This window comes from Oncorhynchus keta, chromosome 21 (genome assembly GCF_023373465.1).
Source record: "Oncorhynchus keta strain PuntledgeMale-10-30-2019 chromosome 21, Oket_V2, whole genome shotgun sequence".
Lineage (NCBI taxonomy): Eukaryota > Metazoa > Chordata > Actinopteri > Salmoniformes > Salmonidae > Oncorhynchus > Oncorhynchus keta.
In genome coordinates, this window is record NC_068441.1 from 24,742,339 (window position 1) to 25,030,696 (window position 288,358).

Sequence of the window (288,358 nt, forward strand, 5' to 3'; positions counted from 1 at the left end):
TAAATGAATAGGTCAACATCGCCCCCTGCTGAAATTCTGTAACATCATTATTGAGGCTGCTTTATTGACAGTAGCCTACAGAAATTACAAGCGTATTTTTGCTGGATACAATACATCATAGAACGGCAACGTTATTACATAATGGATTCAGGTACTAGGGTTGATCGAAAGTCCTACTCTCGCCATTTCCGAGTAATAAGGAAATTTAAGAAAGCAAGGCAAAAAGGGAGCCTCCCACCAGCTGCCGAAACCCGGGATCGAACCAGGGACATTTAGATCTTCAGTCTAACGCTCTCCCAACTGAGCTATTTCGGCGCTTAGAGTTTGTAGTCCATTGTATATATTTGACTATACAATATGTTTAACGAAGAATGTGAGATAGCCATTGGGTGTTGCTCAAACTCCAACAAAAACATGGTTGTTCAGGGAAAAGAAGGACACTAGTATATAATACAACTGCTATTGGCTTGGCAACGGTGAATCTAGAACATTTATGCCGTGCGCTAACAAGACGCTACCAAGATTTGCCATTTCCAGCCAACTAGAGACGGCACCGGAAGCAAGCAACGACCACCAAGAAGTGTCCAATGACAGCAGAGCTGTGGAATTGGCCAATGGAGATAGAGCAAAGGCGGGACCTAGAAGAGGAGTATCTTTTAGGTAATTCGTCACTCATCTCTCTCACCCATGAAAAATAATTAATCAGGAAAGTTTTAAAACGAAAGTATTTTTTAGCACACTGTTGTAGGTATCTTGCAGGTCGTTGCACTCATGTTTGTAGTGTAAAGAAGAGAGAAACAAATCAACACGGTAAAATCCTGCAGAATGATCTACATTTACATTTTAGTCAGACACTTATCCAGAACACCTTACAGTTAGTGCATTCATCTTAAGATAGCTAGGTGGGATATCACAGTCATAGTAAGTACATTTTTTCCTCAATAAAGTTGCTATCCGCAAAGTCAGAGCTAGTAAGGGAGTAAAAATATTTTATAATGGAAGAAATAATCTGCAGATGCTCACAGCTCCACACATCCATGTGTGTGTGATGTCTATCAAGATGAAGTGCAGGCCCAACCAGAGCCATGTATTTAGAGAGTTGGGCCAACACGGTTTCTGCATTATGATGCAGTTAAATGACACTTCAAAATTCTATGGCTGCACTGTTCGCTCCCCATTAACATTACATGGGGAATATAAAAACAATGATGATGCATTTACATGACACTTACAGTTCCCGCTCAGCCCAGTCAAAACTGTTCGCTGCTCTGGCTCCCCAATGGTGGAACACACTCCCTCACGACGCCAGGACAGCGGAGTCAATCACCACCTTCCGGAGACACCTGAAACCCCACCTCTTTAAGGAATACCTAGGATAGGATAAAGTAATCCTTCTCACCCCCCTTAAAAGATTTAGATGCACTATTGTAAAGTGGCTGTTCCACTGGATGTCATAAGGTGAATGCACCAATTTGTAAGTCGCTCTGGATAAGAGCGTCTGCTAAATGACTTAAATGTAATGTAAATGTAAGGGATAATCAACGAGGTGCTATGCATTCTATGGAAAATAATGAACAACATGGAGGGTTCCATGACACGCTAGAGGAGTGGAACTGACCTTCCATGGAGTTGCATTATTTTCCAGAGAACACGCAGAGCCCTACGTTGATGATCCTTTTATACCATGGCTATAATTGAACACATTTGCCACTAGAAATGTGTTCATTTTTTGGTAGAAATGTGTTCAACATCCACTGAAGTAGCTAGAAAGTTTACTAGATAGTAGTTGCCTTGGTAATCAAACAAACAGACTTGCTAGTTTAGCTAACCAAATCTTCAGTCCTAGTTTTCAATACTGTTTTCAATTTGACTTTTGCGTTCAAAAGTAGCTCAAACAAAACATGCAAAAATTCTACCATGCAAATATTCCATGCATTATAGGGTAATAATGCACACTCTAGAATGTATTATTTGTATTATAAAATGAATTATAAACTGGGTGATTCGAGCCCTGAATGCTGGCTGGCTGACAGCCATGGTATATCAGACTGTATACCATGGGTATGACAAAACATGTATTTTTACTGCTCTAATTAAGTTGGTAACCAGTTTATAATACCAATAAGACACTTCAGGGGTTTGTGATGTATGGTCACATACACGTGTTTAGCAGATGTTATTGCGGGTGTAGCGAAATGCTTGTGCTTCTACCTCTGACAGTGCAGTAATATCTAACAAGTAATATCTAGCAATTTCACAACGTATACCCAATACACACAAATCTAAGTAGGAATGGAATTAAGAATATATACATACTGTATATGGACGAGCGATGTCAGAGCGGCATGGACTAAGATACAGTAGAATAATATAGAATCAAGTATGTACATATGAGATGAGTAACGCAAGATGTGTAAACATGATTAAAGTGACTAAGATACAGTAGAATAGTATAGAATACAGTATATACATACAGTTGAAGTTGGAAGTTTACATACACCTTAGCCAAATACATTTAAACTAAGTTTTTCACAATTCCTGACATTTAGTCCTAGTAAAAATTCCCTGTCTTAGGTCTGTTAGGATCACCACTTTATTTTAAGAAAGTGAAATGTCAGAATAATAGTAGAGAGAATGATTTATTTCAGCTTTTATTTCTTTCATCACATTCCCAGTGGGTCAGAAGTTTACCTACACTCAATTAATATTTGGTAACATTGCCTTTAAATTGTTTAACTTTGGTCAAATGTTTCGGGTAGCCTTCCACAAGCTTCCCACAATAAGTTGGGTGAATTTTGGCTCATTCCTCCTGACAGAGCTGGTGTAACTGAGTCAGGTTTGTAGGCCCCCTTGCTCGCACACACTTTTTCAGTTCTGCCCACACATTTTCTATTGGTTTGAGGTCAGGGCTTTTTGATGGTCACTCCAATACCTTGACTTTGTTGGCCTTTTTGTAACAACTTTGGGGGTATGCTTGGTGTCATTGTCCATTTGGAAGACCCATTTGCGACCAAGCTTTAACTTTCTGACTGATGTCTTGAGATGTCGCTTCAATATATCCACATACTTTTCTTTCATCATGATATCATCTATTTTGTGAAGTACACCAGTCCCTTCTGCAGCAAAGCAGCCCTGCAACATGATGCTGCCACCCCTCGTGCTTCACGGTTGGGATGGTGTTCTTCGGCTTGCAAACCTCCCCCTTTTCCCTCCAAACTTAACAATGGTCATTATGGCCAAACAGTTCTATTTTTGTTTCATCAGACCAGAGGACATTTCTCCAAAAAGTACGATCTTTGTCCCCATGTGCAGTTGCAAACCGTTGTCTTGCTTTTTTATGTGTCACGCCCTGGTTAGGTCAGGGTGTGATTTGGGGTGGGCATTCCATGTTGTCTATTTCTTTGTTTTGGCTGAGTTTGGGTCCCAATCAGAGGCAGCTGTCTATCGTTGTCTCTGATTGGGAATCATACTTAGGCAGCCTTTTTCCCACCTGTGTTTTGTTGGGTAGTTATTATCTATTTTGATCTTTGTTTACTGACAGAACTGTTCGCTTTTGTTTTGTTACTTTGTTTGAGTGTTTTTTGATAATAAAATAATCATGAACACTTTTCATGCTGCGCTTTGGTCCACTCCTGACGACAGGCGTTACATTACGGCAGTTTTTGAGCAGTGGCTTCTTTCTTGCTGAGTGGCCTTTCAGGTTATGTCGATATAGGACTCGTTTTACTGTGGATATTGGTACTTCTGTACCTTTTTCCTCCAGCATCTTCACAAGGTCCTTTGCTGTTGTTCTGGGATTGATTTTCACTTTTCGCACCAAAGTATGTTCATCTCTAGGAGACAGAACGCGTCTCCTTCCTGAGCGGTATGACGGCTGCGTGGTCCCATGGTGTTAATACTTGCGTACTACTGTTTGTACAGATGAACGTGGTACCTTCAGGTGTTTGGAAATTTCTCCCAAGGATGAACCAGACTGATTTCTTTTGATTTCCCCCATGATGTCAAGCAAAGAGACACTGAGTTTGAAGGTAGGCCTTGAAATACATCCACAGGTACACCTCCAATTGACTCAAATGATGTCAGTTAGCCTATCAGAAGCTTCTAAAGCCATGACATCATTTTCTGGAATTTTGTAAACTTCTGACCCACTGGATTTGTGATGCAGTGAATTTTAAGTGCAATAATCTGTCTGTAAACAATTGTTGGAAAAATTACTTGTCATGCACAAAGTAGATGTCCTAACCAACTTGCCAAAACTATAGTTTGTTAACAAGAATTTTGTGGAGTGGTTGAACAAGATTTAATGACTCCAACCTAAGTGTATGTTAACTTCCGACTTCAACTGTATTAGATGAGTAATGCAAGATATATAAACATTATCAAAGTGACTAATGTTCGATTGCCTAAGGTGGTCAGTGATTTCTAGTCTATGTCTATAGAAAGCAGCCTCTAATCTGCTAGTGATGGCTTTTTAACAGTCTAATGGCCTTGAGATAGAAGCTGTTTTTCAGTCTCTTGGTCCCAGCTTCGATGCACCTGTACTGACCTCACCTTCTGGATGATAGAGGGTTTAAAACAATGAGTGGTTACAGGCGCACAATGTGGTTACAGGCGCACATTGCTAGCTTCTTCTGTACCACTGCGATACCCATGTTCCAGTTCAGCGTCGCTGAGCCAGAGGTCTCAAAATGGACCCCAAGAATCCTCAGGGCCCCCTCACAGAGAGATAACCCCCCGGGCACATCCGTCCTACCACGCCATCTTCCAAAAAACTTAACGGAAGACTTTGCATGGTTCAGAACCGCCCCCGACGCTCGGATGAAATCCCCAATGATGGCAAGGGACCTTGTCAGGCACGAGTCCTTGCATAGCAGCAAGGAAGTGTCGTCGGCGTACTGTGTCATCTTAACACGCAGCCCACCGCTTCCAGGGATGAACAAGCCTTCCACCCCTGTGTCTGCCCTAATATCAGCCCCCAGAGGCTCCATGTACAGAACGAAGAGAAGAGCCGAAAGTGGGCATCCCTGCCTGACCCCAGACGAGAGGTCAAAAACGTCACCTAAGTGACTATTTACACTAACTCGGCACCTCGCTCCGACATATAATGTACGTATCCATCCTATGAACTTCTCCCCAAATCCTAATCTACCTAACACCCTGAATAGAAAAGATCTATTCACGCGATCAAAGGCTTTCGCCTGATCTAGCGCTGCTACCATTAAAGGCAGCCCTCTATCTTCAACCCAAGCGATGGAGTCCCTGATCAACTGAAGGTTCCATCTAATAGAGCGGCCCTCTACCCCGCATGTCTGATCCTCGTGGACGACGTAGGGAGGATCTTGAGGTAAAACTCAGCCGGCAGCCCATCCATCCCAGGCACCTTCCCTTTTCCCATCCTCCTTAGAGCGCTCTCAACCTCTTCTAGTGAGATCTGGGCCTCCATCATGTCTCTAATGTTCTCCGGCAACCGCCGGGACAAGTGTTCTAAAAACACATTTCCCTGCTCTACATCTATTTCCCTTTCCTTGAATAAACGTCTGAAATTATCAGTTGTCACCCTGACCATTTCCTCTGGTTTTACTATACTACCATCTTCTTCTCTAATGCCATGCATTACCTTCCTACTCTGCCTGGCCCTAACCAACTTAAAGAACATAGCGGAACACGTGTCATTATGTTCTAGAAAGCCATTATGCGCACGCTCTAGGAAAGCTCCAGCCTTCCGCTCCTGCAGCTCCCTGAGCTGCGCCTTTAGGGCTGCAGATCTCTCCCAGTCAAACGACCCGCCGAGGTTGCCTGCCTCGTACTCGAGTTCGATTAACCTTTGGATACGATCCACCTCCCTCCTCTCCTCCCTTTTTTCCTCTTGCAATACCCTATTATAAAAGCCCTAATCCTCACCTTAACTAATTCCCACCACTCTAACACCCCCTCGCACATGGACCGAAGGCCTTCAAGCCTCCAAAAGAAACCAAAAAAGCGTCAACAAAAGCCTGCTCCCCCAGCACATCCTGATCTAACTTCCAGTACCCCCTACCGAAGAGGCAGACTGGCGACCCCACCTGCAGGAGCACCCCGTCGTGATCTGAAAAGAAAACAGGCAACAGCCGCCCAGACAACTTAGCCAAAGACCTGGATACAAAAATATAGTCGAAAAACCTGGATACAAAAATATAGTCGAGCCTCCGGCCATTTTAGGACCGGCCATTTTCGGAGTAGTGTGCAGGCCACCATCAACCAGACCATGGCAAGCCATTAGCCCGGTGATGGCGCCTGCACTGCTATCCCCCCTACTCCTAAATCTATATTAAAATCCACCCCTATCACTAATTTCCTATTTGTGACGCACAGGGGCGCCAGACAGTCCACCATCTCCCTCCTGTCTGCCGCCACCTGTGGCCCATACACCACCACTAATCTAAATTTACAATCCCTTATCGTGACATCCACCCCCATAACCCTCCCCTGCATAACCACAAAAGAACCCTCCACTTTTACCTCTCTGTGCCCACACAAAATCCCTACCCCCGATGAGTGCACCCCCCCCCAATACCCCAAACCAACTCCCCCTTGTCCCACTCCCTCTTAAACCTACTAACATCTCCTCCATCCCTCAGGTGAACCTCCTGTAAAAAACAAAAATCAAACCCCACACCCTCCAAATAACTAAAAACCGCCCTCCTCTTAACAAAATCCCTTAAACCCCTTACATTTAAACTAACAAAAGTAAAATTAGACCCCATGAAAGAATAAAATAAAAACATTTTTTTTTAAAACAGGAGACTCACCCGATGCTCCCCTTCTCCATATCTACCGGTGAGAACACCATCCGTACTCCCGACGTCCCCCCCTCTTCCTCCATCTCACCAACCCAGGATGCAGGAATAGTGTTTGGCACCGGGGTGCCCTGCACCCTGGGTCTACCCCAACACTCCTCCCCCTCCCCAGCGCTGCAGCTGGTTTGGAAATAAATAGGGGAGGCTGAGTCCCCAAACAAAAAACTCCCCACCTCCTCCTGTACCCAGTCCTGGGCCTTGTTAGGTTGGTCCCCACCCAACAGAAGTTGAGGGCCTGGGGAAATCAGCAGCAACCCAGAGGTTTCTCCCACCCTCATCGCTCTCTTGGCCATCCCCTCCCTCTCACTGTTGGCCAATCGCACCCTCCTCTTCACTCTCTTTTTTGGTGATGGCGGCAGTGGAGAGATACCACCCCCCCCCGCCAGCTCCTCCACCATACCCCTCATCTCTTCCACCAGGGCACTTTCCCCCCACTCCACTTGCTCTTCCACCGTCTCCTTCTCCACCACCCCTCCCTCGCTTTCTTCTCTCTCATGCTCCTCCACTCGCTTGCCTTCTTCCGCCGCTTTTCCGTCCTACCTTCCCGGTTCTCCTACTCCCGTGCCTTCCGTTTCCTTCTCTCTTCCATCCGTCGCTTCTTGCTCCTCCTCCTTCCTTGCGGCCTTCCCCTCTGGGCCTGTACTCTGGTCATGAGGTGTGCTTCCTTCCCCTCCTCTTCTTCCCCCATCCCCCGCTTCTGCTCCCCCCCCAGCCGCAAATGCGTATGACCTCTGACGATCCGGGCACCCCCGCCACAGGTGTGCTGACGAGCCACACCCGTGGCACGCCTTAGGCTCATCACAATCCTTCACCTCGTGCTCCCCAGATCCACAAAATCTGCACTTACTTGTGCTGCACGAGGCGAGGATGTAGCCGTAGGCCATACAGCGCCTGCAAAATGGGGGCTGACGTGCATAAGACAACGTCCCCCTGTCAGCCCCCAGGGAGAACATAGCAGGAGGATGGAGGTAGCCACGATGTCCCTTTGGGTCCTCCCTGAGGAGGGCCTGGAAGCCTCTCCTCCCATTCCAAAACCCAAGGGAGTCTTTGAGGTGCCTTGCTGAGGAGATGTTATCCATGTATCTTCCCGGAAAGGCCCTCACCTCCTCTTCCTTAACGTATGGGTTGTAAATGTTGACAGTTACAACCCTAAATTTGTTCCTCGCCAGGCTTGTTATTTCATAGTGGCACATCGGCCTCTCACCTCCCACTGCTCTTGCCCTTCTCAGGATATCATCGTGTTTCTCCTCTGTATATAGTGCCACGTCGTATGCTCCCTCCAACGAGTTGCCTTGGAAGCAAAATACGTCCTTCACCGTCAGCTTTAGAATCCCCATCAAGATGGTCCTTCCAAAAGTTTCCCGTCCTAAAGGCTCCAACTCCTTTTCCTTCCAAGCAAACCGAATCGTTTTGGCCAGCCCAATCCCAGGGACTGACCGTGTTGGTGGATTTTGCGCCATCTCCTCAAGGAGAATGGCGCACCCGGCTCACGTTCTCTTCCAAAACAAGGAAAAAAGAAAATCCAAAGTGACCGAGAAACTGAAGCTAAATATATATGACCTTGAGCTGTTTACATGAATATTGCATAATCAGTTTAATATCAAATAATTAGAATGCATGTGAACATACTCAATGTTGTACAGAGGTATGTATTTAAAGAGTTGGGCCAATGCAGTTTCTGCATCATGCTGTATTTACTTAACACTTCAACATTCTATGACAGCCATGCTACTGTAGCTCCCCATTAACATTACATGGGGATTATTTAAACAATACGGTAAAACTGAATGTCTATGAGCATTGTGATGCATTTACATAACACTGCAACATTTTATGGTAGCCATGTTAGGTCCCTATTAACATTAAATGGGGATTATTTCAACAATGCTATGTAAAAAAAATAATTAAATGTTACGTAACTGAAAGTCTATACGTTCAAAAAGTTGTCCCAAATCTCTATGGCTTTGATGTTGTTCAGTGCTGTGTCATAATCAGTGTAATTACCAGATACATTCTATTCCATAAAAGGAAAATCCTGTAACCTGGTGATGTCATAAGTGGTCTATAAAACAATTTGAAGCTATGGCAATTTGAACTATGCAGTTATGTATTTATTGTTTCTTTAAAGGTAAGACAGTTGTACCCGTATTTTCCCAAAATCAACCCGATACTTCATTCGTTAAAATTAGCACTCAATGGAGGGGAAATCTATGAATTGATAGTACAGATTTTTGTTTATATAATTATGGTTAGAATCGATGCACTGTCCATCATGATTTCTTAGAAGTAGTTTATGCACTGTTAAAATGGTATTTATACACATCGTTGAAGGCAGCTCTGTCAGGAGCCTACTGTATATGAGCCATGCTGAAGATCTGAGACTGGGGGCTGGAGGTTGGGCGAGGAAAGAATCACCACATCTGTCATTGTGATGGTTTTTTGCTTTAAAATATATTTTCCTGTCTAATGCAGCCCTCGCATAAATTATATTCACTCCACTCTCTTTACCTGCACTCTATCACGCCTGCCTCCCTACCACTGGCCCTTTTAGCTGGATTAGAGCAAGGGGACAATGTTGGGCCTGCCCCCCTCAGCCAGCCATGGCACCTCTGACGCCTCTCACATCAGCATAGATGGGGCATGGGCTGTGGCAGAGGTGGGAGCTGTGGCCAGAGGGGCTGAAGAGTCAGTGGTTGTCGAGGCCCAACGGACACACACTGCTCTGGAGCAGCTGCAGCAGAAGATCTTGAAGATCACTGAGCAGATTCGCATAGAACAGGAGGCACGAGATGACAACGTGGCTGAGTACTTCAAGCTGGCCCACAATGCCAATAGGCATCAGGCTTTCCGTATCAGACAGGTGTTTGAAAAGAAGAACCAGAAGTCTGCACAGACCATCACCCACCTGCACAAGAAGCTAGAGCATTATCACAAGAAGTTGAAGGAGCTACAGCAGGTGTGTGTGTGTGTGTGTGTGTGTGTGTGTGTGTGTGTGTGTGTGTGTGTGTGTGTGTGTGTGTGTGTGTGTGTGTGTGTGTGTGTGTGTGTGTGTGTGTGTGTGTGTGTGTGTGTGTGTGTGTGTGTGTGTGTGTGTGTGTGTGTGTGTGTGAGATGGGTCCTCCATGTCTCAGTGGTCTTCTTTTGAGTTGACACTGTTTCCCCCTTTCACATTACCTCCTTCTCCTTATAGCATGGTCTAGGCCATCAGCATAACAGTGTGCTGGTGGACATGCAGCAGGGGCTGAAGGATGTAGGGGCCAACATACGAGCAGGGATCAGTGGCTTTGGTGGAGGTGTGGTGGAGGGGGTCAAAGGAGGGGTGTCAGAACTCACCCATACTGCTGTGGTATATAAGCCAACAGAGTTTGCCAGCTTGATCTGCAACAAATTTGACAACACAGACACCATAGAGGACGCTGTAGAGGGGCATTCAGACGACGCACCCCTGAGTGGCAGCTTCACCTTGGCCTCCAGCCCCAAGTACGGCAGTGATGACGAGTGCTCCAGTGACGGTAGTGATGACGAGTGCTCCGGGGCTGGGGGACAAGAGGGGATGTTAGGGCTGGGGCCAGCCAGGCTGGATGGGCACCACCGTCACAGTTCCTGGGACTCCCAGCTGGTAGACCTGCAGGAGATCAAAGCCAGCCAGGCCCACATGGAGGACGCCATCGAGGACATGAAGAGTCAACTGCAGAGTGACTACTCCTACATGAACCAGTGCCTGCAGGAGGAGAGATACAGGTATGAGCGACTGGAAGAGCAGCTGAATGACCTGACAGAGCTGCACCAGAAGGAGATGTCCAACCTGAAACATGAGCTGGCCAGCATGGAGGAGAAAGTGGCCTACCAGTCTGATGAGATAACCCGAGACTCTCAGGTAAAAAGGCAGACACGGTGTATAAGCAGCTGTGTAGTGGAGGGTAAACACATGTAAATGCATTTTATTCACCTTTTTTATTTGGAATATTTACCCACCTTTTACATAAAAATGCAATGAAAGTTTAGGGAGCATTACTTTACTCACTGCGAACTACCAACCAATTTATTTTTACCACTACAGCACTGTGTATAAGATGTACTGAAACACACTGACGTACCACACACCCCCGCAGCTCCCGCAAGGAAATATTTTGGAGATTGGGTCCCTCCTGTCCAAATGCAAATGAACATGTCATCCATTTTTAGAATGACAGGAAATTAGATATAAAACTGCTAAATGTTCTCTCAGCCTCGTGGCAAAATATGTAGAATAGCAGGAAATTAGCTTTTAAAATTCTAAATTCTCAGCCTTATTGCAAAATATGTAGAATAGCGTGAGATTAGCTATAAAACTGCTCATCTTTCTCACAGCCTCATGGCAAAATGGGCTCCTAAAGTATGAGTGCAGAAACAGAGCCTATACTGTAGTACCCCTGATGCTGTTGGAACTTTATGTTTGCTGTGTTTGTATTTGTACATAATGTACACATGTTATATGTGTGTGTTTGTACAGGAAGCAGTGGAGTCGTGCCTGACCCGCATCACTAAGTTGGAGCTCCAGCAGCAGCAGCAGCAGGTGGTGCAGTTGGAGGGCGTGGAGAACGCCAACGCCCGCACCCTGCTGGGCAAATTCATCAACATCATCCTGGCACTCATGGCCGTAGTGCTGGTGTTCATCTCCACCCCAGCCAACTTCATCACTCCGCTCATAAAGACCCAAGATCGGGGGGCCGCCACCATCCTACTGGCCCTTTTTCTGTTCATCCTTTGGAAGCACTGGGACTTCCTAGTGCTCTGGCTACTGCCAGGCTGAACCCTCCACAGGCCAACACCTACACACATTGTTTAAACTTGACCTACCACCTATAAGATATAAATAAATCTTGATACACATGTGGCTGAGAAGATAAGCTTTAAAAGAATACATATTTTTCAACACAAATTGTACCTGCAATTAATCCAAATATTTCTAAACAATATACAGAATATAAAATGTTTTTTTTCATCTCATTAAATTGGGAAAACTACCTCCCCAGTAACAAATGTAGGCCAAGGAAAGCCTACACTGCTGCCTGCAACATTGAATCATTCCAGAATGCCTGACTCATTATTCTGATTTTGAAGGCAGCTAATCATTTTTTTGTAATCAATTTAATTCAGCACTTAATCAGATCCACGAGGAGCCTAATGAATAATTCAGTGTCGTCCTCTGAGAACCTCCTGGGGTCAAAGATGAACGCTTTTCTGACAGGCAGCTAGCTAGCTGCGTCACACAACCAGCACACTGCTGCACACCTCAGCAAGAATAGAATCTGAACTTAATAGTTGCCTGCCCTACAGTAGCTTGCTTGAATTTGGAGACTGAGCAATTAGACTATAGGCTGCCGCAGTGCAATATACTGTATATGATATCTCGAGGTGGTTGTGGTTTCAACACTATGGTCTAGTGTGGAACACAGTTGTGTAAATCTGTTCTTTGATTGTGGGTGTAAGTTGAGTGTAAATAAAAAATCAATAGGTGTCATGCCCTGGTCTTAGTATTCTGTGTTTTCTTTATTATTTTGGTCAGGCCAGGGTGTGACATGGGTTTATTTATGTGGTGTGTTTTGTCTTGGGGTTTTCGTAGGTATTGGGATTGTGGCTTAGTGGGGTGTTCTAGCATAGTCTATGGCTGTCTGGAGTGGTTCTCAATCAGAGGCAGGTGTTTATCGTTGTCTCTGATTGGGAACCATATTTAGGCAGCCATATTCGTGGGTGATTGTTCCTGTCTCTGTGTTAGTTTGCACCAGCATAGGCTGTTTTGGTTTTCATGTTACGTTTTTGTATTGTTCGTTATTAAACATGTATCAAAATTACCACGCTGCATTTTGGTCCGACTCTCCTTCACCGCAAGAAAACCGTAACAATAGGCCTGCAAAGCAAGTCTAGGTGGAATTGGCCTGTCTGACCTACTTTTCTAGGGTACATGCTCTCCACAGGCAAATTCTGATGAAAATGGCCTTTTCTGACAGTCTACCTTTCTAGTTTTTCCCACAGCCTGTGATTGGTGCGTGCGTAGGAGCATTGCCATGGCTAGGCTATATGCTGTTACAGGCGAGAGCTGCGGTAGTTGTGGGGGTGGTGGTTTAGCTCACAGATGCATCACTATTCATCTACATTCTCATCCAGTGTTGACTCTAACCATAAGTGTTTATTCTATCTCTAAATTCATTAAAGGCCCAGTGCACTCAACATGATTTTTCTGTGTTTTATATACACCGATGTTGAGTTGCACTCTACAAGGTGTGGAAAGCGTTCCACAGGAATGCTGGCCTATGTTGACTCCAAATGCTTCCCACAGTTGTGTCAAATTGCCTGGACGTCCTTTGAGTGGCGGAACATTCTTAATACACACAGGAAACTGTTGAGCGTGAAAACCCCAGCAGCGGTGCACTTCTTAACACAAACCGCCTGGCACCTACTACCATACCCCGTTCAAAGGCACTTACATTTTTTGTCTGGCTCATTCACACTCTGAATGGCACACATATGCAATCCATGTCTCAATTGTCTCAAGGCTTAAAAATCCTTTAACCTGTCTCCCCCTCTTCATCTACACTGATTGAAATGGAATTAACAAGTGACATCAATAAGGGATCATTGCTTCCGCCTGGATTCACCTGGTCAGTCTATGTCATGGAAAGAGTGTTCTTAATGTTTTGTATATTTAGTGTGTTTCGACAGTATGAGTTTGGAATAATACTGTGAAATTGTGAACATTATGATAATGCCCTTTTGGTATAAGAGCGGTCTGAAAATAAATTTCAATCTGTTTAGGTTGGATGGAGTTTTGGCCTGCCTGCTGACATAATCAAGTAGTAAATTAGTTAATAGACCAATAAGAAAGATAGTTCCAGACCTCTGCCAATAACAGCTAGTTTTTCACTTTTCCACTCCCCACTCAGACCACTCCCAGACAATCCTAGCAAAAATCTTGCTTGAGAAATTGCTCTTTGCTAAGAAGCGATTTTTGTATATTTTTGACCATTTTAATTGAAAACATTCACAGTAAGGTACTGATAGAGGAATTCTAAATTCCTGTATGTTTTATAGCCAAAACCAATTCGCACTCATTTCTAATTCATTAATGAGTTGTAAGTTCATTAATTATGCATGAAGTAGATTGAGACCAGTCTTAAAAGCCAAAGGTAACAGCGTTTATTACAAGAGAGTACTAAACACATACACATATTTCAACAGGTTATAAACTGTAAATGACATCATCAGTTTCCCACCCTCTCTTCGATTCTGACAAGAGCCCATTGTTTTTAGGTCTGGACTCTCCTTCTACTCCCCCCATAAAACTACATTCCAAACTGTCTAAAAGATATACTTTTCTCCACTAATGGAATACCACCCAAACATTTCTTATCTGTCTGAAAAGCTATAGCATCTCTCACCTCCCCTTTAACTTCCCAAGAGGCACAGACAATTAATTTGTTCTGCTTACATTTTCAGTAACAGCTTAACCAAGAACTCTTACTTTTCATACCATAACATAATAGTATTAGAATAAATGGTTCTAATCAATAATGTATACATAATTAATCATTTCAACCATAATTCCCTCTATCAGGTACTTAATTGTTACCCAGAAATTATTTGATATTGAGATGAAAATGTCTGCATTAGACCTTTAAAGCAGAGACTTGCTTTTCTATTGGAGGGGGCTATGCAGTGCTTTCTCTCTGTTACTCACTGTGTCCTGTTCCTCTCTCTCCCTCTATCCTCCTCTCTTCCTGCCTTTCCCACTAAACCCACTTTCCCCTCCTATTTTCTCTTTCTTTGCATCTGTGCTCCCCACTCCTCCCCCCCTCTCTCTCTCTCATACTCTCTCCTGCTTCTATTCTTGCCAGTCTTTCTCTCTTTTTCTTTCTCTCTCTCACTCTAACACACACTCTCTGCTGTTTTTCTCCATCTCTTTCTACCTCTCCCATTTCTCTCTCCCCCAAGGTGACTTTCATTCCTATACAGGCACTGCAGAGGTTTTCCCTTTGTTCTGGAAGGCATAAGAGATGAGAGAGATGAGGAACAAAGACTAGGGGGGGGGATGAGATGAAGGACAGAGTTAGGTGTAGAGAAGGGAACTAATAGGATTAACAGAGGGGTAAATATCTGTATTGTTATTTGTCGCGTAACCATATCAGTATGGTGCACACACATGCACACCCACACACATACAAAACAACAACATACTGGACGTTAACAATCTGGCTTAATAAGGTAAGGAGAGTGTTAAAGAGGTGAGGTGAGTTAGAGTGTATAGTAGTGGAAGGTGTCAGTAAGAGGACAAGTTTACCTGAACACACCAGCATTCATTTGCAGGAAGGGAAGGGATAATGTATTTTTATTAAAGAAGAGCAGAGTGGCTGCAGTCAGCAGTAAATACTGTAAGAATCTGGGACAGAGATGCTAAATTTAGGGATCAGAGAAAGAAGAGGGAGTGGTGTAGCCGGGGGTGAAGAATGGAGTAGGGCTTTTGTAGGATAACCTTTATGCCATCTATATGGATGTATGATCTCTGTGGTAACTTGTTTCTGCACAGGGTGAACTTTAAATTACTCTATGGAAAGGAATTGTATTGTCCTCTCAGGAATTCTGTCTTATTTACATTGGTCTCATCCCCCACACCAACCATTAGATGCTGTGACACCCTGTGGAGATTGGGCCTGGGTGGTTTTTAAGGGAATTTTAATCAATAATGACTAACTATGTATACATTTCAATCAGGACTGACTAATCAGAATACTATTATGTTACTGTATATGTATGAATGTTCTTTTTAATCCTAGTACTGAATATAATGTGTGTAAATATAATCAAGAATTAGAACAATGACTGTCTGTTCCTTGGTAGAAATGAATGAACTATATCACCAGTCTGGCTAGAAGGCTTATCTACACAAGCATGACCTTGGCTCGGTCATATATTATCTTAAATAGGGAGAGACATGTGAGAACCATACAGCCATTGTACTACAGCGGAGATGGCATGAGCTGGTCCAGAAACTAATGACGTCATTTTAAGTTTATAACCTGTGGTAAAATGTGTAAGGAGCAGTACTCTCGTGAATAAAGGCTGCTGTTTGACTTTAAGACTGGGCTCTGTCCATTTTTATACTAATAAGGGTCATACATATCCTTACGAATTGACAGAGTGTTTGATTTTAATTGCGTATTAAAACAGAGGAATTTAATTCCTGCAACAGTGGTCAGGTTACTGTAAACTTGGTATCGTTTGATTGGTTAATGGTGGTTGGTTTTGGTTTGAAAAAGTTACATTTTCAAGTGTTATAAATATAATGAAATTACCCCCTTTGTTCAGTCTCTTAACCTGTAGCCTGTCCAAGGTTGTATAATCAATTCTAATTTCCTAGGCTTCTAGGCATTCTCTTTGTTCCAGATTTGTCTTGAAAGTAAACTTTAGGATCTATATGCCTAGAATTATGCTTAGTTAATGTCAGTATTGCTTTGTAACTTACGTTTTATGTCTTGTATGTATATCCTTTCATTTTACAACATTATTAAATAATACTTGCTTTGATATTCACTTCCTTGATATTAGTCAGCCATACCCATAATACATGATTGAACATGGTTTTACTAAGTCAAACTCTCCACAAGGAGGGGATAAACCAACGTGTCGACCATTTTACAAGGTTGATTTTTGAAGCTAGACAGCAGGACTCCCTCATCACGAGACTGTGAACCTGACTCACGTCTGCTACGTTAGCCTGCACAAAACATTGGTGAAAAACCTAGCAAAACTTGGGGCCTTAATGTGACACATCATTTATACTTTCACAGCACAATCTGATTTTACTAAATGTTATGCTGTTTGTTCTCAAATGAAACAAAATACATTGCTCTTGTTAAAGCTTTTAGAATGGATTTGTTTGTTTGTGCATGTAGAGTGGCGTTACATTGGTAATCAATTACGTTTTTCTTTGTGTGTCTAACTCATTGCAATATTAATAGAAATTGCATGTCAAAAAGTTCATGATTACTATTTTTTTGCCCCATGTCGTCAAATTGGAAGAACCACTTTTCACAGAGTGCTGTCATAAATTTTAATCAACTAGATGAAAATTGTAACTGAGATTGGTCTTAAAGGAAATAACATCAACAGTCAATTAAATATTTTCAAACTGACTGCCTTTAGGTCCTATAAGAGCTCTTCACACTAACCATCAAACAACACCAATCCTGAACGCTCAGAGCCCCAGTCGACACTAACTGGGATTCATTTAAGATACTCTTTGAAGAGGTAGGATTTCAGACATTTTCAGAAGATGGGCAGGGACTCTGCTGTCCTAGCTTCAGGGGAAGCTGGTTCCACAATTGGGGTGCCAGGACACAGAAGAGCTTTGACTGGGCTGAGCGGGTTGACACCCCGTAGGGGTGAGATGGCCAAGAGACCAGAAGTGGTCTCGGGTTGAAATGTAGGGTTTGAGTATAGCTTGAAGGTCGGGAGGGGCAGTTCCTCTTGCTGTTCCGTAGATAACCACCAGTGGGTGCGAGCCTCGACTGGAAGCCAGTGGTGTGCGTATGAGTGTGGTGACATGGGAGGACTTGGGAAGGTTGAACACCAGGTGGGCTGTGGCATTCTGGATAGGTTGCAGGGGTTTGATGGTAGTCTAGACAGGAGATTACAATAGCTGTGCAGAGTTGATTGACAGGAAGACAGGTGCATGATTGGACTGGATGTGCTCTCTCTCACACACACACTCAAGCTCCTCCCTCTATCTCTCTGTAAGCTACTCACTATGTCAATGCGAAAGCATGCGTGCATGTTGGCATGTGCACGTGGCAGCTCAGGAGCAGTGATGAGTGAGAGTGTGTGCTACAGGGACAACCTAATAACTCTTTATCAACCCTTTTTTCTAATAGTGTGCTGTTAAAAATATCAACTGTTCTATCGGATAGGAGACAGTTGTTGAGAGTGTGTGAACATAGTCCAATGTGTATATTTGTAAGGAATATATTCAGGGAATTTAAGTTAGAAAAATGTACTCTTAAACACTTACATGGTCCTTTCAAACAAATGATTGGCACAAAAGTATACAGTAAATAGTCAATTTCTTTAATACAGACTTTGTTCTTTTCTAATAAGAAATACAATACAATAACACAATATAAATTATATACAATACTATCATATATCTATATACATGACCATGTACAGTACACATATACAGAAACACAATACATTTAGATGTTTGATCTCTTCCACGTGTCTTCTCGCCCTCTCACTTACCACGGCTGATATTATGGTCAACAGATGACTTCTGCAACCCAAAACACTCCAACCACTCAAACCCCTAAGAGCTAGATATTAGAGTATTTACATCCCTGATCATGTACATATATATAAATACACAGGAATCCATTCCTTCCGTCTGGCTCCAAAGTGAAGAAAGAGGGAACAACGGGAGAGAAAAATGACCTATATTATAGTACCCAACAAACAAGCCTGAAAAAACTCCTTCACACTTGAGAGCCATACATAGTCTACCCAAACTGTTGATCATATGTAGCCTACCCGCATGGCAAGAACTAAGCTAATACCTATCAGAATAAGTGAATGAGGGCTGGTGCAAGGGTGTAACTGATGTTCAACATGCTTCAGAGGGAGATTGATATAAATCCCTGAGGAGGAGGGAGACACAGAGAGAAAACAACCCTCAAGAGCTGCTCCAGGACCTGTTTATCTTTGGGGCCTGGGGTGGTTCACAGCGGTGTTCCACTCTGTTGACTTGTCCCATTGATAAACAGTTGTGAGGGTTACCAAATATTGCCCTTTGATTCCTAAAAGTCCTCTATAAAATGGATGTTTCACTAGTAAATGAACACCATGTTCTAATCACATGGTTACAGTTCTACATGGTTTGGAGGTTATCTTCGCAGGTATCATGTCAGGTGCTCCACCCATATCGCCATGGCAACAGGGTATTGCAGTCAATCAACAGATGAAGTCCTTCCCTCTTCTGTAGTCTAACCCATGAGAACAAGCATGAGAACAATCCCACAATGCTTTGTTCACATCCTCAGGGAGGTCGAAGATGATCTATTATATTGATAAGATAGTCGAGTAACTGCTCTCACGTGCCAAGATGCCACGTGCGTCCACTTATATCAGTGAATTCTTAACAACCTAACCACTACGAAACTTTAATACGATCAAATAAGCCTCATGTAGCAAATTAGCAATAACATTTTTTGTTGACCAAATTTGACACTCATTGCCCTCAATACAAAAATTCCTCACTTCGTAGTCTTATTTTCGTGAACAGATTTTTCTCGCTTTGCCTTTTCCTCTCTGGGGAGGCTCAGCCACTGTTGAAGCTTTATTGCACATGATCACATGATCACACACACACACACACACACACCATTCTTGTAAACACAATACACATACAGTAAAATATTCAGAACCATGGGAATCAATTAGGAACTGAATTAAGGCATGACTAATCAAATGATAAAATGTCACTAGATATTGACTCTCACTGAGTTCTGTGTGCAGGCAGATATTGTGTGCTTACTTGCTCCATGAACGACTACAGGTTGATCAATGTGCCTGCATGTATGGATTGTGTGGATTGTTGCTGTTTACCTGTACTGGAATGTATCTAAAGTAACTAAGGTTGTGGCGGAGCAGGTGATGTCACATATTGCTTGGTAGCTTGGTGTTGCCATGGAGACGGAGCAGGCATCTTGCCTGGGGGACTAATGAGGAGCTGTGTATATCACAGAGCAGTTCTGACATTAATTAGAGCTCTGGGCTCACCTGCCATCATCACACCTGGATGGAGGGAGGAGCAAATGATGTCTCCTGACCTTTGTCAACTATCACATGTACGCATACACACACACACAGACACACACACACACAAACAGACACACACACAAACACAGACAAACACACACACATACACATTGACACACAACCTATCATTCTCTCACAGCCACTGTCAGACAGTTACTGGTGGCATCACTGCCCTCCAGTCGAGGCTTGCGTCCCTTCCTCTGTCCTCCCCCCTCCACCCAGGAGTTGTGAATAACAGTTCCCCCGCTGGGTGCTGGGTCCACCTGCAGCAGGGACACCACCCTCTTCTTGACACGGGTCTTCAGCGCTTTACGCAGCTTCTGTCTGGTGAAGGCATAGAGCAGCGGGTGGAAGATGGTGGTGCCATATGCCATGGCCAGGAAGCAGAGCCTCACACGTACCAGGCTGTCACTGGGGCCCATGCACAGGATCAACACGTTGACCATGGACAGAGGAGCCCAGCAGCCCAGGAAGGTGGAGATTATGATAAGGGACATCTTGAAGACTCTCCGCTGGCGTTCCCGCCGGTCTCGGTGACGCCTCACGGCCCGCCTCAAGGCGATGATGGCTGACACAGAGGCCTGGACACCTGGGCGGTCTGCTGCCACCGGAGGGGGGGAGGTGGCGTCAGCGGAGGTTGGGGCCTGGGGGGCAGGGGTCGCTGGTGTGGTGGCAATGGGGGTGGTGGCGGCGGTGTTGGTGACCCCCGTGGCCCCACTGTCAGAGATGACCAGGGGCATAGAGGAGAAGGGTGGGGGGGAGGTGGGAGTGGGGGTGGGAGATGGAATGAGGGGCGGGTGGGTGAGGTGCTGGTTCTGGCTGGAGGAACCTCCCCCCTCTGTGGCCAGACTCAGCCCCTTCCTCCTTCGTCTCCGCCTGCGGATCCTACAGCCTGAGTCCTTATTGGAGGCCCGTGGGCCCCTCTTGATGTGGGTGCCGATGCGGATGTTGAGGGCCTGCAGGATGCGGTAGTATGTGAACAGCATAACAATGACTGCGATGAAGAAGCAGGGCACTTGCAGCAGAAGGTGGTAGTACATGGCCAGCCCCGTGTGGTAGCCCTGCCCCCCTACACACAGCAGTGTCCGGTTCTGCCACACTGGCGGCAGGTGGTGAGTATAGTAGGGAGTAGAGGGGGAGGAGGGTGTGAGGGTCAGCCCAGTAGGGTTTAGCCGAGTGGGGGTCAGCCCAGTAGGGGTCTCAGGGTCAGATTCTGAGCCAGAGGTTAGATCCCCCATGTCCATCTCCCCCCCTCCTCTTCCTCCCTCGCTGTCTTCCACCTCCACCCCTGAGAAGAAGAAATCCCCCTCCAGGAAGGGCAGGAAGAAGACGGCCAATGACATGGCCCAGACAGCGGCCAGGAGGAGTGCAGCTCGCCGCGGGGTCAACAGCCGTGTGGCTGGCCGGACGGAGATGTCGTAGCGGTCTAGGCTGATGACCAGCACATTAATGGCCGTGGCCACACTGGTGAAGGTGACGCAGGCCTCATGGAAGCAGCACAGTGTAGCCAGGCTGCCCCCGCCACTACCGTCTGCTGGGAGCAGGATGACCGCCACAGTCAGCGGCAGACACAGCAAACACACCAGGATGTCCAGCACGTGCAGGCTGACCGTGACCATGTTGCTGACCGAGTCGACCAGGTTGGACTGGGCGCAGTAGAGCACCAGCACGGTCAGGTTGCTGCTGAATCCCAGCACCAACTCCAGCATCAGCACACTGGTGAGGGACACCTGAAAGCCCAGGGGTAAGGGGGGGCTCCAACCCTCCTCAGCCCCCGGCGAGTCTCCACCCTCCAGAAGCCCCGTCCCCTGCCCATCGCTAGTCTCCAGAAGGTTGCTGTAGCCCTTGGTCTCCATGGACACCGCGGCACTCGCTCACGCATAGCAATGGCCACGCCAGCCCATTTCCCGCCCTCTCCCTTTCTCTTGGCTGTGACGGGACCCCGGTGAGGGTGATTGAGTGGTGTGCAGTTCACGGAAATTCTGTGGCGAGAGAGAGAGAGGGAATAGCTCAGTTTAGCTTGTATCACCACATTCAAATATAGCAAATATAACAAATGTGTGACAAACATGTTATTTTTCATGAAATAGGGTGCAGCTATGAGAAGAAACAACAGTAACAGTGTGATCAGTTTTCTTGGCAGCTGACTGTATAGACGAGGCTAGAGGTATGATGTATGTTGAGAGCTGAGACAACAACATGTGTCATGAAGGCAGTGGAAATAGTTCTGGGGGTGGGAGTACTTTCCTCTCTCCGAGGGTGGCACGGAGTTAATAGGTGTGTGTGTGTGTGTGCGTGTGTGTGTGAGTGTGTGCTGTGCAATGAGAGGTGAACAGATGGAGGTAACACAAACAGCCCACAGCTTTTAAACAAGCCATCAGGGAGATATTGGCCTAAAGAACTCCATACCTTCTGTATTGTTCTGCCTGGCTGTATCCCTGCACCAGTAAGGAGGCATATCTCACTGCTCACACTCTGAATGAGTGGGTGGGCGGTTCATCCTTACACAACGTACATCCTCCATTAACTAGGTCAGATAACATACATACATTATGAAAAAGCCTGCTTTTAGCAAAGAAATACTAAAATATAATACAAATATATGTCCAGAAACAAGACAAGCACTTTTCCAATGATATCGGTGATGATTAATCTACATCTGAGTACAGTCTTTCTCTGCCCACAGATGATTGTGATGCACACCCATGAGAAGGTGAATCACAATTTAAAACTGTGGATAGCTAACGAGAGGAGTGGTTTGCCATGACAATGAGCAGGATTCAGTGTTCCTCGTTGCGTGGGATAGCTCGCGGGGTTTGTCGACTTATCCCAGGCCCAACCGAGTGTGGCAGTCAATAGTTTTCAGAGAGACACGTAATGAAGACGAATGATCCACAGACAGTGGCACATAAACAAGGCTAACAGGGATGGAGGACCCAACAGCAGCACTCGCCCATCTCTTCCCTCCATCTCCTTTCGCTCTTCTGTCTTTTTCTTCGGGAGCCTTGCCCTGCCTCCCTCCATCTTATGTTGTCCTAGTTGGCACATATTGACTTTCAAGTTAGATTCACTCACAGACATACGGTTCTGCATTATGCTCAGAACCTTATGCAATCCAGTTGAATTGGTTAAACTAACTCCTTAGCTTGAAATATCCCCACCCACACACACCATCCAATTGCTAGCTTTTAAGTGGCTGCTGTAGCTTGCTAAAGGTGTTTCAAAAAGGCTGTCACATGTTTACGAGACAAAGGACCAGAGATCTAGGGCTCTATTTTCGTCTGGCGCTAAGGAGTCGCAAGAATCAAAGCAGGTTAGTTTGCAATTTCGGCATGTAAAAACGGACACACTAGGATTTCCCACCCCTTACGCCAGGTTCTGCAATTTATCTGTCTAACATCAGCTCGCTTGAGCTGAGGTGGGAGGGGTTGAAATACACTATATATACAAACGTTTGTGGACACCCCTTCAAACTAGTGGATTCGGCTATTTCAGCCACACCCGTTGCTGACAGCCATGCAATACCAATAGACAAATATTGGCAGTAGAATGGCCTTACTGAAGAGCTCAGTGACTTTCAACGCGGCACCATCATAGGGTGCCGTCTTTCCAACAAGTCAGTTCGTAAAATGTCTGCCCTACTAGAGCTGCCCCGGTCAACTGTAAGTGCTGTTATTGTGAAGTGGAAACATCTAGGAGCAACAACGGATCAACCGCGAAATGGAAGGCCACACAATCTCGTCTGTCCTCGATTGCAACACTCACTACCGACCTCCAAACTGCCTCTGGAAGCAACATCAGCACAACAACTGTTCGTCGGGAGATTCATGAAATAGGTTTACATGGCCGAGCAACTAAGCTAGCCTAAGAACACCATGCTCAATGCCAAGTGTCGGCTGGAATGGTGTAAAGCTCACCACCATTGGAAACGCGTTCTCTGGAGTGATGAATCACGCTTCACCAGCTGATGAATCGGGGTTTGGTGGATGCCAGCAGAACGCTACCTGCCCCAATGCAGAGTGACAATTGTAAAGTTTGGTGGAGGAGGAATAATTTGTTAACAATTTGTTATTTTGTTTCTGTAGGCTATTTAACAAACTAGGCTATAACGGACTAGTGCTGCATTCGTAACCAAACCTGTGCCCTCCTCTCCTCTCCTCTCCTCTCCTCTCCTCTCCTCTCTGCTCTCCACTCTCCTCTCCGCTCTCTTCTGCTATCCTCTACTTGCCTCTCCTCTGCTCTCTTCTCCAATCATGTCTCCAGTTTAAAGCCGCAGCCAGACAAAGTACAAAAAGTCATTATGTTGAACCTTGTTCCTCGTAATCCAGTAATGGGATCCGTGGTGTTTGAGGTGTGGCTGGAACATCAATGTAAGGCATCATCGATCTGCCAATTTAACGGGCCTGAGACAAGAGAGAACACACACACTCACTCCCCAGAACACCTGGAATGAAGTCGCTCTGTTGTGATACATCCTGTCACTGTGTAAGTTGTTGTAACCTTTAAAAGTTGCCTGCAACTTGGGCTTAGTATTTATGTAGACACATTCTCTTTGAAAAGTTGTGACCATGGAACAAGGGAAGGGAGATGTAATGAAAAAGAAGATAAGTTTTGTATGGATGGTAAGATGATGAAAATGTATGATGTTTGAAAAGGACTTTGACATTCATAATAGACACATACTGTATCCTGAGTCCTAAATGGCACCCTATTCCCAATATGGGCTCTGGTCAAAAGTAGTGCACTACACTCTTAGAAAAAAGGTTTCCAAAAGGGTTCTTCGCTTGTCCCCTTTTTGGTTCCAAGTTGAACTCTTTTTGGTTTCAAGTAGAACCCTTTTGGGTTCCATCTCCCTGGAACCTAAAAATATTTTTCAAAATATTTTTTTGTTCTAGATAGCAAAAGAATGCCTAAGAGTGTATGTAGGCAATATGGTGCCATTTGGGATGCACACAAAGGCTGTAACAGTATAGTATGCTAACAATGATGACACATATTGCTGTAACGTTTTTAAAGGTTGGCCTATAGTACAGTGCTGAATGGATGGCCAGTGTTTCCCAACTCCAGTTCTTGATTATCCCCAACAGCACACATTTCTGTTGGAGCCCTGACAAACTCACCTGATTCAACTCATTGAGAGCTTGATGATTAGTTGACCATTTGAATCAGGTGTGCTTGTTGGGGCACTCGAGGACTAGAGTTGGGAAACACTGGGTTAGACCACTATGTGAGCGGATGAGATATTGATTTGGTCGCAGAGGGACAATAAAAACTATTGTTTTCACACCCTATCACAGAGACAAAGATATCTCAACGGTGGTTAAACAGAACAACATTTACCATGAAGTCCTTCAAACTTCAATATCAATACTCTGTCTCACCTCGAAGAATAACAGAAAACTACATTGGTCAATTATCTCAGAAACTATTTTCTTCAGAGATAGTTAAGGTGATATGGAAAAATACATTTTGTTGATAAACAAAAACCAATGACAAAAATAGATGTCATTTGTGATACTAAAGAAATAGCCTAAAATATATTTTAATCCTTATCCTTTCAAGTGACATTTAAATTACTTTTAACAATCCTCACATTAAGCTAATCAATACACAAATCTGTCTGACGCATAACGTTACGGACAAAGGTCAAGGACGGAATGTTCCATGATCCAAGGGGAGGTATAAAGGGTCAAGGGTCATGTGTGAAATATCATAAAGGTTGTAGATATATAAAACGGCCTCCATTGGAAACTTAGATACGATATAGATGCATTGAAGGCAATCAACAAATCATGTTAAATTAGGCTGGGGATGGACATAAGCATGTTGATCAATAATTGAAAGACTGATCACACAGAAATGGATTATACATACAAGAAGCACACTTTTTACTATGCCATTTATTGAACAGGCTTCTTGCGAAAGCTCTATAGTGAGAGACACACTAAGTATTAGAGTTTTTTCCAATGTTCTTCAATCCTGGTCCTTGGGAACCACAGTGTGTGCAGGCTTTTGTTCCAGCCATGTACTAACACACCTGATTCAACTATTCAAGGGCTTGATGATTAGTAAATTTGTTGAATCATGTGTTAGCAGTAGTAGTAGTACCGGGCTAGAACAAAATGTCCCCAGGACCAGGAATGAACAATGCTGTTTTTGACTATTTAATGTAAACAATGAAGGCAGAAAGACACTGAATGTTTCGGAATAGAATGAGTGTGTCATGCTGACATGTATTAACTGCAGTTACTACACTACAACAAAGCTAATAGCCTGAGGGGAGCATACACGAGTGAACTGACAGCAAGGTCAAACATTCTAATTGAAACAATTGAGTGCATCGACAGGCTAATGTTCAGACAAAGTGATGAGTCAATGATTGTTGATCAGAATCACCTTTATTCACCGAGTACATTTACGCATAATCAGAATTTTACTTGGTGATATGGTGCTGCTTGTGACAGACAACATTTAGAGACAGAATACAGATAAAGTTTAAACAAAGTTTACATACATTATTTACAGCTAGGTAGAGTTAGCATAAAGTTATAAGGGAATGAGCAGATATACAAATATACAGTGGGTTTACGGTTTATATACAGTGGATTTCCACATTTACAGTATCAGTATGAATATATCTAAATGCAGAGAGACAAACAGAGTGTAAATGCTGTATAGTGCAGTTATTTTGTGTGTAGTTCAGAGATGGCTTGATACGGTGTGGAGCATAGAGTGCATAATTCTTTAGTCTCTATGGGCCAGATGGCAGGTTGATGAGGACCACAGCATAATTCCTTAGTCTCTATGGGCCAGATGGATGGTTGATGAGGACCACAGCATAATTATTTAGTCTCTATGGGCAAGATGGCTGGTTGATGAGGGTCACAGCATAATTCTTTAGTCTCTATGGGCCAGATGGCTGGTTGATGAGGGCCACAGCATAGTCCTTTAGTCTCTATGGGCCAGATGGCTGGTTGATGAGGACCACAGCATAGTCCTTTAGTCTCTATGGGCCAGATGGCAGGTTGATGAGGACCACAGCATAATTATTTAGTCTCTATGGGCCAGATGGCTGGTTGATGAGGGCCACAGCATAATTCTTTAGTCTCTATGGGCCAGATGGATGGTTGATGAAGGCCACAGCATAGTCCTTTATTCTCTATGGGCCAGATGGATGGTTGATGAGGGCAACAGCATAATTCTTTAGCCTCTATGGGCCAGATGGCAGGTTAATGAGGACCACAGCATCGTCCTTAAGTCTCTATGGGCCAGATGGCTGGTTGATGAAGGCCACAGCATAGTCCTTTAGTCTCTATGGGCCAGATGGATGGTTGATGAGGGCAACAGCATAATTCTTTAGCCTCTATGGGCCAGATGGCAGGTTAATGAGGACCACAGCATCGTCCTTAAGTCTCTATGGGCCAGATGGCTGGTTGATGAGGACCACAGCATAGTCCTTTAGTCTCTATGGGCCAGAAGGCTGGTTGATGAGGGCCACAGCCCGGGGGAAGAAACTATTCAGGTGGTGGGAGGTTTTGGTCATAAGTGACCTGAACCGCCTGGCAGAAGGGAATTTTTGAAGGTGGTGGTGACCGGGGTGGGAGGGATCGACGATGACCTTTCCTGCAGGCGCAGACCCAAACCAGGTGGTGATGGACTCAACAATTGATGCATAAAACTGAACCAGGATTGACTCTGAGATTGTTTTTGTTCAGCTGCAGGAATTAGTACATACACTGCTGTACTTTCTTGGTGACCACTGTGATATTGCCCTCCCACTTGAGGTTGTGGGCGATGATGGTCCCAAGGAATTTGAAAGAGTTTTCTGAAGTCAACCAACATCTCCTTGTTTTTTTCTGTGTTGAATTCCAGGTTTATTGTGACTGCACCAGGCCACCTGCCGATCGACCTCTCTATGGTACATGGACTTGCTGTCGATGATGAGACCAACCAGTCTGACTCAAGAGACTCGAGTCTGACTCAAGTCACAAATTTGATGACTTGAGACTTGGTTTGGTAGATAATAAAATAACTTGAGACTTGACTTGGACTTGGATCCTCAAGACTCAACTTTGACTTGAGACTGATGACCTGAAATTATCTGGCCAGGTTTTGTAGTGTTTTGTCGCTCATTTTGAGACAAAGTCTCCAAGGATTACTCTCCACGCAGTCAGTAGCCGCAGCATCGACCTTGCAACAACAAAAACTGCAACAGATTAGCTAGTGAAATGCACACTCAACCCTTTAATTGGATCAGCAAACTGTCAATCAACACTGGTCAGCAGTTTGCTGATTTACTGTACAGTTATAGGATCAGGTGCAGCGCAAATGTCAAATTGTAGGGAGAGAGAATTGACATAATAAATAAATACGCAGCTCCAAAAATTGTTTGGCAAATCAAGAATATTAAGTGTTTACTTTGCAAGCTTACGAGCAATTGGGCATCAATCAACAATTGCTAGCATAGGCCTACTAGCATGTCATCATTCCTTCCCAGTACTGTTTATTGCAACACTTGTTTAATGTGTGATAAGATACATTTTAATTTAGCCTACTATTTCTTACCCTCTGAGTGGTGCAAGACTCATGGAGGTAGAAGTTCTGTTTATTAAATTCAATGTATGGTATCCTTTGTTCATATTTTCAGGGCTATGTCAGAGTTCTGTGTGTTTGTGTCCTATGTCTCAGTCACTCTGTTTGTACAGTGGTTTGTGAAAGTATTCTTTTATTTTTATTTTATTTTTTATTTCACCTTTATTTAACCAGGTAGGCTAGTTGAGAACAAGTTCTCATTTGCAACTGCGACCTGGCCAAGATAAAGCATAGCAGTGTGAACAGACAACACAGAGTTACACATGGAGTAAACAATTAGCAAGTCAATAACACAGTAGAAAAAAATGGGCAGTCTATATACAATGTGTGCAAAAGGCATGAGGAGGTAGGCGAATAATACAATTTTGCAGATTAACACTGGAGTGATAAATGATCAGATGGGCATGTACAGGTAGAGATATTGGTGTGCAAAAGAGCAGAAAAGTAAATAAATAAAAACAGTATAAAAACAGTATGGGAATGAGGTAGGTGAAAAAGGGTGAGCTATTTACCTATAGACTATGTACAGCTGCAGCGATCGGTTAGCTGCTCGGATAGCTGATGTTTGAAGTTGGTGAGGGAGATAAAAGTCTCCAACTTCAGCGATTTTTGCAATTCGTTCCAGTCACAGGCAGCAGAGTACTGGAACGAAGGCGGCCAAATGAGGTGTTGGCTTTAGGGATGATCAGTGAGATACACCTGCTGGAGCGCGTGCTACGGATGGGTGTTGCCATCGTGACCAGTGAACTGAGATAAGGCGGAGCTTTACCTAGCATGGACTTGTAAATGACCTGGAGCCAGTGGGTCTGGCGACGAATATGTAGTGAGGGCCAGCCGACTAGAGCATACAAGTCGCAGTGGTGGGTGGTATAAGGTGCTTTAGTGACAAAACGGATGGCACTGTGATAGACTGCATCCAGTTTGCTGAGTAGAGTGTTGGAAGCCATTTTGTAGATGACATCGCCGAAGTCGAGGATCGGTAGGATAGTCAGTTTTACTAGGGTAAGCTTGGCAGCGTGAGTGAAGGAGGCTTTGTTGCGGAATTGAAAGCCGACTCTGGATTTGATTTTTGATTGGAGATGTTTGATGTGAGTCTGGAAGGAGAGTTTGCAGTCTAGCCAGACACCTAGGTACTTATAGATGTCCACATATTCAAGGTTGGAACCATCCAGGGTGGTGATGCTAGTCGGGCATGCGGGTGCAGGCAGCGATCGGTTGAAAAGCATGCATTTGGTTTTACTCGCGTTTAAGAGCAGTTGGAGGCCACGGAAGGAGTGCTGTATGGCATTGAAGCTCGTTTGGAGGTTTGATAGCACAGTGTCCAATGACGGGCCGAAAGTATATAGAATGGTGTCGTCTGCGTAGAGGTGGATCAGGGAATCGCCCGCAGCAAGAGCAACATCATTGATATATACAGAGAAAAGAGTCGGCCCGAGAATTGAACCCTGTGGCACCCCCATAGAGACTGCCAGAGGACCGGACAGCATGCCCTCTGATTTGACACACTGAACTCTGTCTGCAAAGTAATTGGTGAACCAGGCAAGGCAGTCATCCGAAAAACCGAGGCTGTTGAGTCTGCCGATAAGAATTTGGTGATTGACAGAGTCGAAAGCCTTGGCGAGGTTGATGAAGACGGCTGCACAGTACTGTCTTTTATCGATGGCGGTTATGATATCATTTAGTACCTTGAGTGTGGCTGAGGTGCACCCGTGACCGGCTCGGAAACCAGATTGCACAGCGGAGAAGGTACGGTGGGATTCGAGATGGTCAGTGACCTGTTTGTTGACTTGGCTTTCGAAGACCTTAGATAGGCAGGGCAGGATGGATATAGGTCTATAGCAGTTTGGGTCCAGGGTGTCTCCTCCTTTGAAGAGGGGGATGACTGCGGCAGCTTTCAATCCTTGGGGATCTCAGACGATATGAAAGAGAGGTTGAACAGGCTGGTAATAGGGGTTGCGACAATGGCGGCAGATAGTTTCAGAAATAGCGGGTCCAGATTGTCAAGCCCAGCTGATTTGTACGGGTCCAGGTTTTGCAGCTCTTTCAGAACATCTGCTATCTGGATTTGGGTAAAGGAGAACCTGGAGAGGCTTGGGTGAGGAACTACGGGGCGGAGCTGTTGGCCGAGGTTGGAGTAGCCAGGCGGAAGGCATGGCCAGCCGTTGAGAAGTGCTTATTGAAGTTTTCGATAATCATGGATTTATCGGTGGAGACCGTGTTTCCTAGCCTCAGTGCAGTGGGCAGCTGGGAGGAGGTGCTCTTGTTCTCCATGGACTTCACAGTGTCCCAGAACTTTTGGAGTTGGAGCTACAGGATGCAAACTTTTGCCTGAAGAAGCTGGCCTTAGCTTTCCTGACTGACTGCGTGTATTGGTTCCTGACTTCCCTGAACAGTTGCATATCACGGGGCTATTCGATGCTATTGCAGTCCGCCACAGGATGTTTTTGTGCTGGTCGAGGGCAGTCAGGTCTGGAGTGAACCAAGGGCTGTATCTGTTCTTGGTTCTGCATTTTTGAACGGAGCATGCTTATCCAAAATGGTGAGGAAGTTACTTTTAAAGAATGACCAGGCATCCTCAACTGACGGGATGAGGTCAATGTCCTTCCAGGATACACGGGCCAGGTCGATTAGAAAGGCCTGCTCACAGAAGTGTTTTAGGGAGCGTTTGACAGTGATGAGGGTGGTCGTTTGACTGCGGCTCCGTGGCGGATACAGGCGATGAGGCAGTGATCGCTGAGATCCTGGTTGAAGACAGCGGAGGTATATTTGGTGGGCCAGTAGGACAGGATGACGTCTATGAGGGTGCCCTTGTTTACAGAGTTAGGGTTGTACCTGGTGGGTTCCTTGATGATTTGCGTGAGATTGAGGGCATCTAGCTTAGATTGTAGGACTGCCGGGGTGTTAAGCATATCCCAGTTTAGGTCACCTAACAGGACAAACTCTGAAGCTAGATGGGGGGCGATCAATTCACAAATGGTGTCCAGGGCACAGCTGGGAGCTGACGGGGGTCGGTAGCAGGCGGCAACAGTGAGAGACTTGTTTCTGGAGAGAGTAATTTTCAAAATTAGTAGTTCAAACTGTTTGGGTATGGACCTGGAAAGTATGACATTACTTTGCAGGCTATCTCTGCAGTAGACTGCGACTCCGCCCCCTTTGGCAGTTCTATCTTGACGGAAGATGTTATAGTTGGGTATAGAAATCTATGAATTTTTGGTGGCCTTCCTGAACCAGGATTCAGACACGGCAAGGACATCAGGGTTAGCAGAGTGTGCTAAAGCAGTGAGTAAAACAAACTTAGGGAGGAGGCTTCTGATGTTGACATGCATAAAACCAAGACTTTTTCGATCACAGAAGTCAACAAATGAGGGTACCTGGGGACATGCAGGGCCTGGGTTTACCTCCACATCACCCGCGGAACAGAGAAGGAGTAGTATGAGGGTGCGGCTAAAGGCTATCAAAACTGGTCGCCTAGAGCGTTGGGGGCAGAGGATAAGAGGAGCAGGTTTCTGGGCATGGTAGAATATATTCAGGGCATAATGCGCAGACAGGGGTATGGTGGGGTGCGGGTACAGCGGAGGTAAGCCCAGGCACTGGGTGATGATGAGAGAGGTTGTATCTCTGGACATGCTGGTTGTAATGGGTGAGGTCACCGCATGTGTGGGGGGTGGGACAAAGGAGGTAACAGGGGTATGCAGAGTGGATCTAGGGACTCCATTGTGAACTAAAACAATGATAACTAACCTGAACAACAGTATACAAGGCATATTGACATTTGGGAGAGACATACAGCGAGGCATACAGTAATCACAGGTGTTGAATTGGGAAAGCTAGCTAAAAACAGTAGGCGAGGCTAATCAGCTAGCACAACAAACAGCAGGTAAAATGGCGTTGACTAGGCAACTGGGCGGACAGATAAAACAAACAAGCAGAATGGAGTACCGTGATTAATGGACAGTCCAGCGTGCGTCAGCTATGTAGCCAAGAGATCAGTGTCCAGGGGGCAGCGGTGGATGGGCAGGGAAGCTGGGCTGGCGAGTGTTATCCAGGATTTAAAAAAAAAATAACAATGACTAAATAGCTTGTAGCTAGTTAGCTGGTTAGCGTCTGGAGGTTCTTGAGTGTGTCATAAAAATAAAATAAAAATTAAAGGTGATAGCGATTCCGTATCACAGTGGGTGAGGCAGGTTTCCGGAAGGTATAAACAAAATAAAAATCAAAGAGAGATAGAAAGTAAATGGGTTCAGAGTGTTTGGAATGCAGTGAGCCAGATGGTTAGCAGGCCTGTGCTAACAAGCTAACAGTTCGTAGGCCCGGGCTAGACAAGCTAGCCGTTAGCAGGCCGAATTAGCAAGCAGGGAGATAGCGAGGGCTAGAGAGCTAACCTTTGGGGGACGTCGCGATGGGGTGAGTCTGTTTATTCCTCTTCTTGCGGTGACATCGACAGACCGGTCGTGGGCCCGGGTAATTGTAGCCCAGGAGTATGCTACAGGAGCTCTAGTGCGCTGGGTGAGCTGGAGACACAGCGTTTCAGAAAGCTCGCGGGCCTTGGCCAGCAGATGGATCTTTGGCGATGTCGCAACGAAAAGCCTGTTGAAACCACCTCGGACGATTATGTCGGCGGACCAGTCGTGATGGATCGGCGGGGCTCCGTGTCGGCAGTAAAGGGTCCAGGCCAATTGGCAAAAGAGGTATTGTTGGGCCTCTTCGGCTAGTCGGGAGATGGGCTTAGCTCAAGGCTAACTGTAGCTTGTTTTGGGACAGAGACGTTAGCCAGGAGTAGCCACTCGGATTGCAGCTAGCTAGTTGCGATGATCCGGTGTAAAGGTTCAGAGCTTGCGGTAGGAATCCGGAGATGTGGTAGAGAAAGAGCAGTCTGATATGCTCTAGGTTGATGTCGCGCTGGTGTCCTAGTTAGCTTTGAAGACCGCTAGCAATGGCTAACTGAGTAGTAGCTAGTTAGCTGGCTAGCTTCTGATGGTGGTTCCGGTTCTAAAGTAAAGTATAGAAAAAGCAGATCCGTACCACATTGGGTGATGCGGGTTGCAGGAGAGTATATTCAGCTCTAGTTTGAAAGTGAGATTAAAATATGTACGAAATATATACAGAAAAAAAACTAAGAAAACTATATTTACACTAGACAGGACGGGACAAGACAAAACACACGTCCGATTGCTACGCCATCTTGGAATTCACCCCCTTGGCATTTTTCCTATTTTGTTGCCTTACAACCTGGAATTAAAATAGATTTTGGTGCTGCAATATGTAACTTTTTGGGCAACCTGACCAAATTCACATAGAAATGTGAGTTATAGATCTGTCAATCTTCATCGAAAGCACGTCTAAGAAGTGGAAGATCTGTTCTATGTGAACTATTTCTATGCTTGCCGTTCTTAAGTTTTGTAATTGGGCTCCTGAGTGGCGCAGCGGTCTAAGGCACTGCTTCTCAGTGCTTGAGGCGTCACTACAGACACCCTGGTTTGATTATAGGCTGTGATTGGGAGTCCCATAGGGTGGCGCACAATTGGCCCAGTGTTGTCCAGGTTTGGCCATTGTAGGCCGTCATTGTAAATAAGAATTTGTTCATAACGAACTTGCCTAGTTAAAAAAATATTAATATTTTAAAGTTGGTTTTGTACACCAGCTTCAAACAGTTGAAAATACAATATTTTTGGTCATTGAAAATATAGCGGTTTAGATGAAGCGGTTTTTCACAGCGGGTTAGATAAACTGAAATTGGGCAAACTATTAGCATTTTAGCAACAGGAAATGGCAGAGCGATTTCTGCATATTGCACCTTTAAGTGTGGCTGGCAGCGTTCCTGCTGTTCTGTTTCCTAAAGAGTCTGTTGATCTCATGCTGTGTGATGACCAGGGGTGGGGGAAGGGGAGGGCAGCCTGGGACAGGATGGCGGGGACCTGGGATGGCAGAGGGGTAGAGTAGAGTGGAGCCTGAAGAGGTATGGGGAAGGGAGGGGTGGGATTGAGTAGATGGGTGAGAGGCGGAAGTGGCAAGGAGGGGGAGGTGGGAGTGGGGGGGGTTTGTCCTGGTGATTGAGGAGACATTGTGAGTCAAATCTGCAGTAAAACTGGTTTAGTTTATTCAGCAGTGAGGGGTCATCTGCCGTCAGAGCTTTTGGTTTGTAGGTGGTAACCTGTTTTAGTCCTTTCCAGAGAAAAAAAGCAGTCATTGCTGGAGAACTATTGCTGTAGCCTGACTTTGTACTGCTGTTTGGCTGCCTTAATTCCTGAGAGAAGCTTTTTCTTGGCCTCTCTGTAGAGGTCCCCGGTCTTTCTCCTGTGGTCTTCCTCTCTGGCAGAGCAGAGAGCCCTGCGGGCTTCCACTTTGGCACTGGAGAGCCCTGAGCTCACCAGTGAACCATGGCTTGTCGCTGCTGTTTGATACAAAAGTGTTTGATGGGATGCAGTTCTCCCCACATACACTGATGTCAGATGTGACCCTGTCTCTGTAGTCAAGTATGTTGGCATTGTTGTTCTTGAATATGTTCCAATCTGTGAACACGACAAGAATGAGAGATTGGTGTTAACCCTCTACTGATATGGACAACATGATGGACATCAAAGCAGTGACCCGCTCCTGCAGGTTCATGCTCTACAACACCCGGAGAGTAAGCTCCTACCTCACAAAAGAAGCGGCACAGGTCTTAATCCATGCAATTGTCATCTCTTTTCTGTACTACTGCAACTCTCTGTTGACTTGTGCCATCAAACACCAGCAACTTATCCAGAATTCTGCAGCTCACCTGGTGTTCAACCTTCCCAAGTTCGACCAAGTACCCCCGCTCATACGCACACTCCACTGGCTTCCAGTTGAAGCTCGAATCCACTACAAGATCATGGTACTTGCCTACGGAGCAGCAAGAGGAACTGCCCCTCCCTACCTATGCTCAAACCCTACACCCCAACCGAGCACTCAAAGCACTCCCTCCCGTCCAAAAAAACACTTTCGTAAACGAACACTCGTACTTGACTCTTTTCCCGCTTACTAGCTCTGACTTTGCTGATAGCTACTTAATTGAGGAAAAATGTACTTACTATGACTGTGATATGTGGTTGTTCCACCTTAAGATTAATGCACTAACTGTAAGAGTGTCTGCTAAATGACAAAAAAATGTAAAAATGTAAGGAGAGGTAAACTCAAGTTATTCCTTTTGACAAGAGGCGAGAGGGTGAAGAGAGTAGCAAGAGGCAGAGCCAGAGAGAGAGAGAGATAGATGGTGTTGCGAAATGGCAGGGAGAAAATGGAAGTAAAAGAGGTTGACAGAGAACACTGGATTAACCTTTTCACTAGTTGCAAAGAAAAAGCCATATCTCAGACCGGCCAATAAAAATAAAAGATTAAGATGGGCAAAAGAACACAGACACTGGACAGAAGAACTAGAAGGCCAGCATCCCAGAGTCGCCTCTTCACTGTTGACGTTGAGACTGGTGTTTTGCGGGTACGATTTAATGAAGCTGCCAGTTGAGGACTAATGAAGCATCTGTTTCTCAAACTAGACACTAATGTAGTTTTCCTCTTGCTCAGTTGCGCAACGGGGCCTCGCACTCCTCTTTCTATTCTGGTTAGGGCCAGTTTGCGCTGTTCCGTCAAGGGAGTTGTACACAGCTTTGTACGAGATCTTCAGTTTCTTGGCAATTTCTCACATGGAATAGCCTAAATTTCTCAGAACAAGAATAGACTGACGAGTTTGAGAAGAAAGTTCTTTGTTTCTGGCCATTTTGAGCCTGTAATCGAATCCACAAATGTTGATGCTCCAGATACTTAACTAGTCTAAAGGCCAGTTTTATTGCCTCTTTAATCAGAACACCAGTTTTCAGCTGTGCTAACATAATTGCAACAGGGTTTTCTAATGATCAATTAGCCTTTTAAATGATCAACTTGGATTATTGGAATTGGAACACAGGACTGATGATTGCTGATAATGGGCCTCTCTGTACACCTATGTAGATATTCCATTAAAATCAGCTGTTTCCAGCTACCATTGTCATTTACAACATTAACAACATCTACACTGTATTTCTGATCAATTTGATGTTATTTTAATGAACAAAAAAAAATTGTATTTTCTTTCAAAAACAAGGACATTTCTAAGTGACCCCAAACCTTTGAGTGTATGTAGCCTGAGAAACAAGGTTCATGAAATTGACATCTTACTAACATCAGAAAACATTCATATTCTGACCATCTCTGAAACACACATAAATAATTCATTTGATGATGCAGTAGCAGCTATACATGGTTATAGCATATACAGAAAAGATAGGAATGCAAATGGAGGAGGTGTATATGCTATACATGTCCAGAGTAATATTCCTGTTAGGCTGAGAGACGATCTCATGTCAGATGATGTGGAAGTAATATAGCTACAGGTTCATCTGCCTTACCTAAAGCCTATTCTCATAGGAAGTTAGTATAGAGTGCTAAAAGTGTCACACCCTGATCTGTTTCACATGTATTTGTGATTGTCTCCACCCCCGTCCAGGTGTCACCAATCTTGCCCATTATTCCCAGTGTATTTATTCCTGTGTTCTCTGTTTGTCTGTTGCCAGTTCGTCTTGTCTTGTCAAGCGTACCAGTGTTTTTCCGAGCTCCTGGTTTTTCCTAGTCTCCGTTTTTCTAGTCCTCCCCTTTCTGACCTCTTGCCTGCCCTAACACTAAGCACGCCTGCCTGACCACTCAGCTTGCCCTTATCTCGAGCCTGCCTGCCGCCTTGTACCGTTTGAACTCTGGTTTATGAACTTTTGCCTGTCCTCGACCTGCCTCTTGCCTGCCCCTTGTTGTTAAATATATTTCAGAGACTCGAACCATCTGCATCCTGTGTCTGCATCTGGGTCTCACCCTGTGCCGTTATAAAAGTCATAATTTGGACTATACAGTATGTGTTAAATGCTCAATAATGTATGTGATATCACCAGAGAGATGTATTATATTTGTTGTGTTTTGTTTCCTTTTTGGACCACAGGAAGAGTAGCCGCTGCCTTGGCAGCAGCTGATTGGGGATCCTAATAAAATACTAATACACTCGCCTGTGTGTGTTATTTGGCCAGCCAAGTATGCAGTAAACAGTGAACAGTATAGCTGGAAGCAAGGTGACACACCACAGACACAAAGCCTAGCAGGCATGTGATTGACAGGCCAGACAGAGATGGAGGGGATGGGGGAAGAGATGAAGACAACCAGCCTCATGTTCTATTTAACAACAACCCAAATAGAGGAGAAACGGGGGGAAAATGCTCGTCCCTGAGGTCATTAAAGTTTGATGGCAGATCCAGCACATCTCCCCAACCAGGAGCAAAATCTCCTAACAAAAAACAAGCAATCAATCAACTGATTTGGCCAAAGTCAAAGGAACCAACCCAGGCCTCTCATTACCCATTCAGAAGCTTCATTTGGACTCAGGGGGTGACATGAGAGCCTTGTGTGTTCCTCTGTGCTCTCTTCATTAGTTTGACTCTGTTCAGATTGATTTGTGACTGGAACAAACTTTGCACCAGTCACACATCATTGTTCTCAGAAAGACAGCAAGTTCTACCACCTCACCTAGCAGGCAACCAATAGACCTTGCTTATGGCTATCGAGCTCATTCAATTTGATCTAACTACTAGCCTCAACCAGCAGATAGAAACATTGTTTTAGAACTTATAATATAATTAAGTTCACACTGTCTTGTTGACAGATTTAATAAAATAAACACAAAACACAGTATTTATTGGTCCTAAGTAGAGGCGTGTCACTCTAACCAGAGCGAGAACTCTGCTCCATCTACTACAGTTATGGGGCTCTGTTGCTATGGTATAGGTGAGAGTTGACTGACAGCTAGTCAAGCTCCTATAGTTCCACTGTCACAGGAGGCAAATCTATAAACAGATCCGGCTGTCAATGTGACAGGTTCTCATTAAGACACACACACACACAGCAATGGCCTTGGGAGACAAAATGGTGTGACATCTGCAAAAGGACAGAGACCACCACTAAATTGAGAGTGAAAATATAGTGATAAAGTGTATTGATAGATGGGTACTGACAGACAGAGGGAGCAAGGGGGAGGGACAGAGAAAGAGAGAGGGGGGTTAGAGAAAGAGAGAGAGTGATAGCGAGAGAGAGAGAAAGAGAATAAGAGGGCTAGAGAGAGAGAGATGGGAAGAGAGTGAAGAGACTGCTGACTCATGGCTGTCTTAGGTGTTTCTAATGTCCGCAGTGAGACAATCGATCAAAGGCTTAATTTTCCCACTCAATTCATCCCGCAGTGCTAACCGCTAGCAGCCACCAGCTGGGCCAGCAGCCTCCCTGGAAGCCAACCAACACCTAGCAGAAAAAGCAGCCTGTCCAAGCCCAACACAGAGCATGCTACTGCCAGCTCAATGCAAAGAAGCCAAATGAGAAAAGAAATGTAGCTGCCTAGTTCACTCTATTTTCTCTGGACAGTCATCAATAGTAAATAGAAATATTCATACTACGGCTAGCGCTACTGGGATATGTTATTTAAATCTGACAGTAAAATAATAGAATACGCTCCACCTGTCATTTTCACTTCTGCTCAGTTTGCTTAATGCAGACCCCCACCACCCAACCATACACTGATATACACACTCACATGTACACACACTGCCTACTGCGTCCCGCCTCAGAGATGGCTACGTCACACACGAGCACACACACGCCATATTGTGCCACCAATACAAACAGCCTATCCCACCATCCACTGCTTCAAACCCCCACACAGGAACGTATCCTCTATCCCACATCACCACCAACAAACCACACAAACCTACTCCCCTTTGAAGATTGATAACCATCTGTGGTAACTTACATCTTGTGTGTTTAAAAGACTGCTGGATCCCATCCACCTGTTTGAGAGTGAGACAGAAAGAGAGAAAAAGAAAGGGGGGATGTAGGGAAGGAGTGATGAATGGGAGGGAGGTAGAGAGTTGCAGATGGATGTTGAGTCGTGTAATCGCTTGAGGGGAATGTTTGAGCCCTATTCACTCCCTCTATCCAGCTCTCATTTGACCACTCCCAAACCCTCCTCCTCTTCTCTCCTCTTTCCCATCCATCATGCCTCTCTTGCTCGTTTTCTCTCTCCATATTTTCAGTATCTCCTCAATGTATTGAGATCTTTAAAGCTCTTTCTGTATCAGCTATAATATCAATTAAAAACAGATTTCCAATGGAAATCTTTGTAATCACAATTCTACTCATTTCTATCACCAACATTTTGTATTTCCTTATAAACACTAATACTTGCTCTTTAAAAGAGCCTTTGATTCCCACTATCTCTCTCTGCCTTACTCACACAAAAGGACACAGATGGCCTAACACCTACACAAAACAGCCCACAACTCACCCACCCAGCAACACATTCACATGCCTGAGGTGAACCCAAATCCTGTCCAAAATGGCCCTGGTACAGTAAGGCAGAGGAACCCCTAAGGATAGCTATAGATGAAGAGGACCTTGATCTCTAGGTAAGCCTTGGGTCCTGGGGAAGTGTCATCATTATCATGTGTCGGCTTATCAGATTGTTGTCAATAGAAGTTGCTTTAGCATCCGTTATAAAACCTTCTCACATCACATAACTATCCCCAGCCCGAGAGACCAAGTCTGTCATTTAGCCATTACAAGTACCAGCCCATCAATAAGGCCAATCAAGACCGCAATGCAATCAAGCCTCTTTAAAAAAGAGAATGAATCCAAATCAGGCGCCACTGAGTCACTGTATAATCAAGCTATGACGGAGAGGGTTTAAGCATAGCAGGCCGCATGGAGAGAAATTATGATGCTGGTAGGTTGTGTATTCTAGCACAATGTGATATGTAGTGCTGTTGAACAATAACTTAGTGGATTATAATTACATTCATTAGGATACATTTTTTTCTCCCATAATTACTCCCACATTACTTGAGGGGTTTTAAGTGCTAAGCGGTGCTAAGCAACGGTGGTGTCACAAACCTTTCTGTCATGAGGCGTGAATGAGTTCCGTCTGGGGCACAAATGGCCATTTTAGGTGAAAAGAACATGACAATCTCATAAATTGTGAGGACCAGCTTCACAAAAATTGCACTGTTTTCCAAGAAAAGCATTCAAATCCTGTGTATTTTTCTGACCTGGCCTGGGTTTCAAATACTTAAAAAAATGTATTCAAATACTTTGAGCTTTGCTTGAGTCTACCTGGCGTGCCAGATGGGGCAGGTTTGCAATTTTAGTAGGCTACTTTTCTGTTGGTTTATTAAACCAGACAGGCTCAAACAAGTATTTCAATCAAATTCACAAGTATTTGAAACTCAGGTGTGGTATTTTCCCCATTGTCATTCCATGCCCCCCACATACATGAAAACTAAAGTTTTCGCAGACAGTATGCCACTTTTAGGAAGTGTTTATGTATGAATTCGTCCCAGATAAGCATGCTGCTGGTGTTGGGACGGAGGTGTAGTTTTGTTTTTGTTTCACCATACGCCAGAGTCCCATTGTAATATTACAGTTCAACATCTGCCTGAACAAGCCAAGGGAGAGAGAGAGGGGGGAGAGGGAGAAGGAGAGAAAAACAGGAACAGAGAGATGGGTAGATCAAGAGAGGTTACATTTTTAGAGCAAAGGGAAAGAAAGAGAAAAGGACAGAGGATAGACACAGTAGCAGAAAGGCAAGACAGACAGACAGACATGACAGATATGAGAGGCCAAAGTAGGGTTAAAGTGATGAAGTTAAATCTCTCCAGAAGGCAATTAGAGCTCAATGAATCCCATCTATCTCTTGCAGACAGGGCGTCATTTGGGCAGGAGGGGAGGGCCACTACTGTCATCTCCCTCACTCCCTCCGCTAGGCTATCACACTGCAGTGACAGACCTCAACAACAGAAGGAAAGGGAAACCAGCACCATACCGTCCTGCATGTGGCCTTGTCATACTACACATGTACACACGCATACAGGCACACACACACTCTCACACCCATGAACGGATGCACACGGGCACACATAACACGGACACACCCACGTGCACACGTTCACACACACGTGGACACACACAGCAAGCGCACACACGAATGCACTCACACAGACACATGAATGGATAAAAAAAGCACACACATTTGTGTTTTATCTCCCCACTTTCACAGCGATCTCCCCCTCCTTGATGGCATATCTCTCCTTAGTGCCTCCCTCAACCTCACTGGCGATTTATCTTTCCATCTATCCATTTTGTCTGCTTTTCATGTGTCCCTCCCTCCCACCCCCTCTCCTTACTTTTATCCTATCTAGCTTTGGATCACACACATCTCTCTCACTTTCTCAATGTATTTATTGTGCGGTGGAGAAATCTTTTCTCGTCACTCATTATCTTGGATCAGTGAATTAATTGCAATGTGCTTCTAATTTCACATAGCCACCTCACTGCTTTACACAGGGGAAAAGTCTGCACAGATGAACTGTGTAAAACTGAACCCTCTTCATATTCATTTGTATTCATCCAACCCTGTTCAAACCTTCTGAGTCAGAGAGAGAAAATATTAGAGATGGTTTTGGATGACTTTAAATATCCGGCCATGAAGAATAAGCCGAGGCTGCGGATCCGTACGTAACCGTCCTGCCCCCCTGGATCTTTTTTTCCCCAGAGCTGAAGGTCCGATTCAAGTTCTGCACGTGTTATTTTACATATCTGCTGCTCTACCTCCCCTTCACGTTTCTCTCTTTATTCACCTTCTTCTGAACCCTCAACCAATTTGATCGACATGATGATGTAGCCTATGTCTCGGCCTTGTATTACTAAGGGTAATTTAGGACGAAGGCTGCCACTTTCTCCGTCTGTTGTAACTAAGGATATTGCAGCAGCATAAGCAGGGTGCAGACTACACATTGCATTGGGGAAAAACAATCTGCTTTTTAAACACACACATACATTTGCGATGATGTAATCTTTATAGTTATGCTGCCGTATTGTATCCTGAAAAAGAACACTTCTACTTTGACTGCTTTTCTGCTCCCTACTATGCCAATGTTGCAATGATGATGAAAAAATGTAATTAAATCATTATTTAGACTGCATGTCTGTGTCTTGCTTGTGTTTGATATGCTGCCTAAATAGCTGCATGTACTCTCTTCTGAAAAAAGAACATGACATTGCTAATTAGACTGCCTGTTTGTGTCATGCTTATGTTTGCAATAGCCTAGCCTACTGTTCCAACAGACAAAGAAGTTTGTTAAACAACATATGGATCATGTGCAACATGTCGAAGTTGGTAGACTACAACATGACAAGACGTCCGATCATTAAAGCGGCAGCAGAGTGAGCAGCAGCTATGCAAAAATATATATATACGTACTGTAGAGACCCCTCGGACCTTTAGTTGGCAGGAAGAAAGGTCCAGGAAAAGTTGGATCTGCAACCACTCTGTTAAGAATAATAGTCTCCAGCAGTCTTAGAAAATAGCTGGAACCAGTGAGTCTGTGTACTGTAGGCCCTCAGGTTCACAACACAAAAGCCCATCAGATATATCAACACAGATGAAAACATACTGTATGAACACATTCAAAACCACAAATGACTTAACTGAAGACAACTGCCTTAAACAACAACCTTTCTTAGCCTTTCTTATTTCTGATGTCCCTAGACTTCCAGGCAAATTGTGACTCTCATGATGTTATGAAATCTTAGGATAGTGAGTGTATTAACCTCTACATCGGAACATTCAGTGCATTACAGAACAACTGTAGGAGAGAGCAAATATTTTACTCATTGTACAGGAATCAAATATGACAGCTTCGCTCAATTACTGCAGCAGCTAGCTGTAGAGTGACACATTTGTAAAAATATATTCCCCCACCACATCCACCATCAAATCCTCCATGAATACACACACGTGCACCACATCATGCACAGAAAGACAAACACCAAACAAACACTCTAGTGTGCAAAATTGTAAATTGTATGCACACACACGTTCTTTCTCTCGCTCGCACTCTCTCTCTCACACACACACACACACACACACACACACACACACACACACACACACACACACACACACACACACACACACACACACACACACACACACACACACACACACACACACACACACACACACACACACACACACACACACACACAGGGCCAGCTCCAGGCATAAGAGTCATAAGTGTTTTTTAAATGTATTTTTATAAAGTCAGCGGGGGTCTCAACTTACTTTTGAGAGTTAGAATAGTAGAAGAATCAAGGTGCAAGTTCGAAATTTGGGTGTGCATCAGTAGTTCTCTTGTTTTGTCAGTCAGTAACTGACAGTCACTCAATTAGCCATGTCAGCTAACAATTTTTACATTGGTAAGTTAGTCTAGATAGTTATCTAAACTTTTAGTAATCATGGCTGAATACCAACCAGGCACACTGGGCGTGTGCCCAGGGGCCCTGACCTCCAGGGGGCCCCCATTGATTTTGCTAGTCACTCCCACTCAGATATTATTCCATGACATAAGTCATGACAAAATGTGTAGAATAGCGGGAAATTAGCTTTAAAACATTATCGCTGCCCCATGAAAAAATGTGTAGAACTGCAGAAAACCTGCAACATATTCTCTATGCCTGCCCCATGGCTAAATGTGTAGAATTGCAGAAAATTAACATTAAAACTCACGTTTTTCTCTCTGGCGTCAAGAGGGGGGAGCCACAAAAGAAATGTGAGTGGAATGGGAATTGTTTTTTTGAGACAATCCCTTTGGGTTTCACAACAGGGACTCCCCAAGCAACAATACGAATGAGGAGAAAAGCAGCTCCTATAACACACAACTGATTGCATACAAATACACAGGCAATGTAAAATACTGTGTGACTACACAGCCTCTTTGATAACAGTAGGCCTAAGTTTGGACACACCTACTCCTTCAAGAGGTTTTCTTTATTTTGACTATTTTCTACATTGCAGCTTAATAGTGACGACATCAAAACTATGAAATAACACATATGGAATCATGTAGTAACCAAAAAAGTATTAAACAAATCCAAATATATTTTAGATTTTAAAAGTATGCACCGTTTGCTTTGAGGACAGCTTTGCACACTCCCAGCATTCTCTCAATCAGCTTCGCCTGGAATGCTTTTCCAACAGTTGAAATAGTTCCCACATATGCTGAGAACTTGTTGACTGCTTGTCCTTCACTCTGCTGGCAAACTTATCCCAAACAATCTCAATTGGATTGAGGTTGGGTGATTGTGGAAGCCCAGTCATCTGATGCAACAGTCCATCACCCTCCTTGGTCAAATAGCCCTTACACATCCTGGAGGATTGTTGTGTAATTTTTCTGTTGAAAAACAAATGATAGTCCCACTAAGCGCAAACCAAATGGGATGGCTAGCCATGCTGGTTAATTGTGCCTTGAATTCTAAATAAATCACAGACAGTGTCACCAGCAAAGCACCCCCACACCATCACACCTCCTCCTCCTCCATGCTTCACAGTGGGAACCACACATGCTGAGATCATCCGTTCACCTACTCTGCGTCTCACAAAGACATGGCATTTGGAACCAAAAATCTCAGATTTGGACTCACCAGATCAAAGTACATATTTCCACGGTCCAGTCCATTGCTCATGTTTTTTGGCCCAAGCAAGTCTCTTCTTCTTATTGGTGTATTTAATAGCGGTTTCTTTGCAGCAATTAGACCTTGAAGGACTGATTCACGCAGTCCCCTCTGAACAGTTGATGTTGAGATATGTCTGTTACTTGAACTCTGTGAAGCATTTATTTGGGCTGCATTCTGAGGTGCAGTTAATGAACTTATCCTCTGCAACAGAGGTAACTCTGGGTCTTTCTTTCCTGTGGAGGTCCTCATGAGAGCCAGTTTCATCATAGCGCTTGTTGGCTTTTGCGACTGCACTTGAAGAAACGTTCAAAGTTCTTGACATTTTCCAGATTGACTGACCTTCATGTCTTAAAGTAATGATGGACTGTCATTTCTCTTTGCTTATTTGAGCTGTTCTTGCCATAATATGGACTTGGTCTTTTACCAAATAGGGCTATCTTCAGTATAACACCCTTAACTTGTCACAACACAACTGATTGGCTCAAACGCATTAAGAAGGAAAGAAATTCCACAAATTAACTTTGAACAAGGCACACCTGTTAACTTCTTGGCGCACCCATCCCGTTAGCGGGATAATTTTCGTCAACATCCTCTGAATTGCAGAGCGCCAAATTCAAATTAAACTACAAAAAATATTTAATTTTCATGAAATCAGAAGTGCAATATAACAAAACACAGCTTAGCTTGTTGTTAATCCACCTGGTGTGTCAGATTTCAAAAAAGCTTTACAGCAAAAGCTATCTAAGCGTTTATGTTAGGACATCGCTCTCAGCAGACAAAACATCACAAACAGCTAGCAGCAAAGTAGATTGGTCACGAAAGTCAGAAAGGCAATAAAATGAATCGCTTACCTTTGATGATCTTCGGATGTTTGCACTCACAAGACTCCCAGTTACACAATAAATGTTCCTTTTGATCCATAAAGATTATTTTCATATCCTAAATACCTCCATTTGGTTGGCGCATTTTGTTCAGAAATCCACAGGCTCGAGCGGTCTGCAGACGAAAATTCCAAATAGTATCCGTAAAGTTCGTAGAAACATGTCAAACGTTTTTTATAATCAATCCTCAGGTTGTTTTTACCATAAATAATCAATAATATTTCAACCGGACCGTAGCTTTTTCATTAGGAGAGAGAGAGAAATTGTCTTCTCCAAGCTGTTGCACATGCAAAACACTGCTGGCACCCAGCAATCCACTGACGTGATGTGACCGTTCTCGCTCATTTTTCAGAATAAAAGCCTGAAACTATGTCTACAGAAAGTTCACACCATATGGAAGCCAAAGAGAAAGGAATCTAGTTGATATTTAAATGGAGGGAAGGCATGCAATGGAACAGGGAGATTTGTTTCTCTTAGGCATTTCCTTGTTGGATTTCCCTCAGGTTATCGCCTGCAATATCAGTTCTGTTATACTCACAGACAATATTTGGACAGTTTTGGAAAGTTTAGTGGGTTTTCTATCCTAATCTGACAATTTTATGCATATTCTAGATTCTGGGCCTGAGAAATAGGCAGTTTCATCTGGGTACGTTTTTCATCCAAACATCAAAATACCGGCCCCTACACTCAACAGGTTAATTGAAATGCATTCCAGGTGACTATCTCATGAAGCTGGTTGAGAGAATGCCAAGAGTGTGCAAAGCTGTCATCATGCAAAGGGTGGCTACTTTGAAGACTTTGAAATATAAAATATATATAATATATATTTTGATTTGTTTAACACTTTCTGTTTTCCACATGATTCCATGTGTTATGTGTTTTGTATTCACTATTATTCAAGAATTTAGAAAAAGAAAACTACCCCCCCCCCCAAAAAAAAAAACTAACCTTGGAATGTGTAGGTGTGTCTAAACTTTTGATTAGGGCTGTATAGTAGGCAGCCTATAGGGCAGGGATATAATATGGACGTGTGATTGTCTGATAGTACTCTATACATTTAGGTGATAAATGGATGCAGACTGCATGAAAACAAAGCTGTTTTACAACAGTAGTGCAACTGACTACATAAAGGACTCTTTAGACTGAGTGCTACTAGTCCATCTAGTCTATGCTGTAACATGGCTCTTCTCTCATCTTCCTTAATTTTGCCTTTCTGGGACAAACTTAAACAAAATGCATTCATGGAATGAATTCCGATTTTTTTTAAATACCCCTGCTATGTGACAGTCAGTGGTGTTTGCAATGACAATATGCCTATATAGTAGTCTAACATTTAGCCTACTTGCCACAATGAAGCATACAAAAAAACTAGACCATGTACTATTACAGCATACACAGTAACACCTATGCACTTGGCGACTTATGTGTATTTGTCGTTCCAAAGCATCCATAAAAACAACCATTCGACAGAGACACTCCTCGGCAGGACAGGCTTTGGTAAGCATCCCATTACTGCCCTGGCTACGTTAGGTTACTGAGCTGGTAATGACGCTCTATGGACTTCTCTTCCCGACCCTCTGGGCTGATCGCACACTTCTACCGACCCTGCATCCTTGCCATGTGGCCTGAACTGCAACATGTGTGTTAATGTTGCATAATTCAACATTTTTCAATTCAACAATTTCTTCCAACTTCTCTTGTATCAATGTCTAAAACAAACAAATGATCCTTCAATAGATAAATGAACTCTCAAGATGCAGTATATATATATATATATATATATATATATATATGTAGAGGATAACATGGCGGAAGGCTAACGGCAGCCTATAACCTATATAGAATTATAAACATAATGTAAATGGTTTAGTACTTTTTTTTACTTACCTCCTTACGCCGGTTTAGGAGGGGAATTCCCGCTACATTATACTGCAGGTGTCCGCGCGCTGCGCTATCTCTCGCGTGCACAGAGCACCAAAGCTCCAGGACAGCCCGCTTTCAGCGCGCGACGTGACCGGAATAATTTCGCGCCTTTAGCGCGGGATTGGTACGAAATCCTCCACGGGACAAGAAAGAATGGTTAGTACCGACCTTTTTCTGTTCATAAATCAATTAATTTCTCAACCTTTTAGCGTTTTCCCTCTCTAGACGAAATCAGCTCATTGTCTCTACACAGAATGAAGCATCCCACAAATGAATCAATCAAACGAAACGCATAGATTACACATGCACTGCAGCTGGTTGCCGCTCATAGAAGCGCAGCCAATCCAACCCTTCTCCAATATGGTCACTATCTGCAGGCATAAAGGAAGGCATGTAGGAAGGGGAGGCGGGTGGAGAAGGGGGGATTGAGCGCTATAGTTGGAGGGGGAATGGAATATGAGGAAGGGGGTATGATGGGTATTGTTACAAGGACAACCTGAGATTCCTCAAGGGTGAATGCTCCCTAATAGTGATTCCTGAAACATTTCTGCTCCCTCTCACACACAGTACAACACTATATTACACCACCTCCACCTTCTCTATCTCTCAGGGTGGGTATGTGAGGACAAGATGAAAGAATGGCAGGTCCGCTTGAGAAAAAATGGCCACTGTTTTCCTCTCTATTCAACAGATATTGTATTCAGACAATGTTCCGTTTCATTTGGTTATTTTCCTCTATTTCCCCCTGTATTTTCTAGAGGTGAGAGCTCCCCACAAGCAATCACACTGCCTTGAATATGAACGGGTGTCAGTGACGAGTGCAAAACTGAATTACTTTACACATTGTCTGATGTCAGACCCTGGCACAAAAATGTCAGTCATTGTCTATCCATATCAGACGTTTCAATCTCAATCTGTGAGAGGGTGAGAAGTTAAACCAAATAAATGATAAGATGACTCTGTCAACATGTCAGAGGGATGAATAGGATGAAGAATAAAATAGGTGGCATATAAAAGGGAGAAAGCTGGAGGTTTTTATGTGAACCTGTCAAAAATATGAATTTATGTCCAGTAAATTGTCACACTGACTTCATGATGAGTTGCCATATAAGTGAAGCTCAATGTTTATAATTCAAACACTTCTTTCTTCCCTGTAAAACAAGGTAGTGTTTAGTGGATAATATCCAGTGGCGACCCATCATTCAGGGCAGATGGGGCAGAGCCACATTTTTTACTTTTTTGGGGGGGAGGGGCTTGCCTGTTTTGCATGTTAGTTTGGCATTAATATGTGTCACATATCAGTTTTGCAAACAATGTCAAAAAATATATAGATATATCATTGAGTTAAAAAAGTTGCATACAAACATGGTCTCGTCTTTGTTTTCTTGGGTAAGGCAGCTCCAAAATGCATCTGTTTCAGCCTAGCTCAGTACTTTCCGTGGTGGTGGGGCAAGCCAGTAGAAAATACGGAGCATTGAGCGGTGTTCTGTCATTCATGGGGATACTACTTCACCACCAAGTCTAAGGATAGAGCTCTAAAATTCCTGCCTCTTGTGTGCTGCTATAGAGTTACATTAGTAGTGCCCATCCAAGAAGGCTCAAGGTGATTGGCCACAGATAAAATGACATCTAATCACTTTATATCTACAGTAGCTTTGATTGGACAACATCATACTTTCATACTTTTTAGCTAGCAGTCATCATCATGAATCAAGCTGACAATCTACTGGCAAATCCTTTTTAATCCTTGTCATATGAAGAAAATTAATGAAGAGAAATTATAGATCAAACGTATCGGTGCACATCGGCCACAGCAAGTTACACAGCAAGTTGGAAATCGCAAATTCAACAATGAGTGGTTTGGAAGGAATCAGTGGCTAACGGCAAACATTACAAAGCAATCATCAGCCTGTTATTCAGTGGAGTGGCTGTGTGGTCCCAAGTCTAAGATTAAGGGTCCTAGTTTAAAATGATAAACATTCAACATTGTCCATGTTGTCAATGAAGCATGATTTGTGCCGCGCTCAAAACAATTGTTAATTCAGAACTGCAAAATATGACTTTAGTGAGTTCAAGACAACTGGCAACTCTGGAGAAACGAGCTACGACTGAGAAAATACGTTTTAAACTTTCATCCAACTCGTAATTGTAAATTTGGACCTCGGGCATCTTTCTAAAGCTACGACCTGAAGATCACTGACGTCATCGTGATTCAACCCTTTTTTTCCAGAGTTCCCAGTTGTCTTGAAAGCACCATAGATTCAGAGAATGCCAGGCTTTGATGACAAAGTCTGATGACAAAATTTGCCTATGAAAGGACCGCCGTGCCACCTTCCTGTTCAAGTGAGCACAGCACAACAAGGTGAGACTAAAAATGTATTGTATGCTGCTGCATAAATGATGTAATATGCCAGTGAGATATGTATACTGCAGCTAAGAAAGTAATAGTAAGTGTATGTTGTGTAGTAAGCTGTTAGTAGCCCATGTGCCTCACCCTAATAATTTGGTCTATTTTCACCTCTTCATTTTGCCTACTGTTCTGACTTGGTGGTGCACATGTAGCCTATAACCTGTTTTAAGAAATGTAATCATTGAATATTGTAAGAGATTTCATTGTCTGCTTAAATGTGTCACGCATCCTCCTGCTCTCTCTCTCTCTCTCTCTGGAGCCGGGCTGCTCATCATTACACACACCTGTCACCATCATTGGGCGCAGCTGCACAATATTGGACTCACCTGGACTCCATTATTTTGTTGATTACCCCCCTATATCTGTCTGCTCCCTGTGTCAGCATTGATGTGGTTATTTTTCCCGACGCTGTTCCTGTTCTATTTCATGTCCGTTGTTTATTAAATGTTCATTCCATGTACTTGCTTCTCGTCTCCAACGTCGATCCTCACAGAAGGCTGACACCACGAAAGGAAGAATCAGAGAGTTTTTTTTGTTTTGGTTGGTGACGTTGGGTCCGGGTGCCGTCGCCGATGGAAACGGGGGTGCCTCAGGTAGCTCATCGGTCTTCCATGCTTTAGCTGGCTCAAGAGGTCTTTTTGCCTCGGGTGGCTCGGCAGGCGCCCACCCCACGTCATGTTTCAGCCGGCCCGTCAGGCTCCCATGACTGAGTGGGATCGTCAGGCTCTCACACCTCAGCGGGATCGTCAGGCTCTCACGCCTCAGCTGGATCGTCAGGCTCCCACGTCTCAGCCGGCTCGTCAGGTGTCTACGCCTCAGCCAGCTTGTCCAGTGCCCATGCCTCAGCAGTCCCTCTCCCCCTCTCTGGCACTCAAAGGTGCCAGGCTGCCCTTCATTACGCACACCTATCACCATCATTACGTGTTACCTGTCACTATCATTTCCCCCTTTATTTTTCCCTACGGTTCTGACTTGAACACTGTAAAAATGGCCCATGTTTGTACATCTCAATTGTCAGTAGAAACCACATTTGTTTAAGCAAGTCAGCAATATCAGCTATGTTTTTTTAAAAGGCAGTAAATGAGGCTGAATGATTTGTTTCGCTGCCAGACAAGGCTCCGCTGATAGCCATTTGTAGTATAGTGCAAATAATGTGTTGTTTAGTGTTGTGTAGTGTCTTTGCTGGCATGCATCCCACATTTACATGTTTTGCCCCACCAAGATTTACATGCTAAAACTGATAATATCACAGGGAAAAATTAAATATCATGCCATGTCTACCAGAGATAGTCTGTGTCCTATGGTGTACTTTTATATTCTCTCTCTCTCTCTCTCTCTCTCTCTCTCTCTCTCTCTCTCTCTCTCTCTCTCTCTCTCTCTCTCTCTCTCATGGACACACACACACACACGTTTTTACGTTTTAGTATTCAAAGACATTCTCTACCTGTCTAACGATCAAACCCATGCCATTGCCAAACGTGCACTAAACTTCACACAGCAAGGGAAAATACAGCAGTGTATTCAGGGAACAGCGGGAAATACAGACCAAGGGAAATGAGGGCAGATAAACAGAGGCCGGAGGGTGCTGCTAGGGGAATTATGCAGTGAGTTCGGAGGCTCATGTTAGATTAGAACACAGTGATTTGACTGACATCTTTCTCTCTCTCTCTCTTTCTGCCTCTTTCTAAAACACACAATCTGGCCTTGTTACCCATCAGTATTGCTGATGATCTCAGTTGTATTAAAATGCAGAATGAGCCAGCGATCATGAGGGCCAGCCCAACGCCCATATATCAGACGCTACACTTGTGTCCTTGAAACAGGGTGCAAAGACACACATGTATACATGCATACACACACGCGCGTGCGCGCACACACACACACTTGTATAATTGTATCAACCACTTACCTGACCAGGTAAAACTCTGAGCCCTTGCTCTGGGCTAGGGGCATCTTTTAGAGCACAGAGTTTTTCCTGGTCAGATTACACTGTCAGGAAAACTCTTGACCCTGTATATAGTGTCACATCATAAAGACCTACTAGTGTCCTGTCTGACAGCAGGCCTGACTGCGCCCACATACTAGGTTCAGTATGTGGGCGGTGTGCCTTGCATACCCCCTTAAAATATATTTAGTTGAAAAACGAGATAAAAGCATCAATATTACTGTTTGTCCCTTTTGAGACACCATAGCAACAACATAGACATGATATACACTTCCTCAAAATAGTCGCAATTAATTGAAGATAAACCAAGATATTTTGTAATACATTTTGACATTTTTGCAGATGAGGTCTTAGTTGCAAAAGTTGAAAAAAATCTAACTTAGATGTTTGCAAAAAATGTGGCATCTAACAACAATTTGCATGAAAACTATATAATGTTCCAAAATGCATACTTGTGTTCTATCTAGAGCATATTATAGCGAGTATGTACCAGAAGTTCTATAAGCATACTTGGGAGATCTGGAAAACAAAGCGCACATGGGTGCATACTTTTTCATTCTCTTCACCGGGGAGGGTATCCCATAACAAATTGCAACACAGAGAAAATTCCCACTTCAGAGAAAATGTTCCAGAGGATTAAGGAATAACTTTGTAAAATGTAAGTATTATGTTTATTTATTCACCAAATTATGTGAAAATGTTCAACTAATTTCTTTCATATGAATTCAAATGTTGAGTCATTGCTCTTTACCCGGACAGTTCCTTAATCCTGAATTGGTAAACTTGCTCGCCAGTTAATGATGATTGTAGCAAATCTTTTTTTTCTATTTGTTTTCAGGGGCAGATGGCAACTGATGCCTTCATTTCACTCTATGGCATTGGCTTGGCAGGACAAAATAGTCAGAGGTAAGTCATTTTAACAACATCTGATTAAAAATGTAGAAAAGGCTGTGTTCTGTTTAATCTAGGTGTGCTAGCAAATCAAGTTACTTGTGTATTCTTACATGATCAGTCAATAAATGCATGCATTGTCTATTTACCTAACGTTAGCTAACATCTGTCACTTCCCCTCCCCTCGTGTTTCACCATTACATATAAAGAAAACATTTTGAATAATGAAATGATCAATTAAATGTAAATCGGTGAACTTGATCAAGCCTATGAATATGCAAAGCTGTTTACAAAACCATTGCACATGAACAAAAACATATTTTTTTGCAGTGAAGTAAATGTCTCCTCCCATGGCGTTCTCTATCATGCAGAATTGTCAGCTCATTGTAACATATGAAGCTCATTCTAAAATACAGACGTGGGCATTTTCTGCCCCAGGGAACTGCACTCTGCATGTTTTTATTCCTGCTCAGCAAAGACCACAATTAGTTGAATGAGGCGTTAGTGAAAGACTGGAAAAAAACCTGCAAACTCCTGTGTAGAAACAACCCATGGCTGTCGTGACAAAATTTGCCCTCATGTACTGAACAAGATATTGAATGTTAATCTCCTCGATGTTGCTCACTTGGGGATGCTAAAAGGTGTATTCTACAGAGCCATTTACTTTATGTTCGTATTCTTATCTTTTATTATTTCTTATTTTTGTTGCATTGTCGAGAAGGAACCTGCAAGTAAGCATTTGTTTGGACCATGTGTATCTGGTACATACAACCAATAAAACTTGAAACTTGACTTGTTTTGTACAAGGGGCTGTGTTCTAAGGATTCATCCATAGATACAGGAAAGCAAATAAAAGGGTTAATACTTATAAAAAATTACAAGTGTTGATGTCTCGGCACTGTTCTGGTTTTGAGGCTTGGGCATCTGGGGCCTGCAGTTCATCTGTCTAATCCCCTGTAAGGAGAGAAAGGCATTAATAATATTACAATGGTGTATTCATTTAATGTAATATATATTCCCGTTTGAAATGCATGCATATCATTAAATTGGACATGTTCTCCTCCATGTTCTCCTATAATGTGCCAGTGTTTGTTTTGTATCCAGTGCATTTAGCTTACGTTAGTCTAGGCCTTCTAATCTAATTGTATTGCATCATATCACTTATCAATTAGCTATCAATGCGTAACGTGAATATAAAACCAAACTATCTTGAACATCAGTGTCATTTAATAATATGCACGGATGTAATACACTATATATACAAAAGTATGTGGACACCACCCCTTCAAATTAGTGGATTCGGCTATTTCAGCCACACCCGTTGCTGACTGGTGTGTAAAATCGAGCACACAGCAATCTCCAATGAAGAGCTCACACAAGCTCACAGAATGGGACTGCCGAGTGCTGAAGCACATAGCTTTTTTGATGCTGGCTACGTGATGATGCAGGCTGCGTGATGATGCAGTTTCCTGTTCATGTTAGAGGTCATGTCAAAGTATTTAGGTGCTCTGCGGTCTCCCATACTAGACGGTTTTCTCTCTCAGGAGTTCTTGGAAGATCGCCCTTGAAGAACGGGAGAACGCAAGTGCGCATTTTGGAACACAGCTTTCTCAAATCAAATCAAATTGTCACGTGCGCAGAATACAACAGGTAGACCTTACAGTGAAATGCTTACTTACATGCTCGAACCAATAGTGCAAAACTGGTATTAGGTGAACAATAGGTAGGTAAAGAAATAAAACAACAGTAAAAAGACTGGCGATATACAGTAGCAAGGTTCTCTAATTGAATGATAACACTTCATTGAAGAATCCCGTCCATAGTTCCCAGTCCTACTAGGCGTAGTACTGTTGACCAATCACAGATGAAGGGGCGTAGACTTTGGCTACTGAACTTCGACTTGCCTCAAGATAAAAATGTATTTGCACGAACAGCCAGAAAAAAACCTGCCGAACACCAAGACGAACGAAAGCGTAAACAAATGTCATCATAATATGTGTGGCAACCTTTTCAACTGGGAAGCATGCAAAAGGCTTTAGGAGATGTGGGCCTCCACCTGCCCAAGCAGCGGAGCATCAAAGAGCCCCAGCACCCCCACTTGTGACCCTGGCACAGTATCAACGCAGGAACCCTCACATGGCTCGAGCTCTGGCAACACCTCAGTCAAGAGGACAAGCCTCGCCAGCACCACAGTCACGAGTGGGCGCACACACACACACACACACACACACACACACACACACACACACACACACACACACACACACACACACACACACACACACACACACACACACACACACACACACACACACACACACACACACACACACACACACACACACACACAGAAACACATCGGCCTATATAAACAGGGATGTACAGACAAGCATGTACATATCCACGCACACACTTACTCACTCAAACACACAAACATACGCAAGCATGCACAAAAACACACTTGTGTAACACCCCCATGCACGTTCTAGACAGGCTCTTGATCTATGAAACAGCTGTGACCAAAGACCTCAGAAGCTGAGCATCTGTTAGGGACGTGCTGGAATGCACACACACAAACTTGACTTGACAAATAAAAGGAGCTAAATTAGTTATCCCACAAAGACAATAGCAAATCATTATTGTCATGATACTTTTAAAACAATCTACTCAAATAAATTACATTCAGGAGGAGTAGTAGTGTTTTTGAAGACAACTGATCTTTCTTTACCTTATTGAATTTTTCACAAAGAACTTAAAGATGAATCCCAGGCACCTGGTCAATAATGGATTTGAGAATTAAATTAGGATGTGCTTTAAGCTGATTTACATTCAGACACAGCTTGCATCGCCTTTGAAGGCCGAGACGCAGTGACAGGAACCTCACGGCTGACCTTATTAGAGCCTCTGAGTGAAGACCAGCTGGAGTGGATAACGAAACTGAGACTGTGCAGTTTAAAATGTCACAACGCTGCTACAGGTGTCAGATCTTAACTTGATGATTATTTTTTCACAATTCATTTTCCTGCTGTATTAGGAAACTGAAATGAGCCTCGAGATTCTTAGAAAATGAGCAGTTCTCTTTCTCTCCATGCGGGTGCAGTCGAGTCATTGAGATCAGGCCTGCTATCAAAATAATATTCTCTCTTGCTCGCTCATAACGCTAGGCCAAGGTCCTATTACTGCAACATTCAAATGTACAAAAATGTATCTGAAATATAGGCATACACATCAACAACCATCATTTTATATACACTGATCAAAAATATAAATGTAAAGTGTTGGTCACATATTTCATGAGCGTGTATGGCGAGTGATTTGCTGATGTCAGCGTTGTGAACAGAGTGCCCCATGGTGGGGTTGGGTTATGGTATGGGAAGGCATAAGCTACAGACATCGAACACAATTGCATTTTTATCGATGGCAATTTGAATGCACAGACATACCGTGACGAGATATTGAGGCACATTGTCGTGCCATTCATCCACCGCTATCACCTCATGTTTCAGCATGACAATTCACAGCCCCATGTCACAAGGATCTGTACACAATTCCTGGAAGATGAATGTCCCAGTTCTTCCATGGCCTGAATACTCAGCAGACATGTCACCCATTGAGCATGTATGGGATGCTCTGGATCGAATTGTACGACAGCATCAGTGGTGGTCAGTGCTGTTTAAGATGAGGGAGGACAATTTATTTTTTATGAGCATGGCCTTACTTCTATTACAGCATATTGGATGACACTCATTCGTATTCCATTAACCCAGGACAATGTAACAGCATTAGGTTTAGGCTACTACATGTTGCTAAAGTTTGGTACTCAGTAATGTGTTGTATTGGATTTGCCCAAAACATTACAGTTTTTATTCAGGGAAAAAAGTTAATTGCTTGCCACATTTAATTGCAGTATTATTTTAGTGTCTTGTTGCATTCAGGATGCATGTTTTGGAATAATTGTATTCTGTACAGGCTTCCTTCTTTTCACTCTGTCAATTAAGTTAGTATTTTGGAGTAACTACAATGTTGTTGATCCATCCTTAGTTCTGTCCTATCACAGGCATTAAAATGCAATGCTCAACTGAGGGACCTTACAAATAACTGTATGTGTGGCGTACAGAAATGAGCTAGTCATTTAAAAATAATGTTAAACACTATTATTGCACACAGAGGGAGTCCATGCAATGTATTATGTGACTTGTTAAGCACATTTTTACTCCTGAACGTATTTAGGCTTGGCATAACAAAGGGGTTGAATACTTATTGACTCAAGACATTTCAACTTTAATGTTGTATTAATTTGTAAACAATTTCGAAAATCATAATTACATTTGACATTATGGGGTATTGTGTGAAAGCCAGTGACAAAACATCTCAGTTTAACCTGGTGTCCTAGTTTCAGGCTGTAACACAACAAAATATGGAACAAGTCAAGGCGTGGGAATACTGTCATTTTCTCTTGTCACTCTCCCTTCCCCTATTGTGTTTCACCATTGGGTTCGGTGTTATTAGTTCAAATTAGTGGCTAAATTATTCTACTCTTACTGTAAACAACTGGACCAATACAAAAAATATGCAAAACAGTTAACAAAATGATTGCACATTAATAAAGGCAGCTAGCTTATTCTAAAATACAGATGTGATTTCTGTACTAGGGGATTGTACTGTGTGCAAGCCTTCAATGTAGACCACAATTTGTTGAATGAGGTGTTAGTGAATGGCTGGAACAAAAACCTTAAAACAGGTCTATAAAAAAAACTATGGCTGTCATGACTAAATTTGCCCTCATGTACTGAACAAGCTTATGAATGTTGGAGGTTAATCTCCTTGATGTTCCTCACTTCGGAGTGACTTTTTTTGTACAATGGGCTGTGTTTTAAGGACCCATGCACAGACACAAGAAAATCAATAAATGTTAACATTTATTCAAAACGACAACTGTTGATGTCTCCACATGTTTCTGGTTTTGAGGCTTGGGCATCTGGTGACCCCTGCAAGGAGAGAGAAAGGCATCAATAATATTACAATGCTGTATTAAGGCTCCCGAGTGGCGCAGTGGTCTAAGGCCCTGGTTTGAATCCAGGCTGCATCACATCTGGCTGTGATTGGGAGTCCTATAGGGCGGCACACAATTGGCCCAGTTAAAAAAGAACATGAGTGAAAAAAACACAGGAATCGCCCCATCAACATTTGTGACCCTGAAGAGAGATAGAGATTAAGATAAAAGAGAGAGACATTTGAGTGAACAGAAGAGGAGAATGAAACGTGTGTCATTGAGCCTATGAGCCCTTTGAGCCATTGTGGCTCTGACCTTGAGTTACTGTCTGGGGTTAGTCAACAAAAGGACCACGACAGACAGCGAGGATTATGCAACAGGTAGATTGGTGGAGTGGATAAGACGGACAATAAAAGAGAGGGAGAGTTAGAGAGCAAGAGAGAGAGAGAGAGGGATGTGTGATGGAAGGGAAGGAGTGAAGCAGCTGTTTGATCAGAGCTAATTAGGACATTGAATCATTGATGAGACCTACATTTACCTTACGAACATTAAAAGGATAGAAAATTAGGGACAGAGAGGAAGCTCTTTAAATACCACCCCTGAAGTGTGTTTATAACATACCTTTTCATCATCTTATTACCAAACCCAGCTAGCACATTTGGTTCCTTAGAAGTTGTGGGAACTAATGTTTTTGGTTTCACATTGGTTGTGGGAATGAAGCTTCCTAAATTTCCTGACCAATAAAACAGAAATGCAAATTTCACCTGTTCTGGGAATTTTAGGTTGCAGTGAGGTTCTGAGAACATTTTACTCTGGTTCATTTAAACTTTTCCTGGTAGGTTTTATTAATGCTCTGAGGAAGTAAATTCTAGATTATTTATAGTTTTTTTTTATAACTTTGGGTAAACTTTTTTTTAAAACTCCAAGCACAGATAGGACAAATGACAATTCATTTCCTTAGCCATTAATCATGCATACTCATGTCTTTTTTCTTATGACACGGCATCAGTGCAATTCAAACCTATTATTTTGTGTTCTCTATCCATGGAATTAGTCCATTGTGCCACCATGACTGAGGTAGAATGCCATGTTTTTTACACATACAAAGCTGTTCATTTTAGTTTATTGAAACAGACCTAATTTCAAAGGAAACAAGCATTCATTAAGATGAGGTGTGACCAATTAGCGAGCACGGCCAACACACATGAACAGGTAGAGGATAGAGAGAGAGTTTCGTTGATACTGAGAACAGAATGTGTTGGTCCCATGTTTTCTGAGCTGAAATAAAAGATCCCAGAAATGTTACATACACACAAATAGCTTAATTCTCTCAATTATTGTGCACAAATTTGTTTACATCCTTGTTAGTGAGAATTTCTCCTTTACCAAGATAATCTATCCACCTGACATGTGGCATATCAAGAAGCAAAACTTGAGAAACAGGAAACGCTGGAACAACCTGACAAGACAAGACGAACTGACGAAAACAGAAAACGCAGGTATAAATATAGAGGAGATAATGGTGACAAATTGGAGACACCTGGTGGGGGTTGGAGACACGCACAAGACAGGTGAATCATATCAGGGTGTGACAGTCCCCCCTTCCCCCCCTAGGGGCACCACCTGGCGTCCTACACGGCACATACCCGGCAGCAGAACTTAGCGCTGAGGGCTGGGTCCAGGATGGGTCTAGCAGGGACCCAGCACCTCTCTTGCGGGCCATAACCCTCCCAGTCAACCAGGTACTAGAATCCTCTGCCCTGAGGTTGAACATTCAGGATTCAGGAGATGTCTCACTGTGTACGCCAGATGGCCGTCGATAAGATGGAAGAGAGGAGTGGACCTTGAAACAGAAGACAAAGGCCTATGAGACAGAGGTTTAATCCTAGACACATGAAAAGTGGGATGTATACGGAGGGTGCGGGGAAACAGAAGACGAACAGCAGAGGGGCTAAAGATTTTAGAGATGGGGAAAGATGGCTGATAAAATGGGGGGGAAGCTTATGGGACTCCACCCAGAGGGGCAGATCCCGAGTGGAAAGCCATACACTCTGTCCAAGACGTAGCGTGGACCAGGGGTCCGGTGGCGGTTCACCGGTCACCGATATCTGGAGGTGGTCTTGAGAAGGGCGGACCGGGCTCTCTTCCAGTCACGACAACAGCAGCGGACGAACATCTGGGCAGAGGGTATGCTGACTTCTTCCTCTTGCTCAGGGAAGAGCGGGAGCTGATATGCCAAGGAACACTCAAAGGGCGAGAGACCAATGGCCGAGCAGGGAAGGGTGTTGCAGGCGTATTCCACCCACACGAGTTGCTGGCTCCAGGTGGTGGGATTGGCAGAGACGAGGAAACGAAGAGCCATCTCCAGGTCCTGATTGGCTCGCTCCGACTGTCCATTAGACTGGGGATGAAACCCAGAGGACAGGCTGGCCGACGGCCCAATTAGGGTGCAGAACGCCTTCCAGAACCGGGATGAAAACTGAGGACCGCAATCGGAGACCATGTCGACTGGAAGTCCATGGATCAGGAAGACGTGCTGCATCATGAGCTGGGCTGTCTCCTTGGCTGAGGGCAACTTGGGAAGGGGGATAAAATGGGTGGCTTTGGAAAACATATCCACCACCGTTAGACATCTGGTGGGGGGTGGAGACAAGCATCAGACAGGTGAAACAGATCCGGGTGTGACAGGGGGAGTGGGACAACATTCCACATGCTACATTCAATAGCCTGATCAACTCTATGCAAATGAGATGAATCACGCTTCATGAGGCAAATGGTGGTCACACCAGATACGGACTGGTTTTCTGATCCCCTCCCCTACTTTTTTTTTAAGGTGTCTGTGACCAACAGATGCATATTTGTATTCCCAGTCATGTGAAATCCATAGATTAGGGCCTAATTAATGTATATATGTATATGAATCTCAGTAAAATCTTTTAAATTGTTACATGTTGCGTTTATATTTTTGTTCATTATACACACCTACTCATTAATTAGTTTTTCTTAATTTTTTTATTTTCTATATTGTAGAATAATAGTGAAGACATCAAAGCTATCAAATAACACACATGGAATCATGTAGTAACCAAAAAAGTGTTAAACAAATCTAAATATTTTTTATATTTGAGATTCTTCAAAGTAGCCACCCTTTGTCTTGACGACAGCTTTGCACACTCTGAACAATTTGAGAACATGAATTTAAATAGAACCACGAAACACTTTGATGAAGTACTGAATTTCTGACAGAAGAACAATGTTTCTTAATGTTCTCAGTACTATTGAGAACATTCCCAATGTCAAACCATTTGTAGAACGTTCCTATGGCGCAATTTTATTTAGATTTTTATTTACGGATAGTCATGGTCACACTCCAGCACTCAGATTTAATTGAAAAACAAAGCGTTTGTCTTTAGTGAGTCTGCCAGATCAGAGGCAGTAGGAATGACCAGGGATGTTTTCTTAATAAGTGTGTGAATTGGACCATTTTCTGTACTGCTAAGCATTCAAAATATAACGTGTACTTTTGGGTGTGGGAAAATGTATGGAGTAAAAAGTACATCATTTTATTAAAGAATGTAGTTAAGTAAATTTAAAAGTTGCCAAAAATATAAATAGTAAAGTACAGATACCCCCAAAAAACGACTTAAGTATTTTTACTTTAGTACTTTACACCACTGATGGGGAGTCACACTCTGAAGACTTCGGTTGAAGGATCTACAATCAAGCCTGACAGGCAAATGAAATTCTAGCCTCACTGGAATCCCAATTTCCACAGGTGATAAGTGTGAGGCTCGGATTCATTCCATCAATTATTCCGCTCTTCAACTTGGTGTGAACAGGAACGATTCATACTACTAAAACAAATCATTGGAACACGAGAACACGTCTTACCGTGCCGCATGCGGTCAGAGGCTAGCTAGCATAGTTTAGGCTAAAGAGCCTCCTGGCTAAGGTTGGCTAGCATGCATATCTTCCGGTGAATGAAGCTTACTAGCATTCCCCCGGCACTATGGCAACCCCATTCCTATTTTAAATTCCTGGAGATTGGATGGAGTAATGAGAGTGGGCCTTGCACTCTCCTCAAATGAGGAAGTAGTCCTGAGCAGCTGCGCCACTCCGCAAAAAAATTGCTATGATGCCAGTGCTCCTACATTTTGTTACGGCAAACGGGGACCTATGTCAGCCATTGCTGGAGCCCTCTGTGACCATAAGGGGGCCGGGCTTTATGCAGGCTATACAATCTCACGGAAGCACAACGTGTGTTGAAAGCTTGTCCAAATTTAATCCCCTCTGGTACCTTGCGTTACATGGTGTTAACAGGGTTCAATGGGTATATTAATCTCCCCAGGGCAGGGAGTAATAAATTGGGTGATTCACTCTCTGTCCGCAAATTTCTGCCTGTAGCTCACTAGTCCCTATGAGGTGTCATGTGATACAGGTTATGGGCCCTGTAGGTGATTGGTGGTTGGTAGCGGAGTCGAGGGAACAAGCAAGGTTGGACACGACCATGCTATTATCTCACACAGTCTCTCTGGTTCATATGTATGCCGAAATGAACTGTCTTACTCCAGCTCAGCACTTTTCATTCCTGGGAATTAGATTTGATTACCAATCGCCCCTGTCTGTTACCACAGAAGGCGCCAGTTTTTCAGAGCTGTCTGTCCCAGCTGGGTTACAAGGCGCTTTGTCGCCAGTAACTATAGCTGGTTGGTAGGTTAACCTCCATGATAAAGTGTTTTATGTGTGCGGTGCAGATATATGTTTTATTGGCACATACACCAGATTGGTGCAGTAAAATGTGTTGTTTTACAGGGTCAGCCATGGGAGAAAATTAGGGTTAAGTGCCTTGTTCAAGGACACCTGTCGCCAGATGGCACTGCCAATCGTGGTACGTCACGGATTGCAGGAGACTTTTATGCAAAACTTGGGACATAAAATATTTTTTCAACCTCAAATGCCACAGTGTTCACAGGTGCCAAAAGTGTTGTCTCCCGCATGTTAGTTAGATGAAAAGCTTCCCTTCTCCAGTGGTGGAAAAAGGACCCAATTGTCATACTTGAGTAAAAGTAAAGATACCTTAATAGAAAATGGCTCAAGTAAAAATATAAGTAGGTATAAAAAGTAAACTGTTTAAACTGTTGACTGTAGGAGATATTTGTGCTGCAGCGAGATTTGGCCATCACCACACACTTTTGTGAGGTTTTATCACTTGGATGTCACTGCTCCCAGTGTAGCCCACAGGGTGCTTATGGCTGGGACAGGGGAAATCACTAGGCAGCATGCTGTGTGCACAATACCTAGACTGACACATCTGGCAGGGTCAGGTCTGGGTGGTTTGCCATGGGCCATTTTCATTTAGTATCCATTGGAGTCGGCTTGGGGCGTGATTATATTTCCCCATATTATGTTGTACCAAAGTTGACTGACTGAAATGTAACGTAACATTATGACTATAACTAATATTCCCCGAAGGAGGGAAAAGAGGTCCAACATGAGGTACAGCCTGTTACTGGGCTGGGTGAAGAGCGTAATTAAATTGAAGGAATTAATCTGAGCCTCACGCTTATCACCTGTGGAAGGTGGGGCTTCCAACGCAGCGCGGATTTCATTGGTCTTGTCAGGTGTGATTGAAGATCCTTCAACCAAAGTTGCGAGAGTGCAACTCCCCAAAGTACCTTGTATCTTGTATCGCTCCTTCAGGGAACAGTAGTTACATACATACATTTGAAATTAGTCTCATCTGTGAAGACAGTGATGCTTAGAAACCAACTCTGGGTCTAAGGCAACCCAGACCAAATGATGGAAGCATCAACTGAAATATATAAACACTGGCCAAACCATTTCACAGAGGTGTGATAATCTATTCCATTATTGTTGGCCTAACTACAGAATCGGTTCAAATGTATGTGTCAGTGTATATAAGCGTCTATACAATGGTGCCTAAATGTACACATTGTGTACATGTGCCTGTGTGTGTGTGTATAAGGGAGGCTTCCTGTCCAGTCTAGAAATCTTTCAATCCACAGCATCCAGTGACAGATAGAGGATGAGAAGCGCATTGACCTGTCACTGCAACCCCGAACACCCTTTCTCCTCATCCCCCTTTTCCTCCACCTCCACTCTCTCCAGTCTGTTCTCCCAGGATGCCAGTGACCCATGTACCTATCCGTCAGCTCACCCCCTCTCCCCCTCACCACCTTTTGTCAACCCCTCCTACCCTCTCCTCTCCCTCATTCCCTGCCATCTGTTCTCTCAATAACCTCAGCATCCCATCTTTAATAAATCTTCACCATATTCCACCTGTATGGCTGATGGCGTCACAACGGTTCACAATGGCATAAGCCTCCACTCTAGAGAGCATCCTTCACCTTCACAAGATGACCAGTGAAGACTGGCTCCAATTGGGACCCCAGCTAAAGCTGCCTGAGACAAGAGCAGAGGAGAGCTGCGTCCAATGAAAGAGAAGCAAGTCTGGAGTCCAGTCATCTAAGATGACACATCATTATAGAGTGCAGCTCCACTCGTGATGCCGAACGCCAATAACAATACACACAGATCTGTCTGCATTGAATGACCCCAGTCAATGGCAGATCTAATACCTGACCTGCTAATATATCCATCTCTTCCTCTGGAGAGCTGACAGCTGTGTGTGTGTGTGTGTACTCAAGGTAAACCTTGTTAAGTGTTTTCAACAGAAAACTTTGAACGCACTGAATCAATAATTAATTACCTAAAGGAGTCATTTGACTGGCCCAGATGTAGTTAACAATTGCACAGGAAAACAGAGGAGCTAATCCCAGTAATGATCCCATGGTTCTGGAGTCTAGACAGAGTGGTTCATGGAGATCATTGTGGAATTGACTGTTGGTTGACTGGTTCAACTGGGTGGTCCACGCTGACCATTTTGTGCCAAAAAACTCTAACTCTAGCTAGACTATCAGTTATCACTGAGAAATTAAGAATCATTTAAGCCACATTTGTCAAACCAGAGAGGAAATGGAAGAGATAGGCCCAACTCAGCTAAAAATCTGTCTCCATCCAGCAGGTGGTGTTTTTTTTGTCGTTTCCCTACCAAGCAAGGATTCTTTGTATGGAGGTCAATGAGATTGTCGAATTATGTAAAAACATGTTTTATTTGCTACGTGAGATTTATTTGATCTAATAAATGTTTTGTAATGCTGAAGTTGTTAGAAGTTTACTGATATAAGTAGGACATGTGACATCCCGGCAATTTTGAGAAAAAAAAACACTTTAAATCGGAGTTCTCTCGAGATGGCTGTATATATTCATGGAATGAGGCTAGTAGCATAGCATCTCTCTCCATTAAATACAGGCGGTTGACATCAACAACCCTCATTGAATATTCAAAAAAGGATTAGAATAATGAGATGTATCCACCAATCCAAAGAAAGAATAGTCTTCAGTTAGACAACCCGCTGTGCAGCTTTGTGGACAAGGACTCCCATTGTTAGTGCGGAGAGAGACATGTAATCGTGTCAGTATACCCATAATCATTGGTCAAACTCATTCCACAGAGGGCCGAGTGTCTGCGGGTTGTTAGCGCCTCTGTCACGACTTCTACCGAAGTCGAAGCCTCTCATTGTTCGGGCGGTGCTCGGCGGTCGACGTCACCGGTCTTCTCGCCATCATTGATCCATTTTTCATTTTCCATTGGTTTTGTCTCGTCTTCCTACACACCTTGTTTCAATCCCATTCATTACCTGTTGTGTATTTAACCCTCTGTTTCCCCTCATTGCAAAAATCGCTGAAGTTGGAGACTTTTATCTCCCTCACCAACTTCAAACATCAGCTATCCGAGCAGCTAACCGATCGCTGCTGCTGTACATAGTCTATAGGTAAATAGCTCACCCTTTTTCACCTACCTCATTCCCATACTGTTTTTATACTGTTTTTATTTATTTACTTCTCTGCTCTTTTGCACACCAATATCTCTACCTGTACATGACCATCTGATCATTTATCACTCCAGTGTTAATCTGCAAAATTGTATTATTCGCCTACCTCCTCATGCCTTTTGCACACATTGTATATAGACTGCCCATTTTTTTTCTACTGTGTTATTGACTTGCTAATTGTTTACTCCATGTGTAACTCTGTGTTGTCTGTTCACACTGCTATGCTTTATCTTGGCCAGGTCGCAGTTGCAAATGAGAACTTGTTCTCAACTAGCCTACCTGGTTAAATAAAGGTGAAATAAAAATAAAAAATAAAAATGTCTTTGTCAGAGATTGTTTATTGTTTTGTTTTGTTTGTATTGGTGTGCGATCAGGTCCTCGTACCCATTTTGTTGTGTTATTATTCATAGTTTTGGAGTTATGTTTTATTTACAATCATTAAACAACTCCATTTCATTAAGTTTGATTCTCCTGTGCCTGACTTCCCTGCCACCTATACACACGACTCTGACAGCCTCCCTTGTACTTGATTGATTAATTAAGGTAACTGATTAGTAAGGAACGCCCCTCACCTGATTGTCTAGGTCTTACTTGAAAGGAAAAAACTAAAACCAGTAGATAATAGGCCATCCATGGAATGAGTTTGACACAACTGGTTTAGGTGATTAAAATGAGCATCACCTGATTCAACTACTCAAGGGCTTGATGATTTGATGAATCAAGTGTGTTAGTGTAGGCATGGAAGAAGAATGGAAGAAAAACAATGTGTCAGCTGAGGAGGCCCCAGGACTGGAATAGAACCCCCCCCTGGATTAAATCCCCAAAAGATCAAGAGGGTCAATTAACTTGATAGAAAAGGCAGGGTGACATTGTCCAGGGGTGGGGGTGGAGGTAAAAGCAGGGCAGGGGGAACTCATCTGGTCTCAAGTGGCCAGATAGTTCGTTCTCTCTCTCTCAATGATGGCTCATTTCCACCACTTTCCACTTCCTGCTCAGCTGCACAATTATCCTAATTTCAGCCGAGAGATAAAGATAGGAGAGAGGGAGGAGGAAGAGATGCTCTTACAGATTCTCTCATGTTGCTAAAGCCAAAGTATACTTGAGAACAGTCCAGTACTGCACTGGCCAGGAGAGAAGGTAAGTTGAGCCACCTCTCAAAGTCAATGGCAGTTCTCTGTCCTGATAGAGTTGAGGGAGCCAGACGTAGAGAGAGAGAGAGAGAGAGAGGGAGAGAGTGTGTGTGTATGTGCATTGTTGTATGTGCACACGTGTGTGTGTGAGGAGTGGGGGAGAGCAATGCAACAAAAACAACCTAATAAAGACTGGGGGCATCAATAGTTTTAGCATAAATTGGAATGGGGAATGAAATGGTGAATGACAGCTGGCGGGAATGAGGAATGGCGTATGTTAATGGGGGTTTATGAGCCTGAGACGGCCCCAGAGACGTTTAATAACGCTCAGCTAGTCTGGCACAGCCATTCAGGTGGCCCATAATCTGCACTGTCATAATGAAGAAAATATGCTAATGTGAAACCCATCAAACGAAACAACTTGTTTGTGCGTGTTCATGTGTGTGAGAGAGAGAGAGAGAGAGAGAGAGGGAAAAGGGGATAGAAAAGGAGAAAGGTTATTGCTTTTCATACTGTGACTACACACACTGTCACTTCAGAACTTCTCAACTATGTCATGAATATTGCAAGTATGATGTTCTCAATTTTGCACTTCTCTTCAATTTGTGCTTCTTAAATACCTTCATAAGCATTTAATCATATCCCTGAATATACAGTACCAGTCAGTTTTTACACACCTACTCATTCAAGGGTTTTTCTTTATTTGTACTATTTTCTACATGGTAGAATAATAGGTAAGACATCAAAACTATGAAATAACACATGGAATCATGTAGTAACCAAAACAAATGTTATATTTTAGATTCTTCAAAGTAACCACCCTTTGCACAATCTCTCAACCAGCTTCACCTGGAATGCTTTCCAACTGTCTTGAAGGAGTTCTCACATATGCTGAGCACTTGTTGGTTGCTTGTCCTTCACTCTGCGGTCCAACTCATCCCAAACCATCTCAATATGGTTGAGGTCGGGTGATTGTGGAGGCCAGGTCATCTGATGCAGCACCCAATCACTCTCCTATGTCAAATGGCCCTTACATAGCCTGGAAGTGTGTTTTGGGTCATTGTCCTGTTGAAAAACAGATGATAGTCCCACTAAGCGCAAACCAGATGGGATAGCGTATCACTGCAGATGCTGTGGTAGCCATGCTGGTTAAGTGTGCCTTGAATTCTATCTAAATCACAGACAGTATCAGCAGCAAAGCATCTCCTCCTCCTTGCTTCACGGTGGGAACCACACATGCGGAGATCATCCATTCATTCACCAAATCTGCGTATCATAAAGACACGTTGGTTGGAACCAAAAATCTCAAATTTGGACTCATCAGATCGAATGACAGATTTCCACTAGTCTAATGTCCATTGCTCGTGTTTCTTGACCCAAGCAAGTATCTTCTAATTGGTGTCCTTTAGTAGTAGTTTCTTTGCAGCAATTAGACTATGAAGGTCTGATTCACACAGTCTCCTCTGAACAGCTGATGTTTAGATGTGTCTGTTACTTGAACTCTGTGAAGCATTTATTTGGGCTGCAATTTCTGAGGCTGGTAACTCTAATGAACTTATCCTCTGCAGCAGAGGTGACTCTGGGTCTTCCTTTCCTGTGGCGGTCCTCAGGGCCAGTTTCATCATAGTGCTTGATGGTTTTTGCAATTGCACTTTAAGAAACTTTTAAAATACTTAATGTTCCAGATTGACTGACCTTCATGTTTTAAAGTAATGGACTGTCATTTCTCTTTGCCTATTTGAGCTGTTCTTGCCATAATATGGACTTGGTCTTTTACCAAATAGGGCTATCTTCTGTATACCACCCCTACCTTGTCACAACACAACTGATTGTCTCAAACAAATTAACTTTAAATTAACTTGTTTACTGAAATGCTTTCCAGGTGACTACCTCATGAAGCTGGTTGAGAGAATGCCAAGAGTGTGCAAAGCTGTCATCAAGGCAAAGGGTGGCTACTTTGAAGAATGTCAAATATATTTTGATTTGTTTAACACTTTTTTTTGGTTACTACATGATTCCATGTGTGTTAACTCATACTGTTGATGTCTTCACTATTATTCTACAACGTAGAAAATAGTAAAAATAAAGAAACCCTGGAATGAGTAGGTGTGTCCAAACTTTTGACTGGTACTGTATATCTGCCATGCATTATAGTCCTTCCGCTAATAGTTATTGAGAGGGGTAGATAGGGAATGTATAAAGAGGCAGATAATATGTATAATATAAATTTGTAATTCTAATTTGTTTCCAGTAAAACTGCTTACTGGCAAAAGAGAGAGCAGCCAAAAGTCCTGCAGGGAGCCACCAAGGTCCGGATCAATAGGCCAAATAAATGCTTACAGCGGCACTATTCTGATTTAAAGTCTTACAGAACAGGGAACTTTGAATGCCCTCACTAACACGCTCCTTGGATGATAGATAAGACCTGAGGTCAAAGCCTGAATGAAGCTGATGGGTAAAGGGTACACACACACACACACACAGCGCATGGTTCGTCATCACCACACAGATGTACTGTATGTGCTTAAGATAAGATATACTATTGTTACCTAAGGGTTGCACAATAGTGTCAAAGTTACAAGGTAAACGGCAATGGAAGCAAAACATACATGGCAGTAGATCTTTATTTCTGTGACAACAGCCCTCGGAGTACTTGGATAGGGAATATGTCAGGAGACAGTGTGATAGGGAAAGAGGGAGGGAGTGAGGGGAGGAGAGAATGAGAGAGGGAGAAAGGGTGACTTCTTGGCATGCGCCATCCATCCTCTTAGCTTATTCCTACTACTCTAGCACTGCCAACCACAGACCCTGCAGACAAGGTCACTCGACTTCAGAACATGCCTCTGCATCCTTCTAACTGAAAGGTGTTAGATGGATGATAACTACTTTATTGAGGTAAAATGTACTTGCTATGACTGTGATGTTTTTTTTTTCACCTTGGATATCTTAAGGTGAATGCACAAACTGTGAGTCGCTCTGGATAAGAACTTCTGTTAAATCACAAACCTAAAATAAAAAAGGACTGTGATTCAAGATTCACTGGGGTATTGAAGTGACCTTGAAGGGATCACTCACCACAATCACCCATGAAAAGCTCCAGGTATATCATCTTATATGTGTATGCCATAAACAAGGATCAGCAGGTTAGAGTGGTAAACAGGTTAGAGTGGCACTCAATTTAAATAATGTAATTACAATGCAAACATTGTACATGTGAACAAACAAGCCTTGGCCCATGAAGGGCAAACCACATGCAACATAATTACATATTATGCAACATAATTACTAACTAATTACCCCCCTCAGAGGTACCACAGCCCCCCTCTCCTCTGAGGTACCACAGCCCCCAGCCCCCCACTCCTCTGTCAGTAGGTACAGTACCAAAGAGGAAAGCAGGAAAGAAGTCTCCCAGGCAGAGGCTCATGGGAAGGATAACCCCCCCTCCTCTCGTGTCCCTCTCTAGAGCTACGGTTTTGATCGGTGACATGTTGCTTTATGTACCACTGACTGGTAAAAGCTGTATGACTCAATGACAGATGTTCTTGATCAGATATAAGGAGGGGAAAATATATTACTCTACCATACACACACACACTCACACAGATCCTGACTGACAGTAATAGACAGAGGGACTGAGTAGATTGAGAGCCAGGCTGGGTGCAGAGAAGTGTGACGAATGCTAAAACACATCCAGGTCTTAAGCCTCCTATTCTGGGGCTCAACCAACCCCCCTCACCCACACAAGCACAACTTTCATGAACATGATCACACCCGTAATAACCATGTAATGGTGTGTATGCCCAAGGTGTGTATTCCCAGGGGATATATAGATATATATATATACGTACATACACATACCTACAAATATATATATATATATATATATATATATATATATATATATATAATACTAGTCAAAGGTTTGGACACACTCATTCAAGGGTATTTCTTTATTTTTTTAAACTATTTTCTACATTGTAGAATAATAGTGAAGAAGTCAACACTGAAATTACACACATGGAATCATGTAGTAACCAAAAAAGTGTTAAACAAACCGAAATATTTTAGATTGTTCATATTGCCATCGATAAAATGCAAGTACTTATCCTCTGCAGCAGAGGTAATTCTGGGTCTTCTTTTCCTGAGGCGGTCCTCATGAGAACCAGTTTCATCATAGAGCTTGATGGTTTTTGCGACTACACTTTGTGGCAATTTACCAGATTGACTGACCTTAATGTTTTAATGTAATGATGCACTGTCATTTATTTTTGCCTATTTGAGCTATTCTTGTCATAATATGGACTTAGCCTTATTTTGTAAAATACCATCTTCTGTATACCACCCCTAACTTGTCAAAACACACATGATTGTCTCAAATGCATTTAGGAAAGAAATTCCACAAATTAACTTCTAACAAGGCACACCCGTTAATTGAAATGCATTCCAGATGACTACCTCATGAAGCTGGTTGAGAGAATGCCAAGAGTGTGCAAAGCTGTCATCAAGGCAAAGGGTGGCTACTTTGAAGAATCTCAAATGTAACTTGCATTTTTATTTGTTTAGCACTTTTTTGGTTACTACATAATTCCATGTGTTTTCTTCATAGTTTTGATGTCTTCACTATTATTCTACAATGTTGAAAATAGTAAAAATAAATAAAAACCCTGGAATGAGTAGGTGTCCAAACATTTGACTGGTACTACAGTACATACATACATAACAAAAATATTTTTAAAAAACTTTTTTTTTTTTACTGATATACAGTTCATAAAAGGAAATCCATCAATTAAAATAAATAAATTTGGCCCAAATCTATGAATTTCACAAAGTAGGGATGTGGATCAGAAAACCAGTCAGGAGCTGATGTGACCACCATTTTCCTCATGCTGCTATGACACACCTCCTTCGCATAGAGTTGATCAGGGTGTTAATAGTGGCATGTGGAATGTTGTCCCACTCCTATTCAATAGCTGTGTGAAGTTGCTGGATATGAACGGGAACTGAAACACGCTGTTGTACATGTCGATCCAGAGCTTCTCAAACATGCTCAATTGTTGACATGTCTGGTGAGTATGCTGGCCATGGAAGAACTGTGACATTTTCAGTTTCCAGGAATTTGTACAGATACTTGTGACATGGAGCCGTTCATTAACATGCTGAAACATGAGGTGATGGCGGGGGATGAATGGCACGACAATTGGCCACAGGATCTTGTCATGGTATCTCTGTGCATTCATATTGCCATCGATAAAATGCAATTGTGTTCGTTGTCTGTAGCTTATGCCTGCCCATACACCATAACCCCACCGCTACCATGGGACACTCTGTTCACAACGTTGACATCAGCAAACCGCTCTCCCACACAAAGCAATACACGTGGCCTTCAGTTGTGAGGCTGGTTGGACATACTGCTAAATTGTCAAAAACGATGTTAGAGGCAGCTTATGGTAGAGAAATTAAAATTAAATTATCTGGCAACAGCTCTGGTGGACATTCCCTGCAGTCAGCATGTCAATTGCATGCTCTCTCAAAACTTGAGACATCTGTGGCATTGTGTTGGGTGACAAAAGTGCACATTTTAGAGTGGACTTTTATTGTCTCCAGCACAAGATGCACCTTTGTAATGATCATGCTGTTTAATCAGCTTCTTGATATGCCACACCTGTCAGGTGGATGGATTTTCTTGACAATGGAGAAATGCTCACTAACAGGGATGTTAAGCTTTTTGTGCCTATAGAGCATTTCTGGGATCATTTATTTCAGCTCATGAAACCAGCAGTTGACATGTTGCATTTATATTTTTGTTCAGTATATATATATGAAAGGGGGGGGGACCAGGGGAGGATGAGTCATACCCAACAGGCAGAGCATCCTCTCATTAATAAAACATTGTACAGCTGAATTTAAACATTCACCAATATGAACACACACGCAGGAGTCGTGAAGCAAGGGAGTGTAAACTGATCAAAGTATCACCCTCAACCATGTGACTTGACCAGTAAACACCCATGGCCCTACTACAGTGGCTTGCGAAAGTATTCACATCCTTGGCATTTTTCCTATTTTTTTTTGCCTTACAACCTGGAATTAAAATAGATTTTTTTGTGGGGGTTATATAATATGATTTACACAACATGCCTACCACTTTGAAGTTGCAAAATATTTTATTGTGAAACAAACAAGACAAAAAAAACGGAACTTAAGCGTGCATAACTATCCCCCCCCCCCAAGTCAATACTTTGTAGGGCCACCTTTTTCAGCAACTACAGCCGCAAGTCTCTTGGGGTATGTCTCTATAAGCTTGGCACATCTAGCCACTGGGATTTCTTCAAGGAAAAACTGCTCCAGCTCCTTCAAGTTGGATGGTGTTCTCAGGGTGATGAGAGGTGTTGTGTTTGTGCCAGACATTGCGTTTTCCTTGATGACCAAACATTTCAATCATCTGACCAGAGTACCTTCTTGCATATGTTTGGGGAGTCTCCCACATGTCGTTTGGGGAACACCAAACATGTTTGCTTATTTTTGCTTATTTTTGTCTGGCCACTCTTCTGTAAAGCCCAACTCTGTTAAAGTGGTCCTGTGGACAGATACTCCAATCTCCGCTATGGAGCTTTGCAGCTCCTTCAGGGTTATCTTTGGTCTCTTTGTTGCCTCTCTGATTAATGCCCTCTTTGCCTGGTCCATGAGTTTTGGTGGGCGGCCCTCTCTTGTCAGGTTTGTTGTGGTGCCCTATTCTTTCTTAATAATAGATTTAATGGTGCTCCATGGGATGTTCAAAGTTTCTGATATTTTTTCATAGCCCAACCCTGATCTGTACTTCTCCACAACTGTGTCCCTGACCTGTTTGGAGAGATCCTTGGTCTTCATAGTGCTGCTTGCTTAGTGGTGCTGCTTGCTTAGTGGTGTTGCAGACTCTGGCCTTGCAGAACAGGTGTATATACACACAGATCATGTGACACTTAGATTAAACACAGGTGGACTTTATTTTACTTATTATGTGACTTCTGAAGGTAATTGGTTGCACCAGATCTTATTTATGGGCTTCACCACTTTTCCGTTTCTATTTTTTTATAATTTTTTGAAAGAAGTTACTTTTTTCATTTCACTTCACCAATTTGGACTATTTTGTGTATGTCCATTACATGAAATCCAGATAAACATCCATTTAAATTACAGGTTGTAATGCAACAAAATACGAAAAACGCCAAGGTGGTTGAATACTTTTGCACGGCACTGTATACACCTCTAAAATTGTTTTATATATATATAAAAAAAAACTTTGTAGAAATGCTATTATTCATTCTCTGGTTTATTCACATATTTCATAAAACAATGAGTAATGTTTCCGAGCCATCATGAATGAGTGTGCTTTTTGCAATTTGAACATCAAACATGGCGAAAATACAAACAATTTTTTCTTTGAAAACAACAAATGAAATGTGCAATATAAAAATATATTTTAAAATAGCACCTTTTCTCTGTCAGGTTAAAACATGCAGAGTTTAACATGAATCATTAGGACACACAAAACATTATTTCCCAGGTAATACAAATATACATTTATATGTACATTACATTGGCAAAATATGATAACATGTATTGTGAGTGCCTCTTTATACATACAGAACAGCTATTTAGTGGACAGATTTGGAACTCATTACCTGTACATCCACCAAAGACAGATTCTGCATTCTGTGGTATGGTTGCATCAATGTTTGGACAACATTGTCTTCCTGTAATACGGTGCTGCTGTAATCGCTAGACGTAATTCTGAGGGGGATTTAAAAGTTTGGCTGCAGAGTTAACGTAATATAAATGTACTTGAAATAAATAATAAAATCATCAACCATGAGAAAAGATCCATCAATGGTGTATGTACTGTATACTCAAAACCTTGCCAATGTTTATAGCTTTAAATATGAATTAAACAACCATTTGTTGCCATTCTTTAGGGTGGAGAGGAGGTAGTCATGACATGCCCTTCATCATCGCCCCTTTTTCAAAGGAACAGCATCTGCAACAAAACAAGAATCCGTTTTGGGGATACATTTTCTTGTGTGTACATGTGTGTATGTGCAGCATGAATGTGTGTATGTGCAGCATGAATGTGTGTGTATTCAGCATGATATACACTACCGTTCCAAAGTTTGGGGTCACTTAGAAATGCCATTTTTTAAAGGAACACATTTTTTGTCCATTAAAACATCAAATTGGTCAGAAATACAGTGTAGACATTGTTAATGTTGTAAATTACTATTGTAGCTGGAAATGGCTGATTTTAATGGAATATCTACATAGGCGTACAGAGGCCTATTATCAGCAACTACCACTCCTGTGTTCCAATGGCATGTTGTGTTAGCTAATCCAAATGTATCATTTTAAAAGGCTAATTGATCATTAGAAAACCCTTTTGCAATTATGTTAGCACAGCTGAAAACTGTTGCTCTGATTAAAGCAATAAAACTGACCATCTTTATGACTGGTTGAGTATCTGGAACATCAGCATTTGTGGGCTTGATTACAGGCTCAAAATATCCAGAAACAAATAACTTTCTTCTGAAACTGGTCAGTCTATTCTTGTTCTGAGAAATGAAGGCTATTCCATGCGAGAAATTGCCAAGAAACTGAAGATCTCGTACAACGCTGTGTACAACTCCCTTCACAGAGCAGCACAATCTGGCTCTAACCAGAATAGAAAGTGGAGTGGGAGGCCCCGGTGCACAACTGAGCAAGAAGACAAGTACATTAGACTGTCTAGTTTGAGAAACAGACGCGTCACAAGTCCTCAACTGGCAGCTTCATTAAATTGTACCCGCAAACCACCAGTCTCAGCAGCAAACAGACCCAGTTTGTGCTGTGAAACACAGGAGTGATGGTTGCTGATAATGGGCCTCTGTACGCCTAGATATTAGATATTCCATAAAAGATCTGCCGTTTCCAGCTACAATAGTAATTTACAACATTAACAATGTCTACACTGTATTTCTGATCAATTTGATGGTATTTTTACTGGACAAAAAATATGCTTTTATTTCAAAAACAAGGACATTTCTAAGTGACCCCAAACCTTTGAACGGTAGTGTATGTCAATGTTTCAAGCCTCCTATTGTGGGTCTCAGCCAACACCCACACAGAGACACACAGAGAACTTTAATAAACATGATTAAACCTGTAATAACCATGTAATGAGACACAAGGTGTCTCTCCAGGGGAAATCAAGATTAGACTACTGCAATACTATGCTCTCGGGCTACCCGGATAAAGCACTAAGTACATTTCAGCTAGTGTTAAATACAGCCGCTAGAATCTTGACTAGATCCAAAAAATGTGATCATATTACACCAGTGCTACCGGCTTCCTGTTAAGGCTAAGGTGGATGTCAAGGTTTTACTGCCAACCTACAAAACCTATCTCACTCATTTGATTCTGCCGTACATACCTACACGTATGCTACGGTCACTAGACACAGGACTCCTTATTGTTCCTAGAATTTCTAAGCAAACAGCTGGAGGCTTCCTCCTATAGAGCTTAATTTTTATGGAATGATCTGGCGATCCATCTGAAACACAGACTCGGTCTCAACCTTTAAGTCCTTACTGAAGACTCATCTCTTCAGTAGGTCCTATGATTGAGTGTATTCTGGCCCAGGGGTGTGAAGGTGAACGGCAAGGCACTGGAGTGACAAACCACCCTTGCAGTCTTTGTCTGGCCAGCTATCCTCTCTCCACTGGGATTCTCTGACGCTGACCTTATTACGGGGGCTGAGTCACCGGCTTGCTCGCACTCTCCCATGCCGTCCCTAAGAGGGGTGTATCACATCTTGACAGGCTTGTTTCGCTATACTTGACTTGAGTGGGTTGAGTCACTGGCATGATCTTCCTGTCCGGTTTTGTGCCCCCTCGGAGCTTGGTTCTTCTCTAAGTTTATTAATTGGTTCTTGCCTTTCTTTTCCTAGCCACCATGCTTCTACATCTGCATTGCTTGCTCTTTGGGGTTTTAGGCTGGGTTTTATAAATATATTTGATTGATTGATATGCATGTGTGCACAGTAAGCTACTATGTGTGCTTGCTTGTGTGTGTGTGTGTACCTGTGTCCTCCGGGAGGCAGCGCTCCTCACAGGTCTCCTGATGGAGGAAGCGGTTGGCGTTGCCCTCACAGCCGCTGTAGATGAAGGGTCTACAGGCCTGCACCTGGCTGTTAAAGTACCAGCGCAGAGTAAACCTCCCACAGCTGCCCTCCTCCAGGGGCAACACACAAAGGTCCACTGGAGCTTGAATACATCACACATACACACAGTGAGGAAAATCACAGTGAGAGAGACAGAGAGCTCCAACAGTAAGCTAGATGAATGTGATGTTAGTATTAATGTTAATGAACAGTAACTTAAAATTCTGTGATGAACATTAAATAAGTGACCATACAATTAACACAGTCTTTAAGGGATAGAAAATCTAAATTATGTCTGGGATAAAAGCTGAAGATGGCTTGTAAGGTCAAATCCATTCAGGTTTTATTAAAAAAAAATGTTTCAGTATAATTCTTCGTATATCATCTATAGTAACTTTTGTCAATTTGCCACACAAAAACAATTCAGTGCCCAAATTCAGATATGCTTGGGTGTTTTGATTAGTTATCAACAGCAATCCAAGAAAATAAAACCATCATGCTAGAGAGGCCAGAGGCATGCAGAGATGGAGGCGGAGTTAACCGTTAACACCCCAGCAGTGGAGGAGAAAGTGGGCGGGGTTTACCTTCCCCTTTGACCTCTCTCCTGGACCTTTTTGCTTTCAGAGGGTCAACAGTGACTGTCTCACCTGTCGACATGCAATTATTCAACAAACATCAACATCTATCAACAGACAGCCTGTAATAAGCAAACTAACACGAAACAGACACACTGAATCGACAACACAATAAAACGCACAAATACAGTCCTAACTTGATAAACATGCACATAATTTAACGTTTCACGTAAATCCCATATTGTTGGAAATTAGAGATTTGCAAGACTGCTATATATACACCCATATATCTTAAGTTAAGAACAGACCACTGTAAAACAACACATACAAAAACACTATGAACACAATAAAGACACACAGGAAGCTGTTGATGTTGATGGCAGTGTGTGAAGGGGATCCAGGGTTGGTTTGTGTGCTAGATTGGGTTCAGTGTGTGAGGATGGATTAAGGGTTAAATGGATACGTCAGGATTTTGGTAATGAAAACCTTTATCTACTTCCTCAGAGTCAGATGAACTCGTGGATGCCATTTTTAAGTTTCTAACTAGTGTTAGCGCAATTGCTAACTAGCGTAAGCACAATGACTGGAAGTCTATGGGAGCCGTTCCTGTAGACTTCCATTCAGTGGGCTAATGCTGATTTGCGTTGGCTCTAACCTCCTACATACTGGATGCAGAGACATAAAAATGGTATCCACTAGTTTATCTGACTCTGGGGAAGTGTATTGCTATCCCTTTAAGGGTGTGCGTTTGTGTGTGAGAAGTACCGTCGTTATGATTCGCAGCAGGGGTTAGGTGGATGCTCTGCTCCATAGCCATGGAATCATCATAACTCTCTATAGAGTAGATATCTTCGTAGTTAGGGTCATTGGTGTTCACCACCACACGCAGCTCACGCCCTGCAACACAGCACAGGGCAGGGGGCGCCACAGCGGTCACAACCCTAACCCCGACCACCCCACGGCCAGAGGGGAGACACCCCCCAACTCCTACAGCACAACACTGGACTGTCACCAAGGGCTCAGTCCACCTGTGAATGGGCCTTTATTCAGCTGGAATACCCCACTTACAAACCCTCTAACTTTAAAAAGCAGACAAAACATAGTCAGAGAGAGTAAAACTGATGGACAGACAGAGATATCCTTTATAATGTTCAGAGAATACTGATGAGAAAACAGGGCCCATTGTTTAGAACCAGACACAGCATCACTCTGGGCTGTTTGTTAAGACATACTGATGGACAGACAGACAGGTAGTGATGAAGGACAGTTGGACAGACACACTCACCATCCTTACCATCCTTGCCCTGCCGGGCCAGCTGACGCGCCCTGGGGCCGGACATGGTTTCTGTCACAACAACACCTGAGAGCAGGCCAGGATGGGGGACAGGGGGGAAGGAAGAGGGGCCAGGAACATAAAAACAACAACAGGACATCCACACTGGTCAGTAACACACATAGACATAGCCACCAGACACCACCGAAACCCAACATATACACCCATGAGAACATACAGTAGAACCAGTGGTTGAAGTGGACTGAAATAGATACCAGTACTCATTTTGGGTACCGGTAGTATTTATATTTAGTTGCCAGTACTCATCATATTTTAGAGCCAATATTCTAAGCAGGTCAGCACTGGCCCTCTTTAAGCACTGAGTAGAACAGATAACCACCTACATGGACCACCACATAACAGAACCAAAACTACATAGTACAGACACACGTCAGAACCAAAAACATAGTGACTACATAAACGAATAATAAAGCTAAAAAGTTAATGCCAAAGCTAGCTACTGCCCTCATCCCATCGGGTCCACGTGTCAGACTGATACCCACTCACCTCCACAAGCTGAAAGACAAAGAGAAAAGGGAGGAGAGGAAAAGAGAATGTTACTTTCTCTTTCATTACAGGGAAAGTCAATAGCAGTGAGAAGTTCTACATGGACAGAGGGTCTGAATCAGACTCTGTGGAGCATTACGTTCAATACAGATGTGTTAGCACCATTACTTGTTTCACTTGACGATGAGGAAGTGAAGTTTAACTGAGGACACCAGCATGTTGGATTGGGACATTGGGGTTTTGGCAGGTGACTAAGACTTACCACAGTGTTGGCTCATTTCTGTGCGGACGTATGTCCGAATCTCATCCTCCTTCACAGAGAGCCAGAGGGGAAGAGGAGGAGTGTAAGAGACAGGCAGAGAGACGTGACAGCATTATAATATGTGTGTGTGTGTGGTTGCATGTGTGTGTATGTGTAGGCAGGTTGGTGGTAGAGTCAGCAGATTTGGGCCCTGAGGCCCAGGTGAAGCACTGACCGTCAAGCCTGGTTCTCCTCTGTCTCCCTTGGCTCCATCTGGACCCAACTCCCCCTGCAGCAGAGACACAGGTATTAGAACACACAGCTGACAAATAAACAGTTCTCATAGTAGTTGAACAAACTAATAGCTCTATGATCCCAAGGTCAGATGTACTAAGTACATATTCACCACGAAGAATCAGAAATATAAACTGGAAAGGAACAACACCTGTGTTTTCAGTAATTAAATGTATTATGTCTGTTCAAAACCCTTTTATTTGACCCTTTTCTACATTTTCTGTTTAAGTCTCCAAACTTTCCATACAGTGCATACGGTTTAGAAAAAGGTCCCCAGCTTCACTGCTGTGTCTGTGCTGTGGCCAGTATGAGGGAGTTATTGGGGGACAGTTGCAGTTAGATACTTTATGAGCAGACATACTGCACAGTAGAGAGGAGACACTCACCTCCTTGCCCCTGTCTCCTGGTTTACCTGGGATACCGCGTGGACCTATCATGGCAGGACCAAGAGGCCCCCGCTCCCCCTGACAATGACAACAACCAAGTTGAACCATGTTTAATTTACCCCACAACTAGATGGCATAAACAACCAAAGCAAGTGAATACCTTCTGTCCTTGGAGGCCTTCGGGGCCCTTAGCTCCAGTTGGTCCCTGAGACCCTGTCAGTCCAGAGGACCCGTCTACTCCTCTGGGGCCTGGGGGGCCGGGGATACCTGAGGGGCCCTGTAGAGAGGAAGAGGTAGATGCCACAGACAGATACCATTTACAAAAAACTTCTTCCTCTCCTTCCCTGCCTATTAAAGTTGTGTCAGGCACTGGCATCATTGAGAAAAATTTGATAAGTGATGATTTTAATCAGCATTTTATATCGGCAGGTTTTTTATTTTAAATAAATGGTAGATGAATTGATCCTGATCTGTCATTCGACAGTTCTTCCCTCTCCCAGCCTCCAGTTGGCTCGATGGAAGATCAGTCGACTTCTAGTGAATATCTTTTTCATTTCAACAACTTTCTACTTGTGATGTGCTAGACACCTTGATTAAGATGAATGTAAAAATCAACTGGGGCTGATTTACATGATCCTTTCTTGCTGCAGCTTTCTGCTACCAATATGTTTTATCAGACGATTATCTTGGGTGCTATCCCCAGGGTTTGGAAGGTGGCCTATGTGCTCCCTCTCCACAAAGGTGGTGACCCCTCCAACCTAAATAATTATCGCAATCTCGAAATTGTCTTGCCTAGATTAAAAATAAATAGAACCAATAATGAACAGTCATCTTAGATCCTTCCTAGCTACAAGTGTTCACTGGTCTGGTTTCAGGCCAGGTTATAGCACCATCTCTGCTGCAACCTTGGTGTTAAATGATGTTGTAAAGTGTATGGATCGGAGGAAGCACTGTGCTGCTCTCTTTATTGAATTATTGACAGCTTTCGATAGTGTGGACCACTCTTTATTGATTCAAAGATTGTCTGAAATCGATATGGATCAGGAGTCATGTAATTGGTTCAGGACACAATAATTGGTTCGGGACACTCCAGCGCAGCCGGAGTCTCCCGCCTGTCCGGCGCTGCCAGAGCTTCTGACCCTCAGTCCAGAGGCGCCAGAGCCCCTCTGTCCAGCGCTGCCGGAGCCTTCCTCATCTCCAGCGCTGCCGGAGTCTCCAGTCTGCCCAGCGCCGCCTGAGCTGGCTGTCTGCCCAGCGCCGCCTGAGCTGGCCGTCTGCCAAGCTGCCCCTCAGTCCCGAGCTGGCCCTCAGTCCAGTGGGGCCATTTAGCAGGGTCGCCGTGTTTAGGAGGCCACGGAGGCGGACAATGAGGCGGAGAAAGACTGTCCGCGGTGGCGCCAGAGCCGCCACCGCGGACAGACGCCCACCCAGACCCTCCCCTATAGGTTAAGGTTTTGCGGCCGGAGTCCGCACCTTTGGGGGGGGGGGGTTACTGTCACGTTCTGACCTTTATTTCTGTTTTGTCATTATTTAGTATGGTCAGGGCGTGAGTTGGGGTGGGAAGTCTGTTTGTTTTTCTATGATTTTGGGATTTCTATGTTTCGGCCTAGTATGGTTCTCAATCAGAGGCAGGTGTCATTAGTTGTCTCTGATTGAGAATCATACTTAGGTAGCTTGGGTTTCACTGTTTGTTTGTGGGTGATTATCCATGTTAGTTGCTTGTGTCAGCTCAGTTCTTATGATAGCTTCACGGACGTTATTTGTTTATTGTTTTTGGTACAGTTTACTTCGTGTTTTTTGTCACCTATTAAATGATGCATTCACACCACACTGCGCTTTGGTCCGCTTCTTACGACGATCGTGACACTAGCACCAGGGTCAGTACACTCTCAAATGTTTTTTTCTTCTTCCATCGTTGTAAGCCTCCCACACACACTATACGATACATTTATTAAACATAAGAATGAGTGTGAGTTTGTGTCACAACCCGGCTTGTGGGAAGTGACAAAGAGCTCTTATAGGACCAGGGCACAAATAATAATCAATAATTTTGCACTTTATTTAGTCATCTTACATATAAATCCTTATTTGTTAATCAAAAATTGTGAATAATTCACCACAGGTTAATGAGAAGGGTGTGCTTGAAAGGATGCACATTACTCTGCAATGTTGGGTTGTATTGGAGAGAGTCTGTCTTACATCATTTCACACACAGTCTGTGCCTGTATTTAGTTTTCATGCTAGTGAGGGCCGAGAATCCATTCTCACATAGGTACGTGGTTGCAAAAGAGCATCAGTGTCTTAACAGCGCGATTGTCAAAGGCAAACTCTGAGCGCAGCCCTATCCAGAAATCTAGCAGTGGCTTCTGATTAAATAAAATTTTCACAGAACCGCTTGTTGCAATTTCAATGAGGCTCTCTTGTTCAGATATTGGTAAGTGGATTGGAGGCAGGGCATGAACGGGATAACGAATCCAGTTGTTTGTGTCATCCAATTTGCTAAAGTACCTGCGTAATTGCACACCCAGCTCACTCAGGTGCTTCGCTATATCACATTTAATTTTGTCTGTAAGCTTGAGTTCATTTGCACACAAAAAATCATACAACGATGGAAAGACATGTGTGTGGTCCTTGTTAATGCAGACAGAAAAGAGCTCCAAATTCTTAATCATAGCCTCAATTTTGTCCCACACATTGAATATAGTTGCGGAGAGTCCCTGTAATCCTAGATTCAGATCATTCATGCGAGAAAAAACATCACTCAGATAAGCCAGTCGTGTGAGAAACTCGTCATCATGCAACCGGTCAGACAAGTGAATATTATGGTCAGTAAAGAAAACTTTAAGCTCGTCTCTCAATAATTTTTTTTTGTCAATAATTTGGCCCTTGATAACCAGCTCACTTCTGTATGTTGTAAAAGCATTACATGGTCGCTGCCCATATCATTGCATAATGCAGAAAATACACGTTCAGGGGCCTTGCTTTAACGAAGTTAACCATTTTCACTGCAGTGTCCAAAAAGGATTTCAAGCTGTCAGGTATTCCCTTGGCAGCAAGAGCCTCTCGGTGGATGCTGCAGTGTACCCACATGGCGTTGGGAGCAACTGCTTGCACGCGCGTTACCATTCCGCTATGTCTCCCTGTCATGGCTTTTGCGCCATCAGTACAGATACGAACACATCTTGACCACAAGTCCATTTGATGTGACAAAGCTGTCCAGTACTTAACAAATATCCTCTCATGTTGTCCAGGTTTCCAGTGATTTATAGAAGAGGATGTCTTCCTTAATTGACACCCATAAACGTAACGGACATATACTAGGAGCTGTGCCAGGATCGCCATGTCTGTTGACTCATCCAGCTGAAACGCATATAATTCACTGGCTTGTATGCGAAGCAGTAATTGTTTCAATCTCCTGCCATGTCAATGATGCGTAGTGCAACAATATTGTTTGATTAAGGCATTGTTGGTATAGTTGTTCTGGGCTTTTCTCCCAGCATTGTCCCTGCCATATAAGCGGCAGCAGGAAGAATTAAGTCCTCCACAATAGTATGGGGCTAGCCTGTCCTAGCCACTCGGTAGCTCACCATATAAGACTCTTCTAGTCCCTTCTTATGAATAGTATCTGTTGCTTTTATACATGTCTTACTACTCAAAAGTCATCTTTATTCTCACTCAAAAATCTCCCATGGCTTATTTTTCAAATTGTCATGTTTCGTTTCTAAATGTCTGCTCAAGAGTGAAGGTTAATGTGATTAGATGTTAATTATTTGACTAGGCTACCTTTATTTGACATTTTGTTATTATTACGCTGAACACTAGATGGTTTAATTTTATTTTGGGCAGTGAAACGAGGCTACATAGGCGAGAGAAAAACCTCACCCAAATGTATAGCCCAGTTGGAAAATATAAATGTACTTTTTGAAAATGTGAATCACATTTTTATTTGGTGTACCCCCGACAGCATTGCCGTACCCCAGTTTGGGAATACCTGTAATATCTAATTGGGTAATTGTATGGACCTGGGAGAGGCAAAGTGCTAATGTACAATACACTTGGAAAGTATTCAGACCCCTTGACTGTTTCCACATTTGATTACATTAAAACCAAATTGAATCTGTCTAACAAGGCGCTCAAACAAAATGGGTTAAATTGTTTTGAATACTTTTAGAATGCACTGTATGTGTTTGATCTCCTGTTAGATTCAGTTTGGTTTCTCAATGGGAGGCTCCAACTATGGGTAACTAACTGCATACTTGGAAATGGGCAGTGCAAAATAAGTTAGTGAATCAACAGTGATGAGTGCAACATCAGTGGATAGCTCAACAGTGATGGGTGTAACATCAGCTGGTGGATCAACAGCAATGGGTGTAACATCAGTGGGTAGTTCAACAGTGATGAGTGCAACATCAGTGGATAGCTCAACAGTGATGGGTGTAACATCAGCGCGTGGATCAACAGCAATGGGTGTAACATCAGTGGGTAGTTCAACAGCGATGGGTGTAACATCAGCTGGTGGATCAACAGCAATGGGTGTAACATCAGCTGGTGGATCAACAGCAATGGGCTTAACATCAGCTGGTGGATCAACAGCAATGGTTGTAACATCAGCTGGTGGATCAACAGCAATGGGCTTAACATCAGCTGGTGGATCAACAGCAATGGTTGTAACATCAGCTGGTGGATCAACAGCAATGGGCTTAACATCAGCTGGTGGATCAACAGCAATGGTTGTAACATCAGCTGGTGGATCAACAGCAATGGGCTTAACATCAGCTGGTGGATCAACAGCAATGGTTGTAACATCAGCTGGTGGATCAACAGCAATGGTTGTAACATCAGCTGGTGGATCAACAGCAATGGGTGTAACATCAGCTGGTGGATCAACAGCAATGGGCTTAACATCAGCTGGTGGATCAACAGCAATGGGCTTAACATCAGCTGGTGGATCAACAGCAATGGGTGTAACATCAGCTGGTGGATCAACAGCAATGGTTGTAACATCAGCTGGTGGATCAACAGCAATGGGCTTAACATCAGCTGGTGGATCAACAGCAATGGGTGTAACATCAGCTGGTGGATCAACAGCAATGGGCTTAACATCAGCTGGTGGATCAACAGCAATGGGTGTAACATCAGCTGGTAGATCAACAGCGATGGGGGTAACATCAGCTGGTAGATCAACAGCAATGGGTGTAACATCAGCTGGTAGATCAACAGCAATGGGTGTAACATCAGCGGGTAGATCAACAGCGATGGGGGTAACATCAGCTGGTAGATCAACAGCGATGGGGGTAACATCAGCTGGTAGATCAACAGCGATGGGGGTAACATCAGCTGGTAGATCAACAGCGATGGGGGTAACATCAGCTGGTAGATCAACAGCAATGGGTGTAACATCAGCTGGTAGATCAACAGCGATGGGGGTAACATCAGCTGGTAGATCAACAGCAATGGGTGTAACATCAGCTGGTAGATCAACAGCAATGGGTGTAACATCAGCGGGTAGATCAACAGCGATGGGGGTAACATCAGCTGGTAGATCAACAGCGATGGGGGTAACATCAGCTGGTAGATCAACAGCGATGGGGGTAACATCAGCTGGTAGATCAACAGCGATGGGGGTAACATCAGCTGGTAGATCAACAGCAATGGGTGTAACATCAGCTGGTAGATCAACAGCAATGGGTGTAACATCAGCGGGTAGATCAACAGCGATGGGGGTAACATCAGCTGGTAGATCAACAGCAATGGTTGTAACATCAGCTGGTGGATCAACAGCAATGGGTGTAACATCCGCTGGTGGATCAACAGCGATGGGGGTAACATCAGCTGGTAGATCAACAGCGATGGGGGTAACATCAGCGGGTAGATCAACAGCGATGGGGGTAACATCAGCTGGTAGAACAACAGCAATGGGTGTAACATCAGCTGGTAGATCAACAGCGATGGGGGTAACATCAGCTGGTAGATCAACAGCGATGGGGGTAACATCAGCGGGTAGATCAACAGCGATGGGGGTAACATCAGCTGGTAGAACAACAGCAATGGGTGTAACATCAGCTGGTAGATCAACAGCGATGGGGGTAACATCAGCTGGTAGATCAACAGCGATGGGGGTAACATCAGCTGGTAGAACAACAGCGATGGGGGTAACATCAGCTGGTAGATCAACAGCAATGGGTGTAACATCCGCTGGTGGATCAACAGCGATGGGGGTAACATCAGCTGGTAGATCAACAGCAATGGGTGTAACATCCGCTGGTGGATCAACAGCGATGGGGGTAACATCAGCTGGTAGAACAACAGCAATGGGTGTAACATCAGCTGGTAGATCAACAGCGATGGGGGTAACATCAGCTGGTAGATCAACAGCAATGGGTGTAACATCAGCTGGTAGATCAACAGCAATGGGGGTAACATCAGCGGGTAGATCAACAGCGATGGGGGTAACATCAGCGGGTAGATCAACAGCAATGGGTGTAACATCAGCTGGTAGATCAACAGCAATGGGGGTAACATCAGCGGGTAGATCAACAGCGATGGGGGTAACATCAGCGGGTAGATCAACAGCAATGGGTGTAACATCAGCTGGTAGATCAACAGCGATGGGGGTAACATCAGCAGGTAGATCAACAGCGATGGGGGTAACATCAGCTGGTAGATCAACAGCAATGGGTGTAACATCAGCTGGTAGAACAACAGCAATGGGTGTAACATCAGCGGCTACTTTTGGTAAATGTATGTGAATATTGATGTGTATAGTGTGTATCGATGTGTATACAGGGCTCATCTGAGCACAGCGGAGGCTGCTAAGGGGACAGCTCATAAAAGCTGAAAAGGAGCTAATGGAATGCCATCAAACACATGGAACCCATGCGTTTGATGTATTTGATACCATTCCACTGATTCCACTCCAGCCATTACCACGAGCCTGTCCTCCCCAATTAAGGTGCCACCAATCTCCTGTGTCTCAGCATGACTCCCTGTCAAAATGAAGGTTAAATAAAACAAAATCAGTTTTCATCAGACCTTATATACAGTACAGCTACAGTCAGTGGTCAGCTAGCGGTTTTGCTGTGGTCACATTCATAGTATTAGTGGTGCACTTTATGAGTGGATTCAGTTGTGGTTAAAGACTCACTCTTTCACCCTTCTCTCCCTGAGTTCCTTTGGGCCCCAAGACTCCATCCAAGCCTCGGTCACCCTACAAAACACACAGGCATGTAGTTACACACCGACACACAGTACCCCTGATACATTTTGAAAGATATATATCACACATAATGAAGTGCGCACACGCGCACACACACAAACCATACATAGACTAATACCTTGGGTCCGATCAATCCCTCCTTGCCTGCGGTTCCAGTGGCCCCTGGAGAACCCAATTCTCCCTGAAAAACAGATATAACAACACCTGGTAACATGTCCACACTTGGCTGATACAGTTTTAATACTAAATTCCAGATATTAGTCTCAATGGTGCACTGTTCAGAGCCCTCTAAACTTGTCCTTCATGGGATGTTTCTTACCTGCTCACCTTTCCTTCCAGGCAACCCTGACCGCCCATGGATCCCTGAATCTCCCTGATTACAGAAAGATAAAGAAAGAGTAAAAACATTCAACACCATCAAAAAGTCCAATAGTATTCTGTTCTGTATGTAGTCCACGTCCACTATAGCCAGGTCATTAGAAAGACACACCATGGTGCATCCACACCATTTTCCCCCTACTGTTAATCTCATACAATTTCCTTATTAACACGTAAAGGGAAAGAGGTCATAGTTACAGTGGCTATGAAACACTTTCATCACAAAACTCACCATGCAACTCCCATAAAGACCCCTCAGGGATAAATAAAGTGAATTAAATTGAACTTCCTGTCATACATTTCTTCCACTCATCCTCTCTCTCTCCCTCTCTCTCCCTCCCTCCCATTGTACCTTTTCTCCTTTTGGTCCGTCCGATCCACACGCCCCCTTTGATCCTCGGTCGCCCTGGAAATGATCAGTTAGTTAGTCAGTTAGAGAGACAGATGAGGGGCCCTGTCAGTCACAGTGGGACAAACTACTCCAAACTGCCAATTCAGAGAGCTTATACTGTACAGACATTGACAGTCCTTTCAAACCAAGCCTAACGAAAACAACCCCTCATTTACAAGTTGACTCATCAACAACTGTCACTTACTTCAACGGTTGCCAATACCAACCAGCTAGTCAAAACCGGTGTGTGTTGTGTGAAGGTCAGAATTTTTTTTTAGGGGGTAGATCAGCTTTAATATTGAGTATAGATTGTAGCTTCCATCAAGGTAATTGTATGCATAATTTCCAATCCCCCAGACATTTTTGAGGTTAATTTTTATTTTATTTTTTAAATGAAATATACACACACACACTTTCCAAAGTTTGGGGTCATTTAGAAATGTCCTTGTTTTTGAAAGAAAATAAAAAAAATGTTGTCCATTAAAATAACATCAGATTAACAATGTCTACACTGTATTTCTGATCAATGTTGTAAATGACTATTGTAATGGAAACGGCTGATTTGTTTTATGGAATATCTACATAGGCATACAGAGGCCCATTATCAGCAACCATCACTCCTGTGTTCCTATGGCACGTTGTGTTAGCTAATCCAAGTTTATCGTTTTAAAAGGCTAATTGATCATTAGAAAACCCCTTTGCAATTATATTAGCACAGCTGAAAACTGTTGTTCTGATAAAAGAAGAAATAAAACTGGCTTTCTTTAGACTAGTTGTGTATCTGGAGCATCAACATTTGTGGGTTCGATTACAGGCTCAAAATGGCCAGAAACAAATAACTTTCTTCTGAAACTCGTCAGTCTATTCTTGTTCTGAGAAATGAAGGCTATTCCATGCGAGAAATTTCCAAGAAACTGAAGATCTCGTACAACGCGGTGTACTACTCCCTTCCCAGAGCAGCGCAAACTGGCTCTAACCAGAATAGAAAGAGAAGCGGGAGGCCTAGAAGGCCAGCTTCCTGGAGTCGCCTCATGGGGTCACTTAGAAATGTCTTTGTTTTTGAAAGAAAAGCACAAAGAAAGACAAATCACACTGTTTCTCAAACTGGGGCCTCCCACTCCTCTTTCTATTCTGGGTAGAGCTGTGAGATGTTACCACTCTTCCACCAAGGCACCTACAAGTTCCCAGACATTTCTGGGGCGAATGGCCCTAGCTCTCACCCTCCGATCCAACAGGTCCCAGATGTGCTCAATGTTATTGAGATCCGGACTCTTCGCTGGCCATGGCAGAACACTGACATTGCTGTCTTGCAGGAAATCACGCACAGAACGAGCAGTATGTCTGCATTCTCATGCTGGAGGGTCATGTCAGGATGAGCCTGCAGGAAGGGTACCACATGAGGGAGGAGGATGTCTTCCCTGTAACGCACAGCGTTGAGATTGCCTGCAATGACAACAAGCTCAGTCCGATGATGCTGTGACACACCGCCCCAGACCATGACGGACCCTCCACCTCCGAATCCCGCTCCAGAGTACAAGCCTCAGTGTGATGCTCATTCCTTCGACGATAAACGCAAATCCAACCATCACCCCTGGTGAGACAAAACCGCGACTCGTCAGTGAAGAGCACTTTTTGCCAGTCCCGTCTGGTCCAGCGACGGTGGGTTTGTGCCCATAGCCAACGTTGTTGCCGGTGATGTCTGGTGAGGACCTGCCTTACAACAGGCCTACAAGCCTTCAGTCCAGCCTCTCTCAGCCTATTGCAGACAGTCTGAGCACTGATGGAGGGATTGGTGCGTTCCTGGTGTAACTCGGACAGTTGCTGTTGCCATCCTATACCTGTCCCGCAGGTGTGATGTTCAGATGTACCGATCCTGTGCAGGTGTTGTTACACGTGGTCTGCCACTGCGAGGATGATCAGCTGTCCGTCTCGTCTCCCTGTAGCGCTGTCTTAGGTGTCTCACAGTATGGACATTGCAATTTATTGCCCTGGCCACATCTGCAGTCCTCATGCCTCCTTGCAGCATGCCTAAGGCATGTTCGCGCAGATGAGCAGGGACCATGGGCATCTTTCTTTTGGTGTTTTTCAGAGTCAGTAGAAAGGCCTCTTTAGTGTCCTAGGTTTTCATAACTGTGACCTAACGTCTGTTTTTTTTTATTTCACCTTTATTTAACCAGGTAAGCTAGTTGAGAACAAGTTCTCATTTGCAACTGCGACCTGGCCAAGATAAAGCATAGCAGTGTGAACAGACAACACAGAGTTACACATGGAGTAAACAATTAACAAGTCAACAACACAGTAGAAAAAAGGGGAGTCTATATACAATGTGTGCAAAAGGCATGAGGAGGTAGGCAAATAATTACAATTTTGCAGATTAACACTGAAAGCTGTTAGTGTCTTAACGACAGTTCCACAGGTGCATGTTCATTAATTGTTTATGGTTCATTGAACAAGCATGGGAAACAGTGTTTAATGAAGATACAATGAAGATCTGTGAAGTAATTTGCATTTTTACAAATTATTATTGGAGGTAATCCATTCACCTACTCTGTGTCTCACAAAGACACGGCGGTTGGACAGATTTCCACCGGTCTAATGTCCATTGCTGGTGTTTCTTGGCCCAAGCAAGTCTCTTCTTATTGGTGTCCTTTAGTAGTAGTTTCTTTGCAGCAATTTGACCATGAAGGTCTGATTCACGCAGTCTCCTCTGAACAGTTGATGTTGAGATGTGTGTTACTTGAACTCTGTGAAGCATTTATTTGGGCTGCAATTTCTGAGGCTGGTAACTCTAATGAACTTATCCTCTGCAGCAGAAGTAACTCTGGGTCTTCCTTTCATGTGGCGGTCCTCATGAGAGCCTATTTCATCATTGCGCTTGATGGTTTATATGACTACACTTGAAGAAACTTTCAAATGTTCCGGATTGACTGACCTTCATGTTTTAAAGTAATGATGGACTGTCATTTCTCTTTGCTTATTTGAGCTGTTCTTGACAGAATATGGACTTGGTCTTTTACCAAATAGGCCTGTCTTCTGTATACCTTCCCTACCTTGCCACAACACAACTGATTGGCTCAAATGTATTTTGAAAGAAAGAAACTTTTAACAATGCACATCTGTTACTTGAAACGCATTCCAGGTGACTACATCATGAAGCTGGTTGAGAAAATGCCAAGAGTGTGCAAAGCTATCATCAAGGCAAAGGGTGGCTACTGGTGGCTACTGGGGCGGCAGTGGTTAGAGCGTTGGACTAGTAACCGGAAGGTTGTGAGTTCAAACCCCCGAGCTGACAAGGTACAAGGTACAAATCTGTCGTTCTGCCCCTGAACAGGCAGTTAACCCACTGTTCCCAGGCCGTCATTGAAAATAAGAATATGTTCTTAACTGACTTGCCTGGTTAAATAAAGGTAAAATAAATAAAAACTTTGAAGAATCACAAATATGAAATATATTTTGATTTGTTGAACACTGTTTTAGTTACTACATGATTCAATATGTGTTATTGCATAGTGTTGATGTATTCACTATTATTCTACAATGTAGAAACTAGTAAAAAGTAAAGAAAAACCCTTGAATGAGTAGGTGTGTCCAAACTTTTGACTGGTACTGTACATACGTATACAAATACACACATCATACATATCTTTTAAAAATATTTGTTCCTTTATTATTTCCCGCAAATTCTACCACCCCTCCCCTAATTGGAGTAAACAAATTAACAACAACACTTAGGCTTCCACATACATTTTACAGACACAATCTATTTTACAATAGTTATATTTGGTTTGTTTTTAGTCCTGGCCTTCCTATAACCTCTCCCATCTATTTCTGATGTCCATCCAGTTTAATTTCTATTCGCCATACACTTTTAACTGTGCTATTTCACAAAATGTTTGAAACTATATACATTTTGGAGACACTATATTTTACATTTGTTATCTTCTTGTTATTGGTCCCACCCTTCAGCTCCATTCAACCCCTGCCATCGATCTTTTTATTTTCCATATATTTTACAATTGTGTTGTGATCGGTACATCAAAAATCTCTACCCAACTACTTTGCAATCTATGGCACAACTTTTTGGTCCTTAAATGAAACTGGTATATATTTATCACAATTTTCTTAAAAACAATGTTGGTATTTAATGCATTACATTTACATTACATTTACATTTAAGTAATTTAGCAGACGCTCTTATCCAGAGCGACTTACAAATTGGTGCATTCACCTTATAACATCCAGTGGAACAGTCACTTTACAATAGTGCATCTAAATCTTAAAGGGGGAGGGGGTGAGAAGGATTACTTATCCTATCCTAGGTATTCCTTAAAGAGGTGGGGTTTCAGGTGTCTTCGGAAGGTGGTGATTGACTCCGCTGTCCTGGCGTCGTGAGGGAGTTTGTTCCACCATTGGGGGGCCAGAGCAGCGAACAGCTTTGACTGGGCTGAGCGGGAACTGTACTTCCTCAGTGGTAGGGAGGCGAGCAGGCCAGAGGTGGATGAATGCAGTGCCCTTGTTTGGGTGTAGGGCCTGATCAGAGCCTGGAGGTACTGAGGTGCCGTTCCCCTCACAGCTCCGTAGGCAAGCACCATGGCCTTGTAGCGGATGCGAGCTTCAACTGGAAGCCAGTGGAGAGAGCGGAGGAGCGGGGTGACGTGGGAGAACTTGGGAAGGTTGAACACCAGACGGGCTGCGGCGAGGTCAGCATGAGCTTGAACAAAAAAATGACTCCTACAGTCACAGTGACCAGCAGAACTGATTTGGACCATGTTTAGCCATGAACAGACTACGGTTCCAGTCTTAGACTTACAGTGCATTCGGAATGTATTCAGACTCCTTGACTTTTTCCACATTTTGTTACATTTCAGTCTTATTCTAAAATGGATTAAATACATGTTTATCCTCATCAATATACATAATACCCCATAACAACAAAGCGAAAACAGGTTTTTAGAATGTCTGCAAATTTATGAAAAATAAAAACTGAAAAACCTTATGTAAATAATTATTCAGACCATTTGCTATGAGAATCGAAATTGAGCTCAGGTGCATCCTGTTTCCATTGATCATCCTTGAGATGTTTCTATAACTTGATTGGAGTCTACCTAAATTCAATTGATTGGATATGATTTGGAAAGTCACACACCTGTCTATATAAGGTTCCACAGTTTACAGTGCATATCAAAGCAAAGACCAAGCCATGAGGCCGAAGGAATTGTATGTAGAGCTCAGAGACAGGGTTGTGTTGAGGCACAGATCTGGGGAAGAGTACCAAAAAATGTATGCAACATTGAAGGTCCCCAAGAACACAGTGGCCTCCATCATTCTTAAAAGTATGAAGTTTGTAACCACCAAGACTCTTCCTAGAGCTGGCCGCCCTGTCACGCTCGTCGTTAGAATCATCGGACCAAGGTGCCGCGTGATAAGGTTTCCACATATTTATTTAGTGAAATGCACAAAAACAATAAAGAAAGAAGGAAACGTGAAGTCAATGAAGTGCTAACAGGCAACTAAACATAAACATAGAAATACTAGATCAGCCCCTATTCACGCCCTGACCTACTATACCATAGAGAAACAATGGCTCTCTATGGTCAGGGCGTGACAGTACCCCCCCCCCATTGGTGTGGACTCCGGACGCAAAACCTGAAACCAAATGGGGAGGGTAGGGGGTGTCAGTGGCGGCTCCGGTGCGGGGCGAAGTGCCCACTAACCCCCGCCAGGGACAAAGAACCCGCTCATCCCGAAGATCCAGCCATGGACCCTGGCTGAACACAGTGCCTGGACCTCGGTGCAGAGGAAGGCTCCTGCCATGGAGTGAGACTGGACACCAGCCCTGGCTTGGACATTGGTGCAGAGGAAGGCTCCTGTCATGGAGCGGGACTGGACACCAGCCCTGGCTTGGACATTGGTGCAGAGGAAGGCTCCTGTCATGGAGCGGGACTGGACGCCAGCCCTGGCTTGGACATTGGTGCAGAGGAAGGCTCCTGCCATGGAGTGAGACTGGACACCAGCCCTGGCTTGGACATTGGTGCAGAGGAAGGCTCCTGTCATGGAGCGGGACTGGACACCAGCCCTGGCTTGGACATTGGTGCAGAGGAAGGCTCCTGCCATGGAGTGAGACTGGACACCAGCCCTGGCTTGGACATTGGTGCAGAGGAAGGCTCCTGTCATGGAGCGGGACTGGACACCAGCCCTGGCTTGGACATTGGTGCAGAGGAAGGCTCCTGTCATGGAGTAAGACTGGACACCAGCCCTGGCTTGGACATTGGTGCAGAGGAAGGCTCCTGTCATGGAGTAAGACTGGACACCAGCCCTGGCTTGGACATTGGTGCAGAGGAAGGCTCCTGTCATGGAGCGGGACTGGACACCAGCCCTGGCTTGGACATTGGTGCAGAGGAAGGCTCCTGTCATGGAGTAAGACTGGACACCAGCCCTGGCTTGGACATTGGTGCAGAGGAAGGCTCCTGTCATGGAGCGGGACTGGACACCAGCCCTGGCTTGGACATTGGTGCAGAGGAAGGCTCCTGTCATGGAGCGGGACTGGACACCAGCCCTGGCTTGGACATTGGTGCAGAGGAAGGCTCCTGTCATGGAGTAAGACTGGACACCAGCCCTGGCTTGGACATTGGTGCAGAGGAAGGCTCCTGTCATGGAGCGGGACTGGACACCAGCCCTGGCTTGGACATTGGTGCAGAGGAAGGCTCCTGTCATGGAGCGGGACTGGACACCAGCCCTGGCTTGGACATTGGTGCAGAGGAAGGCTCCTGTCATGGAGCGGGACTGGACACCAGCCCTGGCTTGGACATTGGTGCAGAGGAAGGCTCCTGTCATGGAGTAAGACTGGACACCAGCCCTGGCTTGGACATTGGTGCAGAGGAAGGCTCCTGTCATGGAGTAAGACTGGACACCAGCCCTGGCTTGGACATTGGTGCAGAGGAAGGCTCCTGTCATGGAGCGGGACTGGACACCAGCCCTGGCTTGGACATTGGTGCAGAGGAAGGCTCCTGTCATGGAGCGGGACTGGACACCAGCCCTGGCTTGGACATTGGTGCAGAGGAAGGCTCCTGTCATGGAGCGGGACTGGACGCCGTGTTTGGAAGCTCCGGACCATTGAGCCTCGCTGAAGGTTCCAGACCATGGACCATCTCAGGATGTTCTGGACTGGGGAGGCGCACTGGAGGCCTGATGTGTGGGGCCGGTACAGGTGGCACGTACTTCAGGGCGAGTGCTGAGAGGAGGCACAGGACGTACTGAACTGGGGACATGCACTTCAGGACGAGTGCTGGGAGGAGGCACAGGACGTACCTGACTGGGGACACGCACTTCAGGGCGAGTGTGAGGAGGAGACACAGGACGTACCGGACTGGGGAGGCACACTGAAAGCCAGAAGCGTAGAGCCGGTACAGGTTGCACCAGCCTGCTAACCGGATCCTCTGGTCGGATGTTGAGCAGAACACACTTGCACAACATCTCTCTCATCTCTTTCTCTCCCAACTTCTCCATTGCCTCCTTAACAGTCTCTGGCTCTTCCCGCCAGCTCCATCTTGTGATGTGATTGTTCAGTATTTAACTTTTTTATAAATGTGCAAAATTTCCCCAAATTTTAGAATAAGGTTGTAACATAACATCATGTGGAAAAAGTCAAGGGGTCAGAATACTTTCACGAATGCACTGTAAAGGATGAGTAACTGGGTGATTTGTTGAGCATAATTGCTAGTGACAGATAAGGGGAAGTTGAAGGGGTTCTGATAGTATTGTGAGACTGAATGAGCTGGCTGATATTGTGCCGTCTGGATTAGTAATTTCTAAACCCAGATTATCATGCTGTGATTGTACTGCCGTTAGAGTGGCAAGGTCATGTGAAGGAAACACTGAACACATCGCAAAGTGTCCCTCAGACACACTTTGTCGTTACTTTAGAAGAGGACAGCGATTCACACAGTATACAGTGAGAAGGTTAGGGGGTACTGATAGCCTATTAGTCTGGCAGAATGCCACAAACACACAAATTATACTTCTAACCGTCATTAAAGGTATTTATAGACCATATGAGAATGAACGCATACTCTATCCTGGGCTATATCCAGCTGAATTTATACTAATCCTCCATTACGTAATGTCAATTTGGAGCTATGGCTGGTGGCATGATCTGGGAGGCTGGCACTGGAGCTTAGAGGACGTATCAAGTTTGGCACCAAACTTCTTCAAGTGGGGATGAACTCAAAGACTGTTCAAATACAATGACAGACACAAGCACCAGACACGTACACAAACAGATGCATCACGCTGCACACACACACACACACACACACACATACAAACCTTAATTCCACGCATTCCTGTTATTCCCATGTCTCCCTTCTCTCCTCTAAAGCCTGGCATTCCATCTTTTCCTGGTGTACCCTGGGAGAAAAACACAATTGACCAGTCTTTTATCGATCAATAGGAGAGTGAATGGGGAGTTAGTCATAGGACCTGGAGTTTTTCCTGACCATGTGACCTGACCAGGAAGAACTTTAGATCCTAGTGATAGGCTATAATTAGGGCCCAGAGTTTTTCACATGTCAGTTCATGTGGTCAAGAAAAAGTATATATTGTTTTCACAACTGAGGGTGACATGGGAGACTCACAGATTCTCCAGGTACACCAGGCAGGCCCGCCTCTCCCTACAGACACAAAGACAAACCCATTAGAACACTGCATCTGTACAACAGTCCCCTACAGCATCCAGTCTGAGCAATACAGTGTTCCTTTTCACAGAACATATTGTTGGGTGATGATCCATTATCACATGACGGGTGGGAGAATTGTGCAATGCAACCATTATACACACAAGGACATTCTGATAGTGATTTTGATATTGACTGACTATCGATGATATTGGTTCTGACATATATGACACAGTGATGATGAAAGCTTTGATAAAGATCAGGTGATGTCGTCACCTTCTGTCCTCCTGGACCTCTGGCCCCCTGGAACCCTGTAGAGCCCCTGTCTCCTGGCTCACCTCTCAGACCCTGTGGAGACACACAGTTATACTCCTGTTATTAATAGCCTGCTCCCAGAGCTGTTTGTGTTTTTGCCAACTCCAAGAATTGTTCATTGTCAAGCCCAACCTCACCTGCTCCCCAGCTGGGCCGTCACTGCCTTTCAAGCCTTTTTCCCCCTGCCCCCCTTTTGGCCCTCTGTCACCCTGATAAAGAAGAGAACAACAGTTGTAAATTACCACTACCCACACACACACAGATTAGCAGTGTCATAGTCAATACTTGGTGCTCTGAAGTATTTTTGTGATCAATTGTTTTATTAGATCAATAAATCGGTGCTGTGAGGTTGAGGGTTGAGAGGGTCACACACCGTCTCTCCTTTGTTACCCTTCTCTCCCGTAGGCCCTCCCACCAGGAGAGTATCGCCCTGCAAGGGAACAACATCAAGGTCAGATAACTAGGTTTAAAAAAATTGTTTTAGAACTTTTATATTTTCACATTTTTATTTTCGTTGTCTCCCCTTTGCTCTTTTTCTGCACTTCTCTGTATTATTATACCACGTACACACACAATATTACTACTCATTCATTACAATTCATACCTTTTCTCCTTTGTCACCTTGAGGCCCCAATTCACCCTGAAATATATTGAGAGTAGGACTCACTAGGTAGGCATGTTAATTTGATTGACTATTTTACATGAGCAGAATGCTCAGGGGACAGAGAATGTTGGAAAATAAAGCTGTTGGGAATAATAGTCACAATATTCACCTTCTCTCCACTGCCTCCTTTGCCACCCGGAAAGCCCTGGTGAACACACACACACACACACACACACACACACACACACACACACACACACACACACACACACACACACACACACACACACACACACACACACACACACACACACACACACACACACACACACACACACACACACACATTTAATCAAACAGAATACACAAAGGAAGAAAAACAATTATTGTCACCATTATGGTGTAAATCATCCAAAACTATAACCAATAGCTCTCTATACCCACCACAACTAGCACTCTCCTCTTGTATGAGAAATGAGTGTACTGTAATAGGTGAGTTCCTGTCTGTGTGTATGTCTCACCTGAGTTTAAAGTGCAATGCCATGGGCACTCTACAGTACCAGGCCCCCTTCTGGAAGTTACCAGGCAACTAATGTGAGTCTGTCAGTATGGCCTTGATGAGAGCTAAGGTGAACAGGTTTAGTGGCCCTTGCCTTGGAGAACAGCCCTACTCTCAGTAGCACTAATACACAGGTAGCGACAGAGGACCAGGGGCCTGCTGGCAGCTTTTAAAGGAGCAATGGTAGTACAGAGGCCTATCATTAGATCAAAGTGGAGGGTAGAACACACTTTAGGGAGCAATCTACTGCACTACTGTGCTCAGAGAAACAGGATATGTATACTCTATGCATGGTGGGATAATGAGCTTGACAGTAATGGATAAAGGTATAGTCGTGATGGAAACGATTTAAAGGTTTATGCATCATGCTGATGAAGATGATGAAGTCTTTTGCTTTCAGAACTTTTCCTTTCGTTTGGGCCCTTTCTATTTACTGAAGTACACTGCTCAAGCCACACAAACGTTTGAGCTCTATCTATGTTCACTTCAGCCTTCCCCCTTCTGTCATTTTCTCTCTCACTCTATTAAGTTGCATCAATATTGAGGGTTGGGGCAATCAATGACATCTAGTAATAAACAGACAGAAACAAACACCATAGAACTCTGAGGCAATTATCAAGCACAAGACAGAGGCGGTAGAGTCAAAATGGCTAGATAGTGATGTTGAGAGTAGATAAGATGAACAGGTGTAGAGATCACAGGAGGCTGCTGAGGGGAGGACGGCTCATAATAATGTATGGAACGGAGTTAATGGAATGGTATCAAATACATGAAAACCATGCGTTTTAATTTATTTGAAACCAGTCCAGCAATTCTGCTCCAACCATTACCACGAGCCGTTCTCCCAAATTAAGGTGCCACCAGCCTCCTGTGGTAGAGATACTTGAGAGACAGACAGTGATGAAAGAAGAGAAGACAGACGTACCACTAGTCCTCTCTCCCCATCCAAACCAGCTCGACCCTCCTCCCCCTGCAAACATCAGGCACACAAATCTGTAAATCCCCCAACACATACAACTCTACAATACAACACTGTCAAATATAGATACAATTCAAACTCAAATGGTGATGTGGTTTTACCCGGGGCCCTGGGTCTCCTCTCTCGCCTCTCAATCCAGGTACTCCTGCTCCAATCGCTCCCTAAAGAGGAAGATTAATGAGCAATCTCATCCTATTTGATAAGATATTATACAGTATGGAAGACATGTTTATCTCTTTGTTAACTCACCTTGTCCCCTTTGCCTCCAGCAGTTCCCGGTGTACCCTGGTAAGGAAAAACAGGTATCTGTTAGTGTTCATGTTCAGTATAACACAAACACACAAAGTCTTGCTCTCTCCTTGGTCCTCTGTAGCTCAGTTGGAAGAGCATGGCTCTTGCAACACCAGGATAGTGGGTTCGATTCCCTGGGCCACCTATACATAATAAGTATATGCATGCATGACTATAAGTCACTTTGGATAACAGCATCTGCTAAATCAAATGTCAAACATGGGGGCTCACATTTGTCCTGCTTCAAACATGTACTGTACAAGTGTGTAACCTGTACTGGTGTGAAAAGGAAATGTGTTTTTGACCCTGGAGCAATTAGGGTTAAGTGCCTTGCTAAGGGGCAGATCGACAGATTTCACCTAGCGGGCTCAGAGATTCAAACTAGCAACCTTGCGGTTACTGGCACAATGCTCTAACCGCTAGGCTACCTATAAGAAACTATCAGACCGTATACCACGGGTATGACAGAACATTTATTTCTACTGCTCTAATTACATTGGTAACCAGTTTAAAATAGCAATAAGGAACCTCTGGGGTTTGTGGTATATGGCCAATATACCACAGCTAAGGGCTGTATCCAGGAACTCTGCGTTGTATCATGCTTAAGAACAGCCCTTAACCGTGATATATTGGCCATATACCACACCCCATCGGGCTTTATTGCTTAAATATATTATATATTTATTTGTCTTTCTCGCTCACACACACTCAATTAAGTCATCATGATGCAATGTAAAGGATACTTACAACTAGGCCGGTGGGTCCAGGGGGCCCAGGACCTCCAGGGGTCCCTGCCTGACCAGGAAAGCCTTGGAGACCCTGGAGATGAGACAACATAATCATACAACACAGAGTAGGGCTAACAAGACAAGACCACACCAGTCACCCAACTACCGTGGCGATATATAGGCCCTCTCACCCTGGGTCCTAGAGGTCCTGGGGGTCCTGGGGTTCCGTTCTCTCCTCTCAGGCCAGCCAGACCAGGGGTCCCTGCTATGCCACGGGCTCCTGGAGGACCTGCTGGGCCCGGGAGTCCTGTGTCTCCCTAAAACACAAACACACAGGGGTTCACATTCACTGTAGAAGAGCAGAAACGGATAAGTTTGCATATGTCCTCGACTAACCGGTGCCCCCGCACATCGACTCTGTACCGGTACCCCCTGTATATAGCCTCACGACTGTTATTTTACTGCTGCTCTTTAATTATTTGTTACTCATCTATTTTTTTACTTAACACTTATTTTTTCTCTTAAAACTGCATTGTTGGTAAAGGGCTTATAAGTAAGCGTTTCACTGTAAGGTGTTGTATTCAGCTCATGTGATAAATAACATTTGATTTGATGAACATAGCTACATATGTGATTTGTGTTTATGAGAACATTCAGTATGATAGTAACCTTTAACCCTTGAGGTCCCAGCTGACCAGGAGGCCCTGCCAGTCCGATGCCTCTCTCTCCCTGCAACACAAATCCTGTTAGTACTGTCACATGGTTAGCAGCCAGGGAAACACAGACACGAGGAATCAGCTGGTGATTTGCATTACCTTGTCTCCTTTAGGCCCTGCATGTCCTCTGCCCCCCTAAAAGAGACAAAGTGGATGGAGGAGTAAGTAAGACTGACATTTGTTAGACATTAAATATTTTATATTACAAAATGTCAAAAGGTGACTCACATCTTCTCCAGGCTCGCCATTTTCACCAGCAGGGCCCTATTTCAACAAGACACAGAAACAGACAGACACACACACAATAATTTCCCTTATCACTGTCATAATGTAGTGTCTGTGAATGTCGACTAATGTTGTATTATGTGACATTACTCACCCTGTCCCCTTTGATGCCTCCAGGACCCTTGTCCCCCCTCTCACCCTAAAGGACAAACATTTTAGAAAAATACAACTTTAGAAACATGTGGTAACCCAGAAATCCCTGAACAGTCTTATTCATGTTTGGTAATCTGTATAGTAAATGCCTGAATAATAGCTGATGTAAATAACTGGTTCAACCAAGCAGACCTACCCGTAGCCCTGGCAGCCCTCTCTCTCCCATTGTCCCAGATAAGGTCACACCAGCAGGTCCCTGAACCAATCACAACCAACAGACAGCCCATTACATTAAACTCTGTTCCATCCTATTCCATTGCACCTAGTTCCTCACGAATCACAGCCTACTTAGAGGGAGACAGGAAAGATGAGAGACAGTGTGCCGGATTTGAACCCACGCCAACATGGCATATGTGATTGTGCTCAGCGGCCCTAACCACTAAACCACCCCATACCATTCTGCTCTAGTCAAAGCCGTCTACAATATCGTCTGTTTGTTGGCCTATGATTCAGTATGGTGATTCACTGGTTCTGAGTTGTGTCTATTGTGCCTTCATACACTGGTTCAACAGGGCGAGGTTGTAGTCAACACTAACTGGACGTTACCATGACCGAATAGTAACCATGACAACCACTCACCTGTGCTCCTTTCACACCAGGGGGTCCTGCTACAGCCTGTAAAGGGGATGGATGGAGGGAGAAGTTGACGTGAAACTCAAACATCTGGATTAGGTTGTTTGAAAATTCACTGAAGATGGACAGCAATAGTAAAAAATTGAGAACTCCCACCCACTATGCTCTCAAAATATCATTTTTTATTATGCTACTGTTTTGGCCTTTTGACCTTCATTAGAGCATCCCATGAACGGGAGTGTCATTTGGTTAGTACAGTACATCTCGTCCTTTCAAAAGCTCATATTTCTCCTGAACCGGCGAATGATGTGAATGCGTGTGTGTGGGTTTGTATTACTATCCTCATGGGTACCGGAAACCCCCAAAAGTCCCTGCAAGGATTGTAAAACAAAGAACATTCCCCTTGTGAGGACATTTCCCAGGTCCCCATAAGGATAAAGGCTATTTTAGGCTTAGGGGTTATGTTTGGGTTTATGGGTCAGGTTTAGGAGTTGGGGTTAGATTTAGGGTTAGGTAAACAGGATATTGAATGGAAATAAATGTTTGGTTTCAACAAGGATACTAAACATATGCTGTGTGTGTGTGTGCATGCATGTGTAGCACATGGGGATGTGTGAAACTTACTCTCTCAGCCTGAAATGTCGCCACTTTCGCAGCAGAATTGCTAGCTTTTCGCATGGCACTGACTGATAAGACACTTGAGGGGGAAGTCACTTGTGCTAGCAAGGTAAAGGTCCTGGATTTTAGCCTTGGTAAGAGCAGCGTGACATCCTTTACAAGTGCACATACAGAATATGCTTGAGCATTGGTGTGTCATTGTATGCGTATGTTTACACATGTGTCTCCGCCCTCCTATTCATGCCAATGATTACCTCTTCTTTGATTTGGAGAGACATTGTAAAAAGAGGATATGAGTCATGGCCATTTACAGTAAAGAAAAGAGGGATAAATGTGCAGCTGGAGCTTCTGAATGTATTACTTATCAGAGTCCACAATATGTACAGTCCACACAGCAGTGTTGTAGAATATTGGACCATTGGTTTTCAAACTTTTAGATTTCTCAGGACAGGTAAAACAATTTCTCCAACCATCACCATATTCAAATGAATAGGGCTCCCCAGTGGCGCAGCGGTCTAAGGTAGAGGTCGACCAATTAAACGCCATGGTTGATTAATTAGGGCCGATTTCAAGATTTCATAACAAATCGGTAATCAGCCTTTTTGGATGCCGATTATGGCCGATTACATTGCAATCCGTGAGGAAACTGCGTGGCAGGCTGACCACCTGTTATGCGAGTGCAGTGTCAAAAGGACCTTGCGGCTGCAAGGAGCCAAGGTAAGTTGCTAGCTAGCATTAAACTTATCTTGTAAAAAACAATCAATCTTCACAATCACTAGTTAACTACACATGGTTGATGATATTACTAGGTTAATTAGCTTGTCCTGCGTTGCATATAATCAATGCGGTGCCTGCTAATTTATCATCAAATCACAGCCTAATTAAACTTCGCCAAATGAATGATGATTTAACAAAAGCGCATTCCCTGCACAAATGTACCTAACCATAAACATCTTTTTTTTAAAATCTGCATATTTAGTTAAAATAAATCAATGTTAGCAGGCAATATTAACTAGGGAAATTGTGTCACTGCTCTTGCGCTCTGTGCAAGCAGAGTCAGGGTATATACAACAGTTTGGGCCGCCTGGCTCGTTGCGAACTGTGTGACCATAATTCATTTGCCAGATTTGTACATAATTATGACATAACATTGAAGGTTGTGCAATGTAACAGCAATATTTAGACATAGGGTTGCCACCCATTTGATAAAATACGGAACGGTTCTGTATTTCACTGAAAGAATAAACATTTTGTTTTCTAAATGATAGTTTACGGATTTGACCATATTAATGACCAAAGGCTCGTATTTCTGTGTTGATTATATTATAATTAAGTCCATGATTTGATATTTGATAGAGCAGTCTGACTGAGCGGTGGTAGGCAGCAGCAGGCTCGTAAGCATTCATTCAAACAGCACTTTACTGCGTTTGCCAGCAGCTCTTAGCAATGATTCAAGTATTGAGCTGTTTATGACTTCAAGCCTATCAACTCACGAGATTAGGCTGGCAGTACTAAAGTGCCTATAAGAACATCCAATAGTCAAAGGTATATGGTATAGAGAGAAATAGTCGACGCGTCATAATTTCTTTAATAATATCTACAACCTAAAACTACTTAACTGGGAATATTGAAGAACTGGGAATATTGAACCACCAGCTTTCATATGTTCTCATGTTCTGAGCAAGGAACTTAAACGTTAGCTTTTTTACATGGCACATATTGCACTTTTACTTTCTTCTCCAACACTGTTTTTGCATTATTTAAACCAAATTGAACATGTTTCATTATTTATTTGAGACTAAATATATGTTATTTATGTATTATATTAAGTTAAGTCATTATTCATTCAGTATTATTGTAATTGTCATTATTACAAATATATATATATAAATATCGGCCGATTAATCTGTATTTTCTTTTTTTTGGTTCTCCAATAATCAGTATCGGCGTAGAAAAATCATAATAGGTCGACCTCTAGTCTAAGGCACTGCATCTCAGTGCTAGAGGCATCACTACAGACCCTGGTTCGAGTCCAGGCTGTATCACAACCGGCCGTGATTGGGATTCCCATAGGGTGGCGCACAATTGGCCCAGCGTCGTCCGGGTTAGGCCGTCATTGCAAATAAGAATTTGTTTTGAACTGACTTGCCTAATTAAATAAAGGGTCAAAAATAAAATGAAAATAGGAACTGGAGCTGCGTTGGTTGGGAATTCTGGGGGAGGTGCGTGGTCAGGCTGTGTGTCCCAGTGGACGGTGGTCTCACAATGGACAATTGCGGCTCTGCGGCTGTGGACTCTGAATTAGCCTGAAGGAGAACTCAATCCAAACTCACATCCCCTACCTGATTCTCTCACTCACCTTTCCTGGGGGGCCACTGTCCCCCTGCTCCCCTTTCAACCCTGTGGAGCCCATTGGTCCAGCGATACCCTGAAGGCGGGAAGAGGGGAGGACGTTTGATAAAGAACAAAAGCAGCAGCATGAAAATCATTATCAAAGACAAATCCACACTGAAGCTGATGCCATCATAAGACATACTATAAACATGAAGAGAGTCAGATACCATACAGTAGATACCTGTTTGCCTGGCAACCCTGGTGTTCCCTCTTTTCCAGGTATTCCATCTCTTCCTGGGACCCCTGGCTTGCCCCCCTCGCCCTATGGAGAGACACACACTACATGTCACCACCAGAACTGATGTGCGTAAATTGATTGGTGTGTGTTAACTATGGTGGTGATGGAGGTGTGTGTGTGTTTGCTCTACAGTATGTGAGCTGTGAATACCATGGAGCTGCTGTACTCACCGTCTGCCCCGGCAGACCTGGAGGTCCTGACGGACCCTGGGAAGAAAGAGTATCATTACAATACATCATAAAATATTAAACACACATTACTGTGTCAATGGCCTGTTGAATTACAGTAGGCCTAAATGGCAAGTGTGAGCATACAAGGGATCCCGAGTCCAATGGGAATATACTAGAGCAGCAGTTTAGCCTGCAAAAATCTCCAGTATGAGAGTTGGTTTATAGATGTTTTGACGTACCACAGCTCCGGGAGGCCCTGCAGGTCCCGGCAATCCCATGCTGCCTTGGGGACCAGACAGTCCCTGTGGAACAGGAGATTCAATTCAAGTAGATTATTATAAAGCTCTGTGTCTTTGACTGTGAATGGGTGAGTAGTGGCCTAAACACTGAGGCAATAAACAACAGGAATATATACAACTCATAAAACATAGTAGAAGACAAAATATATAATATAACACATAAAACAAGTGTCACCTGAACGCCAACCCCAGGCACTCCTTGATTACCCTGTCAGAGATAAAAACACACTCTCAGAAGAAAAAGGTACAGTATACACTTAAAATGATCATATCATTCCAGTGGCGTAATACTAAGCTACAATAGCCTAAGCCATATCTACACTAATCAATGCATCAGAGCTGGCACAGAGAATAAATAGGTAGGTATTCATTATGGAAGACAGGATACAAAATACTTTATTGTCCATTTACATGGAAATGACATGGAAGATGATCTCACCTTGACCCCTGGTGGACCTGGAGGCCCGTTGGTACCGATCGGACCCTATAATTACAAACCGATAGTATCAGTATACTTAGAGCGCTGTGTGTGTGTGTGTGTGTCAGAGAGGAGAGTATCATACTTACAGTTGATCCTCTAATTCCAGGTTCTCCAGGGTTCCCCTGCAAACAAGAGCATGCTGGATTCACATGACCAAGACAAAGCACACACACATACACACATAAACAAGTGTATACACAGTACATACATGCACAACCCCCCAAAAATGTTTACAAAACACAAATAAATACACAACTGCATACACACACAACTCACAACTGCATAGACACATTCCTCAACTCCAAACTACATAGACACAATACACAACCGCATACACACTTACAATACAAAGAAACACACATGTTATACAATGTGCAAACAGTGCTTTGGGAGAGCTGAGAAGCAGACAACAGAGCAGGTGAAGCCACATGCACAAAAAGCCAGCAGACTTAAGCCTCTCAAATGCAAAATACATCTGTTAAATATCTGACGAGCATTTATTATTTTTCAGTATTCACTATATACCCAATTGTGTCCATTTGATCTTTGCTATGGTATACTAGTGTTTGTCATCTATTATCTTATCTCAGGTAAAGATGTGTGGTTTTTAATACATAAACAGTGGCGATGCGCAGAGCCCCACCTGTTTTGAGCCACACATTTTTTTGTAACAAAAAAAGGGGGGTTTGCCTGTTTTCAACAAAGAATTATATTATTTCTAATACACTTGAATAAATTATAATAGTTTCATAACAAAGATTTACATAACTGTAAATGTTTTCTCCTTTCTTACTTTTGAAGTAATTGGGTTTAAATTGTCATTTCTATTCATCATTAATACGTGTCACATATCAGTTGGCAGAATAAAAAATATGAGTTGGCGCTGACTAACGGCAAATAAACTATTAACTATCAAAATAAAGTTGCACACTCCATATATAAACTCCCAGAAATGTATTGGGTATTTATCAACGTTTTGGCATCACTGTGCCTTCTTCAGGGTGATATCAGTTTGCAAACAATGTAAAAAATATATTAAAAAATCATTGAGTCAATAAAGCCTCCATACAAACATGGCTTCTTTTTTGCCTTCTTAAGGCAGCTCCAAAACACAGGTGTTTTAGCCTAGCTCAGTGTCACACCCTGATCTGTTTCACCTGTCTTTGTGCTTGTCTCCACCCCCCTCCAGGTACCACCAATCTTCCCCGGTGCATTTATACATGCGTTGTCTGTTGCCAGTTTGTCTTGTCAGGTCTTACCAGCGTGCATTCCAGTCTTCCTGTTTCTCAAGTTCTGTTTCCTAGTTTCCCTGGTTCTGACTATTCTGCATGCCCTGACCCCGAGCCTGCCTGCTGTCCTGTACCTGCCTGACTCTGACCTGATTACGAACCTCTGCCTTCCCTGACTCTTAGCCTGCCTGACTCTGACCTGATCATAAACCCCGGCCTGTCCTCGACCTGCCCTTTGCCTGCCCCATGTTTACAATAAATAATCTGAGAACTGTACTATTCCGCCTCCTGTGTCTCCATGGGGGTCATATCCTGAGTCGTGATACAGTGTTTTCTGTGGTGGAAAATAGAGAGTGTAGGGGTTGGTAATGTTCTCTAGTTGCGCTGTTATTGGCTCAGTGTTCTGTCACTCATGGGGACACTCCGTCACTGCCAAATCTAAGGGTAGAGCTCGAAAATTCAGGCCCTTGAATCTACAGTTGCTTTGATTAGAATTGACCATGTCAACATCATCCTTTTAAAATCTTAGCTAGCAGTCATTATCATGAATTAAGTTGACAATCTACTGGGATAATCCTTTTTAATCCTTGTCATATGAAAATAAATAATGAAGCGAAATTATAGACAAAAAAGTATCAGTGCTCATTGGCCATTGGCCATAAACATTACACAATGAGTGGTTGGAAGCAATTCGTGGCTAACTGCAAGCATTGGTCTCAGTTCTAGGTGTACGGGTCTCTTTTCCAAGCTTAAAATTATAAACATTCAACATTGGCCATGCTGTCGATCCAGCATGATTTCTGCCGCGCTCAAAACATCTATTAACTCGGAACTGTTCAAGACAACCGGGAACTCTGGAAAAAACTAGCTCTGACTGGGAAAATATGTTTTGAACGGTCACCCAACTCGGAATTGTAAGTCGGGAACTCGGGCCTCGTTGTAGAGCTACGACCTGAAGATCATTGACGTCACCATGATTTGACCTAGTTTTTTTCCCCAAGTTCCCAGTTGTCTTGAAAGCACCATGAATCCAGAGAATGCCAGACTTTGATGACAAAATTTGACCACGAAGGACCGCCACACCACCTTCCTGTTCATGTGAGCACAGCACAACAAGGTGAGTCCAAAAATATATTGTATGCTACTGAAAAAACGATGGAACATGCCAGGGAGATATGTATACCGTAGCTAAGAAAGTAATACTAAGTATATGTTGTGTCGTAAGCTGTTAGTAGCCCATGTACTTCACCTGAATAATTTAGTCTATTTCCACCTCTACTGTTCTGACTTGGTGGTGCACATGTAGCCTATAACCTGTTTTAGAGAAATGTAATCATTGAATATTGTAAAAGCTTTCATTGTCTGCTTATATGCCCCCTTTATTTGTCCTACGGTTCTGACTTGGTGTACAGGGAGAACACTGTAAGAACAGACCATGTTCTGAATTCTGTCGCTGTACATTTAAAAAATGCTGAACAAATAGTTATATTGACAACGTCCGTCCTAGCTTGCTCATTAATGTCTTAATCAAAATTATGGATTGCTGCTTGTCGTCCCCTTATGCCATAGTTTGTACATCTCAATTGTCACCGTTATAGTGCAATTAATGTATTGTTTAGTGTTGTGTTGTGTCGTGGCTTTGCTGGTATGCATCCCCCAAGTGTTCATTTTTTGCCCCATCAAAGATTTACATGTTGAAATCGCCACTGTACATAAAACATTCCAGACATCTTGGGTATGACAGGGGTGCTCTGGGAACAAGTGGTCCAGATTAATATGTCACAAGTCTCCTATCAAGACCCAACTCTAGTTTCAGTCCCCTGGGAGATGGGTCACAAGCATGCCAGCCAGCAGCACAGAAAAAACCTACCGGTCTGCCCAGCACTCCAGGGAACCCAGGCAGGCCCTAGAGTCAGAGAGGGAGGAGAGGAAGAAGGATGGGGAGAGGAAGAAGGGAAATAGTAGGTAGTTTGAAGTGTTGAAAAGAGAGGGAGGTACAGAAAGGGAGTAACATAGATCAAAAGGAGACATATTGAAAGGGGGAGGTAAAAAGAAAGAGGGAGGGGTAGTTAGAAGCCGAGCTGCAAAAGGTTACTGTCTAAAGGTTATATGTAGCCTCAGCCCAAAGAAAACAGATACAGTAGCTCCATCAGCTTCATCGGCAGCCTAGTTCTCGCAGCCTTTCATATGCAGGACCAGCCCAAAAGGAGAATGCCTGGCTGGGTTATTGTTACTCACTGAGCGGCCTTGAGGACCAGCTGGCCCTTGTGGACCCTGCTCCGAAACATTGTGGGATGAAATAAGAAGCGTGAGTTATCTTCTCTCTCCCTCTCCACACCTTCAGTTCTCTTTCTCCTTCTACCCATCTTTCTCCTCTTCCTGCACATGTTATGACTACTAGGGCCCTGAGTTCTTCCAGACCAGGGACACTCTGGGCCCTAGTTAGTCATGGCTGATTACACATCATCATTGATTGTTATACTCGCCTACTGTATGGTTGGACATTTTATGATCACTGTGTCTGAAACACAACATTATCGGCTTAACTACAGTACAACCAAGCTATTGAAGAACTAACAACGGTGTTTTCTTATGATGTCTGGGATCGGTCTCCTGGAAGCTGTCTCTTAAAACACAGATGAGTCTACAGTATGCACCCCCCTCTCTCACCGGCTTCCCATCCTGTCCCGGTTTTCCAGGTTCTCCTGCTGTCCCCTGAAATGACGAAAAAACAACCTGGTTACTACTAGCTACCACTACAACAATGTCTTGACAACCTCTGCAGAACCATAATCACACAATGAAGAGGGTAATACAACCTGGCATCAGGGAGTGCCAACACTTTGGTCAGGGCAGCACAAACTCACCTGAAAGCCATTGCGTCCCTGCTCTCCAGATGGACCTCGGTCGCCTTTATCTCCACGGGGACCTGCAATACCCTGTTACACACACACAACCACAGACACAGCAGGTTAAACACAGCAACACTATGAAGCCTGCCTGATGAAGTACTATAATATATCGAGTTAGGTGTTCTCACCCCGTCTCCTTTGGATCCCTGTGGTCCTAAAGCACCAGGCTCTCCTTTCGGTCCTGTGACCCCAGGGGGCCCCCTTGCTCCGGGGAGTCCAGCCTGACCCTCTTCTGCAGAAGCACCCTAAAACACACACACGCACACCCCCCACTAAACACACTCCAAACAGTAGCCTCTGGATAAACAATGATATGTCTACTGTAATGACGACTCATTAGAAATTAGTAGTGTCTTCAAGTCAGGGACATACCTTTGGTCCAGGTGGGCCCACTAATCCAGCTAGCCCATTTTTCCCCTGATGAGAACAGTCAAGCGCATGTCAACATTCATATATACAGTACATTGAATGATGATTATCGCGGTGACGAATATACTCACATCCTCTCCTTTGTCACCTTTCTCTCCTCTCTCCCCCTGAATTCAAAGTGGAATCACATGAAACATCTCTCATTCACATGCTCTTCCTCTTCTTTTTTTATTTTCATATTCCTCCTCTCTTCTCCCTCTCCTTGAACCCCTCCTTCCTCCCTTCCTTCTCTTTCTCACCTTATCTCCAGGTCGTCCAGCCTCTCCCAGTTCTCCGGCTCTCCCTGGTACTCCAGGTATTCCAGGTTTTCCTGGCTCTCCAGCCTGTCCCGGGGGCCCCATTGGGCCCTTCTCTCCGATGGCCCTCCCTATGGGTCCTGTGGCCCCTACAGGCCCCTGTTCCCCCTGCCCTCCCTTCACACCTCTCTCCCCAGCTAGCCCGCGGGCACCCTGAGATGCAAACAAGTAAAGACATTAATTACACATACTCTCCACACCATTTGTGTGGGGGTCTTGATATAAGCTCTATTCAACACAACGGCCCCAAATAGCTCCCGCCCACTCACGTCTATCCCTGCTGGTCCTCTCTGTCCGGCCTCTCCCTTGTCTCCTCTCTGTCCCTTCTCAGCTTGCTCCACCACAGGCTTGACCAGAACATTCCTCCTCTCCACAACCAACTTCAAGTCCTGCACCTACAGACAGGCAGTACAGGGACAGAGATGTCAAGGTTTTATTCAACAGGCATCAAACTGAAGAAAACGGATTGAAACAGAGGGGGCCTATCTGGACGTGTCCAATGAGAACTGATTGTTTTCATTTCCAGTTGTAACCATTTTTAAAACACTTTGCTACGGCTAATGAATACGACCCAGGCTTGGTCAAGATGAGGGGAACTCATCTACACAACACAGCGATGACTTAATGTCACATCACATTACAAAGATTTAGTATTCACTTACCTCAATCCCAAGGTTAGAGAGGGCCTTCTGCACATCCTGATAAGAGAGAAGCACAAACAGCGTCAAGGAGGAGAGACTATAGCACACAGTCATACTTGTTGGGCTTATACCTATTACTGAACATGATTTGGCTAACACTTGTGTAACGGAAGCTAATCTGCATGCCAAAACAGCTGTAAATCGTAGCATCCTTAGCATAATGTAAAAGCTCCGGAACACACGTGGTGTGTCTGTGGCTCTTCTTGTACAGTATGTCAGTCAGACAGGCCTCTGGGTTGTGCAGGTCAGGTTGTCTTACCACTGCTGTTCCAGGCCTGCCCGGTTTCCCGTCCTCTCCAGGGTCACCCTGTCAATAACATCTCAGTATTATCGCCCACATCCCACCTAAACCTTTATCGAAGATTCACAAACCCATACACACAGATAATCAGAAAAGAGCATGTATGCTCATTAATATGCAAGATGTAATCATACACACACGCACACACAAAAACTTACACTTTCACCTTTACCACCCACTGCTCCTTTCTCCCCCTAAAATACAAGAGTGAGAGGGTGAGTGTGAGGTCAGAGATCAGACTAAAGGACAGATGGATGGATGGATGGATGGATGGATGGATGGATGGAGAGACCTGGACCATGTATATGAATAAAGATTTAGACGATGACAAACTTACTCTGGCTCCTACAGCCCCTGGGATTCCAGGCTCACCCTGAGAGACACAGATATATGGGGATCACTATCAGTGATTCAGGGTGCAAGAGTAACATACTAGAGACAAGTACTGCTACACCGGGCTATGCTATGATGCACAGCTCATATTCAACATAGTAACTCACTGGGGTTCCTGTATGCCCCTGAGGGCCAGGAATAGATGGTGCTGGTGCTCCCTTCACATAGACCATCTGAGAGGGAGAAGAGAGGGGAGAGAGATTACTGTATAACCAGAGCACCATAGACAAGTGACACAAACACATGTTTGAAGAAGCAGAACCATATGGCTGTACTGTACCTGTCCTGGAGGTCCGATGGTGCCAGGAACCCCTGGGGGCCCAGATAGACCAGTTGGCCCTGTAGGCCCTGCAAGGCCCCGGTCTCCCTTCAGCCCGTCACGGCCCTGGAACAAATGCACAAGCACACAAATGCATACACACACACTTCAGACCAGCACGGACATTACTCCATTCCTAAGGGGCCTGAACTAGAAAGGAGGAAATCAAAGCAGGTGAGCCATATCCCCCTATCCACCTCATCATCTTCTCTGATTTCCTAGAGATGATTAATATCAATTTGCACATGAAACTACAGCCTTGGCATTTTGTGCCCCTGTGGATCCCCTCTCAGAAGTGGCTGGTGCTCAAAGGCAGGGCTTGATCATCAGACAATGTTGCATTTATAAGGCTGACGCTTAGAGTGCTATTGATTCCACCGAGAAGGCAGGTTGTGATGGTAATATCAATGTCAGAGTAAAGTACGCTAAATAGACACAAACTCTGACTGGAATTGAAGACAAGAAAATAATAGAAGAGGGATAATGAGAGACACTAAGGAGCCAAGGAGAGCAGGATTGATGAAGACTGAGGGAAATAAGGAGAGAGAGGAAGAGAGAGACAGCAGGGGAGAAATTAAGGACATTTTTCAGATAGAGAGAGCGAGAGTGGAGAGATTAAGATACAAGGTAACAAGTTACTAACGTCTCTTCCAGCAGCCCCAGCCTCTCCTTTGTCACCCTGTAAGGTAGAGAAACATCATTAATATCACACTCACATGAACTATTAACTATTTATTTCACCTTTATTTAACCAGATAAGCTAGTTGAGAACAAGTTCTCATTTGCAACTGAGACCTGGCCAAGATAAAGCATAGCAGTTTGACACATACAACAACACAGAGTTACACATGGAATAAACAAAACATACAGTCAATAATACTGTTGGAAAAAAAGAGTTTACAGAAAAGTCCTGAGTGCCGTGACCAACACTGACCTTCCTGCCATCTTCCCCCGGTTCGCCATCCTCGCCCTGCAAAACACAACACAATAACAAACTTACCATACTAACAACGCTGAAATGCGCATTTATCAAAGCTCAGCATGCTGTTGTATCAAGCAGAGCCTCTCAGTCAGATAGATAATGTATTGCCGGTGCTTTGTCTGGTCATCCCATTACCTCTTCGCTTAACACTAAAAAACAGACAGACATCCCAAATGGCTCCCTATTCCCTACATAGTGCACTACTTTTGACCAGAGCCCTTTGGGACACAATCATAATCATTATGCAGCACAGCCACTCAGGTGGAATAAAAGCCTCACATTCCCATCTGATCAGTGCACTTTCACCAGAGGATGTGATAAACATGTCTAATAGTAATTACACACAGAGACACATAGGACTCACTGGTGATAAAGCTCATAATGAATAGCACTGAATAGCATCCAATTCCGTTTGTAATTAAACAAACAGAGGTATGATTGCCTGTAGTGTGTGTGTAGTATAAAAATGCCCTGCTATGTTAGAGGTCTGACTGATCCCTTACCATTTTCCCAGCAGTCCCTGGTTTTCCATCTTCTCCTGCTTTGCCCTAAAACACACCAATTAGGGTGATGAGACAAGTGCTTAGCTGTTTGTGTGTGTGTGTGTGTGTGTGTGTGCGGTTGAGAGTTTTTGCAAACTCACAGGTGTGCCTGGATTTCCTGCAGGCCCAATAGGGCCTGGGAGGCCCTGTGCACCTCTCAGTCCTGGCAGCCCCTGGTGAGACAGACAGACAGACAGACAGACAGACAGACAGACAGACAGACAGACAGACAGACAGACAGACAGACAGACAGACAGACAGACAGACAGAGTGGAGGGGTGAGGGCTGAAACCACACAGCATCCTCTAGTCTTCAAACACACTAAGTGCACAGAGATAGATAGATATCAAATCTAAATCATAGCAAATCAAATGTTATTTGTCACATGCTTAGTAAACAACAGGTGTAGACTAACAGTTGAATGCTTACTTACGGCCCTTCCCAACAATGCAGAGAGAAAGAAAAGAAAAGAAATAATAGAAAACACGTAATAATAAAAGTAATAATAGATACAGAATGAGTAACAATAACTTGGCTATATACAAGGGGTACCAGTACCGAGTCCATGTGCAGGGGTGAAGGTAATTGAGGCTCCAGTGATGTACTAGGCTGTCCACACTACCCTCTGTAGCACCTTGCGGTCGGATGCCAAGCAGTTGCCATACCAAACGGTGATGCAGCCAGTCAAGATGCTCTCAAGGGTGCAGCTGTAGAACTTTGAGGATCTGAGGGCCCATGCCAAATCTTTTCAGCCAAGGGGGAAAAGGCATTGTTGTGCCCTCTTCATGACTGTGTTGGTATATTTGGACTATGATAGATCCTAAGTGATGTGGACACCGAGGAAATTGAAGCTCTCGACCCGCTCCACTAAAGCATGTGAATGGGGGCATGTTTGACCCTCTTTTTCCTGTAGTCCACAATCAGCTCCTTTGTCTTGCTGACGTTAAGGGAGAGGTTGATGTCCTGGCACAGTGTCCTGTAGCTCAGTTGGTAGAGCATGGCGCTTGTAACGCCAGGGTAGTGGGTTCGATTCCCGGGACCACCCATACGTAGAATGTATGCACACATGACTGTAAGTCGCTTTGGATAAAAGCGTCCGCTAAATGGCATATATTATTATTATTATTATAGAATCCTCCACTAGCCTGAAGTCCTTTCTCACTTCTTAATGGGACCTCTCCAAGGATCAGATTCGGCAAATGGTAACATTCTCAACTTGCTCCACTCATAGACTTTAACAGACTAATGAAAGTGCCAGAGAAACACACAAACCATCAAGAGTGCAGCCCTCTGGGACTGGGGTTGTGCACCCCGAGGGATGAATGGTACTCACATCTCTTCCTGGATCCCCTAGTTTTCCTGCGTCTCCCTGTAACATCAAAGGGAAATTATTGAGAGACATCTAGACACAGTAATGCTTATGTAATGCTCAAGAGTATTTTACAGCTGAAGTAATGACAGAGACAGAGGTACTGACCCTCAGGCCGGCCGGTCCTGGTGCACCTGGTTTTCCATCCAAACCGTTGCGTCCATCCAGTCCAGACGCACCTCTCTCACCCTACAGAGAGGAACACACATGATGTATACAGTATGATCAGAATAAGAGCAGCACTGGGTTTGTATTGGACTTGAATACTATTTACAAAGGATACTACTCTACTGTACTGTGTCAGACTTTCAGTGCTCCAGCATCATTACTCAGAGTTAGTTCATTGTTTGGAAACTCTGATGGTAAGGTATTCTTTAGGATGTACAGTATGCGTGTATACAGCAGTATGTTGTGTCTTTCATTCAGTGCTTCTGTAGGCTGTGATGATGCTGTGAGCTGGCCCCACTGCGCTTCATCCCACTGGGAATCTGCAGACTGGGAAACAGGATCCGGTGGAATGAAGGACAGTGTAACCTGCCAATCACCAGCCAGTTTTGAGTCCCATATCCTATCATGTTGGGTCCAATTGAAAATCAGCCTGTGTGAGAAGTCACTGTAGTGTGTTGTTCAAACCTTCTCTCCTGGGCCTCCTCTCTCTCCTGTGTCACCCTGGAGAAATAGAAAGAAAGTGCAATGAGTGAGATAGAGGGGGAGAGAGAGGGAAAGAGTGATTAGACAGAAACAGGCAGACAGACTGTGACTTACTCTTGCCCCTGAAGGTCCACGTTGTCCCTCAAGACCCTACACACACAAACAACAGATCAGGTGAGACAGAGAGAAGACACAAGGTAAGAATTACACACACCACAGCACACAAACAGACAGACAGACAGACATCGCGGGTCAGTATACTAGCCAGGAAGCTCAAGCTTCTCAACGATACTAGATTTGGAAGCATGGTCTTACTCACACGCAGCCCAGTGGCCCCTGAGGGTCCTGTCTCGCCCTTCTGACCTTTGCTCCCGTGCTCTCCCGGATCGCCTGCATCCCCCTAGGCACAGGAAGTGACGTCAGACACTGGGCGGTTAGGTGGACTGGGAGAGAGAGCTGTGCTGTATATACAGTGCGGCCAAACAGTATTTAGTCAGCCACCAATTGTGCAAGTTCTCCCACTTAAAAAGATGATTTTCATCATAGGTACACTTCAACTATGACAGACAAAATGAGAAGAAAAAAAATCCAGAAAATCACATTGTAGGATTCTTTATGAATTTATTTGCAAATTATGGTGGAAAATAAGTATTTGGTCAATAACAAAAATGTATCTCAATACTTTGTTATATACCCTTTGTTGGCAATGACAGAGGTCAAATGTTTTCTGTAAGTCTTCACAAGGTTTTCATACACTGTTGCTGGTAATTTGGCCTATTCCTCCATGCAAATCTCCTCTAGAGCAGTGATGTTTTGGGGCTGTTGCTGGGCAACACAGACTTTCAACTCCCTCCAAAGATTTTCTATGGGGTTGAGATCTGGAGACTGGCTAGGCCACTCCAGGACCTTGAAATGCTTCTTACGAAACCACTCCTTCGTTGCCCGGGCGGTGTGTTTGGGATCATTGTCATGCTGAAAGACCCAGCCACATTTAATTTCCTAATAATTGCTCACACAGTTCATTTCTTCAAACCAAGCTGCTTACCTATTGCAGAGTCTTCCCAGCCTGGTGCAGGTCTACAATTTTGTTTCTGGTGTCCTTTGACAGCTCTTTGGTCTTGGCCATAGTGGAGTTTGGAGTGTGACTGTTTGAGGTTGTGGACAGGTATCTTTTATACTGATAACAAGTTCAAACAGGTGCCATTAATACAGGTAACGAGTGGAGGACAGAGGAGCCTCTTAAAGAAGAAGTTACAGGTCTGTGAGCCGGAAATCTTGCTTGTTTGTAGGTGACCAAATACTTGTTTTCCACCATCATTTGCAAATAAATTCATTAAAAATCCTACAATGTGATTTTCTGGATTTTTTTTCTTCTCATTTTGTCTATCATAGTTGAAGTATACCTATGATGAAAATTACAGGCCTCTCTCATCTTTTTAAGTGGGAGAACTTGCACAATTGGTGGCTGACTAAATACTTTTTTTGCCCCACTGTATACAAAAATGTGTTTTTACAGTGTTACATACCTTTTCTCCTCTTTCTCCTTTAAGCTTTTGCTCTATATCGCGCTGTAGAAGTTAGAGATAGACAAACAGAGAGATAGAGCGGGTGTTAGATAACCAACTAGCTACGGTATGTGGTTCTGATGGCTTATTCAGTTGGAGTTTGGTGCTCGTAACACCATTTGTTTGGTATGATTCCCACAGAGGCTATATGTGTTGACTGAGTGTCGCATTTAGCCTCTGATAAATTACCATATTATTATTTTTTTTAAAGTTAGAATCTTATCAGGACTCACCATGTTCCCTGGAGGTCCTGGGAGGCCTTGAGCTCCCTATTGTGTCAACAAACAAGTGTTGTTAATCGGTGTAGATTGGAACTATTATGTCAGATGAGATAAGACAACAAACAGATTAACCTCTGACCTCAACTCCTTTCTCTCCTCTTGGTCCAATAGATCCTGGGCTGCCCTGTGGGAGACACACACACACACACACACACACACACACACACACACACACACACACACACACACACACACACACACACACACACACACACACACACACACACACACACACACACACACACACACACACACACACACACACACACACACACACACACACACACACTGCTACTGTATTACACACAGAAACTAGCACAAATACTGAAACAGACAGTATCAGATCAATCTGGCAGAAGAGTGTCATGTGAATTACTGACAAACAGGTGTCACAAACATGCATCCCACATGTCATCCTCTCTCTCTCGATAACTATTACACAGGAGACACAGACAGTATATCAGATCAAACTGTCAGAGGGGTGTCACGTTGTCACATAAACATGCGTCTCACGTTGCGTCCGTGCGCTCCAGAGTCTCCCAGGTCTCCCTTCTCCCCTGCTCGCCCAGGCTGACCCGACAGACCCTAAGGATGGGGGGAAAAAACCACACAGATTATGTGCTTAGTTACTATGGCAGTCCTCAAAACATCTTAGAAAATAAAAAATTAAAAGCTGCACACCCATGCAAATGGATTTAACCAACGTTTCGACAGCTAAGCTGTCTTCGCCAGGGTTTCATCTGTCCTCAAAACATTCACTTCAGATCACGTAAGAAAGGTTTCCTGTGGTTCATCATGACCTACATTAGTGACCAATCACCATATACAGTACATCGAGACCATTCTGAAAAGAGGGCATAAAAGGGAATATTTTTACGTTTCATAGTTGTATGTGACACATTCGTGACTACTCACCCGTACTCCTCTCTCCCCTGCCTTCCCTGGTAGACCAGACTCCCCCTGGTGGAAGGAGAGAGAACAGAGAAGATGAGAGAGACCAATTGGGGAGAGGAAGAGGGAGAAGGAGGAGGAGAGGAAAACATAGAAACAGACAAATGCGATGCACCTGCTCTTGTCTCTAGTCTCCATCAATCCCAGTCAGATGAAAAGAGGGGCTGAAGCGTGACTAAATCACATGACGATACACATCTCTCATTCACCAATTCAGTTAATGCATGCTTCATCTAATACAGAGAATGGGAGCCAGAGAGGGAGAAGTGGCATTCAAACATGAAAAACTTTGAATGAAACTAGATAAGAGAGAGAGAGAGAGAGAGAGAGAGAGAGAGAGAGAGAGAGAGAGAGAGAGAGAGAGAGAGAGAGAGAGAGAGAGAGAGAGAGAGAGAGATGTAGAGAGATGGATGGAGAGATTGTGACTTACGGGAGTGCCTTCGTCGCCTTTGTCTCCTTTGGCTCCCTGTAAAACACAGTCATCCATAATTCAGGCCCATGACAGGGGAAGAAGACAACGCTGACCACAATGACACAGTCAACACACAAACTTTTAAACAAGAACCCCACAACATCACATAGGGCACTGGTAAAAGTAGTGCTATATATACAGACTTGAAGTAGACTTAGTTGGTAGTAGTAGTAGTATTGTTTTATTATTAGTGCAAAAAGTAGTTGCAGTAAGTCATTAGTGATGTACCTCTAGTGGCATCAGGGTATGAGGGGCGGGGGTGAGAGATAGAAAGGACTGGTTAGGTCATCATAACAACACTTACACAACAAAGAGGTCAGAATAGACCAACTGTATTAGTACAGTAATTAGTTGCACTGGAATGGCAATATTACATCCATTCCATGGTACAGTATTGTATAACATACTGAACGTTGACTGAACTGTAGAAATAACACGGTAATGGCCCAGTAGTGAAGAGAAAATCCAATAGCTATAAGATAATAGTTGCAGAGTTATAACAGAGTAGCAGTAATAGTGATAACAGGACGTTGCGCAGTGAGTGACCAGTATTGAAACAGGTCACAGCAGTTATTGTAGTGGGTGAGTGATTGTATAACATGCAGGGGTTTGGCAGAGGTGAAAAGCTAGTGTCTCAGGGGTAGTGTCTCAGACCTCTTTCCCTGGGAGGCCATTCTTTCCTGCGGGTCCAGCTCGTCCTGTCTCCCCTCTCTCTCCTGGGTCACCTGGGTCTCCCTACAACACCAAGAGGAACACATTGAGATCAGCTAGACTCACATGACACAAGAGCTTTACTGTTACAAGTAAAGTACTTACAATATACTTCATGAAACAACAACACTGTTGCAACATAAACACTACATAGAAGTTAAAATAAAGGAACAAAAGCCAATCAAGGCACGTGTCTCACCTTGGTCCCCAGTCTTCCAGCTAAGCCAGGGACTCCCTAGAGGGAAAAGGACATGTCAGTGTGTAGGACATGGCCTACATGCTGAGCATCTGTAATCAGCTACACAGAGAAGCACATTGAATAAAACATATATACTTTACAATATATACTGTACCTCTGAGGCTTTCTGCACATCTATCAAAGAGATTTTGTTTGTAGCTTAGATAAAAAGATTGATACATGATCACAGCTTCATCTGAACTCACCCGATCCCCCTGCTCTCCTTTAGGTCCAACCTGGCCAGGAGTGCCAGCACCTGGGGGACCCTGGAAGAATGCAAGAAAGAGAGAAATAAGAGAATGAGAAACAGTGAGGAGCATAAAGAGAGATGAACAGCAGAAAACATCTATACCCACTTGCATAGAGAGCATCATTAAATTACCTGTACACACACACACACACCACCCAAGGGCAAGCAGTGTCAGTTTCATGCAGCTCTCTATCATGTATCCTGTGGGTACCTACTCACTTTTTCACCTTTCTGGGCTGGCTCGCCTTTCTGGCCCCTAGGCCCCTCCAGACCTGGCAGACCCGGCTCACCCTGAGGGAGGAGAGGAGGAAGAGAGAATGAGTCTATGGAGAAAGCATTGTTACTGTGTACAGTACATCAACATATCAATCATTGCAGTATGAGGAAGTCAAAGTGGGCAACTTGCCTGTTCACCTTTCTTCCCACCTAAGCCTGGCCCCTGGATGTGTTGAATGATACAGAGGATGAGATATCATTACATTAACCAATACTGACCAATCTTGATCTCTTCCTTCCAAAATGTATAATGAATTGCTTCCATCAAAATCCATGTAATATAAATCATATCGGTCTATCTAACCATGAGACATCAAAATAAATAATGTAGCTATGAGGTATCTCACACTCCGGCCAGGTTCTCCCTTAGCGCCCTCGCTGCCCTGGAAACAGAGAAGTTAGGATGTTTTTATCTAATGTTCATCTATGTTAAGTTGATGTCGTTGTTGTGATTACATTACACTGTTCAGTCATGTTAATTTTGTGGAGATTCACTTCGATTGATCAAAGAGTCAGTCAGACTACGTTAGCCTCACCTTCTCCCCTGGTAATCCACTGGTGCCAGGCAAACCCTGAAAGCAAATCAACACAGACTCACATGTACACACATGACTCACACATGCCGATAAAATATCACAATTCTCTAAAGCTGTAGCTTGTATAATCAAATCCGATAACTAAATGACATGAATCAATAGTGTGAAGATGACCCAAATATGTCATGAAGAGAGAGACCAATAGAAGTACAGTAAGATATAGTTACTCACCCTCAGGCCTGGAGCCCCTGTAGAGCCTGGCTGTCCACTTTCCCCCTGAAACACAGCGCCAGTGTGGTCAGGACAACACACTGCATGACACGGCTCTCAGCAGGCTTTTCCAATACCTGTGACCTTCATGCTAATACTAATGGATTTGGTTCAGTGTAGGAGTAGAAGTGAGTGAGTGAGGATGAATACTAGTGAACACATGAACATGTAAAACACATGTGATATTCCTACAATGTAGCTGTACAATATCAAGCTTAATGGTCATGAACAAGGTCACAGTGAAAAGAGGCATAACCAAATGCATGGAACTGTACTCACCCTCTCCCCTAGCAAGCCAGCAAGTCCTCTTTCCCCCTGGAAAGACAACACAGTCAGTTACAACCCACAGCAGACACACCAGTTTAACAGCAGGAGTCAAAATGAGTTAAAGGGTCTCTATCCTTACTCACCCTGTCACCTTGTGATCCAGGCTCACCTGGCTGGCCACGGTCCCCCTGACAAGACAGAGAGAGAGCAGGGTCATCCATCCACCCAAATATCAATTGTTTCATCAATTCTAGACCCAAATATGGAGATTGTATCTTATGTTTTGTATTGTCTTACCTTGACTCCAAGGCCTCCAGCAGGCCCACGGAGACCCTAAATCACACAAATACTACACTGTTGGAATATACTGCACATATCAAATCACACAAATACTACACTGTTGGAATATACTGCACATGATATGTAACAGATATGTATGCATGTGAATGTGTGTCCTACCCGATCACCAGGCTCTCCTGTCTTCCCAGACGGTCCTGGCAACCCCTCTGCACTCTCTCCCTGAAACATCAAAAACACTCAGTACACACTTTCTCTCTTTCACACACACACACACACACACACACACACACACACACACACACACACACACACACACACACACACACACACACACACACACACACACACACACACACACACACACACACACACACACACACACAACCTTGTCTCCTTTGGCTCCCTGTTGTCCTGTAAGTCCTCTGGGACCTTGAGCTCCAGGGTATCCATCAGAACCCTGAAACCAACAAAATACATCAATTATGGTAACACACACGTCAACCCATAGACATGAATAGGGCTGTGGCGGTCATGGAATGTCAGCGGGTAATGCAAATAACTGCCGTTCTCACAGTAATTGACGGTTAATTAACGTCAACGTCTAGCATCTCGGGGCCTCCATGCAGAGACTACAAGCTGCTACCTTTGGAATTTGAAAAAGTCTAATACATTGATTTAATATAGCCTACACCATCACAATAAATCCATTATTTATTTTCGGCAGGTCTTAAGAAACATGTAGCCTATTTCAGAAGAACAGATGAGTATGAGTTGTCCTTATGTTAGGTCCTGATCTGGCTATGTCATTTAGCTGTGAGCTACACTAGTTCATTTAGCCGGACAAGATTTGCTTACAAGTCCAGTAGCATTATTTTATAGTAAGAGGAAGACAATTGAACATAGCTGAATAAAATAGAAAAGCCTCAATTTGTTGGGGCATGGACTGTACAAGGTGTCGAAAGCATTCCACAGGGATGCTGGCCCATGTTGAAAACAGTGCTTAGTTGTGTCAAGTTGGCTGGATGTCGTTTGGGTGGTGAACCATTCTTGATACACACAGGAAACTGTTGAACGTGAAAAACCCAGCAGCATTGCAGTTCTTGATACACAAACCGGAGTGCCTGGCACCTACTACCATACCCAGTTCAAAGGCACTTAAATCTTTTGTCTTGCCCATTCACTCTGAATGGCACACATACACAATCCATGTCTCAATTGTCTTAAGGCTTAAAATCCTTCTTTAACCTGTCTCCTCGCCTTCAACTACACTGATTGAAGTGGATTTAACAAGTGACATCTATAAGGGATCAAAGCTTTCACCTGGATTCACCTGGTCAGTCAATCTCATGGAAAGAGCAGGTGTTCTTAATGTTTGGTACACTCAGTGTGTGTGGAATTATTTTTTATTTAGAATGGCCCACCAGAAAAACAAACATGTCATCTGTAGCCTGCACTCGAATAGCGAATGGAGGAAGTGCAGCACATTTCATTGCCAGGTGGGCTACACCGATTTTAAAGTGGAATAATAAGCTTAAATTTAAGTAAGAAATATAGCAGCACGAAAAAGCTGGGATCCTCTTTGAAATAGTGGCCAGTCAAAACTGTTTTCACACGTGATGACTGGGCTTATAAGAACACGTTTCACTAGGCTCTGTAGGCTATGGGCTCTCCAACCTGGTTCCAGGGGCCCTAGGCCTATAGCAGGGTTCCCCAACTGGCGACCTACAGGCCAAAACATTGCAAAAGCTGTCATCAAGGCAAAGGGTGGCGACTTTGAAGAATCTGAAATATAAAATATATTTTGACTTGTTTAACACTTTTTTGGTTACTACATGATTCCATGTGTTATTTCATAGATTTGATGTCTTCACTATTCTACAATGTAGAAAATAGTACAAATAAAGAAAAATCCTGGAATGAGTTGGTGTGTCCAAACTTTTGACTGGTACTGTATGTGTGAAATGAGTTTAGAATGGGCCATTATCATGCACCTGTTGGAACAGGGGCAGGGAGAAAAAAGACATGTCATCCGTATGCACTTGAATAGCAAATGGAGGACGCTTTTCCCACAGTTCACTTTCCAGCCAGCCAGGTAGGCTACTAGGGTTGTGTTGCAAAGTAAAGCAATGTGCTTAATATTAGAAAAGTTGAAGAATAAATATAGTAGGCCTAGCCTATAGAAAGCTGATGAGATCCTCCTTTTTTAAAGAAAACTATTTTCTCTTGCAATTTCATTGTCTATATACATTTTGCACAACATGGGCTTCTAGGAACAATTATTTCATTCCATACATCAACCAGCTATGAGGAGTTGGCTCTCGCTGTGCAACAGGTGAAGTGTTCGATGTGATTTTCAATTGCATTTGCATTGATGTCAGAGTGGTTAGACTAGAGGGACAAGAGAGCGCTGAGTTCCAGGCCATTAGAAACTGTCCGTCAGCAAGTTTGGTAGGCATCTAACGACCATCAGCGGCATCAGAACACAGTTTTGGAGAAGACTAGTTAATATGACAACTGTCATGTCACATGGAATTTGACTACGATCATGACTCGTGACTGCCGGTGTTGCGGTAATACGGTCACCGTAGCAGCCCTAGACAGTATAATTATCACCTCAGAGATCTGCACGATGCAAATGCAGACACATACACAAAGACACATGTCCAGTGATTGACAAATCTTACCGGTGATCCCTTCTCCCCCTTTACAGCCGAGCCACTGCCCACTCCTGGAGGTCCCTGTAAGCAAGACAAACACACAGACAGACACAGACAGAGAGAAATAAAATAGATGTGACAATCATTATCCTCTTGTCATTCCAGCAGAGATATGTGCAATGAATTTACAAGACAAGCTGGGGACAGCACTGGATGACTCACCCTCTCTCCTGTGCTGCCCTTATCTCCCTAAAAGGAGAGAGGGTGGGGGGGTGGAGAGAGAGAGAGAGAGAAAGAATGGAATGATTAGTGATAGAGTTTTGTTGTTCCGCAGACGCTATATCATACATCCCAGTATAGGAATACATTGGACTCCCAGACATGCACACAATCACACTACCCGTCTACGGTACTATGACGAAACATCAAGGCCTTTAAGTCTGAAGAGTATCTTGTTGTCAAGGAAACTGATGGAAGGGTACGATCAGGTGGAAAATTACAAGATACAGAGGAGGACGACAGAGATATTAAAAGACAGAGAAAGGTTCCTAAGGTCACTCTTATACATCTCAACAGAACCAATCATTTTTAAATGACACATGAAAATAACCTAGAAATCTAATCATGTTTTTGTTTTCCATACTATCATATCACAGCCAGACTGTTGGGGGTTATTCTCAAGGTTAGGATACATTTTCCAGCACTTCCATCACCTGAAGTTTGAACCATCTAAGCACTTTTGAAAAGGGACATGTTTTTGGGAGCAACTTCAATTGAACCTGAACTGATGAGGTGCCTGCGAAATGAGTAGCAACTCTCTTCCAACCCTGTGTGTCCACTCTTGACGTTCACAGTATACATACACTCACGCCTGTTCCCGCTCTTCCTCCCCCTGGCGCTCGAGGTCGCCAGGCTACCCAGGATTACGCAATCAAGCCACCATCAGTACGCACACCTGCCTTTCCCCGTCACGCGCATCTGCGCTCATTCGACTCCGCCGAATTCTATGACTTGTGTTATTGCCTTCCCTATATCTGTCTGTTCCTTCGCTCTGTTCCCTGCTTCGGATTAATGTTTGTCATATGTCCTTGTTTACCCGTGTGCTGACGCTGTTTCTGTCGTGTTCTATGTCCGTTCCCTATTAAATGTTTGACTCCCTGTACATGCTTCTCCTGTCCAGCGTCGGGCCTTACACATACAGGTTACAGGCTACTTCAATGAGTGTCTTTCTTCCCCATGTGGCCACTTGATATCCACAGTATACATACACCTGCATTGTTTGCTGTTTGGGGTTTTAGGCTGGGTTTCTGTACAGAACTTTGTGACATCAGCTGACGTAAGAAGGGCTTTATAAATACATTTGATTGATTGCTTGACACACAGGTTACAGCCTACTTGAATTAGTGTCTTTCTCCCACATGTGGTCACTCGTGATATTCACAGTATACATACAGGTTACATGCTACTTGAATTAGTGTCTTTCTTCCTATGTGGTCTGTTCAAGGACCAGACCAGGGTAACTGACCTTGATGGAGATGCCAAGGGCGCCTGGTATCCCGGGGCGACCGTCCTGTCCTGGGATCCCTGCAGGTCCCACAAAGCCCTTGGCCCCTTCAGTTCCTGGACGCCCTGTGGTACCCTAGGTAACAAAGAAATATCATTAATCATCACAAAGAATTTGACCTACAATCACACGTGCATGTGTGTGTCTGACTGTGTGGGTGTGTGTGTCTCACTGGTAATCCTGGAATCCCTGGTTCTCCTTTCCTGCCAGGCAGACCTCCTCCTGAAACAGCCGACCCTGGTTCACCCTGAAACACCAGTAGAGAACAAGCTTAGTGAACATCGAATATACATATAACAGATGGGATGACATACTGTCACAGATTCCCCCGGTACTGCTGCTAATTCTGTGCACCAGTTCTGGAGGTCTACATCACCAGAGTCGAGGCGTCACTGAACTGTCTCATTACGCACACCTGATTCCAATTCCCCTGATTACTAATTGTATATGTGTGCCCTCTGTTCACCATTGTCTTGTCAGTTATTGTTCCCATGTCCGTTGGTCTGTGAGTACCTGTGCTTTTGGCTTTTGTGCTGCGTGTATTGTGCACTTGTTATTATGGGTCTCGTCCCGTGTATTGTTGCGCACTTGTTATTACGGGTCTCGCGTAGTGTATTGCAGGTCTCGTCTCGTGTATTTATTAGAGGTTTAACCCTGCTCTTTTGTTTGGGTTACATCCCTGTGTCTTTGTATACGTGTTTGTTTTGGGCTTCATCCCTGTGCCTTTTCATGGCATGTTGTATATTTTGGGTGGAGTATTAAATCCCCCCTATTACGAATTCCTGCACCTGTCTCCAATCCCTTACAACATATAGTTTACTGAGGGAAAAGAGGTGTGCTGTACTCACCCTGTCGCCCCGGTCACCCTTTGTCCCTGATGCTCCTTTAACCCCAGGATCACCCTGCCACAGAGAAAACATCAAAAATCTGACTTCATAATACAACACACATAAGTGCTAGATATATAAACAGATCAAATAGGTATTGCTGAGGGATACTCACAGGATCTCCTCTAATACCTGATAGCCCCTGTGAACCCTGAAAAAGACAAAATAGCAAAATATCTATTAAACAACGTCTAAAGCAGGTTGGACCAACTCCAGCGTCATTGTGGTTAGATTGTCTGCCCTGAGATTGAAAGGTAAGGGGTTCGATCCCTGGTCGAGTCATACCAAAAATTCTGAGTGCTTGGCACTCATAGCCTGTTTTGAGACCCACATTATTTGGCCTTTCCTGATTTGCATGTTATTTTGGCATTAACACGTGTCAAAAATACGTTTTCAAACAATGTAAAATATATATATATCATTGAGATAATAAAGCTGCATACAAACATGGTCTCATTTTTGTTTTCTTGAGTAAGGTAGCTCCAAAATGCAGGTGATTCCGCCTAGCTAAGTGCTTTCTGTGGTGGTGGGGAAAGCCAACAGAAAATACGGAGCGTTGCGCCATGATTGGCTCAATGTTCTGTCACTCAAGGGGAAATTAAGTCACAGTCAAGTCTAAGGGAAGAGCTAGAAAATTCAAGCCCCTTGGGTGCTGCCATAGAGTTACATTAGAAGTGCCCATCCAAGAAGGCTCAAGGTCATTGGCCACAGATAAAATGATGTCAAATCACATATCTACAGTAGCTTTGATTGGACTGATACTTTCAAAATCTTAGCTAGCAGTCATCATCATGAATCAAGTCGACAATCTACTGGCAAATAATTTTTAATCCTTGTCATATGAAGATAAATAATTAAGAGAAATTATAGATACGTATCGGTGCTCGTTGGCCATTGGACATAAACATTACACAACAAGTTGGAAATCGCAAATTCAACAATGTTTGGTTTGGAAGGAATCAGTGGCTAACTGCAAGCATTGCAAAGCAATCATTAGCCTGTTATTCAGTGGAGTGGCTGTGTGGTCTAAGATTAAGGGTCTCTTATCCTAGTTTAAAATGATAAACATTCAACATTGGCCATGCTGTCAATGAAGCATGACTTGTGCCACGCTCAAAACAACGTAACTCGGAACTGCAAAATCTGAATTTAATTTTGCCTACTGTTCTGAATTGGTGGTGCACATGTAGCCTACAACCTGTTTTTGAGAAATGTAATCATCGAATATTGTAAGAGCTTTCATTGTCTGCTTATACGACCCTTTATTTGGGTGTACAGTGAAAACACTGCAAGCATGGCCCATGTTCTGAATTCTGTTGCAGTACATTTCAAAAGTGCTGAACAATTGCTGCCCTATCCCATCTGGACAAAAATAATACCTATGTAAGAATGCTGTTCATTGACTACAGCTCAGCATTCAACACTATAGTACCCTCCAAGCTCATCATTAAGCTGGAGGCTCCCTGTGCAACTGGGTCCTGGACTTTCTGATGGGCCACCCCAAGGTGGTGAAGGTAGGAAACAACATCTCCACCTCACTGACCCTCAACACTGGAGCCCCACAAGAGTGTGTGCTCAGTCATGTCCTGTACTCCCTGTTCACCCACGACTGCGTGGCCATGTATGCTTCCAACTCAATCATCAAGTTTGCAGACAACACAACAGTAGTGGGCTTGATCACCAACAATGACGAGACAGCCTACAGGGAGGAGGAAAGGGCACCAGGAGTATGGTGTCAGGAAAACAACCTCTCACTCAACGTCAACAAAACAAAGGAGATGATCGTGGACTTCAGGAAACAGCAGAGGGAGCAGCCCCCTATCCACAAAGGTCAGCAGTGGAGGTCTCCAAATGTGGAGAAGCAGTGGTGAAATGGTCCACCCACACAGACAGCGTGGTGAAGAAGGTGCAACAGCGCCTCTTCAACATCAGGAAGCTGAAGAAATTTGGCTTGTCACACAAACCCTGATAAACTTTCACAGATGCACAATCGAGAGCATCCTGTCAGGCTTTATCACAGCCTGGTACGGCAACTGCACCGCCATCAACCACACGGCTCTCTAGAGGGTGGTGAAGGCGGAGATGGAAAGTACATGACATCTACAGCACCCGATGTCACAGGAAGGCCAAAAAGATCATCAAGGACAACAACCAACTGAGCCACTGCCTGTTCACACCGCTATCATCCAAAAGGCAAGGTCAGTACAGGTGCATCAAAGCTGGGACCGAGAGACTGAAAAACAGCTTCTACCTATCTAAGGCCATCAGACTGCTAAACAGCAATCACTAACTCAGAGAGGCTGCTTCCCACATTGAGACCCAATCCCTGGACACTTTAATAAATGGATCACTAGTCACTTTAAACAATGTCACTTTAAACAATGCCACTTTAAACAATGCCACTTTAAACAATGCCACTTTAATAATGTCTACATATCTTACATTACTCATATCACATGTATATACTGTATTGAGACCCAATCACTGTACACTTTAATAAATTGATCACTAGTCACTTTAAACAACGCCACTTTAAATAATGCCACTTTAATAATGTTTATATACCTTACATTACTCATATCACATGTATATACTGTATTTTATACCATCTATTGCACCTTGCTTATGCCGCTCGACCATCGCTTATTCATATATTTATATGTACATATTCTCATTCACCCCTTTAGATTTATGTGTAGGTAGGTAGTTGTTGGGGAATTGTTAGATTATTTGTTAGATATTACTGCACTGTTGGAACTAGAAGCACATGCATTTTGCTACACAACATCTGCTAACCATGTGTATGTGTTTGATTTGATTTAAATTTGAATAGTTATATTGACTACGTCTGTCCTAGCTCGCTCATTAATGTCTTAATCAAATTTATGGATGGCCTCTTATCTGCTTGTCGTTCCCTTATGCCATAGTTTGTACATCTCAATTGACAGTAGAAACCACACTTGTTTAAACAAATCAGCCATATCAGCTATGTTTTTTTAAAAGGTAGTAAATGAGGCTGAATTAACTGTTTCACTGCCAGATAGGCTCCGCTGATAGCCAGGTGTAGCAGTGGTAAGGTGTTGGGACTCTGCTGTTGAGACAGCTTTATATAGGCCCTAACAGGTGATAGGCACTGTTTGTCACCGTTATAGTGCAATTCATGTATTGTTTAGTGTTGTTTAGTGTCTTTGCTGGCATGCATCCCACTCTTTATTTTATTTTTTCCCCAACAAGATTTACATGCTAAAATCGCCACTGCTCAGCATTAAGGAGATGGATTGGGGCTTAGGCCCTGCGATAGACTAGTGTCTTGTCCAGGGGATGTGCATCAAGCTGCCTCACCCTACATAAACAGGAGAAAGGCTCCTGCTCCTATGAACCGTTGGCCATTTACTACTTATAAGAACATCAGGATAACAACATGTGTTATTGGGTTTTAGATTAACACACTGGGACTGGCCCTGACTGTGATTGCAGTCCCTGACTACTCACCGGTACTCCTCCAGGGCCCGGGGTCCCTGGTCGCCCTGGCAATCCTGGACCCCCATCCAGACCAGGAAAACCCTGAAGAGGGAACAACAGTAAATACAGCAGAACAGTACAACAGTACTAGTGTTGAGTATACGTGTGTATGTGTATGTACTTACCCTCTCCCCCTTCTCCCCTCTAACACCAACTGAGGGGGCCTCACTCCCGCCAGGCAGGCCCTGTCGCCCTTCAGGCCCTCTGGGGCCGTCCCTGCCAGGCAAACCATCACGACCCTAGAACACACACACACAATTAAATATCTCAGTGAATGATAAGTAGACGCTAATGTTTGAGCTACAAGTAACAGATCAATATTCAGTGGTGAATGACTCACAGGCTCTCCTTTGCGTCCGTCAGTACCGTCTCGTCCTATCTCTCCCTGTAGCAGAGAGTCAGTAACTTTTCAGGACAACTGATACAACTATTGACCATAGAGCTTCCAAGACAACATTACATAGCATGGTATTAAAACAATTCAATTGTTACCTTTTCTCCTCGCTCCCCTCGATCACCCTAGAGAGAGTAAAATGAACAGATAAGAACGAGAGCAGGGCAAAGAGGGAAAGAGGGATGAAAAAGAGAGCACACACAAATTGAAAGGTATGGTGATAGTGTAATGATGGCTACTGTATTTGGATGAATGAGGGACAGTAAAGTAACTCACCCGAGGACACTGTATGGTACACGGCTCTGCCACTGGGCCCTGATAGGAAACAACATACACACTGAGACCCAGAGCACTCCACCATATTGTTGTCACTGAGTCCCTGGCAATGATTCACTGACTGACTGGGAGAGCATACATTGACAGCAATATCATGGGATCTACATGATCTCTATCTCTCTCTCACCTCCCCAACACCTTTTCCTCTCTTAACTCACCCCTCCCTCTGGTATCCTGGCGACGCCACACAGTAGGTCAGCCAGGTCGGCGTGCAGGGTGCCAAGCTGGGTGGTATCACGAGCATATAGGAGGTTCTGGGTGCTGCCATCTGTCACCGCCTGGCGCAGTTCCTCAGAGTCTGCCCGACCTATACCCACCGCCAGCACTGTGACACCTGATAGACACACACACATGGTCATGTAAATGTTGGAATTGTATTTATTTACTGTACAACCTTTTTGTTTTAAAACAGTCAGTGACAAGGGACTGTGGGGATAAAAACTATTGTAGCAGATTCTATTAGTAGAGATGTGCAGGTGCTGTATATCTGCTTGTGTGTTAGTGCTTTCTATACAGTCTGTGTGAGGCTACCTGAGGCTTTGACAACACTGGCTGGGACAGTGATGTTGTCGGATGATTTTTTGTCTGCAATGATCACCACTACGCCAGGAACTCTTGCTCTACGACCAGCTGTCGGGCTGAGAAGGAACTGTCTAGTGAACGTCACCGCCTGGCCTGCAGGGAAAGATACACAGTTACATATCATCGCATACACGTATGCACACACGCACACCAGGTTATCCATTAGCCGGTAATTGGCGGATTTTGGACGATAAAATAAATGAAAAGCCGATAAATAAAATTATAGCGACAGAGGAGCCTTGGCAAAGGCTACTGTTGATTGCGAAGATGGAACGAAGTTAGACCGTATGCCTATAGTGAAAAGCCTACAAGGCAGGGCTCCATTTAGTTGCATTTTGCAACCCGTTGATTTGGCTGTGCGAGTAAAAAACATTATTGGTCGTATCGGTGTGGGCTGCATATTCATTCACCTCAATCAAAACATTCTATTTTTTAGGAGGCTAAAAACATGATTTGAAAGTGTCTTCCTGCATGTACCCGTTTCCTGCTGTTGTGTCGACCAAGCCACTCTCTCTCTTCTTTCCCGGGGGAAGAAAAGTGTTCAGATTGGATCACATTTTAAAATCCAATTACAGCTATCCTGTTGTCACAGACGGAGAGAGGATGTTCTCAGCTTTCTGTAGGTATACTTCAGTGGAGGCTGTTGAGGGGAGGACGACTTATAATAATGTCCGTAACGGAGTAAATGGAATGGCATCACATGGAAACCATGTGTTTGGTACCATTCCACTGATTCCGATCCAGCCATTACCACAAGCCTGTCCTGCCCAACCACCAAGCTCCTGTGGTATACATTTTATTGTTCAACCCCCATTTTGAGCTCAATAGCAACTATTTTACAAACAAGATATTTGATATGGCTTTGAGATACAAAGTGCAAAATGCACATTGGCCATTGCTAGTGCATAGGCCTCATTCGGCGGTATGTTACAACTGCAACATTTTGGGGGAAATTATGTTAATATTGTAGTGGACAAAGATAAGAAGAATGTTGGTGCAGCCAAATGCAGGCAACTGTGCAACTTATTAAGTAGGATGCAATTTTGGAACATTAAAATGTTTTTATTTATAATACCTTTTGTTTTATCATTATTATTATTGTATATCATTATTATTATTGTAGACCTATTTATTCATCTAAACCAGTTCTTTAAACATGCAAAAAATGTTTTGTTTCATTCTGTTGAGACATTTTCGTTGGCTAAATTTATTTAAATGCAGTATTTTTAATTGTGTGCTCCGTACTAGCTGTAAAATCAGTTATAAGTAATCCTGTTGTAAAATAAATATAAGGCATATGATAAGCTCACGGCTGCTCCAACTGACTCCGACAGTTAAGAAGAACGTTTTAGGCATACCAAAGTTACTACTATAATCAAACAATATAACGCTTATCTATATAAAAAAAATAGTTTTATACAAAATGAACGAATAAGGCTCCTTCTGTACACCTATAGTATAGCCTATCTGACAAGTATGAAGAAATTCATGTCGGTATGGCATGCTGTCGCCATATCTGTGGGGCTCTGCCTAGGCTTCTTCTCCTTAATATATATATTTTTAATATTACTATAGTACAGTGGACACCTAAGCCTATAGGCCTATGCATGCAATTCCCTGCTGCATTTAGTGCTCAAATCTGGGACAGCTTTAATCTTGAGGTGAACAGTTATTCTTTACAATCATTTCACTAAATATGTGTGTGCGACCAATTACATTTTATTTGATTTATTGTTTTAGGAAAGACAAAAAAACTATAAAACAATAGGATATAAAGTTGTGTATACGCTACTCATCAGAACACAGGGAATAGTATTTTTGTAATTAGTAAGGCCTATAGGTTAGTAAGGCCTATAAATGTGGCTCATTTAGCCAATATGGGTGGACGGTCTAATGGGTTATGCACCCATGTCCGATAAATTAAATCTTTCCAAATTTTCCTAATGCAAAACCCTGACACACACACACACACGTATGTATAAAACACACACACACACCTATAGCATTCCCTGGGCCGTCTTCAAAAGGCGTGGACAGGATCTCCTGAAGCAGCGTCTCACTGTTGCTATGGCGATTGAGCAGGAACCAGACCTTGGGCCGGGCGCTGTACACTACAATCCCCATCTGGAGGAGGCAGGAACCACAGAATATAACACCACACCACAGAATCACATCACAAAAGTACACCAGAAGCCAATATACAGATGTCTGGGCCTTCACAAAGCGTCTCAGAGTAGGAGCCCTCATCTAGGATCAGGTTCCTAACCGTCTTATTCATTTTGATCTAAAAGGCTAAACTGATCCTAGACCACTCCAGTACCTGTGAGTCCCGGGCTCCGATGCTGGTGAGGGAGCCGGCAGCGCTGGTCAGGAGAGAGAGTAGGGGCTCAACCAGGCTGGTCCGATCCCTGGAAGCTGGAACCAGGAACACCACGTCCAGACGACCACCTACACACACTGAAGACAGAGACACAGAGACAGAGAGAGGAATATTGAGTTGGGCTGGTTCCTCTTAGACTGGCAAAGAAACATTTGGGGAAGAAATGTCACAGTTCAGAAATGTTTAGAAAGTAGTAGTTTAAGGGATTCAGGGGCCGGTATGAGAATTGTCAGTCTTACCAGTACGTTCGTCCAGTGAGGTCTCAGGGCCAACCTCCCTCTGGAAGCTAGGCTGCAGGGTGAAGCGGTACCTCAGTCCCAGACGCAGCCCAGTCACCCTGTAGGAGCTGGATGTCCCAGGCAGAGGGATGGACTGACCCGGACCAGTGTCTGTTTAGAGAACACACACACGGATGCAAGCAAGCAAGCACACACACACAAACCCACACGCACACACAGACAAAGATTAGAGATCAACCTTTCGATGTGTAACTTTGTCAATAAAATACTAAATTGAACCACATTATCCAGTGTCTGTCTCACCCCTTTCCTCTCTCCAGCGCAGGACGTATCCTGTAGCACCTGTTAATGGAACCCAGTCCAACAACACAGAATTCTGGGTAACCTCCATAGCACGCAGACCCCTTATAGGCTGTAAGGGAGCTGAGGGGAGGAGAGAAGCAAGGGATCAGTAATGGAGAGAGATACTGTGACTACAGTGAGTGACTAGTTATAGCCTATAACTAGGGCCAAGAGTTTTTCTTGGTCAGGTCACGTGGTCAGGAAACTCCTGTCCCTAACTATAGTGAATGAAAGGAGATGGTGTTGACAGAGAAGTATACCTGTGGAGGCAGTGATAGTGACAGCTTGACTCTCTCTGTCCCTGAAGATGGCAGCCAGCCTCACAGTGTAGCTCACCCCAGGCCGCAGACCATCCAGGTCAAACGAGGTTGCATCTCTACCTATCAGACGGCTCGATTCAGCCTCACCTACATGGAACCAATAGAGAATATAATGAAACAGTAAAAAAAATATTACATGCAACAACAAAAAATTCACAAAAATACATTTGGATGCACATTTTATGTATGCATATATATCTGTGTATAAATCTGTGTGTGTATCTGTATATTTATCTTTGTGTGTATCTGTGTATGTTTCTTTGTGTGCATCTGAGTGGGTATCTGTGCGTTTACCCAGGGCTGATCTCCAGTAGATGCGGTACCCTGTAACCCCGGCCATCCCTCTCCAGACCAGACGCAGCACCCCTGGGGTAGCCTCCAGCACCCTGACCCCTTCCACCCGGGCTACAGCAGCAGGTTCCCCTGCTACACACACACACACACACACACACACACACACACACACACACACACACACACACACACACACACACACACACACACACACACACACACACACACACACACACACACACACACACACACACACACACACAATGAGAATACTGGGAGAGGAAATACAGTACTAAGCAGTAGCCATCAAAACACCATATACAGTATAATACTACAGGAAAGTTACAGTATTATGGGACATAATGCTAGATAGCAGGGTTGGGTTCAAATCCATTTAAAGTACACTGAAATTCAAATTCAACCATTTGGAATTGGAATTTAGATTACTTTCTGAATTGACATAGTACTACAGGAAAGTTACACCTTCCAATGTTTTCATATCCATTCTAATCAAACAGAGGAACATGTTACCGCACAGTCTCTATTCTTTAAGGCTGTGATGTAGTGGTGACTCACGTGTAGTGACTCTGACAGAGACCGGGGTTCCCTGTCTGTTCTGGACCAGGGCCATGACCTGCACCTCATACTGAGCCCCTGGGTCCAGCTGCTCCAGATCCACCGCTGTCAGGTCACCACCAACCAGCTGGCTCCTCTCCTCCCCACCTACACCAAGACAGAAGGGGCAGTGGTGAGTGGTCTGGCACAAAATGGCTGCCATGTTTCATTAATATTATGTTAAAGCCCTTGGGGGTTTGTGGTATATTTCCAATATACCACAGCTAAGGGCTGTATCCAGGAACTCCATTTTGCATCATGCATAAGAACAGCCTTTAGCCGTGGTATATTGGCCATACCACACCCTCTCATGCCTTATTGCTTAAATAGACCAGAGATGGGAAACTGGAGGGCTGCAGGCGGGCTTTTGTAGTCCCGTGGACCAATTTCGTAGGCCTATGGCCCCCATCACCATCAAAGTTGCCCAACCCTATAACTGACCAATAAGAAAGAGAGTTCCAAACCTCTCTGCCAATAACAGCAAATGTTCAGTTTTCCCCTCCCCACAGACCACTCCCAGGCAGTCCTATCAAAATTCTTGCTTGAGAATTTGGCCATTGCTAAGAAGCTATTTCTGTTCATTTTTAACTATTTTAATTCAAAACAATCACAGTAGGGTACTTAATTGTTAGCCAGAAATTATTTGATATTGAGATAAAAACATCTGCATTGGACCTTTCAGTGTGAAAGGTGTAAATAGAGGTTCATATGTTAAAGATAAGTTATGGATACTATGCTATTGAATCAACTATCAGGGAATATCATTCAGATTTCAAAAATTTTCAAAGCAGAAAAACTGATCAAATCTCTTACCATCAATTCGCTTCCAAGACACACGATAAGCTGTTGCTCCCTGCACGCCCACCCATGTTACCCTGACGACCTCACCGCGGGACTCCTGGACTTGGAGTGAGGTCACTGTTCCCACAACACCCTGGTCTGATGCTGAGGACAGAGAGGTGGAAGAGTTCAGTCACCAATTTACAAGCACTGTTTATATGATAGTGTAACACTCATTTAATTCAATCAATCCTTAAATGAACTAAGTGAGGGCAAAGTAAAGCTGTTATCATATTGTTGACAGCTAACCAGCTAACCAAGGCTATCAAGAAGAGAATGGATAGAGGTTAGTGGTCAATTTGGAAATTGAGCGATTGAGTACCTGTTCTGGTGTTCAGGGAGGCGGGGCGTCCTTCTCGAGAGCCAATCAGTGAGGAGACTGACACCCGGTAGGAGGAATCTTCCTGAAGGCTGTCAATGGTGAAGGAAGTGACATCAGCGGCCACTGTGCGGGAGGACTCCACTCCTGAATAGAGATAGGATCAGGCAGAGAGGAGAATGCTACTGGGGATTGCTACTACTGTACTATTAGACTACAGAAAACACAAGACAATCCCTATAAAATGTGTTATTTGAGCCTTAATGTGCTTTGAGACCTAAGGTAAGGATCCATAAGAATGTAATTTATTCATCAAATGACATCCAAATCATTTATTGTAACCGCGCCTACCATCTTCACTGCGCCAGGTAATCTTGTAGCCAGTTGCCCTGGAAACAGGTGACCATGTGATGCGTATCCTCTGAGAGGTGACATCAACGATTCGCAGGCCGCTAACCGTGCTTGAGCTTGAGCCGGTGTTCCCATTGGTCCTGGCTGAGAGAGTGACCACTTCCCCGATGCGTTGACCAATCACAGCCGCCAAACCCAGGACCACAGCCTCGTCTGGCTGTAACCCCTCCAACGTGTAGGTTGAGGCCTCTGGTCCCAGATCATGGGACTGCTCAGCATCTAGGAGTGAAAAACACTGTTATAGACACAAACACTGGGACTGCTCAGCATCTAAATAGAGGGTGAAAAAGACAGTAACACATACATACATAAATAGGGACTGCTGTTTTAATTATGTTTATCATAACATGTCAAATAATTGTATTTCGGAGGACTAGTTTAGCACAAAATCAATCCAATTAGAAATCATCTGACACTTACTGTTGCTTTGTCTCCACGTGACCCTGTACCCCGTCGCCCCCAAAACACCTGCCCAGGCGATTCGGAGTCGCCGACCATTGATATTTGTCACGCGTAGGTTGGTCACTTTCTCCAATGCTTGTTCTGCAATCATATATCAATAAGAACACTGTAGTTCAGTAGACAACCAAACATTTCCAATGTTCAATATCAAACTTTTATTTCCCATTTTAAAACATTTTTCCATTTCTTGCCAACTAAACACGGCCCAGGTGCCCTGTCCTGTACCTCCACACTAGCCCACAGGCCCTCTTCTGTTCTGTCATCTCTGCCTGGGCTTGCTTCAACTCACCTCTCCTCAGTATCTCTATTCACCACCCATTGACATGGATATTCAGCTGGCAGCCATTCATCACACAGCAGACCATTGTTTACCAGACTGGCAAACACACTGCAGCCCTGAGCCAAGATCTGCACCCATTCAATCTGTTCACATCCTCTCTCAAGACAAGCTGGAGCAAGCAGTAGCATACAATGTGTGTGTCACCTGCTTTGATGTAAACAGTGACCGGGTCCCCCTCGTTGTCTCCCACCACAGCGGTCACGCTGACCCCATAAGACACACCCTCCGTCAGATCCCTAAGGTCAAGGGTCGTCTGGCTTCCAGGGACACTGCGTATTTCCTCTGTTTGCGCTATAAATACACAGTGTTAACACCTATGTGGCCTCTGATCTAAAAATAGTGCACTATATAAGGAGGGAAAAGCGTGTCATTTGAGACATGCCCTTACCTTCAGTATTGACCATGAGGATACGGTACTGTGTTGCCCCGGCAACCCCTGTCCATCCCAGTCGCACAGTGCTGCCCAGGGACTCTACCACTCGCAGGTTGGACACACTCCCCACCTGCTGTTCCACTATACAGGGACGAGGGACAGGAGGGGGTCAGTAAAATAGTAGTGAAACTGGTAAAATAAACAAATAATTTATTGGGGGGGAGGGGTGCGCCTGCCACTATCCCTGACCTGTTGGAGAGGTGGAGACGGGGGTGGCCTCCTCTCGTCCATCATACAGGGTGAACAGGGTGATGACATACTCAGTGCTAGGTTGCAGCCCTGTCAGATCAAAACTAGTGGTGCTCGGGAGAACGACTGACTTTGCACTCTGCCACCTGAGGAATACAGTAAGTCAGTTAGATGTTGACAGTCAGTCAGTGAGGGTACATCAATGTTTGTATGAGTGGATCGGTGTACTGTATGTAATTCATGCTGAGCGGTTTGAAAGTACATTCATATTTTGTATGTGTGTGTGCTTGTGTGCACACTTATGTGGCGCACAAGTGTGTGTGTGCATACACATGTACAGTCCCAGTCAAAAGCTTGGACACCGACTCATTCAAAGTTTTTTTTTTTTTTTACCATTTTCTACATTGTAGAATAATAGTGAAGACATCAAAACTATTAAATAATACATACGGAATCATGTAGTAACCAAAAAAGTGGAAAACAAATCAAAATATATTTTATATTTGAGATTCTTCAAGGTAGCCACCCTTTGCCTTCATGACAGCTTTGCACACTCTTGGCATTCTCTCAACCAGCTTCACCTAGAATGCTTTTCCAACAGTCTTGAAGGAGTTCCTACATATGCTGAGCACTTGTTGGCTGCTTTTCCTTCACTCTGCGGTCTAACTCATCCCAAACCATCTCAATTGGGTTGAGGTCGGGTGACTGTGGAGGCCAGGTTATCTGATGCAACACTCCATCACTCTCCTTCTTGGTCAAATAGCCCTTACACAGCCTGGAGGTGTGTTGGGTCATTGTCCTGTTGAAAAACAAAAGATAGTCCCACTAAATGCAAACCAGATGGGATGGCGTTTCACTGCAGAATGCTGTGGTAGCCATGCTGGTTAAGTGTGCCTTGAATTCTAAATAAATCACTGACAGTGTCACAAGCAAAGACCACCACACCATCACACCTCCTCCTCCATGATTCACGGTCGAAACTACACATGCGGAGATCCTCCATGCACCTACTCTGCGTCTCACAAAGACACCGCGTGATGTTGAGATGTGTCTGTTACTTGAACTCTGAAGCATTTATTTGGGCTGCAATCTGAGGTGCAGTTAGCTCTAATGAACTTATCCTCTGCAGCAGAAGTAACTCTGGGTCTTCCTTTCCTGTGGCGGTCCTCATGAGAGCCAGTTTAATCATAGCGCTTGATCAAATCAAATCAAATTTATTTATATAGCCCTTCGTACATCAGCTGATATCTCAAAGTGCTGTACAGAAACCCAGCCTAAAACCACAAACATCAAGCAATGCAGGTGTAGAAGCACGGTGGCTAGGAAAAACTCCCTATAAAGGCCAAAACCCAGGAAGAAACCTAGAGAGGAACCAGGCTATGTGGGGTGGCCAGTCCTCTTCTGGCTGTGCCGGGTGGAGATTATAACAGAACATGGCCAAGATGTTCAAATGTTCATAAATGACCAGCATGGTCAAATAATAGTAAGGCAGAACAGTTGAAACTGGAGCAGCAGCATGGCCAGGTGGACAAAGGACAGCAAGGAGTCATCATGTCAGGTAGTCCTGGGGCATGGTCCTAGGGCTCAGGTCCTCCGAGAGAGAGAAAGAAAGAAGGAGAGAATTAGAGAACGCACACTTAGATTCACACAGGACACCGAATAGGACAGGAGAAGTACTCCAGATATAACAAACTGACGCTAGCCCCCCGACACAAACTACTGCAGCATAAATACTGGAGGCTGAGACAGGAGGGGTCAGGAGACACTGTGGCCCCATCCGAGGACACCCCCGAACAGGGCCAAACAGGAAGGATATAACCCCACCCACTTTGCCAAAGCACAGCCCCCACACCACTAGAGGGATATCTTCAACCACCAACTTACCATCCTGAGACAAGGCTGAGTATAGCCCACAAAGATCTCCGCCACGGCACAACCCAAGGGGGGGGGGGTGCCAACCCAGACAGGATGACTACAACAGTGAATCAACCCACTCAGGTGACGCACCCCCTGCAGGGACGGTATGAGAGAGCCCCAGTAAGCCAGTGACTCAGCCCCTGTAATAGGGTTAGAGGCAGAGAATCCCAGTGGAAAGAGGGGAACCGGCCAGGCAGAGACAGCAAGGGTGGTTCGTTGCTCCAGAGCCTTTCCGTTCACCTTCCCACTCCTGGGCCAGACTACACTCAATCATATGACCCACTGAAGAGATGAGTCTTCAGTAAAGACTTAAAGGTTGAGACTGAGTTTGCGTCTCTGACATGGGTAGGCAGACCGTTCCATAAAAATGGAGCTCTATAGGAGAAAGCCCTGCCTCCAGCTGTTTGCTTAGAAATTCTAGGGACAATTAGGAGGCCTGCGTCTTGTGACCGTAGCGTACGTGTAGGTATGTACGGCAGGACCAAATCAGAGAGATAGGTAGGAGCAAGCCCATGTAATGCTTTGTAGGTTAGCAGTAAAACCTTGAAATCAGCCCTTGCTTTGACATGAAGCCAGTGTAGAGAGGCTTAGAGAGGCTAGCACTGGAGTAATATGATCAAATTTTTGGGTTCTAGTCAGGATTCTAGCAGCCGTATTTAGCACTAACTGAAGTTTATTTAATGCTTTATCCGGGTAGACGGAAAGTAGAGCATTGCAGTAGTCTAACCTAGAAGTGACAAAAGCATGGATTAATTTTTCTGCATCATTTTTGGACAGAAAGTTTCTGATTTTTGCAATATTACGTAGATGGAAAAAAGCTGTCCTCGAAATGGTCTTGATATGTTCTTCAAAAGAGAGATCAGGGTCCAGAGTAACGCCGAGGTCCTTCACAGTTTTATTTGAGACGACTGTACAACCATTAAGATTAATTGTCAGATTCAACAGAAGATCTCTTTGTTTCTTGGGACCTAGAACAAGCATCTCTGTTTTGTCCGAGTTTAATAGTAGAAAGTTTGCAGCCATACACTTCCTTATGTTTGAAACACATGCTTCTAGCGAGGGCAATTTTGGGGCTTCACCATGTTTCATTGAAATGTACAGCTGTGTGTCATCCGCATAGCAGTGAAAGTTAACATTATGTTTTCGAATAACATCCCCAAGAGGTAAAATGTATAGTGAAAACAATAGTGGTCCTAAAACAGAACCTTGAGGAACACCGAAATGTACAGTTGATTTGTCAGAGGACAAACCATTCACAGAGACAAACTGATATCTTTCCGACAGATAAGATCTAAACCAGGCCAGAACATGTCCGCGTAGACCAATTTGGGTTTCCAATCTCTCCAAAAGAATGTGGTGATCGATGGTATCAAAAGCAGCACTAAGGTCTAGGAGCACGAGGACAGATGCAGAGCCTCGGTCCGACGCCATTAAAATGTAATTTACCACCTTCACAAGTGCTGTCTCAGTGCTATGATGGGGTCTAAAACCAGACTGAAGCATTTCGTATACATTGTTTGTCTTCAGGAAGGTAGTGAGTTGCTGCGCAACAGCCTTTTCTAAAATTTTTGAGAGGAATGGAAGATTCGATATAGGCCGATAGTTTTTTATATTTTCTGGGTCAAGGTTTGGCTTTTTCAAGAGAGGCTTTATTACTCCCACTTTTAGTGAGTTTGGTACACATCCAGTGGATAGAGAGCCGTTTATTATGTTCAACATAGGAGGGCCAAGCACAGGAAGCAGCTCTTTCAGTAGTTTAGTTGGAATAGGGTCCAGTATGCAGCTTGAAGGTTTAGAGGCCATGATTATTTTCATCATTGTGTCAAGAGATATAGTACTAAAACACTTGAGCGTCTCTCTTGATCCTAGGTCCTGGCAGAGTTGTGCAGACTCAGGACAACTGAGGTTTGGAGGAATACGCAGGTTTAAAGAGGAGTCCGTAATTTGCTTTCTAAAAATCATAATCTTTTCCTCAAAGAAGTTCATGAATTTATCACTGCTAAAGTGAAAGTCATCCTCTCTTGGGGAATGCTGCTTTTTAGTTAGCTTTGCAACAGTATCAAAAAGGAATTTCGGATTGTTCTTATTTTCCTCAATTAAATTAGAAAAATAGGATGATCGAGCAGCAGTAAGGGCTCTTCGGTACTGCACGGTACCGTCTTTCCAAGCTAGTCGGAAGACTTCCAGTTTGGTGTGGCGCCATTTCCGTTCCAATTTTCTGGAAGCTTGCTTCAGAGCTCGGGTATTTTCTGTGTACCAGGGAGCTAGTTTCTTATGAGAAATGCTTGATGGTGTTTGCGACTGCACTTAAAGAAACTTTTAAAGTTCACAACACAACCGATTGGCTCAAATGCATTAAGAAGGAAAGAAATTCTACAAATTAACTTTTAACAAGGCACACCTGTTACTTGAAATGCATGCCAGATGACTACCTCATGAAGCTCGTTGAGAGAATGCCAAGAATGTGCAAAGCTGTCATCATGCAAAGGGTGGCTACCCTAAGAATTTCAAATATAAAATATATTTGGATTTGTTTAACCCTTTTTTGTTTTCCACATGATTCCATATGTGTTATTTCATACTTTTGAAGGCTTCACTATTATTCCACAATGTAGAAAAAATTGTAAAAATAAAGAAAAACCCTGGAACGAGTAGGTGTGTCCAAACTTTTGACTGGTACTGTATTGTGAGGATGAGTGTTTGTGTCTGACCTTCCCCTTGCCTCCACTCCAGGCGGTATCCCCTGGCAGACTGGATTAGGTTCCAGGTGAGGCGGATGGAGGAGGGCCCGGTGGTGGCTGCCTTCAGCACCTGCTGCTCCAGACGCTCTGCATGGGGGGAACACACAGACACAACACAACCACTGATACATCATGCTATGTCAGAACCTCTTACAAATCCTTCAGGTAATATTCAGCTCTTTTAGGGGATTTCAATTCATGATGCACTTTCATTGGACTGCCAGTATAGTTGTTTTTAACAAATCTTACACTCTCAAAAATGCTGGGTTAAAAACAACCCAATTTGGGTTCTTTGGTAACCCAGAGCTAGGTAAATATTGCACAGAAAACACGCTGGGTTATTTTGACCCAGCCAATTGGGTTGCTTGAATACCCTAACATGTTGGCTTGTTGGGATTACCCAAACATGGGTTAATTTAATCATCAGTTGGGTATTTCTTACTTTCATGCTGGATTGACCCAACAGCTGGGTCTTTTTTAATATGACATTTACTCTCACAGGTGGCTAAAAATACATTTCCTGCATGTCATGTCACTACTAAAACTATGCCTCCAGTTTTCTGATCTGACCACTGCGTCACATCTCAATAACCCAGCACCAATAACCCAGCACCAATAATCCAGCACCAATAACCCAGCATCAACAACCGAACATTGATCTTTTTTAAGAAAACAACCCAACTAAGTGACCCAACGCATCCATCTCAGCACTTGGGTCAACCAAACAACCCAGCATTTTTTAGAGTGTAGCTAGCTACACAAACATAGTTGTGTTTCCCTTCCCATTTGAGATCTAAGATCCCAGAGAGGAACATTAGGGGGTATTCTGTCCTAAATAGCTACAGCACCCACCTCCCTTATCTCAATCGAGACCAATGATGACTCGGCTTTAACTCAAACACAATCCCCTGCAATATTTTTTGGGCGAACCGACCAAATTCCTATAGAAATGTGTGTTCTAGATCTGTCATATAAGAAGTGTCAGATCTGTTCTATGTGCGCTATTTCTAATGGTTCCCGTTCTTAAGTACATTTTTTGGCATATTTTACTTTCGGTTTGCACTCCAGCTTCAAACAGCTGAAAATACTATATTTTTATTATGGAAAATATATTTTACAGCGGTTTAGAATTTACAATGATTGTCTACACTATATTTGCTTGTTTTGTCACATAAACTGAAGTTAGGCTAACTATTAGAATTTTAGCAACCAGGAAATGGCAGAGCAATTTCTGCACAGTGCACCTTTAAGTAAAGACATCCCTCTAAAATTAGTCATACACAGGGGGTGATTGTATTTGTGTGTGTGTGTGTGTGTGTGTGTGTGTGTGTGTGTGTGTGTGTGTGTGTGTGTGTGTGTGTGTGTGTGTGTGTGTGTGTGTGTGTGTGTGTGTGTGTGTGTGTGTGTGTGCTTGTTCTTCTATCCTCGTGGGGGACTTGAAATCGCCAAATTTCCCATCGTGGGGACATTTCCCACGTCCCCATGAGGACAAAGGCTATTTTAAGCTTAGGGGTTCGGTTTAGGGTTAGGGGTTAAGGTTAGATTAGTTAAGGGGTTAGGGGTTAAGGTTGGTTTAGTTTTAGAGTTAGGGAAAATAAGATTTTGAATGGATATACATTTTAGGTCCCCACGAGGATAGGAATCAAATCAAATCACATTTTATTTGTCACATGCTTCGTAAACAACAGGTGTAGACTAACAGTGAAATTCTTACTTAAGGGCCCTTCCCAACAATGCAGAAAGAAAAAATATAAATAATAGAAAAACAATAATACGAGGAATAAAGAAATTCATAAAACTAAACAGTTGTTGTTCTCTCCATAGACATATACCATATATACAGTGTTCTATATCTATGGCTCTCTAAGGCTCTATTATTCTATTTCTCCTTCTCTTTCTGCCTCTCCACCCCCTATAGTCCCTTACACTAAGGTCTGTTGAATGCAGCAGAAATTATTTTATAAATGCATTCATTCACTGGCTAAAATTAACCACAAGTAGAAGTTACTGGGACAGAGACAGAGGAAAATAGACAGAGGGACAGAAGGAGAGGGAAATGTATGTCTGCAGTGCATACATGCATTTGTGTGTAGCTCTGTACCTATCTTGAACCTGGCGGTAGCAGTAGGTCCCTCTGTGTTGGCTTCGTAGAGGGCGATGACAGTGACAATGTACTCGGTGTCTGGCTGCAGGTTCAACAGGGTGTGAGTCTCAGTGTCGCCAGCCACCTCGACAGACTTCACATCACGTCCTGGGAGAGACACAGGTACAGGGGGAGAGAAGATAGGGGTGAGGGAGAGAAGAGAAGGGCAGGAAAGAGGAGAGCAGAGAGTAGACAGAGGAAAAATGGAAGGGTGAAATGGACAACAACAGTTGTTGTGTACACATTATGTCACCGACTGCTCACTATATAAAGTATTAACAGCATTGCTGATTCTCTCATAAATTCCATTCTGCATTTCTTTTGTGTAAATACAAAAGTCAATACTGATTGGTGCATCTCTCCGCTCCTTACCTGTGAATGGTCCCCAGACCAGTCTGTAGGCCCTGGCTCCACCCACTCCCCTCCACAGCACCCGGACGCTACGCTCTGACACGGTCTCTACTGACAGCTGCTGGGCCGCCTCCAGACGCACTGCAACACACACACACACACACACACACACACACACACACACACACACACACACACACACACACACACACACACACACACACACACACACACACACACACACACACACACACACACACACACACACACACACACACACACACAAACGAAGAATCCGCAAGGCTGTTAATCCTTTATATAGTGAGCAGTCAGTTACATTATGTGTGCACAACAACTGTCCTTGTGTTGTTGTGTTGTGTGCTTAGTGCGTCTGGGCGCTTAGTGCGCCCTCCTGTACTTCTTGTTCACCCATGACTACGTGGCCACGCACGACTCCAACACCATCATCAAGTTTGCCGACAACACAACGGTGGTAGGCCTGATCACCGGCTACGATGAGACAGCCTACAGGGAGGAAGTCAGTGACCTGTGTTGCCAGGACAACAACCTCTTCGTCAATGTCAGTAAGACCAAGGAGCTGATCGTGGACTACAGGAAACGAGGGGGCGAGGACGCCCCCATCCACATCGTCAGAGCGGGTCGAGAGCTTCAAGTTCCTCGTTGTCCAAACCACTAAGGATTTAAAATGGTCCACACACACAAACAGACGTGAAGAAGGCGCGACAGGGCTTCTTCCCCCTCAGGACGTTGAAAAGACTTGGTATGGGCCCTCAAATCCTCAAAAAGCTAAACAGTAGCACAATCGAGAGCATTTTGACTGGCTGCATCACTGCTTGGTATGGTTTATGCACCGCCCTCGGTCACATGGCGCTACAGAGGGCGGTGCGGACAGCCCAGTACATCACTGGGGTTGAGCTCCCTGCCATCCAGGACCTCTATATCAGGTGGTGTGAAAGGATGGTCCGTAAAATTGTTAAAGGCTCCAGCCATCAAAGCCATAAACTGTTCTCTCTGCTTCCGCATAACAAGCAGTACCGGAGTCTGACACCAACAGGCTCCTGAACAGCTTCTATCCCCAAGCCATAAGACTTCTAAATAGCCAACAAAATGGCCGCAGGGACTATATGCATATACACTTTTTATTTGTACTTTTGCACTGACTCTACGCACACTCTACACACACACACACTCACTTAACACACACCCACATTCATACTGACTCTACACACTCATATACAATCATCATATATGGAGCTGCTACTTTGTTTATCAGATAACTCTGATAAACTCTGGTATTATTACAATTGTTTAATTCTACTGATATTGATTATACTGCATTGTTGAGAAAGAGGAAGCAAGAAAGGCATTTCACTGTACTTGTGCACGTGACAATAAAACACACACACACACACACACACACACACACACACACACACACACACACACACACACACACACACACACACACACACACACACACACACACACACACACACACAGTATGCATCCTGAAATAGGGAAAATATGAACAACAGAGAAGAGCTTCAGACTTTTATTGATTAATGCAGGCAACAGTCACCACCAGGCGGCAGTATGATCATCTAACCAATTAAAAGTTGTCTGAGATAAACGTGCAAACCCACTGGGAACACACTTGTTGAATCAACGTTGTCCCACGTCTGAAATTATGTGGAACCAACGTGGAATAGATGTTTAATTGACATCTGTGCCCAGTGGGAAGCTACCTATCTGGCGATGAAAACCTTTCTGATTACTGTTACCTTACCACCTATCGTTCACATAAAGTCACAAATGCATGAGGCCAATCTGTATAGTTTAGGGTTGAATATTTTCAGTGAACTGACTTGCCTAGTTAAATAAAGGTTAAATTGAGCAATAAAAAAAATTATCCTCAGCAATCTACACACAATACCCCATAAAGAGAAAGCGAAAACAGGTTTTTGAAATTGTAATAGATTTATAAAACATTTAAAACAGAAATACCTTATTTACATAATTATTCAGACTCTTTGCTATGAGACTCGAAATTGAGCTCAGGTGCATCCTGTTTCCCTTGATCATCCTTAACATGTTTCTACAACTTGATTGGAGTCCACCTGTGCTAAATTCTATTGGTTGGACATAATTTGGAAAGGCACAAACCTGTCTATATAAGGTCCCACAGTTGACAGTGCATGTCAAAGCAAAAACTAAGCCATTGAAGGAATTGTCCGTAGAGGTTCGAGACAGGATTGTGTCGAGGCACAGATCTGGGGAAGGGTACACAGTGGCCTCCATCATTTTTAAATGGAAGAAGTTTGGAACCACCAAGACTGGCCGCCCGACCAAACTGAGTAATCAGAGGAAAACGGCTTTGGTCAGGGAGGTGACCAAGAACCCGAAGGTCACTCTGACAGAGCTCTAAATTTCATCTGTGGAGATGGGAGAACCTTCCAGAAGGACACCCATCTCTGCAGCACTCTGCAGGCCTTTATGGTAGAGTGGCCAGACGGAAGCCACTCCTCAGTAAAAGGCAGATGACAGCTGCTTGGATTTTGCCAAAAGGCACCTAATGACTCTCAGACCATGAGAAACAAGATTCTCTGGTCTGATGAAGCCAAGATTGAACTCTTCGGCCTAAATTCCAAGCATTGCGTCTGAAGGAAATCTGGCACCATACCTACAATGAAGCATGGTGGTGAAAGCATCATGCTGTGGGGATGTTTTTCAGCGGCAGGGACTGGGAGACTAGTCAGGATCGAGGGAAAGATTAATGGAGCAAAGTACAGAGAGATCCTAGATGAAAACCTGCTCCAGAGTGCTCAGGTCCTCAGACTGGGGCGAAAGTTCACCTTCTAACAGGACAACAAACCTAAGCACACAGCATGAAATCTCCCTCATCCGTACAAAAACAGTTCCACATGATTTCCTCTTAAAGTAATTTTTTTGAGTCATTTCTGAATGATTTAATGTAACATACCTTCCCAAGTTCTCTCATGTCACCCCCCTCGTCTGCACACGCCACTGGCTTCCAGTTGAAACTCGCATCCACTACAAGACCATGGTGCTTACCTACGGAACAGCAAGAGGAACTGCCCTTCCCTACCTTCAGGCTATGCTCAAACCCAACACCCCAGCCCGAACACTCCGTTCTGCCAACTCAGGTCTCTTGGCCCTCCCACCCCAACGCGAGGGCAGCTACCGCTCAGCCTAGTCAAGCTCTTCTCTGTCCTAGGATCCCAATGGTTTAAGCTCTCCTGGCTTCAGGGGGAGAGCCCCATCTTCTGAAAACATCTGAAACCCTACCTCTTCAAACAGTATATTAAATAACCCCCCCCCCCCCATAAAAAGAATAAATAAAAATGACCACCATTGCACTTGACTCTCTGACTCTACTGATAGCTACGTTATTGAGGAAAAATGTACTTACTATAACTGTGATATGTGGTGGTCCCAGCTAGCTATCTTAAGATGAATGCACTAACTGTAAGGTGTTCTGAATAAGAGCGTCTGCTAAAGGACTAAAATGTAAATGTAAAACTGTTTAACAAATCAAACATTAAACCTCGTAAACAATTAATGGTAATTCCTGGTAACCTCATAAACAATTAATTTAGACCCAGTGTTAATTTGAAATTCTATTTGCTGAAATGTGTGCCATTGCGCGGCTATTCGAGACTGCGTTTCATTTAAGTTTTACGGTACTTAATCTACTTTTTTTGGAACGAAAACTCTCTCATCATTTTATTGTAATTAATTATAGCTCATATTTCATAGACATCTGCAAACACTAGATAGTTACTTTAATGCAGCTTTCACATTACTGGCACAAGGCACTGTGCTTGCTGCAACAGCAGGCTCAGGAGCATGGAAAGTTCAAGCACAGGAGCTTTGCAGCACACATCTCTTTTGCTGTATGCCAACTGTAGAACTTCTGAGCTTTTCCATTGAAAAGCAATGATTCACACCAATAATGTTAAGTGCACTTAAAACTGAAGATGATATAATGATGCATCATACAGGACTGACTGAGGGTAATGGGAGAGAGTGGGTGAGATGTACTTACATGTGCGTGAGGTGAGGGTGGCGGGGGAGACAGAGTTTCGGGGGAACATGGGGTATAGGGTGAGGACGTACTCTGTGTCTGGCAGTAGCCTCTCCAGGGTGACAGAGGTGGAGTCTGCAGCCAGAGACTGCTCCAATAGCTGGGCTGCAGGCTGACCTGTCAATCAATCATAGCCAGCCAATCACACAAGGGTTACAGGAGGCAACAGACAAGTAAATAGACAGCTCACTATTCACATCTTTAAATGCACTTGCTTATACTGGTAGTACATGTGTATGATATAAGAAAGAGCAAAAACAGTCTGTGTGTGAGTGTATGTGTGTCAGTATTGGGCAGTGGGTCACAAAATTTTGTTAGCTGGTGATTGTCAAGCAAATAACTGTTGGTCTCAAGGTAATTGACTGTTAATTAACATAAACACATTTAGCATCTCCTGGCTTCCACACATAGCCTACAAGCCATTTTAAAAAGTCTAATAAATCCATGTAATATAGCCTACACCTTCACAATAAATCCATTATTTATTTTAGACAGGTCTAGAGAAGCATGATATGAAGAAAATGTAGTCTATTTCAGAAGGAAAGAATAGCATACTTCGAGTTGTCCTTATGTTAGGTCCTGATGTGGCTATGCCAAATGGCTGTGGGCTACACTAGTTCATTTAGCAGACAAGATTTACTTATAATTCCGTAGCATTATTTTATATTATTTTAAAGTATGATGAATACAATTGAACAAAGCTAAATGAAATAGAAAGGATATTTTCTACAAACGATTTCAGGGAGTGCGCACATGCGACTATTCTGTGTTGAGCGGTTAACTAAGAAATACATACTCCTATACGCTTAATTTAGAGTTATTAATGTAACTTTGGTTTACTCTACAAATGTTGGACTGATGAGACTGATGATTTGGAAAAAATCGCTTGATAGGCATGAGCTCTGCTTAGTTTTTTGCGCAGGCTATACTCCAATAGTCTCTCATTCACAATTTGACAAGCACTTGATAATGCCTCGAATTTCACTGCGATATCCCCTTTGTGGCCAATATGCACCCCAACAAAATCCATGCATTTTGCAGCCCGGAGTGCTGCGTAATCTGAAACGTTTCTCACTCACTCGGCTCTCCATCAGATCGGGTCTTTCTAATATAGTAATAATAATATATAAATAATATATGCCATTTAGCTGACGCTTTTATCCAAAGCGACTTACAGTCATGTGTGCATACATTCTACGTATGGGTGGTCCCGGGAATCGAACCCACTACCCTGGCGTTACAAGCGCCATGCTCTACCAACTGAGCCACATAGACCCTTCACATACAAGTGAAGACAGACAAAGGCTACGGTTCAAACTCATAAAAGACACACCCTCGCCTTATGCCCTTGGGGGAATCCCAAGTAAAAACGAATGTAAATAAGTTAGACATTGTGCTACTAATGCACGTGACGGAACAAACACGTCTCGTAAAAGTAATTATGTTGTTGTTTGGTTAGCTTCTGGAAATTGTAGAAATAAAAAAATGTTCCTTCTTCAGAAGTTCAAGTTCCAACGTTATTTAGCTAATTAATTTGCTAGCTATCATACAGCAGGCATATACATTGCTCAAAAAAAATAAAGGGAACACTTAAACAACACAATGTAACACAAGTCAATCACACTTCTGTGAAATCAAACTGTCCACTTAGGAAGCAACACCGATTGACAATACATTTCACATGAAGTTGTGCAAATGGAATAGACAACAGGTGGAAATTATAGGCAATTAGCAAGACATCCTCCAATAAGGGAGTGGTTCTGCAGGTGGTGACCACAGACCACTTCTCAGTTCCTATGCTTCCTGGCTGATGTTTTGGTCACTTTTGAATGCTGGCGGTGCTTTCACTCTAGTGGTAGCATGAGACGGAGTCTACAACCCACACAAGTGGCTCAGGTAGTGCAGCTCATCTAGGATGGCACATCAATGCGAGCTGTGGCAAGAAGGTTTGTTGTGTCTGTCAGCGTAGTGTCCAGAGCATGGAGGCACGACCAGGAGACAGGCCAGTACATCGGGAGATGTGGAGGAGGCCGTAGGAGGGCAACAACCCAGCAGCAGGACCGCTACCTCCACCTTTGTGCAAGGAGGAGCAGGAGGAGCCCTGCCAGAGCCCTGCAAAATAACCTCCAGCAGGCCACAAATGTGCATGTGTCTGCTCAAATGGTCAGAAACAGACTCCATGAGGGAGGTATGAGGGCCCGACGTCCACAGGTGGGGGTTGTGCTTACAGCCCAACACCGTGCAGGATGTTTGGCATTTGCCAGAGAACACCAAGATTGGCAAATTCGCCACTGGCACCCTATGCTCTTCACAGATGAAAGCAGGTTCACACTGAGCACATGTGACAGACGTGACAGGGTCTGGAGACACCGTGGAGAACGTTCTGCTGCCTGCAACATCCTCCAGCATGACCGGTTTGGCGGTGGGTCAGTCATGGTGTGGGGTGGGGTGGCATTTCTTTGGGGGGCCGCACAGCCCTCCATGTGCTCGCCAGAGGTAGCCTGACTGCCATTAGGTACCGAGATGAGATCCTCAGACCCCTTGTGAGACCATATGCTGGTGCGGTTGGCCCTGGGTTCCTCCTAATGCAAAAGACAATGCTAGACCTCATGTGTGCTATGGACTGGTCCGTCCGTTCCCCAGAACTGAATCCAATTGAGAACATCTGGGACATTACATTTACATTTAAGTCATTTAGCAGACGCTCTTATCCAGAGCGACTTACAAATTGGTGCATACACCTTATGACAACCAGTGGAACAGTCTCGCTCCATCCACCAACGCCACGTTGTACCACAGACTGTCATCAGGAGCATGCCCAGGCGTTGTAGGGAGGTCATACAGGCACGTGGAGGCCACACACACTACTGAGCCTAATTTTGACTTGTTTTAAGGACATTACATCAAAGTTGGATCAGCCTGTAGTGTGGTTTTCCACTTTAATTTTGTGTGACTCCAAATCCAGACATCCATGTGTTGATACATTTGATTTCCATTGATAATTTTTATGTGCTTTTGTTGTCAGCACATTCAACTATCTAAAGAAAAAAGTATTTAAAAAAATATTTCATTCATTCAGATCTAGGATGTGTTATTTTAGTGTTCCCTTTATTTTTTGAGCAGTGTAGTAATAATGATATATTAATGTTAGTAGACATGCAATCATAATTGATTGTCGCTGAACACCAGCTACCAGTGGCTGACAACAAAATTATCGCGGGATGAACGAGTGATGAATTTCCGGGCAAGGGAGGTCCATTAAAAAATAATTCCTTCCTCCCTCGCCCCGCGCCCTGCAAGTGTATACTCGTCAGACGTCATGAAACATCATCAGAAGTGTCCACTTAATTTGAGGGCTGAGGGATAGGGTCTTTTGCATATTGAAGATATTGGAAGAACTGTCCACATTTACTTTTTGTCAGCCAACAAGATGAGTAGGCCTAACAAACAGCAAAAGCACTTATTTTATTTTTAATTGTATTTATGTAATTCTACTATCCCCCATAGTACAAATGTCAACCTATTCTAGTCTGTGCGATAAATAAATATTCCAAACATAGTCTGGGACAATTGTGGGATGCAATAGATCCCAAATTAATACAACCACTAGCATCAAAAAACCTGTTTTATGTAATGTGGCTGACACAACAGATCAGAACGTTTAGCTTAAAATGTTGATAAACTACTAGGCTATTTCTTCACGTTATAAGTGCAGCAATGCGCACACGGTAGTAGGCTATAAGCACGCATGTTTCATTAGCATAAAGCACCACTATCAAAAGTGACCACAAATGTGATTATGCATGTAGTGCTTTTATTATAAAGGTGCATTTTTATGGTGAAAATTATCTTCCCCAAAATTGAAACTCACACGCTGCTTATGTATACCAGTTAGGCTCTACACCCCTTGTAAAGCGGATTAATGTGCTTCATTTTAAGAAGTTATTTGGCCACTTTAGTTGTAATACAAACCTTATCAAAACATATAGGCCAATGGGCTAGGCTACATGAGGTGTGCAACTATGATTCTATTTTAATTTTTTTAAAGGCTTTGTTTCTTATGCTGGGCATCATTCACAAGTGATACTATATAATAATATAAGTGATAGGCTAATATTGTCACCCATCAGACTATTCTATGCACTTAAATAGCACATGGAGGACGCTTTTCAACATGGTTTATTTTCAAGCCAGCCAGGTAGGCTATACTATAGGCTATAAATATAAGCAATGTGCTTAATATTAGGAAAGTTGAGAAATAAATATAGCAGGCCTAGCCTACAGAAAGCTGATGGGATCCTCTTATTTTTATTTGTGGCCATCACTCGCGCAATGGCATAGCCTATAGAAATGTTGTGCAACATGAGCTCATGGGCTCTCATGAAGTGTTTGATTAGATTTTCGAAAACATTTGCATTGATGTCAGCGTGATTAGAGGGACAATACAGTGCTGAGTAGCAGGCAGTTAGAAAGTTTGGTAGGCTGCTATTGACCAGCAGCAGCATCATAGCTTGGATAAGCTAATTACTGTTACTAAATGGTCATGTGGAATTTGACTGCCTTCATGACTTGTCACCGCCGGTGTGGTGGTAATACGGTCACTGCAACAGCCCAAGTCAGTACCATGACCTGCAGACTGAAGCAACACTTGCCCCACCCAGCCTGTCAGGCTGTCACCAAGACAACGGGCCAGCCTTAAAGGAATGTGTTGCCTGGAGCCATAGGCACAGATCTTCATCCTACCACAGACAAGGTAAACAGAGGGTGTGTGGTAGTGTGGGTGTACTGGTTGCATGAATTAGGACTTGCAGTTGCTTGCAGTGGGAGCATGCCCAGGCGTTGTAGGGAGCATGCCCAGGCGTTGTAGGGAGGTCATACAGGCACGCGGAGGCTGATCCAACTTTGATGTAATGTCCTTAAAACAAGTCAAAATGAGGCTCAGTAGTGTGTGTGGCCTCCACGTGCCTGTATGACCGCCCTACAACGCCTGGGCATGCTCCTGATTTTCCAGCATAATTTACAAATAAATTAATTTAAAAATCCTACAATGTGATTTTCTGGATTCTTTTTCTCATTTTGTCTGTCATAGTTGAAGTGTACCTATGATGAAAATTACAGGCCAATCTCATCTTTCTAAGTGGGAGAACTTGCACAATTGGTGGCTGACTAAATACTTTTCTCCCCCACTGAACTTTAGGCTCTCCATGTGAGACTGGTACTCCTGCCATGCCCTGACTCAGGGATGGAGCTGTCGCGCTTAGTTATGGTGTCTGTGTGTGTGTGTGTATTGGGCTTTTTTCTCACATGTCATGCCACGCACCTCACACTATTTAACATAACACATCCCTTTTTTTGTTCTTCTTAATGTATCTCAAATTTACAGACCTATATCCATCCTGCCCTGCCTATCTAAAGTCTTTGAAAGATAAACAGATCACTGACCATTTCGAATCCCACCATACCTTCTCTGCTGTGCAATCCGGCTTCCGAGCCGGTCATGGGTGCACCTCAGCCACGCTCAAGGTACTAAACGATATCATAACCGCCATCGATAAAAGACAGTACTGTGCAGCCGTCTTCATCGACCTGGCCAAGGCTTTCGACTCTGTCAATCACCGTATTCTTATCGGCAGACTCAATAGTCTTGGTTTTTCTAATGACTACATCGCCTGGTTCCCCAACTACTTTGCAGACAGAGCTCAGTGTGTCAAATCGGAGGGCAGTCTCTATGGGGGTACCACAGGGTTCAATTCTCGGGCTGACTCTTTTCTCTGTATATATCAATGATGTCGCTCTTGCTGCGGGCGATTCCCTGATCCACCTCTACGTAGACAACACCATTCTGTATACCTCTGGCCGTTCCTTGGACACTGTGCTAACTAACCTCTAAACGAGATTCAATGCCATACAACACTCCTTCCGTGCCTCCAACTGCTCTTAAACGCTAGTAAAACCAAATGCATGCTTTTCAACAGTTCGCTGCCCGCACCCGCCCGTCCGACTAGCATCACCACCCTGGACGGTTCCGACCTAGAATATGTGGAAAACTATAAATACCTAGTTGTCTGGCTAGACTGTAAACTCTCCTTCCAGACTCATATTAAACATCTCCAATCCAAAATCAAATCCAGAATCGGCTTTCTATTTCGCAACAAAGCCTCCTTCACTCACGCTGCCAAACTTACCCTAGTAAAACTGACTATTCTACCAATCCTCGACTTTGGCGATGTCATCTACAAAATAGCTTCCAACACTCTACTCAGCAAACTGGATGCAGTCTATCACAGTGCCAGCCGTTTTGTTGTTATCAAATCACCTTACACCACCCACCACTGCGAACTGCATGCTCTAGTCGGCTGGCCCTCGCTACATATTCGTCGCCAGACCCACTGGCTCCAGGTCATCTATAAGTCTATGCTAGGTAAAGCTCCGCCTTATCTCAGTTCACGATAACAACACCCACCCGTAGCACACGTTCCAGCAGGTATATCTCACTGATCAACACTAAAGCCAACACCTCATTTGGCCGCCTTTGCTTCTAGTTCTCTGCTGCCAGTGACTGGAACGAATTGCAAAAATCTCTCAAATTGGAGACTTATTTCCCTCACCAACTTTAAACATCAACTGTCTGAGCAGCTAACCGATCACTACAGCTGTACATAGTCCATCTGTAAATAGCCCACCCATACTGTTTTTATTTTATTTACTTTTATGCTCTTTTGCACACCATCTCGACTTGCACATCATCATCATCTGCTCATTTATCACTCCAGTGCTAATCTGCTAAAATTGTAATTATTTGCTCCTATGGCCTACTTATTGCCTACCTCCTCATGCCTTTTGCACACACTTATAGACTTTCTTTTTTCTACTGTGTCATTGACTTGTTTATTGTGTTATTGGCTTGTTTATTGTTTACTCCATGTGTTACTCTGTGTTGTCTGTGTCACACTGCTTTGCTTTATCTTGGCCAGGTCGCCAAGATAAACCTGTTCTCAACTAGCTTACCTGGTTAAATAAAGTGAAATAAAAAAATTAAAAAATTGCAGCCACATTATCTCCTCTTCAGATTTAGCCTCTACATTCAATCATTAATTCACACACCTGAAGTCTCCCTTAGTCTCTACTGCCCAGTTTTTAAAGTCTCTGTAAAGCTTTCTGTAAAAGTGTATGTGGTATGTATTTGTGGTAATGACTGGGTAATAAAACTCTTCTGATAGACAGGGAGAGCCAGGGGAGCGGTATAATGTGAGACAACATCTCATCTCTACCATAGTACTGTCACGCCCTGGTCTAAGTATTTTGTGGTTATCTTCATTTATTTGGTCAGGCCAGGGTGTGACATGGGTTTTTGTATGTGGTGTGTATGTATTGGGATTGTAGCTTAGTGGGGTGTTCTAGTTAAGTCTATGGCTGTCTGAAGTGGTTCTCAATCAGAGGCATGTGTTTATCGTATTTAGGCAGCCATATTCTGTGTGTTTCGTGGTTGATTGTCCTTAGTGTCCTTGTTCCTGTCTCTGTGATAGTTTACACAAGTATAGGCTGTTTCGGTTTTCTTTGTTTTGTAGTGTTTGTATTGATTCGTGTTTTACGTTTGTTTATTAAACATGGATCGCAATCTACACGCTGCATTTTGGTCCGACTCTCCTTCACCACAAGAGAACCGTTACAGAATCACCCACCACACCCGTACCAAGCAGTGTGGTAACAGGCAACAGCAGCAGCAGGAGCAGCGCAACAAGAATTTCTGGACTTTTCTTTTTTTAACATTTAAGTCATTTAGCAGACTTGGGAGGAAATCCTCGACGGGAGAGGACCCTGGGCTAAACCAGGGGAGTGTAGCCGCCCCAAGGTGCAGCGAGAGAAGGACTGGACATGGGAGGACGAATTGGACGGTGAAGGACCCTGGGCTCAGCCTGGAGAATATCGCCGCCCCAAGGAAGAACTGGAGGCGGTGAAAGCGGAGAGGCGCTGGTATGAGGAGGCAGCACGGCTACGTGGATGGAAGCCTGAGAGTCAGCCCCAAAAATGTATTGGGGGGGGGGGGCTCACAGGGAGTATGGCTATGCCAGGTAGGAGACCTGCGCAAACTCCCTGTGCTTACCGGGGGCTAGAGAGACCGGGCAGGCACCATGTTATGCTGTGGTGCGCACGGTGTCTCCAGTGTGGGTGCATAGCCCGGTGCGGTATATTCCAGCTCCGCGTATCGGCCGGGCTAGATTGAGCGTCGAGCCAAATGCCATGAAGCCGGCTCTACGCATCTGGTCCCCAGTGCGTCTCTTTGGGCCGGCTTACATGGCACCAGCCTTGCGCTCGGCGTCTCCGGTTCGCCTGCATAACTCAGTGCGGGCTATTCCACCTCGCCGCACTGGCAGGGCGACCGAGAGCATTCAACCGGGTAAGGTTGGGCAGGCTCTGTGCTCAAGAGCTCCATTGCGCCTGCACGGTCCGGTCTATCCAGTACCACCTCCACACCCCAGCCCTCCGGTAGCAGCTCCCCGCACCAGGCTTCCTGTGCGTGTTCTCGGTCCAGTCCCACCAGTGCCAGCACTACGCATCAGACCTACAGTGCGCCTCGCCTCTCCAGCGCTGCCGGAGTCTCCCGCCTGTTCAGCGCAGCCAGTGCTGCCAGTCTACATGGAGCTGCCAGTCTGCATGGAGCAGCCAGAGCTGCCAGTCTGCATGGAGCAGCCAGAGCTGCCAGTCTGCATGCAGCAGCCAGAGCTGCCAGTCTGCATGGAGCAGCCAAAGCTGCCAGTCTGCATGAAGCAGCCAGAGCTGCCAGTCTGCATGAAGCAGCCAGAGATGCCAGTCTGCATGGAGCAGCCAGAGCTGCCAGTCTACAAGGAGCTGCCAGTCTGCAAGGAGCTGCCAGTCTGCAATGAGCTGCCAGTCTGCACGGAGCTGCCAGTCTGCACGGAGCCGCCAGAGCTGCCAGTCTGTAAGAAGCCGCCAGAGCTGTCAGCCTACATGGAGCAGCCAGAGCAGCCAGTCAGCGTGGAGCAGCCAGAGCCGCCAGTCAGCATGGAGCAGCCAGATCCGTCAGTCTGCCAGGATCCGCCAGTCAGCCAGACTCTTCCAGATCCGCCAGTCAGCCAGACTCTTCCAGATCTAATAATAATAATAATATATAATAATAATAATATAATAATATATGCCATTTAGCTGACGCTTTTATCCAAAGCGACTTACAGTCATGTGTGCATACATTCTACGTATGGGTGGTCCCGGGAATCGAACCCACTACCCTGGCGTTACAAGCGCCATGCTCTACCAACTGAGCTACAGAAGGACCACTGAGCTACAGAAGGACCACAGTCAGCCAGACTCTTCCAGATCTGCCAGTCAGCCAGACTCTTCCAGATCTGCCAGTCAGCCAGACTCTTCCAGATCCGCCAGTCAGCCAGACTCTTCCAGATCCGCCAGTCAGCCAGACTCTTCCAGATCCGCCAGTCAACCAGACTCTTCCAGATCCGCCAGTCAACCAGACTCTTCCAGATCCGCCAGTCAGCCGGGTTCTGCCAGAACTGCCAGTCGGCCAGGATCCGCCAGTCGGCCAGGATCCGCCAGTCAGCCAGGATCTGCCAGATCCGCCAGTCAGCCAGGATCTGCCGAAACCACCAGCCAGCCAGGATCTGGTAGATCCATCAACCTGCCTGAGCTTCCTTTCACTCCTGAGCTTCCTTTCACTCCTGAGGTTCCTTTCACTCCCGAGCTTCCCCTCAGTCCCGAGCTGCCCCTCAGTCCCGAGCTGCCCCTCAGTCCCGATCTGCTCCTCAGTCCAGTGGGGTTCTGGGTGAGGACTACTAGGCCATGGTCGGTGGCGAGGGTGGACTATTCAAGGACGCGTGGAGGAGGGACTAAGACAGTGTTTGAGTGGAGTCCACGTCCCGTACCGGAGCCGCCACCATGGACAGACACCCACCCGGACCCTTCCTATTGTTTTGAGGTGCGTTCAGGGAGTCCGCACCTTAGCTGGGGGGGGTCTGTCACGCCCTGGTCGAAGTATTTTGTGTTCATCTTCATTTATTTGGTCAGGCCAGGGTGTGACATGGGTTTTTGTATGTGGTGTGTATGTTTAAAAAAAAAAATCACCTTTATTTAACCAGGTAGGCTAGTTGAGAACAAGTTCTCATTTGCAACTGCGACCTGGCCAAGATAAAGCATAGCAGTGTGAAGAGACAACACAGAGTTACACATGGAGTAAACAATTAACAAGTCAAAAACACAGTAGAAAAAAAGGGGAGTCTATATACATTGTGTGCAAAAGGCATGAGGAGGTAGGTGAATAATTACAATTTTGCAGATTAACACTGGAGTGATAAATGATCAGATGGTCATGTACAGGTAGAGATTTTGGTGTGCAAAAGAGCAGAAAAGTAAATAAATAAAAACAGTGTGGGGATGAGGTAGGTGAAAATGGGTGGGCTATTTACCAATAGACTATGTACAGCTGCAGCGATCGGTTAGCTGGTCAGATAGCAGATGTTTGAAGTTGGTGAGGGAGATAAAAGTCTCCAACTTCAGCGATTTTTGCAATTCCTTCCAGTCACAGGCAGCAGAGTACTGGAACGAAAGGCGGCCAAATGAGGTGTTGGCTTTAGGGATGATCAGTGAGATACACCTGCTGGAGCGCGTGCTACGGATGGGTGTTGCCATCGTGACCAGTGAACTGAGATAAGGCGGAGCTTTACCTAGCATGGACTTGTAGATGACCTGGAGCCAGTGGGTCTGGCGACGAATATGTAGCGAGGGCCAGCCGACTAGAGCATACAAGTCGCAGTGGTGGGTAGTATACAGTGCTTTAGTGACAAAACGGATGGCACTGTGATAAACTGCATCCAGTTTGCTGAGTAGAGTGTTGGAAGCAATTTTGTAGATGACATCGCCGAAGTCGAGGATCGGTAGGATAGTCAGTTTTACTAGGGTAAGCTTGGCGGCGTGAGTGAAGGAGGCTTTGTTGCGGAATAGAAAGCCGACTCTTGATTTGATTTTCGATTGGAGATGTTTGATATGAGTCTGGAAGGAGAGTTTGCAGTCCAGCCAGACACCTAGGTACTTATAGATGTCCACATATTCAAGGTCGGAACTATCCTGGGTGGTGATGCTCGTCGGGCATGCGGGTGCAGGCAGCGATCGATTGAAAAGCATGCATTTGGTTTTACTAGCATTTAAGAGCAGTTGGAGGCCACGGAAGGAGTGTTGTATGGCATTGAAGCTCGTTTGGAGGTTAGATAGCACAGTGTCCAATGACAGGCCGAAAGTATATAGAATGGTGTCGTCTGCGTAGAGGTGGATCAGGGAATCGCCCGCAGCAAGACCAACATCATTGATATATACAGAGAAAAGAGTCGGCCCGAGAATTGAACCCTGTGGCACCCCCATAGAGACTGCCAGAGGACCGGACAGCATGTCCTCCGATTTGACACACTGAACTCTGTCCGCAAAGTAATTGGTGAACCAGGCAAGGAAGTCATCCGAAAAACCGAGGCTACTGATAAGAATATGGTGATTGACAGAGTCGAAAGCCTTGGCAAGGTCGATGAAGACGGCTCACAGTACTGTCTTTTATCGATGGCGGTTATGATATCGTTTAGTACCTTGAGTGTGGCTGAGGTACACCCGTGACCGGCTCGGAAACCAGATTGCACAGCGGAGAAGGTACGATGGGATTCGAGATGGTCAGTGACCTGTTTGTTGACTTGGCTTACGAAGACCTTAGATAGGCAGGGCAGGATGGATATAGGTCTGTAACAGTTTGGGTCCAGGGTGTCTCCCCCTTTGAAGAGGGGGATGACTGCGGCAGCTTTCCAATCCTTGGGGATCTCAGACGATATGAAAGAGAGGTTGAACAGGCTGGTAATAGGGGTTGCGACAATGGCGGCGAATAGTTTCAGAAATAGAGGGTCCAGATTGTCAAGCCCAGCTGATTTATACGGGTCCAGGTTTTGCAGCTCTTTCAGAACATCTGCTATCTGGATTTGGGTAAAGGAGAACCTGGAGAGGCTTGGGCAAGGAGCTGCTGGGGGGCGGAGTTGTTGGCCGAGGTTGGGGTAGCCAGGCGGAAGGCATGGCCAGCCGTTGAGAAATGCTTGTTGAAGTTTTCGATAATTGAGAAATGCTTGTTGAAGTTTTCGATAATCATGGATTTATCGGTGGTGACCGTGTTACCTAGCCTCAGTGCAGTGGGCAGCTGGGAAGAGGTGCTCTTGTTCTCCATGGACTTCACAGTGTCCCAGAACTTTTTGGAGTTGGAGCTACAGGATGCAAACTTCTGCCTGAAGAAGCTGGCCTTAGCTTTCCTGACTGACTGCGTGTATTGGTTCCTGACTTCCCTGAACAGTTGCATATCGCGGGGACTATTCGATGCTATTGCAGTCCGCCACAGGCTGTTTTTGTGCTGGTCGAGGGCAGTCAGGTCTGGAGTGAACCAAGGGCTGTATCTGTTCTTAGTTCTGCATTTTTTGAACGGAGCATGCTTATCTAAAATGGTGAGGAAGTTACTTTTAAAGAATGACCAGGCATCCTCAACTGACGGGATGAGGTCAATGTCCTTCCAGGATACCCGGGCCAGGTCGATTAGAAAGGCCTGCTCACAGAAGTGTTTTAGGGAGCGTTTGACAGTGATGAGGGGTGGTCGTTTGACTGCGGCTCCGTAGCGGATACAGGCAATGAGGCAGTGATCGCTGAGATCCTGGTTGAAGACAGCGGAGGTGTATTTGGAGGGCCAGTTGGTCAGGATGACGTCTATGAGGGTGCCCTTGCTTACAGAGTTAGGGTTGTACCTGGTGGGTTCCTTGATGATTTGTGTGAGATTGAGGGCATCTAGCTTAGATTGTAGGACTGCCGGGGTGTTAAGCATTAGCGAACTACTAATTTTCAAAATTAGTAGTTTGAACTGTTTGGGTATGGACCTGGAAAGTATGACATTACTCTGCAGGCTATCTCTGCAGTAGACTGCAACTCCTCCCCCTTTGGCAGTTCTATCTTGACGGAATATGTTATAGTTGGGTATAGAAATCTCTGAATTTTTGGTGGCCTTCCTGAGCCAGGATTCAGACACGGCAAGGACATCAGGGTTAGCAGAGTGTGCTAAAGCAGTGAGTAAAACAAACTTAGGGAGGAGGCTTCTGATGTTGACATGCATGAAACCAAGGCTTTTTCGATCACAGAAGTCAACAAATGAGGGTGCCTGGGGACATGCAGGGCCTGGGTTTACCTCCACATCACCCGCGGAACAGAGAAGGAGTAGTATGAGGGTGCGGCTAAAGGCTATCAGAACTGGTCGCCTAGAGCGTTGGGGACAGAGAATAAGAGGAGCAGGTTTCTGGGGATGGTAGAATATATTCAGGGCATAATGCGCAGACAGGGGTATAGTGGGTTGCGGGTACAGCGGAGGTAAGCCCAGGCACTGGGTGATGATGAGAGAGGTTGTATCTCTGGACATGCTGGTTGTAATGGGTGAGGTCACTGCATGTGTGGGAGGTGAGACAAAGGAGGTATCAGGGGTATGAAGAGTGGAACTCGGGGCTCCATTGTGAACTAAAACAATGATAACTAACCTGAGCAACAGTATACAAGGCATATTGCCATTCGAGAGAGACATACAGCGAGGCATACAGTAATCACAGGTGTTGAATTGGGAAAGCTTGCTAAAACAGTAGGTGAGACAACAACAACAGCTAATCAGCTAGCACAACAACAGCAGGTAAAATGGCGTTGACTAGGCAACGGGGCCGACAGATAAAACAAACAAGCAGAATGGAGTACCGTGATTAATGGACAGTCCAGCGTGCATCAGCTATGTAGCCAAGTGATCAGTGTCCAGGGGGCAGGGGTGGATGGGGCAGGGAAGCTGGACTGGCGAGTGTTATCCAGGTTAAAAAACTAACAATGACTAAATAGCTTGTAGCTAGTTAGCTGGTTAGTGGGGTGTTCTAGTTAAGTCTATGGCTGTCTGAAGTGGTTCTCAATCAGACGCAGGTGTTTATCGTTGTCTCTGATTGGGAACCATATTTAGGCAGCCATATTCTTTGTGTGTTTCGTGGGTGATTGTCCTTAGTGTCCTTGTTCCTGTCTCTGTGTTAGTTTACACAAGTATAGGCTGTTTCTGTTTTCGTTACGTTCTTTGTTTTGTAGTGTTTGTATTGATTCGTGTTTTACGTTTGTTTATTAAACATGGATCGTAATCTACACGCTGCATTTTGGTCCGACTCTCCTTCACCACAAGAAAACCGTTACAAGTACTGCATACTACCCTGACCATAAATCTTCACACAGATTTACTTGTCTCAATTTGCCAACTGCAGGTTCTCTATCTATTATCCTTATCCCTTCTCTCCCTCTCGCTCTCTGTTACACTCTTACCAGCCAAAAAGAGATGTGTGAGGAGTTAAGTATTTTATAATGACAGTTAACAAGATGGCTTGGCATGGCCCACAGAATATTGTGTGGTATTTGTCCTTCATGCGTAAAGAATTTGAGTATGATCAGAGTAAGCAGTAGTCATAATGTGGATGTTCATGAGCTTGTGTGTGTGTCTGTATGTGTGAGAAAGTGTTTGTGTATGTGTGCATGCGTTTGTGTGTGTGCGTACGTGCGTGTGTGCATGTGTCTGACCTCGGGGTCCGTAGGTGAGTCTATAGCCCTGGATCTGTGATGTTGGGGCATCCCAGCCCAGAGAGAGGGAGAAGAAACCAGCCTGGACTAGACGAAGACCAGACACCCCTGGTAGAGACTCTGCGAAACAAGGGATGGAGAATGGAGGGAGAGAGATAAAGGGAAGATGGAGGATAAGGATGATGAGAGGCGTATCCTATGAGGATGATGGTATGGCTTCACATGGAAGAATCACACATTGGGAATAAACGGGGGAGTATTTGAAGTGAGTGACTTAGGAAAGACATGTGGAGAGAGAGGATGATATGGCAAAGAAAGACTGTTGATATGGTTCTTCACTTCATTAGATTAATCCGCTAGATGTAGTTTACCATAGCGCACCTCGTTTTATTACAGGCGACAGGTTCGGTAAACATCACTGCATTCTTTACCAGAAAGTATGCTGGCCCTCTGAAGTCTTGTAAGTCGATTCATTGCTCCATTTTATCTATAAAGCTATCTTACAAAAACTCCAACCATTCCTAACATAATTAACAACCTTCTGATGTACAACTAACCATACCCGGTCTCAGAGTTGGCTAACTCTGGAAATCTCTTTCGTCTCTTCAGAGTTTGGTAAATCTGCTTTTAGTTTCTTTGCACCATGGAACAGAGTTCCATACAACTGGATGTACTGGTGCCTCTCAGGCAGTTCCACATGCTGATTGGCAGATGATGGAGGACCTCTTTGCTGAGAAATGTGATTGTTTTTCTTAAATTTGTTTGTAATTTTGCATATTTGTATTTTGTAAATTGTGTATATCAAAATCAAATCCAATACAACAGGTGTAGACCTTACCGTGAAATGCTTACTTACAAGCCCTTAAGCAACCATGCAGAATATAAAAATTGTAAAAAGTGTTTTAAATAAGCTAAAGCAAGAAAATAAGTTACATTAAAATAACATTAAGAGGCTATATACAGGGGGTACCAGTACCAAGTCAATGTGCAGGGGTACAGGTTAGTTGAGGTATATGTACATGTAGATAGGGGTAAAGTGACTATGCGTAGATAATAAACAGTGAGTAGCAGCAGTGTTAAAAAAGGCTGGGTCAATGCAAATCATCCGGTTAGCCATTTGATTAACTGTTCAGCAGTCTTATGGCTCAGGGGTAGAAGCTTTTAAGGATCCTTTTGGACTTGACGCTCCGGTACCGCTTGCCGTGTGGTAGCAGAGAAAACAGTCCATGACTAGGGTGACACCGCCTAGTATAGAGGTCCTGGATGGCAGGAAGCTTGGCCCCAGTGATGTACTGGATGGTACTCACTACCCTCTAGCGCCTTGCGGTTGGATGCTGAGCAGTTGCCATACCAAGTGGTGATGCAACCAGTCAGGAGGCTCTCGATGGTGCAGCTGTATAACTTTTTGATGATCTGAGGACCCATGCCAAATTGCGTGATCACGCTGAACATTCACAAGGACGCACGGCCAAACGGATTACCAGGACACATACTCAGAGTATGCGCTGACCAACTGCCAAGTGTCTTCACTGACATTTTCAACCTCTCCTTGAAGGAGTCTGTAATACCTACATGTTTCAAGCAGACCAACCTAGTCCTTGTGCCCAAGAACGCCAAGGTAACCTGCCTAAATGACTACCGCCCCATAGTCTGTAGCCAGGAAGTGCTTTAAAAGGCTGGTCATGGCTCACATCAACACCATCATCCCGGAAACTCTAGACCCACTACAATTTGCATACCACCCCAACAGATCCACAGAGGACACAATCTCTATTGCACTCCACACTGGCCTTTCACACCTGGACAAAAGTAACACCTATGTGAGAATGCTGTTCTTTGACTACAGCTCAGTGTTCAACACCATACTGCCCTCAAAGCTCATCAATAAGCTAAGGACCATGGGACTAAACACCTACCTCTGCAACTGGATCCTGTACTTTCTGATGGGATGCCCCCAGGTGGTAAGGGTAGGCAACAGCACATCTGCAACGCTGATCCTCAACACGGGGGCCCCCCAGGGGTGCGCACTTAGTCCCCTCCTGTACTCCCTTTTCACCCACGACTGTGTGGCCCCACACGACTCCAACACCATCATTAAGTTTGCCGATCACACAACGGTGGTAGGCCTGATTACAGACAACGAAGAGAGCCTATAGGGAGGAGGTCAGAGACCTGACAGTGTGCTGCCAGGACATCAACCTCAACGTGAGCAAGACAAAACAGCTGATTGTGGACTACAGGAAAAGGAGGGCAGAGCAAGCCTCCATTCACATAGCGGGTAGAGAGCTTCAAATTCCTTGGCGTCCACATCCCTAACAAACTATGATGGTCCAAACACACCAAGACAGTTGTGAATGGGTCATGAGAATGCCTCTCCCCTACTTGACATACAGTTGAAGTTGGAAGTTTACATGCACCTTAGTCAAATACATTTAAACTCAGTTTTTCACAATTCCTGACATTTAATGCTAGTAAAAATTCCCTGTCTTAGTTCAGTTAGGATCACCACTTTATTTTAAGAATGTGAAATGTCAGAATAATAGTAGAGAGAATGTTTGTAGAGAGAATGTTTTACTTCAGATTTAATTTATTTCATCACATTCCCAGTGGGTCAGAAGTTTACATACACTCAATTAGTATTTGGTAGCATTGACTTAAAAAATGGTTTAACTTGGGTCAAACGTTTCGGGTGGCCTTCCACAAGCTTCCTACAATAAGTTGGGTGAATTTTGGCCTATTCCTCCTGACAGAGCTGGTGTAACTGAGTCAGGTTTGTAGGCCTCCTTGCTCGCACACGCTTTTTCAGTTCTGCCCACAAATGTTCTATTGGATTGAGGTCAGGGCTTTGTGATGGCCACTCCAATACCTTGACTTTGTTGTCCTTAAGCCATTTTGCAACCTCTTCGGAAGTATGCTTGCGGTCATTGTCCATTTGGAAGACCCATTTGTGACCCAGCTTTAACTTCCTGACTGACCTCTTGAGATGTTACTTTAATATATCCACATCATTTTCTTTCCTCATGATGCCATTTATTTTGTGAAGTGCACCAGTCTCTCCTGCAGCAAAGTACCCACACAACACGATGCTGCCACCCCTGTGCTTCACGGTTGGGATGGTGTTCTTCGGGTTGCAAGCCTCCCCCTTTTTCCTCCAAACATAACGATGGTCATTATGCCCAAACAGTTCTATTTTTGTTGCATCAGACCAGAGGACATTTCTCAAAAAAGTACAATCTTTGTCCCCATGTGCAGTTGCAAACTGTAGTCTGGCTTTTTTATGGCGGTTTTGGAGCAGTGGCTTCTTCCTTGCTGAGCGGCCTTCCAGGTTATGTCAATATAGGACTTGTTTTTACTGTGGATATAGATGCTTTTGTACCCGTTTCCTCCAGTACTTCACATGGTCCTTTGCTGTTGTTCTGGGATTGATTTGCATTTTTCGAAACACCAAAATACGTTCATCTCTAGGAGACAGAATGCGTCTGTCGGCTGCGTGGTCCCATGGTGTTTATACTTGCGAACTATTGTTTGTACAGATGAACTTGGTACCTTTAGGCATTTGGAAATTGCCCCAAGGATGAACCAGACTTGTGGAGGTCTACAATTTTTTCTGAGGTCTTGGCCGATTTATTTTGATTTTCCCATGATGTCAAGCAAAGAGGCACTGAATTTGAAGGTATGTCTTGAAATACATTCACAGACATCATTTGAGTCAATCAGAAGCTTCTAAAGCCATGACATCATTTTCTGGAATTTTCCAAGCTGTTTAAAGGCACAGTCAACTTAGTGTATGTACACTTCTTTAGTGTATGTGAACAAAGTAGATGTCCTAATCTACTTGTCAAAACTATAGTTAGTTAACAAGAAATGTGTGGACTGATTGAAAAACATAGGTTGAAAAACCTAAGTGTATGTAAACTTCTGACTTCAACTATAGATAGTTTGTGTGTATGTATTGATATGTAGAATACGTGTGACTTAATAAAACATATGTAGTTCTGTCCTTGAGCTGTTCTTGTCTATTAATGTTCTGTATTATATCATGTTTCATGGTTTGTGTGGACCCCAAGAAGAGTAGCTGCTGCTTTTGCAACAGCTATTGTCACTCTCTCCTCTCTTCCCCACTTTCATCACCCCTCTTCCTCCATCTCTCTCTGTGTACTCACTTATTCGTGCTTTGGTTTCTAATTATCTCATCTCATCTCTCCTACCCCTCCCTCCCCTTTTCCCTCTGTCCCACCCTCTCTGTGTACTCACTGGTTCGTGACTTGGCAGAGACAGGCTCTCCCACACTGTTGGGGTATTGGGCGATGATCGTCACCAGGTAGTCTGTCCCTGACTTCAGCTCTCTGGCCACAAAGCTCCTCTGACCTGCAGACACTGTCTCCTGCAGGGGTAGACAGGGTGGGAGAGAGGGGTAAGTACAGAAGACAGGGGTGCATAGTTCTGGTTCACAAGAGGGCTGCAGTGTCAGCTGGTTTTTGACCAGATACTGGTTTATACCTGAGAAACTAGGTGTGTGTGCACTCTCTAGACAAACCTTATCACAAAGACATAAAAACTAGCATGACTAGTATTGCACTTGTGCACCTCTGACAAATGTAAGCCAACATTCAAAGCTCCTGCTGTAAATAGGTATTCAATGTCAAAACATAGCAACAGATTGTCAAATCCTTTGACTCAGGTGAAAGTATTTAGTCAGCTACCAATTGTGCAAGTTCTCACACTTAAAAAGACGAGAGAGGCCTGTTTTCATCATAGGTACACTTCAACTATGACTGACAAAATGAGAAAAATAAATCCAGAAAATCACATTGTAGGATTTTTTATGAATTTATTTACAAATTATGGTGTAAAATAATTATTTGGTCACCTACAAACAAGCAAGATTTCTGGCTCTCACAGACCTGTAACTTCTTTAAGAGGTTCCTCTGTCCTCCACTCGTTACCTGTATTAATGGCAATTGTTTGAACTTGTTATCAGTATAAAAGACACCTGTCCACAACCTCAAACAGTCACACTCCAAACTCCACTATGGCCAAGACCAAACAGCTGTCAAAGGACACCAGAAACAAAATTGTAGACCTGCACCAGGCTGGGAAGACTGAATCTGTAGTAGGTAAGCAGCTTGGTTTGAAGAAATCAACTGTGTGAGCAATTATTAGGAAATGGAAGGCATACAAGACCACTGATAATCTCCCTCAATCTGGGGCTCCACGCAAGATCTCACCCCGTGGGGTCAAAATGATCACAAGAATGGTGAGCAAAAATCCCAGAACCACACGGAGGGACCTAGTGAATGACCTGCAGAGAGCTGGGACCAAAGTAACAAAGCCTACCATCAGTAACACACTACGCCGCCAGGGACTAAAATCCTGCAGTGCCAGACGTGTCCCCCTGCTTAAGCCAGTACATGTCCAGGCCCGTCTGAAGTTTGCTAGAGAGCATTTGGATGATCCAGAAGAAGATTGGGAGAATGTCATATGGTCAGATGAAACCAAAATATAACTTTTTGGTAAAAACTCAACTCGTCGTGTTTGGAGGACAAAGAATGCTGAGTTGCATCCAAAGAACACCTTACCTACTGTGAAGCATGGGGGTGGGAAACATGCTTTGGGGCTGTTTTTCTGCAAAGGGACCAGGACGACTGATCCGTGTAAAGGAAAGAATGAATGGGGCCATGTATCGTGAGATTTTGAGCGAAAACCTCAGCAAGGGCATTGAAGACGAAACGTGGCTGGGTCTTTCAGCATGACAATGATCCCAAACACACTGCCCGGGCAACAAAGGAGTGGCTTCATAAGAAGCATTTCAAGGTCCTGGAGTGGCCTAGCCAGTCTCCAGATCTCAATCCCATAGAAAATCTTTGGAGAGAGTTGAAAGTCCGTGTTGCCAAGCAACAGCCCCAAAACATCACTGCTCTAGAGGAGATCTGCATGGAGGAATGGGCCAAAATACCAGCAACAGTGTGTGAAAACCTTGTGAAGACTTACAGAAAACGTTTGACCTCTGTCATTGACAACAAAAGGTATATAACAAAGTATTGAGATAAACTTTTGTTATTGACCAAATACTTATTTTCCACCATCATTTGCAAATAAATTCATAAAAAATCCTACAATGTGATTTTCTGGATTTTTTTTCTCATTTTGTCTGTCATAGTTGAAGTGTACCTATGATGAAAATTACAGGCCTCTCTCATCTTTTTATGTGGGAAAACTTGCACAATTGGTGGCTGACTAAATACTTTTTTGCCCCACTGTATGCCATTCATTATTATGGTCATGAATCATGATTACACACAAGCGCACACACACACACAGTCACAGAAGGGGAATTTCACTGTTTTCCAGCCAACGTTTAATCTGCACAGACACAGAAACTCAATCAAACTCTAGATCCACCCATTAAAACATGTTCCTACTCAACCTAATCCCTCTCTGTCTCTCTGTCTGTCTGCCATGTAGCAGGCTCCCAAAACTACAATGAGCTATTAGAATCTGGGTCACATTTATAGTATGAGCTGCTGCCTGCTGCCCATCCCCTGAGTCATGAATGAGCACCACACCCCCCTACCCAACCAGCAGTTCTCACCTGACGCAGCTCCGCTGTAATTGGCTGGCCCAGGCCAGAAAGGGGTGTGTACTGCACCACATAGCCACTCACAGGCCCCCCTGCGGGAGTCCACCGGAACCTGAGCGAATCAGAGGTCTGGCTTGAGAACTGGAGGTTAGAGGGACCGAAGAAAGCCTCTGCCAGAAAAAGAGAGAAAGAGATGGAGAGTGAAGACAATGAGGGAAATAAATATAGAGAGGTGATTTTAATTGTGTAATAGACAGTAATGTATTGTACTAAGCTGAATATGTTCCAGTGTAATGTATGGCCGTGTGTCTTTACCATCGCTAGCATAGACTCCCCCTGAGCTGGAACACACACGTGGGCCCACCAGGGACAGCAGTGTGTTGAGCAGCTTAAAGTCCCCCACAAAGAATGTGTAGTCCCTCTGAGGAGGAGTGGCTATCAGAGCCAACTCCGTCTGGTCTGCACTCTTTATACCTGACAGACATAAACAACCAGTCAAATACTGTACACACACTATCAAGATATACCGCCTGAGGCTTGTGGTCGGGATTAATGAGTCAATGTGGCAAGTCAGACGGTATCGGTCTCAACCAACAGGTTCTGAGACAGCTTCTACCTCCAAGCCATAAAACTGCTGAATTAGCTAACCCGAGCTGACTACCTGCACAGACCTGCTTGCTATTCACCTGCACCTTACGAGACTACTTGCACTGACTCTCAACACACCCAACCCATACACTCACACACACACAAACACACATATGGTCATCATTGCTGTTACTATTTATTTAAGCTGCTCAATCAAGTCACTATTCACTTTACTACTTGTAAATAACTGTCATAATTTACATAGCACATTCCATATTTGTACAACTTTGTGACTTACTTGTTAATATTTAGATTTTGTTATCTGACTGATATTCGACTTTGATTATTGTGATATTGATATTTGTACCTCACTGTTGAGGAGTGCTTGCAAGTAAGCATTTATTCTGTGCATGTGGGGATGCAGGTAGCCTAGTGGCTAGAGCGTTGGGCCTGTAACTGAAAGGCTGCTGGATTGAATCCCCGAGCTGACAAGATAAAAATATGTTGTTCTGCCGCTGAACAAAGCAGTTAACCCACTGTTCCCCGGGAGGCCGTCATTGTAAATAAGAATTTGTCATTAACTGACTTGCCTAGTTAAATAAAGGTTCAATTATTTTTTTAACTTTCATTTGATTTGTCCTCCCAAACCTACCCACTGCAAACATCTCCACTCCCAGACTCCGCAGCTTCTGAGCTGGGTCCCTTACATTGTCTTGAGACTTTCCATCTGTGATCAGTATACAGACCTACATCAGAGAGAGAGAGAAATATGTCATGGTCTGTCACAGGACAAAATATAGTCCGTCTTTCACTCCATTTTATCCCTCTGTCAGACCTTTGAGACGTTCCGGATGGAGGTGGGGTTGAAAAAGTTGTCAGCGACAAATTTGAGGCCGGCACCTGTGCGAGTGTTGCCACCCTTGTAGTTGAGGTTCTCCACAGCGCTGACCAGCTCAGTGCCATTCAGGTAGGTTGTGAAGGTGAACTCCACCCTGAATGGGACAAAACACACAACAATAAACTACTGCATCGCCTGGGGGAAAACATTCACCATTTTTAAGGGGGTAAAAAACTATTGGTAGCAGACAAGAAAGAAGAGTCAAGTGTTAATGCGAAAGTATTGTACAAACATCATTTTTCGAAGAAACAAACATTACAGACAAGACTCTCAGTGTCTGACCTAGAGGTGTCGCTGTACTGCACGGCCCCGAAGCGGATCCCTGATTGGCCCACAGAGCTGGTAAAGGGCTTGACGATGCCAGCCATGAAGCCCTTGACCTGCAGGAAGTTGGCCCTGCCGATACTTGATGAGCCATCTATCAGGAAGACTATGTCTGCTGCTCCAACATTATTACACCTGCCTAAAGAGAGGTGCATTAGTGAGTCTCTGTATCTTAGCTCTGAGAGTTTAAAATGTGGGCTACAGTAGGGCAAGCTACCATGATGAAGCAAGTAGAGAGTTAGTGCAGACATACATGCCAATTTATTCGGTACACCCATTTAGTACCGGGTCAGACCTTCCTTTGCCTTCAGAACAGCCTGAATTCTTCAGGGCATGGAAACATTGCTCAATTGGTACCAAGGGACCTAACCTGTGCAGGAAAACATTCCCCACACCATTACACCATTACATGAGGGCATGGACTCATGCTGCTTCCACCAAATCCTGACACTGCCATCAGTATGGCGCAACAGGAACCGGGATTCGTCAGACAAGGCAATGTTTTTCCACTCCTCAATTGTCCAGTCTTGGTGAGCACGTGTCCACTGGAGCCGCTTCTTGTTTTTAGCTGACAGAAGTGGAACCCGGTGTGGTTGTCTGCTGCAATAGCCCATCCGTGATAAGGACGAACGAGTTGTGCGTTCTGCGATGCCATTCTGCATACCACTGTTGTATTGTACCATTATTTGCCTGTTTGTCGCTAGCTTGCACGATTCTTGACACTCTCCTTCGACCTCTCATCAATGAGCTGTTTTCGGACTGCCGCTATCTGGATGTTTTTTGTTTGTCACACCATTGTCGGTAAACTCTAGACACTGTCGTGCATGAAAAGCCGAGGAGGCAAGACGTTTCTGTGATACTGGAACCGGTACGCCTGGCACCGACGATCATACCAGGCTCAAAGTCGCTTAGTTCACTTGTCTTGCCCATTCTAATGTTAAATTGAAAAGTAATGCCTTGATGCATGTCTGCCTGATTTATATAGAATGCCACGGCCACATGGCTCACTGTCTGTAGGAGCGAACAATTTTTGTGAATGGGGTGGTGTACTTAATAAACTGGCCACTGAATGTATAGTGTGGCTTAGAATAGATAAAGTGTCTTAAGAAAGAATGAATACCCCTTGACTTATTCACATTTTGTTGTGTTACAGCCTGAATTCAAAATTGATTAAATCAATAAAAAACATCACACAACACCCCATAATGACAAAGTGAAACATGTTACAAATGTTAGAATCACCTTTGGCAGCAATTACAGATGTGAATCTTTCTGAGTATGTCTCTAAGAGCTTTGCACAACAGGATTGTACAATGTTTGCACATTATTACTTTAAAAATATTCTTCAAGCTCTGTCAAGTTGGTTGTTGATCATTGCTAGAGCCATTTTCAAGTCTTGACGTAGATTTTAAAACCGATTTAAATCAAAACTGCAACTAGGCCACTCAGGAACATTCAATGTCGTCTTTGTAAGTAACTCCAGTGTAGATTTGGCCTTGTGTTTTTTCTTATTTTCTTATTTATTGTCCTGCTGAAAGGTGAGTTTGTCTCCCAGTGTCTGTTGGAAAGCAGACTGAACCAGCTTTTCCTCTAGGATTATGCCTGTGCTTAGCTGTATTCCGTTAAATTTTATCCTAAAAGATTCCCTAATGTTTGCCGATGACAGGCATACCCATAACATGATGCAGCCACCACCATGCTTGATAATATGAAGAGTTGTACTCTGATGTGTTGTGTTGGATTTGTATTCAGGACATAAAGTTAATTTCTTTGCCACATTTTTTGCAGTTTTACTTTAGTGCCTTATTGCAAACAGGATGCATGTTTTGGAATATTTGCATTCTGTACAGGCTTCCTTCTTTTTGGCAACTGAGTTAGGAATGACACCTGCCACTTTGTAGTGACTGGGTGTATTGATACACCATCCAAAGCATAATTAATAAGTTCACCATGTTCAAAGGGATATTCAATGTCTGTTTTTTTTACCCATCTACCTTTGTGAGACATTGGAAAACCTTCCTGGTCTTTGTGGTTGAATCTGTGTTTAAAATTCACTGCTCGACTGAGGGAACTTTTTGATAATTGTATGTGTGGGTTACATATATGAGGTAGTCATTCAACAATCATGTTAAACACTATTATTGCACACAGAGTGAGTCCATGCAACTTATTATGTGACTTGTTAAGAACATTTTTACTCCTGAAAGTATTTAGGCTTGCCCTAACCAAGTGGTTGAATATTTTTGAATATTTCATCTTTCCAATTTGATTAATTTACAAATATTTCAAAAATATATAATTCCACTTTGACATCATGGGGTATTGTATAGAGGCCATTGACACAAAATCAAAATTGAATCCATTTTAAATTCAGGCTGTAACAACAAAATGTGGAAAAAGGTCAAAGGGTGTGAAAACTTTCTGAAGGCACTGTAGTTGTTCTACTGTAGGCAGAGGGTTAATTGTTTACCTTGGGCTTCAGCCTGGTGCACCAAGGACAGCAGGACAGCCACAGGGAAAACCCAGCTCCACATCTTCACAACCTGCACACAGACACACACAACTGTTACACTATATACATATCCACATACAAATGTACACTGTAGATACACACACACACACTGAGTTGCGAAATACACACATATACACACACTGAGTGTGGTCAGACGCTGAGCTGGCCCATAGTGTGTCGGTCCTTTAGTCAGTGAGGCCTCTGAGGGTCACAGAGTGTGGAGGGACACATTAGTCTACTGCCTGCCTTATTTCCCCTCACTTCACTACAAGGACCTCATCATGTCACTGAACAATGGGGCTAACTAAATAACATGCTCAGTGAAGAAAGGCCGTTTTCAACTACTCTTGTTAACATCATTGCTCTAAAGCAAGATGGCCCAATGTTCTTTATGGCCTTCTTTCCTTCTCTCCTCTCCTTCATGACCACCATGACTATCTCATATAGGGGCTGCTTCTTTCCACCACAAGGTTGCTCAAAAAGAGGCAAGGTGCTGCACAACAGAAGAGCTACTTCGAAGAACCTAACAGATGCTGACCACTAGGGAACAACACAAACTTGCTAACAAACATAGACATTCTTTCATAACTACTGTAGGCTACCAAAATTAAAATCAAACCATTAAATGACATGTGTTTACATTTATATATAGGCAGTACAGAGTAACAGAGGAAGAGAGGGAAGAGTATATGTATTGGTCTGTATAGTGAATCACCATCCAGCATCTGTAGGTGTTTACAGTAGCATAGTGTGTCACACTACTGAACTAGCTCAACCCATAGAGCAGACTAAACATCAAGCTCTTCTGAGTCCTGCTACATAAAATAGGTCATGATGGGAATCCCACTTAACACACTCCTAAATACATTAAACTGGAAACCACTTGAAGCTCACACTGAATTACTTTGTGTAGTATAACAAATAACTAAGTCCTTACAAACACACACACATGGGGTTAGGAGTAACTGTTACATGTAATCAGTCACATGTAATCTGATTGCAAAAACACTGTAGCTGTAATCAGTTATGTTACAAGCAAAAATATTACAGATTACAGATACTTGTGAAAAACTAGATGATTACTTGTTGGATTATTTTGAAATTCAGAAACGATGTTGCGGAAAAATACATTTATGACACTTTTCTGTTTTCGCGTTGACATTTAAAACAGTTGAGCTGACAGCCGTTTTGCACTGTTTCACTATGGTTTTAGTCAACAATCTAGCAAGAGGGCAATATTTTATTAAGGTAGTGGCATTCCCCCTAGAAAGCTATGACCTTTGGCTTTCACCTGGAATTGTTCATTTATGTCTGTGAAAAAGTACACAATAAAAGTATAATAAAGACATATACAAATATGATTCATACTTTATAATATGTCCATATATAGTTACAATCTGTTTTAGGAACATCTGCCCACAATATTTCGGCATCTTTACCAAATAAATCATGACATTAGTGATAGTCACTAATGATCATCTGTTAAATGTTTAAATCAACATTTGGGGTATTTAAACAGCGTGCATCCCTCCTATAAACAAGAAGAGATGGGCTATGTAAAGGGCTTGAGTTTGTCGTTCTGAGCATATGCAATGTGTCTGCCTCCGACGTATAACAAATGTTTGACTTCCACACCTCTTTACTTATTTTAGGTTTAAGGATGTGTGTAGGTCGCATTCTTTATCGTAGAGCTATGGAAGTTATGTATTTAGACCTGCCTGCTTGAGACAAATTCAGCGATTGCTTTGCAATGTCTGTGCTGTGAAGCAATCGAGATGGATTTTTTTTAAGGGCCGCCCCTTTGAGCTAATGTTGCAGGGAAGTGAAATAAATGGATGTAATGATGTAGCCAACCACCAGAGGATTTTGGCATGGTCCTAGGAAGGTCTGGGTGGCTGTCTTCTGACTTATAAAATGGTGGGAAATCAATAAAATAAGAAATGTAAACATAAAAAAAACATGTTTATGTAATTAACTTAAAATGCAATAAAACACAGACACTGGACAGAAGAACTCTGCCTAGAAGGCCACCATCCCGGAGTCGCCTCTTCACTGGTGCTTGAGACATTTAGACTGGTGTTTTGCGGGTACTTTTTAATGAAGCTGCCAGTTGAGGACTTGTGAGGCGTCTGTTTCCCAAACTAGACACTAATGTACTTATCCTCTTGCTCAGTTGTACACCGGGGCCTCCCACTCCTTTTTCTATTCTGGTTAGAGACAGTTTGTACTTGGCAATTTCTTGCATGGAATAGCCTTCATTTCTCAGAACAAGAATAGACTGAGTTTCAGAAGAAAGGTATTTGTTTCTGGCCATTTTGAGCCTGTAATCGAACGCACAAATGCTGATGCTCCAGATACTCCACTAGTCTAAAGAAGGTCAGTGTTATTGCTACTTTAATTACCACAACAGTTTTCAGCTGTGCTAACACAATTCCAAAATGGTTTTCTAATGATCAATAAGACTTAAAATGATGAACTTGAATTAGCTAACACAACGTTCCATTGGAACACAGGAGTGATGGTTGCTGATAATGGGCCTCTGTACTAAAGGTCGACCGATTAAATCGGAATGGCCGATTAATTAGGGGCGATTTCAAGTTTTCATAACAATCGGATATCGGTATTTTTGGATACCGATTTGGCCGACAAGTCAGTTAAGAACACATTCTTATTTTCAATGACGGCCTAGGATCGGTGGGTTAACTGCCTTGTTCAGGGGCAGAATTACAGATTTTTACCTTGTCAGCTCCGGGATTCAATCTTGCAACCTTACAGTTAAATAGTCCAACACTCTAAGCACCTGATTACATTGCACTCCACAAGGAGCTTGCCTGTTACGCGAATGCAGGAAGCCAAGGTAAGTTGCTAGCTAGCATTAAACTTATCATGTAAAAATCAATCAATCATAATTACTAGTTAACTAAACATGGTTGATGATATTACTAGTTTATCTAGCGTGTCCTGCGTATTCGTGAAAAAAAGACTGTCGTTGCTCCATTGTGTACCTAACCATAAACATCAATGCCTTTCTTAAAATCAATACAGAGAAGTATATATTTTTAAACCTGCATATTTAGCTAAAAGAAATCCAGGTTAGCAGGCAATATTAACCAGGTGAAATTGTGTCACTTCTCTTGCGTTCATTGCACGCAGAGTCAGTGTATATGCAACAGTTTGGGCCGCCTAATTTGCCAGAATGTTACGTAATTATGACATAACATTGAAGGTTGTGCAATGTAACAGGAATATTTAGACTTATGGACAGTCTGATGGCCTTGAGGCCTGTACTGACCTCGCCTTCTGGATGATGCAGGGTGAACAGGCCGTGGCTCGGGTGGTTGATGTCTTTTTGGCCTTCCTGTGACATCGGGTGCTGTAGATGTCCTGAAGAGCAGGCAGTGTGTCCCTGGTGATGCATTGGGCAGACCGCACCACCCCCTTGAGAGCTCTGCGGTTGTGGGCCGTGCAGTTGCCATACAAGGCGGTGATACAGCCCGACATGATGATCACTATTGTGCATCTGTAACAGTTTGTGAGGGCTGTAGGGGCCAGGCTAAATTTCTTCAGCCTTCTTCACCACACTGTCTGTGTGGGTGGACCATTTCAGATTGTCAGTGATGTGTACTGTGAAACCTGAAGCTTTTCACCTTCTCCACTGTGGTCCCGTCGATGTGGATAGGGGCACACTCCCTCTACTGTTTCCTGAAGTCCACGACCAGCTCCTTCATTTTGTTGACGTTGAGGGAGAGGTTATTTACCTGGCACCACTTCACCAGGGCCCTCAACTCCTCCATGTAGGCTGTCTCGTCATTGTTGTTAATCAGGCCTACTACTGTCGTGCCGTCTGCAAACTTGATGATTGAGTTAGAGGCTTACGTGTCCACGCAGTCACGGGTGAACAGGGAGTACAGGAGGGGGCTAAGCACGCACACTTGTTGTGCCCCTGTGTTGAGTATCAGCGAAGTGGAGGTGTTGTTTCCTACCTTCACTACCTGAGAGCGGCCCGTCGGGAAGTCCAGGACCCAGTTGCACAGGGTGGGGTTCAGACCCAGGGCCCTGAGCTTAATGATGACCTTGGCGTGTACTATGGTGTTGAATGCTGAGCTATAGTCAATGAACAGCCTTCTTACATAGGTATTCCTCTTGTCCAGTTGGGATAGGGCAGTGTGCAGTGCGATGGCGATTGTATCGTCTGTAGATTTATTGGGAAGTTATGCAAATTGAAGTGGGTCTAGGAAGTCAAGTAAGGTAGAGGTGATATGATCCTTAACTAGCCTCTCAAAGCACTTCATGATGACAGAAGTGAGTGCTACGGGGCAATAGTAATTTAGTTCAGTTACATTTGCTTTCCTGGGTACAGGAACAATAGGGGACATTTTTAATCAAGTGGGGACAGCAGACTGTGATAGAGGGAGATTAAATGTCAGTAAACACTCCAGCCAACTGGTCTGCGCATGCTCTGAGGACGCGGCTAGGAATGCGGTTTGGGCCGGCAGCCTTGCAAGGGTTAACGCGCTTAAATGTCTTACTCACGTTGGCCACAGAGAGCGAGAGCCCACAGTCCTTGGGAGCGGGCAGCAAGTCGGTGGCAATGTTATCCTCAAAGCGGGCTAAGAAGGTGTTTACTTTGTCCGGGAGCAAGATGTCGGTGTCTACGACGTGGCTGGTTTTCCCTTTGTAATCCAAGATTGTCTGTAGGCCCTGCAACATATGTCTCGTGTCTGAGCTGTTGAATTGCGACTCCACTCTGAATAACTACACTGTTTGTATTAAACCATATTCAAAGTCACCTTTCCATGGTTAAATGCGGTGGTTGGTGCTTTCAGTTTTGCGTGAAAGCTGCCATCACTTTTTGGTTTGGGTAGGTTTTAATAGTCACAGTGGAAACAACATCCACTATACACTTCCTGATGAACTCAGTCACCATGTCTGTGTATATGTCAATGTTATTCTCAGAGGCTACCCGGAGCATATCCCAGTCCGAATGATCTAAGCAATCTTGAAGCATTGATTCCGATTGGTCAGACCAGTTGAATAGGCAATACCTTTACATTTGTTCTACCTGAGTGAGTCTGACCATAAGTCAGAGACCACTATGATGACACACCAAATGCATTTGATGGATCATTTTTGTCTTCTTCTAATGACCCTTAATGGGAGAGTAATTCAAAAGTAACAGAAAATAATCTGATTATGTTACTGATAATGGGTAATGCAAAAGTTGCGTTACTGATTACAATTTTGGACTGGAACTAGTAACTGTAATGGATTACATTTACAATAGAAAGTAACCTATCCAACCCTGCGCACACACACACACACATACACACACACACACAGTATCAAGATATACAGCCTGTGGCTTGTGGTCGGGAAGAATGAGTCAATGTCTTACTCATCCTAGCGTTCACTACAAATAGACAAGCACACCTGCCCCTGGCAAGGGTGGAATTTACATATTTGAATAAGTTTAGATTAAGTTCAGTTTTCTGGAAAGAGACTGAAAGAGGAGAAGGAATCTCTCAGTATCTAACACAAAGTCACCCTGTTTCTGTTTGTGAAAGTGCAAATGTTTGTTCTGGTATGTATATACACTGAAGAACTCGGGCTGCTCTTCTTGTATCTCAACAATCGACAGCTGGACAAATTTCGAAACATACAAGATATTACAGCGCATTCAGACCACTTGACTTTTTCCACATTTTGTAACGTTACAGCCTTATTCTAAAATGTATTAATTTAATTGTTTTCATCATCAAAAACAAGTTTTTACAAATGTATTAAAAATAAAAAAACATAAATACCTTATTTACATAAGCATTCAGAAACTTTGCTAGGAGACTCGAAACTGAGCTCAGGTGCATCCTGTTGCCATTGATCAGCATTGAGATGCTTCTAAAACTTCATTGGAATCCACCTGTGGTATATTCAATTGATTGGACATGATTTGGAAAGCCACACACCTGTCTATAAGGTCCCACACTTGACAGTGCGTGTCAGAGCAAAAACCAAGCCATGAGGTCGAAGGAATTGTCCGTAGAGCGCAGACACATGATTGTGTCGAGGCACAGAAGGCAACGCTCGGCCAAACTGAGCAATGGGGGGAGAAGGGCCTTGGTCAGGGAGCTCCAGAGTTCCTGTTAGGGAAAACATTCCAGAAGGAAAACCATCTCTGCAGCAATCCACCAATCAGGCCTTTATGGTAGAGTGGCCAGACAGAAGCCACTCCTCAGTAAAAGGCACATGACAGCCCGCTTGGAGTTTGCCAAAAGTCACCTACAGGACTCTCTGGTCAATTAAACAAAGATTGAACTCTGTGGCCTGAATGCTAAGCGTCTGGAGGAAATCTGGCACCATCCCCACGGTGAAGCATGGTTGTAGCAGCATCATGCTGTGGGGATGTTTTTCAGTGGCAGGGACTGGGAGACTAGTCAGGATTGAGAGGACGATGAACGGAGCAAAGTACAGAGAGATCCTTGGATAAAAAACTTGCTTCCGAGGGCTCAGGACCTCAGACTGGGGCAAAGGTTCACCTTCCAATAGGACAACGACACTAAGCACACAGCCAAGACAACACAGGAGTGGCTTCGGGGCAAGTCTCTGAATGTCCTTAAGTGGCCCAGCCAGAGCCCGGACTTGAACCCGATCAAACATCTCTGGAGACCTGAAAATAGCTGTGCAGCGACGCTCCCCATCCAACCTGACGGAGCATGACAGGATCTGCAGAGAAGAATGGGAGAAACTCCCCAAATACAGGTGTGTAACGCTTGTAGCGTCATAACCAAGAAGACTCAAGGCTGTAATAGCTGCCAAAGGTTCTTGAACAAAGTACTGAGTAAATGGTCTAAATACTTATGTAAATGTGATATCTGTTTTAATTTGTTTATTTATACCTCTTTTTGCTTTAGAGCTAAACCCAAATTGCTACTCATCACTGTTCAGTTCATTAAAAAGTCCATAGCAGATGGAATAATACTAAAATGTGAATACATCAATTAGTCTGTGTTTTTATTTTTCAGATAGGGGAGCAGGGAAAAAACAACCACTTTAGAGAATTGTCTTGAGGGCAGAAACGCATAATGCGTCTTAAAATGTTAGTTCCCCTTGTATGATTTAAAAATGACAGAAACAACATTCCTTTAACTTTTTGCCTAAAAGAACAGCATCCAACATATTTAATTAATTGAAACCCCAGACAGATTGAGTTCATCTATATAGGTTCCTCACCCATAAAATTAAATTGCTCAAATACAAACCAAATCCACCCTCATACTATTCATGCTATTCCTTTTATGTTCAAAGTAATGGAACTGTCTGACCACAGCCTATTTACAGAAACCGTTATGATAAGACCATTACCATTAACGATAAAGATAAGACATGTCTTTTAGATCTTAATTTACAACTGAAACACTATACGTCAATGGCAGTTAAGTAAAATAAAACACCAGCTGGAAAGTACACAGTTGTGCACAAACTGGTTGAATCAATGTTGTTTCATATTAAAATGTCATCAACTATTTTGTGAGGGTGAAATTTCAACCACAGGATTATGTCATCCTTGTAACAAATTTTCAGCTTAGATATAAACCTTGTATAAAATAGTTGAATTTGTATCTTTGAAACAATGTCAGATCTTCAATGTTATATCCACTATCAGAAAAACTCTATAGGATGGGCAGCACCTCCTACTGGAGTTGATTGATCTACAGCTACTAATTTGGTCTCCCAATGTGGGTTTTAACCAAGCCCGGCTTTGCTTTGATATTTGTCACTGACTACTACCATTGTGCTACCATGAGAATGATTATTGAGAGATCAGTTAATAACTAAATTACTCCTGAGGTGCTGACCTGTTGCACCCTCTATAACCACTTTGATTATTATTTGACCCTGCTGGTCATCTATGAACGTTTGAATATTTTGGCCATGTACTGTTATAATCTCCACCCGGCACAGCCAGAAGAGGACTGGCCACCCCTCAGAGCCTGGTTCCTTCCTAGGTTTCTTCCTAGGTTCCTGCCTTTCTAGCGAGTTTTTCCTAGCCACCGTGCTTCTACATCTGCATTGCTTGCTGTTTGGGGTTTTAGGCTGGGTTTCTATGTAGCACTTTTTGACTTCGGCTGATGTAAAAAGGGCTTCATAAATATATTTGATTGAATTTGATTGATTATGGCATGCCTAAATAAGTTCAGGAGTAAAAATGTGCTTAGGAAGTTACACAATAAGTGGCATGGACTCACTCTGTTTGCAATAATAGTGTTTAAAATTATTTTTTAATGACTACCTCATCCATTACCTCACACATACAATTATCTGTAAGGTCCTTCGGTCGAGCAGTGAATTTCAAACACGGATTCAACCACAAAGACCAGGGAGGCTTTCCAATGCCTCGCAAAGAAGGGCACATATTAGTAGATGTGTAAAACTTGGGAAAAAAGTCAACATTGAATATCCCTTTCACTTTCAGCATGGTGAAGTTGTTAATTACACTTTGGATGGTGTATCAATACACCCAGTCACTATAAAGATACAGGGATTCTTAACTCAGTTACCGGAAAGGAAGGAAACTGCTCAGAGATTTCACCATGAGGCCAATGGCAAATTTTAAAACAGGTATAGAGTTTAATGGCTGTGATAAGAGAAAACTGAGGATGGATCAACAACATTGTAATTACTCCACAATACTAACCTAAATGGCAGAGTGAAAAGAAGAAAGCCTGTACACAATAGCAAACATTCCAAAACATGCATCCTGTTTAGGATAAGACACTAAAGTAAAACTGCAAAAAGTGTGGCAAAGAATATTTGAGCTGTTCTTGACATAATATGGACTTGGGTCTTTTACCAAATAAGGCTATCTACTGTATACCACCCCTACCTTGTCACAACACAACTGATTGGCTCAAAAACATTAAGGAAATAAATTCCACAAATTAACTTTGAACAAGGCACACCTGTTAATTGAAATGCATTCCAGGTGACTACCTCATGAAGCTGGTTGAGAGAATGCCAGGAGTGTGCAAAGCTCTCATCAAAGCAAAGGTTGGCTACTTTGAAGAATGTCAAATATAAAATATATTTTGATTTGTTTTTGGTTACTGCATGAATACATATATGTTAGTTCGTAGTTTTGATGTCTTCACTATTATTCTACAATGTAGAAAATAGTACAAATAAAGAAAAACCCTGGAATGAGTAAGTGTGTCCAAACTTTTGACTGGTACTGTATAATCCACATTTCCACAGTCAAATGTTGCAGTGTGGTAAATATCCTATAAAGTGCCTTTAAGTGGTCTGTCTCATGCTTTCTCTCCCCTCTCAGTTGATATTCCAACTTCTCTCCTTATTTGGCTCGCCACCCTTTCTCTCTCTCTCTGTCTGCCTCTCATTCTCTCATGGTTTCATCTTCTGTGACAGCACCTGTCCTTCTGTGACAACAGCATCTGTCCTTCTGTGACAGCATCTGTCCTTCTAATGTACATCACATTATTATCATTACCTACAACCAAAATGAGTCAAACCTCTAATTTGGGACATACAGTGCATTTGGAAAGTATTCAGTATTTTTTCCACATTTTGTTACGTTACAGCCTTATTCTAAAATTAAATACTTTTTTTCACCTCATCAATCTACACACAATACCCCATAATGACAAAGCGAAAACAGTTTTAGAAATTTTAGCAAATATAGCGGGAAAAAAATGAAATATCACAGTTACATAAGTATTCAGACCCTTTACTCAGTACTTTGTTGAAGCACTTTGGCAGCGATTACATTCTTGAGTCTTCTTGGGTATGACGTTACAAACTTGGCACACCCTGTATTTGGGGAGTTTCTCCAATTCTTCTCCACAAATCTTCTCAAGCTCTATCAGGTTGGATAGGTAACATCGCTGCACAGCTATTTTCAGGTCTCTCCAGAGGTGTTCGATCGGGTACAAACCGAGCGCGGACTGGGCCACAAGGACATTCAAAGACTTGTCCCGAAGCCACTCTTGTGTTCTCTTGGCTGTGTGCTTAGGATCAATGTCCTGTTGGAAGGTAAACCTTTGCCCCAATCTGAAGTCCTGAGCCCTCTGGAGCAGGTTTAGCAAGGATCTCTCGATACTTTGCACAGTTCATCTTTCCCTCGATCCTAAGTAGTCTCCCAGTCCATGCTGCTGACAAAACATCCCCACAGTATGATGCAGCCACCACCATTCTTCACCGTAGGGATGGTGCCTAGTTTCCTCCAGACGTGACGCTTGGCATTCAGGCCAAAGAGTTCAATCTTAGCTTCATCAGACCAGAGAATCTTGTTTTTCATGGTCTGAGTGTCATTTATGCCACTTTTGGCTAACTCCAAGCGGGCTGTCATGTGCCTTTTACTGAGGAGTGGCTTCTGTCTAGCCACTGTACGATACAAGCCTGATTGGTGGAGTGCTGCAGAGATGGTTTTCCTTCTGGAAGGTTCTCCCATCTCCAAAGATTAACTCTGGAGCTTTGTCGGAGTGACCATCGCGTGCTTGGTCACCTCCCTGACCAAGGCCCTTCTCCCCCAATTGCTCAGTTTTGCTGGGCGGCCAGCTCTAGGAAGAATATTGGTGGTTACAAACTTGTTCCATTTAAGAATGATGGAGGCCACTGTGGTTTGGGGACCTTCAATGCTGTAGACATTTTTTGGTACTCTTCCCCAGATCTGTGCCTCGACACAATCCTGTCTCGTCGCTCTAAGAACAATTCCTTCGACCTCATGGCTTGGTTTTTGCTCTGCCATGCACTATCAAGTGTGGGATTTTATATAGACAGGTGTGTGCCATTCCAAATCATGTCCAATCAATTGAATTTCAAGATTGATCAATGGAAAAAGGATGCACCTGAGCTCAAATTTCTAGTCTTTTCTAGTCTCATAGCAAAGGGTCTGGATACTTATGTAAACATTTGCAGAAATGACTAAAAACCTGTTTTCACTTTGTCATTATGGGGTATTGTGTGTAGATTGATGAGGATGTTTTATTTATTTAATCAATTTCAGAATAAGGCTGTAACGTAACAAAATGTGGAAAAAGTCAAGTGGTCTGAATACATTTAGAATACATTACGATTGCACTGTATACTGTTTAATAGACAAATGAAACAACTTCTAGACAAATTAAACAACTTCTTTGCTTGCTTTGAGGACAATATAGTGCCACTGACACGGCCCTCTCCTTCACCGTGGCCAACGTGAGTAAAACGTTTAAACATGTTAACCCTCGCAAGGCTGCCTGCCCAGACGGCATCCCTAGCCGTGTCCTCAGAGCATGCGCAGACCATTTGTCTGGAGTGTTTATGGACATATTCAATCAATCCCTATCCCAGTCTGCTGTTCCCACATGCTTCAAGAGGGACACCATTGTTCCTGTACCTAAGAAAGTGAAGGTAAATGAGCTAAACGACTATCGCCTACCTTTACATAGGTATGCCTCTTGTTCTAATGGATTAGGGCAGTGTGATTGGGATTGCATTGTCTGTGGACCTATTGGGGTGGTAAGCAAATTGGAGTGGGTCTAGGGTGTCAGATAGGGTGGAGGTGATATGATCCTTGACGAGTTCTGTTCATCGATTACAGCTCAGCATTTTAACACCATAGTACCCTCCAAACTAGTTATTAAGCTTGAGACCCTCGGTCTCGAACCCGCCCTGTGCAACTGGGGTCCTGGACATTCTGACGGGCCGCCCCCAGGTGGTGAGGGTAGGAAACAACATCTCCACCCCGCTGATCCTCAACACAGGGCCCCTACAAGGGTACGTTCTCAGCCCTCTACTGTACTCCCTGTTCACCCATGGCTGCGTGGCCATGCACACCTCCAACTCAATCATCAAGTTTGCAGTGGTAGGCTTGATTACCAACAACAACGAGACAGCCTACAGGGAGGAGGTGAGGGCCCTCGGAGTGTGGTGTCAGGAAAATAACCTCACACTCAACATTATCAAAACAAAGGAGATGATCGTGGACTTCAGGAAACAGCAGAGGGAGCAGACCCCTATCCACATCGACGGGACAGTAGTGGACAAGGTGGAAAGTTTTAACCTCAAGAGGCTGAAGAAATTTGGCTTGTCACCGAAAACACTCAAACTTCTACAGATGCACAGTCGAGTGCATCCTGTCGGGCTGTATCACCGCCTGGTACGGCAACTGCTCCGCCCACAACCGCAAGGCTCTCCAGAGGGTAGTGAGGTCTGCACAACGCATCATCGGGGGCAAACTACCTGCCCTCCAGGACACCTACACCACCCGATGTCACAGGAAGGCCAAAAAGATCCTCAAGGACAACAACCACCCAAGCCACTGCCTGTTCACCCCGTTATCATCCAGAAGGCGAGGTCAGTACAGGTGCATCAAAGCTGGGATCGAGAGACTGAAAAACAGCTTCTATCTCAAGGCCATCAGACTGTTAAACAGCCATCACTAACATTGAGTGGCTGCTGCCAACATACGGTCACAAATCTCTAGCCACTTTAATAATAAAAAATTGGATGTAATAAATGTATCACTAGTCACTTTAAACAATGCCACTTTATTGAATGTTAACATACCTTACATTACTCATCTCATATGTATATATTCTACTCTTTACCATCTACTGCATCTTGCCTATGCCGCACGGCCATCGCTCATCCATATATTAATATGTACATATTGTTATTCATTCCTTCACACTTGTAGTTGTTGTGAAATTGTTAAATTACCTGTTAGATATTACTGCACGGTCGGAACTAGAAGCACAAGCATTCTGCTACACTCGCATTAACGTCTGCTAACCATGTGTATGTGACCAATACAATTTGATTTGATTTGATATGAAATGTAGCCTATTTGAAATGAGCGGTTCTTAAATTCACCTTTTCATGTTTATTAAAATACTTGTATTTAAATCATATAGTTTGGTTTCTATACTTCAAAACAAAATGGTAGGTCCAGGTAGTCACAAAAATAGATCAATTGTGATTTTAATGAATGGAGCAAATTCGGAGTGGAAGTCTTATTCCTGTGAGCGAGGAAGAGCGTTTTTTAGCGGAGCGGTTGGAAAGTATGTGGAGCTTCGGAGCACCGCTCATGGAGCAGGATTTCTGACCGCTCAACTCCGCTCACATATTGTAGTCTGCTATGGGCTGACTTAATAGACCACTGACTGACTGAACTGTGCTGCTTAGAGGCAGGGGATGAGAGAGGCCAAGGCAGGGTTGAGAGAGTCCGAGGCAGGGGGTGAGAGAGACCGAGGCTGGGTGAGAGAGAATGAGAGCAACAGAGAGAGACAGAGGCAGGGGGGTATTAGAGTAGTGCTGGGACTATACCAATATCACGATACTCGTTAGTAGAGTGGCAAGGAAATAAAACAAAAAAGAAGATTTAACTTCTTAAGAAAACAGCCCTAATGTTGGAAACAAACATCATTATGTTGTCATCCAGAGTCACATTTATTTATTTTCCAAGCTATAGCGCACAATATTTTACATAAAGCAGGTTTTTAAAGGACAAAAGTTCGGTCTGTTTCGTATTTTCATTAATGCCCTTCGAAAAGAATATTGTGATACCGTTATCGTCCCGGTCCTAGAATAAAGTGAGAGTGTCTGAGTAAAAGATGGAAAGAAATTAACGAGAAAGGGAAAGAGATCATGGAGAAAATAAGAGAGTGAGACAAAGTAAGGAGGCAGTGAACACACACTGTACTTTCTCATAAGAGAGCAGCTGAGGCATGGAGGTAGTACAGACAGTGAGAGATGCCATTCTCCTGGGGGGGCCGCAAGCCGTCTCATAGTGACAGAGAGGACTGTTGTGTAACTGCAAGGTTCCCTTGGCGTGACATAAGCACAGGGACAGAGGAGGACAGAGAGGAGGGGGGGGGGGGTGTCATAGTCAATTATACAACTATTTCTCTCACTGGTGAGTTTTTGTGTAGGCCTAAGTGTTCTGTACAGTATACAGTGGGTGACACAGCATTTGCCCCCATCTGTGACGGGAGCAATGTTATAAAGAGCAGCTCTACTGTCGGCCTATCTGTCTGAGTTCAAGAACTTGACAGGACGACCCAGTCAATGATCTTTAACCTCTAACCCCCAGGGCAAGTGTTGCACCTATCACCTTGGTCTGGAAGGCACTAGCCTCAAGCTTGATCATGTCCACACTCTCTTATTAGCCAAGCAAAACAAAGAGACTCCATTTTGATCAATTGTCTTAGAGAAGTTCATAACCCTGCTTGCACAAGCTCCCAACATGCCCCTGGGGAGGAAGATGTAGCAAATGAATAGTGTCAGTGACTTTATGAACCTCAAGCTTGAAGACTTTGTACTTGTAAGACATTTTTAAATTTCTGCATTTCTTTAAACTCTTTTAAGTTTCCCTGTCTCTAGTGCATCTTTACCTGTCTCACTGCAAGAACATCTGCTCTAATGAGAAACTTTCCCCACATAGACACAGAGAAAGGACCGAGACAAACATACAAAGAGACTCTTTCCTCTAAAGATAATGGCCTTTGTCTTGTTCATATTCCATGAGACATTAACAACCACTTAAGATCCAGCCTTTCGATATCAAACCCTAAACCCACATAAAAACATGAGTCACATCAGTTCCATACCACTGTCTAGACCTCCCCAACCTCCATACAGACCTTTTAATAACCTCTGCTTTACCTCATTTTTCTTCTGAAGCTCCCTGAAGACAATAGAGATTCAGCTCCCTGACAAAACCAAGATGGACTCACACATGAAAGACAGTAACCAACAGCAGCCTTCCCTTCCACAGACGGAGCACTTGGTAACAGTCCAGATCTCAACACAATGCAGCCAAGAAGAGCACCATGCCAGAAGCAGCAAATAAACCATGAATGAGGAGAACAAAAAAAGAAGGATAGAGGAAAGAGGGGTGAAGGTGAAGGCTGAGAGGATGAGAGAGAGAGAAAAGCAACTATTGAGAGAAGGTAAGGAGGAAAACCAGACACTTCGGAGAAGGAGGAGAACTGGGTGTCAATCACTGTGGCGATGGGGGAGGTAGAAAAAACTGCAAAAAGCAAAACCCACAGTAAATTCACAACAGCTCACAGAGGGATGGAATGAGGGAAAGATAGAGCGAAAGAAAGAAAGCTCATGGGAGAGAGGAATATATAGAAAGTGAGATGGAGAGAGAGTGGGAGAAAAAAATGAAAGATGAGGGAACAAACAGAGGGAGAGGAAGGGCTTTGCACTGCCAATTAAAGTTCTCATTGGATCTAGCAGACATATAACTACAGGATGTAGTGCAAGTCTCTTTGATGTGCTGGAATTGGAAAGTCCATTCAGCAGCTTAACAAATAATAGTCCAGCGCAACAAAGAGACTAGTACAGTATAAATGGTATGAGTCAGAAAGCACCACCCTGCCCTTAGCAAGAGTTTTATTATGTCAGAGGAAGCTTCAGCCACCCACATCCCATCCATCCCACACCTGCCTGGCTGGCTGGCTGGGCTGAGTCACACTGGCCCACCTGAGAACAAAACTCAACATATAGCCCTCGGTCTGGCTGTAGTTCTCCCTACTATTACTTAGACAGGGTGGATTGAGCCTGCTGCCTAGCTCCATTACCCCCAGCCGGATATATATCGGCTACAATTGATTTACCTTTGTAAATAAACGTCTTGAAATAAACGCCATTGACACCAGTTCCCAACGTGAAGGCCGTCAATCAGTGTGAAATCTCTTATTTTGAAGACTTTTACAGAGTGTGAAATATGTAATGTTGCAAGCAGACCACCATAGACCATGTACCCAAGAACACTAAGGTAACCTGCTTAAATGACTACCGACCCGTAGCACTCACGTCTGTAGCCATGAAATACTTTGAAAGGCTGGTCATGGCTCACATCAACACCATTATCCCAGGAACCCTAGACCCACTCCAATTTGCATACCGCACCAACAGATCCACAGATGATGCAATTTCTATTGCACTCCACACTGCCCTTTCCCACCTGGAAAAAAGGAACACCTATGTGAGAATGCTCTTCATTGACTACAGGCTCAGCGTTCAACTCCATAGTTCCCTCAAAGCTCATCACTAAGCTAAGGACCATGGGACTAAACACCTCCCTCTGCAACTGGATCCTGGACTTCCTGATGGGCCGCACCCAGGTGGTAAGGGTAGATAACAACACATACGCTATGCTGATCCTCAACACGGGGGCCCCACAGGGGTGTGTGCTCAGTCCCCTCTTGTACTCCCTGTTCACTCATGACTCCAACATCATCATTAAATTTGCTGATGACACAACAGTGGTAGTCCTGATCACCGACAACAATAAGCCTATAGGGAAGAGGTCAGAGACCTGACAGAGTGGTGCAAGGACAACAACCTTTCCCTCAATGTGATCGAGACTAAGGAGATGATTTTGGACTACAGTGGAGCTGGTTGAGAGCTTCAAGCTTCCTGCCATCCAGGACCTCTATACCAGGCGGTGTCAGAGATAGGCCCTAAACATTGTCAAAGACTCCAGTCATCCTAGTCATAGACTGTTCTCTCTGTTACCGCACGGCAAGCGGTACCGGTGCGCCACATTTAGGTCCAAGAGGCTTCTAAACAGCTTCTTTTTTGTGCCATTCAGCCCACTGAGGTATTATATGTATAATAGTATAATTCTGACACAAATGTACATTCAAATAACAAGTGAGACAGATTCCCACCTTCTTTTTCACAGAAAACACAGATATCATCAATAGCCACACATTTGGATATCAAAGAATTACATGGATATATCTTGTATAAAATTTTGAAGTGCACTTCCTTAACTTTGTTTGGTATACAATATTTGTCAGGCCTTAACCATGCATTTTTTCTGACAATGTCAGGAATAAGCGTGTTCCAGAAAAACTTTCCTCTCGGTGTAAGTTGGTTTTGTGAATGAAGAATTTGTCTTATATATTTATTACGACAAGATTTCTCAAGTAAGCCCACGCCTTCCAATCTGAGTTCTGGATAAACTTTGTGATCATTATCAAAGCTAAGATGAGTTTTCATTAGTGTAGTTAGACCACTGGGAACGGCTTTGATCACAGAAATGAACTCTCTGAAAGGTATTGGAAACTATTTCAATTTTATAAATTGTTCATATGTGAGAATATTACCCTTGTTGTTGAAAACATCAAAAACAAAGTCCATATTCCTCTCATGCCAGCTGGGGTAGAACAATGACTTATTCCTTACAGTTATGTCTTAATTATTCCACAAAAGAGCTTTATGTGGAGAAAAATTGTGCAGGAAACATATTTTCCAGGCCATTAAAGGTTGTTGGTGAAACCTAGCCAATTTAGCAGGTAATCTTTCAGGAATATAATTACTTTTCAGTAAAATGTGAAGACCTCCCGACTTATTAAACACATTATTAAATCAGTAATGATCAAACATCTTATCTTGAAAGTGTTATTTATATCAACAAAATCCAACACTTCCAGACTGCCTTCAGCTCTTTTGTTAGAAAGTACTGACTTTTTTAGTTTGTGAGACTTATTTTTCCAGATGAAGTCAAGAAAGGTCTTATTGATCTCTTTACAAGTAGAAGGATTTACACATAACGATAATGATGGGTACACAAAACAAGACAGCCCCTCTGCCTTGGACAGAAGTACTCTCCCAAGTATAGAAAGATCTCTTTGTAGCCAATTATTGAATATATTTTTGGTTTTCTTAATTTTAGGAGAGAAATTCAAATGTTGTCTGACTAGGTGGTTTTTTGACAGATGTATTCCTAAATATTTAACACAGTACTTCACATGAATATTTTCTATTTATTTATCATCAGAGTCAAATAAACATAAGATTTCACATTTAGAAACATTCAGCATTAATCCTGATGCAATAGAAAATGCAGTTATAGCATTAAGGGCAACCTGGTCTTTGTCTCTTAAGAAAAGAGTAGTATCATCAGCCAGTTGGGAAATTTTGATTTCTTTGTTAAAAATGGTTAAGCCATACAAATTTGCATTATTCAGAATACCTAAAGATAGAAGTTCCACAACCAAAATGAATAAAAATGGCAAAATTGGGCATCCCTGTCGTACACTTCTGTTGATACTGAATCTTTTGAAAGTATTAAGGTTTAGTAACACAGAACTATTTATATCTTTGTAAAACATCCAAATCCAAAAAGTTTAAGAGACCTAAAGAGAAATTAATGTTCAATTGTGTCAAAGGCTTTACAGTAGTCCAAAAATAATACAACTGCATCTGAGTCAATTGCATCTGAATAATCTATAAGGTCCAGACTAAACGAATGTTAGAGCTTATGTGACGGCCCTTCATAAATCCTGTTTGAGTCTCATTTATTATGGTATCTATCCCTTTCTTTAATCTTTTGGTGTAAACCAGAGCAATCAATTTGTAATCAATATTTAATCAAGTAATTTAATCTCCAATTGTCAATGAGACAAGGGTCTTTATCAAGCTTCGGAATCGATTAAATAAGGTCCTGTTTCATAGTAGAGACCATTTCCCCACTTTTAATGCAATCTTGAAACATATTAAAAATTGGGTCTTCTATTAACTCCCAAAACTGTCTATAGAATTCAACTGAGAGGCCATCAGGGCCAGGTGATTTCTCTTTTTTCATTGAATTCAGAACCTCTCTTAATTTCTTCAATTGACACAGGTGAATCGCAAAATGAGTAGAAATCATCCTAAATTACAGGGACATAATTCTGAATGTGGCAAATGTAGCTTTCACAACCATCTTCCTGAAATTGAGAGCTGTAAAGGTTTTCATAAAAGGAATTGACAAATTATGATATTGTAATGAGATCTTTGCATAAAACATCATTAAATTTGAGTCAATTATAGATTTTCTTTTATAGTTTCTCTTTTCAAGTGCAAAAAAGTAACTAGTGTTTCTTTCCCCCTCTTCAATCCATTTAGCTCTTGACCTTGCAAAGGCACCCTTGCCAGATCTGTGTAAAGCTGTTCCAATTCTAGTTGTAAAGACTTGAATACAGACTCCCTCTTCTTCAGACAGATTATCTTTCTTTAGAAAACTGTCAAGCTTGCTCATCATCCCTTTTTCTCTAAGGTTCTTTAATCGCATCAGCTCTTTGGCGCGTTTAATGGCTACCACCCTGACTTTATATTTGAAAAATTCCCATCTACTTCCATGACCCAAGTCTTTTCTTGCAAAAATATCTTTAGCTAACGATTTGATGTTTTCAATGAGAGTAGTATTTTTAAGAAGTGTGTTGTTTAATTTCCAATATCCTCGAGAACCTTTTGATTTTTTAGTAGCTTGTACATTCAGGGAAATCAAGTGTTGATCAGAAAAGGGAGCCAACTGATGATCTACATCTATAACAAATTGTAACAAAAAAGGGGAAATTGGGAATAAATCTATTCTAGATTTACGTGACATAGTTTTGTTAGTCCAGGTACAACCCTTTGCATCTGGATTGAAATAAACCAGGTATCCTCAACACAGAGATCCTTGCATAATTTAGTGATAATATTGCTATTTTGAGGGCTTTGACTCGTTTTAGGAGGAAAGCGATCAGCAGATGCATCAGGTGTTTCATTAAAATCCCCTGAAATAATTAGAAAAGCCTCTGAGTATTGGCGCTAGCACTCTGTGCACACAGTGAGCAGTGCGAGCAGTGACGTCGCCAGCATGTCATCCAAAAACATGACATACATTGGATGACTGTAAAATGTTAATATCTTCGGCTGTGAGTGCTGGAAAACAAAATCGGCCTCAGCGACAATTATTTGAACAATTTAATGGATGTTTTGTGCATAAAGGTGATGACTAAAGTGTCTTATTAGCCATTTTTAAATCTGATTTATCTATGTGGGCATTTATGGAAATTGTCTTTCTGGGCCGGGCATCAGTTAAACTGCAGTACCGAAACAAAACTGTAGGAGCAGTCAGAACCGTGTTTCTAGATCGGAACCTTGGCCCCTTGATTCAGACACATTCAGCAATATGGCTCGCTTGATGTGCAATCGAGACAGAGTTCCGATTGAGAAACAGACCAAGCAGACCTGGCCATGGTTTGGGGTTAGAGAAGTGAAACATTCTTCCTTGGTTGTTAATTTTCTCAAAATCTAAAAGGCACGACCTAGATAGTAGTTGAATATGTTATTACTCCAACCTTGTGAAAGTGACAAACTGACAAGTTATAATTATAGTCAAAATCAATATTATATTGAAGGTTTGCCTTTGATTTGACGGCCTAAACATGCGCAGTTCGGTGCGAGAAGACTATTAGAGGTGTTTCTGCGCATGAGTTTAGTTAGCCAACATCGCCTACAAGCATGGGATTTCTATTGGATAATCCGTTTCTGCCTATCTTCATACTGTACGGTCATTGATTGGAAGTTTTCTATAGGAATATGTGGATGACATCAACGCTATCACTATCTACTAGTTTTAATATCTATGGGTAACTAGTGACGACAACATTTTAGAGGCTATGAAGGATGCGCTGATGGTCATGTGTGACCAGCTTTAATGTGGCCCTAGGCCGCTAGCTGTCTGGATCCACACTGACAACCCATTTAACCCAGTTACGATTCAATTAAATCGTCAGAAATCACACTTTATAATCAAATTGATTAATACAAACTATTTGAGCAACTTTTAAAACAAAAATGGATGGTCAAGACTTTCCACAACTTTGCGCCTGAGAGGCACCTTTTGGCAACTACACTAACATTTCGGCAATTCCTCCTTAATTGGATCAATAAATCATCGTTTCCTTTATCAGTGACATGGAGCAAATCCCCGGTGAAGATGGACGCGTAGACCTAACCGCCTGCACTCTGCAGAGCATCCCAGCTCACAACGGACGGCAACGACCTCACCTGACAACGGTTCAAGTCCGAACTCACCTTTCCACTTGTAGCATAATAATCCACCCGTGGATCACTGTTCTGTCTCCAAACTACTGGGAGTTATTCAATTAATAAGCAAACTGTATATTTACTCTGTCACTCCAGTCCCTTGTCAGATAGCCGCCTCTGCTGCATAACGTTTATGAAGAGTATCGTGGCGCATCCCAGGTCCCGCGAAGCAATAATCAAAGTCGTGTTTAATTTAACTGTAACACAGGCAGACTCGTTGGCTCAGGTTGGGCAGAAGCTGCAGTACTGTAAGTCCAGACTTGTTCGGTTGCCTGAAGGAGAGTTCCCTAGTTTTCCTTTTATTTTTTTCAGTCTCATTTTCTCTCTCTCCCTCCCAGTCCCGACCTGGGATTGCAAACTCTACCCGCCCATGTCAGCAGCAGCCAATGGCGCGAAGACCTCGTGCGTTCATGAAATATATGCAGCTATACCTTTATCAGGTAAGAACCCGAAGTATAAGCCTCTTATTATAGCTCAACGGTATAGGCTAACCTAGAGATTGTTTTCCTATTGATATTTATGTCTCAGAGTCAGAGTTTTGCACTGGGCATATGGGATGACACTATGATGAAGGAAGTGAAGATACATTTAAACCAGAAAAGAAGAGATAAGGCCCAGCATAGTTTGTTTGGAAGGGAAGAAAAAAGTTCATATAGATTAGAGGATGGGAGGAAGAAGATCATACAACATGAGATCACTGCCTGCCTGTCTTATCTGTCAGACACACAGCTAATTGTTTTGATTTGGATTGTTTTTATGACCATGTAGTAAGGATGTGGAAGGTGTACTCTTACAAGTGCTAAGTATGTTTGAGATGGGTTGACATGGGTCAGAGTAGTGCTTGACAGACATGTGCATATTTATGCACATCAGTCAGGGGAGGGGTGTTTGTGGGCATGCATGTGTGTGGGTGAATGTGTGCCAGCAAGAAGGGGGAAACTGTGCTGTGCAGATGTACATGTCTGACTTTCTTGAAGCAGTCAAACGAATTAAAACCATAACCATACCACAGTCATAAAAACACATTCCAGTTCAGGACTGGACTCTGCATGTTCTACTAAGGCTGCTGCTTTAGGTTGTGGTTGGAGGCAGGAGCATAGGCACAGGTGGGTGGTGCGGGTGGGTGGCCCCACCACACCCACTGGGGAGCCAGGCAGTGTTCCAAACTAGACATTATTTGTCTTTTTATATAACTTGTCTTTTTATATAAATATGCAAACACCATCAGATAGAATGCATAGCGAGCAGTGCACTGGGTTAGTCAGATTTGATTAAATATAACATAACAGATTAAATAGAATGACATTTTCTCTCATGGGATGGGTTGCCAAAATTAACTGAAAGCCACACCTGCATTAAGCCACGAATATGATTGAATTGAGGCGTATGTCACTGTGCTTCTATGGGTATATGCACCATGCCACTGCCTACTTCCTTTGATCATTTAGCAAACAAGACAGCTCATAATCCATTGCCTTTATCACAGTCAACTAGGGCTGGGCGATATGTACTAAAAATCATATCTAGATTTTTTTCAAATTTATGGGCAATTCACAATATATATATCTATACGTTTTCTCTAAATAAACTTTGTTGCACAATTCAAGTTCAATACACTGCATTTAAAACAGTCACGAAATTATATCCTGGCAAAATATAAGCTTTCCACAACTGTAATGCTTCAGGTGTCGTAGGTGTGTGGAGTCAAACGCAGGAGACAGTGAGTGCAAAGCTGTGCGTCTTTAATAGCACCAACGCACCACAGGGTGCTCACAATAGTAACGGCCCCAAACACAGGGAATGAGAATGTACAACGGAAAAGTCACGACCAGGCACTAACACGTACCTCTACAACAGAGCCGAAGGTTACACTGAAATAATCCCGCACAACAACCAAGCGGGCCGGCTGTCTAATAAAGACAAACTAATCATATATAAACAGGTGCTACCAATCAACATACAAGGAGGGAGAGGAAAGACAATCAGTGGCAGCTAATAGGCCGGTGACGACGACCGCCGAGCGCCACTCGTGACAGTACCCCCCTGACGCGCGGCTCCCGCAGCGCGCCGACACCGGCCTCGAGGTCGCCCCGGAGGACGAGGTGCAGGCCGATCCGGATGGAGGCGATGGAAATCCCTCAACATGGATGGATCCAAGATGTCCCCCACCGGTACCCAGCACCTCTCCTCCGGGCCGTACCCCTCCCAGTCCACGAGGTACTGCAGGCCCCTCACCCGGCGTCTTGAGTCCAGAATGGCCCGGATCGTGTACGCCGGGGACCCCTCGATGTCCAGAGAGGGGGGGGGGGGACCTCCAGCACCTCACTGTCCTGCAGGGGACCAGCTACCACCGGCCTGAGGAGAGACACATGAAACGAGGGGTTAATACGATAATAGGAAGGGAGTTGTAATCGATAACACACCTCGTTTATCTCCTCAGGACTTTATAGGGCCCTACACACTGCGGACCCAGCTTCCGGCAGGGCAAGCGGAGAGGTAGGTTTCGGGTCGAGAGCCAGACCCTGTCCCCCGGTACAAACACGGGGGCCTCACTGCGGTGGCGGTCAGCACTCCTCTTCTGCCGTCCACTCGCTTGTTGTAGAGATTCCTGGACGGCCCTCCAGGTCTCCTTGGAGCGCTGTACCCATTCCTCCACCGCAGGAGCCTCGGTCTGGCTCGGATGCCATGGTGCCAGGACCGGCTGGTACCCCAACACACACTGAAAAGGGGACACGTTAGTAGAGGAGTGGCGTAGTGAGTTCTGAGCCATTTCAGCCCAGGGAATGTAGCGTGCCCACTCCCCTGGCCGATCCTGGCAATACGACCGCAGAAACCTACCCACCTCCTGGTTCACTCTCTCCACCTGCCCATTACTCTCGGGGTGATAACCGGAGGTCAGGCTGACAGAGACCCCCAAGCATTCCATGAACGCTCTCCATACCCGAGACGTGAATTGGGGGCCCCGATCAGAAACGATATCCTCCGGCACCCCGTAGTGCCGAAAGACATGGGTGAATAACGCCTCCGCAGTCTGTAGGGCTGTAGGGATACCGGGCAACGGGAGGAGACGGCAGGACTTAGAGAACCGATCCACAATCACTAGAACCGTGGTGTTCCCCTGAGACGGCGGAAAATCGGTCAGGAAATCTATGGACAGATATGACCATGGCCGCTGTGGAACGGGGAGGGGTTGTAACTTCCCTCTAGGAAGGTGCCTAGGAGCCTTACTCTGAGCGCACACTGAACAGGAGGAGACATAACCCTTAACGTCCTTCGCCAAAGTAGGCCACCAATACCTCCCCTGAAGGCTCCCCACTGTCCTCGTCACCCCAGGGTGACCCGAGGAGGGTAGGACATGAGCCCACCGAATCAGCTTGTCCCGAACACCAAGCGGCACGTACCTTCGCCCCGCTGGACACTGAGGAGGCGCGGGTTCAGCCCGTAAGGCCCGCTCGATATCCGAGTCCACCTCCCATACCACTGGTGCTACCAGCTTAGAGGCGGGAAGGATGGGAGCAGGTTCGGTGGACCCATCCTCCGTGTCGTAAAGGCGGGACAGTGCGTCAGCCTTTACGTTCTGGGAGCCCGGTCTATAAGACAAAGTAAACCGGAACCGGGTGAAGAATATGGCCCACCTTGCCTGACGTGGGTTAAGTCTCCTAGCTGCCCGAATGTACTCCAGGTTCTGGTGGTCGGTCCAGACGAGAAAAGGGTGCTTAGCCCCCTCAAGCCAGTGTCTCCACACCTTCAGAGCTCTAACCACCGCTAGCAACTCCCGGTCCCCCACATCATAGTTACGCTCCGCTGGGCTGAGCTTCCTTGAGAAGAAAGCGCAGGGGCGGAGTTTTGGCGGCGTACCCGAGCGCTGCGATAGCACGGCACCCACCCCAGCCTCGGACGCGTCCACCTCCACTATGAATGCTAGAGAGGGGTCCGGATGCGCCAACACGGGCGCATCAGTGAACAGAGCCTTCAACTTGTTGAACGCTCCGTTCGCCTCTGCTGACCACTGCAACCGCACCGGGCCCCCCTTCAGCAGTGAGGTAATGGGAGCCGCTATCTGGCCAAAACCCCGGATAAACCTCCGGTAGTAGTTGGCAAAACCCAAAAACCGCTGCACCTCCTTTACCGTGGTTGGAGTCGGCCAATTACGCACGGCCCTAATGTGGTCACCCTCCATCACTACCCCAGAGGTGGAAATGCGATATCCCAGAAAAGAGACGGCTCGTTTAGAGAACACGCATTTCTCAGCCTTGACGTATAGGTCATGCTCCAGCAGTCTACCAAGCAACTTGCACACCAGAGACACATGCGCGGTGTGAGTGGCCGAGTAGATCAGAATGTCATCGATATAAACAACCACTCCCTGCCCGCACAGGTCCCTGAGAATCTCGTCTACAAAGGATTGAAAAACGGCTGGAGCATTTTTTAACCCATACGGCATGACGAGGTACTCATAGTGGCCTGATGTGGTACTAAATGCAGTTTTCCACTCGTCTCCATTCCGAATACGCACCAGACTATACGCGCTCCTGAGATCCAGTTTTGTGAAGAACTGCGCTCCGTGGAATGATTCCACCGCCGTAGCGATGAGAGGTAGAGGGTAACTATACCCCACTGTGATGGCGTTTAGACCTCTATAATCAATACACGGACGCAAACCTCCCTCCTTTTTCCTCACAAAAAAGAAACTCGAGGAGACGGGTGAAATGGAGGGCCGAATGTACCCCTGTCCCAGCGACTCCGTGACATATGTCTCCATTGCCAACGTCTCCTCCTGGGACAGCGGGTACACGTGACTCTTGGGAAGCGCAGCGTCTACCTGGAGATCTATCGTACAATCCCTTCCCGGTCGATAAGGTGGTAATTTAGTCGCTTTCACTTTACTGAAAGCGATTACCAAATCGGCATACTCGGGGGGAATGCACACCGTGGAACCCTGGTCTGGACTCTCCACCGACGTGGCACCGATGGAAACTCCCAAACACCTTCCAGAACACTCCTCTGACCACCCCTGGAGAACCCCTGTTTCCACGAAATTTTAGTATTGTGCCGGGCCAGCCAGGAGTCCCCAGCACCACTGGAAACGCAGGCGAATCAATAATAAAAAAACTGATACGCTCCCTATGATTCCCCTGCGTCACCATGTCCAACTCCCTGACCATCCCTGACCCTAATGGCCGGCTATCTAGGGAGTGCACGGGGAAAGGAGAATCTATCGGCACCAGCGGAACCCCTAACTTAAGGGCGAGTCCGCGATCCATAAAGTTCCCAGCTGCGCCTGAATCGACTAGCGCCCTATGCTGGGAAGAGGGAAAAAAGTGAAGAAAAAAGGTTAAGACAAACATGTGGCCAACAGGGGGTTCTGGGTGAGTTTGATGCAGACTCACCTGGGATGATCGAGAAGCGTTCCGCCTGCCATCTCTACTCCCAGACGGACCCCCCCAGCACCGATCAGACGTGTGTCCTCTCCGACCACAGTTGGTGCAGGGAAGGCCTCCTCCTCCGGTACCCCTCGGCGCAGCCCCTCCCAACTCCATCGGAATGGGAGCGGAGGGGCTGGGTGGTGGAACGCACAGGACCCTCTCTGAACGCCCGCGGGCAGCCAGCAGATTGTCCAGTCGAATGGACATGTCAATCAGCTGATCCAGTGACAGAGTGGTGTCCCGACACCCTAACTCCCGGCGGACGTCCTCTCGGAGACTACACCTGTAGTGGTCCATAAGGGCCCCGTCGTTCCACCCAGATCCGGCTGCCAAGGTCCGGAACTCCAGCGCGTAATCCTGGGCGCTCCTCCTCTCCTGCCTGAGATGAAAAAGTCGTTCTCCCACCGCTCGGCCGTCTAGAGGGTGATCAAACACGGCACGGAAGCGGCAGGAAAACTCTGGGTAGTGCTCCCGTGCTGAGTCTGGGCCATTCCAGACTGCGTTCGCCCACTCCAGAGCACGACCCGTGAGGCAGGAGATGAGGACACTCACCCTCTCCGCTCCTGAGGGAGTGGGTCTAATGGTGGCCAGGTATAGCTCCAGCTGAAGCAGAAACCCCTGGCAACCCGCCGCCACTCCATCATAAGCCCTCGGTAGCGTCAGACGGAGGGTGCTGGAGTCGAGTGATGGGGAGTCCGGAGCCGGGGGTGCCGAAGGTGGAGAGAGGAGACCACTCCTCTCCCATCGGTCCATTCTCTCCATCACTTGATCCATCGCGGATCCGATCCGATGGAGAACGGTGGTGTGGTGGAGAACCCGTTCCTCCATCGATGGGAGAGGGTTGGCTGCTGCTCCTGCTGACTCCATTCAATTTGATTTAGGTGCGGGATTCTGTAATGCTTCAGGTGTCGTAGGTGTGTGGAGTCAAACGCAGGAGACATTGAGTGCAAAGCTGTGCGTCTTTAATAGCACCAACGCACCACAGGGTGCTCACAATAGTAACGGCCCCAAACACAGGGAATGAGAATGTACAACGGAAAAGTCACGACCAGGCACTAACACGTACCTCTACAACAGAGCCGAAGGTTACACTGAAATAATCCCGCACAACAACCAGGCGGGCCGGCTGTCTAATAAAGACAAACTAATCATATATAAACAGGTGCTACCAATCAACATACAAGGAGGGAGAGGAAAGACAATCAGTGGCAGCTAACAGGCAGGTGACGACGACCGCCGAGCGCCACTCGTGACAACAACCATAAAACGCATTCATATTTTAGTTATTTTATCAAAATAGTTTAACCTGTTTTTGTTGTTGTTGCAATAATCATTGATCTGGCTTTCAATTCTGTCTATGAAATTCCATTTTTGTAAAAAAAAAAAAAAAAAAATCAGAACCATGCACAGTAACCCTTGCCGTCTAATACATCGTCCCATGTCCATTCCTCTTCGCGCCGCTGTTGCTGTTGCTTGTTACCACGCCGCTTGGTCCTGTTGTGGTGGGTGATTCTGTAACGGTTTTCTTGCGGTGAAGGAGAGGCGGACCAAAACGCAGCGTGGTGGTTCTTCATGGTTCTTTAATAAAGACACTATACATGAATAAACTAACAAAACAAGAAATGTGAAAAACCAAAACAGCCCTATCTGGTGCAAACACAGAGACAGGAACTATCACCCACAAACACACAGTTAAACCCAGGCTACCTAAGTATGATTCTCAATCAGAGACAACTAATGACAGCTGCCTCTGATTGAGAACCATACTAGGCCGAAACATAGAAATACCCAAATCATAGAAAAACAAACAGACTGCCCACCCCAACTCACGCCCTGACCATACTAAAGAATGACAAAACAAAGGAAATAAAGGTCAGAACGTGACATGCACATCCACTAATAATGACCAACTTCTAGTAGTGGGCATTGTAGAAAATGAACACTCTCTCAAGCACAAGCCTACATGCTAGTGAGTAGCCAGCTAATCTTTATACACTGAGTATACCAAACATTAGGAACACATTCTGAATATTGAGTTGCATTTTTCTTTGTATTATCTTTTACCAGATATATTGTGTTATATTCTCCTACATTCCTTCCACATTTCCACAAACTTCAAAGTGTTTCCTTTCAAATGGTACCAAGAATATGAATATCCTTGCTTCAGGGCCTGAATTACAGGCAGTTAGAGTTGGTTATGACATTTTATGCGAAAATTTGAAAAAATGCCGCAAATCCTTAAGAGGTTAAATCTTTTGTCTTGCCTATTCACCCTCTGGATGGCACACATACACAATCCATGTCTAAATAGTCTCAAGGCTTAAAAATCCTTCATTAGCCTGTCTCCTCCCCTTCATCTGTTCTTCACTGATTGAAGTGGATTTAACATGTGTCATCAATAAGGGATCATAGCATGCACCTGGATTCAATGTCATGGAAAAAGCAGGTGTTCTTAATGTTTTGTATACTCAGTGTATATTTGAGCTTTAATTAACATTAAAAATGCTAACTTTTCTCTCAGCCTCATGACAAAATGTGTAGAAAAGTATGAGATGAGCTATGACACTGCACATGTTTCTCTCTGCTCCATGGCGAAATGTGTAGAATACAGTGGTGGTCGGTGCCATTTAAGATGAGTGAGGATTATTTAATTTTTTATGAGCATGGCCTTATTTCTATTACAGCATATTGGATGACTGTCATTCATATTCAGTTCATCTAACTCAATGTAACATCAATAGGTTTAGGCTACTACATGATAGTCACATTTTCCCTGTACCCATCTTGAGGTTGCTATGAAAGTTTATAACGTTGGCGCACAGGTGGAGAGAATTTTGAGTAATCAAGGTGACAGACAGTGACACATTCAATACACATTCTTGCCTGCATCTAGCTTATCTAGGATGTAGTCATTAGTTCAACAGTTGCAAATTAGAGTTTCTATTGGTAAAATGCAGGTATAATTATCCCCGTTTGTTCAGTTTGCTTCCGTTTTAGAAACGTTTTTCAACAGAATCAGCGGAATGAATCATACGCAAACACAGTTCACTTTCATAGCAGCCACATAAAAACAGCATGATCACTTTGCTCATTGTATATATAATTCCTTCTCGCAAATATCTACGCAATCTCCTTCTCTCACTCTTGTGGACAACACGTCAGCTGTGTGTGACCAAGCGAATAAACCTTTCCAAGCTTTAGCTTCAAATCATGGCTGCTAACCGCCACACACAGCCTACATCTGTGTCACATCATAGTAAGCATAGCTACTAGAACTAACGCGTTAGTAAACCCGCTACAACACATATGTCAGAGTCAAGGCCCGCGGGCCACATCCGGCCCGCGAGAAGGTTTTTTACGGCCCCTGGGATGATCTTGATTTATTATTAGAACCGGCCCGCAGACCGCAGCAAGCCGGCAGCCCGCAGATCTTTTACACGCACCAATACTACATTTCCCACAATGCAACGGTGACGCACCGAGCAGTAGGCTGCTTCATTTCAATATTTATTGCCACAGCAGTTGTCAGCATCACAGTAAAATTAACTTTCAGATACCCATCAAAAATGGCAAAACGGAAGGTGGACACTGAGAACCGGGGTTTCAAACAAGGTGGGAGTCGGAGTATTTGTTCACGGAGGTAGCTGGAAAACCTGTGTGTCTTCTGTGTGGAGAAAGTGTGGCGGTACTGAAAGAGTATAATCTGAGACGACATTATGAAACGAAACACGCGGACAAAAACAAGAATATGGACATGGAACAAAGGCTACAAAAGGCAGAGGAATTAAAACGAGGCCTCAAATCTCGACAGGCTCTGTTCAAAAAAGCCAAATCACAAGGCCAGGCTGCTGTCAAGGCCAGTTTTATTTTGGCAGAAGAGATCGCTAAATCAGCCCGGCCATTTACGGAGGGGGATTTCATCAAAAACTGCATGATTAAAGTTTGTGACGAAGTTTGCCCAGAAAAAAGGCAACTCTTTTTAAATGTGAGTCTGAGCAGAAACACCATTGCCGAGAGAGTAGACCAGTTGTCCATCAATCTAAAAGAGCAGCTTGTGAAAAAGGGAAAAGATTTCATTGCATATTCCTTGGCTGTGGATGAGAGCACCGACATTTCTGACATTGCCCAGTTGTCAATTTTCATCCGCGGAGTGGACTCCAGCCTAAGCGTGACAGAGGAGTTTTTGGCTTTACGTCCTATGCATGGCACAACTACGGGGCATGATTTGTATGAAGAGGTGTCAAGATGTGTAAATGAGATGGAGCTGCCTTGGGAAAAACTCGTGGGTTTGACAACCGACGGAGCACCTGCGATGTGTGGACACAGGAGCGGACTGGTGGCGAAGATACGGGAAAAGATGCAAGAGGAAAACGCGACAGGTGAGCTGACAGCTTATCATTGTATCATACACCAGGAAGCGTTGTGCGGTAAAGCCTTGAAAATGGAGCATGTAATGAGCATCATCACGCGCACAGTTAACTTTATCAGAGCCAAAGGTTTGAATCACCGCCAGTTCAAGGCATTTCTGACGGAGTTAGAAACGGAGCATGGTGATTTGCCTTATCACACAGAGGTGCGATGGCTAAGCCAGGGAAAGGTGCTTCAAAGATGTTTCGAGCTTCGTGAGGAGATTTGTCTGTTCTTGGACAGCAAAGGGAAAGACACAACACAACTCCGAGACGAAATGTTTCTGTGTGAAATGGCTTTTCTGTGTGACATTACGAGTCATCTGAATGCAATGAACTTGCAGCTGCAGGGTCGGGATCGTGTCATCTCTGATATGTACAGTACAGTGAAGGCATTTAAAACCAAACTGACTCTGTGGGAGACGCAGATGCGGAAAGAAAATTTGAGCCACTTTCCCAGCTGCCAGACCATGAAAGAGAAGCTCTCTACCAGTGCGTTCCCGAGCGCACAGTTGGCTGATAAAATAGGTATGCTTGCCGCTGACTTTCGACGCCGATTTGCTGACTTTGAAGCACAAAAAAGCAGGTTGGAACTGCTCGGTAACCCATTTGCTGTTGACGTGGAAAGCTCACCACCAAACCTCCAAATGGAGTTGATTGACCTCCAATGCAATGATGCACTGAGGGCAAAATATGCGGCAGTGGGTGCTGCGGAGTTCGCCCGTTTCCTCCCGACACAATGCCCCAGCTGCGCATCCAGGCTGCTCAAACGTTGTCTATGTTTGGCAGCACATACCTGTGTGAACAACTGTTTTCTTTGATGAACTTGAACAAAACATCACACAGAAGTCGACTTACTGCTGAACACCTCCACTCAATTCTGAGGATTTCCTCAGCTCAGAGCCTTACCCCGAACATTGATGAACTTGTGGAAAAGATGGGACACCACCAAGTATCACCCTCAACCTCAAACAAGTGAACATTACTGTGCAATCACATATTTAGAGTTTTTACTCAGTTCAAGTTTAAAAGTTAAAGTTTAATATTTGTTTTCACTGCATGTTACTTCTCCTTAAACAAAGTGTTGTTTTTGATTAATAGATTTTTGCACTTTATTTTATTGTATTTCAATCCAATTATATTTTAAAAATATTTCAGTTGAGTGGATGATAGAAAATTGCTATTATTGTTTTTTTCTTTGAAGTAAATTTAGCCCACTTTTGCTAAAATAGAAAATATAGGCTACTGATGGTGCCTTGAATACCGGTTTCTTTCATTTAATGTTCATGTTATGGGGATTTTTATATAAAGGAAATTTGTCTTTTGTGTCTGTTGAAAATTAAAGATTACTGACAGAGCCATAAGAAAATATTGCTTTATTTATCTGATCATATTGGAATATATTTGTTAGGTTTTCAGTAGGTTCAATTAGGTTCACTAGACTATATGCGTCATTTAAAAATTTTTCAATGAACATTCGAACAGTCCGGCCCTCGGCTTGTAGCTAAATTTTTTATTTGGCCCTCCGTCCATTTGACTTTGACACCCCTGCGCTACAATCATGCGGTAAAGTGTGCAGTCAGAAAGCAGTTTAGCAGATACACCGGCTTGCCCTGATGGCAATTAAATTAATAAAACCAAAAGCTTAACTTGGAAGAGTTCCAGTATTGGATAGCCATAGCTAGCTAGCTAACGTAACATCCCTCTCTGCACTGCTTCTTGACACAATGCTCGCTTAACCCAGTAGCCAGTTGCACCAATGTGTCGGAGGAAACACCGTACACCTGGCAACTGTGTCAGCGTGCATTGCGCCCAGCCCGCCACAGGAGTTGCTAGAGCGCAATGTGACAAGTATAACCCGGCCGGACAAACCATCCCCTAACCCAGACGACCCGGCTGCAACACAGCTTGGGATCGAACCAGGATCTGTAGTGACGCAGCTAGCACGATGCAGTGCCTTAGACCGCTGTGCCACTCGTTAGGCTCATAACATCCCTCTCTGTTTGAGCCGGTAAGCTATACTAGCTAGCTGCATTCGCTACCTAAATGAACGTAAACAAATCTCTCTCGCTCTCTCTCTCTTGCTTATCTTTAATTTAGGATTAAATTGATTTCTTCAAAATGGTTCAACTATTGTTTTTCTCTCTCTATGTCAACTACTCACCACTTTTTATGCACTGCAGTGCTAGCTGTAGCTAATGCTTTCAGTTCTAGATTCATTCTATGATCCTTTGATTGGGTCAATTCATGCCACAAGAGCAACGATAGGTTGGAGGACATCCTCCCAAAGTTGTCATAATTACTGTGTAAGTCTTTGGAAGGGGGTGGGAGCCATGAGCCTCTTAGGTTTTCTGTTGAAGTCTATCTACTCAGATGAGGACAGATGCTAGCTGTCCTCCAGCTACACCATTGTGCTACCCTACAGAGTGCTGCTGGGGCTACTGTAGATCTTCAGTGCAAAACAGTGTGTTTTAATCAATAATTTGGTGACGTGAATATATTTAGTTTAGTTTTATCTAACAAGGATGTCTTTTTTAATGTTTGACTATTTAAATGTATAAGAAATTCGCTGAGGAGGATGGTCCTCCCCTTCCTAATAATAATAATAATATATGCCATTTAGCAGACGCTTTTATCCAAAGCGACTTACAGTCATGTGTGCATTCCTCCTCTGAGGAGCCTCCACTGGTAGAATTGCAGGAAATTAGCTATAAAACAGCAACATAATCTCTTAGCCTCATGGAAAAATGTGTAGAATAGCATGAGATTATCTATAAAACTGCACAGTGTTCTCTTTGCCCCTTGGCAAAATGTGTAAAATTGCAGGAAGTTAGTCTGGTTGGAGGAGACAGAAACAAGGGGACTGACTGGGTATGCTGTGGTTGTTATGCCCCTCTGCCTTCCTAAATGCTACTACTCCCTATACCAGTCATACAGTCACTTTCTCATGACCCAAGTCAGGCTTTTAATTGCATAGTTACTCCCTCCAGTGACTTACAATCAATAAAAGAGATGAATCCATAGTAAAAAGCTAGGATTACAAAGAATGACCAACACACACACACTACACTGTATTATTATTACACGTGTGATAAACAAAGAGGAACCATTTCAGGACAGGATGGGATGCATAAACATTCTATTCTTTTACTTTTATCAGACAATTATTAAGTAATTACCCAAGAGCCAGGCTATCTCCCACTGCCTGATTAGCATAACTGTTGTTGTTATTGTCTGCATGTTCCTCTTCCTCTTTCTTCTTAAATGCCACAGGAAAATGGCCAGACTGGGGGGGATTGAAGAGAGAACAGAGTGTAAAAAATGTTATGGAAGATGGGGAAAATGTGTCATAGACCTGTGTATAATACATGGCCTGGCTTAGTGGTTTAGCATTCCTGACCATTTAGTCAATTACAGTTTTTTTCGATTGCTAAACGACAGTGGGCACAACTGGAGTCACATGTGCAAAACTCTAACTACAGTCTGCACTACCAACAGTCACCTGAGCTAAACAGTTCACATCACCTGCAAAACTCATTCCAAGCAACACAACTCTTAACACATGGCTCAAAACACGCTCGGTGCAGCCAAACACTATGCACAACCCTCACTGAGATAACATACACTGTCACTCAGAACACACTGAGAGTAAAAACACTAGCATCAAACACCAATACAGAAAATACAAACTTTTCATCTTTACAGTTTGAACAATTTCAGTGACTTCATACAAAGTAATATTTTCTTCAAAGAAAAGAGTGACATTCTTTCACATGATTTATATATTTTTTTAGAACATAACAATTCTTTAAGGTAAATGAAAATTAGCAGTTTGCTTCAATAGTCTGTAGTAATTTACGGAATTACAGTAATGAGAAAAAAAAGGTAGAAACTAAAAGTACATACTGTAATTCAAACAAATAATTGAGGGGCTAATCCTGCCTCTCTCTAGCATCAGGCCACAGGTTTTCTTCAACATCACATCTAATGTTTTCTCTTGCCATGCACCTGGGGAAGAACCTTCTGGAGTGCCTTATCCATCCCTGGCAGTCCTCTGGACTCGTGTCCTCACATCCGGCACGCATGGCTTCCAAAAGAGACATTTGGTCATGTGGGTGGTGACCAAACACTTTCCACCTCCAGGCAGAGAAAAACTCCTCTATTGGGTTGAGGAAGGGTGAATATGCAGGCACGTACAAAACCATAAATCTGTGATGTGCTGCAAACCAATCTGTGACAGCTGCAGAGTGGTGAAAAGCAACGTTATCGCAAACTATGACAAAAACTTGGGGGTTTCTTACTGGCTCCCCCTGTTCTGCTGGCACTAGCTGAGCATAGAGCTGTTCTAGGAAAGCTATGAGCCTTTCTGTGTTGTATGGGCCAATGAGTGGTGTGTAGAGAAGCAAACCATCATTGGCCATTGCAGCACACATGGTGATATTTCCCCCCCTTTGGCCTGGAACCTCCACAGTGGCCCTTTGACCTATAACATTCCTTCCTCTGCGCTGTGTTTTGGCAAGGTTAAATCCAGCTTCATCGATAAATACAAATGAATGTGGTCTTTCCAGTGCTTCCACCTCCATTACTCTCTGAAAAACAGTAAGTGCACAGTGCACTGTAGAAATGCTAGTGTTTTTTTTTTTAGTGTACATATTTTGTATAGCTGTGTACGTAACCTCAGACGTCTTACCTGGACATATTGGTATCTTTGCTCTTTTACCCGTTCACTGTTTCTCTCGAACGGTACAGTGTATAACTGTTTCATTGTAACTTGGTGTTTCTTTAGGACTCGAGCAATAGTTGTTGTGCTGACAGAATTAACATTTTCAAATATATCATTATCAGCCAGCACTCTATCTTGAATCTCCCGCAGTTTTATTGCATTGTTGACAACAACCATGTCAACAATAGCATTTTCCTGCACATCTGAAAATATTTTTCCTCTTCCCCCTGTTGGGGGCAGCCTTTGGGTCCTGTTGTAAAAATATATTTTACAGTCAAACTTACTGTAATATATATCTGTGTAAATATTCTATAATTGCAATACAAAATAGATTCCTGTAATGTTTTCATTTACTGTAAGGATGTAACTCTCACCTGTTTGCATGATGGAAAATTTGCATTACAGATGCCACTATGGATCTTTGCAGATTGGGTTGCACCCTCAACCCTGCCTCTCTCAATGAGAGACCATGGTTCACGACATGGTCTATAAGTGTAGCCCTTATTTAATCTGAAATAACAGCTCTTTGTCTTCTTTGTCTTCCTCCACGCATCCGCCCTCTCCCTGCCACCCTTCTCCCTCCACGAACCCATCTTCCTTGTTCCATTGCTAAAATGTGTCTTTCTGAGCTCTACCTATATATACTGTAATATGTGTGTGTGTTCACTAACAAGTCTAAAACAAGACACCTGCTTAGCCTTTCAGCTGAAATTGCAATCAGCAGTGTTTGAAAGGCACTATGCTGAAATCTATTCCGTTTTGAATGTGTGGTTCACAGTTTTGACAGCAGTGTGTTAGCATTTGAACAAAGTGCTGTAAATCCACAGTGTTGTGCAGGTTGTGGTTAAAGTCGTGGGATAAGTGTGTAGAGTTTTGAAAACTGTGTTCAAACAATGAAAAACAAACTAGAGTTTGGTCCACATGAACTGCTGCTGTGCAGACTGTAGTTAGAGTTTTGCACATGTGACTCCAGTTGTGTCCACTGTCGTTTAGCAATCGAAAAAAACTGTAAATGTTCTTATCCGATGGTCAACTTGATGTGCCAGTACATTGTGTACTACTAGGACAAGAATAGAGCAATGCAATGGGACATATTTTTACCAACATCCTCTCACCTAGGATGTATGAAGACAGGAGGATAGATCAGGCAGGACAAGAAAGAGAATGTTAGAAGGAATGAAAGAGAGGCAACAGAATGCAGAAACTGTGTGTATAAAGGCCACATCACGCTGCTTGCTTAAAATGAGTACCATTTCCTCCCGATTTGGCCAATATCTGACGCAAACTCGGGATCTCTGCCTTGCTAGCACACAAGACCGCCCTCCTGAAGCGTCTTACCAGTCGGTGCCATGCCAAAAGCTAGTTATTTGTGTGTGTGTGTGTGTGTGTGTGTGTGTGTGTGTGTGTGTGTGTGTGTGTGTGTGTGTGTGTGTGTGTGTGTGTGTGTGTGTGTGTGTGTGTGTGTGTGTGTGTGTGTGTGTATTAGTGCATTTTGATTCATTTTACAACCTGCGGCCAACTTTTTATTTTATTTTTTATTTCACCTTTAGGTAGGTGAGTTGAGAACAAGTTCTCATTTGCAACTGCGACCTGGCCAAGATAAGGCGTAGCAATTCGACACATACAACAACACAGAGTTACACATGGAATAAACAAAACATACAGTCAATAATACAGTAGAACAAAAGAAAACAAAAAGTCTATATACAGTGAGTGCAAATTAGGTAAGTTAAGGAAATAAATAGGCCATGGTGGCAAAGTAATTACAATATAGAAATTAAACACTGGAATGGTAGATCGGCAGAAGATGAATGTGCAGGTTGAGATACTGGGGTGCATATGAGCAAAATAAATAAATACATATATACCAGTACGGGGATGAGGTAGGTAGATAGATGGGCTGTTTACAGATGGGCTATGTACAGGTGCAGTGATCTGTGAGCTGCTCTGACAGCTGGTGCTTAAAGCTAGTGAGGGAGATGTGAGTCTCCAGCTTCAGAGATTTTTGCAATTCGTTCCAGTCATGGGCAGCAGAGAACTGGAAGGAAAGATGACCAAAGGAGGAATTGGCTTTGGGGGTGACCAGTGAGATATACCTGCTGGAGCGCGTGCTACGAGTGGGTGCTGCTATGGCGACCAGTGAGCTGAGATAAGGCGGGGCTTTACCTAGCAGAGACTTGTAGATAACCTTTAGCCAGTGGGTTTGGCCACGGGTATGAAGCGAGGGCCAACCAATGAGATCATACAGGTCGCAATGCTGGGTAGTGTATGGGGCTTTGGTGACAAAACGGATGGCACTGTGATAGACTGCATCCAGTTTGTTGAGTAGAGTGTTGGAGGCTATTTTATAGATGACATCACCGAAGTCGCAGATCGGTAGGATGGTCAGTTTTACGAGGGTATGTCTGGCAGCGTGAGTGAAGGATGCTTTGTTGCGATATAAGAAGCCGATACTAGATTTAATTTTGGATTGGAGATGCTTAATGTGAGTCTGGAAGGAGAGTTTACAGTCTAACCAGACACTCAGGTATTTGCAGTTGTCCACGTATTCTAAGTCAGTGCCGTCCAGAGTAGTGACGGGCGAGCAGGTGCGGGCAGTGATCGATTGAATAGCATGCATTTAGTTTTACTTGCGTTTAAGAGCAGTTGGAGGCCACGGAAGGAGAGTTGTATGGCATTGAAGCTCATCTGGAGGTTAGTTAACACAGTGTCCAAGGAGGGGCCAGAAGTATACAGAATGGTGTCGTCTGCGTAGAGGTGGATCAGAGAATCACCAGCAGCAAGAGCAACATCATTGATATATACAGAAAAGAGAATTGAACCCTGTGGCACACCCATAGAGACTGTCAGAGGTCCGGACAACAGGCCCTCCGATTTGACACACTGAACTCTATCAGAGAAGTAGTTGGTAAACCAGGCGAGGCAATCATTTGAGAAACTAAGGCTGTCGAGAATGTTGTGATTGACAGAGTCGAAAGCCTTGGCCAGGTCGATGAATACGGCTGCACAGTAATGTCTCTTATCGAGGCGGTTATGATGTTGTTTAGAACCTTGAGTGTGGCTGAGGTACACCCATGACCAGCTCTGAAACCAGATTGCATAGCGGAGAAGGTATGGTGGGATTCGAAATGGTCAGTGATCTGTTTGTTAACTTGGCTTTCGAAGACCTTAGAAAGACAGGGTAGGATAGATATAGGTCTGTGGCAGTTTGGGTCTAGAGTGTCACCCCCTTTGAAGAGGGGGATGACCGTGGCAGCTTTCCAATTTTTGGGAAACTCAGACGATACGAAAGAGAGGTTGAACAGGCTAGTAATAGGGGTTGCAACAATTTCGGCAGATAATTTTAGAAAGACTCCTTACTCCATGGTGGATAGGGGGAAGAGAGGGTGTGTGGTGATCCCAGTTGCATTGCAGATGTTCTGAGCAAGGTGTGTTGGAGCGAGCGGTCGCATCCGCATTTCGCTCCGCAGGTAGTATAACTTTTTCATTACATTTCATTACATTTCATTATAGTACAACGGTTTGATTTGTCTAATCTTAGCAATTTCTTCTTAGCTAGCTACATAGCCGTCTTTGTATCAAAGATAATTGCGTAATTATCGTATTTCGTCGTCCTAACGTAGTCTACTGCCCAGCAGTTAGCCACATAGCTAACGTCTACCGTATAGCACCACTGTAGAAACTATTACACTCAACGACTTGATTGGTGTAGTGTTAGCTAGCTACATAGTTGTCTTTGCTGTCTTCGTAGCCAAGATAATTGTGTAGTTTAGAGTGTGTAGTCTTAGAGTGATTATCTTAATTTACCGAGTTTAGCTAGCCAGCTATTTGTCGTCCTTAACGTAGGAGACACTGCTAGCTAGCTAACAGCTAACAGCTAGCCAGCTATTTGTCGTCCTAACGTAGGAGACACTGCTGGCTAGCTAACAGCTAACAGCTAGCCAGCTATTTGTCATCCTTAACATAGGAGACACTGCTAGCTAGCTAACAGCTAACAGCTACCCAGCTATTTGTCGTCCTTAACGTAGGAGACACTGCTAGCTAGCTAACAGCTAACAGCTAGCCAACGTCTACAACTTCTGCACTCAACAACCCGGTCGCATTCCGCTTCGCTCCACAGGTAGTATCACATTTTCATTTCATTTCATTACAGCACAACGGTTTGATTTGCTTGATCGTAGCTACATAGCTAGCTACATAGCCGTCTTTGTATCAAAGATAATTGTGTAGTCTAGAGCGATTTTCTAGGTTAGCTAGCCAGCTATTGTCGTTCTTTTAACGCAACGTAACGTAATCAACACTGCTAGCTAGCCAGCTAGCCCCCGAATAGTAGCACTGTAGAAACTATTACACTCAACGGAACGACTTGATTAGTGTAGTGTCAACAACGCAGCTACTGCCAGCTAGCCTACTTCAGCAGTACTGTATCATTTTAATCATTTTAGTCAATAAGATTCTTGCTACGTAAGCTTAACTTTCTGAACATTCGAGACGTGTAGTCCACTTGTCATTCCAATCTCCTTGCATTAGCGTAGCCCCTTCTGTAGCCTGTCAACTATGTGTCTGTCTATCCCTGTTCTCTCCTCTCTGCACAGACCACACAAACGCTCCACACCGCGTGGCCGCGGGCACCCTAATCTGGTGGTCCCAGCGCGTACGACCCACGTGGAGTTCCAGGTCTCCGGTAGCCTCTGGAACTGCCGAGCTGCGGTCAACAAGGCAGAGTTCATCTCAGCCTATGCCTCCCTCCAGTCCCTCGACTTCTTGGCACTGACGGAAACATGGATCACCACAGATAACACTGCTACTCCTACTGCTCTCTCCTCGTCCGCCCACGTGTTCTCGCACACCCCGAGAGCTTCTGGTCAGCGGGGTGGTGGCACCGGGATCCTCATCTCTCCCAAGTGGTCTTTCTCTCTTTCTCCCCTTACCCATCTGTCTATCGCCTCCTTTGAATTCCATGCTGTCACAGTTACCAGCCCTTTCAAGCTTAACATCCTTATCATTTATCGCCCTGCAGGTTCCCTTGGAGAGTTCATCAATGAGCTTGATGCCTTGATAAGCTCCTTTCCTGAGGATGGCTCACCTCTCACAGTTCTGGGCGACTTTAACCTCCCCACGTCTACCTTTGACTCATTCCTCTCTGCCTCCTTCTTTCCACTCCTCTCCTCTTTTGACCTCACCCTCTCACCTTCCCCCCCTACTCACAAGGCAGGCAATACGCTTGACCTCATCTTTACTAGATGCTGTTCTTCCACTAACCTCATTGCAACTCCCCTCCAAGTCTCCGACCACTACCTTGTATCCTTTTCCCTCTCGCTCTCATCCAACACTTCCCACACTGCCCCTACTCGGATGGTATCGCGCCGTCCCAACCTTCGCTCTCTCTCCCCCGCTACTCTCTCCTCTTCCATCCTATCATCTCTTCCCTCTGCTCAAACCTTCTCCAACCTATCTCCTGATTCTGCCTCCTCAACCCTCCTCTTCTCCCTTTCTGCATCCTTTGACTCTCTATGTCCCCTATCCTCCAGGCCGGCTCGGTCCTACCCTCCCGCTCCGTGGCTCGACGACTCATTGCGAGCTCACAGAACAGGGCTCCGGGCAGCCGAGCGGAAATGGAGGAAAACTCGCCTCCCTGCGGACCTGGCATCCTTTCACTCCCTCCTCTCTACATTTTCCTCCTCTGTCTCTGCTGCTAAAGCCACTTTCTACCATTCTAAATTCCAAGCATCTGCCTCTAACCCTAGGTAGCTCTTTGCCACCTTCTCCTCCCTCCTGAATCCTCCCCCCCCTCCCTCTCTGCAGATGACTTCGTCAACCATTTTGAAAAGAAGGTCGACGACATCCGATCCTCGTTTGCTAAGTCAAACGACACCGCTGGTTCTGCTCACACTGCCCTACCCTATGCTCTGACCTCTTTCTCCCTCTCTCTCCAGATGAAATCTCGCGTCTTGTGACGGCCGGCCGCCCAACAACCTGCCCGCTTGACCCTATCCCCTCCTCTCTTCTCCAGACCATTTCCGGAGACCTTCTCCCTTACCTCACCTCGCTCATCAACTCATCCCTGACCGCTGGCTACGTCCCTTCCGTCTTCAAGAGAGCGAGAGTTGCACCCCTTCTGAAAAAACCTACACTCGATCCCTCCGATGTCAACAACTACAGACCAGTATCCCTTCTCTCTTTTCTCTCCAAAACTCTTGAGCGTGCCGTCCTTGGCCAGCTCTACCGCTATCTCTCTCAGAATGACCTTCTTGATCCAAATCAGTCAGGTTTCAAGACTAGTCATTCAACTGAGACTGCTCTTCTCTGTATCACGGAGGCGCTCCGCACTGCTAAAGCTAACTCTCTCTCCTCTGCTCTCATCCTTCTAGACCTATCGGCTGCCTTCGATACTGTGAACCATCAGATCCTCCTCTCCACCCTCTCTGAGTTGGGCATCTCCGGCGCGGCCCACGCTTGGATTGCGTCCTACCTGACAGGTCGCTCCTACCAGGTGGCGTGGCGAGAATCTGTCTCCTCACCACGCGCTCTCACCACTGGTGTCCCCAGGGCTCTGTTCTAGGCCCTCTCTTATTCTCGCTATACACCAAGTCACTTGGCTCTGTCATAACCTCACATGGTCTCTCCTATCATTGCTATGCAGACGACACACAATTAATCTTCTCCTTTCCCCCTTCTGATGACCAGGTGGCGAATCGCATCTCTGCATGTCTGGCAGACATATCAGTGTGGATGACGGATCACCACCTCAAGCTGAACCTCAGCAAGACGGAGCCCCTCTTCCTCCCGGGAAGGACTGCCCGTTCCATGATCTCGCCATCACGGTTGACAACTCCATTGTGTCCTCCTCCCAGAGCGCTAAGAACCTTGGCGTGATCCTGGACAACACCCTGTCGTTCTCAACTAACATCAAGGCGGTGTCCCGTTCCTGTAGGTTCATGCTCTACAACATCCGCAGAGTACGACCCTGCCTCACACAGGAAGCGGCGCAGGTCCTAATCCAGGCACTTGTCATCTCCCGTCTTGATTACTGCAACTCGCTGTTGGCTGGGCTCCCTGCCTGTGCCATTAAACCCCTACAACTCACCCAGAACGCCGCAGCCCGTCTGGTGTTCAACCTTCCCAAGTTCTCTCACGTCACCCCGCTCCTCCGCTCTCTCCACTGGCTTCCAGTTGAAGCTCGCATCCGCTACAAGACCATGGTGCTTGCCTACGGAGCTGTGAGGGGAACGGCACCTCAGTACCTCCAGGCTCTGATCAGGCCCTACACCCAAACAAGGGCACTGCGTTCATCCACCTCTGGCCTGCTCGCCTCCCTACCACTGAGGAAGTACAGTTCCCGCTCAGCCCAGTCAAAACTGTTCGCTGCTCTGGCCCCCAATGGTGGAACAAACTCCCTCACGACGCCAGGACAGCGGAGTCAATCACCACCTTCCGGAGACACCTGAAACCCCACCTCTTCAAGGAATACCTAGGATAGGGTAAGTAATCCTTCTCACCCCCCCCCCCTAAAAAGATTTAGATGCACTATTGTAAAGTGGCTGTTCCACTGGAACAGGTGTATGCACCAATGTGTAAGTCGCTCTGGACAAGAGCGTCTGCTAAATGACTTAAATGTAATGTAAATGTGTGTCTTGCTGTAAATCATCCTTCACCAAAGCCATAATCTGGAGGCATGATGTCATCCTCCTCTGTTATTACTTATGGATCCAGGAGGTTTAAGGGCCTGATACCTGTTCTCCATCCGGAGGGCATTGGGGAGGGAATAGGGCAGGGCTGGAAGAGGGTGCTTAGGACAGGGCTGGGAGAGGGTGCTTAGAGAGAATATAATATATAGAATACAAATGTATTGTCCATCCAGAATGGAAATGTGCCTTTAGCATTAACATACAAAAAAGGATCACATAGGATGCCGACTCCCAAATAATATCGATCTGAAGCACTTCCCAGAACAGAGTACAATGGGAAACAGTCATTGGCCTTCACTCCTTGATCAAAGGCCCAAGAAAGGAAGAAAGGATGTGATGTGGAGTTTGAAGAAGAGTTTGATGTTCCCAGAAAACGTATTCTAGTGGTTTTGTCACATATAGTCTACATGCCAACCTGGAATTAATTAATTTCATTCTCTATACTGTAGAGGCAGCATTGGAATCAGGTACCTACAAAAACCATAAACAGCTAGTAGTGGTACATTTTACTGCTTAATAAAATAGCAACCTTTCTCTCTCTCCATGTCACAAACAAGTAGAACAAGGACATTCTGGATGATCCCTCTGTGTTATTCCAGATGGAGAGAGGAATGCAGAGATGATGTCTCTTTAATTTGTGCTGTCTTTGTACTTTCACCTTTCATGTCCTCCCTCTCCTTGATGGATGTCTCTCTTCTCAGTTGTGAGTACAGCCGCGAAAGGAAGTTGCTTTCGTAGCAGGTTAGGAGAGCATTTGAGCTAACCTTAACCCTTTTCCTAACCTGCCATGTTAATAATCCTAACCTGCTGCGTAAATTTTCCTAACCTGCTACAAAAAAGTCCCTTCCGGTCGTAGCTGTACTTCCTCTAGTCAGAACCTCTCTTCTCCCTCGTTCTCTTTTACAGGTTACACATGTGTTATGCTACATACACACCTAAGGTGGTTATTAGATGTAAGAATGTATATGTACGCATGGGGGGAGAGTGAAGAAAGATTGACAAAACAGGTAGACCTTTTTCCTATGAAAACTTTATTACAGACCATTTTGACTTTCCTCTGTTCGCGATCGTGTGTGTTGTGTGTCAATGTCAACATGTCAGAGTGCATACTGTTGACAGGGAGAAAATACTACTGACACAAGCTGTGTTCAAACTAGAGGTCGACCAATTAATCGGAATGGCCGATTAATTAGGGGCGATTTCACGTTTTCCTAACAATCGGTAATCTGTATTTTTGGACACCGATTTGCCAATTTATTTTTTATTTTTTATTATTATATATATATATTTTTTTATCTATTTAACTAGGCAAGTCAGTTAAGAACACATTCTTATTTTCAATGACGGCCTAGGAATGGTGGGTTAACTGCCTTGTTCAGGGGTAGAACGACAGATTTTTACCTTACGAGTCCATCGCTCTAACCACCTGCCTTACATTGCACTCCACGAGAAGCTTGCGTGGCAGGCTGACTACCTGTTACGCAAGGGCAGCAAGAAGCCAAGGTAAGTTGCTAGCCAGCATTAAACTTATCTTATGAAAAAAACTATCGATCTTAACATAATCACTAGTTAACTACACATGGTTGATGATATTACTAGTTTATGTAGCATGTCCTGCGTTGCATATAATCGATGCAGTGCCTGTTAATTTCTCATTGAATCACAGCCTACTTCGACAAACAGTTGATGATTTAACAAGCTCATTTGTGAAAAAAGCACTGTCATTGCACCAATGTAGCTAACCATAAACATCAATGCCTTTCTTTAAAATCAATACACAAGTATATATTTTTAAACCTGCATATTTAGTTAATATTGCCTGTAACATTAATTTCTTATAACTATGGAAATTGTGTCATTTCTCTTGCGTTCTGTGCAAACAGTCAGGGTATATGCAGCAGTTTGGACCGACTGGCTCATTGTGAACTGTGTGAAGTTCATTTATTCCTAACAAAGGCTGTAATTCATTTGCCAGAATTGTACATAATTATGACATAACTTTGAAGGTTGTAAAATGTAACAGCAATATTTAGACTTAAGGATGCCATCCGTTAGATAAAATACGGAACCATTCCGTATTTCACTGAAAGAATAAACGTTTTGTTTCTGAAATGATAGTTTCCGTATTCAACCATTTTAAGGACCAAAGGCTCGTATTTCTATTTGTTATTATGTTATAATTAAGTCTATGGTTTGATAGAGCAGTCTGAGCACAGTGCCTACCAGCACTGAGTGATGGTAGGCACCAGTAGGCTCGTAAGCATTCATTCAAACAGCACTTTCGTGCATTTGCCAGCAGCTCTTCGCAATGCTTCAAGCATTGAGCTGTTCATGACTTCAAGCCTATCAACTCTCGAGATTAGGCTGGAGTAACCGATGTGAAATGGCTAGTTAGTTAGCGGGGTGCGCGCTAATAGCGTTTCAAACGTCACTCGCTCTGAGGCTTGGAGTAGTTTTCCCCCTTGCTCTGCATGGGTAATGCTGCCCTCGAGGGTGGCTGTTGTCGATGTGTTCCTGGTTCGAGCCCAGGTAGGGGCGAGGAGAGGGACGGAAGCTATACTGTTACATTGGCAATACTAAAGTGCCTATAAGAACATCCAATAGTCAAAGGTATATGTAATACAAATGGTATAGAGAGAAATAGCCCTAGAATTCCTATAATAACTACAACCTAAAACTTCTTACCTGGGAATATTGAAGACTCATGTTAAAGGGAACAAACAGCTTTCATATGTTCTCATGTTCTGAGCAAGGAACTTAAACGTTAGGTTTTTTACATGGCACATATTGCATTTTTATTTTTTATTTGCACTTTTCTAACACTTTGCATTATTTAAAGCAATAATTTATTTGAGGATTTACTTGAGGCTAAATTGATTTTATTGATGTATTATATTAAGTTAAAATAAGTGTTCATTCAGTATTGTTGTAATTGTCATTATTACAAATACATTTTTTTAATTGTCCGATTAATCGGTATCAGTTTTTTGGTCCTCCAATAATCGGTGTTGAAAAACCATAATCGGTCGACCTCTAGTTCAAATACCCATACTAACATACTGTATACTACATACTTAATGAGTATATACTACATAGTTATATTTAGTATACTGTAAACGAACGGTATCATTTCAGTTGAGCGTACTAGCGCTTCGCCTGTCTAACAGAAGTTGATGCTGTTGCTATGCAACCTCTTGCTAGCTTGTTAGCATAACAAATGACCAGCTAGATATTTAAAGATTTCGGGTGTGTTTCGTAAATTCAATCTGGATTGCCAGAGTGCACTCTGGGCATTTGTAAATCCAGAGCGTTGCCAGATTGACAACCCCAGACAATCTGACAACGCTCTCTGGCGCTCTAGATTGAGATATGAATAATATTACCTTAGTAATATTATCTCTTAGGGCTCAGGTCCTAAGGCAGAAAAGAGAGAGAGAGAGTTAGAGGAAGCATACTTCAATTCTCAGGACACTGGATAAGACAGGAAAAATACTCCAGATATAACAGACTGATCCTAGACCCCCGACACAAACTATTGCAGCATAAATACTGGAGGTTGAGACAGGAAGGGTCTGGAGACACTGTGGCCCTGTCTGAAGATACCCCTGGACAGGGCCAACCAGGCAGGATATAACCCCACCCACTTTGCCAAAGCACAGACCCAACACCACTAGAGAGATATCTTCAAACTACCAACTTACTACCCTGAGACAAGGCTGAGTATAGCCCACGGATATCTCCCCTACGGCACGAACCCCAATACCACGTCAGTGACTCAATCCACTCAAGTGACGCACCCCTCCTAGGGACGGCATGGAAGAGCACCAGTAAGCCAGTGACTCAGCCCCTGTAATAGGGTTAGAGGCAGAGAATCCCAGTGGAGAGAGGGGAACCGGCCAGGCAGAGACAGCAAGGGCAGTTTGTCGCTCCAGTGCCTTTCCATTCACCTTCACACACCTTGGCCAGACTACACCCAATCATAGGACCTACTGAAGAGATGAGTCTTCAATAAAGACAAAGGTCGAGACCGAGTCTGCGTCTCTCACATGGGTAGGCAGACCATTCCATGAAAATGGAGCTCTATAGGAGAAAGCCCAGCTGTTTGCTTAGAAATTCTAGGGAAAATAAGGAGCCCTGCGTCTTGTGACCGTAGCGTACGTGTAGGTATGTACGGCAGGACCAAATCGGAAAAATAGGTAGGAGCAAGCCCATGTAATTATTTGTAGGTTAGTAGTAAAACCTTGAAATCAGCCCTAACCTTAAAAGGAAGCCAGTGTAGAGAGGCTAGCACTGGTGTATGATCAAATGTTTTGGTTCAAGTCTAGATTCTAGCAGCCTTGTTTAGCACTAACTAAATTGTATTTCGTGCTTTATCTGGGTAGCCGGAAAGTAGAGCATTGCAGTAGTATAACCTAGAAGTGACAAAAGCATGGATACATTTTTCTGCATCATTTTTGGCTAGAAAATGTCTGATTTTTGTTACGTAGATGTTATGTAGATGAAAAAAGCTGTCCTTGAAACAGTCTTGATATGTTCGTCAAAAGAGAGATCGGGGTCCAGAGGAAAGCCGAGGTCCTTCACAGTTTTATTTGAGACGACTGTACAACCATCAAGATTAATTGTCAGATTCAACAGAAGATCTCTTTGTTTCTTGGGACCTAGAACAAGCATCTCTGTTTTGTACAAGTTTAAAAGTAGAACATTTGCAGCCATTCACTTCCTTATGTCTGAAACACTGGCTTCCAACGTGGGCAATTTTGGGGCTTCACCATGTTTCATTGAAATGTACAGCTGTGTATCATTGCCAGCGGGTAGGTTTGTCCTTGGCTAAACCAACTAGGCTCGTAATTAAAGTATTTCATTTTTAATTTACAGATGGCATATAAATTTGTTATTAATGAGGCAATCGAAAGTTCACATGTTCCATGAAGCCATTTCTCCCAAAAAACGCATTTTGTAAAAAAATATGTTTATGTTCAAATGGCGCTTCTGTGAAGTAGTGATTCGCGACACATGCCTAGTTTCCTGAAACGAGTCACATATTTAGATGGCTTTCTTTCATTGATCCCAATATTCTGAACCAATTTTCTCTATATATTCGTGTGAGTCTGTTGACAAAATTCAAATGAAAGGTACACTGTATTTAAAGGGATGGCTTAAGATAACTGTACTGCAAATCCTGTTGAATGAAAACTCCATGAGAAAATCTATTAGCCATCAAGTGGGAGTGTTTTCAGTGCAAGCAAGGGAACCACGCTTGCAAAGCCTGTTGCACACCTGCATAAGGTAAATCCATTCTAAGCCCACAATGTAGGGGGGATCTAAGGGTTGCCTGGTAGAATTGAAAATTCCAAAAACAATTAATTTAGCTGTATTGATTTTGTTATTATGTTTGAGCAAAGAAACACAGCATTAGCCATGGCAAAATGCATAGAATTGCAGGAAATTAGCTTTAAAACTGCAACATTTTCTCTCAGCTCCATTGCAAAATGTGTAGAATTGCAAGAAATGTGCTTTAAAACCAGCCGTGCAGATGGGGCCGACTGCTGCTCTTGCCACGCCCCCTGCCATATCCCTGCTACACCCACCACGTAAGCCCTTTTTTGATCCAGAAAAACCCTGATAGGGGAGTAGGTAGAGGGGGATAGAGATCCAATATCTAATGGTAGAAAAAAAAACTTTGTGCCACACTAAAAATGTTTCCACCCACAGTTTTTATGCGAGTAAAGTAATGCCATATATTTAAAAAATCATGACAGCTGTGGTGAAATAGGAAGTTTCGGTAAAATTGTATAAATGCAGACAGATAAAAAAAATAGTTCGACATGGTGGGATCTTTTTGTGTCGGTAAAATTAGTAATGCAAGAAATGGCGGTGGGGAACGCCTTTATGTGCAATTATTGATTTAATAACCACCATATCGAAGTAAACTTGAAGTCATATCATTGAAGTCGATGATATGGTGTGTGGTCCTCCCAATACGACTTCGCAAACCATGAAGTTTATTAGGCTACTGATTAAGTAAGTTCCAATGAACTTCACAGGGTGGGGAAAGTGTGCAGTGGTGAGCTCGATGCTCCTTTCCAATATATATCGACGGTCTTATTCTGGTGAAATTATCATTTATGCTTGACTGCCATTTGACAAATACAAATATTGTCAAACGGGTGGTGCAACTCAATATTAGGAAGGTGATCCTAATGTTTGGTAAACTCAGTGTATATATAAAACACAGGAGAATCAAGTTTTTTGACTGCACTGGGCCCTTAAAACTGCAAAATGTTCTCTATTCCCAATGGCAACATATGTAGACTTGCAGGAAATTAACTCTCCACTGTCAGGAGGGGGGCAACTAAATGTTTTTGCCACGAGGTGGGGCCCCCAAACAAAATTGGCTTTAGGTCCCCAAAAGGTTAGAGCCGGCCCTGGCCTACCCCCACTATATCTGTGAGCTGTTGGCTAGGATGCATCTGCTAAGACCAAAGTAGGCACATTTGCTCTTTAACACAACAGTTTTTTGGAAAAAACTATCAGTAAAGTTGAACATGTGATGGAAACACATTGATTGAAAAAGTATATTTTTGCACCGATTTTTATCCACAAGTCAGTTTGGTGGAAACACACCACTGGTGGGAAATGTGTGTATTTTCTTTATGCGGATTGTAGAATATTTGCATGAAAATCTGTTGCCAATTGGATGGAAACCTATTGGCAGCTTCCTGCCACACCCATAGGGACAACCAGTAGAACAACTAACCAGAGCAATAACATTGCTACCTGTGTCTTTATCATTATTTTATTATTGTCCTCATTCATTATTACTGTATTGTCCTGTCAATCGATATGTCATTGAGTATTGTTTTTCTTATTAATATCTGCGTCATCATTCATTGTTTGTGTTTCTATATGTTTGCTTTGTCAATATATGGGATTGGGAAGATCTCAATTGCATACTCCTAGCGTCCTCACTCCTGTCTCCTCAACTTCTTCTCAAAACTGGAGAATTTCACAGGAGAGGGACCTTTGGCTTTCTCATCCAACGGGTTTTGAGAAGGAGATCAGGAGAGGAGAGAGGAAGCGAATTGAGATCTTGCCCCTGTGTTTAACACTTCCCATGCCAATAAATGTAATTTAAATTTGAGAGATAGCGAGAGAGATGGGGAAAAGAGAAGATGGGAAGGAAAGGGAATGCGTGGGCACAGTCACATGTTGCAATGGATCCCTGTACCCAGATGTCTCTCTGATTTTAAAAGAGAAAAGCTGTGGGTTTGATCCATGTTCTTTACATACAGCATTGCTGACATAGTGGACATCACAGGCAGAATTTATAGGAATTCCTGAAGAGAGCTGTATCAACATGGGAGAGTATACTTGGAAAACCATACTGACAAAACCTACTGTACTGTATCAACCAGTATTAGCTCTTAGGTTTCTCTAAGGCACTTTCTTCTCTCTGCAGTGTTCCTCCTTCCCATTGCATCAATGAGAGTGTAGGCAGGGCATACAGCCTAGGCTCTGTCAAAGGAGGGGCACAAGGTGAAAGTGTTGATGTGGTGTTCAGGTGCTAGCATGGATTGTATAAATGAAGCAATTACCTAAGCTTTTATCTTTCTGCCTGTGATCTCTACTCTTTACCTCACATATTGTAGGCCTACATATAAGATGCATATGGTAGGCTACAACCATACAGATGCTAGGCCTACAACAACATGTGTCATTGAGCTGATCATGCCTTAAAATTCTAACAAAGGAAAACAATTATCTGATTAAATGTCTGGGTTGAAAAGATGTCGGTTCTCCGCCTTATTGTGATTATTGTAACTGTTAATCACCTGTGAAAATATATGCCATTTAGCAGATGCTTTTATCCAAAGCGGCTTACAGTCAGTTTGGGATGGCACACGCAGAGTCATTTGTGGCGCCAAAATGCTGTTTGCTGGAAGAGTAGTTACTAGGGTAATAAAATAAGTTAAGAGTTGATTTGGAGCCTTAAGACTCTGGACTTTGACTTGAGACTGTCCATCTTTTGTCTCTCATTTTGTGGCACAGAGTCTGTGGATTACTCTCCAGACAGCCAGAGACAGAGACAGAAACATTGCCCTTGCAAAGAAAAAACATGCAACAGATTGGCGATTGATACACACACTCTGCCCTCTGATTGGACCAGCAAACTGTCAATCAACAGAGGTCGAGTGAGCTAGCGAACAGATTGCTGATATTCTGTACAGCTTTAGGATTGTGGGCAGGGCAAATGTCAAACTGTAAGGATAAATAATTGCCATAATAAATAAATATGCTGCTCCAAAAATTGGTTGGTGATTATTAACGGTTTACTTTGCAAGCTCACCAGCAATGGGGCACCATGCAACAATTGCTAGCATAGGCTTACTGGTCTTTTGGTATGCAAAAATGGCATGAACTGAAAATAAATTATTACTGTGGTGGAGACGCACCATAGAAGTGTCTCTCTTCTTGAGGGAAACCTGTTTGTCTTCCAGAGATTTGAGACTGGGATGGAGGTTCACCTTCCAGCAGGACAATTACATACTGGTTTAAGGGGAAACATTTAAATGTCTTGGAATGGCCTAGTCAAAGCCCAGACCTCAATACAATTGAGAATCCGTGGTATGACTTAAAGATTGCTGTACAGCAGCGGAACCCATTCAACTTGAAGGAGCTGGAGCAGTTATGCCTTGAAGAATGGGCAAAAAGCCCCGTGGCTAGATGTGCCAAGCTTATAGAAACATACCCCAAGCTGTAAGCTGTAATTGCTGCTAAAGGTGTCTCTGCAAAGTATTGACTTTGGGGGGTGAATAGTTATGCACGCTCAAGTTTTCATTTTTTTTGTCTTATTTCTTGTTTGTTTCATGATAAAAAATATTTTGCATCTTCAAAGTAGTAAGCATGTTGTGTAAATCAAATGATACAAACCTCCAAAAAAAAAAAATAATAATTACAGGTTGTAAGGCAACAAAATAGGAAAATGGGGGGTGAATACTTTCACAAGCCACTCTACATATTTTGAAGCATACATTGATGGAAGCTTCAATGGAAAGTATACAAAGAAATATGACGCAACCTTGTAAAAATTTAGCAAATTTTCTTGAAATCAATGGCGTCCATTATTTCAGCTGAAGCGAGAGAAAATACACTGACTTCAGATTTAAATGTTGCCTATTCACATCTCATATGTTGTCTGACTACAATATTTGATCTTGATGCGTTAATAAATACATGCTGTGTTCATTTTGGCATGGTTACCTGCCTACAATACCCACTGTAGGTCGTAAGCCCATAGTACGTAAATAGAGCTAACTGGCTAGCTTCTACTCTTAGCTAGCCAGATGGTCACGTAGAATTTACATCTACCTTGGATAACATTAGTTTTAGGTCATTTTTGCCTGTTACACTATCTGGTTAACTACATTATTAAGATTCAAATATAGCTAGCTGATAGTTAAGAAGTAAATGTTCTGCTTTGTGTATATCTTGTTTCATCACAATTGTTGCCATTGTCGTGGCTGGAAGAAGGTTCAGTTAATGGGAAGATGCCAATCAAATCAAATTTATTTATATAGCCCTTCGTACATCAGCTGATATCTCAAAGTGCTGTACAGAAACCCAGCCTAAAACCCCAAACAGCAAGCAATGCAGGTGTAGAAGCACGGTGGCTAGGAAAAACTTGCAGTGTGAGGTAATACAAATTAAATGTTTTATGCGCTCTCCACACTCTTGTCCTCACAAGAATGTACTCAAGATAGCGTCCTCGGAGAATGCACTTGGAGCATAAGAGTGTGGAGCACGGTAGTATGCATATTGAGAAACACCCAGTGAGTATCCATTACCAGCTGATCTGGAAACAGTGACTATCTTATTCCGTTACCAACTGATTTATAAACAAAGTATCCAGTACCAGCTGATGTTGAATTAGTTGGATTTGGTCATATGTCTGCAGATACTGACCCAGACAATGGGTACAATTTTTTGCTTGACTTTCGTGCTTTTCATTTTCCCAGTAATATTGTAGCTGTGGTGGAAAGCATGATTCTTAGCCCAGCTAAACTTTCTTCAAAGCTACTCATGCTCTGTTGTTTCCAACTCCCACTCCTAACTACACAATCTCAGCTCAAATATGTATTTAGTTATTTATCCTTTATTTAAACATGTGGTCCCATTTAGATTAAAATCCCTATTATAGACCTGTCCAGATCCAAATGAGATCTGAAGTGTTTAGGAAACACGCACGCACACACATACTGATACATGCTGTGGGTAAGTATCACTGTTTTTCCAATCCAGTCAGTTTCCTTGTTGTATATCCCCGGATTTGCATATTGACTCTGATACATAACTTTGTCCAAACCAAATGGATCAGATACCATTTGCTGTCTTATAAATGTTGTCTCTATAATTGTACAGTATCTTGGCATGTTGAGTGAGTCTAACAAACTGGAATTTGCTGAAATTGAGATAGCTGAATTTATATTGCAGAGAGCATTCAAATTCTTGACCTTGAACTACATTACAAATAATGCCTGAATGGATATACATTATGTCATGTACCAGTATTTAACATGAGTATCTGCATAAATGTTTGGGCAAATTGTGTGTGTGTGTGATCCACTTAAGGGTTTCAAAGTCCATTTAAAATGTTCTGATGAGAGAATGATGCCAGCTATAATAACGGTATTTAAACCACTAGACAGGCAGACGTGCACTGGATAAGGAGAACGGATTAAACAAGAAAGAAAAAGGTTCATTCTGATTTTTTAAACATGCATGTTCAAGGCATAGTTACATTTGGTGATCCAGATATCATACATTGTAAGATGTCTATATCCCTAAAATGCAACAATGGAGCAAGAGACAGACATACACATGTAGGGAGTAGCTTTTAACACTAAACAACGGTTCTGATCTAGCTGTCCATCACTGAGCTAACCGAGCTGACAATCAACTTTCACTAGTAATCAGTAGAACCTCTCAATATGCTGAGTTAGGGAAGACGGTGGCGGCAAAGGGGGTTGTGGACATACACCAACTCCTGGGCAAACCACGGAGACATCCCAAATGAGTGTTGGTAATTAGGGTGTGCGTGTGCGTCTGTGTGTGTAATGTTCGGTATGTATCAGTGGGTAGCCACGTCTCTATCTGTTTGCATTAGAATTATTTATACATTCTTTTCTTTTCGATATGTGTGTATTGTTAGATATTACTACACTGTTGGAGCTAGGATCACAAGCATTTCGCTACAACAGCAATAACATCTGCTAAATGTGTGTATGCAACCAATAACATTTGATTTTGATTTGATACTTTATTGTAAACACTGCTTACAAAGCCTCTGTGTACTGTACCTTATGTGCATGCAGTGAATGCATGTACACTGTACAACATGTACGCCAGCGTGTTCCAGCATGTTCCAGTTCCCACTAATATCCAGCAACTTTGCACAGCCATTGAAGAGGAGTGGGAAAACATTCCACAATCAACAGCATGATCAACTCTATGCGAAGGAAATGTGTTGCGCTGCATGAGGCAAATGGTGGTCACACCAGATACTGACTGGTTTTCTGATCCCCTCCCCTACCTTTTTGTATAGTATCTATGCCCAACAGATGCATATCTGTATTCCAAGTCATGTGAAATCCATAGATTAGGGCCTAATGAATTTATTTCAATTGGCTGATTTCCTTTATATGAACTGTAACTCAGTATAATCTTTGAAATTGTTCAGTGTTGCATTTATATTTTTGTTCAGTGTAAATATATGTAGGTGTACGTGTGTGTGCGCAGATGTTTAATCCAAACAGCCTTCTATAGACTCCTTGCATTAGAGTTGCAAAAAAGGCAACAAAAAAACCCAGACAGATCCACACTCATCATTCATAGACATAGACACTGTGTTTATTTACATATAATTCAACTGTCCATCAACTCTGAATAAGGGTGAGTATGTTGGTGAGCTCCTGTGGACATGTTTGACTCCGTGGTATTTTGTATGCTGAGCTAAACATCAGAAGCCATTGATAGGGTGTGAAATCAGTCTTTGAGGGTACATTGAGAAAATCTAAGGGTAGGACCAGCACATACAGTTGAATCAGAAGTTTACATACACCTTAGCCAAATACATTTAAACTCAGTTTTTCACAATTCCTGACATTTAATCCTTGTAAAAAAAATCCCTGTCTTGGGTCAGTTATTTTAAGAAAGTGAAATGTCAGAATAATAGTAGAGAGAATACAGATTTTATTTCATTCATCACATTCCCAGTGGGTCAGAAGTTTACATACACTCAATTAGTATTTGGTAGCATTGTCTTTAAATTGTTTAACTTGGGTCAAAGTTTTGGGTGGCTTTCCACAAGCTTCCCACAATAAGTTGGGTGAATTTTGGCCCATTTCTCCTGACAGAGCTGGTGTAACTGAGTCAGGTTTGTAGGCCTCCTTGCTCGTACACATTTTTTCAGTTCTGCCCACACATTTTCAACAGGATTGAGGTCAGGGCTTTGTGAAGGCCACTCCAATACATTGACTTTGTTGTCCTTAAGCCATTTTGCCACAACTTTTGAAGTATGCTTGGGGTCGTTGTCCATTTGGAAGACCCATTTGCGACCAAGCTTTAACTTCCTGACTGATGTCTTGAGATGTTGCTTCAATATATCAACATAATTTTCCAACCTCATGATGCCATCTATTTTGTGAAGTGCACCACTCTCTCCTGCAGCAAAGCACCCCCACAACATGATGCTGCCACGCCCGTGCTTCACGGTTGGGATGGTGTTCTTCGGCTTGCAAGCATCCCCCTTTTCCTCCAGACATCACGATGGTCATTATGGCCAAACAGTTCCATTTTTGTTTCATCAGACCAGAGGACATCTTTGTACGATCTTTGTCCCCATGTGCAGTTGCAAACCGTAGTCTGGCTTTTTTATGGCGGGTTTGGAGCAGTGACCTTTCAGGTTATGTCACTATAGGACTCATTTTTCTGTGGATATAGATACTTTTGTACCCGTTTCCTCCAGTACTTCACAAGGTCCTTTGCTGTTGTTCTTGCACCAAAGTACGTTCATCTCTAGGAGACAGAACGCGTCTCCTTCCTGAAAGGTATGACGACTGCGTGGTCACATGGTGTTTATAGTTGCGTACTAATGTTTGTACAGATGAACGTGGTACCTTCAGGCGTTTGGAAATTGCTCCCAATGATGAACCAGACGTGTGGAGGTCTACAATTTATTTTCTGAGGTCTTCGCTGATTTCTTTTGATTTTCCCATGAGGTCAAGCAAAGAGTAGGAGATGTCCTAACCGACTTGCCAAAACTATAGTTCGTTAACAAGAAATTTGTGGAGTGGTAAAAAAACGAATTTTAAATGCTCCAACCTAACTGTATGTAAACTTCAACTTCAACTGTATGTTCACTATTCAGGAGGAAAGAGCAAAGTATGTATGTGTCCGTGTAAGGGTTGTTCTCTGGTAATGTATGAGTATCACTTTAGGAGCATATTGAGGAGCTTGGCATGCTCTTCATCTGCCATCCATCTCCTCCCTGTCTGCTTCCATGGTGACCCAGCATAGCCAAGACCCAGCAACACCCAGGCAATGATGTCCTTCTCTGTGGGAGAGGAGTATTGGTGCTTATTCACAACTGGACATCTCTGCTGAAATACCCCGCTCTTGCCAGGCCACTCAAACTACCTGGCTGCTGGAGTAAACAAAGTGCTTGTCTTGCCAACCTCACTTAAAAGGGGTTGTAAGAAGATAACTCTGAGTCCCTCTTGTGGTTATCAGATGGCAATACTACTTGACTGGACTCTCAACTAAATTTTTTTCCCCCTTTATTTAACTAGGCAAGTCAGTTAAGAACAAATTCTTATTGTCAATGACAGCCTAGGAACAGTGGGTTAACTGCCTTTTTCAGGGGCAGAACAACAGATTTTTACCTTATCAGCTCGGCGATTCAGTCTTGCAACCTTCCGGTTACTAGTCCAACACTTTATCCACTAGGCTACCTGAGTTGGGGCAACTCATGTCAATACATGCTTGGCTTTGATGATGTAAAACAGAGACTATAGAAGAAAATATTTGGACACTGTTCCCATTCTTCTGAAAGTATTAGCTTGTCCCTTGATATGGCATTGTTGTGTTGAGAATTAAATGTTCTGATTTGAGCCAGCAGAGAGCATAGAATCTGTGTGTGCTTATCCTATGTCACACTGAGGAGGCAATTGTGTGATGATGCTTACACAGCCTATATCTATTGACGTTGCACATAATCATTACTTGCAAGTGGTAAATATTGTGCACAATGTGGGTTTAAAAAATCTCTCATGTTTAACAAAAATAATAATAATCGCACTCTTAGAATAGTTTACCAATGACAGGGTGATTCTGGAGCAGTTTATGCTCTGAGGCCTGTGGACATACCCCGGTCTTTCAGATAAAAATCCCTCCCCTCACTCGGGCCCCACTCATTTTATCTTCAGTAAACCTTTAGTAATTCATTTCTATGCGTTTTGTCTTTCATTGAACTCATAGTACATTTTAGAGAAGGGTCACTTACATATTCACAAACAAGTATATATATCTATCTATCATCAGGTATAATAGAACAACCACTAATGCAGTGGTGTATATAGTTCAACTACTTGTAATCAATTACTGATTGAAGATCAAAGATTGAAGGCAACTGTGACCTGAAACATGTAAAAATGTGAACAGTCAAACAATACAACATTGTCAGTTTGCTAAAAATATCCTTACAATGTGCAGTTGTCTCCACATTTCCTGGTGCATTATGTGGTTTCATTTAAGGACCAAAACATGGACACCTGCGCCATACAGATTGCAAAATAGTTGGGAAGAGATTTACAATGTGCCAATTCCATGGCATGTGGTTTATGAAGTGATAAACAAAACACCGGATTCAAAAAGCTTTTCAATTTTAAATTATTCTAAATAATTATTGCAACCAGTAGACTGTTATGTATATGGGGAATACAACCATCCCAGCTCTGTAGATTTTGCTGTGAAGAGAGAATCATTAGATCACTTGTTTTGGTACTGCCCATAAGTAGCTTGTTTTTGGTCGCAGGTTCAGAAATGGCTGAAAAATTGCAACATTTTCTTGGAGCTTAATAGCACTACTAGCTGACTTGAAAAGCCATAGTCTATCGATCAATAATATATTAATACTCTTAGTAAAAATGTTAACCTTTAATTTACAATCTGTAGAAATGTAGAATAGCTTAGAATACTTCAGAACTTTTGTGAAGTATTACAGCACAGTTGAAAAATATATGGCAATTAGAAATCAAAACGGAATGGTTTACAGAGATACTGTAGATGGGAAGGGTTTAGGGTAGATGAAGGGTGGGACTAAAAACAAGAAGGAAAATAAAGATAAATGCTTTATTTTTATTTGACTAGGCAAGTCCGTTAAGAACAAATTCTTATTTTCTATGACGGCCTAGGAACAGTGGGTGAACTGACTGTTCAGGGATAATAATAAAGGAAAAAAATGCAGACAATTACATTGATAGAGTGGTTCTATCTGCAATATTAAAGCTGAACTAACTCCCCAATCCCCCAAATAACAGTTAAGAGGGTTTCTGTCTGATGTCAAGTCCATTATAGGCTGTGCTATGAACACAGCAGGTAAGCCTCATTTAGTGGTCTGTGAGGCCCCTCTACTGTACATGCGGGATCACAAACAGACAAACGAAAATGAGTTTCTGATGAGGTGGTGAGTCATCTCTAAGATTTCCTATAGAAGCCCTGGTTAATACATTCAGAAGGCTTAACAGCGATTATTCTATCCCCTGGTCCTTTTTGTACCGCCTAATCTTCCACTTCAGCCTTTTCTAGTCATCTTTATCAAGGAGGTATGCACAATACAACCTCATTGCGGATGAGCTGCCTTTGTTGTAACGGTTGTCGTTGGTGGAAGAAGGTGAAGAGGACCAAAGTGCAGCGTGGTACGTATCCATAATACTTTTAATCAAAAATGAATACACGAACAAAAACAACAAAACGATAAATGAACAGTTCTGACAGGTGCAACAAACACTTAACCATAAATTAATCACGAACAACTCAAAATGGGAAAACAGGCTACCTAAGTATGGCTCTCAATCAGAGACAACGATAGACAGCTGCCTCTGATTGAGAACCATACTAGGCCAAACACATAGAAAAATAAAACCTAGACCTACAACATAGAATACCCACCCACATCACACGTGACATTTGTGCCCTATTTTTTACAACCTTGTCCTTACCTGTGTCTGCCACAGATTAGTGTACCATATTTGAGCTGCCACTTGGGGTGTGATAGAAAACATCAAGAGGTTGGGAGATCCTATATCTCATGTTTGTTTTTCTTCTCTATTTTGTACAGGGCAGGGCCAAATACAGAATTTGATCAGGGACAGAGACAACAAGATATGAACAACAGAAACTTGGCCCCACATCACAACAATATATGTGACCCTTACAGCCTAAAAACACCTCATATCATCATTATAGCGTTCCACCTGTATTCCTTCTCACCCTACAGCCCTCTCAGAGACATTCCCTGACACCATCTTTCGCCAAAATGTGGGGCCCTGGTTTGATCTCTGGCCCCTGATTGTTTTTATTGGCCCTCTGACATGCAGACACACCATCATATTGGGTAAAAGTACAACAAAGGCCCATCCCCTCACTCCGCTAGTACCAGAGTCCTCACAGCAGATTTCCAAGTACAGGGGCAGGGAAACCCATGATGCAACTGGACCATTACTAAAGATGCAAGTGGACCCATGTCCCTCTATACCATCAATTACAAATGTTCTGCTCTCCTACAGTGCCTTCAGAAAGTATTCACACCCCTTGACTTTTCCACATTTTGTTGTGTTACAAAGTGGGATTAAAATTGATTACTTGTAATTGTTTGTCCAAGGTCTACACAAAATACTATGTCAAAGTGGAAAACAAATGATAAAATATTTTTTAGATGTATGGAATATAAAACACTAATTAATATACCGTATCTTGATTAGAGAAGTATTCAATGCATGTTAGAATCCCCTTTAGCAACGATTACAGATGTGAGTCCTTCTGGGTAATTCTCTAAGAGCTTTGCACACCTGGATTGTACAATATTCACAAATGTGTTGGTTGTTGATCATTGCTAGACAGCCATAGATTTTCATGCCAATTTTTAAGTCAAAACTGTAACTTGGCCACTCAGGAACATTCAATGTAATCTTATTAAGCAACTCCAGTCTATATTTGGCCTTGTGTTTTAGGTAATTGTCCTGCTGAAAGGTGAATTTGCCCCCCAGTGTCTGTTGGAAAGCAGACTGAACATGTGCTTAGCTCTATTCCGTTTCTTTTTATCCTAAAAAAACTTCCTAGTCCTTGCCGATGACAAGCATACCCATAACATGATGCAGCCACCACCATGCTTGAAAATATGAAGAATGCTACTCAGTGATGTGTTGTGTTGGATTCACCCCAAACATAACATTTTGATTTCAGGGGGAAAAAAAATGTATTTCTTTACCACATCTTTTGCATTATTCATTTAGTTCCTTATTGCAAATAGGATGCATGTTTTGGAAAAATGTTATTCTGTACAGGCTTCCTTCTTTTCACTCTGTCATTTATGTTTGTATTTTGTAGTAACTACAATGTTGTTGATCCATCCTCAGTTATCTCCTATCACAGCCATTAAACTCTGTAACTGTTTTAAAATCACCATCCTTCCTCTCTGGCAACTGAGCTAAGGAGGTATCATTGTAGTGACTGGGTGTATCACAACTTGCAGACTTGTTTACGTGCTGCTGTGCGTTTTGTTGCTAACCTTACTTTGCTACCTGACAACTTTACGTTTTTACATTTTTAATTACGTTGATATTTTTAGTTTTTCCCTTACTCAACTTTTTTTTTCAACCTTTTCACTCTGGACGCTTTATCTGGACGTGGTTCGAAGCTAAGTAGTAACATTAACATGATGCCTTCTAATTGCAGTCTGTAACGGCGTTCTTCGTTTGTCGAAAGAGAGTCGGACCGAAATGCAGCGTGGTGGTTACTCATGTCTTTAATAAAGAAACGACGATACATGAAATAACTTATAGATACAAAAACAACAAACAGAACGTGAAACCTAATACAGCCTATCTGGTGAACACTACACAGAGACAGGAACAATCACCCACGAAATACACAGTGAAACCCAGGCTACCTAAATACGGTTCCCCATCAGAGACAACAAGAATCACCTGACTCTGATTGAGAACCGCCTCAGGCAGCCAAGCCTATACTAGACACACCCCTAATCAACCACAATCCCAATGACTACAAAAACCCCAATACGACAATACAATAAACCCATGTCACACCCTGGCCTGAACAAATAATTAAAGAAAACACAAAATACTAAGACCAAGGCGTGACACAGTCGCTGTACTCATAATATACAGGAGAATGATCACCTTACGGTGAGGATAGCTGTGCTGCAAGCCCAGTTTCAGACGCAATCGTAAGGCAAGGGTAATTTAAGTGTAGGAAAGGATGAAACAGCATCTGTGCCACCAGATAGTACAGATAGTAGTATAAATCCCCTCGCACGGTCCCCGCAGCCGGACAACTTTCTCATGACTTCTGGAGGGAAATGCTGTAAGAATGCTCAAACGGTGTGGCTCATTCAGCAGACAGAAACGTTCAACCGGTTCTCCCCATTAAGCAGCGAGTCAGAGTCAGAGGCTGAGCCTTCTCTGGTCTCTACTCCTCCCGTTACGGGGTATGAGACGCCGAAACCTTCCACCATTAGCTCTGACAAATTGAAAACCCTAGTCATTGACGACTCCATTACCTGCAGTATTAGACTTACAACAAATCATCTAGCGATCATACACTGTTTACCAGGGGGCAGGGCTACCGACGTTAAGGCTAATCTGAAGATGGTGCTGGCTAAAGCTAAAACTGGCGAGTGTAGAGAGTATAGGGATATTGTTATCCATGTCGGCACCAACAATGTTAGGATGAAACAGTCAGAGGTCACCAAGCGCAACATAGCTTCAGCATGTAAATCAGCTAGAAAGATGTGTCGGCATCGAGTAATTGTCTCTGTCCCCCTCCCAGTTAGGGGGAGTGATGAGCTCTACAGCAGAGTCTCACAACTCAATCGCTGGTTGAAAACTGTTTTCTGCCCCTCCCAAAAGATAGAATTTGTAGATAATTTGCGCTCTTTCTGGGACTCACCCACAAACAGGACCAAGCCTGGCCTGTTTAGGAGTGACTGACTCCATCCTAGCTGGAGGGGTGCTCTAATCTTATCTACAAACATAGACACGGCTCTAACTCCCCTAGCTCCACAATAAAATAGGTTGCAGGCCAGGCAGCAGGCTTTTAGCCAGCCTGCCAGTTTAGTGGAGTCTGCCACTAGCACAGTCAGTGTAGTCAGCTCAGCTATCCCCATTGAGACCATGTCTGTGCCTCGACCGAGGTTGGGAAAAACTAAACATGGCAGTGTTTGCCTTAGCAATAGAATAAAGACTTCCTCCATTCCTGCCAATATTGAAAGAGATCGTGATGCCTCACATCTCAAAATAGGGCTACTTAATGTTAGATCCCTCACTTCCAAGGCAGTTATAGTCAATGAACGAATCACTGATCATAATCTTGATGTGATTGACCTGACTGATACATGGCTTAAGCCTGATGAATTTACTGTGTTAAATGAGGCCTCACCTCATGGTTACACTAGTGACCATATCCCCCGCGCATGCCGCAAAGGTGGAGGTGTTGTTAACATTTACGATAGCAAATTTAAATGTAAAAAAAAACAAATAAACGTTTTCGTCTTTTGAGTTTCTAGTCATGAAATCTATGCAGCCTACTCAATCACTTTTATAGCTACTGTTTACAGACCTCCTGGGCCACATACAGCGTTCCTCACTGAGTTCCTTGAATTCCTATCGGACCTTGTAGTCATAGCAGATAATATTCACATTTTTGGTGACTTTAATGTTCACATGGAAAAGTCCACAGACCCACTCCAAAAGGCTTTCGGAGACATCATCGACACAGTGGGTTTTGTCCAAACATGTCTCTGGACCTACTCACTGCCACAGTCATACTCTGGACCTAGTTTTGTACCATGGAATAAATGTTGTGGATCTTAATGTTTTTCCTCATAATCCTGGACTATCGGACCACCATTTTATTACGTTTGCAATCACAACAAATGATCTGCTCAGACCCCAACCAAGGAGCATCAAAAGTCATGCTATAAATTCTCAGACAACACAAAGATTCCTTGATGCCCTTCCAGACTCCCTCTGCCTACCCAAGGACGTCAGAGGACAAAAATCTTTAACCACCTAACTGAGGAACTCAATTTAACCTTGCACAATACCCTAGATGCAGTTGCACCCTTAAAAAGTAAAAACATTTGTCATAAGAAACTAGCTCCCTGGTATACAGAAAATACCCGAGCTCGGAAGCAAGCTTCCAGAAAATTCGAACGGAAATGGCGCCACACCAAACAGGAAGTCTTCTGACTAGCTTGGAAGGGTAGCCTAGTGGTTAGGGTGTTGGACTAGTAACCAGAAGGTTGCAAGTTCAAACCCCCGAGCTGACAACGTACAAATCTGTCGTTCTTCCCCTGAACAGGCAGTTAACCCACTGTTCCTAGGCTGTCATTGAAAATAATAATTTGTTCTTAACTGACTTGCCTAGATAAATAAAGGTAAAATAAAATAAAATATCAAAGAGCTCTCACTGCTGCTCGATCATCCTATTTTTCCAACTTAATTGAGCAGAATAAGAACAATCCGAAATGTCTTTTTGACAACTGTCGCAATGCTAACTAAAAAGCAGCATTCCCCAAGAGAGGATGGCTTTCACTTCAGCAGTAATAAATTCATGAACTTATTTGAGGAAAAGATCATGATCATTAGAAAGCGAATTACGGACTCCTCTTTAAATTTGAGTATTCCTCCAAAGCTCAGTTGTCCTGAGTCTGCACAACTCTGCCAGGACCTAGGATCAAGGGAGACACTCAAGTGTTTTAGTACTATGTCTCTTGACACAATGATGAAAATAATCATGACCTCTAAACCTTCAAGCTGCATACTGGACCCTATTCCAACTAAACTACTGAAAGAGCTGCTTCCTGTGCTTGGCCCTCCTATGTTGAACATAATAAACGTCTCTCTATCCACCGGATGTGTACCAAACTCACAAAAAATGGCAGTAATAAAGCCTCTCATTTGAAAAAGACAAACCTTGACCCAGAAATTATTTTTAAAACTATCCGTCTATAGAATCTCACATTCCTCTCAAAAATGTTAGAAAAAACTGTTGCGCAGCTACTCACTGCCTTCCTGAAGACAAACAATGTATACGAAATGCTTCAGTCTTTTTTTAGACCCCATCATAGCACTGAGACTGCACTTGTGAAGGTGGTAAATGACCTTTTAATGGTGTCAGACTGAGGCTCTGCATCTGTCCTCGTGCTCCTAGACCGTAGTGCTGCTTTTGATACCATTGATCACCACATTCTTTTGGAGAGATTGGAAACCCAAATTGATCTACACGGACAAGTTCTGGCCTGGTTTGGTTTAGATCTTATCTGTAGGAAGGATATCAGTTTGTCTCTGTTTGTCCTCTGACAAATCAACTGTACATTTTGGTGTTCCTCAAGGTTCCGCGTTAGGACCACTATTGTTTTCACTATATATTTTACCTCTTGGGGGATGTCATTCGAAAACACAATGTTAACTTTCACTGCTATACGGATGACACACAGCTGTACATTTCGATGAAACATTTTGAAGCCCCAAAATTGCCCTTGCTGGAAGCCTGTGTGTCAGACATAAGGAAGTGGATGGCTGCAAATGTTCTACTTTTAAACTCGGACAAAACAAAGCTGCTTATTCTAGGTCCAAAGAAACAAAGACATCTTCAGGCCTTCTAATTGTCCCTAGAATTTCTAAGCAAACAGCTTAAGGCAGGGCTTTCTCCTATAGAGCTCCATTTGTATGGAAGGGTCTGCCTACCCAGGTGAGAGACTCAGACTCGTTCTCAACCTTTAAGTCTTTATTGAAGAATAATCTCTTCAGTAGGTCCTATGATTGAGTAAGGTTATGATTGACTCTTGCTGTCTCTGCCTGGCCGGTTCACCTCTCTCCACTGGGATTCTCTGCCTCTAACCCTATTACAGGGGCTGAGTCACTGGCTTACTGGTGCTCTTCCATGCCGTCCCTAGGAGGTGTGCGTCACTTGAGTGTGTTGAGTCACTGGCATGGTCTTCCTGTCTGGGTTGGAACCCCCCCCTGGGTTGTGCCGTGGCGGAGATCTTTGTGGGCTATACTAGGCCTTGTCTCAGGATATCCCTCTAGTGGTGTGGGGGCTGTGCTTTGTCAAAGTGGGTGGGGTTATATCCTGCCTGTTTGGCCCTGTCTGGAGGTATCATCGGATGGGGCCACAGTGTCTCCTGACCCCTCCTGTCTCATCTTCCAGTATTTATGCTGCAGTAGTTTATGTATCATGGGGCTAGGGTCAGTCTCTTATATCTGGAGTATTTCTCCTGTCTTATCCAGTGTCCTGTGTGAATTGAAGTATGCTCTCTCTAATTCTCTCTTTCTCTCTCTCTCTGAGTACCTGAGCCCTAGGACCATGCCCCAGGACTACCTGGCATGATGACTCATTGCTGTCCCCAGTCCACCTGGCCATGCTGCTGCTCCAGTTTCAACTGTTCTGCCTGCGGCTATGGAACCCTGACCTGTTTTCAAATCTCTAGAGACAGCCGGAGCGGTAGAAATACTCTCAATGATCGGCTACGAAAAGCCAACTGACATTTACTCCTGAGGTTGCACCTGTTGCACCCTTGACAACTACTGTGATTATTGTTATTTGACCATGCTGGTCATTTATGAACATTTGAACATCTTGGCCAAGTTCTGTTATAATCTCCACCCGGCACAGCCAGAAGAGGACAGGCCGCCCCTCATAGCCTGGTTCCTCTCTAGGTTTCTTCCTAGGTTTTGGCCTTTCTAGGGAGTTTTTCCTAGCCACCGTGCTTCTACACCTGCATTGCTTGCTGTTTGGGGTTTTAGGCTGGGTTTCTGTACAGCACTTTGAGATATCAGCTGATGTATGAAGGGCTATATAAATACATTTGATTTGATACTGATACATCATTCAAAGTGTAATTAATAACTGCACCATGCTCAAAGGGACATTCATTTTTTTAACCTATCTACCCTTCTTTGCGAACCATTGGAAAACCTCCCTGGTCATTGTGGTTGAATCTTTGCTTTAAATTCACTGCTTGACTGAGCAACCTTACAGATAATTGTTGGGTACAAAGATGTGGTATTTAAAAATCATGTTGATCACTATTGTTGCTCACAGAGTGAGTACTTTCAACTTATTATGTGACTTATTAAGCACATTTTGCTTATCTTATTTAGACTTACCATAACAAAGGGGTTGAATACTTATTAACATTTCAACTTTTCATTTTTTATTATTTCAAAAACATCATTCCGCTTTGACATTATGGAGTATAATACTAGTAGGCCAGTGACACAAAATCTCAATTGAATCCGTTTTAAATTCAGGCTGTAACACAACAAAATGAGGAAAAAGTCAAGGTGTGTGAATACTTTCTGAAAGCTCTGTATATCCACCCCTTGTGGGGATTGTGTTCCAACAAAATTCCCTTTTATTTTTCAATGAGCCCGACTGAAGTGACTTTCTGCCTGAAATGTGCGGTATAGCCTCCAGGTGGCAGTATAAACTTACTTTGTCACTTTCAGACAAGCGTCTTTCCATACTATCCTGAAAGTGTAGATAAAATAACAGAAAAATGTATTGATTGAAAACTATACTAACTTTGCCAGTGGCAAAGAAAGATTATGGTACAATGTAAGTGTTGCTGATGGTGTAGATCAGGGATGGGCAACTTTGATGGGGTGGGGGCCACAAAAATGTTTAACTCATCATGGGGTGCCGCAGTAGCTTGTGGGTCTGCGTACCTCTATGAAGGGTTCGAACAAGAACCATTTTATAATCTAAAAGTTCTTTCTAGAACCGTCTATGTGCTTGGCTTGCAAAGTGATGTGTAATTCCTGTTGGAATCCAGCCAGAGTTAGGATATCCAACAAGTAGAATTGTTAATCACCCACAACCTGCATTCAGAATGACTGCAGGGTAGGGAAGATTGAATACTGAGACTACCTCAATCATCTAAACTGGAACAACCATCTCAGTAACATGTGTAATAAATCCAAAAACTAAGAGATTGGATTAGTTTAGATGTTATTTATCTTTGTGTAGCATACAATTAATCAACCAATCAATGTACATGCAAAAACACAGATATTACAGTAAAACAAACAATTCTGAAAATCGTCCTACAAAAGAGCATGCTGGGAAATATTATAAATGGTTTTATATAGAACCTTTCTTGCCTTCCAACGAATCCTTCTTGTCTACCAAATAATCATCAAATAACCCTTTCTTTAAAAAAAACGGTTCTTAGGATGTTAAAGGTTCTAGGTAGAACCCTTTGCCTTACAAAGAACCTTTTTCTACCAAAAATGGTTCTTCTGATCAAAATGGTTCTTGGTAGAACCCTATCCCTCCGCAAGGAGTGTAGATGTATTTTTTTTATATAAATCTCTCCTCCTCTAGTCAAACCTTATCTGAGAGGTCAGTAGCAAGGAGGTGGTCAGTTGTCCACATCTTGTATCTAACTTTAGTTTTAACCAGGGATTGGTTTTGGAGTTTCAGCAGGTTGTATAAATATTTTTGAGCTAAATGCCTAATAAATCTGAGAAAACAAATGTAAACAAGAAGAGTCTATAAAACGGTGAGCCTCACATTACAGTATTTTACTGATACTCAGTTCAGAGCAGACTCGATGTCTATCTGTTGTTTGAAAGGTCAAAGTTGTAGCTTGTGAGGGTTGGGGTTATGATGTGTTGTAAGTTCACAGTAAAGTACTTAAAATTACTTACTGAGTCATACGGTAAGAAGTTTTTGTCCTCCAGCGCAGCTCTGGCCAGGCTAAAGTCCTCTACACTCTACCTACTAACCCCTCTAATCTGCCTTCATACTGAAAGGTCAATGTGTTTTTCTCTCATTGTCTAACCTCAGCCCTGTTTGACATTGGCCTTGTTTGTCATCCAGGATGATCCTGGGCTTATCAAAATGACCACAGTGCTCAATTCAATCAAACCTGCATTATAGTGTAGACAAACGTACCCCTTTTCCTGTAGTCAAATTAAATCACAGATTAGTTTTTTGTTCCTGTGGAAAATACCATGTAGACTCCCCTCACAGGTAAATGTGTCCAGTTTTCATAATAAGACGTGTGGACAGTTCACACACTCACACACTACCTGCTTACCAGTGGTGGAAAAAGTACCCAATTGCCATACTTGAGTTAAAGTAAAGATACCTTAGAAAACCTTAGAAAATGAAAGTCACCCAGTAAAATACTGCTTGATGTAACGGAGTTCTTTGTTTGTCAAAAGAGAGTCGGACCGAAATGCAGCGTGGTGGTTACTCATGTCTTTAATGAAGGAAGAGCGATACATGAAATAACTATACAAATGCAAAACAACAAAACGGAACGTGAAACCTAATTACAGCCTATCTGGTGAAACTACACAGAGACAGGAACAATCACCCACGAAATACAAAGCGAAACCAGGCTACCTAAATACGGTTCCCAATCAGAGACAACGAGAATCACCTGACTCTGATTGAGAACCGCCTCAGGCAGCCAAGCCCATTACAACACCCCTACTCAGCCGCAATCCCAATAATACAAAAACCCCAATACGAAATACAACAACATAAACCCATGTCACACCCTGGCCTGACCAAATAATTACAGAAAACACAAAATACTAAGACCAAGGCGTGACACTTGAGTAAAAGTCTAAAAGTATTTTGTTTTAAATGTACTTAAGTATCAAAAGTAAAAGTATAAATCAGGGCTCCTGAGTGGCACAGTGGTCTAAGACACTGCTTCTTAATGCAAGAGGCGTCACTGTAGTACCTGGTTTGAATCTAGGCTGCATTACATCTGGCCGTGATTGGGAGTCCCATAGGGTGGTGCATGTTTGGCCAGGGTAGGCCGTCATTGTAAATAAGAATTTGTTCTTAACTGACTTTCCTAGGTAAATTATAAAACATAAAATTGCTTCTATTAAGCAAAGCATACTGCACAATGTTTGTGTTTTTTATTTATTTACAGATAACCAGGGGCACGCTACAACATGCAGACATAATTTACAAACAAATAATTTGTGTTTAGTGAGTCTGCCAGATCAGAGGATGTAGGGATGACCAGTGATGTTCTCTTGATACTGTAAGCTTGTGAATTGGACCATTTTTCTGTCCTGCTAAGCATTCAAAATGTAACGAGTACTTTTGGGTGTCAGGGAAAATGTATAGAGTAAAAAGTACATTCTTTTCTTTAGGAATGTAGTGAAGTAAAATTTGTCAAATATATAAATAGTAAAGTGAAGTACAGATAACCCCCAAAAACGACTTAAGTAGTACTTTTAAATATTTTTACTTATGTACTTTTCACCACTACTGCTTACCTGCTCAGGCATCTGAGTGATGGATTGGGATGTGGAGAGAGGGAGAGGGGTCGTATTACCTGTGTGTCAGGGACAGCGAAGCAACTCTCTGGTTGTGTGGTAGTAGTTGTTACTGCTTCAGTCCTTTGTTACTGCTCATGGCTGGAGTGTGACCTCATACTTCCAGCTCCTTACAACAACAATAGAGATCAGTCTGTTTGTCACGAACCCACTGAATGTAATATGGTCCATAGTTTTGCAAATGTCATACATTCCTTTTGCTTAGAGTATAAATCCTCCAAAGTATTTGAACATTTTGGGAGACCTTTCCATATGACTGTGGAGTCCTATCCAACATATACTTGGGAAGGAGGGAATCTAGGAGATCAAATTTCATAGCCCTCACCTCTGGGTTTCCAGTGTATAACAGGCTTATCCTACCTCACTGTGTGTTTTATTCACATACTAATCCACTGGCAGGTGATGACATAGTACTGGTGCTCTTTCTGTGGAAATCTCCCTTCTCTCCTCATCCTCTGTCTGCCTTGTCTGTCTGCCTGTCTGTGTCTGACTTACTGACACCCTTGGCTCTTATATCTGGCTGCCCTCCTCTGGTGTGTGTTTGAAATACAATACAGTATTTGCATATATTTGTGTGGGAAAATTAGCCAAAATAATAAAAAGGAAATAATAACACAATAAAATAACAATAACGAGACTATATACAAGGAGTACTGGTACTGAGTCAATGTGCAGGGGTACGAGATAGTTGAGGTAATTTCGGTAATACAGTGGAGCAAAAAAGTATTTAGTCAGCCACCAATTGTGCAAGTTCTCCCACTTAAAAATATGAGAGAGGCCTGTAATTTTCATCATAGGTACACTTCAACTATGACAGACAAAATTAGAAGAAAAAAAAATCCAGAAAATCACATTGTAGGATTTTTTATTAATTAATTTGCAAATTATGGTGGAAAATAAGCATTTGGTCAATAACAAAAGTTTATCTCAATACTTTGTTATATACCCTTTGTTGGCAATGACAGAGGTCAAATGTTTTCTGTAAGTCTTCACAAGGTTTTCACACAATGTTGCTGGTATTTTGTCCTATTCCTCCAAGCAGATCTCCTCTAGAGCAGTGATGTTTTGGGGCTGTTGCTTGGCAACACGGACTTTCAACTCCCTCCAAAGATTTTCTATGGGGTTGAGATCTGGAGACTGGCTAGGCCACTCCAGGACCTTGAAATGCTTCTTATGAAGCCACTCCTTTGTTGCCCGGGCGGTGTGTTTGGGATCATTGTCATGCTGAAAGACCCAGCCACGTTTAATCTTCAATGCCCTTGCTGATGGAAGGAGGTTTTCACTCAAAATCTCACGATACATGGCCCCATTCATTCTTTCCTTCTCACGGATCAGTCGTCCTGGTCCCTTTGCAGAAAAACAGCCCCAAAGCATGATGTTTCCACCCCCATGCTTCACAGTAGGTATGGTGTTCTTTGGATGCAACTCAGCATTCTTTGTCCTCCAAACACGACGAGTTGAGTTTTTAGCAAAAAGTTCTATTTTGGTTTCATCTGACCATATAACATTCTCGTGGACATGTACTGGCTTAAGCAGGGGGACACGTCTGGCACTGCAGGATTTGAGTCCCTGGCAGCGTAGTGTGTTACTGATGGTAGGCTTTGTTACTTTGGTCCCAGCTCTCTGCAGGTCATTCACTAGGTCCCCCCGTGTGGTTCTGGGATTTTTGCTCACCGTTCTTGTGGTCATTTTGACCCCACGGGGTGAGATCTTGCATGGAGCCCCAGAATCAAGGGAGATTATCAGTGGTCTTGTATGTCTTCCATTTCCCAATAATTGCTCCCACAGTTGATTTCTTCAAACCAAGCTGCTTACCTATTGCAGATTCAGTCTTCCCAGCCTGGTGCAGGTCTACAATTTTGTTTCTGGTGTCCTTTGACAGCTGTTTGGTCTTGGCCATAGTGGAGTTTGGAGTGTGACTGTTTGAGGTTGTGGACAGGTGTCTTTTATACTGATAACAAGTTCAAACAATTGCCATTAATACAGGTAACGAGTGGAGGACAGAGGAGCCTCTTAAAGAAGAAGTTACAGGTCTGTGAGAGACAGAAATCTTGCTTGTTTTTAGGTGACCAAATACTTATTTTCCACCATAATTTGCAAATAAATTCATAAAAAATCCTACAATGTGCTTTTCTTTTTTTCTCAATTTGTCTGTCATAGTTGAAGTGTACCTATGATGAAAATTACAGGCCTCTCTCATCTTTTTAAGTCGGAGAACTTGCACAATTGGTGGCTGACTAAATACTTTTTTTGCTCCACTGTATGTACATGCAGGTAGGGGTAAATGTGACTAGGCAATCAGGATAGATAATCAACAGAGTAGCAGCAGTGTATGTGAAGAGTGTGAAAGTGAGTGTGTATGTGTGTCACCTGCATAGCCTCACTTCCCACGCACTTTTTTCACATATTTTCTCTTCTGAGACTCTTACTCCTTCTGTTTGCTTGTATTTTCACCAGAACCCCAGGCCTGACCCTGATATACACAGTGAAACACTCCCACCCACAAACCCAAAACACAGTCCAACACTCCCACCCACACACCCAAAACACACAATCAAACACTCCCACCCACCCATCCAAAAATCACAGTCAAACATACTGTTTGTCAGACGGCATGTTGGCAGTGGCTGCACAGGAGTCTCAAACACAATCTTAGAACAACTGAACCAGTCACTGTTTTAAGCAATGCTCATCTTTTCACCTCACATCCCACCAAAATAAATTATTTGTATATGGATGCAAAGAAATTGTCCCATCACTAAAATAATATTTTGTACACTGAATGTAAAAAACATTAAGGACACCTGCTTTTTCCATGACAGACTGACCAGGTGAATCCAGGTGAAAGCTTTGATCCCTTATAGATGTCACTTGTTAAATCCACTTCAATCCCTGTAGATGAAGGTGAGGACACAGGTAAAATAAGGATTTTTAAGCAATTGAGACATGGATTGTGTATGTATGGAGGGTGAATGGGCAAGACAAAATATTTAAGTGCCTTTGAACGGGGTATGGTAGTAGGTGCCAGGCGCACCGGTTTGTGTCAAGAACTGCAAAGCAGCTGGAGTTTTCATGCTCAACAGTTTCCCGTGTGTATCAGGAATGGTCCACCTCCGAAAGGACATCCAGCCAACTTGACACAACTGTGGGTACATTTACATTTACATTTAAGTCATTTAGCAGCCTGGGCCAGCATCCCTGTGGAACGCTTTCGACACCTTGTAGAGTCCATGCCCCAACAAATTGAGGCTGTTCTGAGGGCAAAAAGGGGGGTTGCAACTTAATATTAGGAAGGTGTTTCTAATGTGTTGTACACTCAGTGTATAATAGCAGCATATATATTTTGCTCAGTGTCTTTATGTAATGTCTGGCTGAGCACCTGGTGGTGAGCCCTGCAGCCAGATGTTTGAAGGTTGTGTAAGTCTTGGATCTCTGCCCAGTGTTAGCAGTGGGGTCAGGGGAGTGAGTGCTAGTGAGGGAGAAATCAAGAGAGAAATATCATAACTTCCCTCTCACTGACTCTGCACTCCTGGCTCTCCAGTGCTGTAAACCTTTAAACCTGGTGTGTGTGTGTGTGTGTGTGTGTGTGTGTGTGTGTGTGTGTGTGTGTGTGTGTGTGTGTGTGTGTGTGTGTGTGTGTGTGTGTGTGTGTGTGTGTGTGTGTGTGTGTGTGTGTGTGTGTGTGTTCGCGCTGGCTGAGTCAGTGTGTATGGTGGTGGGCCCCAGTGCTGGGGGCCAACTGTGTGTCTGAGCCCTGGGCCTGGCACCCATCACACACAGGAAACAGGCACTGGGCCCTAGAGATGAGCTGCACATTAAAACACACAGGAAACACACATAGGAAACTGAGGCTGAACCGACTGCCCGCTTGCCTCACTCCCCCATCCTCCACTTCTCTCCTCCTCCAGACAGCCAGGGCCAAGCTGACACAGCTGACAGCCCATCTAACCTCTCTGCAGAGCCGCACGCTCTCTCAGGCAAGATCCCACCCATCCTCCCACAGACACCCAGGCACTCGGGAGGCTGGGAGCCAACTCTGGCTGTGGCAGATTGTATGAACTGATTTATAACAATGTATAACTCTGCAATGCTTTAAGCTAGAAACGATTCTAGTAAAAAATACATTAATGAACAAAACAATCTGTAAAATGCCAGAGGAAGATGCAATGCCAATGCACATGGGATATCTTTGGTTTATCTCTGTGACATTCAGAAGCTAAGCTGCAACCTTCTAAAGTCGAGGAGTCCAACAAATTGGCTTTGCTTGGGAAGTAATCTTATACAGTGTGTGACTCTGTCGCTATCAATTGTTCTATTCACTTTCTGTAAAAGAGAATATGTATTATTCAATTGAGGGTTTATATAAATTATAATAATAAACCATATTTGGTAGCTGAATAACATTTGTGGAAATCAGGTCTAGACTTTATTTTCCTTATTTATTTATTTATTTATTATTTATTATTCTTATTCTTATTAGATAGCCTGCCTAAAATATGTCATCAGTCTTGTCAAACTATGTAGAATAGCAGGATATGAGTTTCAAACCCCCAGAAATGTCCTAGGTCCTTCAAATTAAACAAAATCAAGCTTTTGGTGGTGTATTTAATTTAGGCTCTCTCAATAAAATAAAAAACATTTCAACAGTAAACATGTCGTCCCCCACGAACAGTGGTGTAAAGTACCTTTAAGTACTACTCCATACATTTTCCCTGACACCCAAAAGTACTCGTTACATTTTGAATGCTTAGAGGGACAGGAAAATTGTCAAATTCCCACACTTATAAAGAAACTGACTTTTAGAACTGTTAAAGCTACATGGATTGATGAGGAATTCAAAAACTGTATGGTTGAAAGAGATGGGGCAAATGGACTGGCTAATAAGTCTGGCTGCACATCTGACTGGCTGACTTACTGCAAATTGAGAAATGATGTGACTAAACTTAACAAAAAGAAGATAAAACTAGGCCCTCTTTTACAAATATTTTTACCAATGACATGCCACTGGCATTAAACAGAGCCTGTGTGTCCATGTATGATGATGATTCAACCATATACATGTTAGCAACCACAGCTAATGAAGTCGCTGAAACCCATAACAAGAAGTTGCAGTCAGTTTTGGAATGGGTGGCCAGTAATAAACTGTTCCTGAACATCTTTAAAACTAAGAGCATTGAATATGGTACAAATCATTCCCTAAGCTCTAGACCTCAGATTAATCTTGTAATGAATGTTGTGGCTGTTGAACAAGTTGAAGAAACTAAATTACTTGATGTTACCTTAGATTGTTACCTGTCATGGTCAAAACGTAGATTCAATTGTTGTAAAGATGGGGAAAAGTCTGTAATGAAGAGATGTTCAGCTTTTTTGACACCAAACTCCACAAAGCAAGTCCTGCAGGCTCTAGTTTTGTCTTATCTTGATTATTGTCTATCCATGTGGTTAAGTGCTGCGAAGAAATACCTTGTTAAGCTGCAGCTGGTGCAGAGCAAAGCAGCACATCTTGCTCTTCTGTCACGGCCGTCGTCGGAATGAGACCAAGGTGCAGCGTGGTGAGCGTACATATTCCTTGTTATTAGAATGTCGCCAACAAAACAATAAACAATACAAAAACGACTGTGACGCTAAACAGGGCTATGATGCCTCTAACAAAGTTACTACCCACACTGAAAGGAGGGAAAAAGGGCTACCTAAGTATGATTCCCAATCAGAGACAATGATAGACAGCTGTCCCTGATGGAGAACCATACCCGGCCAAAACATACACTGCTCAAAAAAATAAAGGGAACACTACAATACACATCCTAGATCTGAATGAATGAAATATTCTTATTAAATACTTTTTTCTTTACATAGTTGAATGTGCTCACACAAAAATTATCAATGGAAATCAAATTTATCAACCCATGGAGGTCTGGATTTGGAGTGACACTCAAAATGAAAGTGGAAAACCACACTACAGGCTGATCCAACTTTGATGTAATGTCCTTAAAACAAGTCAAAATGAGGCTCAGTAGTGTGTGTGGCCTCCACGTGCCTGTATGACGTCCCTACAATGCTTGGGCATGTTCCTGATGAGGTGGCGGATGGTCTCCTGAGGGATCTCCTCCCACACCTGGACTAAAGCATCCGCCAACTCCTGGAAAGTCTGTGGTGCAACGTGGCGTTGGTGGATGGCGCGAGACATGATGTCCCAGATGTGCTCAATTGGATTCAGGTCTGGGGAATGGGCGAGCCAGTCCATAGCATCAATGCTTTCCTCTTGCAGGAACTGCTGACACACTCCAGCCACATGAGGTCTAGAATTGTCTGGTGTTAGGAGGAACCCAGGGCCAACCGCACCACCATATGGTCTCACAAGGGGTCTGAGGATCTCATCTCGGTACCTAATGGCAGTCAGGTTACCTCTGGGGAGCACATGGAGGGCTGTACGGCCCCCCAAAGAAATGTCACCCCACACCATGACTGACCCACCGCCAAACCGGTCATGCTGGAGGATGTTGCAGGCAGCAGAACGTTCTCCACGGCGTCTCCAGACTCTGTCACGTCTGTCATGTGCTCAGTGTGAACCTGCTTTCATCTGTGAAGAGCACAGGGCAACAGTGGCAAATTTGCCAATCTTGGTGTTCTCTGGCAAATGCCAAACGTCCTGCACGTAAGCCCCTGTAAGCCCAACCCCCACCTGTGGACGTCAGGCCCTCATACCACCCTCATGGAGTCTGTTTCTGACCGTTTGAGCAGACACATGCACATTTGTGGCCTGCTGGAGGTCATTTTGCAGGGCTCTGGCAGTGCTCCTCCTGCTCCTCCTTGCACAAAGGCGGAGGTAGCGGTCCTGCTGCTGGGTTGTTGCCCTCCTACGGCCTCCTCCACATCTCCTGATGTACTGGCCTGTCTCCTGGTAGCGCCTCCATGCTCTGGACACTACGCTGACAGACACAGCAAACCTTCTTGCCACAGCTCGCATTGATGTCCCATCCTGAATGAGCTGCACAACCTGAGCCACTTGTGTGGGTTGTAGACTACGTCTCATGCTACCACTAGAGTGAAAGCACCGCCAGCATTCAAAAGTGACCAAAACATCAGCCAGGAAGCATAGGAACTGAGAAGTGGTCTGTGGTTACCACCTGCAGAACCACTCCTTTTTTGGGGGTGTCTTGCTAATTGCCTATAATTTCCACCTGTTGTCTATTCCATTTGCACAACAGCATGTGAAATTTATTGTCAATCAGTGTTGCTTCCTAAGTGGACAGTTTGATTTCACAGAAGTGTGATTGACTTGGAGTTACATTGTGTTGTTTAAGTGTTCCCTTTATTTTTTTGAGCAGCGTAGATACACAAATGTTGGAGTGTGCCCCTGGCTATCCGTATATTTTTTTAAATAAATACAATCATGCCGTCTGGTTTGTTTAATATCAGGAATTAAAATGATTTATACTTTTTCTTTTAGTTTTTGATACTTAAGCGTATTTTAGCAAATACATTTACATGCTTAGTTAAATATATTTGAAACCAAGTGCTTTTAGAGTTTTCCTCAAAGGGTATTTTACTGGGTGACTTTCACTTTTACCCAACGATTTCCCCCACTGCGCCTATTAGTGTAATTTTGTAAATGCCGGATCTCTATAGCAAGCCACATCATTCATTCAGCCAGTGTCATCATAGCGCTTGATGGTTTTTGCGACTGCGCTTGAACAAACTTTCAAAGTTAAAAGGTAAATTTATAACAATACTTTCCATTGCTGCCAGACAATGACAGGATTGCCTGGGTGAGGCTGAAACGGGTCCGGAGGAGGTAAAGAGATGGTGGGGATGATGGGTGCAGGATCAGCCATCCTCGTCACCAATGTTGTGTTGGAAGAACGACATTTTGTTCCTTATAAACAGCTACGGTTTATTAGCTGTCACTCTAAAATGCTCACGTTCCCCACCTAGCATAACAACAATGTTTAGCTAAAATACGGTAGCCCTTCAGGATAGCAATCCGGTGAGTAAAAAGAGACAATATAACGAACATAACTAAAGGACTTTTTTCAAATGTGGAAAATATTGAGAATCCCTGCTTAGTATTCCCAGACTTGAGCAGGAAACTCTCCACAGCACCAACCATGCTTGCACCATGCATACTTCAGTTACAGAAAACTGTGCCACATAAAAATATACACTCAATAGTACACACTCTTTAAAACATGTACCCTATATGAGGCCCACCCATTAGTCTCTTGCTCTCTCTCATGCTCTCTCTCATGCTCTCTCTCATGCTCTCTCTCATGCTCTCTCTCATGCAGCTCATCCCAGAGCCCTGATTAAGCTCCCAGAGATGAGATAAAGAAGGCTTTGCCTGTTTGTTGGATTAATCACTGTCATTATGCAGCAGTGCTGTTTTTTAGCTGACTCTGACACTAGGGGATATTACTTTTACCCTTGTGCTGAAAATGACATTTTAGTCCCATGTATTCACTCTCCATGAAACAGAATCCATGTTGTGAGAACTTTGACTATATTATTAATAGTGGGTTCATATAATTGTGCTGTAGCACTCTGGGCCTACAATGAGCATTGCCCCAGTGAACACATACCTGTGACGATTGAACTACTGTTATCTTAAATGCTTCCTCTTCTTGATTATAGCATTGCGCTCAAACTCCCATGAAAAACTTGCCAGGACAGGAAGCAGTAAAGCACTGTGACAGTGAGAATACACAGAGCTCTGTTTAGTGTCCGTGTTTAAGATATTCGAGTACAATCATCTGACGTATTCTAAATTTACACAAGTGGATCCCAAGTGGAATGAAAGACTGGAAATGGAATGAAAGACTGGATGAAGCCAGACCGAAGTTAGACGACACCATGACCAACCTCGTGATGAAGGGGAACACTTTGGCACCATGTTCATTATGTCATCATCATCTCTGTCCTCTTCATGGGACAAGATGCCCCCATGCAGCATCTGGTTCCCACATGTTACCTGGCCCAGGGCTCATCCATCAGTCTTAGAGGGCTTCTGGGCTCCAGCTCCTAGTCAGCACCATCACACACACACACACACACACACACACACACACACACACACACACACACACGGGTGCACACTCAGCAGAGAGATTGAGGGGTTTACCTCAGTTTAGTAGAATCAGTACATCACTAACATCGTTTATTATTCATGTCTTGACAAGTGAGGATGTGAGAGATGAGAGACTGGGGATTTAAGGGACAAGTATGAAAGTTGAAAGATCCATGGAGCTTTCATGAACCATATGAGAGAAGGCGTGAGTGCACATTGATCACGCTGGTGAAAAACTGAGTGCTGTGATAAAAGATGGAAGAAAAAATAAAGAGTGAACATGTGTCTGGGATAGAGAGTGTGATAGATGGGGGAGATAGAGAGGGTTACGGGTATATCAGAGGCTGATAAAGATATGAGACTCTTTGATGCCTTAAAGATCCAAACTGAAAGACTGATTGGACTTCTGGTCACATGGGATGTCAGTGAGTTCTGTGACACGTAGAGCTGTGATCCAATTGAAATGTGACCCCCAGTGTTTCAGCCCCACTCTGGCCTCTATTAACCCCCTGGGGGAGACTGACCCGTCTCTGTGACCCCTGACATGACCCCGCACTAGGGGGCTAGGGATGCTGGCTAACACTCACCTGGTTCTCATTACAGATCAATTATAAAGCAGACAGAGTCAGAGGCTCCCACGCTTATTTATACACAGAGGGGAGGAAGGGTTGGTTTTAACTGTGTGTGCTGTTAGTTAGTTTGTCCACAGTAGCTAACTTGTACTAAGTGCCACATAGGTTAAAATAAATACATTTGATGACTTCTTCATAGTCATAATTATCTATAAGTAAACTAAGGCCAGAATGTAACATTCAGCTCTTTGAGCCCTCTATCCTGTGATCAGGTCATGCATATAGATGGGCTGTGTGTCGTTTCCCATTACTCTGACCTGGTGTGAGTCAGGTAGATGTCAGGTTAGTCCAATCTGGGCCTGTATTTAGTTACTTACCCTGGCTTTCTTTGTGTGTACCTGACATGTGCTCAGAGAGTAGGCTCCAGATGGAGAGGTGACATATGAATGTAAATGGGTATGGGTATACACTCTGATGTATGCTTGAGTCATAGACACTGTGTACTCCTGTATTTGATCTGTCCATCTGCACTGCGGAAGACCATCTGTGAGGTAAAGTCTGAAGGAATATCAGGTGACTCTGATACAGGAGCACATTTTGTCCTCTCAGAGTTGTTATTCCAAAATAGGCATAAGACTGCAACATGTAAAGTGTTGGTCCCATGTTTCATGAGCTGATATACAATATCCCAGAAATGTTCCATAAGCACAATCTCTGAAATTGGGTGCACAAATGTGTATACATCCCTGTTAGTGAGCATTTCTCCTTTGCCAATATAATCTATCCACCTGACAGGTGTGGCATATCAAGAAGCTGATTAAACAGCATGATCATTATACAGGTGCACCTTGTGCTGGGGACAATAAAAGGCCTCTGTAAACTGTGCAGTTTTGTCACACAACACAATGCCACAGATGGTTCAAGTCTTAAGAGTGTGCAATTGGCATGCTGACTGCAGGAATGTCCACCAGAGCTAGAGAATTGAATGTTAATTTCTCTTCCGCCTCCAACATAAGTGACCCAACTTTTCAGTTGGAGCGAGCGGTCGCATTCGCACTTCGCTCTGCAGGTTGTATAACTTTTTCATTACATTTCATTATAGTACAACGGTTGATTTGTCTAATCTTAGCAATTCTTCCTAGCTAGCTACATAGCCGTCCTTGTATCAGAGATAATTGCATAATTATCGTATTTCGTCGCCCTAACGTAGCCTTCACTGCTATTCGCCCAGGAGCTAGCTAACGCTAGCTAACGCACACTAGCTAACGCACACAGATTAGCATCACTGTAGTGCTATTCACTCAACTGTACGACTTGATTAGTTTACTGTTAGCTAGCTACATAATCTTAGCCATTCTTCTTAGCTAGCTACATAGCCGTCCTTGTATCAGAGATAATTGCATAATTATCGTATTTCGTATTTCGTCGCCCTAACGTAGCCTTCACTGCTATTCGCCCAGGAGCTAGCAACGCTAGCTAACGCACACAGATTAGCATCACTGTAGTGCTATTCACTCAACTGTACGACTTGATTAGTTCAGTGTTAGCTAGCTACATAGCTGTCTTTGTTTCCAAGATAATTGTGTAGTTTAGTGTGTGTAGCCTTGGAGTGATTATCTTAATTCACTGAGGTTCGCTAGCCAGCTATTTGTCGTCCTTAACGTAGGAGACTCTGCTAGCTAGCCAACAGCTAACAGCTAGCCAACGTCACCACACGTCTACTGATTCGAATTCAATCACCGGTCAGGGAGTATCACATTTTCATTTCATTACAGTACAACGGTTTGATTTGTTTGATCGTAGCTAGCTACATAGCCGTCTTTGTTTCAAAGATAATTGTGTAGTCTAGACCGATTTCCTAGGTTAGCTAGCCAGCTATTGTCGTTCTTTTAACTCAACGTAACGTAAACAACACTGCTAGCTAGCCAGCTAGCCCCCGAATAGCAGCACTGTAGAAATTATTACACTCAACGGAACGACTTGATTAGTGTAGTGCCAACAACGCAGCTACTGCCAGCTAGCCTACTTCAGCAGTACTGTATCATTTTAATCATTTTAGTCAATAAGATTCTTGCTACGTAAGCTTAACTTTCTGAACATTCGAGACGTGTAGTCCACTTGTCATTCCAATTTCCTTGCATTAGCGTAGCCTTTTCTGTAGCCTGTCAACTATGTGTCTGTCTATCCCTGTTCTCTCCTCTCTGCACAGACCATACAAACGCTCCACACCGCGTGGCCGCGACCACCCTAACCTGGTGGTCCCAGCGCGTACGACCCACGTGGAGTTCCAGGTCTCCGGTAGCCTCTGGAACTGCCGATCTGCGGCCAACAAGGCAGAGTTCATCTCAGCCTATGCCTCCCTCCAGTCCCTTGACTTCTTGGCACTGACGGAAACATGGATCACCACAGATAACACTGCTACTCCTACTGCTCTCTCCTCGTCCGCCCACGTGTTCTCGCACACCCCGAGAGCTTCTGGTCAGCGGGGTGGTGGCACCGGGATCCTCATCTCTCCCAAGTGGTCTTTCTCTCTTTCTCCCTTACCCATCTGTCTATTGCCTCCTTTGAATTCCATGCTGTCACAGTTACCAGCCCTTTCAAGCTTAACATCCTTATCATTTATCGCCCTCCAGGTTCCCTCGGAGAGTTCATCAATGAGCTTGATGCCTTGATAAGCTCCTTTCCTGAGGACGGCTCACCTGTCACAGTTCTGGGCGACTTTAACCTCCCCACGTCTACCTTTGACTCATTCCTCTCTGCCTCCTTCTTTCCACTCCTCTCCTCTTTTGACCTCACCCTCTCACCTTCCCCCTACTCACAAGGCAGGCAATACGCTTGACCTCATCTTTACTAGATGCTGTTCTTCCACTAACCTCATTGCAACTCCCCTCCAAGTCTCCGACCACTACCTTGTATCCTTTTCCCTCTCGCTCTCATCCAACACTTCCCACACTGCCCCTACTCGGATGGTATCGCGCCGTCCCAACCTTCGCTCTCTCTCCCCCGCTACTCTCTCCTCTTCCATCCTATCATCTCTTCCCTCTGCTCAAACTTTCTCCAACCTATCTCCTGATTCTGCCTCCTCAACCCTCCTCTCCTCCCTTACTGCATCCTTTGACTCCCTATGTCCCCTATCCTCCAGGCCGGCTCGGTCCTCCCCTCCCGCTCCGTGGCTCGACGACTCATTGCGAGCTCACAGAACAGGGCTCCGGGCAGCCGAGCGGAAATGGAGGAAAACTCGCCTCCCTGCGGACCTGGCATCCTTTCACTCCCTCCTCTCTACATTTTCCTCCTCTGTCTCTGCTGCTAAAGCCACTTTCTACCATTCTAAATTCCAAGCATCTGCCTCTAACCCTAGGAAGCTCTTTGCCACCTTCTCCTCCCTCCTGAATCCCCCCTCCCTCCTCCCCTCTCTGCAGATGACTTCGTCAACCATTTTGAAAAGAAGGTCGATGACATCCGATCCTCGTTTGCTAAGTCAAACGACACCGCTGGTTCTGCTCACACTGCCCTACCCTATGCTCTGACCTCTTTCTCCCCTCTCTCTCCAGATGAAATCTCGCGTCTTGTGACGGCCGGCCGCCCAACAACCTGCCCGCTTGACCCTATCCCCTCCTCTCTTCTCCAGACCATTTCCGGAGACCTTCTCCCTTACCTCACCTCGCTCATCAACTCATCCCTGACCGCTGGCTACGTCCCTCCCGTCTTCAAGAGAGCGAGAGTTGCACCCCTTCTGAAAAAACCTACACTCGATCCCTCCGATGTCAACAACTACAGATCAGTATCCCTTCTCTCTTTTCTCTCCAAAACTCTTGAGCGTGCCGTCCTTGGCCAGCTCTACCGCTATCTCTCTCAGAATGACCTTCTTGATCCAAATCAGTCAGGTTTCAAGACTAGTCATTCAACTGAGACTGCTCTTCTCTGTATCACGGAGGCGCTCCGCACTGCTAAAGCTAACTCTCTCTCCTCTGCTCTCATCCTTCTAGACCTATCGGCTGCCTTCGATACTGTGAACCATCAGATCCTCCTCTCCACCCTCTCCGAGTTGGGCATCTCCGGCGCGGCCCACGCTTGGATTGCGTCCTACCTGACAGGTCGCTCCTACCAGGTGGCGCGGCGAGAATCTGTCTCCTCACCACGCGCTCTCACCACTGGTGTCCCCAGGGCTCTGTTCTAGGCCCTCTCTTATTCTCGCTATACACCAAGTCACTTGGCTCTGTCATAACCTCACATGGTCTCTCCTATCATTGCTATGCAGACGACACACAATTAATCTTCTCCTTTCCCCCTTCTGATGACCAGGTGGCGAATCGCATCTCTGCATGTCTGGCAGACATATCAGTGTGGATGACGGATCACCACCTCAAGCTGAACCTCAGCAAGACGGAGCTCCTCTTCCTCCCGGGAAGGACTGCCCGTTCCATGATCTCGCCATCACGGTTGACAACTCCATTGTGTCCTCCTCCCAGAGCGCTAAGAACCTTGGCGTGATCCTGGACAACACCCTGACGTTCTCAACTAACATCAAGGCGGTGTCCCGTTCCTGTAGGTTCATGCTCTACAACATCCGCAGAGTACGACCCTGCCTCACACAGGAAGCGGTGCAGGTCCTAATCCAGGCACTTGTCATCTCCCGTCTTGATTACTGCAACTCGCTGTTGGCTGGGCTCCCTGCCTGTGCCATTAAACCCCTACAACTCATCCAGAACGCCGCAGCCCGTCTGGTGTTCAACCTTCCCAAGTTCTCTCACGTCACCCCGCTCCTCCGCTCTCTCCACTGGCTTCCAGTTGAAGCTCGCATCCGCTACAAGACCATGGTGCTCGCCACGGAGCTGTGAGGGGAACGGCACCTCAGTACCTCCAGGCTCTGATCAGGCCCTACACCCAAACAAGGGCACTGCGTTCATCCACCTCTGGCCTGCTCGCCTCCCTACCACTGAGGAAGTACAGTTCCCGCTCAGCCCAGTCAAAACTGTTCGCTGCTCTGGCCCCCAATGGTGGAACAAACTCCCTCACGACGCCAGGACAGCGGAGTCAATCACCACCTTCCGGAGACACCTGAAACCCCACCTCTTCAAGGAATACCTAGGATAGGGTAAGTAAGGGTAAGTAATCCTTCTCACCCCCCTTCTCTCCCCCCAACAAGATTTAGATGCAAGTGGCTGTTCCACTGGTTGTCATAAGGTGTATGCACCAATTTGTAAGTCGCTCTGGATAAGAGCGTCTGCTAAATGACTTAAATGTAAATGTAAATGTAAATAATTTTAGAGAATTTGGCAGTATGTACAATCGGCCTCAAACGCAAACCACGTGAAACCACGCCAGCCCAGGATCTCTACATCCAGCTTCTTCACCAGCGAGATGGTCTGAGACTAGCCACCCAGACAGCTGATGAAACTGTGGGTTTGCACAACCGAAGAATGTCTGCACAAAAGCTCATCTGCGTGCTCATTGTCCTCAACTTCAGTGGGCAAATACTCATCTTCGATGGCCACTGGCATGCTGGAGAAGTGTATTTTTCACGGATGAATCCCGGTTTCAGCTGTACCAGGCAGATGTATGGCGTCGTGTGGACGAACGGTTTGCTGATGTGCTCCATGGTGGCGGTGGGGTTATGGTATGGGCAGGCATAAGCTACGGACAACTAGCACAATTGCATTTTATCGATGGCAATTTGAATGCACAAGATCTTGAGGCCCATTGTTGTGCCATTCATCCGCCATCATCTCATGTTTCAGCATGTAAATGCACAGCCCCATATCGCAAGGATCTGTACACAATTACTGGAATCTGAAAATGTGCCAGTTCTTCCAGACATGTCACCCATTGAGCAAGTTTGCGATGCTCTGCATTAGGGCAGTGGCAATCATGAAATTTCTTCAGCCGGCGATTGTCAAGCGAATTGTCACGCCTTCTCCCTCAAAGGCGCCAGGCTCCCCAGCATTACGCACTCCTCCCACCATCATTACGCACACCTGCCTTCCCCTGTCACGCGCTTCAACAATTATTGCACTCACATGGACTCAATCACCTGTGTGATTACTTCCCCTATACAGGACGTTCACATACACCTCAGCCAAGTACATTTAAACTCAGTTTTTCACAATTCCTGACATTTAATCCTAGTAAAAATATCCCTGTTATAGGTCAGTTAGGATCACCACTTTATTTAAAGAATGTGAAATATTAGAAGAATAGTAGAGAGAATGATTTATTTGGTAGCATTGCCTTTAAATTGTTTAACTTGGGTCAAACGTTTCGGGTAGCCTCCAACAAGTTTCCCACAATAAGTTGGTTGAATTTTGTAGAGTCAAGTTTGTAGGCCTCCTTGCTCAAACACGCTTTTTCAGTTCTGCCCACAGATTTTCTATGGGAATGAGGTCAGGGCTTTGTGATGGCCACTCCAATACCTTGACTTTGTTGTCCTTAAGCCATTTTGCCACAACTTTTGAAATATCTTTGGGGTCATTGTCCATTTTGGTAGAACCATTTGCGACCAAGCTTTAACTTTCTGACTGATGTCTTGAGATGTTGCTCCAATATATCAACATAATTGTTTTTTCCTCATGATGCCATCTATTTTGTGAAGTGCACCAGCCCATGCAGAGCAAGGGAAGGCTAGAAGGTTGAGCAAGTGAAGTTTGAAACGCTATTAGTGAGCGCTAGCCATTTCACTTCGGTTACACCAGCCTCATCTCGGGAGTTGATAGGCTCGAAGTCATAAACAGCGCAATTTATTTTTTATTTTATTTTTATTTGACCTTTATTTAACCAGGCAAGTTAGTTAAGAACATATTCTTATTTTCAATGACGGCCTGGGAACAGTGGGTTAACTGCCTGTTCAGGGGCAGAACGACAGATTTGTACCTTGTCAGCTCGGGGGTTTGAACTCGCAACCATCCAGTTACTAGTCCAACGCTCTAACCACTAGGCTACGCTGCCGCCCCAATGCTTGATGCACAACGAAGAGCTGCTGGCAAAATGCACAAAAGTGCTGTTTGAATGAATGTTTACACGCCTGCTTCTGCCTACCACCGCTCAGTCAGTTACTTAGATACTTGTATGCTTGTATGCTTAGTCAGATTATATGCAACGCAGGACAATTTCTAGTAATATCATCAACCATGTGTAGTTAACTAGTGATTATGATTGATTGTTTATTATAAGATAAGTTTAATGCTAGCTAGCAACTTACCTTGGCTTACTGCATTCGCGTAACAGGCAGTCTTCTTGTGGAGTGCAACGAGAGAGAGTCAGGTCGTTATTGCGTTGGACTAGTTAACTGTAAGGTTGCAAGATTGATCCCCCGAGCTGACAAGGTGAAAATCTGTCGTTCTGCCCCTGAACAAAGCAGTTAATCCACCATTCCTAGGCCGTCATTGAAAATAAGAATGTGTTCTTAATTAACTGAATTGCCTAGTTAAATAAAGGTATACAAATATATACATATTTAAATCGGCAAATCGGCGTCCAAAAATACCGATTTACGATTGTTATGAAAACTTGAAATCGGCCCTAATTAATCGGCCATTCCGATTAATTGGTCGACCTCTAGTACGAACACACGATTCGATTCGGGAATGTCGTATATTCCTGGTCGTAATGCTGGTAGTGCTGGTGAGTTGCTGCCGCTCTGATATTGTAATAACACAGCAAAATTTCTGGCCTAATAATGTAAGAAATAATACATAAGAAAACGAAATACTGCAAAGTTGCCTAGGGGCAAGAAGCACGGCTTCCCTCTCTATCGGCACCATTTTCATAGGCTATCGGCGCCATTTTCATAGCTTGGAGAAGCCTAACTACCATGACTAAACGGTCATGTGGAATTTGACTGCCATCATGACTCGCGACCTCCGGTTTGGCTGTAATATGGTCACCGTACACCCCTATTCTTAACTGACATGTATAACAGCATGTTTCAGTCCCACCAATATCCAGCAATTTTGCACAGACATTGAAAAGGAGTGGGACAACATTCCATAGGCCACAATCAACAGCCTGTTCAACTCTATGTGAAGGAGATGTGTCGCGCTGCCTGAGGGAAATGGTGGTCACACCAGATACGGACTGGGTTTCTGATCCACACCGCTACCATTGTTTTACGGTATCTGTGACCAAGAGATGTATATGTATTCCCAATCATGTGGAATCCATAGATTAGGGCCTAATGTATTTATTTAAATGGACTGATTTCCATAAATGAAGTGTAACAAGCCCCCCCCCCCCAAAAAACAACTAAAATGATTGTATTGTTTACAATACATAGCCTACCGCATATTACGCATGGCAGAAAAAAAACATGGATTTAAGATGTCTTTGTTATATAATTATAGACTATCCCTCAAAGGAAATACATTCTAGTAATCACCTTTGAGTGTGGCCTATATTATTATGCATACTAGATGGACTGTTATCATATTCTACACTCCAAGCGTTCTATACATGAGTATGGGAGAGAAAGTATAGGCATATGAGATGCTGTTGGTTCATTGATTGTGCAAGGCAGCTTACAGAGTTAGCCTACAATTATAGTGAATTTGTATTCGATTTTGAATAGCACTTTTTATATTTTCATAATTAATATTGACACTTTACCTTTAACTACAGAATATCTCACCACCATGTGTTTCAATCTCCTCCTCTCTCTCCTTCATTCCTTTCTGTGTGCATAGAGAGGTTGTCAACAATTTCATGAAATACAGTATGTTTTGTTGTGAAAACATGCTACTACTGATGTTCCCGAACAGATTTCACTTTGTTTCCCAAAGCACTGGGTAGCTGCAAGAACAGGATTGCAGAGCCCATGGCATACAGAGCATGGGCAGAATATCACCTGCCTTGAAGCGAGATGCTGCATGCTCTTCAAAACTGTAGGAAAGCGGCCACCATTCACTATTCGAGTGCATACATATGACATGTCCATTTTCCCCTGCCCCTGTTCCTGCCCATTTGATAATGGGCCATTCTAAATCAAAACTAATTTGACATATAAGTAAAGACAAGATTACATTTAGAATAGTCTGATGGGTGAAAATATGATCAGTTGATGAGAGAACAGCATATAATAGAGAAATTGCGCAAAAGTCGTAAAAAATATCTGGCATTTGCCAGAATTGCCAGATGGCCAATCTGCCCCCTGGTGATGAGGGAGGAGTGCCCTTCTCAAATGGAACAAGGCTGCATGGTGTATCGTCCAGAAACATACATCTATTTTCCATGAAGGCAGATGAAGCATTTTTATCAAAAGCAATAACTTTTGCATGTGAAAACACTGACTCCTACTTATTACTCCAGGTGCTTAATAACATCACTTTTGTTTTGGGCCAACTTCTCCCTGGGCTTTGAGTAGGGCACCTGGCTCACGCCTGGGAGGCATTCCAAATCCAAAACAAATGCAATCAACTTTAATCCGATGCAAAATGCCTATCCGGGTGCCCGGGCCAGGTTAATCGAATCCCCTCATTGAGGGAATGAGTATTAATTAGGAACCTGATCCACACTCCCCACACCTGAGGAGCATTGGGCAGCTCAAAGGCAGTTCCCAAACAATGTTCTGGAGATTCAAGCCAGCAAAGACTCTACGCCTCTACGCAGACGACACCATTCTGTATACATCTGGCCCTTCTTTGGACACTGTGTTAACTAACCTCCAAACGAGATTCAATGCCATACAACTCTCCTTCCGTGCCTCCAACTGCTCTTAAACGCAAGTAAAACGAAATGCATGCTATTCAATTGATTGCTGCCCGCACCCGCCCGCTCGACGAGCATCACTATTCTGGACGGTTCTGACTTAGAATGTGTGGAAAACTACAAATACCTAGGTGTCTGGTTAGACTGTAAACTCTCCTTCTAGACTCACATTAAGCATCTCCAATCCAAAATTAAATCTGGAATCGGCTTCCTATTTGACAACAAAGCCTCATTCACTCATGCTGCCAAACATACCCTCGTAAAACGGACTATCCTACCGATCCTTGACTTCAGCGATGTCATTTACAAAATAGCCTCCAACACTCTACTCAGCAAATTGGATGTAGTCTCTATCACAGTGACATCTGTTTTGTCACCAAAGCCCCATATACTACCCACCACTGCGACCTGTATGCTCTCGTTGGCTGGCCTTCGCTACATATTCGCCGCCAAACCCACTGGCTCCAGGTCATGTATAAGTCTTTGCTAGGTAAAGCCCCACCTTATCTCAGCTCACTGGTCACCATAGCAACAACCACCGATCGTACGCGCTCCAGCCGGTATATTTCACTGGTCATCCCCAAAGCCAACACCTCATTTGGCCGCCTTTTCTTCCAGTTCTCTGCTGCCAATGACTGGAACAAATGGCAAAAATCAATGAAGCTGGAGACTTATATTGCCCACTCTAACTTTAAGCATCAGCTGTCAGAGCAGCTTACCGATCACTGTACCTGTACACAGCCCATCTGTAAATAGCACACCCAACTACCTCATCCCCATATTGTTATTTATTTTTTTGCTCTTTTGCACCCCAGTATCTCTACTTGCACATCATCATCTGCACATCTATCACTCCAGTGTTAATGCCAAATTGTAATTATTTCGCCACTATAGCATATTTATTGCCTTACTTCCTTAATCTTACTAGATTTGCACACACTGTACATATATTTTTATTTTGTGTTATTGACTGTACGTTTGTTTATCCCATGTGTAACTCTGTGTTGTTGTTTTTGTCGCACTGCTTTGCTTTATCTTGGCCAGGTCGCATTTGTAAACGAGAACCTGTTCTCAACTAGCCTACCTGGTTAAGTAAAGGTGAAAGAAATATATAAATAAATATAAAAAGGGAGAGGACAGGTACCATAGGCCGTGCCCAGCCACACCACTACCACTACCGCTGTGTCTGGGAGAGTTAAACCGGATGAGTGTGACCCTGCTCGGGAACACCCGAACAGAACGAGCCTGCTGAGGAAGAAGAGCCGGATGACGTGAGTGTGTAACAATAGTTTCCAGTATGATGACGTTACTGGTGAAGCTTTCTCCACCATCTCCAGATGTGGCCTACTATGACAAGACTGCAGATGCCACAACTACCGCATAGGAACAACATGATGCCAACTCCTAGGCGACAAACACTCCATGCGAAACGACTGGACTCTAGCGTATATGGGGTGTGAGTGTGCCAGGGCCTGTGTGTGCTTGTGTTTTTGTTCTGTATCATTTTATTATTGTAAAAAATCAATTTAAAAAATCAATTGAAAGAGAAAGATATTAAAGAACTGTAAAGTGACTGACTGCCTTCTGCCTGTGTTTGTGGTTTCGGGATTCAAAAATATCTTAGTTGACAAATACACGCTTTACATGATTACATAAGAGGAAATGTATAGTTACATTAACCTCAATGTGGCAATGGATGTTACTAATTTTAAGGTTGAATGTTACATTAGTTTGTAAGATGGCCTTAACTGTACAAAAGTTATATTGAATTGTGTTTTGGTTGTCAACGCAACCAAGTATCAACATTTGAAGGAGCTGTAACTTCTGCTTGCATAGTTCCATCCGTGCCACTGACTTAATCTGGCTTTAATTCAAGTTTAAATACAACTTAATAATTGATCAATTGGATTCACGTCTCCAACTCAAGTTAAAGAATAGTCTCTAATCAAACTTTAAATAAAGTTTGATTTGATTTAGTCATCTATACTTTAACTTAGATTTTAGTTTGAGATGTGAATCAAACATATCAATTATACATTTTTTAGACTAACTGTAAATTAACTGTAAATTAACTAACTGACTAACTGTAAATTAAAGTCAGTCAAACGGCAGTGCAGCATCGATCATCATGTCACCAGAATAATTTATTGGAAAGGAGCATCAAGATCACCTTCCACTTTCACCACCAGGTGAAGTTCATCATAATTTATTTAATTTGTAGACTAATAAACTGCATGGTTTCCCGAGTTGTGGTGGGAGGACCACACAATATATCATGCATGACTCCAAGTTTACGTCTTCAATGGTTATTATTACTGAACAAAAATAGAAATGCAACATGCACCAATTTCAAAGATTTTACTGAGTTACAGTTCATAGAAGGAAATCAGTCAATTGGGGAGCCAGGCCCAGCCAATCGGAATTAGGGCTTTATTACAGACAGAAAAAACTGCACATTTTAGTGTCCTTTCATTGTCCCCAGCACAAGGTGTACCTGTGGAAAGATCATGCTGTTTCATTAGCTTCTTGATATGCCACACCTGTCAGGTGGATGGATTATAGAGTCCCAAAGAGGAAGTGTCATAACACCCATTAAACCTAGCTGTCAAACAGGGAAATGGTTTCAATCGTTTTTCCACCATTCATTTTTCCCATAGAGGATTTTAGAAACACTTAAAATAAAAGGGCTGTGTTTCGTGTAGGCTTACCCTGGTGTGACGTTTTGATTACCATGTAAATCTGTCTCGGACAAGGGGATATTTCTGAAAATATGTGCCTCTATTTTCTCTCTGATTCGAAAATGCTAATTAGCATCAAAGTAGACATCACACAAAACTACAAATCAAGGATGCATCGATGGTGCAGCTGTAAAACTTTTCAGTCTCCTGAGAGGGAATAGGTTTTGTCGTTCCCTCTTCACGATTGTCTTGGTGTGCTTGGACCATGTTTGTTTGTTGGTGATGTGGACGCCAAGGCATGCTCGGTCCTCCTTTTCCTCTAGTCCACAATCATCTCCATTGTCTTGATCACGTTGAGGGAGAAGTTGTTGTCCTTGCACCACACGATCAGTTCTCGGACCTCCTCCCTATAGACTGTCTCATCATTGTCGGTGATTAGGCCTACCACTGTCATCAGCAAACTTAATGATGGTGTTGGGAGTCGTGTCTGGCCGTTCAGTCATGAATGAGAGATTCTTACATTTGCTTCGATTCGGCAGCCTCGTCTAGATCATCATGGCATTTGTAGTTCTTTATGATCGCCACATTAGCAGCTAATTATCATTTAATTTTTGGGGGCGTAAATACAGGCTAATATATTGATGCTTTGCCAACAGGTATTGTGTCAACTTAGAACTTGCACAAGACAGTTCACAGAATTGTCCATTTAAAGAAATGTAGCCAATTTATTAATTACTACATTTGGTTATGTAGTGAGGTCTGCACAACGCATCACCGGGGGCAAACTACCTGCCCTCCAGGACACCTACACCACCCAATGTCACAGGAAGGCCATAAAGATCATCAAGAACAACAACCACCCAAGCCACTGCCTGTTCACCCCGCTATCATCCAGAACGCGAGGTCAGTACAGGTGCATCAAAGCAGGGACCGAGAGACTGAAAAACAGCTTCTATCTCAAGGCCATCAGACTGTTAAACAGCCACCACTAACATTGAGTGGCTGCTGCCAACATACTGACTCAACTCCAGCCCACTTTACGTACAGTTTTTCTCAGTCGCTTTGGTGCATTTCTTGATCAAAAGTGCACTTCTTGATACTATTTGTACAAATTCCAAATCATCTAGTCACTTGTGCACATCATTAAAGCAATGTATTATTCCTTTGAACAAATTGCAATTGATAATGTACAAGTGTCAGCTTTTCCACATTATCAATTGCTCATGTCATGTTGATCAAAATATAGTAGATGGTTCTCTGTTGAATAGTCTTACCCCTCAAAACATCTAGGCATTAGTTCCTTGCATAAGCCATTACATGCTAAATTGTTTAACTATTTGTCATAAACTGTCAAGCATAGTTGTACACATTTCTATTAGAACTTTTGTACAAAAACGTGAATTGATGAATCGTGCAGGTGAAATTGACCCTCACTAATGAAGGAATGAAACGTGTTAGTTCAACCAACAATCAACCAGTTGTCTAAATTGCTCAAAGTTGCATCTCATGAAGAATCAATTGGCAAGCATATATAGACAGACCACAACACAGAGTTGCAATTTTCCAATAATGGATGGACCAGGAAACGAACTGGGTCAACAGCCAAGAGGAGGAAGAAGAGGAGCAAGGATGCATGGTGGAAGGCAAAACAGAGGAAGAGGCAGAAGAGGACATAGGCGCATATCTGATGACATAAGGGCCACTATTGTAGACCATGTTGTCAATCATGGCCTTACAATGGCTGAGACGGGTCGAAGGGTGCAGCCGAATATTAGGAGATCAACCGTGTCCTCAATAGTTCAAACGTTTCGAAGAGAGAACAGGTATGTCCACCAATGTACAGTGCACTGTTACTGTATATAAGCAGTATACTGTCCACTTGTAGTCCACTTGTATTTCACAGCATACAGAAATATACTCTATACAGATACATGCTGCACCTTACAGTATGTTTTACAGTAAAATGTGTGTTCGCATAGTTTTTGTCTATGTGAAAGTGTGCGATGCATCACTGCATTTCCCCACATAGGACTGCAATATTACCTCAAACCGGTGGCAGAGGACGCCTTTTCACACCTCAACAGCAGGAGGCTATTTGCACCATGGTCCGAGCAAACAATGCCATGAGACTCAGGAAAATACAAAGGACCATTATAGAAGACAACGATGTCTTTGAAAACATCCATACGGTTAGCATCTCAACCATCGACAGGGTGCTGCATAGAAACGAGATGAATATGAAACAGCTGTACCGTGTACCATTCCAAAGGAATGAGGACAGAGTTAAGGAACTACGGTACCAGTATGTACAGGTAAAACATATATCTATGTAACTACTTTAGAGCAACATTTTATAGTGATACATACTACAGTAAGCATAAACTGCACACATTTCCATTGCTGTGGAAGGAACATGCAATATATGTACATTTTATGTCACTCTTCCTTACCAAAACAAATTCAACTGTGTGTTCTGGGATATAGCGTATAATGGAGTTGGAATCAAGTGAACCCTCTCACAACTTTGTATATGTGGATGAGGCTGGCTTCAACCTGACCAAATGCAGAAGGCGGGGTCGGAATATCATCGGTCACAGAGCTACTGTGGATTTGCCAGGCCAACGGGGAGGAAATATCACCATGTGTGCTGCTATTTCGGAGCATGGTGTCCTAACCCATATCCCCCTTATAGGGCCATACAACACCCAGCATCTACTCAACTTTTTAGGGACTCTCTACGGGGCTCTCATCCCTGATGATGAGAGGGGTCTGTTTAGAGAGGATTTGCCAAAGTATATGGTCATTTGTGATAATGTGAGTTTCCATTGATCAAACATCATAAGGCAATGGTTTGTGAACCACCCGAGGATGCTCATAGAATTCCTCCCACCTTATTCACCATTCCTTAACCCAATTGGGGAGTTCTTTTCAGCATGGAAGTGGAAGGTGTACGATCGTCAGCCACACACACAGATGACCCTGCTGGCTGCAATGGATGCAGCATGTGAGGACATCACAGTAGACGCGTGCAGAGGATGGATAAAGCATTCCAAAAGATTCTTTCCACGTTGCATTGGAAGGGAAAATATCCGGTGTGATGTGGATGAGAATATGTGGGCCGACAGACAGGAACGTCTGGATGTGTAGAGACAGCACAACAGTGCTGCGGGCAAAGTTGTGCCTTAGGGGTGGTTTCCTGTGTTTCTTTCTAATTTAGTTTTTTTTTCCTTTGTGCCCCTTGGGTTGTCCAGTCTCTTTCAATCAATAACCCACATACAGTAATATGTAAATAGTACTGTTGAAATGTATATATGCCATAGAAGTGCAGCCTTATGCATTTTCAATACAGTAACTGTCATTCAAACTGTAGCCTAAGTTTACATCAGGTAATACTGTCAAAGTACACAGTTACATTGACAACATGCCTAAACATTTTGATGACCTTGTTCGTGAACAATGACTCAATGACTTATCATTCTGATGACACTGACATGATCATTGGCATGAATATTTACTTTTGAGAGATGTACTAAGGATTTTTAGTGACTGACTAGCTTTAGAAACATATCTATTGTATATTGCAGTTTGTACAAATTGTTCTGAGAAATGCACTTATTATTTTGCACATGTTAGGGATGATGTGAAAAATGCACCAAAGCGACTGAGAAAAACTGTAATAGTGGAAATGTATGTAAAAAATGTATCACTAGCCACTTTAAACAATGCCACTTAATTTAATGTTTACATACCCTACATTACTCATCTCATATATATATATATATATATATATATATATATATATATATATACTGTAAACTGTACTCTATATCATCTACTGCATCTTTATGTAATACATGTATCACTAGCCACTTTAAACTATGCCACTTTGTTTACATACACTACATTACTCATCTCATATGTATATACTGTACTCGATACCATCTACTGCATCTTGCCTATGCCGTTCTGTACCATCACTCATTCATATATCTTTATGTACATATTCTTTATCCCTTTACACTTGTGTGTATAAGGTAGTAGTTGTGGAATTGTTAGGTTAGATTACTCGTTGGTTATTACTGCATTGCCGGAACTAGAAGCACAAGCATTTCGCTACACTCGCAGTAACATCTGCTAACCATGTGTATGTGACAAATAAAATTTGATTTGATTTGATTTAGTTAACATTAGATAGCTAATCCAGAGATTCTTACCTTAGCTTCGATTCGGCATCCTCCTCTAGATCATCATGGCATTTGTAGTTTTCCTGCAACATTAGCAGCTAATTAGCATTTAATTTTTGGGGGCGTAAATACAGGCAAATATATTGATAAAAGTCACCTTGTCCTAGAGAGATTTACACAGTTATCAAAACGTCACGCCGGGGTATGCCTACACGAAACACAGTCCTAATTTGAAGTGTTTCTAAAACAAATGTGTCCACCTAATGTTTTAGAAATGAACTTTTTGCGCATATGAAACATTTCTGGGATGTTTTATTTCAGCTCATGAAACATGGGACCAACACTTTACATGTTGCGTTTGTATTTCTGTGCAGTAATATATCAATATTTGCGCATAAAGGCTTTCCATCATCATTCCTCGCACAATTCATCTTACTGACACAAAAAGATTCCACCATGTCCAAAGAACAAATGATCTATCGAGATTTATACAATTTTACCTAAACTATTTGTTTCGGTATTTATGTGGTATAACTTTACTCGCATAAAACTGTGGATGGAAACCTGGTTAGAGATCATATATGAGTAAAGTATGGTCACATTTCACTGTTAAACCTACCCTTTGGAAAGACTTCGATAGCAACAATGAATCTATTTATTTAAATAGATCTCTCAACAATTACTCTCACGACAGGACATTGTTAATAGTCAGTGACAAATATCATAGCTAAGCAGGGCTTGGTTAAAACCCTGAATGAGAGACCAAATGTAGCTTATTCCATGTCACAATGTGTTGACAAATTACATTGAAACTATGTTGATTCAACCAGTTTGTGCCCTGTGGGATGTGCATGTACAGTACGTTTGAACACAGGATTTTTACAGTACATCTCCTGCTGTGTCAGGAGCTGTCAGGAATGTGATAGATGGATAGATAGATAGATAGATAGATAGATAGATAGATAGATAGATAGATAGATAGATAGATAGATAGATAGATAGATAGATAGATAGATAGATAGATAGATAGATAGATAGATAGATAGATAGATAGATAGATAGATAGATAGATAGATAGATAGATAGATAGATAGATAGATAGATGGATGGATGGATAGATAGATGGATGGATGGATGGATAGATAGATAGATAGATAGATAGATAGATAGATAGATAGATAGATAGATAGATAGATAGATAGATAGATAGATAGATAGATAGATAGATAGATAGATAGATAGATAGATAGATAGATAGATAGATAGATAGATAGATAGATCTAGATACAGTACGTTTGAACACAGGATTTTTACAGTACTGCTTTTTACTGCTGTGTCAGGAGCTGTCAGGAATGTGATGGATGGATGGATGGATGGATGGATGGATGGATGGATGGATGGATGGATAGATGGATGGATGGATGGATAGATAGATAGATACTGTGGTGTTTTTCTCCATCACTCTGAGAGGTTCATTGACACTGTGCCATAGAGGATTGAGCAACACAAACACAACCACCGGCCAGTCTGCATGGAGACTGTGGACACAGCACATTGACGCTAAGTGTTTGAGTGGTCGTGCTGGTCCAGGCCTTTGTTAGCCCATGGGGGCTTGACCCCAGGTTCAACCGCTCATGAGAGTGCTAGAAGCCATAAAGTTAAACGTGAGAGAAAAGGATCATTAACGGACCAGGGCTATTGGTAATGAAAGACAGCAGGCGTTAGTTGTGTTGATGTGTGTCACCCAACACACTCTCTGTAAATGAGAATAGCCCTTCCTTCCCCACTGCATTGTCTTATGTTATGAACAGGATGGGCCCTATAGAGCCACAGACAGCCAGCTGTCATATAATAGGGCTCTGGGTCACAGTGTCACTGTGTGTCTACTGTCCAGGTGTGCTCTCATTATGTGTGGCATGGTGAGTTTCCCTTTGAATGGCTTTACATTGGTTTTACAAGCCTAATTCATTAATTCAATACGTTTTGATTGTGATTTGTTGGCATTCTATCATTCAATACAGGAGTAGCCTATTCTAAGAAAACATTCTGATTGTTTCCACATTTACAAATAATTAGTTAGTTGTGCATGGCTATAGTGTGGTCTGCATGTGCAGACGTGTGGCATACCAATGAAAACCTCTCCACTGTCAATGATAGGGCTCTTCATTCATGACTCGAGCTATAGCTTCTATGTTGACTCTGCAGCCAGCATGATGAAGACATTCACTCTAACTGTGAAAACATTGAGGTCACTATTGTGTGTTCATCTCTAAAGCTAAAATGCAGGTTGACACAGAATGTTTGATAGTCCTGTTTTGTTTTTCTCCCTGGAGATAAGTAGGGGTCTATGACTCATTGTAAACATACTGTGCATTTGGAAAGTATTCAGATCCCTTGACTTTTTCCACATTTTGTTACATTACAGCCTTATTCTAAAATTGATTAAATAGTTTTTTTCCCTCATGAATCTACACAAAATACCCCACAATAACAAAACAAAAACAGTTTTTATACATTTTTTGCCAATAAAAAGTAGAAAGTATTCAGGCCCTTTACTCAGTACTTTGTTAAACCACCTTTGGCAGTGAGTACAGCCTTGAGTCTTCTGGGGTATGATGCTACAAGCTTGGCACACCTGTATTTGGGGAGTTTGTCACATTTTTCTCTGCAGATCCTCTCAAGCTGTCAGGTTGGATGGGGAGCATCGCTACACAGCTATTTTCAGATCTCTCCAGAGATGTTTGATCGGGTTCAAGTCCGGGCTCTGGCTGGGCCACTCAAGGACATTCAGAGATTTGTCCCGAAGCCACTCCTGTGTTGTCTTGGCTGTGTCCTTAGGGTTGTTGTCCTGTTGGAAGGTGAACCTTCACCAACAGTCAGAGGTCCTGAGCTTTCTGGAGCAGGTTTTCATCAAGGATCTCTCTGTACTTTGCTCAGTTCATCTTTCCCTTGATCCTGACTAGTCTCCCAGTGCCTGCCGCTGAAAAACATCCCCACAGCATGATGCTGCCACCACAATGCTTTAGTGATGGTGACAGGTTTCCTCCAGCTATGACGCTAGGCATTCAGGCCAAAAAGTTCAATCTTGGTTTCATCAGACCAGAGAGTCTTGTTTCGCATGGTCTGAGAGTCCTTTAGGTGCCTTTTTGCAAACTCAAAGTGGGCTGTCATGTGCCTTTTACTGAGGAGTGGCTTCCACCTACCATAAAGGCCTAATTGGTGGAGTGCTGCAGAGATGGTTGTCCTTCTGTAAGGTTCTCCCATCTCCACAGATGAACTCTGGAGCTCTGTCAGAGTGACCATTGGGTTCTTGGTCACCTCCCTGACCAAGGCCCTTCTCCCTCGATTGCTCAGTTTGGCCGTTCGGCCAGCTCTTCGAGAGTCTTGGTGGTTCCAAACTTCTTCATTTAAAAACGATGAAGGCCACTGTGTTCTTGGGGACCTTCAATGCCACAGAATTGTTTTGGGACCCTTCCCTAGATCTGTGTCTCAACACAATCCTGTCTCGGAGCTCTACGGACAATTCTTTCAACCTCATGGCTTGGTTTTTGCTTAGACATGCACTGTCATCTGTGGGACCTTGTACATTCAAGTTGTAGAAACATCTCATAGCAAAGGGTCTGAATACTTATGTAGATAAGGCATTTCTGTTTTTATTTTTTAATACATTTGAAAAAATGTTGCTTTGTCCTCGTGGGGTATTGTGTGTAGATTGATGAGGACAAATATAATTTCATCCATTTTAGAATAAGACTGTCACAAAATAAAGAAAAAGTTCACCGGACGTGCTACCTGTCCCTGCTGTTTTCCACTCTCTAGAGACAGCAGGAGAGGTAGAGATACTCTGAATGATCGGCTATGAAAAGCCAACTGACATTTACTCCTGTGGTGCTGACCTGTTGCACCCTCAACAACCACTGTGATTATTATTATTTGACCATGCTGGTCATTTATGAACATTTGAACATCTTGGCCATGTTCTGTTATAATCTCCACCCGGCACAGCCAGAAGAGGACTGGCCACCCCTCATATCCTGGTTCCTCTCTAGGTTTCTTCCTAGGTTTTGGCCTTCCTGGGGAGTTTTTCCGAACCACCGTGATTCTACACCTGCATTGCTTGCTGTTTGGGGTTTTAGGCTGGGGTTCTGTACAGCACTTTGAGATATCAGCTGATGTAAGAAGGGCTATATAAATACATTTGATTTGATTTGATTTAAAGGGGTCTGAATACTTTCCAAATGCACTGTATATTAAAACAGAGTAATCTAAGTAGTACAACAATCCTCTTTGATTCCTGTCAAATTGACTCCTCTCAGCTCGTCTCACTCCAGGGTCAATGCTATCTTGGGTCCTTGGGATGACCCTACCCTAAAATCTAACCCTAACCTTAACCTCTACTCTAACTTTAACCTTAACCATAACCTTAACCACAACTCTTACCTAACCCTAACATTTAACTTAACAATTTTAAATGTCAACTCCATTGGGGTAGGGAAGTCCCAAGGATCTAGATAGCACGGACCCTCAGCCCAGAGCCGTGAAAGTCTGTTTAGGTATGTGGTGGGTAAGAGAGACACATCCCATTGGGGATATTGTTTTACGCAAGTGGTTTTTAAATCAGGAATATGATTCTGGATGCTCTTCTGCAGGGGCCTGAATGGATAGAGGAGGGGGATTTGAGTAGACTTGGAGGTGAAGTTTCCTCAAATGACATTTGAATCCTCTTTTGTGCTCAAATACAGAAATACAATGCCTTTGTTTCTTCCTCAAAGTGGATGTGCTTTGGGGCAATATTACACAGTATAAATATAGGTCTAATGTAATTCTTTAAATATCTCAATTAATAATGCAGACTTGTGAGTATGGATATAGTGGTAGTAGCTTAGACGTTTCACTGTATCTATTTTAGGCCTAGATGGCCCTAGTGTTTTCTGCGGTCATACCTGGAGAGGGGATGCTCACACACATCAGTCTCTAACATTCCCAGGCCCAACCTATCTGAATCTGAACCCTCCTTTGTGGCCGAGTGGAATGTCCCGTGGTGCGGCGGGCTCCGGGGCCGAGGGGAGCACAGGGGAGCAGTAGCGCCAAGGTCGCCCCTCACAGGCCCGCTTTGTTGACTCCCCACAGCAAGGAGGGCCATTTCCTGCCCTCACAGGAAAAACTCCTATTGGAAACAGATTTTCGCTGACAGTTGACTGTGATCCCAGGCTCAGCTGAAACCACTCTCAGCATCTCCTGCTTTGAAACTCATCTGCCTCATCTGATGGGAGGAAGTGGGGGTTCTTTCCTTCATTATTTCACTTATTTATGACTGTTTTTTCTCTCTCCCTCTCGTCACAGATCTACAGCCATTGCTTCCCTGTGTTCTGATCACATTTCACTGGTAAACGCATGTTGGGTTTTCAAATGTTAACATGCAGGGGCAGGGACGGGTGGATGGAGCCAGGGAGGAGACACCCAAACCTCAACAGTGTGGCGGAGGTCCAGGCAAAGCCCTGTGCAGATGGACCAGCCGTAGCCCCAACATAAATAGTGTAGATGACACACCATCACAAAGCACTGTTAAACCTTCAGCCCCTTCAGCCAGAGGGAGCTAATATCTGAGCCCTGGAGTGCAAATAGGGCAAATAGGGCCCAGATATTGACAGCTATCTATTGGGTATATTCAACTGTCAGGAGAAACATGACTGACCCTGGTGTCAACCCAAACACAGCCTTCCTGCAGTGCCCACCACACACACACACACACAGAGTCTGGCTGACTCTGGCTGACTGGCACCACACGTGCTGACAGATCAGTCTAATAAATAGTGAATGTGATGGACCATGCTGCTGCTGTGGCGTCTGGTGATGATGAACAGATCATTTTATAAGGCATAGGGCATCACATAGGGAACAGGGAATGGCCAGTTGCATAAGAATTGTCAATGGAGCACTCACTCATATGTCAGAGGGATGCAGTACTTCCCTGAAATGTTGTATAAGTGTTCCCTCCAAATTGTATTTACCTATGAAAAGCCAACTGACATTGACTCCTGAGGTGCTGACTTGCTGCACCCTCGACAACTACTGTGATTTTTATTATTTGACCATGCTGGTCATTTCTGAACATTTGAACATCTTGGCCATGTTCTGTTATAATCTCCACCCGGCACAGCCAGAAGAGGACTGGCCACCCCTTAAAGCCTGGTTCCTCTCTAGGTTTCTTCCTAGGTTTTGGCCTATCTAGGGAGTTTTTCCTAGCCACCGTGCTTCTACACCTTCATTGCTTGCTGTTTGGGGTTTTAGGCTGTGTTTCTGTACAGCACTTTGAGATATCAGCTCATGTAAGAAGGGCTATATACTGTAAATACATTTGATTTGATTTGATTTGCTACCACACCAAAGCTACTCTCTGTTATCATATATGCGTAGTCACTTTAACTATACATTCATGTACATTCATGTACATAACTATACATTCATGTGCATTCATGTACATACTACCAATGACATACTACCATACTATCAATTAGCCCGACTAGCCGGTGCCCCCGCACATTGGCTACCCGGACTATCTGCATTGTGTCCCACCACCCACCACCCGCCAACCCCTCTTTTACTCTACTGCTACTCAGTTTATCATATATGCGTAGTCACTTTAACCATACCTACATGTACATACTACCTCAATTAGCCCGACTTACCGGTGCCTGTATATAGCCTCACTACTGTTATTTTTCACTGTCTTTTTACAATTGTTTTTCATTTCTTTACTTATCAATTGTTCACCTAATACCTATTTTTTAGACTTAAATTGCACTGTTGGTTAGGTCCTGTCAGTAAGCATTTCACTGTAAGGTATACATACACCTGTTGTATTCAGCGCATGTGACAAATCAACTTTGATTTGAAAGACTCGTTAATTAATACACCCCAGCCTGGCAGCTCATTTTCCAACTACACCCCAGCAGAAGAGTCATTTCAGCCTGGCAGCTCATTTTCCAACTACATCCCAACAGAAGGGTCTCCTAACCCTAACCCTAACCCTGACCCTAACCCTAACAACCCTAACCCTAACCCTAACCCTGAAGGGTAATTTCAGCCTGGCAGCTCATTTTCCAACTACATCCCAACAGAAGGGTCATTTCAGCCTGGCAGCTCATTTTCCAACTACATCCCAACAGAAGGGTCATTTCAGCCTGGCAGCTCATTTTCCAACTACATCCCAACAGAAGGGTCATTTCAGCCTGGCAGCTCATTTTCCAACTACATCCCAACAGAAGGGTCATTTCAGCCTGGCAGCTCATTTTCCAACTGCACCCCAACAGAAGGATAATTTCAGCCTGGCAGCTCATTTTCCAACTGCACCCCAACAGAAGGATCATTTCAGCCTGGCAGCTCATTTTCCAACTGCACCCCAGCAGAAGGGTCATTTCAGCCTGGCAGCTCATTTTCCAACTGCACCCCAACAGAAGGATCATTTCAGCCTGGCAGCTCATTTTCCAACTGCACCCCAGCAGAAGGGTCATTTCAGCCTGGCAGCTCATTTTCCAACTACACCCCAGCAGAAGGGTCATTTCAGCCAGACCCAGGACAAGGCCAGGTATATTACCCAGTAGCCACTGGGCCAATCCTTTCGGGGGCCATTGTCAGGATTACCATGGTGATAACCCTAAGGGTCAAGGGAAGTGTGGCAGGAGGAGGACCCCCCCATACCGAGGCAGGAACAGGCTCCCAGAGGACCAGATTCTTCGTATGTTTACCTCACCTCAATTCTTCCACTAATAAATGAACAAAGCAAACAGAACATAGTGCATCTGCTTGATCCTAAGGGAGGAGGAAATAATTCCAAGCCACACAGAACTCTGATGCATGCTGGAAAGCACATGGACACAAAATATATATATATATATGCCATTTAGCAGACGCTTTTATCCAAAGCGACTTACAGTCATGTGTGCATACATTCTACGTATGGGTGGTCCCAGGAATCGAACCCACTACCCTGGCGTTACAAGCGCCATGCTCTACCAACTGTGCTACAGAAGGACCACAAAACATTTACTGTATAGTCAGGGGTCAATTTAAAATATATATTTAATGTCTTGAGATACCTACTTTGTGTTTTACAGTTATTGCTTGAATAGGATGATTGAGGATTCATTGAGGATGCTCAATGTGTACACACGCTAAGCAGCTGGCAGCTCATTGAGATTTTCCAAAAATCATGAGCAAAGCACACTAGCATGAGAGCTCATAAATATAAACACAACCCTCTGATGCATGTGCTATTGTGCAACATTTTGTTTACTTTTAGTATGAGAAGCATGGAGCAAAACCCACATTTTTTCCATTGAAAAAGGATACTTATTTGTGGGCAGCCTGTGTGAGTAACTTGTCCCAGCTAATCTGGGTTTGTGGTGCGGTTAATGCAGGATGATTTCCCCTTCCCTAGGTGTTGTATTTCTCCATGACTAATCCTCCTCTCATTTATAACCTTTTCTCTCCTTTGAGTTGATTCTTCTGCACCGCTGTGCATTACTTCTCCCTCTTCAAAGCCTTTGTCCTGTCTGCCGGTGGTTCAGGCCTCAACCTACCTGGGTAGGTCTTCTTAATGACCCATGGGTCTCCTAGCAACCGGGCAGGTGAGCTGGGGGTTCGGAAACAGAGGCAGATGTGGGTGTATTATAATCCATAGTCTCAAACCAAGAGGCTTCAGTAGGGCAAACTAACTCTCTTAAAACATCCCACAAGTTGGGTCGTAGTTTTTCAGCACCATGTAACTTAACATAAGTGTAATCATAGATCAACTTCACCATGATTCTCTCCACACTCCAATTGCTACAGTACAGTACACCTCTATTATTCCAGTCGTGTGTGTGTGTGCCCGTGTGCCTGTGTGTACGTCCCTGTATGCAACCCGTGCGTGTGTGTAGTCTCCAATCTCTAGGACATAAGGGACCTCAGGAGAGAGCTACAGTATGTCTTCAGGGAGGGTGCGGTGACTTTTCCCAGCTCTCTTTCTCTCTGGCTGTGAGAGATAGAAATGGTGTTCACAGGCCTCTTAATAACATGCATCCTGGGATCTCTAAACTGGGGTTAGCGGGAGAGGGTTCACCCTCCCATCATATTCTATCCACAGGGTTGGCTGCTGCCATGCCAGAATGACACACTGCAATTTGGCTGGGGCTGCAAGAGTGTATGCTGCAGCGCGCTGCTGGGAAAGAATGTGCGCTCTGTATCATTTTATCCCTCTAGCTCTTGCCTATATTTGAACCTGAAGACATCTACTGAGGCGAAACAGATGCTTTGTTCAGAGTTCAAAGAGGAGGCTGTTATTTGCTGGGCCCAGTGATAAAGCACTGGAGAAGGAATATGGACTGTACATCTCAGTTCTCTCACCACCACAGCCCAGTCTCAACTGACCTCCATCTGGTAGTGCTGCCAAGAGCTGTGGTCTGTGTGTGAGTTAGAGACATGAGCACTTATCTGATCTGATGCTACAAGGGACAAATGTCACATTTAAGAGCTGAACAGCAAGTCATTGAGATTTATGAGTGGAAATCCTCAATGCAAGTTTTGCTTTGTACAAATTTGTGTGGTATGTGTGAATCTCTAAATGAGTAAGCACTTTATAGAATATTACATGATACAGTTGGAAAGAAAAGAATGACAATACGGTACTGAAATGGCAACAACTTACTGTAACAGTCATCAATTTGTATGCTCTCCAGTTGCAGGGTGGCGTAGTGTGTGAAACTCTGTGTAGTGACACCATGGGCATTACAATAATCACACTTCACATCCTCTTACTCACCACACAACCACAATACTAAGTTTGAATGTCTTACCTAGGTGGTTTCAGAGGTACTGCTTATTGTCCTGAGATAGTATGATGAAGTTATATAACTGAATGGAAAGACAGAATAAAATTGTCACACAATTTGTCCAGCTGTATTTATTTATCTTTCTTTCCCATCTCTCTCACTTTCCATCTATAGTCATGTGTACAGAGGAGGGGGTTCGCTGGGCCTGGGTCCAGGGAGAGTGTGTTAACTGTGAGACTGTGAGCCCCAGTCCTCTTCACAAACGTGACCTCCCTCACGAAGCATTCCAACCTTTTGTGCTATTGAAAAAGGCCTCCTTCAACCATGCAAAGAGCGACACTGCAGGCTGAGGAATGAGTTTCACATATCCCCATCTGCTACGTTAGTAGAAACAAACTGTAGATGTATTAACACACACACACACTGAATCAGCCAGCTGAAAATGGTTAGTAGTGTATTATAATAATAATATTAATATTTCATAATATATAATAACAGTAATATTATCACATTCCCGTTGGATCACATGCATAGAGAGCATTGATGCAATTCATGCATTTCAATGATATGTTGTTGTTATTCTTGCTGTACTTTCTGGGGCCTATTTTGGGGCTTTCATTCAAAGAGGGGTTAATCAATCAATCACGTTTATTTATAAATTCTTTTTTACATCAGCAGAAGTCACAAAGTGCTGTCCAAAAAATGCTTAAAACTCCACACAGCAAGCAATGCAGAACAACTCCCTAGAAAGGCAGGAACCTAGAGTAGGAAGATCTAGAGAGGAACCAGACTCTGAGGGGTGGCCTGTTCTGGCTGTGCCGGGTGGTGATTATAAGAATACATTCCCATTAAGGCGTGTGTATTTTTTCTCTACATGCAGTCAGTAGGGTATCAGTTTGTTCCTAGCCTAGCGTTGACAGAGGGGACTCACAAGCCCCTGGCTTGCATCACAGGGCACCCATCTCCCTCCTTATGTCCCAAACAACTTATCCCCCCTCCTCCCCTCCCCATCCTCCCCCCTCCATTAGCCCCTCCGCCCATCTCTCTGGTATATGCTCACTGCAGGTAGCCAACAGTGGGCTACAGGAGGCTCCAGACCCCCTCGCCAACATAAACATAGTAGTGGAGCTCACACACAGAGACAGGTTGGGTCAGAGTTAACACTGGACTGATATGGCTGCTCTGCTGTAGTACTGTTGTACTCGGTGAAAAGCAGTGGCAGTCTTCAGCTTTTGCCTCTTTTGTGTTTATTGACACTCCATCTCCATGACAGTGGAGACAGCATGTACAGCATGCTATTGATTTATTCAATACAAACATGAATGCTGTATGTCTTGCTGTATGTGTTACTAATGGGTTATGTCAGGGTGTATGTCAGGGGGTCCACTCTGGGTGTTGTTCAGGAGACATGCAGTAGTGGTAGGTGAGAGAGGTGAGGAGGGGTAGACCAGTTCTCTGACTTGCCCCTCTAGCTAGCTTGCAATCTGTTGCCAATTATCCTGATTGGACGGCTGCTGGCCTACAGACAGCCTGCAGTGTGAGCGTGATTAGCTCTCTCCCAATGTTGCAGATACACCATCAGGTGTGAGGACCACATGGAGCAACGGTAATGAGAGATGGGTAGGAGCCATTTGGTGAGGTCCAGCTGTGTTCCACTCAGGCACTTTGGTCAAATAAGATTCCGGTGTTCACCACAGTTAAATCAATTTGGCTACAAAATTAAAGGGCTGTTCCACTCAAAATACAACCTTACTTTAAAGCTAATTTTGTAAGGCAAAAGGCTCATTGTGCGTGAATTGATGGGAAAGAGAGGGGAAAGAACAGCAGGTCTGGTGGTGTAACATAAGAAGAGACCGGGTACTGAATGGAATAAGTCCTTAGAAAACAGTTTGAATAGCTACCGGAATATTCCATTTTCACCATGGCCAAGTGCTATGTCTTTAATGATGAAGTATTTAACCATTTTTTTAAACACATATTTGGAACAATTCCAGAAGGTTAGTCCATAGATTCTTACTGAATTGTATAGATGTTTTCGTTGCTGTAGCTATATTTGTATTGGTTTGGTTAAGATTAAGATCATTTTATTGTACACAAGGTCCAACTGAAATCTGACTTCCTCTTTATCCCAACCCCTCCGAAAGACACATACATGTTGGAGAGGTTGGAGCAGCGGGCTGCCACACTGGGCAGTTGTTGTGGGGGGTTAAATACCTTGCTCAAGAGCACAGCGGCAGGCAATGGCAGCTAGGATTTGATACCAACAACCCTCCAGTTGCTAGCTCACTTCAACAGATTTCTCCCATCCGACCCGGGATTCAAACTGGCAACCCTCCAGTTTCTGGCTCGCCGCTCTAACCGCTAGCCTACCTGCTGCCAATTTGGCAATATTTTACGCACATTATTAACTGATGTTAAGATGCATGATGATGTTAAGATGTTAAGATAATAATATGTATGGTATGGTGTGGTTACAAGAAGCATCATATGTAACCAAACATGATATTTGATGTAGAATAGAATATACTGTAGCTTCCTCTCCGTTTCCACCTCCCATGCTATTGTTTGGACAGGTCTCTGTAAACATCTCCATCTCTGGGGAGGACTATTAGTAAATTGAGTTTGTTGATATTCATTCATGACACTAAGGCAGCTCAAGACAAGAGCAGTATCCTTATATAGACTTGGAGCATCAGTCTGTCTGACTGCAGTAAACATCCTCCTCAACCTCAGACTGTCCCATTCAGCCCCATACCTTCTCACTGATATCAGCCTGCTCTCCTCAGCCCCATACCTTCTCACTGATATCAGCCTGCTCTCCTCAGCCCCATACCTTCTCACTGATATCAGCCTGCTCTCCTCAGCCCCATACCTTCTCACTGATATCAGCCTGCTCTCCTCAGCCCCATACCTTCTCACTGATATCAGCCTGCTCTCCTCAGCCCCATACATTCTCACTGATATCAGCCGGCTCTCCTCAGCCCCATACCTTCTCACTGATATCAACCTACTCTCCTCAGCCCCATACCCTCTCACTGATATCAGCCTGCTCTCCTCAGCCCCATACCTTCTCACTGATATCAGCCTGCTCTCCTCAGCCCCATACCTTCTCACTGATATCAACCTACTCTCCTCCGCCCCATACCTTCTCACTGATATCAACCTGCTCTCCTCAGCCCCATACCTTCTCACTGATATCAGCCTACTCTCCTCCGCCCCATACCTTCTCACTGATATCAACCTGCTCTCCTCAGCCCCATACCTTCTCACTGATATCAGCCTGCTCTCCTCAGCCCCATACCTTCTCACTGATATCAGCTTGCTCTCCTCAGCCCCATACCTTCTCACTGATATCAGCCTACTCTCCTCCGCCCCATACCTTCTCACTGATATCAACCTGCTCTCCTCAGCCCCATACCTTCTCACTGATATCAGCCTGCTCTCCTCAGCCCCATACCTTCTCACTGATATCAGCCTGCTCTCCTCAGCCCCATACCTTCTCACTGATATGAACCTGCTCTCCTCAGCCCCATACCTTCTCACTGATATCAGCCTACTCTCCTCAGCCCCATACCTTCTCACTGATATCAGCCTGCTCTCCTCAGCCCCATACCTTCTCACTGATATCAACCTACTCTCCTCAGCCCCATACCTTCTCATTGATATAAGCCTGCTCTCCTCAGCCCCATACCTTCTCATTGATATCAGCCTGCTCTCCTCAGCCCCATATCTTCTCACTGATATCAACCTACTCTCCTCAGCACCATACATTCTCATTGATATCAGCCTGCTCTCCTCAGCCCCATACCTTCTCACTGATATCAACCTACTCTCCTCAGCCCCATACCTTCTCATTGATATCAGCCTGCTCTCCTCAGCCCCATACCTTCTCACTGATATCAACCTACTCTCCTCAGCCCCATACCTTCTCACTGATATCAGCCTACTCTCCTCAGCCCCATATCTTCTCACTGATATCAGCCTGCTCTCCTCAGCCCCATACCTTCTCACTGATATCAGCCTACTCTCCTCCGCCCCATACCTTCTCACTGATATCAACCTGCTCTCCTCAGCCCCATACCTTCTCACTGATATCAGCCTGCTCTCCTCAGCCCCATACCTTCTCACTGATATCAGCCTGCTCTCCTCAGCCCCATACCTTCTCACTGATATCAACCTGCTCTCCTCAGCCCCATACCTTCTCACTGATATCAGCCTGCTCTCCTCAGCCCCATACCTTCTCACTGATATCAGCCTGCTCTCCTCAGCCCCATACCTTCTCATTGATATCAGCCTGCTCTCCTCAGCCCCATACCTTCTCATTGATATCAGCCTGCTCTCCTCAGCCCCATATCTTCTCACTGATATCAACCTACTCTCCTCAGCACCATACATTCTCATTGATATCAGCCTGCTCTCCTCAGCCCCATACCTTCTCACTGATATCAACCTACTCTCCTCAGCCCCATAACTTCTCACTGATATCAGCCTACTCTCCTCCGCCCCATACCTTCTCACTGATATCAACCTGCTCTCCTCAGCCCCATACCTTCTCACTGATATCAGCCTGCTCTCCTCAGCCCCATACCTTCTCACTGATATCAGCCTGCTCTCCTCAGCCCCATACCTTCTCACTGATATCAACCTGCTCTCCTCAGCCCCATACCTTCTCACTGATATCAGCCTGCTCTCCTCAGCCCCATACCTTCTCACTGATATCAGCCTGCTCTCCTCAGCCCCATACCTTCTCATTGATATCAGCCTGCTCTCCTCAGCCCCATACCTTCTCATTGATATCAGCCTGCTCTCCTCAGCCCCATATCTTCTCACTGATATCAACCTACTCTCCTCAGCACCATACATTCTCATTGATATCAGCCTGCTCTCCTCAGCCCCATACCTTCTCACTGATATCAACCTACTCTCCTCAGCCCCATACCTTCTCATTGATATCAGCCTGCTCTCCTCAGCCCCATACCTTCTCACTGATATCAACCTACTCTCCTCAGCCCCATACCTTCTCACTGATATCAACCTACTCTCCTCAGCCCCATACCTTCTCACTGATATCAGCCTGCTCTCCTCAGCCCCATACCTTCTCACTGATATCAGCCTGCTCTCCTCAGCCCCATACCATCTCATTGATATCAGCCTGCTCTCCTCAGCCCCATACCTCCTCACTGATATCAACCTACTCTCCTCAGACCCATACCTTCTCACTGATATCAACCTACTCTCCTCAGCCCCATACCTTCTCACTGATATCAACCTGCTCTCCTCAGCCCCATACCTTCTCACTGATATCAACCTACTCTCCTCAGCCCCATACCTTCTCACTGATATCAACCTACTCTCCTCAGCCCTATACCTTCTCATTGATATCAATCAGCCTGTTGTCCTCAGCCACATAACTTCTCATTGATATCAGTATGCTCTCCTCTCCAGACAATCCCAGAGGCTTACTCTCTCTCTCTCTCACCATAACTTAACCCATGCTGGCCTTGCTTGGTCCTTTGTGTCATAATGGGTCCCATTGTTTTTAAGAGTGTGATTGGGTCTCTCTACAGTGGTCACTTCTAGCCAAACGTCCAGTTAGGAGCAAACGCTAATAAGCTACTGTCCCTTTGACCAGCAACAGAGGCTGACCCATTGTTTTAAAACTGCAGGCCACATTGATGCTCAGTCTGTCACAAGTGACCCTATTGACAACTTCAACTACTGGGACATCTGCTCTGTGCTAATTTACAGAGTTCTCATCTACAGGACAGACTGCTACCAGGCTAATTTTCTCTCCAGTGTTAACTGGCAGACCCAGAGGAAGAAGGAAGAGTGTCTCCCTTCACATTGTTCTCCTAACAGACACAATCTGAAGGGGTATTATCT

At 43.8% G+C, this 288,358-nt stretch overlaps 3 protein-coding genes and 1 non-coding gene across 5 annotated transcripts; 1 reads left to right on the forward strand and 3 right to left on the reverse strand.

Annotated features, from left to right (window-relative positions):
- Positions 1-242: 242 nt before the first annotated feature.
- Positions 243-315, reverse strand: trnaf-gaa (transfer RNA phenylalanine (anticodon GAA)). Its single transcript has one exon. It is a non-coding gene; the product is annotated as a tRNA-Phe (tRNA).
- A 9,093-nt stretch (positions 316-9,408) lies between these two features.
- LOC118399878 (transmembrane and coiled-coil domains protein 2-like) lies at positions 9,409-12,337 on the forward strand. Its single transcript, XM_052474562.1, has 3 exons — positions 9,409-9,792; positions 10,027-10,713; positions 11,329-12,337. The coding sequence occupies exons 1-3, from the start codon at positions 9,409-9,411 to the stop codon at positions 11,626-11,628; spliced, it is 1,371 nt and encodes a 456-aa protein (XP_052330522.1). The 3' UTR covers positions 11,629-12,337.
- Positions 12,338-17,915: 5,578 nt separating this feature from the next.
- LOC118400325 (G-protein coupled receptor 22-like) lies at positions 17,916-48,008 on the reverse strand. 2 transcript variants are annotated; one of them, XM_052473570.1, is made up of 2 exons: positions 47,630-48,008; positions 17,916-21,664 (listed from the first exon to the last, which is right to left on the reverse strand). In XM_052473570.1, exon 2 carries the CDS (start codon positions 21,536-21,538, stop codon positions 19,808-19,810), a length of 1,731 nt encoding a protein of 576 aa, XP_052329530.1. In that variant the 5' UTR covers positions 21,539-21,664; positions 47,630-48,008; the 3' UTR covers positions 17,916-19,807. The 2 variants fall into 2 exon arrangements, with proteins under 2 accessions (XP_052329530.1, XP_052329531.1); XM_052473571.1 differs by lacking the exon at positions 47,630-48,008 and adding an exon at positions 22,092-22,420.
- A 30,450-nt stretch (positions 48,009-78,458) lies between these two features.
- Positions 78,459-180,474, reverse strand: LOC118400326 (collagen alpha-1(VII) chain-like). The gene is made up of 117 exons (XM_052474563.1): positions 180,439-180,474; positions 176,639-176,711; positions 174,127-174,307; positions 173,782-173,938; positions 173,599-173,692; positions 172,674-172,832; positions 172,371-172,528; positions 170,033-170,162; positions 151,121-151,276; positions 147,055-147,174; positions 146,641-146,790; positions 144,521-144,626; positions 139,882-140,027; positions 139,648-139,773; positions 139,404-139,550; positions 138,878-139,000; positions 138,398-138,676; positions 138,050-138,193; positions 137,701-137,832; positions 136,849-136,995; positions 136,273-136,404; positions 135,919-136,065; positions 135,620-135,739; positions 135,317-135,466; positions 135,018-135,154; positions 134,695-134,821; positions 132,647-132,790; positions 132,274-132,449; positions 132,056-132,094; positions 131,878-131,904; positions 131,726-131,770; positions 131,511-131,624; positions 131,356-131,427; positions 127,979-128,014; positions 127,825-127,878; positions 127,149-127,223; positions 126,938-127,051; positions 125,635-125,661; positions 125,440-125,493; positions 123,141-123,212; positions 122,915-122,974; positions 122,753-122,788; positions 122,599-122,643; positions 122,468-122,503; positions 122,150-122,194; positions 121,919-121,954; positions 121,730-121,765; positions 121,513-121,545; positions 121,326-121,397; positions 121,063-121,122; positions 120,818-120,853; positions 120,562-120,642; positions 119,866-119,901; positions 119,400-119,444; positions 118,998-119,069; positions 118,564-118,608; positions 118,437-118,472; positions 118,165-118,206; positions 116,958-117,038; positions 116,753-116,788; positions 116,621-116,656; positions 116,096-116,176; positions 115,952-115,987; positions 114,720-114,791; positions 114,580-114,624; positions 114,029-114,064; positions 113,738-113,773; positions 113,056-113,160; positions 112,883-112,948; positions 112,720-112,755; positions 112,541-112,576; positions 112,341-112,388; positions 112,043-112,078; positions 111,650-111,775; positions 111,324-111,533; positions 111,156-111,191; positions 111,028-111,072; positions 110,784-110,900; positions 110,611-110,682; positions 110,414-110,458; positions 109,982-110,017; positions 109,614-109,649; positions 106,601-106,636; positions 106,473-106,517; positions 106,209-106,241; positions 105,974-106,036; positions 105,735-105,770; positions 105,508-105,588; positions 105,292-105,360; positions 102,321-102,356; positions 101,878-101,937; positions 101,683-101,727; positions 101,532-101,567; positions 101,403-101,438; positions 101,257-101,316; positions 100,779-100,904; positions 100,607-100,678; positions 99,818-99,853; positions 99,670-99,729; positions 99,515-99,559; positions 98,200-98,235; positions 98,031-98,066; positions 97,800-97,856; positions 97,564-97,635; positions 97,388-97,459; positions 97,073-97,108; positions 96,765-96,845; positions 88,401-88,454; positions 87,990-88,043; positions 87,789-87,851; positions 87,599-87,661; positions 80,615-80,731; positions 80,455-80,532; positions 80,010-80,063; positions 79,796-79,844; positions 78,979-79,542; positions 78,459-78,590 (listed from the first exon to the last, which is right to left on the reverse strand). The coding sequence occupies exons 1-116, from the start codon at positions 180,472-180,474 to the stop codon at positions 79,514-79,516; spliced, it is 8,913 nt and encodes a 2,970-aa protein (XP_052330523.1). The 3' UTR covers positions 78,459-78,590; positions 78,979-79,513.
- Between the last annotated feature and the right edge of the window lie 107,884 nt (positions 180,475-288,358).

Coding starts and splice junctions, on each gene's coding strand:
- LOC118400325 (XM_052473570.1), bottom strand. CDS start 21,538: ATGGAGACCAAGGGCTACAGCAACCTTCTGGAGACTAGCGATGGGCAG.
- LOC118399878 (XM_052474562.1), top strand. CDS start 9,409: ATGTTGGGCCTGCCCCCCTCAGCCAGCCATGGCACCTCTGACGCCTCT. Junction 9,793..10,026: donor AGTTGAAGGAGCTACAGCAG/GTGTGTGTGTGT, acceptor TTCTCCTTATAG/CATGGTCTAGGCCATCAGCA. Junction 10,714..11,328: donor AGATAACCCGAGACTCTCAG/GTAAAAAGGCAG, acceptor GTGTTTGTACAG/GAAGCAGTGGAGTCGTGCCT.
- LOC118400326 (XM_052474563.1), bottom strand. CDS start 180,474: ATGGAGGAGTTGAGGGCCCTGGTGAAGTGGTGCCAG. Junction 139,551..139,647: donor CCTCATGGTCAATACTGAAG/GTAAGGGCATGT, acceptor GTGTATTTATAG/CGCAAACAGAGGAAATACGC. Junction 137,833..138,049: donor CTCCCTGAACACCAGAACAG/GTACTCAATCGC, acceptor CTCTGTCCTCAG/CATCAGACCAGGGTGTTGTG.